At 43.0% G+C, this 275,028-nt stretch overlaps 3 protein-coding genes and 1 long non-coding RNA gene across 11 annotated transcripts in view; 2 read left to right on the top strand and 2 right to left on the bottom strand.

Annotated features, from left to right (window-relative positions):
- The first annotated feature begins 6,038 nt into the window (after positions 1 to 6,038).
- ZFAND4 (zinc finger AN1-type containing 4) lies at positions 6,039 to 27,911 on the top strand. 4 transcript variants are annotated; one of them, XM_069980497.1, is made up of 10 exons: positions 6,039 to 6,125; positions 11,590 to 11,872; positions 16,491 to 16,566; positions 16,665 to 16,732; positions 17,575 to 17,761; positions 20,519 to 20,666; positions 21,200 to 22,312; positions 23,264 to 23,312; positions 24,376 to 24,493; positions 27,082 to 27,911. In XM_069980497.1, the coding sequence occupies exons 2-10, from the start codon at positions 11,689 to 11,691 to the stop codon at positions 27,215 to 27,217; spliced, it is 2,079 nt and encodes a 692-aa protein (XP_069836598.1). In that variant the 5' UTR covers positions 6,039 to 6,125; positions 11,590 to 11,688; the 3' UTR covers positions 27,218 to 27,911. The 4 variants fall into 4 exon arrangements, with proteins under 4 accessions (XP_069836598.1, XP_069836597.1, XP_069836596.1 ...); XM_069980496.1 differs by lacking the exon at positions 6,039 to 6,125 and adding an exon at positions 6,217 to 6,388; XM_069980495.1 differs by lacking the exon at positions 6,039 to 6,125 and adding an exon at positions 6,401 to 6,626.
- A 46,955-nt stretch (positions 27,912 to 74,866) lies between these two features.
- MARCHF8 (membrane associated ring-CH-type finger 8) lies at positions 74,867 to 252,538 on the top strand. 4 transcript variants are annotated; one of them, XM_069980492.1, is made up of 8 exons: positions 74,867 to 75,036; positions 157,508 to 157,668; positions 230,233 to 230,283; positions 242,591 to 242,670; positions 242,875 to 243,702; positions 246,248 to 246,428; positions 247,253 to 247,400; positions 251,403 to 252,538. In XM_069980492.1, the coding sequence occupies exons 2-8, from the start codon at positions 157,582 to 157,584 to the stop codon at positions 251,708 to 251,710; spliced, it is 1,683 nt and encodes a 560-aa protein (XP_069836593.1). In that variant the 5' UTR covers positions 74,867 to 75,036; positions 157,508 to 157,581; the 3' UTR covers positions 251,711 to 252,538. The 4 variants fall into 4 exon arrangements, with proteins under 4 accessions (XP_069836593.1, XP_069836592.1, XP_069836595.1 ...); XM_069980491.1 differs by lacking the exon at positions 74,867 to 75,036 and adding an exon at positions 78,926 to 79,086; XM_069980494.1 differs by lacking the exons at positions 74,867 to 75,036; positions 242,875 to 243,702 and adding an exon at positions 78,927 to 79,086.
- LOC138798605 (uncharacterized) lies at positions 175,173 to 191,467 on the bottom strand. Its single transcript, XR_011364110.1, has 2 exons — positions 191,379 to 191,467; positions 175,173 to 175,406 (listed from the first exon to the last, which is right to left on the bottom strand). It is a non-coding gene; the product is annotated as an uncharacterized lncRNA (long non-coding RNA).
- Positions 252,539 to 272,494: 19,956 nt separating the features above from the next.
- LOC138799390 (serine/arginine-rich splicing factor 6-like) overlaps positions 272,495 to 275,028 on the bottom strand; it is a 13,134-nt gene continuing 10,600 nt past the window's right edge. For both annotated transcript variants that reach the window (XM_069980488.1, XM_069980489.1), the window contains 2 exons: positions 274,562 to 274,597; positions 272,495 to 274,434 (listed from right to left, as the gene is read on the bottom strand). In XM_069980488.1, coding sequence (XP_069836589.1) covers positions 273,093 to 274,434; positions 274,562 to 274,597 — 1,378 coding nt within the window. In that variant the 3' untranslated portion in view covers positions 272,495 to 273,092. The remainder of the gene's footprint in view (positions 274,435 to 274,561; positions 274,598 to 275,028) is intronic.

The following is a 275,028-nucleotide window of genomic DNA, read 5'->3' as shown; positions in this document are numbered from 1 at the left end:
AAAGCAAACAGAAAATGTCTTCTGTTCCCCTTTAACCCTTAGAGGACGGGGCCAATTTAAATTTTTGAGTTTTCATTTTTCCCTCCTTGTGCTTAAAAGGCCATAGCACTTGCATTTTTTCACCTAGAAACCCACATGAGCCCTTATTTTTTGCGCAACTAATTGTACTTTGCAATGACAGGCTGAATTTTTCATAAAGTACACTGCGAAACCAAAAGAAATTCAATGTGTGGTGAAATTGGAAAAAAAAACACATTTCTTTTATTTATTTTTTTTTCCGTTTTTACGCCATTCGCCCTGGGTTAAAACTGACTTGTTATATATGTTCCTCAAGTCGTTACGATTGCAAAGACATGTAATATGTATAACTTTTATTGTATCTGATGGCCTGTAAAAAATTCAAACCATTGTTAACAAATATACGTTCCTTAAAATCTCTCCATTCCCATACTTATAACGCTTTTATCCTTTGGTCTATGGGGCTGTATGAGGTGTCATTTTTTTGCGTCATTATGTGTTCTTTCTATCGGTACCTTGATTGCGCATATGCAACTTTTTAATCGCTTTTTATTACAATTTTTCTGGATTTGATGCAACCAAAAATGTGCAATTTTGCACTTTGGGATCTTTTTGCGCTGACGCCGTTTACCATGCGAGATCAGGAATGTGATTAATAGTTTGGGCCATTACGCACACGGCAATACAAAACATGTTTGTTTGTTTATTTATTTATTTTTATTTATAACATGGGAAAAGGGGGGTGACTCAGACTTTTAGTAGGGGAAGGGGGCTTTTTATTAATAACACTTTTTTTTCAAAAACTTTTACACTTATATTAGAAGCCCCCCTAGTAAAAGTACACTGATCTCTTATTGAGATCTATGCTGCATAGATATCTGAGTCGATACTTAAAGCCTAAAACCCCAAAATAATGTGAAAATTGAATTTTGAAATTTTTCTGCTTGCAAGGAAAATAGTTATGCCACATAAATTACATATTAAATAGCATTAGCAACATGTCTACTTTATGTTGGCAATTATTAAACTTGCGTTTAATTTTTTAGGACAATAGAAAGCTTAAAAGTTTAGCAGCTTTTTTCCAAATTTTCACAATTTCAAAATCAGATTTTTCAAAGGACCAGTTAACGTTTGAAGTTTATTTGAGGGGACTGTATGTTATGAAGCCCCACAAAGCACTCCATTTCAGAAATTGCACCCCCAAACTATTCAAAATAAATTCCAGAACGTTTTTTAAACCTTTAGGTGAGTCACAGAAATAAAAACTAATTGTGTGAGAAAATTGAAATTATATTGTGATCCAATATGTTTTATGATAGAAAACCTTCTATTTCCAGAGAAATGCACCACAATTTTATTGCCCCATTTCTGCAGTTTATAGAAATATATGATATGTGGCCCTATTGCGCTGTTTGACTCAACCACAAGCCTCAGATATAAAGGAGCACCTAGTGAATTTTGAAGCCGCCATTACAATTGGCCAATTTTCAAAGTACCACTTCTGGTTCGCTCTGGGGTGCCAAAACCTAACAAACACCCCTAAAGGGAAACCATTTAGGAAACTACACCCCTCGAGGAATGTAACAGGGGGTTTAGTGAGCATATGGACTGTACTGGTGACAGGCACAATGTGCTGTGAAAATGAAAAATTAATTTTTTTTTTACACTAAAACTTTGTCTAGGCTTAAAGGGGTAGTGCACCAAAAAATTTTTTCTTTCAAATCAACTGCTGCCATGAAGTGCCAGAGATTTGTAATTTACTTCTATTAAAAAATCTCAAGCCTTCCAGTACTTATCAGCTGCTGTGTGTCCAGCAGGAAGTGGTGTTTTCTTTCCTGTCTGACACAGTGCTCTCTGTTGCCTCCTCTGTCCATGTCAGGAACTGTCCAGAGAAGGAGCAAATCCCCATAGAAAACCTCTCCTGCACTCCAGACTGGAAATAATACCACTTCCTGCTGGGCATACAGCAGCTGATAAGTACTGGAAGGCTTGAGATTTTTTAATAGAAGTAAATTACAAATCTCTGGCACTTCATGGCAGCAGTTGATTTCAAAGAAAAAATTTTGGGGTGCACTACCCCTTTAAATTTTTGAGGTTCACAAGGGGCTAAAAGAAGTAAAAAAAAAAACATAATACTTTTAGAGCAATTTCCCCCGAGTACAAAAATACATAGTGCCCCATGCGGGCGCAGGACACACTTCCAAAAGAAAGGAGCACCATTTGGCTTTTGGAAGTTGGATTTGGCCGGAAAGGAGGACGGAGGCCATGTCGGGTTTACAAAGCCTCTGTGCTGCTGAAACATTGGAAACCCCCCACAAGAGACCCCATTATAGAAACTAGGCTAGTCTAGGTACAAAAATGGTGCGTGGCTAATCCATAAATGTTAGCGCTGCCCAAAAGACTCCAAAAAGAGGCTGAATAAAGTAAAAATATTTATTTAAAAGTGCACAATATTTACGCGTTTCGAGGAACAGAGGTCCTCTTCAGAATAGCGATGCACTGCTATTCTGATGAAGAGGACCTCTGTTCCTCGAAACGCGTAAATATTGTGCACTTTTAAATAAATATTTTTACTTTATTCAGCCTCTTTTTGGAGTCTTTTGGGCAGCGCTAACATTTATGGATTAGCCACGCACCATATTTGTACCTAGACTAGCCTTATTCCCACGGGCCCCCACTTGGGAGCATCCCGTTTGGGCTATCCTAGTTGGCCTGCAGCCCTGCACTCTCCACCGAAGCACCATATCCTGGCATCTTCTGGAGACCTGGTACCCATTTGGGTGATATGCATAAAGCCCAAGGGGCTTGAAGGTGAGCACCCCATCAGCACCTTGCATTTTTAACTGACTTGTTTGTACGGTATCACACGAGGCGCTGCCGCCTGGCTTTTTTCTCTCTCCCTTGTCTATTATAGAAACTACACCCCTCAATGAATGAATGTAACAAGGGGTATAGTGAGCATATAGACCCCACTGGTGACAGACACAAATGTGGAACAATGTGCCATGAAAATATATATATATATTATTTTTTTTACACTAAAACGTTGGTGTAACTTTGAATTTCTCATGTTCACAAGAGAAGAAAAGAAAAAATAAACCACTATTCACCAGGGATCAGTCCTGGGTCCCCTCCTCTTCTCCCTCTATACAGCCCCCATCGGACAGACCATCAGCAGGTTTGGCCTGCAAAACCATCTCTATGCTGATGACACCCAGTTATACACCTCCTCCCGCGACATCTCCCCTGCCTTCCTGCAAAATACAAGTGACTGTCTGTCTGCTCTCTCTAACACTATGACCTCTCTGTTCCTCAAACTTAATCTCTCTAAAACTGAACTTCTTGTATTTCCTCCCTCTAACAAACCTAAACCCGATATCTTACTCTGTCTGTGGTACTAGCATCACTCCTGTGCATCAGGCTCGATGTCTGGGGGTCATGCTAGACTCCGATCTATCCTTTACTCCCTATATACAAGCTCTTACACGCTCCTGTCATCTTCATCTCAAAAAAATCTCCAGAATCCGTCAATTTCTCACCACTGATACCGCTCAGACTCTGACTGTCACCCTGATCCATTACCGTCTTGACTACTGTAACTCCCTACTAATCGGTCTTCCTTTCTCTAAGCTCTCCCCTCTCCAGTCTATTATGAACGCAGCAGCCAGGATAATCTTCCTCTCCAGCCGCTATACCGACGTCTCCTTTCTGTGCCAGTCACTGCACTGGTTACCCATTAAATATAGAACTCCTCACCCTCACCCATAAAGCTCTCCACAACTCTGCCCCTCCATATATCTCCTCCCTCATCTCCACCTACCATCCTTCCCATGCTCTGCGTTCTGCTAATGACCTTACACTAACCTCTTCTTTAATCAGAACTTCTCATTCCCGCCTCCAAGACTTCTCTCGTGCTGCACCAGTTCTCTGGAACTCCCTACCCAAAGACCTCAGACTTATTTCCAACATCCCCAGTTTTAAGTGTGCCCTGAAGACCCATCTCTTTAGGCGCGCTTATAACATTTCGTAATCTTGTCTCCCTTTGCTATCCCCTCTCCATCCTCTCTATAACTTCTTCGGTGCTAGTTACACTGTGCTTGTTATCTGAGCTTAGAAAATGGCTTGTGACTGGCTTGCCCAGCCGCCTATAGGCACTTAGAGATTCCATGTATAATGACTGGAACATTGACAAATAAAGCACTTGTTGCCTCTCGTGTTACTCCCAGTCATCCTAGCCTGTAAGCTCTTGAGCGCAGGTCTCTAATTTGGAATTTTAATTTATTCATTGTATAATTTAATATATAACCTGTAATGTATTTATATATTTAAATAAGCGCTGCGGAATCTGTTGGCGCTATACAAATAAATATTATTATTATTATTGTTCATGTAGAGGAATTTCCCCGGATTACCCCACATGTGGACACAAAGTGCAAAGCTGGTGCACGGAAAGCCTCCAAAGGAAAGGAGCGCAATTTTGATTTTGGAAGCTGGATTTGGCCAGAATGGAGGAGGAAGAGGAAGGAAGAAGTAACGAGGGATTTTCCTCTTCTCCCTCACTGGTTGTCTCTGTATCAGAGGCAATCCAGGTAGAAAGGGGTAAGGGTGCACAACAGGTGTGGGTTGTTGGTGCTTTTCACGGACGGGTTTGTGACCCCAATATATAGTAATAGAAAACTCCATAGCACTCTTTTCATGCAGCAGTGATAAATAGTTTATTTACAGCGTGATGGGAACAAAGCCAGGTACATATGCAATAATGATGCAAGCAAAAAATTGTTTTGGTAGAGGCGACCGATGACGTTTCGACCCTACCAGGGTCTTTTTCAACGTCGCTGTGGGTAGTGTAGGCAGGAGTGCTCCTGGCGTTCTCCTGTGCGTGTCAAGCGCTGTGACACGCACAGGAGAACGCCAGAAGCACTCCTGCCTACACTACCCACAGCGACGTTGAAAAAGACCCTGGTAGGGTCGAAACGTCATCGGTCGCCTCTACCAAAACAATTTTTTGCTTGCATCATTATTGCATATGTACCTGGCTTTGTTCCCATCACGCTGTAAATAAACTATTTATCACTGCTGCATGAAAAGAGTGCTACGGAGTTTTCTATTACTATATCAGAGGCAATCCAGGCGTATGCCTCCTCAGCCAAGAACAACCTTTTTTGTTTTTTTCTTTAGAGGGGGTGTGTATGTTTTATGTACCGTTTTATTTGTGTGTGGTGTTTTTTACTTTGGGGGGCACACTGGGGGGAGCCACAGAAAAAAAATGTTTTTTACTTAAAAAAAAAAAAAAGCAGAGGCAGGAAACGCTATATTACCACCAATCCAGGGCAGGAGAGGGGAGAAGGTGGCAAAGAGAGGAGAGGGTGGCAGGGGAGGGGCAAGAGAGGAGAGGGTGAGAGGGGAGAAGGTGGCAAAGAGAGAGGGTGGCAGGGGAGAGAGTGGCCAGAGAGGGGAGAGGATTCCGTCGCTCACCACCGCTCACGGTCGCGCACATTTCCGCTCATGCCATTCTATTGTGGGGCGGATTCATCCGTCCATCCAGAGACTGAACAGGTTCAGCGGAATCCGCCCGACCATAAAATGGAGTCTATGGCACGGGCGGAGATGTCAGCGGTGACGAGCAACGTAACTTATCTGCGTGGAATCCTCAGTCTGAACATACCCTAACCATGAAAAAAAAATCCCTCCCTTTCCATAGTAGGTAACCAGGTTTTTTACCACAGTCCCAGTATGGATGTCACCATTGCATAGTCATGCCATTATAGGGTTTTGTCAGTAGGAATTGTCACCAATGGATAATATGGAGTACTCCAGCTTTTATAGAGGTTTTGTCTCTGAGCCCACAGCCTGATCGTTCATGTATTCATAGTGTCTCAATGTGACCGGTGCTGGGAGTTATCACCGTATACAGACTACACATCATACACACAGGTTACACACACACAACACTGCTATAGCTCCTCTATGACGTCATCGTAGTACAGACAGCTTGACTACTCCCAAACGTCAATGGTCACATGACAGTGACATCGTGAACCTTCGTACGTCCACTTTTTGTGCCCTCGATCACATGACCTTGCAGTAGCCTATGCCTTCCCTACTTGGTGAGTCACGTGACCCCCGTTGTTAAGGACAGGGGTTAACCTCCGGGTATCTCTGTAACAACAACAAGAGCAGAAGAGCCCTCCCCTTACTCTCCTCCCCGTGGCCGCCTCCCTCCTCTGTGTTTGTGGCCACGCCTACTCCTCCTATTGGCTGCCGCTACGCCGTAAGGTTGTCGTCGTTCGGCGGTGTTGCTTAATGGTCTAAGCGGCTGTCAGTCTTCCTGACGTCACAAAGGAGAGGCGTGGCTTGGAGGCGAATTCGGGTTAGTCGCTGTGAAGGTGGTGGAGGGGAGTACAGGGTTGGGGGGATCCGTCTCCCCCTGCGGTAGTAGGTGTGGGGCCGGGGTGTTTCCCACTGGATAGAAAGGCTATCAGACCAGTGCTGGTGGAGGAGGGGATGGCTATGTGACTCTCACCCAGGGTACCCCTACCATTTAGTGCCAACTGTTACCTCTCAGGGGTCTCCTCACCGATGAGTGATCTGCTGACTCACATGCTGAGGTAGGTCATGACCTCTGTAAGACACGAGGGATAGAGTGTAAGCTCTTGTGGTCATTGTCCTGGTATTGGCTTCCCCCAGAGTCGGTACACAGGTGTGGGGCAGGCATTGTGTGATGTCACGGGGGAGGGGGCACTCAGCACCTGGCATGCTGGGGGCTCTGAGGGTCCTGCCAGTCCCTGAGCCTCTCCCCATCCAGCACCTTCTCTGCCTCACTGGGCACATCCCCCCCCACCCAACACCCGCCCCCTGTATATATATATATTATATATATATATATAGAGAGAGAGAGAGGATTCCTATATACAGGTGTGGGGCAGGCATTGTGTGATGTCACGGTTCTCTTACCCCGGGGGAGGGGGCACTCAGCACCTGGCATGCTGGGGGCTGTAAGGGTTCCGCCAGTCCCTGAGCCTCTCCCCATCCAGCACATCCCCCCCCCCGGCTGCCCCCTGTATATAGAGAGAGGGGCTCAGGCAGGATTTCTATATACAGGTGATGGGCGAGATCACATACAGCTCTTTGTATTGCTCCAGTTGGGTTCTGTTCACACCTAGAAGCTATGTCTCTTGCTGATGAACCCCCTATGACTCCAGCACAGTGTTTCCTATGCTAATACCATAGTGCAGGTGTGAGCGGAGCCTGGCGTGTTTGGCTAGATGATAGGTTGGGGGACATTCACATATATAACAGGATATACAGAGCGCTCACTATCCTTATAACCAGTGGTGTTACAGTCCACAATAACACACAATGCATTACTGACCTGACCTATTCCCTGCTGCACTGGTGATGTGCTGGTAGACCTGTGTGACCACTGCAGCCAGTTACTGGGCTATGTCGGCTTCTTGCACATTATACTGATGAGGTCTTATAATTATGCTCTTAAAGGGGGATGCCAAGCTGTATTTGGTTTTAAATGGTGCCATTCTGGGTAAAAGACAATAAATAAATATATTATACTTGCCTTCTCCCAAAGCCAATCCCATTGCACATACGTCTTAGGTTTGGGGTCCACACTGTTCTTCTTCAGCCACTGATTGGCGGTGCACATGCCGCCCCCAACATAAGAAGCGTTGTAAAATACACTGACCCTATCCCAGGGTTGGATGTTATTAGCTGATCTTTGGAATGCCGACACCCAGCCCCCCCCAATGATCAGCACTGCCAAGGTACCTGGATAAAAACAATGTACATACCAGATGTCTCCTGCGAGCAGGGCCCTCACTCCTCCTGTTTGACTTGATGGTTATATCTGTGTCTCTGCAATGTCTGAGTCAATACCCCCAGAATTGTGAAGTGCTGCGGTATATGTTGGCGCTATATAAATAAAATTATCTGTATATTGTGAACATTGGCTGTGCTTGGTTACTAAAGCTCAGTTCCTATTGAAATAAATAGGAGCTGAGATGCAGTAACATAGCACAGTGAATAGAGCCGAGGCCTTCCGATTCCTACATTGCTTATATCCAGACTTCTTTTCTGTGCTGAACAGTTGATCTGTAATGGTACCAGTCATAAATTAACTTTTCCTGAAAAACCCTTTAAATAGTCACTAGCCTAATGTACACTGCATAAACCAATATTATAAGTAAATATAGGAACCTTTTGTTATGTTATGTCTTCTACACTCAAAAAAAAACTACTAAAATCCATTCCCTTACCGATGGCTCACTGTAGTGTCAGGTTTACTACCCATAGTTGTAGTATAAGGGGAGAAGGATTCAGCAGTACTATCTATAAGAGAGGCACAGAAGCTGCTGAAAGCTCTCGTAAGGCTGCGTTCACACTACTTGTGTATTTTAGTTATTTCTGTTCTAACGTAAATATGGAACCAACATAATCCATTCACATAATGGGGTCCATCAGGTGTACAGAATTTTTAATGGAACCTGAGACAGAGCCTCCGACAGTTGTGAGAACCCAGCTGAAGTGTTATCTTGCCTTAGTGCATGATTCACAACTTACACTGCACAGTACTGCTATATAATGCACTATATGCTGTTGCTGCTTTTCAGGATGTCCTATAGAGCTAAAGGGGAGCAGGATCCCTTGTGTGTGTACAGTGTATGGAAGCCATCGTAGAGGCTAGGCTTTGCCGACTAGGTCAGGAACAATGGAAAATGACAGCGGTTCTCTTTTTTATCACTTGTAGGGTCCACACATGCATGTGTATTTCAGTCACACTTATATTGTCCATATTACTGGCTCTGGGCTGTCTATGGGTCTAATGACGCATCCTGACTGCTGTCACTGAGTCAAGTCGTCACACCTGTGGTCTGGCTGGCATTTGCAGCCATAATATACCTGTGTGTGAAGACCCCTATAAACATAGCTGTCAGTCACTGTTTAGGACTGCCCACTTGACTACTTAGCCCAGAAAAAGCACAGGTTTCCAAGGATCGATGGGAAGTTATCACGGCCCTTTTCCTATAAAACTATAGACCAGTCCCCTCCACTCCTTCTGCTCAGTAACGTGATGCCTTCAGATTGGACTATAGGTTTCCTTTTTAGCTCCTTTAGGTTAGGTTCACATCTGCATTATTTTTTTCCTGGTATTCTGCTCCTTCATAAGGGCAAAAAACTTTGCTGGGTAAACCTCTCCTTCGATGACAATGGCACTCAACAGGCTATATTTAAAAGAGAAGTCTGGCGAAACCTTTTATTAAAGTATTGTATTGCCCCCCAAAAGTCATACAAATCACCAATATACACTTATTACAGGAAATGCTTATACAGTGCTTTTTTCCCTGCACTTACTACTGCATCAAGGTTTTACTTCCTGGGTAACATGGTGATGTCACGACCCGACTCCCAGAACTGTGTGGGCTGTGGCTTGCTGGAGAGGTTGATGGCATCCAGATTTAAGTTTGGGTCTAATGGGTTTTGGTTATAGTGCCAAGCATTTTATTGGTCAAAATAACACATCAAGCTGTTTGACATTTTTGCATAATTTCTGGCACCGATTTAAACTAGACTTTATTGCATTGCCTATGTGAAGTGTAAGGTTAATCGTTCCATAGGTATTTGCACAAGTCCCCCAGAAAGTCAATGAATACTGCTAGGACAGAACAATTCTGGTCTATAGAACAAGTGCTAAAACAATAAGATCATTCCAGAGAAGCACAAAGTATTACACTCTAACCCTACTCATCGATAAGACCCTGTGTGTATATAGCAGCAGCATATTCCATAGAACTTTACAAAAGAGGAAGTAACCAAAAGAAAGAATAGACATGAGGACAGTGCAGTACAGCATGCTACACCCAGGAACATGACAGACAAGAACAAACAGAGTTTTGTGCCAATCCCCGATCCTGTAAGCAAGGTGAACTGAGAGAAATGTTTTTAGGAGACCTTACCAGTGCAGCCAGCAGGTGGCAGCACCAAATTATTAGGGATATTAAAGGGGTTATCCAGCGGTACAAAAACATGGCCACTCTTGTCTTCAATTAGGGTGTAGGTTTTGCAGTTTGCGTCCATTAAAGTGAATGGCGCTTAATCACAAAATGCAACCACACCTGAACTGGAGAAAAGAGTGGTGCTGTCTCTGGAAGAAAGTTCATGTTTGTGTAGTTTAGGATAACCCTTTTAAAGGGGAACTCCAGGTAGAGGTTAAAAAAAAATGAAACTTCTGCAGAAGCATAATGCATTACTTACCTGTCTATCCCAGTTTTGAAACTACCAAAAATCCATTTATTTATTTATTTATTTTTTTTAGGGGTTGTTTCTGTCCTTCCTGGTTGAGCAGTTCCCAGAATCCAATGCTTTCTCTCAGCTGATCATCACAGTCCCCCACCCATCACAATCAGAAAAATTTGTGCTGCACCTGCTTCTGGCCATTCAGAGATGGTGTATCACTCTGGGGATTGGGGGATCCAGCCAAGCCTCCTGCGACATCCCACCCTGCCCCCTGTCTGCATCATCAGCCTGATCTCAGCAAACACACACAATGGGAGACAGAGGCATGTAATCTCTGTCTCCTAAGGGGGATAGCAGAAGGAGCAGGAGACAATGTGAATTGGCACAGGAGGCCTTTTTTCCACTTCCTGGATTTCTATCAGCTACCAGTGTGCCAGAACTCTGCAGATACGGTTATACATTGTATAGACAAATCTATATAACTTTTAATGTACTTTTAATAAAAAAACAAGGTTTTCTTATCCAGAGTTCACCTTTAAGTTCTGTTGACAGCTCTGGAACCTGGACCCCAACAACACGTGGGCAACAGCTGGAGTGGTGAGGAAGCTGAAAACAACTATGGTGTATAACCTGTTAAAGGTGTAATCCATGATTATTATTTTTTTTTTAAATGGTTTTTCTTAAAAAGCCAGCAACACACCTTCGTCAAAGTTGTTTGTGGTATTAGGGGAGAGAAACTGTAGTACCACTCACTGAGTGAGCGCAAGAGCGACGCCATTTCTGGACGAAAGCAGGAAGCTTTAATTCTGAATATCCCCTTTAACTGTAAGCTATGCTGTTTACAGTGGTCAGGACATGGGTATGCTGTTAAAAAAAAAAAAAATCAAAATTTGGTATAGTTGGAATTGTGCTGACCGTTTTACTGTACAGCAAGACATTTTTTTTTTTTAATGGCTTCTCAATACATTATATTGCAAACTGAAGTGCGCCAGTAACCAGGGTAATTTGTCTTGCAAAAAAAGTGAGGTGAGGACGGAAAACAAATTCAGGGGGTCAGGAAGTTTTATATAAGCCGCCTTCAGCTGTATTCATCTTCCTGACCACCTCCAGCAGCCACAGACAGGTCAGAAAGGGCCCTCAACCTCAGGATGGGGTCTGTCCACATCTATCAGACACTTATAGGATACCCTGTGGATATGCCATCATTGTCCCAGACAGGAGGACTTCTTTTCCAGTGTTGGTAAAGTCATAGCTTACAATATCATGGCCTTCTTCGTGGATCTACATTACCTCTAACCTTTGTTTCTTGCTATGTGTCCTCAGGTTGCCATATTTAAAAATGGAGCAAGCCCATATGCCATCTGTCTGCCGTCTGGAGGTTTCCTCCTTGTAGTTCTCATCACTAGTTTTATATTCTATGCAATGTCAAACAAAAAGTCACCTCCATTTTTTAACAAAGATAACATTGGATCCTTCCACTACAAACTACCTTTCTATGAGACCATGGAGCTCTTCATTGAAACTCTTACAGGGACTTGCTTTGAACTTCGAGTGTCGCCATTTGAAACCGTGGTCTGCGTAAAAGCCAAAATCCAGAGGCTTGAAGGTATTTATGTAACAGTATTGTGGATATTTGACTTTGTCATTTCTAAGGGTACTATTACACGGAACGATAATCGTCCGAATCAGCCCTATCCGGCAGATTATCGTTCCGTGTAATAAACACAACGATCAGCCGATGATCGTTGTCATCGGCTGATCGTTGATGTAGGTTCACACCTATAACTGTCGGCCACCGACCGCGCACCGCTACATGTAATAGCGGTGCGCGGCTGGCAGCTAACGATTTGCAAAAGAATACGTTACCTATCCATAGTCCAGGGCTCCTCCTGCTCCTCTTCTCCCTGGGCCCCACGCGCTGCAGCTTCACAGCGGCCTGTCTTAGCTGACTGCCGCTCAGCCAATCACAGGCCGAGACCACCGCGGCCAGTGATTGGCTGAGTGGCCTGTCAGCTAAGACAGACCGCTCTGAAGCTGCAGCGCGCAGGACTCGGGGAGACGAGGAGCAGGAGGATCCCTAAAGCCGGCATAGGTAATGTATACCAGTTTAGCAAGGGCTGCAAGGACATCGGTAACGATGTCCCTGCAGCCCTTTTTAAACGATTATCGGGCCCCTATCGGCCTGTCTAATAGTACCCTAAGACTCTGTTCACACTTGGGTCGTGGTTTTGGTGTCTAAGAGGCACCCCAGCACATCTCCTCATATGTCACACAATGGATACCACTGGTGTTAGACAGACCTATTAAAGGGGTTGTCCGGCGATAAAAAAATTTTCACAGAATAACACACATTACAAAGTTATACAACTTTGTAATGTATGTTATGTCTGTGAAAGGCCCCCTTCCCCGTGTCCCACCACCCCCACCCGTGTACCCGGAAGTGTGGTGCGCTATACATTACCTGTCACGTGCGGACCACGGTCTCCGATCCTCAGCAGTGACGTCTTCTTCGGGAGGCCGGCGGATCTTCCCGAGTGCCGGCCGCCCTCTGCAGCGTCATCCGAAGCTCAGCCGCGATTGGCTGAGCATAACTGTACTCAGCCAATCGCGGCTGAGCGGCTGATGACGCGGCCACGTCATCAGCTGCTTAGCCGCGATTGGCTGAGCACAGTTATGCTCAGCCAATCGCGGCTGAGCTTCGGATGACGCTGCAGAGGGCGGCCGGCACTCGGGAAGATCCGCCGGCCTCCCGAAGAAGACGTCACTGCTGAGGATCGGAGACCGTGGACGACACGAGATGCGGTGAGTATAATGCACCACACTTCCGGGTCTAGCGTGGGTGGGGGGAAACACGGGGAAGGGGGCCATTCACAGACATAACATACATTACAAAGTTGTATAACTTTGTAATGTGTGTTATTCTGTGAATAATTTTTTTATCGCCGGACAACCCCTTTAACTTATAACAACTATTGGGTTCTGATATGCCCTCTAACTGAAGAAAAAAATAGTGCTGCATCTGTGTGTGTACTGAGCTTAAAGGGGTTATCCAGCGCTACAAAAACATGGCCACTTTTCCCCCCTCTCTTGTCTCCAGATTGGGTGGGGTTTGGAACTCAGTTCCATTGAAGTAAATGGAGCTTAAAGGGGTTATCCAGTGCTACAAAAACATGGCAACTTTCTTTCAGAGACAACACGACTCTTGTCTCCAGTTCAGGTGCGATTTGCAATTAAAGAGTCACTGTCGTATTTTTTTTTTTTTTTGCAGAAATCAATAGTCCAGGCGATTTTAAGAAACTTTGTAATTGGGTTTATTAGCCAAATCTGCCATTATCTGCATGTAAAAAGCCTTTTCCCAGGTCCCCCCCTCCTTCCTCTTTTTCATCCACTCTGAAAAATCTGAAAATTGTGACTTGTTGCAGGAGACGTACCCTGTCTGCTCTAGGGAGAGGGGAGGGGGGAGGAGGAAGGAGGGAGTTAGCCGGCAGCAGAAAGCAGATAACAGAGGATTACAGGCACGGAGCTGGGTGACAGCTGTAATCCGAGCTCAGACAGGTCACTGGTGACTGTCACAGGAGATATCCCGTGAGGGATTTCTAGATTAACTCTTTGTTGTCCTGTTTTGGTCTTTTCTTTAGCTCTCTCCATAGGAGAACAATGAAGACAGGGGGGAGAGCTTCAAACTGCTTTTTCATGATAAAAATGCATTTTTCGGATAATAAACCCAATTACAAAGTTTCTTAAAATCGCCTGGACTATTGATTTCTGCAAAAAAAAAAATTCACGACAGTGACACTTTAAGCTCCATTCACTTCAATGGAACTGAGCAGCAAAACCTGCCCAAGCTGGAGACAAGAGTGGGGCTGTCTCTAGAAGAAAGTGGACATGTTTTTGTAGCGCTGGATAACCCCTTGAATTGCAAACCACACCTGACCTGGAGACAAGAAATGGTGAAAAGTATCCATGTTTTTGTAGCGTTGCATAACCCCTTTAAAGGGGTTATTCAGGAAAAAGCCGAGCTACTTTCAAAGACAGCACCGCCCATCCTTAGGCCCCGTTCCCACTGAGCAAAGCTAGCGGAATTCCGCGACGGAATTGTCCGCCGCGGAATGCCGTTAGCCTCCCGCTCATAATGGGACTCTATGGGAGGCGCGAGCTCCTGCCCTGTCCGCGCTGAAGAATGAACATGTTCATTCTTCAGCGCGGACAGAGCAGCAGCGCGCGCCTCCCATAGAGTCCCATTATGAGCGGGAGGCTAACGGCATTCCGCGGCGGACAATTCCGTCGCGGAATTCCGCTAGCTTTGCTCAGTGGGAACGGGGCCTTAGGTTGTGCTATTATAATTCAGCTCCATTTACTTCGGTGGGACTGAGCTGCAAAACCACACCCAACCTGAGGACAAGAGGGGTACTGTTTCTAGAAGAAAGCAGCCATGTTTTTCTAGGCCTGGATAACCCTTTTAAGAAAAAATAAGGGAAGGATCATCTGACAACACCTCAATCCTCACTGCTGAAGCTTTGTTGGCTATCCGGAATATAAACAGCTATTGCTGACTGTGTGTTCTTTGGTTTTTCACATATGCAAGTCATTGTATTGTCACTAGGGGACATGGCGTAAACAGTCATTCCAGTAAGTCCACTGTTCTCCTCCCCTGCTGAGCTCTAACAATGATAAAACCTCCACTCCAAATATGACATTTGCCAAAGGTCATTTTTGTTTTTTATTCTATTTCCCTTTATTTGTACGATAGAGATTTCTCCTTGTTAAGAATGACATTTATGTGTTATAAAGAATGTGAGGGGCTATGGAAACCACCTATAAAGTTGGTTGGGTAGACTGAAGACCAGTGCTGCAACCCTGAAGGTTAGAGGGTTGTTGTGTGTTGTGTATTTTTTTTATTTTATTTTATTTTTGTCTGGTCTGTCTTGTTCAAGTTACTGTTTGCAGAATTTAGAGATATGCCTTGTGGCAGCTACATGGATTGTAGGGACCTGTAGTTTGGAGATTCATTGACTACTAGGGGATGTGTGGATATGCTCCATAACCTATGCAGGTAAAGAGGGAGGTGAAAGTTTTGACCAGATTGGCGCTGGGTCTTCAGCCCCCCACCGATGGTTAGGTGGAGCCAGGACAAGCGGCGTGCTGAGCGCATTCTCTTCCCACTGTGTCCTCGCAGCAGGAGAGAGTCTTCCATAGTACGTCAATAGAACCATCTGCAGGCAGAGAAGCACTCAGCAGCGCACATCTCCCCGCTAGTTCTGGGGATCAGTGGTTTGGGTCTGGGCATTTATACTCTGAAAAACTTTTAACATGTCATACAGACATGTCAGTAGTTTTGATTAAAGTGCCAGGTATGCTTCACCAATGTTGGATCCTGTGTTATTATCATAGAGCTGTCTACTTTCACTTTAAGGGTGCCTTCACACGTACTGTATTGCAGTGGATATCGCGCTGTGAGTTCTACAGCGAAATCTGCTGCGTTACTCTTTACTGTTAGCTATGGCCTACTCATCTCAGCAGCTGCCGGGCTAACAAGCGAATACATTACCTGTCTGTGCTCCTACCTATTTCTCCATCTCCTAGGTCACTGATGTTCCGCTCAGATGTTCTGTTGCAGACATTGATTAACTGAGAGGGATGGCAGTGACTCGGGAGCCGCGGAAGCAGGTGGGAGCATAGACAGGTAAGCTCTGCAGCTGCTGAGGTAAGTAGGTCATGGCTTAATTCTCGCAGTGGAATAAAAATCCACCATGAGGGTATGTGCACACTGAGTAATTTTGACAGAAACTCAGTTGCAAAATTCTCAGCTCGCTCCCGCTCATGAACTGCGGCAAGCGTGTGCATCTCCGCCCGTGTCATAGACTCCATTCTATGCTTGGGCGAGCTGAGCATTCCGCAACAGAGTTTCTGTCAAAATTACTCAGTGTGCACATACCCTTAGACTATAGAGCCCATAGACATTATCGCTGCTGAACTTGCAGCATGAAAACTGCTGCAATACGGTATGTGTGAGGGCACTCTAAAGAGGTTTCCACGAAAAAATTTTGGGAATACTATCCACAATTCTATCCATTCATTTCTATGAATATAGTGCACAAAAATTGGGGGTAGGGACGTTAATTCAAACCCATTTCTGAGATGCATTTCCATAACATAGGAGTAAAAAACCTAATAATAATTTGTAATCTGCATTATGTCTGTTAATGCCATTAATCTCATTTTAGGCATTCCCATTGCGCAGCAGCATTTAATTTGGAACAACATGGAGCTGGAGGATGAGTTTTCGCTAAATGACTACAAGTAAGTATTTAACCCCAAAGGTGAAGTTTTGTGTGTTTTCTGCTTTTATTGTTGCTAAGACTATTTTACCAACCATAATACTTTGTATTTTCTAAAAGTATCTCTGAAGGCTGCACTCTGAAGTTGGTGCTGGCTATGAGAGGAGGCCCCATTAACACTCGGAGAGGTATGGTCTCATCATTGTTACACATTTTAGCTGGAACAGGGGGCCTGGGGCTATTTATTGGGGTCCTTTTTTTTTTTTTTTTTAAAGGAGTTATCCAGCGCTACAAAAACATGGCCACTTTTCTCCTTACTGTTGTCTCCAGTTCAGGTGCGGTTTGCAATTAAGCTCCATTTACTTCAATGGAACAGAGTTTCAAAACCCCACCCAAACTGGAGACAACAGTAGGGGGAAAGTGGCCATGTTTTTGTAGCGCTGGATAACCCCTTTAATATCGTAACGCACAAACATAAGACTTCTAGTCATTTTGTTTACATTATAGAATGATTGCTGTATTGGTTGTGCATATACCCATGTATAAATTCTCATATATTTGGAGAACACTTTTGCTGACTAGCAAACACATAAATATCCGAATACCCACGTGCAGTATGGATGATATGAAACCAAGTAATGGCATCCTATCAGGAAGAGGGTGTTCCTAGAAAGGAAGTTTCTATGAGTGGGACTATGGATATCCTGCACTCTCTTCCTATTAAATAAATCATTTGGATATCTGTTAGAGGGGACAACATGTGCCAGACTATTACAGGTGTTTCCCTGTAAATGCCCATAGTGTCTCCTTTAGATTCAGTGCATGACGCAGATTCTATACACAATGCATTTGTTGCCAGTCTTCTTTTGGTGTTGCAACTCATGTCACTTGCAGCAGCCAAGTTTATGTAGGACAAGGACAAAATGAACAATTCCAAGTACTGCACATAAGAGCCAGCAAGATTTTTTTTTTAATCTGTGGTTTAGTAGTTTGATTTCTTAAAGTTTTTCCGTTTGTTTGCTTTGTTCAGTTCCACTGGACGATCCAGTTAGAGAGATAGCAGAGTACATGGATCCTGTACGTGATGAGATGTGGGAAAAGTCCCCGTCAAATAAGCAGGTGACATTTTTGGTATACCGTGAAGGAGATCAACTGAATTTCTTCCGTGTGGTGGACAGAGGAGACGGTACCCTGACACCATTATCAGAATCTCTCAGGTAAACTCCACTTTTGTTCACTCTGTACACCATTTGGTTTTGACACCACCAGGGCCATCTCCCAGTAATCACCTAGTATTGATGCATTTACACGGAGAGATTTATCCGAGCTTTCGGAAGCCAAATCCCTCTTTATATTCTGTTCCTGGCTTTGGCTTCAAAAATCTGTCACACAAATCTCTGTGTAAATGCACCATAAGTGTCCAAGAAATCTTCTCCAGATCCCAATAGTTCAAAGCATCTGGTGTGTTGTTAGTGCCGCCAGAGCGGCCGTACATGCTTGATGTATAATGCAAAAAAAGATAGGACAACTGATGCATTTTGGCCATCAGTTATCAAAAAAGGATGCCGGATTTATTTAAACCTAGCCAAGTCCGGCTAGTGCAGAGAGTCACTGCTCAATGTATCGATCAATCAAATGACTGCCTTTTCTGTGAGTGCACAGATGACCTGGGAAACACTGGACTTCCTGTGTTTAGACTTTTTGGGCAAAAAAAAAAGTCTTAACACAGGAAGTGATGTGTCTTCCATGATTATAAAAAAAAACATGTCAAAAGTTTTGAGTGTTCAGATCCATATCGATTGTGGGAACTCCCTACTGCGTGTCAGAGTGTCAGGCCTCATAGACTCATCACATGACTCAGAGATGGGAGAGGACCGCATTTAGCCCTGCGCTGCACACTCGACCGATCAAAACTTTTGACATGTCTCTGAACCACAGCGACAGTGTGAACAGTGGGATTGGAGTGCTTGCCATTTTTTTTGCTTTTTGTGTTGCATGTTGAGGGATATGGCTACCTCATTTTGACTTGCACTCCACCCTGCTCCTGTGGGTGTTTTAAACATAGTTTAGTTGGATCCTGCATGCCCAGTTTTGTAGGCTTAGTAGTAGTCCAAGAGAGGCCAGTCTTAGGAACAATCTCTCTGAGGTCACCTTAATGTGGTGAGATGGTGCACTCTATTTGAGTAAATGGGTTGTATGACGGAGGGAGTATATATGGTAGGTCATAGCACTTGCAGGTTGCTGTAAAACGTTTCTGTTTTTGTACATCTGACATGTCAAAAGTTTTTTTTTTAAATGACAGTGACACTTTAAGTTCCCCTAGGGGACTACTGCATGCAATGGTTAGATTGCATATACTGGTCAATTGCATCTGTGATCTTCCTATAGAGTCTTCCTGAGGCAGACGCTATTTGAAGATCACCGATTGGACTGCTCAGAGGTTAGTATTTTACCTCTGGCAGACAGGGAAAATTATCCTTGCAGGGGTCCCGATTGTACAGCAACAGTAGCGCAGCTCCTTGTTACATTTTGACCATTGCAGGACACTACAGTTTCCAACTAGGGAGTGCTGTGTAATGCAGAATGAGTGCTGAAGAAACTGATGTCCAACCATCTATAAAGCCTACATGCCTTTTAAATTGTGTTGATGCCTTTACATCAGGGCCATAGCTCCGACTCCTGAATTTTATCAGGACCGACTCAGACTCCTGCTCCTTCATAAATGGCTGGTCATATACCAGGGGAGTTATTTATCATACTGGCTCAGCAGCTTCTTCCTAATGTTCTACATGATCCTGGGGCGACTTCTGAGGGAATGAGGAATGACATAAAGCAGATTCTGTTCTGAACTACTCACAACTAGACTAGATAAGCAGGTGGTCTTTTCCCGCTGACAATCTTCTATGTTTCTAACTAAATATTCACCATACACACAGAAACACTGCTATCAATGCCAGATACCTGTAATATAGAGGTCAGCCATAGTGACATAGAGGGGGTCACACATAGTAATATAGAGGGGTCAGCCATAGTGATATAGAGGGGTCACTGTGGGTGTGGGGGCACACCATAGCACACACACAGCCTGCTGTAGCCATAGCATACACACACATACAGCCTGCTGCAGCCATAGCATACACACACATACAGCCTGCTGCAGCCATAGCATACACGTGTACACACACACCCAGCTGCAGCCATAGCGCACACACTCACACAGCTGCAGCCATAGAACACTGAAGAAAAACACCACATTGAGGATAGAGGTTACTGCTACACTACTTATGGCTTCTCCTCCTGCTTCTTTATATTACACAGGATATCTTCAGATTACACTGCTGCTCATATACAGTCAACCAGCATCCAGGGAGAGAACAGCACAGATCTCCCCACACACACAATGGACTCTTCCAGCTCAGAAACAAACTGCCAAATATGCCAACAACTTTTCCCCGACCCCCCCCCCCCCCCCTTATCTAATAGGGCCCGTGTCCTATTAGAATATTGCTCATAATACGTTTAAACTGTAATGATACATGAGCTTCTGCAACATAAATGCCTGTACTGTACAGTGATGTGCTCTAGTGTTTGCTCAGTAAGGGTCTGTGGATATTAGACAGATTTTGGCAAATCCAGGTCTGTTAAGGTAGAATCCTGTCTGACATCTGTTACCCCTGAGGCAATGACCACCTCTGGCATGGATCTACACCAAATGAAATGGATCTACACAAAAATGTGCATTTTACCAGGGCAAAACAAGTTACTCTAGACCATTCGAGTCAACATCCACCTGCAAGATCTAGAGTCATGGTTGTCTATTCCCAAGGGTGGATTCCAACATGAACACTATAAAATTCCATTTGCTTTATCACCCAGAAAAGTACACTACATCAGGTTAAAGCTTATTCAGATCTTAGTTATTTCTGGTTAACCCTTGTTATCCTGTAAGTGATTTGTTTTTGTCTTCTCCGTAGTGGAGGTTCGGTCTATAACTTGTATGCTGAAGATGATGATGAAATTGAGGCCTCTCCATCTGGCCAACAGATTATAGAAAATTCAATCACTATGAACAAAATGAAGTTGTTGAAATCAAAGATGGAGAACATGAACCTCAATAAAAAGGTCTTTATAGCAATGCAGGAAATGCTTTCTGTTATTCAGTATGGCTGTTACCCAAACTACTTTCCCCCAAACTGTATGGAGTGTGTTGTTGTAGCTTAGTCATGACTGTATTAGTGTTCAATACTGGCTGGGTTATATAACTATTGGCGTCTCAACTACTGAATAGCAGAATATTTTATGTTTTTAACAATTTTACATGTGAAGTCAGCACAAATATTAAAGGAGTTTGCTTATGTCCCATGATATGGTTTAGGAAGCCCATAAACAACATTCACATGCTGGTGTATGGGGAGTGTATAACATGTAGGGAACCTGTCAGTTGTATCAAGCTGTCCAAACCATTGTCAACAAGAAAGGCGCATAGGCTCTGTCACTACCATTGCAGCATGAAACAGCTGACTGGTCCCCAGTAATAAGATGTGATATCAGTCTGGGGATGCGATGCCTGTCTTTTAGGAATATCTTGCTGTAAATTTGTGGTTGTCATTTGGCACTCTCATGACTCCCTTCAATTGTTTTTATATTTTCTGTAGCCGAAGAAATCTTCTAAATTGAAACCAAGGCCTCCTAATGCTCCACGTCCTTCAAATGGCTCAATGGCTTCTGCCCGTCACAGACTTCTAAGAGTTCTCCCCCACATTGGACAAACTATTCTACCTCCTGGGAACCCATATATCTCCGAGTCTTCCCACAATGCACTTTCTACCCTTACTGCTGCTACTAGAACAATACCTTCTATCACTAGTGACTTTCTCAAAGAAGAGGAGACCTGGGAAAGCTCAGCATTGATTCCATCACTTACTAGTATCCATTTACCTCCCAAGGTGTCACGTGTAGAACTTGAAAATGCAAGCCATTCAACAAATACAGTCCTCTCCCCTGTCGCACCGTTGCCCAAGAACGATGTACTGACAAAAGACAGTGACCCTATTGTACATCAGAACCTTAGTCTTTTCTCTCCTGAGGATGCATCTAGGTCAATTTCTGAATCCTTTGCACTGCTAACTGAGGCAGGGCCTTCTGAGCAATATGGAGAACTGTGCAGCTTGAGAAAAATGAAATCCGACTTTGAGTTGACAGAAGGAAACAAAGAGGCCTCCGCTATTGAGACGCATCCTGCCGCACTTTCCAAATCTTTGAATGCAGAATTAATGGAGACCTCTTTTATTAATACAGCGGAACTAAGTCCACCAAGAAGCAAGTTTCTGTCACCCATCCACTTCTCTCCACAGCTGAATGATGCCACCTTCTCCAAGACCCATCAGCCCAAATGTTTTGATTTGGGAAGCCTAAGGCCGCCAGCTTCACACAGTCATTTCCATTCTCTGCAGCTCCGAAACATGGCTGCTCCTACCGTTTCTAGAGCTACTCGGTTCAGAGGAGTGAAGGTGGAATCTCCAGGGAAGCGATCAGATGTGATTTCCAAAATGGAGGCTAGAGACATGACTGAGTTGGTCAATAAAGCATCTAAAGAACCCATCGGGTCACTTAATAACTTAGGATTTTTTGCTTCGCTGGCTCGAAGTGCAAGTAGGGACAACATGGGCGGCTCTAGCAATCCTGGAAGGCTACGGAATTTTGCTGCTCCACCAACCACTCTCCAGGAAGAGAAGATCTCTGTACATGACACTTTGAACATCTTTAGTGTAAGTATCCACAGATCCTTAACTTATAGGGAACCTGTCATCATTTTCATGCTGTGTGAACGAAGAGTCATCAAGGTGGTTCCCAGTGGCATCTTGTACCACCACATTGGTATAGTAAAAAGTCTTGGCACATTGATAATTCACTTCAGTATGTGACTGTGTTAGATCAGATGGCTAAGGAGATCATGTGTACATTATGTACAACAGAGATGTGGAGGTGCAGCCTGGAGTTGTGAGAGTGTTGATTGAGCCATGATTCATAGATCTCTTGCTGTTTAGTTATTGGGAGAAATCTATCAGTCAAGGCTGGTGAGGTGGGAAGAAGACATTGGACCCCTTCTGTACAGGCCCTATTAGCTATATAGCCCTGTGTGTAGTAGCACCAGCGATAAGATGACAGATAAACACTTCTTTTTTTTTTCTTTTTTTTTTTTTCTTTTTTTTCCCCCGGCTGATTGCTTTGTTTCTACTTGGTAAAAAAAAAAAAATCTTCTGTGGACCATACATCTCTCGCGTAATGGGGAAGCTGCAGCAGGCAACGGGGGCGGCACAAACTATCCAGCTCCACAATTTGTTTTCAGATTTAATCACTTTTTCACATTACTGCTTAGTTACCAAACAAGTCCTGCTACTCTGTGAAAGGATGGGTATACAGAGTGTTTATGCTGTATGCTTAACTTATAATAATTATTTTATTTATATATACATGATATGCAGGGCAGTAGAATAAGCCCCCCTTTATCATTCTATTGTAAAGAGAGCTATTTGGAATATATGGATTTACAATAGAATAGTTGTATTTGTAAAACACATTGGTCCAGATTTACTAACGGTGATGTCCCAAATTTCTGTTCCCTGATGCGTCAAACTGTTTTTTGCATCACAGCTGTTGTGTCTATTTGTATTGGATGTTAAAGTGTTTTTGTTTTTTATCTTCTTTTACATTGGCAGACTCCTCATGGGCAGAGTGTGATGAGTACAAGCTGTGGTAAAAGCACAGGTAAGAATGAATTGATGGCTGTTCTCTGTAAAGCCAACTATAAACAATGTGTCTAATGTGTACAGTGGCCTCATGACCTGGTTTTAACTGCGTAATCCTTTTGATTTTGAGGAGATAGGGTGCGAGATGTGTCTGGCAGCAGCGTTCTCCCTTTCCCCAGTGAGAAAATGGGAAAGAGAGCTACACTCAGGTTTGCTGCTGACCAAATGCTCCTTTCAACATACAGCTATTGTAAGCAGGTCATTCCCACTACAGGCCCACGAAGATTAGGCCACTTGGCATTGTAAACTATGGAGGGCATCCCAGTAGTAAGCAGTACAGAATGTGTGTGTATTACAGCGTTACTGTGACCTGACATGTCGTACAGTCTAGTTGTTCAAACCCTCACCAGTTGCTAAATAGAGTCGGGGAAGTCATTGCTTGCTGCTCTAGCAGACTTGGTGCAAGCAGCAGACTTACTATAGAATTCAAAGAGTCAATAGAATAGTGACACATGCAGAAGCCAAGGGCTTCTCCAGCTTCTCAAAACTTGTGATATTTTTTTAAGTGACAATAAAAGGGGTGCTTCAGCAAAAAAAAAAATCTTTTAAATCAACTGGTGACAGAGATTTGTAATTTACTTCTATTAAAAAATCTCAAGTCTTTTAGTACTTATCAGCTGCAGGAAGTGGTGGATCATTTCCAGTCAGGAGAGCAGGACAGGTTTTCTATGGGTATTTGCTATTGCTCTGGATAGTTCCTGATATGGACCGAGGTGGCAGCAGAGAGCATTGTGTCAGACTGTAAAGAATAAACCACTTACTGCAGGACATACAGCAGCTGATAAGTACTGGAAGAGTGGAGTTTTTTTTTTTTATTGTAAAGTAAATTGTAAATCACTGGCACTTTCTGACACCAGCTGGTTTTGAACGAGCGAGTTTTTCCGCTGGAGTACCCCTTTAAGGCTTTGTGTTCTAGAAAACTCTCAATTGCTGTGTGACATTGAAAACTTCTATCGTAAAACATGGCTGAAGCCCAACTGGCTAGCTGTATTCTGAACATATTCCTTGTCCCTTATGTGCAGTTGAAGCCACACATCTATTTCCTCCTGTTAAGTCTGCTGTTCGGAGTAAGAAGAAGGCAACAAAGCACTGCTTTCTCTGTGGGAAGAAAACTGGCTTGGCAACTAGCTATGAATGCAGGTAACTGTTTAGATTCTGGCTCTGTCTGTCTAAACTTTACACACAATAAATCTAGGTCAGGAAAGAGCTCTAAGGCTTTGTTCACACGGTGCAGTTTCCAAGAAGGTTTATTCTGTTTGTGGCTATGGTTTCTAAAATCCTCTTGTACAGTGCAGTTCTATGCAGATTCTGCAACCGCATTCCCTAATGTGCTACATGTGGACCTAGTCTTAAGTAGAGATGGTCATCTGTTGTATACACCTGTATACGATGTGTCATAGTACGGCAAAGTAGTAGCCAGCTCACTAGAGTTGATAACTGCTGCGCACAGTGCGTCACTCCAACCAGTGCTGCGAACGTATATATGAAACACCGGACCAGCGTACCTGGTAAATCTGGCTTACCACCACACAGGCCGGAACCGCAGCTCTTTATTTGGGCTGTCACACAGGTTCTCAGAAATAATCTGAAGTTCTTCTATTACACGAAGCGATAATCGGACGAATCAGGCTGTTTCAGAAGATTATTGCTCCATTGTAATAGAGACAACGATCAACCGATGAAGCGATCATTGGCTGATTGTTTCTTTAGGTCCAGGCTTAAAATCATCAACCGCCGACCGTGCATCACTACATGTAATAGCATTGCGTGGCGGATGCCTAACAATTAAATAAACTGCTAGATCGGCGCTAGTTTACTCAGCCTTTTACATAGCTTTATTATCGTCTAGCAAGGGCTGCACTGACATTAACGATGTCCATGCAGCCTTTGTCCAAAACTGTTCATACATTACTTATCCACGCTCCCGGTCTTCTGCTGCTTTTTTGAGCTGACGGGCCGCTCAGCCAAACACTGGCCAGGTGTCAGGATGCAAGCATAAGATAGGAGAAGACCGGGAGCATGGACAGGTAATGTATAAACAGTTTTGGACAAGGGATGCACAGACATCGCTAACAATGTCTGTGCAGCCCTTGCTAGACAATAATAAAGCCATGTAAAAGGCTCTGTAAAAGCTCAACGCTCGTTTACATTATTGATCGGGCCGCCATTAGGCAGTGTAATAGAACCCTTATTCTGGGATGTCTCCACCAGATCTCTGCATAAGTACTTGATAGCCCTTGCTGGAATTGTATCGCCATCTACTTTGTTTCCCTGAAATAGATGTAACAGAAATGTCTTACTGACGAAAGGGGGTAGATTAATGTTTCGGAGGTAGGGGGATGCCTTCAAACTTATAGAAACAGCTTTGACTGGTACAAAAGACATGAAAAATAGAGTTTTGCTAGCTTTCAGAAAGCAATCCTCAATGACTTACTAAATAGATTTAGCAAAATGGAAAATTAGAAAGAAAATCACAAAATTATAAAAATATGTCTTAATCATAAAAACTTCATTTAAAGGGAAAGTAACAGCAGGTTAGAAGAATTTATCCGGCTGTTATAGTCTTAAATCCCTTTTACACATGCTGATTAGAAACGCATATTCAGACGATAATCAGCCCATGTAAAGGGTCAGCACTCAGCCCAATATACACTGTGGATAGACTGTAGTTATAGTTTTCACCCACTGGATGGTGGCAGTATTTTTGGCAAGATTACTTTATTGGCTATAAATTACTGGCTATTTTTATAATCAGTACAGTAGGTTATTCATAGCCACTTCACACCTATAGCCGGTTGGTACTTTTCTAAGAAACATTCATGGATATACTGTTGAGCACAGCTGCCATTGCACAAGTGGATTCATTCTCTGTGGACATATTTGTAAGGTTGACATCTTAAGCGCATTTTTCTGTCACTGATCTGGTTAGATAGTAGCTTTTTTAAATAATAGGTTGCAATAAGAGATGAACGAATTTACAGTAATAACAAAGAATCACTTTGTTAGCTCGGCAGACGGCTGATCAGCCTGCTACTTTTTAACTCTCCCCCGAATGCCAAGCTAACAAAGCGATTCACTTTATTACTGTAAATTGCTCATCTCTAGTTACAATGTTTACCTCAGAATCGTCTCTATATTATATTACTTTAGATCTGTATTTTATTAATTTTCATTGGAGTTACAGATCTAAACTATAGAGAAAAAATAGATTTAGGATGCCTTCACACGTAACAGATCCGCAGCGGATTTCTTGCTGCGAATTCCGCAGCAGATCCCTGCCCTGTACACTCTATGGTCAATTTTGGCTGTATGGGTACACTCAGTGGGATATACTTCACCTGCTCCAGCTTGCTGAGGGGCAGCGCACTTATTGGCCGAGCGGGACGTGCCAGGAGCTCCGAAGCATGCCGGAGCGAGGAGCAGGTGAAGTATATGCTCCGGCGTTAGGGAGGTTAACGGGGCGGGCTGCTGACAAACTTGCAGTGGGATATCCATCCCACTGCGAGTTTGTCTACCCATATAGTGTACAGGGCAGGGATCTGCGAATTTACAACGAGAAATCGGCTGCGGATCCGTTAGGTGTGAAGGCACCCTTAAAAGCTTTTTCACCTTTTACTGGTCTAAAATCCTAAGCAGTATACTATGTGCGAATGTGCTTCTGTTCAGATATGTTTATCTCCATTCTTTACATGAATCATTTTAGACGTTTGTATATTCTTTTCTTTTAGGTGTGGGAACAACTTTTGTGCCACTCACCGTTATGCAGAAACTCACAGCTGTACCTATGACTACAAAACAGCGGGTAGGAGGTATCTGCAAGAAACCAACCCAGTGATAACTGCACCAAAACTCCCCAAGATCTAACTACACATGCTGTATATGCCACCACACCAAGAAAATCTTTGAGTTGTGTGTATTTTTGCCTTTTCTCCACGCTAAACGTTTGCCAAGTTACAAGCATTCATTCCAACGTATTAATAATGTGAAAAGTTGTTAAAAAGAAAAATCACGAGTTGACATCTCTCTTCTAAATTCACGTTTTATGTTAAGTTTTAGATTGGCAGAAAAAATGCTGTTTCACTAGACAAATCTTACAGAAGATGCACTTTATAAAAAAAAAATTACTGTATGATTGGGGGAATAAGATGATGGAAGGAGTCATGTATCTGTTTGTTTTGTCTTTTTATTATTGTCTGTTGTGTATGGTTAAATTATTTCCTTTAATATGCAAAGTGGGATGGGGATAGGATGCCATCAGGGAAACCAGGTGAAGGTTTCCTGCCGTGTCCTGACTGGATCTAATCCCGATCCTGTATGGAGCCATATTCCAGCGATCTGAATGCAACCTTATTGGCTTGTATCTGTTGGTTGGACTTGGCATTTAATATCTAATGTCAGCCACACGTGAGTTTGCAATGCAGTGTTTGCTGTTACAATGCCTCCAAATTGGGCACTTTTATTCTTTTTTTGTAATCATTCATTTTTAAACTTCAGGGTTTTTTCCTTCTAAAAAACAGATTTGCTGTCATAAAAAAATTAAATAAATATTGTCTTTTAATGGTTTTGTGTCACTTGTATTCTTTATCGAGGGTACGTCCACAACTACACAATATTTTGTCATGTAGACTAGAAAGTATTTGCATACGTACATGACTGGAGCCTGGGGATACAGTATGAAGGCATTCATTGTGGGGGTCTGTTCAGACAACTGGAACTTACCATAAAATGGACATGAGCTTTGCGTTGCACAGAGATGACAAATGTTGTTTTTTATTTTTTTATTTTTATTTTTTTATCAGTAAAATTCCAGAAGGAATATATCAGTTCAGCCACTATTACAAATATGCAACCTGTATATGACAAGAATTTTTCTAAGGGTGCATTCACATATACCTAATCTGGTGCATATCTGAAATTAAAGAGAGTATAGTGCCCGTTTACTTCAGTGGACTCTTCTACCTATCCATAGTTGCTATGGCTCTGTAAAATGGCTGCGATCCACCCATTTCAATCAATGGGTCAGTGCAAATGGCTATCCGATATCTGAAAAATTATCCCAAAGGCCCTATTACCAGAAACAGTTGTTACGGCCGTCTCATGTAATAGACAATGTCTGCTAATCGTTGTCTTTCAACATGTTGAAAACAGAATGATCCCTATAGCAGCGATATGCTGTTGTCGCTCCATGTAATAGGGACAGCAGCAGACCGCTGGTATCGTCTATGGGCTACCCGGATGATCTAGCGATCTAGGGTGTAAAAAGTTTTGGCAATTTGCTATCATCAGTGAGAAACTAATCGGGGAAGCTGAAATCCAGCATCTCTGATGTCCCATTGCTATTATGGGAGATTTAGAATCCCCCAATACACATTGGACGGTTGGGTGATTCGCTGATGTTTATCGTGTTTGTACGGGCAACTTTAGTAATGATATATACAGGATGCTTCATTCTATATCATTCCAATTGGAGTTTTATTTCAATAATTTTTTTATTACATTACGTTATCATTAGTGCTTTACACTTTGAAGCTTCTTTTATCTGTATAAAATATGAAAAAAATGTTAGAAATGATGTCCGTGACCTATCTACATTAGACACGTGTAACTCCACCTCTCTGCATTTCAGTTTTTATCTCATATGTGCCACTCACTATGTACCAGATCCTGCACATACCACTGACCTCCCGTATGGGCACTGCATCCAGACATGACACCAGTAGGTAATGGTCCATAGTGGGTAACGCGTTATTAACAATGGGGTAGGATGTGTAATGGTTCGTAGAAGTAAAGCCTTTCTGGTTGTGCGTCCTTAGCATACACACAATGGGGGGGAATTTATTAATAGTGCACCTGGCGTAGGTTAAGGAAAAAGCGCAGATTTTTGTGCAAAGCAGCTGTCATGTCCTGCTCTTCTAAACAGCAGGCAGGAGGTGCGGCAAGCTGGAAAGGGGGCATGTCCTCCTCCGACGCCTAATTTATCATGATTTACAGCCGCTGGTAGGCATAAATCTAGCGAAAATCTACAGCTGTTCCGGAGGGCAGTATATTTGTTATCAGGGCACCTATGCAGTTCATATATCAGGGACGGGGAACCTTCAGCCCTCCAGCTGTTGCAAAACTACAGTTCCCATCATGCCTGGACAGCCATAGTGTCGATTTTGGCTGTCCAGGCATGATGGGAATTGTAGTTTTGTAACAGCTGGAGGGCTGAAGGTTCCCCATCCCTGTCATATATGATAGATCCACCACTGAATAATGTTATGTTTTATACATATGTTTTATCTAGCTTAATCTCCCTTTATACATACAGCTTTATCACTAAGTTACCCTTCTTTACCCATAGACATAAAATAAAAACTGTATTATTCGGCCTTAACCCTATACTGTATGCTAGGACTAAAGCTGTTACTGCACTTGACAATCATGCAGCCCTTGGTTTAATCAGCTGTCAGCCATACATCTCCTATTGCACAATGAGACGTGTGGTCGGTGGCTGATGATTTTAAAACATGTTTAAAGAAAGTGATCAGCCAATGATGGGCTCCTTGGCTGATCGCTGTCTCTATTACATGGAACAATATCTGCCAGATAATCACTGTGTAATAGTGCTAAGGGCCTTGTTACACAAGATCGATGTAGACTGATACTACCCTGTGCCATGGCAATGGCAGTGTAGCACAGCCCTTACAGCTCGATGACCTAGTAGCCACCTGACCCTTTCTTTTAGCTATTAGGAGTACTTACCAGTATGACCCAATAGGAACATAGATTTGAAAAGGCTCCAAACTGGCCTTTCATAATACAAGTTTAGATAACCGCCAAAACATCAAGACCTTTTTTTTGATTGTCAGCAGAAGATCTGTTGAATGAGATGTTGTGTTTTGATGATAAATATTTATTGCCTGTGGTCAGCATTACCTTGTACTTCCTGGTGACTGCAGACAGATTTTTCAGCATATCAGATGGTCTCACAGATCAGATAGATTTCAATCAGATTAGTTGGCCATTAGGATATTGATGTGATTGGATAGAACCTGGACATATATTGTATCTGTATGTATAAAAGACCCTTATTCCTATTAGAGATGAGCAGCACTGGAGCATGATCAGATCCATCTGAACCTGAGCCTGCAGCATTTGAATACTGGTGGCTGAAGAAGTTGGGTGTAGCCCTAAGGCTGCCTGGAATCTAATTCCTATCCTTTCCCTGTCTTAGGGTGTGTTCAGACTGAGGAATTCTCGCGGAAAATGTCAGCGGAATTCCGTCAGCTGTCCGCCTGCACGGGCTTGCGCTTTTCTGCCAACTCCATAGGCTCCATTCTATGGGCCGGCGTATTCCGCCATCCGCTGAAAGAAGTGACATGACACTTCTTTCAGCGTATAGCGGAATACGCCGGCCCATAGAATTGTGTCTATGGGGCCGGCGGAAAGGCGCCCAGATGTGCGGGCGGACAGCTGTTGGAATTCCGCGGACATTTTCCGCGAGAATTTCTCAGTCTGAACCCACCCTTAGGGTGGGTTCACATTGAGGAATTCTCGCGGATAAACTCAGCGGAATTCCCCCGGCTGTACGCGCGCCTTTCCGCCGGCTCCATAGACACCATTCTATGGACCGGCTGATTCTGCATTCCGCTGAAAGAACTGACATGTCAATTCTTTTGGCCGAATTCGGAAATAGCCGGCGGAAAGGCGCGCGCACAGCCGGGGGAATTCCGCAGAGTTTATCCATGAGAATTCCTCAATGTGAACCCACCCTAAGGGTCCATTTACACAGAAAGATTATCTGGCAGATTATCTGCCAAAGATTTGAAGCCAAAGGCAGGAATGGATTTGAAAAGAGAAATCTCAGGCTTTCCTTTATGACCTGTTCTCTGTTTATAGTCCTTTTCTGACTTTGGCTTCAAATCTTTGGCAGATAATCTGTAAGATAATCTTTCTGTGTAAATGGACCCTAATGCTACGTTTACAGGAAGCGATAATTCGCCCAATTGATTGTTTAACAATTTGTAGCAACGATTTGGTTTTCATAACGATCAGCGTTTAGACGAATAAATCGTTATTGCGATCGTTTTTAAGATCTTTTAAGCCCATCTTTTATATAAGGTGAATCTTTGAAAGACTGTTTACACAAAGCGATCTGCGAATTTTTAGCGAACGACGAACAATGATTTAAGAACATGTTAAAAGATCGAAATGAACGATTTTTTACTCATCGCTTGATCGTTTGCTGTGTTTACATGGAACGATTATCGCTCAATGCCATTGTTTTTGCGAAAATTCCAACGATAATCGTTCCGTGTAAACGCAGCATTAGGGTCTATTCACACGTCAGTATATTTTTCCAATCCGCAAATTTCAGTCAGTATACAATCCGCAAATTCAGTCCGTATTGCATCCGTATTGCATCCGTATTGCTTCAGTAAAATACAGACCCCATAGAGTTGTATTGGATGTGTCAGTTACTGTCCGTACTAGGGTCTGTCCTTTTTTTTTTGCGGAACGGATTGCAGCCCAGTACACAACACGGATGTGTGTATAGGTCCATTGAAATACATTGGTCCTATATTATTGCGGATCCGCAATTGCGGACAGGAACAGGATGTGTGAATAGGGCCTTAGGCTATGTTTACACAACTGGTATAGAGAGAATTCAAAAGGATATAAGTAGCACCTGCTCTTTATATGATGTAATTCATTATGATCCACACCTAGTGCTGACTTCAGAGGTACAGTATGCCGGCTGCCTTTGATCTCCATGCCGCTCCACCCTGGGTGCCTGGAAAAGCTGGATCCAGTCCTGGGAGACTGGGAGTAGTTTCTCAAGACTGGATCTAGGTTTTCTGGGGTGGAGCGGCATGGAGATCAAAGACAGCTGGTGGATAAGCTGGCTGCTGAGCAAGCAAAGCACTTTGCTTAATTTGTAATATAAATTTGCTCATTTCTACTAACAATCTTCTGTCTTTTAATGTGTATATAGCTTACAGGGGAGTATGTTTTTTTGTGAAGAAAGAAGAGATGTTATGGCTGTGAACATGTGAATCCATATTGACATATACATGCTATGTAATTAAAAAGACATACATACTTACATACATACATACATATGTATACATATACACACAGATACATGCATTCTTACACATCTACAATGAATAAATACATATAAATAATATAACTTACACACACACTTTGTAACACATATACACTTAACTGCCACACACATACCCTTTATGACACACACACATACATTACATACAGACATATTGACATAGCCACAAAACATACATACGGACATACATTTAAATAGCCACAACAATAAATACAATACACAAATATTGCGACATGTACACTACCGTTCAAAAGTTTGGGGTCACATTGAAATGTCCTTATTTTTTGAAGGAAAAGCACTGTACTTTTCAATGAAGATAACTTTAAACTAGTCCGAACTTTAAACAAATACACTCTATACATTGCTAATGTGGTAAATGACTATTCTAGCTGCAAATGTCTGGTTTTTGGTGCAATATCTACATAGGTGTATAGAGGCCTATTTCCAGCAACTATCACTCCAGTGTTCTAATGGTACAATGTGTTTGCTCATTGGCTCAGAAGGCTAATTGATGATTAGAAAACCCTTTTGCAATCATGTTTACACATCTGGAAACAGTCTAGCTCGTTACAGAAGCTACAAAACTGACCTTCCTTTGAGCAGATTGTGTTTCTGGAGCATCACATTTGTGGGGTCAATTAAACGCTCAAAATGGCCAGAAAAAGAGAACTTTTATCTGAAACTCGACAGTCTATTCTTGTTCTTAGAAATTGCTAAGAAATTGAAGATTTCCTACAACGGTGTGTTCTACTCCCTTCAGAGGACAGCACAAACAGGCTCTAACCAGATTAGAAAAAGAAGTGGGAGGCCGCGTTGCACAACTAAGCAAGAAGATAAGCACATAAGAGTAGTTTGAGAAACAGACGCCTCACAGGTCCCCAACTGGCATCTTCATTAAATAGTACCCGCAAAACACCAGTGTCAATATCTACAGTGAAGAGGCGGCTGCAGGATTTTGGGCTTCAGGGCAGAGTGGCAAAGAAAAAGCCATATCTGAGACTGGCCAATAAAAGAAAAAGATTAAGATGGGCAAAAGAACACAGACATTGGAAGACTGGAAAAAGTGTTGTGGACGGATGAATCCAAGTTTGAGGTGTTTGGATCACAAAGAAGAACGTTTCTGAGAACAAATGAAAAGATGCTGGAAGAATGCCTGACGCCATATGTTAAGCATGGTGGAGGTAATGTGATGGTCTGGGGTTGCTTTGGTGCTGGTAAGGTGGGAGATTTGTACAGGGTAAAAGGGATTCTGAATAAGGAAGGCTATCACTCAATTTTGCAATGCCATGCCATACCCAGTGGACAGCGCTTGATTGGAGCCAATTTCATCCTACAACAGGACAATGACCCTAAACACACCTCCAAATTGTGCAAGAACTATTTACAGCAGAAGCAGGCAGCTGGTATTCTATCATAGGTAATGGAGTGGCCAGCGCAGTCACCAGATCTGAACCCCATTGAGCTGTTGTGGGAGCAGCTTGACCGTATGGTACGCCAGAAGTGCCCATCCAACCAATCCAACTTGTGGGAGCTGCTTCTAGAAGCGTGGGGTGCAATTTCTCCAGCTTACCTCAACACATTAATAGCTAGAATGCCAAAGGTGTGCAATGCTGTAATTGCTGCAAAAAGAGGATTCTATGACGAAAGCAAAGTTTGATGTAAAAACAATGTTATTTCAAATACAAATCATTATTTCTAACCTTGTCAATGTCTTGACTCTATTTTCTATTCATTTCACAACGTATGGTGGTAAATAAGTGTGACCTTTCATGGAAAACACAAATATGTTTGGGTGATCCCAAATTTTTTAGGTAGTGTATAAATGAATATATTGATTATATATGAGATACATATGCACATTGATTAACACAAATATATTCAAACACACGTACTTTCGTGGACACACACACTCTGCCACAATTTTTTTTTTTATGAACAGAGATGGCTAGGTACAGCAGTACTGGACTGCTCCTGCCAGCAGTGATATTTTCTACATACTATATTTTTGCATATATAATCTATGTCTGATAGTTACCAAGCCTGTCTTATATTTAACTTCTATCTATCTTATCAATATATAGCTCATTATTTTATAGTAAATTTCCAATCTATGGCTATGTTCCCGCTAAGTGGAAATATCAGCGGATAGTGGCTGTCTCGTTAAATAGATGGCCGTGTAAATGATCATGACTTTACAAGATGGCCGCCTTCCCCAATATTTAAAGCCTTTCATGTGAAAACTCTGTTGTTCTGTTGAAAGGCAGTACATGAGATATATAAAGATGGTAATACCATTTACCCATTTCATCCCCGACCTTCTGATAAATAGAACCCCTCCCCATACAATGGAAAGTTGCTTAATTTCTTTCTTATGCTTAAAGTGTACCCATCGTTATAACTTTTAAATGTAAATCAACAGTAGATGTGATATAAAACAAGTTTGCAATCTACATACTTTTTTTTATGGAAAACACGGCACTTCCTGTGTTCTGTTTTTTTTGTTTTTGTTTTTTTTTTTTTAAATAATAAAAGAGTCTGAACACAGGAAGTCCTGGTCATCTGTGCGCTCACAGAGTAAGCAGTCACGTGATTGATGGACGAATTGAGCAGTGACTCTGTACTGGCCGGGGCTTAGGCTCTTTTTTTCAACCAGCACAAGTCTAAAAATCTGCCTTCAGGAGACTGGACCTGGATTTCTGGTGTATATAGCTTTGTTTTACAGCATGACAATAAAAAAAAAAAATAATGAATGTATATTGCAAATTTGATATCACATCTATTGTTGATTCAGACTTTGAAAGTTATAACGACAGTGACACTTTAACTTCTGCTGATCCTATACCTATCAGCTCTGTATTACATATCATCTTTATATCCTATATATTACAGATCTGTATCTTACTTTTATCTTATTTTACTTTTTATTTTTTTTCTGTTTATTATTACTTTCACTAAACTATACTTATCTATAAGTTTTACTTTTATCTAATTTACTTAGTTTTTGTGTAAATTGTTTTGTTACTATTAATATCACTAAATCACTATTAAATCTATACTTACCTGAACAGAATGTTTATGAAGGATGCAATCCTGGCCCTTACTCTTCTCATAATCCTACTGGCTGGAATGCGGGGCCAGGTGCAGCATGTTGTTACTTCCTCCACCTCTGTATCTCCTTCAGAGACATCCTCCATCACTGTTTCTTCCTCTATTGTAGGTGTGATGTCCTCAGAAACCATCTCTGGTTCCTTTCAGCACAATGAAGTTAAATTAAGGACTGTGATCTGCAGCTACCCCCTCCCCTCCCCCAGTAATGTATGTGTGATGATCCTAGAGGTGGATAACTGCATCAGGTATTCATGTTGGCATATTACTAAAAAACCAAAATATAACCAAGTATAATAAAGCATTGAGTACCTGATACTACTGCATGTGTGGTATTATGTGCTGTCCAGTGCTGTAGGGGATTTGTGGAACACACATTGGGGGAGATTTATCAAACATGGTGTAAAGTGAAACTGTCTCAGTTGCCCCTAGCAACCAATCAGATTCCACCTTTCATTTTCCAAAGAGTCTGTGAAGAATGAAAAGTGGAATCTGATTGGTTGCTAGGGGCAACTGAGCCAGTTTCACTTTACACCATGTTTGATAAATCTCCCCCATTGTCTCAATATAAGTAGTGAGTCCACATAATATGGCATCTCAGATGTCATATAAATTCTGTAATTTCAGATCAAATTGAAGATATATGTCAGATCGAGGAGAAGTAACATATTCATCTGCTGATGACACTTACTTTATCCTCCGGGATCCTGATACCCTTATCCAGCTTCATGAAGATTGGCTACAACAGAACAGGTGAGAATTAGTTTTTCTGTGTTTATTTCATTTTTTTAATCAATAATCCTTTAAATTAAATGTAAAAGATTTCTGTCTGTCAGGTCTTCTCATTTGTCTGTTTTACTGTCTCCTATTCGTCATAAAATATTCATTCTCTAGCATCTTTCCATAGGATTACACAGCCCGATATTACATGGCTCGATTCATGCAGCAAGGGCTGTATATATATATATATATATATATATATATATATATATATATATATATATATATATTATTGTTAGCAATGTCCATGCAGCCCTTGCTCTGGTGTAAAATAATAAAGATATATACTTACCTGACTACTTTCCCCAGTATCCCCCAGCCTTGTCCGCGAGATTCCCCAGCTCCGCAACTACATCTCTTACTTCTGGTCCTGTCTCAGGACACTGGCCACAGTGCTGTCCCATCTCTGCCAGTGATAGCCTGTCACTTCAGAGACGGGAGCAGAAGTGAGAGCCAGGAAATCTTACAGACAAGGCTGGAGGACACCAGGGGAGCCTGGACAGGTAGGTAATAGCTTTATTATTTTATACACACAATCCTTGGCCATGCTACCTATTACATGTAGCGATGCGTGGTCGGCGGCTGGTGAATTTTAAACTTGACAAAAGACAATAATCAGCCGATGATTGACTCTTCAGCTTATCGCTGTCTTTATTACACAGTGATATCGACCTCATTCAGCCAATGATCGCTTTGTGTAATAGGGCCCTTAGAACTTTGCTCTGGGACAGTCCTTTGTTATTATTCCTATAAAGTTATAAATAAATTGACACCTGGGCAGCACCTGTTGGGGGTCTATCCCTACACACTGTAAGGCCAGGTTCTCATGCTGCAGATATCATGTGGACAAAACCATATAGTGGCCAATTACTAAGTAATATTTTATTGACAAAATTCTATGTATATTGGCCATCGCATGTAGTCATGATCGCATTCTCATGTGGCAGCTGCAGAGTCGAGCATCACACTGTCTGATCATTGTAGACTGTTTCAGAATGTGAAAGGACTAGAGATGAGCGCAATTTGAGCATGCTTGAGTACGATCGTTCAGCATTTGAGTACTGGGGGCTGAGGAAGTTGGATGCAGCCATATGGCTACATGGAAAACATGACTACAGCTATAGGCCATATCCATGTTTTCCTGGACACCCTAGGGCTGCATCCATCTTCTTCAGCCACTGGTATTCAACTCAAACTTGAGCATGCTCGAGTTGCGCTCATCTCTAGTAAGGACACATCCCTTTTACAAGGGTAATAGTTACTCCCAGTTGTCTATTAGACATTATAAGTGCAGCGCTCCAGCCTTGTTATTTCACAGCATTGTAATTTTGCTAAAACATAAATGTCAGAAAAACTGGCAGCTTCTCATTAATCCAGCAAAACGCCAAAAAATTCTGCCATAGGGATGGTTCTTGCAATTGGCCAAAATCATAGTGTTCTTTAAAGAAAAAAAAAATATTTTTAATATCCTAAAGGTGTTCTCTGGGATTCTGTAAACTTATGAAAGGACAGACTAATATAGTAAGCTGTAAGTAGTCCTATTTACTGACATTGTGTCAGCAGGATAAAAGTGTTCAGTCAACTTATAGTCATCATATCCTTTCCTATTCATTTACACCTCTACACCGAGTATGGAGCCAACTGCTTCTGGCTCCAATCTCAGCTGGTTGGTGGGGATGCAGGGTGTTGACACCCATCTAATCAACTTTTGGATAGGCTATTAATAGTTTTTTCCCGGGAAAACCTCTTCTGGAAAGTCCCTGTCCTTGATTATGGATTCATTAGAACAGATTTTTCCAACCCGTGGCTCCCTGAATATTGTAAAACTACAACTCACAGCAAGGGCAGGATTGGTGTTGTAGTATTACAATTAGAGATGAGCGAACCTGCCGAGGTTCGGGTTCGTATGAACCTGAACTCTCGGCTTCTGATTCCCGCTGTCTGCCCGCTCCGTGGAGAGGGTGGATACAACCTAAGGACCGCCTAGAAAACGGTCCTCTGGCTGTCCCCACCGTCTCTGGCTGTCCCCACCGTCTCCACGGAGCGGGCAGACAGCGGAAATCAGTAGCCAAGAGTTCAAGTTCATACGAACCCGAACCTCGGCAGGTTCACTCATTTCTAATTACAATAGCTGGAGAACCACAGGCTGAGGAATTGTAGTTTAAGAAAATAAGACTCTTACCCCGTCCTCATCTTCATCTTCCATCTGTTGATCCTTACAGAAGAAAGAGAAAAAGCATAAATGCAGGAGCATAGCTAGAATTCATGGGGACCCATAGCAAAAAAACTGCACTGGGCCCCATGAATCCTGAACACTCACATCTAGAATGTCGAGTATGCTCTGGTTCGTCCACACCCAAACACTCTGCATTTGACTACCGGTGGCTGAAGAAGTTGGATGCAGCCCTAGGGAGTCCACGAAAACATGGGCACAGCCATCGACCATAGGCTGTATCCATGTTTTCTAGGACTCCCTAGAGCTGTATCCAACTTCTTCAGCCACTAATAATCAAATGCAGAGCGTTTTGGTTTGGACGAACCCAAGCATGCTCAAGGTCCGCTCATCTCTTATAGTGATAGCAGTCATTTTTAGCTTTTCCATTGTCACATGGAAATTTCTACCTGATAAGCAGGAATGAATGACTAATGTCTTGTCTGTGTAAGGGCGCTGTGTCTGTAGTGTACTGTATATACAGCATATGAACTGAAAAAGGACATACAGCATACATATACCCATAGGGCTTCACTGCCTTGACAGATATTCATGTATTCCATTTTTTTTATTTTACTCTGTATCCTAGCACAGCCAACTATCCTATTCTATATAGAATTTTTCCTAATAAATGTATACAGGGCAGTAATCTTTTAGCTTTTATAATAGATGCCTATGGGTAACATATGTCACTATGATGTGCCTTTACCGCTGAAGTACAGTGTAAATGCAACGTAAAAATATGATCTACTCAGATAACTTACATAGTATTCAGTGATCCGGAGTCCATAACTTCTCACCTACGCCAACAAGAACAAAAGAAAAGCAAGTGATTTATATGTTATTTAGAAACATTTGACCTGAAGAGACCTGAATACATATAGAGCCCTGTTATATTCTTTATTATAATTCACATCCAAGCTGGGTCATTCCTTACATGTATCTGCCCTCCCACTCCACATTATCACTGACAATTCATATAACACTGTTCTGTATGTAAGATCCATACTGCTGTATGTTACATTACACACTATGGCTGCTATTCTGTGCTCTGATACAGACTGCTCTATTACACATGTAACCTGTAATATGAAGTACTGAGGCTTTTACCGTCTCCAGGGTAATCTCCTCCTGGTGCTGATTCCCGTAGAACTAGAAAGATAAGATATCAATGAGATTCCATGAACACTTTATGTGACAAGTAGGTGGTTTGATTATTTTAAGGAGGTGTTTTTGTGCCTTTTATATACATTATTGTCTCTGTATGGTTTGGTACCTGGCACTGTATAAGGTATACAGTGCTGTATAATGGATTGATAATGTGATTAATGTGTTGTATCCAGTAAATATGGCATTACAGATGTGCTGTGTCATGTGTCTGTGTGTCTGACTGTATCACTTACATAGTCCTCAGCGCTTTCACTCACCGGCCACTTTATTAGGTACACCATGCTAATAACGGGTTGGACCCCCTTTTGCCTTCAGAATTGCCTCAATTCTTCGTGGCATAGATACAACAAGGTGCTGGAAGCATTCCTCAGAGATCTTGGTCCATATTGACATGATGGCATCACACAGTTGCCGCAGATTTGTCGGCTGCACATCCATGATGCCAATCTCCCGTTCCACCACATGCCAAAGATGCTCTATTGGATTGAGATCTGGTGACTGTGGAGGCCATTTCAGTACAGTGAACTCATTGTCATGTTCAAGAAACCAGTCTGAGATGATTCTAGCTTTATGACATGGCGCATTATCCTGCTGAAAGTAGCCATCAGATGTTGGGTACATTGTGGTCATAAAGGGATGGACATGGTCAGCAACAATACTCAGGTAGGCTGTGGCGTTGCAACGATGCTCAATTGGTACCAAGGGGCCCAAAGAGTGCCAAGAAAATATTCCCCACACCATGACACCACCACCACCAGCCTGAACCGTTGATACAAGGCAGGATGGATCCATGCTTTCATGTTGTTGACGCCAAATTCTGACCCTACCATCCGAATGTCGCAGCAGAAATCGAGACTCATCAGACCAGGCAACGTTTTTCCAATCTTCTACTGTCCAATTTCAATGAGCTTGTGCAAATTGTAGCCTCAGTTTCCTGTTCTTAGCTGAAAGGAGTGCCACCTGGTTTGGTCTTCTGCTGCTGTAGCCCATCTGCCTCAAAGTTCGACATACTGTGCGTTCAGAGATGCTCTTCTGCCTACCTTGGTTGTAACGGTTGGCTATTTGAGTCACTGTTGCCTTTCTATCAGCTGGAACCAGTCTGCCCATTCTCCTCTGACCTCTGGCATCAACAAGGCATTTCCGCCCACAGAACTGCCGCTCACTGGATGTTTTTTCTTTTTCGGACCATTCTCTGTAAACCCTAGAGATGGTTGTGCGTGAAAATCCCAGTAGATCAGCAGTTTCTGAAATACTCAGACCAGCCCTTCTGGCACCAACAACCATGCCACGTTCAAAGGCCCTCAAATCACCTTTCTTCCCCATACTGATGCTCGGTTTGAACTGCAGGAGATTGTCTTGACCATGTCTACATGCGTAAATGCACTGAGTTGCCGCCATGTGATTGGCTGATTAGAAATTAAGTGGTAACGTGCAGTTGGACAGGTGTACCTAATAAAGTGGCCGGTGAGTGTATATATTTCATTATATTATACTACTTACAATACACTCACAAACACTTTCCTGATCCCAGCCTTTTTATCACTAGTTACGTAGAGTTGAAAGTGTTCACTGTATATTATAGTTATATTATAGTATATTATGTTACTGGTCAGATCCTAAAAGTCTTCCATCTACGTCTTATTTGTACAGTCCTGTGTTACTCCTTATATGTAGCAGAGAGGAATGTGCGCTATTCTTTTGGCATTAAGGGATACAATAGTCATGTCCTTTATATGTAGCCCTAAAAACCATCAGTTACATAGTGCCATCAGAATCAAAGGATTTGAACAGTTCCTTCCTATCCGTATAAACATGTCATGTAAATATATTTGCCCAGATTTGTCAAAGTAGGTAATCTACAAACCAGCATAAACCAATCGCAGCTCATAGTTCAGCTTTGGTAAAATGAAAGGCTAAGCTGTGATTGGTTGCTAAGGCTGTCTATTTTACAGTTTGATATATATGGGCTATTGTGCTTTGCATACAGTAAAGGGTGGGCACTTACCTTAAGATGGTCAGTAACTTATGATGTTATCCTGAAAATAACACACAGACTCAAAAAAAAAAAGAGGGGTAAGGATAATGAGGGTAAATAAGGTAAAAATGGGGAAAAATGTGCTCAAGTGCTCAGTGGCAAATACTGAGGAAAACATTCCGAGACCAGTAACTGTCAATCACAGACAAGTCATAGGACCTCATCCCTCCTCACAAGTAACTGTCAATCACAGGCATGTCACATGACGGCTTACTGTAGTGAAAAGAAATAACAGTTGCAGCAATGTGATGTCCATATATTATTGGATTATTGATTTATAGCCTTCATAGTAAATATCACCTCTCTTTCTGATCATGGTTTGATCCCTTTTGTCGCATGGATGAGTAAAAGCTTTGGCCGAACCCCCTGGTTTATACGGGTCCCTTAATATACAGCATAAATTAGTATAATCAGATTCTGTCACACTGTGTTGGATATGCATAATGTGAATATTTTAATGTGTTCACACTATGGCGGTGGGGTAACAGCCAAAGAGACAAACTTTAAAGGGAATCTGTCAGCTCTGTATCTTGCGCAGTCATTGCAGATTTGGCCATACAGCTGATTGAGAGATAAAACAAATGATACCTGCCTCTTTACGGTTGGCTGCTTGCAAAGTTCGAAATCATGGGTGAGATTTATCAAACATTGGGGGAGATTTATCAAACATGGTGTAAAGTGAAACTGGCTCAGTCGCCCCCGGCAACCAATCAGATTCCACCTTTCATTCCTCACAGACTCTTTGGAAAATGAAAGGTGGAATCTGATTGGTTGCTAGGGGCAACTGAGCCAGTTTCACTTTACACCATGTTTGATAAATCTCCCCCCACGTTTTCCTTCCAAGCATAAGTGCCATAGTGGTGGTGCTAAGCTGCTGCTGCATACATGCCTTCTCTCTCCCCCCTTCCTCCATGCCCTGTGCAGGTAATATACAGGATTTAGCCCTTACTACTGAGCCCTGTACCTGTATCAATCATGGAGGCATTATCGCTGCAGCAAGTATTTGTGCCTTTTGTAATGTTTTGATGTGCAAATATTGATGAAAACTACTGACTGGATGAACCTGGCCTTAGAGTACATTCATATGATGTGTCTGTAAGATGAATGTCAGTAGAACATGCTAGAATCAGTAAACTAGAGATACGCGAACCTGGAGCATGCTCGAGTCCATTAGAATCCGAACTTTCGGCATTTGATTAGCGGTGGCTGCTGAAGTTGGATAAAGCCCTAAGGCTATGTGGAAATCATGGATATAGTCATTGGCTGTATCCATATTTTCCAGACAACCTTAGAGCTTTATCCAACTTCAGCAGCCCCAGCTAATCAAATGCCAATCGTTCGGGTTTGAATTGACTCGAACCCAAACACGGTTCGCTCATCTCTACAGTAAACCATTTAATATCTATGCAGGGCCGGCGTCAGCACCCAGCTTACTTAGGCAAGTTCCGGGGCCCACAGCACCTCTACGCAGTGGTGCAGCTACCATAGAGGCAGGGAAGGCGGTTGCTATGGGGCCCGTGGAGGGAGGGGGCCCGGGGATGCACAGTTGACTTCTATATATAGTGCACCCCTGCTGAACACTCTAGTGAATCAATGGATGTGTATGTAAAAATGTTATGTACAGTACGTTTTGATTGAATACATTTATGATACTTATGATACTTTGCTCCCCAAAGTATCCCATTAATGTATTCAATGAATACATTTGGAGGGCACCGAGCAGGGAGGGAGAGAGGTGCCTGTGCATCTACCTCCCCCCTCCCTGCTCGGTGCTGGGCACATATACACAGTACTACTACTCCCATCCTCTGCTCATAGTATGAGTATAGTATAGTATACTATGAGCAGAGGATGGGAGGAGTAGTACTGCGTAAATGTGCCCAGCACCGAGCAGGAAGGGAGGGGGGAGGTAGATGCACAGGCACCTCTCTCCCTCCCTGCTCGGTGCCCTCCAAATGTATTCATTGAATACATTTATGGGATACTTTGGGGAACAAGGACACTTGCTCCCCAAAGTATTCCATAAATGTATTCAATCAAAACGTACTGTACAAAATATTTTTACATACAGATCCATTGATTCAATAGAGTGTCCAGCAGGGGTGCTCTATATATAAAGTCAATGGTACTCATTGACTTCTATATATAGTGCGCCCCCTGCTGGACACTCCATAGAAATTACACCCTTCGTCGTGATGTCACGGTTTCTGAGAGAATTCTAACACTCCATGATCTAATAAATTAAGGGAAATAGCAGTATATGTGCATTTCCCATAATTAATGTACATTAGAAATTTGTCTAACTTTCCATAAGTAATAACATATTAAAAAATACTTTTGGCCGGACTTCTCCTTTAACCCCTAGACGACCCAGGACGTAGAGTTACGTCATGGAAGTCTGTCACCAGACGACCCTGGACGTAACTGTACGTCCTGGGTGGTTCTCCCGCTATGAAGCGTGCTCCGGAGCGGAGCGCGCTTCATAGGAGGTGGGGTCGGCTGCAGTGAGCAGCCGGGACCTCACCGGTAATGACACGGCGCGGCCGCGGCGTTTAAGTGTAAGTGACAGGGGGAGTCCCCTGTCACTTACCGATCGGGACCCCCGCAGTGTGACTGCAGGGGTCCCGATCGTAGAAACGGACCGCCGGAGGTCTCTCACCTGCCTCCGTGCGGTCCGATCGGCGATCTGCTACACTGAGCCTGCACAGGCAGGCTCAATGAGCAGAGCGCCGATAACACTGATCAATGCTATGCCTATGGCATAGCATTGTACAGTGTGAGCAATCAAACCTAGTGTATGTAAAAGTCCCCCAAAGGGACTTCAAATGTGTAAAAAAAAAAAAAAAAAGTTCAAAACACTATTACACTACCCCAAAACCCCTCCCCCAATAAAAGTTGAAATCACCCCCCTATCCCATTATATAAATAAAACATATAAAAATAAATAAATAGATGAACATATAATATACCGTAGCGTGCGTAATTGTCCGATATATTAAAATATAACAAGTGTCATTGTGAACGGCGAACGGCGTACACGAAAAGAGGGAAAAAAGTGCACGGATTACCAATTTTATGTTACATTATATATAAAAAAAATCAATAAAAAGTGATCAAAACATCCAATCTTCACAAATATGGTATTAATAAAAACTAGAGATCATGGCGGAAAAAATTACACCCCATACAGCCCCGTAAGTTAAAAAATAAAACCGGTATAAGCGTAACAATAGGCCCATTTTATTAATAATTAATTGCCCAAAAAAAGGATTTCATAAAAAAATATATATATAACATTAGAGAATCTGTGTAAACCTGCATATGGTTGTGTTCGGGCTGACCTATAGAGTAATAGTATAATGTCGCTTTTACTGTATAGTGCATTACGTAGACACAGGAACCCCCCAAACGTTACCATATTGCATTCTTTTTTACAATTTCACCTATTTATATCTTCATAAATAATATATTTGGGATTCCATCATACATGTTATGGTAAAATGAAAGACGCCATTACACAGTACAACTATTCCTGTAACAAACAAGCCCTTACATGGCTTGTAGATAGAAAACTGAAAGTGCTAGAGCTCTTAGAAGGGAAGGAGGGAAAAACGAAACCACTAAGATCAAAATTTGCGCGGTCCACTGGGTCATTTTGGGCCTGGTCCTCAAAGGGTTAATTGACTGGCATCGGAGTCATCTCCAATGTTGGTTGTTCCCGAAAGGTATTGTCGGCCGATATCAGTCAGCACCCACTGGGTATGCCATGAGCCCGGCACCCAAGACTGCCTCATAATCCCTCACACCAAGTGTACTTTGTGGGTTAAGAAGGGGTTAATCATGTGGCCGGGCCACAAGAACACTTGCTAGATCATTTGGGCAGCTTTTTGAAGTCATGGTTGTTGGCTTCACATTCCTTGTTTACAGTGTTTCAGCAGTGGTAAGTCTATGTCTTACCTTCAATTAGTAGTGATTCGCTAGTGGTCATAGGTAATCATCTATCAAGGCCTGCTGCCACCTGCAATGCAAAGATACAAGTGACTACCATAGGTCAGTATTACTGCATGTATGAGTGCCCTTGCATGGGCCAAATATTGAGAATAAACGTTCCAGAAAATGTTTAAAAGTAAATTAGTTTTTTTCACATTTGTTTACAAAATGCGGCCAAAACCAGACCTGCATCTTTACCAATATCCACATGATATTGCTGATAATGTTGCCTCAGGCCCCTTTAAATAGGTAAATTATCATTTATAAGAATGCTCATTTCCAATAATTGGCCCATATAAGGGTGATCTTACATGTGGTGGTACCAACCTTTGGCTGCCATGTGCCTCCCTAGATTGCTGGGGGCAGCTGTCCTGCAATCCTATTGGTGAACAAATGGAGTTGTTGCTTTGTACATATTTGGTAGCACTGATATGTTCTGGTCGGGTAAAATACATGTTGAATCATCCCCTTCCTTTAGACTAACTATTCATTCCATACTTGTTATTGTCTTTTCAGTCTCCTTTCCCTAGTTCTGAGCCTGCTGCTTTGTTGTGAATAGACAGAACACTGTGTATGAGCTGTTCTTTTCACCCCTGCTCTGATCTCCTTCTACCCCCTCCCTTCCAAGATGGCTCATGTAAACAGTGTCCCTGGTCAGCTGTTTCTGCACCCTGTAATGCCGGGAGAATTATTCTGAGGTCAAGTTGCTGGTGGCCTCACTGTGATTTACTCTCCTGACATCACAGAGTGCAGAAACAGCCAAACAGTGAGCTGTTTACAGAAGCCCTCTTGGAAGGAAGGAGGATGGGGGGGGGGATCAGACTGACAGGGGGAAGGAGACTAAAAAGATTGTATGGAAGTATGGAATGAATTGTTAGTTTCCAGGAGGGGAGATGATTAAACACATATTTTACCTAACTCTGTCCCAGATAGTTCCTGTCTGGGGCAGAGATGTCAGCAGAGAGCACTGTGTCAGATTGAAATGAAAACACAACAGGACATACAGACTGGAGATTTTTTTTAATAGAAGCAAATTACAAATCTATATAACTTTCTGAAACCAGTTAAATAAAAAATGATTTTCAACAGAGTTCCCCTTTAAGTACATCTTTGATGGTTTAAAGCGGCACTATCAGCAGGTTCGGGCCAGTGAACCTGCTGATATGAGCCACCCGCTATTTACCTTAGGATTCCAGGGCTGTAATTCATATTTCTTTGCGGTCCAGTATAGTGGTGTTTTCCGCTAATTGCTAATATGCTAATAAGCATGCTCAGAGCATTTGGGGCATTCCCCATGCTCCCGGAGCACCAGCTCGGACAGCCTAGCCTGCCTCCTCCTAGCCTGCCCACTATGCATATTCATATATGCATAGCTAGGCCGCTTGTTACGGGCTGCTTCCTGCACATGCGCCGTAACATGCGGCCTAGCTATGCATATATGAATATGCATAGTGGGCAGGCTAGGAGGAGGCAGGCTAGGCGGCCAGAGCTGGTGCTCCAGGAGTATGGGGAACGCCACAAATGCTCTGAAACCGCTAATTAGCATATTAACATATTAGCAATTAGCGGAAAACTCCACTATACCGGACTGCAAAGAAATATGAATTACAGCCCTAGAATCCAGAGGTAAATAGCGGCTGGCTCATATCAGCAGATCCACTGGCCCGAACCTGCTGCTTTAAGTGAAGGGATGGCTATGCAAAAATACTAATAAAGTGCTGCTACTGAGTTACTTAACTTCATTAGCTACATGGTACTGGATTTCAGTTTTTCTACAAAAATTCTATTTAGTCCTGGAAAACCCCTTTAATTTTGTGACAATGTAATACACTGTGCAGCTATACCAGCAAAGTACTTAATCGCCTGGAAATACTATAATTTCCAGCTTGATGTTCCCAAGTATCTACTTCACAACACTGCTCTCACAGTAAATTGCCATGTTTTAAAAGCCTATTGCTTACATTGCCAAGTGAGATATAGATCATTGCTTTGTCAGGTAACAATTTCAAAGCAGCGGAAGCTCTTATGTATTGTGACTAAGCCTAAAATGTCAGATTTGGATCCGGAAATAATTGACCCAGTGATTGACGGATAGTAATTGGCTTTCTATATGAACCTGAAATATGGCCAGCTTTCCAGTCTGAAAAATATACACAAATTGGGTATCTAGTATATGTTATTTGCTTTACAGAGAACCAGGCACATGTCTAGGGGAGCATAGTTCATTGGATAGGTATTGCTTCATTCAACTGGCTTTAAGAAGTTCTCCAGTCTCTATATTTTGTACTAAAAGAAAATCTAAACTGTAAGTGGGGCTGTGGCAAAGCAACTTTGTCTTCTTTGTTACTATGTTGCCAACCCAGTTTAAGGCTATGTTCACACTACGTATCTTTCGGGCCGTAGTGCGAACCGCGAATATACGCACGTAGTTTTGAGGTTGATGCGTTCGCTTGAAAGTATACAATATACGGCCGCACAATGCACACTACGTATGAGCTTACGGCCGGATCGTATGCGGCGCCATGAAAAATGAACACGATTATTGTTTGAGGACGGAAATGTTCCAACTCACGGCCGTGGATTTCCATGCGGTCCCGTACGAAGTACTTATTTCAGCCAAATTGAACTTGATTTTTCGATCCAAAAGGTTCTGTGAGTTTTATTGGGCTGGGCGAAGATTTCCAAGTAAATAACCTGCCTCAGATCGCTTCGAAACAAGCTAGGGAAGCATAACTACTACGGGCGAATGTTCGCGGTTCATACGCATCCGACCACATGTCGATTTTTCCCACGCCTGTAGTTTCAGCCGCACATGTACGGCGGCGTACGAAATGCGGCCGGACTCATACGCAGTGTGAACATAGCCTTAAACTGCATTTCAGACAGATTGATTGCTATGGACATCCTGCATAGGCTGGTTATAATTGTATAATTTGGTAAACATTGGCTGGATTGATAGGGGGGAAAAAATAAATAAATAAAAAATATATATATATTTGCTATATTTATATTTTCTACTGCTTTTGACAGTTCCTCTCATGGATAGAGGTGGTGGCAGAGAGCATTGTGTCAGGGTGGGTTCAGACTACGGAATTCTCGCGGGTAAATTCCGCCGAATTCCGTCGCTAGAACGTGCTCTGAACCCGCCCTCAGACTAGAAAAAATACTGTAAAGACTGGAGTCATAGATCCACTGGACCGCCGCTAGCAATGACATAAGCTGCACCAGGGATCGGAGTCTAAGAATAGACGTGAGGAGGGATGGACTTGCTGCGGCAGGCGACCCCAAGGTCACTACCCCTGGTTTGGCTTGCTAGCAGAGGCAGGGGAGGTGTAGCCGGAGACATGCAGGACATGCTTCAGGGACACAGAAAGGTTACATGGCTGAAACACAGGCAGGGTATATGGCTGGGTATACAGCTGGAACACAGGCAGGGTATATGGCTGGGTATACAGCTGGAACACAGGCTGGGTATACAGCTGGAAGACAGGCTGGGTATACGGCTGGGTATACAGCTGGAACACAGGGTGGGTATATGGCTGGGTATACGGCTGAAACACAGGCAGGAACTGGCAGGATACAAAAGCAGGGTACACAAGCTGGATACAGGCCACAGCGCCACTGCTCATGGTCCTCCGCCGGTTTCCTGGATCCAGTGAGCGGTGTGCAGGGGCAGAGTCAGGGGCATGAGGACTGGTAAGTGTACCTTGATTGTTATATTCTCATCACCCCCTGCAATTTCACCCTCTTTCCATTCTTTAAAAGTGGAAAATACAGTATACATCACTGCTTCCTGGTTCCTTGCTAGAATGGGTATTTTAACTTCCACTACTTATTGAAAGACGTCTGTCCATGTCAGGAACTTTAGAGATCAGGAGAGGTTTGATCTAGGGGTTTGCTCCTACTTTGGACGGTAACAGTATTAAGTCATATGCTTTACAGTAAGGCCCCTTCCAGACATCTAATTCTGTTAGTAACTGCAGATCTGCAGCTATGGGCAGAATGCATAACATTAATTGCCATGGCCATATCTGTGGGTCTACGACTACCGGCAGGACAATGGATGTGTGAAGGAGGCCTAAGTCTCATGGACATAGACACAATGAACATCTCCAGATCCCAATCTTTGTAAAGGGCAGATTTGTAAACAGGCTGCTGTGTGACCTGTGCAGAGGTCATTTTGTAGGTAACGGGAGGCTGAGCTTTTATTGTCTTCTCTATCCACCATGCTTGTAGACTTTCATGAGCATTTAGGGTATATTCACACTTACAGCCCTTTTACACACAGATATCTGACAGATTTTTTTAAGCCAAAGCCAGAAACAGACTATAAACAGAACAAGTCATAAAAGAGAGACTGAGATTTCTCCTTTTTTTCAAATCCGTTCCTGGCTTTAGGTTCAAAAATCTGTCAGCTATCTGTATTTTTGAAAGGACCCTTAATTGTCTCCTAATTTTGCATGAAAAGTTTTCAAGATGTGGATTTGGATTTGCTGCGATTTGATGCCAGATTCCAGCTATTTTGTATATTGATGATATCCACAGCATCAGATCTGTAGGAGATTAAAGTGTACCTGTCATTTTAAAAAGCTTTTGACATGTCATAGAGACATACAAAAAAAGAAGGTGCAACAGCAACCTACAGGTGCAAGTGCTTACCGTACATACTCCCCCCGGATGAAAAACCTGCTTTATAGATATTATAAAAAATGAGGATCTTAGCAAACCATTTGATCAAATAGAGTGTACCAGGACACCATGTTAGGCTGTCTCTAGCATTCTCACACTAGCAATGGCCTCTCCTGGGCTGAATAAGCCTACAACTGGGCAGATAGGAGCCAAATCTCTATTTATAACACTGACAGGACATGGGTGGATTGCCAGCCAACAGGAGGCAGCCACACCCCCCACATACAACAGAAAAAAAGGAAAAATTGTGTGAACAGAGGCATAGAAGTGCGGCCAATTTTTCCTTTTTTTATGTCATAGAGACATGTCAAAAATTTTGATCAGCCTTGATCTGAGTGTTTAGACCCGTGTTGATCGGGAGAATGAGCTGGCATAAGACCACTGCAGTGCGATCCGCTCCTGCTCTGAGTTTGAAAAAAAAGAGTCAGGCTCATAATGAAAGTATATGGAGGCTGACTCTTCTTTTCCTTACACAGAGCGGGGAGAGGACACGCTGCAGCTCGTTCTCTTGATCAGTATGGGTCTGAACACTCCAACTTTCTCTTTTTTTTGACATGTCAAAAATGTTTTAAAACGACAACAGCAATGGTGAAATCTGCGACTGCATATGTTGCCATTACACATTATAATCACTAAAAGCTGTGCTTAGTTTTTCTCTAGTGTAAGAATACAGTTTTGAATACTCAATTTGCTTACACTGAACTGTAGTTTATTGTGAAGTCCATGAGATGAAATATAACTGCGCCTATATTGCAATATATCATGCTGTTAGTTTTGGTCGTCAGGTTGGAATTTGTACCCTAATGGACTAATACAAATAGACTTTTGGATTAAATTTTGTTGACCAGTTCTATGTTACTTATTGTCCTGTGTCTAGGTGTCACTTTTTAGTTGTATGTGATAATGTATTTCTATATAGAGAGGAAAATGTTTATAGGGCCTACAGGCAAAAATGATGTCACTCATCTGGTCTATCAGGTAGGGGATTTGGGGGTTTCCTCCAGAACAATTAACAATGGCCTGGTGCAGCAATAATACTGGCAGTATCTTCTGGGAATTTCAGAAGTAGATGCCTACTCACTGGTGACCTATAGGTGGCACTCTTGTGTAAGAAGTTGTCTTCCTAAAGTCACATCCTCATATTAGTTCTGTGGTAAATTGACTCCTGTGAACTTTCTTGAACACAAATCTGAGTTTGAACAAAACTCTAAAATAGAAGTCTGAAAGTTTATCTCCTAAATGTTTAATGTACATTTACTGCCTAAGCACTGAGCATCTCTGCCAGCAGAAGGGTAAATGCTTGGTTTGGCAGCATGATCTGAGGCATGACAAAGATTGCAGTTCTTCACAGTATCAGCTGCTGCCTTAGCTAGAGCTGTATGCAGTATTTGTATTCAGTAACATGGATATGGACAATAATATAGTTGCATACACACAGGCATGTGCCAGTCAGTGGCCTCAAGAAAAGAGTGTAAAATACACTACAATACATACAATTGTACTGTATAGCTGAATACTGTACATTTAATGGCACCATACTGTACATGTCTGCACTGTGGCGTACTATGAAAAATAATCCCTTCTTTTATACTGAATGTGATGGTACATACAAAGCTCCACAGGCCTACAAACATTTTTTGGTTAGGGTATGTGCACACTAAGGAATTCTCGCTGATAACTTGCTGTGTCGATTCTTTGGGCGGATGGCGGAATCTACCTGACCATAAAATGGAGTTTATAGGACGGGCGGAGAGTAAAGCAGTTAAGCACATGCCCTAATACTGCGTTTACACGGAACGATTATCGTTCGAACTTTCGCATAAACGATCGCATTTGAGCAATAATCGTACCGTGTAAACACAGCAAACAATCAAACGACGAGCGAGAAATCGTTCATTTTGATCTTTCAATATGTTCTTAAATCGTCGTTCGCTGAAAATTCGCAGATCGCTTCGTGTAAACAGTCTTTCACCGATTTACCCTATGTAAAAGATGGGCTTAAGCGATTTTAAAAACAATCGCAATAACGATTTTCCTAAGAATTTTTTAATGATTTTTCTAAGGATTTATTAGTCTAAACGCTGATCGTTATAAAAACCAAATTGTTGCTTCAAAATCGTTAAATGATCGATTGAGTGAATTATCGCTCCGTGTTAACCCAGCATTAGTCAGTAAAAGCATAGCTCCCAACTTTTGAGCAGAGGAAAGAGGGACAGTCACGGCAATGTGCCACGCCCCCCGTAGCCACGCCCCTCATAACCGCATCACCTGTTACCATTACATAAGAAACAAATATCACCAGATCTTCTCCACATAGTGACTTTTTCCCCCCTTATACCATTACTACATAACATCCACTATACACAGAGCAGTACTCTCCCTCAGCAGTGACCATATAGCGGTAGATGAGGCTGTACACCTGCAGACCTTATAGGTGATTGTATTGCCGGTATTCGGTGACTCACAGGGGACGTCTTCTCTGCTTCAATTTTGTGTTTCTTGCCATCTTTTCCCTCCCCCTGTGCAGCAGTCCCCATAGAGTATAGCCCTCCCCCGTAGCAGCCCCTATATAGTATAGGACCCATTCCTGTGCAGCCAGGAACTGCAACAGGAACTGCAACAGGAACTGCAACAGCAGAGCACCGAGTCCACTCTTCTGAAGGTGAAGAGGGACACACACACACGACCTCCTTGCTCGGGAGCAGGGGCCAGAACTGCGCAGCAAGGGGAAGTCACATGGTACCCCTGGCCAAAGCTAGACGGCCATTGGAGGAACCATGGTTACGGGGCACGGTCACGTGATCACCAGCCTTTGCATACCACTGCACATAGTTATGCACACAAGATACACATTAACCTGAGAGTAATAGGGACTACACAGTAAACAGTTGCAGTGCATATAGTTTCCAGGACAGGCATGGCTATAGTAATAAAAGTAAACTTAAAGTGAGAAACAGACAGCCTGTTCTGGGACACTGCACCCACATAATATAACCCCTCCTTTTTAGCCCCCACATGGTATATAGCATGCCCCTATGTTGTATGCCTGTTAGTATCCCTTTAGTATGCCCCTTAGTACGCCCTTAGTATGCCTCTTAGTATCCTCATAGTATCCCCTCAGTATGCCCTGTAGTACCCCCCTTTTTACCTTCTTAGTACCCCCTTAGTATGCCCTTTAGTACCCTTAGTATGCCCCTTAGTACCCCCTTAGTATGCCCCTTAGTACCTTCTTAGTACCCCCTTAGTATGCCCCTTAGTATCCCCTTAGTATGCCCCTTAGTACCTTCTTAGTACCCCCTTAGTATGCCCCTTAGTACCCCCTTAGTATGCCCCTTAGTACCCTCTTAGTATGCCCCTTAGTACCTTCTTAGTACCCCCTTAGTATGCCCCTTAGTACCCCCTTAATATGCCCCTTAGTATGCCCCTTAGTACCCCCTTAGTATGCCCCTTACTACCCCCTTAGTATGCCCTTTAGTACCCCCTTAGTATGCCCCTTACTACCCCCTTAGTATGCCCCTTAGTATGCCCCTTAGTGTGCCCTTTAGTACCCCCTTTAGTATGCCCCTTAGTACCCCCTTAGTATGCCTCTTAGTACCTTCTTAGTACCCCCTTAGTATGCCCCTTAGTACGCCCCTTAGTATGCCCCTTACTGACCCCTTAGTACCTCCTTAGTATGCCCTTTAGTACCCCCTTAGTATGCCCCTTACTACCCCCTTAGTACCCCCTTAGTATGCCCCTTAGTATGCCCTTTAGTACCCCCTTAGTATGCCCCTTAGTACCCCCTTAGTATGTTCCTTAGTACCCCCTTAGTATGCCTCTTAGTACATTCTTAGTATGCCCCTTAGTACCCCCTTAGTATGTTCCTTAGTACCCCCTTAGTATGCCTCTTAGTACATTCTTAGTATGTCCCTTAGTACCCCCTTAGTATGCCCCTTAGTACCTTCTTAGTATGTCCCTTAGTACCTTCTTAGTATGCCCCTTAGTACCCCCTTAGTGTGGCCCTTAGTACCATCTTAGTATGTCCTTTAGTACCGCCTTAGTATGCCCCTTAGTACCTTCTTACAACAAAGAATAGCCCCCAATCTTCATGCTAAGTGCAATAAGTAAATAACCAAAAATAAACTTAATCGCTATGAAGTTCAAACAATATATTAAAATTTAACCTTTATTTCTAATTATTAAAATATCAAATGTGATCAAACAGATTGTGATTAAAAAATCAGTCTGGGTGTAGGAAACAACTTTCTATTACAGCGTCTGTGCATAGCTCGGAATGCTACTATAAGTTAATAATTACATTGATGGTATTTACTGTAAATAAACACAGATGGCCTCTAGAGCGTTCAGTCTGATCCAGGTTTGGTCATGATTATAGACCCTACCCGATCCTAATAGCCTGACGCTGAATCCAGTTCTTTTGGGGGCCAACCTTGTTTGTTTAGGTATATCAAAGATTCCCGTTATCTAGGGATATCCATCAATATATATACCATGTGCTCAGTAAGTTGGCTTGCGAGAAATTATTTGGATAGACTCTTACCATACCCACATATGTAGGTTACGCTCTGTCTCTTATATAGCTATATATGAGCTATATGATTCTCTGCAGTCACTATACTTGCACTAGAGGTATTATGTATAATGAGCTACCGAGCCATATAAGTCAGTGGCTAGTCCGGCATTGCCGGCCTTGCCGGGCTGCCACTAACAAAATCACAGACTTTGTATGGTATTTGTATATTAACTCTTAAATATATTTGACTGCCTCCTAATAACACCCAGATATTAAAATAACACACAAACAACCCACCACCCACCCATTTTTAATCACAATCTGTTTGATCACATTTGATATTTTAATAATTAGAAATAAAGGTTAAATTTTAATATATTGTTTGATCTTCATAGCGATTAACCTTAGTACCTTCTTAGTATGTCCCTTAGTACCCCCTTACTACCTTCTTAGTATGTCCCTTAGTACCTTCTTAGTATGCCCCTTAGTACCTTCTTAGTATGCCCCTTAGTACCTTCTTAGTATGTCACTTAGTACCCCCTTAGTATGCCCCTTAGTACCTTCTTAGTATGTCACTTAGTACCCCCTTAGTATGCCCCTTAGTACCTTCTTAGTATGTCCCTTAGTACCCCCTTAGTATGCCCCTTAGTACCTTCTTAGTACACCCTTTAGTACCCCCTTAGTATGCCCCTTAGTACCTTCTTAGTACACCCTTTAGTACCCCCTTAGTATGTCCCTTAGTACCTTCTTAGTATGCCCCTTAGTACCTTCTTAGTACACCCTTTAGTACCCCCTTAGTATGCCCCTTAGTACCTTCTTAGTACACCCTTTAGTACCCCCTTAGTATGCCCCTTAGTACCTTCTTAGTATGCCCCTTAGTACCTTCTTAGTATGTCACTTAGTACCCCCTTAGTATGCCCCTTAGTACCTTCTTAGTACACCCTTTAGTACACCCTTAGTATGCCCCTTAGTACCTTCTTAGTATGTCCCTTAGTACCCCCTTAGTATGCCCCTTAGTACCCCTTTAGTATGTCCATTAGTACCCATTTAGTATGCCCCTTAGTACCTTCTTAGTATGCCCCTTAGTACCTTCTTAGTATGCCCCTTAGTACCCCCCTTAGTATGCCCCTTAGTACCTTCTTAGTATGCCCCTTAGTACCCCCTTTGTATGCCCCTTAGTACCTTTTTAGTATGCCCCTTAGTACCCCCCTTGGTATGCCCCTTAGTACCTTCTTAGTATGCCCCTTAGTACTCAATCTCATGGAGCTTCTGGTGCAGGCTTCCATAGTTGCAAACAGTATGACCCGGTAAGCCCCGCCCCCATCACGGTAAGCCCCGCCCCCGGCGCCCACCGCAACGCTAACTAACCAGCAGAGTACACAGGGCCAGAGGAGGAGAGACGCTATGGACAACTAGAAATATGGTAAGAGACTGACCCATTATACTTACCATATTTCCTGTTGTCCATGGCGTCTCTCCTCCTCTGGCCCTGTGTACTCTGCTGGTTAGTTAGCCCCGCGGTGGGCGCCGGGGGAGGGGCTTACCACGGTGGGGGCGGGGCTTAGCGGGTCATACCTGTTGGCAGCTATGGGCTTCCTCTTCCAGCTCCACGGTGCTTGCACTCTTCTCACATCATCTGTGCCAGGCAGGAAAGGAGTGCGGGCGCTGCGGGGCTGGAAGAGGAAGCCGGCACCAGAAGCCTGTGCACCACCTCCTTGGCCTCCTCAGCGTTGGGAGCGGCGTCAGGGGGGGCATAGGCCCGGCCAGTAGGTGTCGCTGTGAGCGCTCATTAGGAGCGCTCACAGTGTAAGGGCCGCTGTCTGCACCCGGCAGCTGCAGCTGCCGGTTCGAACGCCGGGGCCGGGGTAGGGGACAGCGGGACACATGGGGGCCGTTCCGGGACATCACCCCAAAACCGGGACTGTCCCGCTGGATCCGGGACGGTTGGGAGGTATGACAATACATAAAAGTTCTAATATAGCACTGTATATGAGGGTTGATAGGTGTTCCCCCCCTACACACACATACATTTGTAATACAGTGCCGCATATGAGCATAGATGGGCGATCTCCCTACCAGGGCCGTTTCTATAGGCGGGCGGACCGGGCGACTGCACAGGGGGCCGACAGCTAGGGGGCGCTGGTGTCACGCCCGTCCGCCCCATCATCTGCTCCTCTGGCTGCCCCTTCGCCTACCCCATCACCTGCTGTGGTGCCGCCCGCCTGTAGCTCTGCTCAGCTTGTGGCCGGAGGCTGCATTCTGCCTCCGGCCACAAGAGGCTGCTCTCTCCCCCCAGAGCTTCGGCACAGGAGTGACGTCACTCCTGTGCTTGAGCTCAGAGCCGGGAGAGAAGACGCGGGACGCAGGACCTGCTGTGCTGCATTAAGGTGAGTATAACTGTTTGTTGTTTTATACAGAAAGACTGGGGAAATGCCTACATAGGGAGGGAGGGAGGGGGGGATCTAACAGGGGATATGCCCACATGGGGGTGGAAGGGAGGGGGGCATACCTACATGGGGGATGCCTACATGGGGGGGATCTAACAGAGGGGATGCCTATATATATATATATATATATATATACATATAGGGGGGGATCTAACAGGGGGGATGCCTATATATATATAGGGGGGATCTAACAGGTCGGATGCCTATATATATATATATATATATATATATATATATATATATATATGTATATATATATAGGGGGATCTAACTGGGGGGATGCCTATATATATATATATAGGGGGGGAGGAATCTAACAGGGGGGATGCCTATATATATATATATAGGGGGGGATCTAACAGGGGAGATGCCTATATATATAAAGGGGGGATCTAACAGGGGGGATGCCTATATATATATAGGGGGGGATCTAACAGGGGGGATGCCTATGTATATATAGGGGGGATCTAACAGGGGGGATGCCTGTATATATATAGGGGGATCTAACAGGGGAAAGCCTATATATATATATAGGGGGGGATCTAACAGGGGGAAGCCTATATATATATATAGGGGGGGGGGGTGTCTAACAGGGGGGATGCCTATATATATAGGGGGGGGATCTAACAGGGGAGATGCCTATATATATATATATATATATATATATATATATATATATATATAGGGGGGGGATCTAACAGGGGAGATGCCTATATGGGGGGGGGGATTTAACAGGGGAGATGCCTATATATATAGGGGGGATCTAACAGGGGAGATGCCTACATGGGGGTGGGGGGATCTTACAGGGGAGATGCCTACATAGAGGGGATATGCCTACCATGGGGATGCTATCTGCTGGGGGGCTAACTAACTACCTAAACTGGGATGTCTCCTACATTGGGTGTTACTATATATAGGGGGGGATGTTTAACTATCAGGGAGATTACTTACAGGGTTATGGCTAAATGCCTAAGGGGGTGGGGTCTAACGGGGGATTATCTACAGAGGGAATACTACATACTGGTGGGCTTACTATTGGGGGATCCCTACCTGCTACGTGCTGTGGAGACTACCTACAGGGCATTAGCTACACTGCGGGCACTACCTATTGGGGGAGGGGGGGCATCCTGCACAGGGAGGCCTAACTTCTAAACAGATGCACACAGGGTGGCCTGTGGACATTATTACTATATGAGGGGACACAGCAGAGGATCCTAGATACAGGGGGCAAGTTGTTGAAAAAGTGCGGAGCCTAAGATGTTTGTCTGGTAGGTTCAGAAGAGATGAATTGTGGCTGCAAGAAATCGTCATGGGGGTATGGGCCAGAAGGAGAGGAAAAGGAAAGTGACGCCTCAGAACAAAGAAGACGTCACCTGTGAGTCACTGACTTTTTTTTGCCTCAAATTGAAAAGGGTTGAATAACTGTGCTCTATGCCATAATACACACACTGCTTCTCCCTAGTAACAAACGCCCTCTCCCCCCCCCCCCCCCCCCGACATCACCTGGGGGGGCGCTTTTAGCAAGATTCGCCCTGTAGTTAAAATTACCTAGAAACGGCCCTGCTCCCTACATTTATAATATGGCGCCACATATGCGCATTAAGCAGCGCCCCCACCCCACCCCCAATTTATAATACAGCGCCACATATGAGAGTTGAGTGGCCACTAATCAGGGGCGGCACCTGAACTTGTCACTTGCTGCCATCTGCAGCCACAGAACATATGAGGCAGCTGCAGGTCGGTGCCGCTATGTGTAAGATCTCCTTTATTTTGTGTTTTTAACCCATTTTTGTTGTGTTTTTGATCCATTTTTGCCACAATTTTCCATCAATTTGCAATAACATTGTGCTATTTTCTGCCAATTTCACCAAAATCAAGGCAAAAAATGCTGCTATTTTGAAGAAGTTGCGCAATTTGCAGCAAAATAGCCAGAAAACTGCAAAAATGCATTAAAAACAGCAAGTGTGAACACAACTTTTTACTAAGAATGGGGGTTATTTGTTAAAGGGGTATTCCCCCCCAAAATAATTTTTGCATTAATACGTTGCCCACCCATAGCTTTTCATCTTTCCAATATAAAGTTATTATGGATTCTGCACAGTTTTGCTGTTATCCAGCTGCATTCACCCCCACGGAATGCATAGAATCATCAGACCTCAGTCCAACCCGACACGCTCCCTGCTCCTGGCCCCCACCCTCGGAGTCGGCACCACGTGTCCTCAGTCCCAGCACAGTGAAGTGACTGAGAACACTGATGGGGTGGCTGCTGTTAGAGAGTGAGACAGTGATTAGCGCAGCTGTCACTGTCTCCCTCTCTAACAGCAGCCACCCGGTCACCCCCAGCCCAGAGCTCACCCCCTGTGTCCAGAGCCTCCCGGCGCACCGTCCAGTACTCACCCGCAGCACACAGCCCCGCGCCCCACAACCAACCGCCCCCCCATCACCCATGGCATCCCTCACTCACCCACGGCATAGCCTCCGCACTCACCCGTGGCACACCCCCCCTGCGCGGCAAGCTCCCCCCCGATCGCCCGCGGCAAGCTCCGCCCCCCCCCCTATCACCAGCGGCACCCGACCCCGCGATCACCGCCCAACCCCTCCACTGCACGATCACCAAGTGGCACCCCCTCTTTGTGATCAACCATGGGGCACCACCTTCACCCGTGGCACTCACCATCTCAGCTCTGCTACTCGGTCAGTGTCATCTCAGCTCTGCTACACCTTCCCCCCAACTCAGCTCTGCTACTCGGTCAGTGCCATCTCAGCTCTGCTACTCGGTCAGTGCCATCTCAGCTCTGCTACACCTTCCCCCCAACTCAGCTCTGCTACTCGGTCAGTGCCATCTCAGCTCTGCAACACCGTCACCGTCAACTCAGCTCTGCTACACTGTCACCGCCAACTCAGCTCTGCTACATCGTCACCGCCAACTGAGCTCTGCTACACCGTCATCCCCAACTCAGCTCTGCTACACCGTCACGGCCAACTCAGCTCTGCTACACCGTCACGGCCAACTCAGCTCTGCTACACAGTCACCGCCAACTCAGCTCTGCTACACCGTCACCGCCAACTCAGCTCTGCTACATTGTCATCCCCAACTCAGCTCTGCTACACCATCACCGCCAACTTAGCTTTGCTACACCAACACCGCCATCTCAGCTCTGCTACACTGTCATCACCTCCTTCATTGTCTCAGCTCTGCTACTTCACCATCATCAGGCATAAGCATTGCATGATGGGAAATGTAGTTTCCTATCTTGGATATAGATCGGCTTTTAGAAAAACTTGTAACTCAGGAACGGCAGCAGCTAGAAAGATGGGAGATGTCTCAAAATACTCAGAGGGACTTGGTGAGTAAGGCCAGCTAGGTTTGGGAGCATTACATTATTTTAGCTCTTGAGGGGGAATACCCTTTTAAGCTTTCTAATGGTAAGAGTCTCTTTGTTGCGCATAGCAACCAATCACAACTCGGCTTTCATGTTCCCAGAGCAATGTGAGAAATGAAAACTGAGCTGTGATTGGTTGCTATGGGTCTCTTACTACAGCAGCACAATACATTTCCCTTAGTAGCCCATAGCAACCAATCAGAGCTCCCCTTTCACTTTACCAAGGCAAATAATATGTGAAAGCTGAGCTGTGATTGGGGACTATCTGGAGACAAGGATAAATCTACTGAGACCCCACCGGGTGTTTTTGTTTGGGCAGCGTATACTCCTACAGCCAGTGGCAGAGGGAAGAGCTGGAGAAGGAGAGTGACCAGCAGGGGGCGCTCCTGTGTGCCGTCCACCATGGTTGTAGTTCCCCTTTCCTCCTCACCTCACACAATAACGGTGAGTACGGCAGAGCGGCCATCTTTGGGGGGGGGCAGAGCTGACAGGTACAGTGTAAGAGAGGTGGTGTATGGTGTTTTTAGTGTCCCACATTATCATTATTACACACTTACACCCTTGCACACCTTACTACAATGTATAGTGACATAAAAAAGTACACATTTTTGGCAACAAGAAAAACCTTTATTTAAGTTATTAAATTATTCGCTGTCGGCGGTCAGGATGTCCCTCGGAGCGTGCTGTGGTGGTGGCGGCGGGGAAGCCGCTGAGCAATTTCTTGGAGATGATGGCCAGGCATTTCCTCAGCTCCTCGGTACTGGTGAAGCATCGCAGGATCAGTCTGATGCTCTGTAGGAAGCCGATCAGCATCCTGCTGGTGGTTGTAGTCCAGGACAATGTCTCACTCACTGTGATTGCTTGCAGATCGCTGGTGCTGATGGTGGAAATCCACGTGATCCGCTCACCGGCAGTAGTAGTGGTGATCCAGGTGGCTGTGGTCATCCAGATCTCCAGGAAGCTGGTGAGGGTGGTGGTCCAGATGATCAGATCTCTTGTGCTGCAGATCCAGGTGATGAAATCACAGGCGGTGGTGATCACACTCACTGGCTCTACAGCAGCTGTGATCCAGGTCAGCAGGTCACTATTAGTGAAAGTTCAGCTCAGCAGGCGGCTTGTGGTGGATATCCAGCTAAGCAGGTCAGTGAAGGTGGTTGCTGCACTTTGGAGATGGCTGCTGATGGAAATGAGGTCACAGGTGGTCATATTCCAGTTGGGCAGGTCTCCAATGGTGTTGTTTGGCCTGTTTATTTTGATGGTGCTGGAGTTGCTACGATGCAGGTTGGTGGTGGTGGATTGGGCCTCTGCAGGTTGGTGATAATCTTCCAGCTGGGCTGCTCTCTGATGGAACTTCAGGCCCCTGGTGATGTTGTCCCATCATTTCAAATCATTCGCTGTCGGCGGTAGGGATGTCCCTCGGAGCGTGCTGTGGTGGTGGTGGCGGGGAAGCCGCTGAGCACTTCTTCTGATATGATGGCCAGGCATTTCCTCAGCTCCTCGGTACTGGAGAGACATCGTACGATAAGTCTGATGCCCTGTAGAGCGCCGATCAGCATCCTGCTGGTGGTGTTCATCCAGGACAACGCCTCACCCGCAGTTATGAGCCAAGCGCACCTGTTGCAGCGACTGGTCAGCCAAGTGAGAAGCTGGAGGGTTGTGGCAATCCACACCAGCTTCTCACTTATGCTGCTCAGTGCGGCCTGCATATCACTAGTGGTGACGGTGGAAATAAACGTTGTCAGCTCACCGGTGGTAGTGTTGGTGATCCAGGCGGCTGTGGTCATCCAGATCTCCAGGAAGCTGCTGCGGGTGAGGGTGGTGGTCCAGGCGATCAGGTCTCTGGTGCTGCAGATCCAGTTGATGTAATCACAGGTGGTGGTGATCACACTTACTCTCTCTACAGCAGCTGTGATCCAGGTCAGCAGGGAGCTATCACTGAAAGTCCAGCTCAGCAGGCAACTGGTAGTGGATGTCCAGCTGAGCACATCACTAACAGCAGTCAGCCAGCTAAGCAGGTCAGTGAAGGCGGTTGCTGCGCTCTGGACATGACTGGTGATGGACATCAGGTCACAGGCGGGCAGGTCTCCAATGGTGGTGTTTGGACGCTGCAGGTTTCTGGTGGTGTAATTGGGCCTCTGCAGGATGGGGGTAATCTTACAGCTGGTCTGGTCTGTGATGGTGCTGTTTGGCCACTGCAGGCCCGAGGTGATATTGTCCCAGCTGAGTGGGTCGCTGATGGAATTGCCCCAGCTCAGCGGGTTGATGAAGGGTTCAATCATGCTGAGTGGTTGTCTGGTGGAAAGACAGCCCACTAGGATTGGAACCAAATAGCAAAGGAGGTTGCCAAAAATGGCAAGCTCCCTGTCAATCCTCTCCTCTCTCTCCATGGAATGACGAAAATATAAAACCACTAGAAATAACTGTCAGTATACACAGGCAGAAAGCAAGGTAGTACCAACAGTGTGATCGCTAGTGAGTCCCTAAGAACAGAGATTCTGGGGCTCGGCACCTTCTTTTATAGGGCCCTTGCATGACATCACCAATTATGTCACTTACGTGATGTCACTGCTTGTCGTAGTGATGTCATGAGCATGCCCGGGCACGTTGTCAGGTTGTTGTTTCAAGTTGTTGTTGTTGTTGTTTACAAGTCAATGGAAAAACCGGATCCAACCGGTTCCAACTGAATCCAACCGGATGGCACACAATTGCATCGGTAGTTGCATCCGTTTTTTCCATAAAATGTATACGTTAAACGTATAGGATAAAACGCATTGTGAACCTAGCCTTAGCCATGTCACCCACTATACAATGTCAGATGTGAAATAGGCTTTTATGGCCTCTCAGAATGATGTAGGGTGAGTTCAGACATGGAGGATATGTTGCAGATTTTTACAGCCCAATACATGATGGCATAGAGCTCTCAAACAGTAACAGGACCCTCTTTGTGCCCCCCATCTGTAGGTGAGCTGCACCTTGTGCTTCAGTCTGTAGTTAGCCCTTCTCTTGGTGCAAAAAAACCTTTGCACTTATGAACTGTGACAATGCCCCCCGTCACTGCACCCCTAGATAAATTGGGCCACTGTCCTCCTAAATCATTGTTTCCCAACCACTGGCTCTTCAGCTGTTGCCAAAATACGACTCCCATCATGTCCTTCCAGTAGTGCGTGATGGAAGTTGTAGTTTTGCAGCAACTGGAGAGTGAGTCACTTGTTGGAGAACACTGGATTAAATAAACAGTTTTCCTAAATCTTTCTTTCCCAGTCAGTGACTTTTCAGCTGTTGCCAAACTATAACTGCCATTATACCTTGCCAGCAGTCCATATTGGGGGTTGTAGTTTTGCAGCAACTGGAAAGTCACATGTTAGAGAGCGCTGCACTAAAGAAACTGTCCCACAAGTGAGTTTCCTAACAAGCGACTGTTAAGCTGTTGCCAAAATACACCTGCCATCACGTTCTGCTAGCTACTAACAGGGCCCATCACTTGCCCAGGTAAGCTGGGTGCTGACGCCGGCTCTGTGACTAGCGGTTGTACAACCCGTCCACATGCTTGTGTATGCAGCTCTCTTCCTGCTACGTACCAGACAGATTTCCTTGATCTTGGCATCCTGTATATCCACCCTCGTTGAGTATACATTACAAGGCATATGCAGCCCTGAAAACCCTGAGGACCCCAGGACAATAGGAAAAATGGCATTTAGGTTACAAACCCACTTGCCGGGTCTGCAGCGAGTCTCCATGCTGCGTTTTTGCAGCGAGACTCGCTGCAGATCCCGGCCCTGTACTTTTAATGGCAGACAAACACGCAGCAGGGATGTACATCCCTGCTGCGAGTTTGTCTGCAGCCCGCCCCATTAACCCCCCGGCCGCCGGAGCTGATACTTCCCCTGATCCCGGCTCCGGCGGTTCCCGATGTCTTCAGCAAGCCGGAGTGGGGACCAGGTGAAGTATATGCTCCAGCCAGCCGCCCGCAGCCCCGGCCGCCCGATCGCACGCCCCCCCCAATCGACCCCCCCCCCCTGCAGCACCGTTCGCTCGCCCCCCCGCAGCACCGTTCGCTCGCACGCCCCCCTGCAGCCCCAGCCGCCCGATCGCCCCCCCCCCCCCCCCCCCCCCCCTGGGGGCTGCAGGGGGGCGATCGGTGCTGCCGGGGGGCGATCGGGCGGCCGGGGCTGCGGGGTGCAGGCGGCTGGCTGGAGCATATACTTCACCCGGTCCCCGCTCCGGCTTGCTGAAGACATCGGGAACCGCCGGAGCCGGGATCAGGGGAAGTATCAGCTCCGGCGGCCGGGGGGTTAATGGGGAGGGCTGCAGACAAACTCGCAGCAGGGATGTACATCCCTGCTGCGTGTTTGTCTGCCATTAAAAGTATAGGGCCGGGATCTGCAGCGAGTCTCGCTGCAAAAACGCAGCATGGAGACTCGCTGCAGACCCGGCAAGTGGGTTTGTAACCTTATAATATGTTTAGTGCTTGCTTCACATCTTTAAAAAAAATTGTTTTTAAATCACCTGGTGTCAATTAAGTTAAATCAGGCAATGACAGCACTCTCCTCTCTTGACATCCTCTGTGCTGCTGGGACCTCCCCTATAAGATCAGCACACTCCTCTCCTGACATCCTCTGTGCTGCTGTGACGCCTGTATAAGATCAGCACCCACCTCTCCTGACATCCTCTGTGCTGCTGTGATCTCCCCTATAAGATCAGCACCCTCCTCTCCTGACATCCTCTGTGCTGCTGTGACCTCTCCTATAAGATCAGCACCTTTCCTTTCCTGACATGCTCTGTGCTGCTGTGACCTCCCATATAACATTAGCACACTCCTCTCCTGACATCCTCTGTGCTGCTGTGCTGCAGGGCACGATCAATGATGTAAACGAGCACCGATCTGCTAGATCGCCGCTCGTTTACTGGGCCTATTCCACGGCCCGATGATCGTTGAGCGAGGGCTGCAGGGACATCGTTACCGATGTCCTTGCAGCATACATTACCTGTCCGCAGACAGGTCACTTGGCCAATCACAGGCCGCTGCGATTCCAGCCTGTGATTGGCTGAGCGCTCCGTCAGCTGACAGGCCATGCTGAAGCTAGAGCGTTTGGGACCCGGGGAGGAAGACAGAGCGGAGGAGAAGCCCTGCAGGTAATGTAATGTATGGCTGCCCCATCTCCCAGTCCGCATTCCACTCCTGTCACAGCCCAGAGCGGGGGAGCCCCGCGCACCACGACTCCTCGCGGCCCGGTTCACTGAGAGCTGCCCGGATCCCTCTCAGGTCTGCATAGGATTATTCTGCCCCATTAGATCCCCGATGCTAAATCCGGCCCTATCACCTCCTCCGTCACCCCCATCATCCCCTCACCTCCTCTGTCACCCCCATCATCCCCTCCTCTGTCACCCCCATCATCCCCTCACCTCCTCTGTCACCCCCATCATCCCCTCACCTCCTCCGTCACCCCCGTCATCCCCTCACCTCCTCTATCACCCCCATCATCCCCTAACCTCCTCCGTCACCCCCATGATCCCCTCACCTCCTCTATCACCCCCATCATCCCCTCCTCTGTCACCCCCATCATCCTCTCACCTCCTTTATCACCCCCATGATCCCCTCACCTCCTCTATCACCCCCATCATCCCCTCACCTCCTCTGTCACCCCCATCATCTCCTCCTCTGTCACCCCCATCATCCCCTCACCTCCTCCGTCACCCCCGTCATCCCCTTACCTCCTCTATCACCCCCATCATCCCCTCACCTCCTCCGTCACCCCCATGATCCCCTCACCTCCTCTATCACCCCCATCATCCCCTCCTCTGTCACCCCCATCATCCTCTCACCTCCTTTATCACCCCCATGATCCCCTCACCTTCTCTATCACCCCCATCATCCCCTCACCTCCTCTGTCACCCCCATCATCCCCTTACCTCCTCTATCACCCCCATCATCCCCTCCTCTGTCACCCCCATGATCCCCTCACCTCCTCTATCACCCCCATCATCCGCTCAACTCCTCTATCACCCCCATCATCCCCTCACCTCCTCCGTTACCCCCATCATCCTCTCACCTCCTCTATCACCCCCATGATCCCCTCACCTTCTCTATCACCCCCATCATCCCCTCACCTCCTCTGTCACCCCCATCATCCCCTTACCTCCTCCGTCACCCCCATCATCCCCTCACCTCCTCTATCACCCCCATCATCCCCTCCTCTGTCATCCCCATCATCCCCTCACCTCCTCCGTCACCCCCGTCATCCCCTCACCTCCTCTGTCACCCCCATGAATCCCTCACCTCCTCTATCATCCCCATCATCCCCTCCTCTGTCACCCCCATCATCCTCTCACCTCCTTTATCACCCCCATCATCCCCTCACCTCCTCTGTCACCCCCATCATCCCCTCACCTCCTCTATCACCCCCATCATCCCCTCCTCTGTCACCCCCATCATCCCCTCCTCTGTCACCCCCATCATCCCCTCACCTCCTCTGTCACCCCCATCATCCCCTCACCTCCTCCGTCACCCCCATGATGCCCTCACCTCCTCTATCACCCCCATCATCCCCTCCTCTGTCACCCCCATCATCCTCTCACCTCCTTTATCACCCCCATGATCCCCTCACCTTCTCTATCACCCCCATCATCCCCTCACCTCCTCTGTCACCCCCATCATCCACTCACCTCCTCTATCACCCCCATCATCCCCTCACCTCCTCAGTCACCCCCATCATCCCCTCACCTCCTCTATCACCCCCATCATCCCCTCCTCTGTCACCCCAATCATCCCCTCACCTCCTCCGTCACCCCCATCATCCACTCACTTCCTCTGTCACCCCCATCATCCCCTTACCTCCTCTGTCACCCCCATCATCCCCTTACCTCCTCCGTCACCCCCATCATCCCCTCACCTCCTCTATCACCCCCATCATCCCCTCCTCTGTCACCCCCATCATCCCCTCACCTCCTCCGTCACCCCCGTCATCCCCTCACCTCCTCTGTCACCCCCATGAATCCCTCACCTCCTCTATCACCCCCATCATCCCCTCCTCTGTCACCCCCATCATCCTCTCACCTCCTCTATCACCCCCATGATCCCCTCACCTCCTCTATCACCCCCATCACCCCCTCACCTTCTCTATCACCCCCATCATCCCCTCACCTCCTCTGTCACCCCCATCATCCCCTCACCTCCTCTGTCACCCCCATCATCCCCTCCTCTGTCACCCCCATCATCCCCTCACCTCCTCCGTCACCCCCATCATCCCCTCACTTCCTCTATCACCCCCATCATCCCCTCCTCTGTCACCCCCATCATCCCCTCCTCTGTCACCCCCATCATCCCCTCACCTCCTCTGTCACCCCCATCATCCCCTCACCTCCTTTATCACCCCTATCATCCCCTCACCTCCTCTATCACCCCCATCATCCCCTCACCTCCTCTGTCACCCCCATCATCCTCTCACCTCCTCTATCACCCCCATCATCCCCTCACCTCCTCTGTCACCCCCATCATCCCCTCACCTCCTCAGTCACCCCCATCATCCCCTCACCTCCTCTGTCACCCCCATCATCCTCTCACCTCCTCTATCACCCCCATCATCCCCTCACCTCCTCTGTCACCCCCATCATCCCCTCACCTCCTCAGTCACCCCCATCATCCCCTCACCTCCTCTATCACCCCCATCATCCCCTCCTCTGTCACCCCCATCATCCCCTCACCTCCTCTATCACCCCCATCATCCCCTCCTCTGTCACCCCCATCATCCCCTCACCTCCTCCGTCACCCCCATCATCCCCTCACCTCCTCTATCACCCCCATCATCCCCTCACCTCCTCTATCACCCCCATCATCCCCTCACCTCCTCTATAACCCCCATCATCCCCTCCTCTGTCACCCCATCATCCCCTCACCTCCTCTGTCACCCCCATCATCCCCTCACCTCCTCCGTCACCCCCATCATCCCCTTACCTCCTCTGTCACCCCCGTCATCCCCTCACCTCCTCTGTCACCCCCATCATCCCCTCACCTCCTCTATCACCCCCATTATCCCCTCCTCTATCACTCCCATCATCCCCCTCCTCTATCACCCCCATCATCCCCTCCTCTCTCACCCCCATTATCCCCTCCTCTATCACCCCCATCATCCCCTCACCTCCTCTATCACCCCATCATCCCCTCACCTCCTCTATCACCCCCATCATCCCCGCACCTCCTCTATCACCCCCATCATCCTCTCACTTCCTCTATCACACCCCACCATCCCCTCCTCTGTCACCCCCATCATCCCCTCACCTCCTCTATCACCCCCATCATCCCCTCACCTCCTCTATCGCACCCCATCATCGCCTCCTGTCACCCCCATCATCCCCTCACCTCCTTTACCACCCCCACCCACCATACCTCCCAACTTTTGCAAAGAGCAAAGAGGGACATGTGCGCTGCGGTCCCCATAGCCACGCCCCCCATAGCGACCCTCCATAGCCACGACCCCATAGCGGGCCTCCATAGCCACGCCCCCATAGCAACCCTCCATAGCCACTCCCCTACCGTCACCACACGCTGCTGACTGAATAGTGCCCGATATAGTATCCAATCCCCCAAAAAATGCCCTATATAGTATCCAATCCCCTATTATAGTGCCCCACATAGTATCCAATCCCCATATAGTGCCCCAAATAGTATTTAATCCCCCCAATAGTGCCACACATAGTATCCAATCCCCCACATAGTGCCTCACATAGTATCCAATCCCCCAATAGTGCCACACATAGTATCCAATCACCCTATATAGTGCCACACATAGTATCCAATCCCCCCAATAGTGCCCACATAGTATCCAGTCCCCCTATATAGTGCCCCACATAATAGCCAATCCCCCCAATAGTGCCCACATAGTATCCAATCCCCCTATATAGTGCCCCACATAATAGCCAATCCCCCCGTATAGTGCCCCACATAGTATCCAATGCCCCCATAAATGCCCCACATAGTATCCAATCCCCCATATAGTGCCCCACATAGTGTCCAATCCCCCATATATGCCCCACATAGTATCCAATGCCTCATATAGTGCCCCACATAATATCCAATCCCCCATATATGCCCCACATAGTATCCAATGCCCCCATATAGTGCCCCACATAGTAGCCAATGCCCCCATATAGTGCCCCACATAGTAGCCAATCCCCCATATAGCGCCCCACATAGTAGCCAATGCCCCCATATAGTGCCCCACATAGTAGCCAATGCCCCCATATAGTGCCCCACATAGTAGCCAATGCCCACCATATAGTGCCCCACATAGTAGCCAATGCCCCCATATAGTGCCCCACATAGTAGCCAATGCCCCCATATAGTGCCCTACATAGTAGCCAATCCCCCCATATAGTGCCCCACATAGTAGCCAATCCCAATATAGTGCCCCACATAGTAGCCAATGCCCCCATATAGTGCCCACATAGTAGCCAATACCCCCATATAGTGCCCCACATAGTAGCCAATCCCCCACATAGTGCCTCACATAGTATCCAATCCCCCAATAGTGCCACACATAGTATCCAATCCCCCCAATAGTGCCCACATAGTATCCCATCCCCCTCTATAGTGCCCCACATAATAGCCAATCCCCCAATAGTGCCCACATAGTATCCAATCCCCCTATATAGTGCCCCACATAATAGCCAATCCCCCCGTATAGTGCCCCACATAGTATCCAATGCCCCCATATATGCCCCACATAGTATCCAATCCCCCATATATGCCCCACATAGTATCCAATGCCTCATATAGTGCCCCACATAGTATCCAATCCCCCATATATGCCCCACATAGTATCCAATGCCCCCATATAGTGCCCCACATAGTAGCCAATGCCCCCATATAGTGCCCCACATAGTAGCCAATCCCCCATATAGCGCCCCACATAGTAGCCAATGCCCCCATATAGTGCCCCACATAGTAGCCAATGCCCCCATATAGTGCCCCACATAGTAGCCAATGCCCCCATATAGTGCCCCACATAGTAGCCAATGCCCCCATATAGTGCCCCACATAGTAGCCAATGCCCCCATATAGTGCCCCACATAGTAGCCAATGCCCCCATATAGTGCCCCACATAGTAGCCAATGCCCCCATATAGTGCCCCACATAGTAGCCAATGCCCCCATATAGTGCCCCACATAGTAGCCAATGCCCCCATATAGTGCCCCACATAGTAGCCAATGCCCCCATATAGTGCCCCACATAGTAGCCAATGCCCCCATATAGTGCCCCACATAGTAGCCAATCCCCATATAGTGCCCCACATAGTAGCCAATGCCCCCATATAGTGCCCACAAAGTAGCCAATCCCCATATAATGTCCCACATATTATCAAATCCCCCATATAGCGCCCCACATAGTATCCAATCCCCCATATTGCGCCCCACATAGTATCCAATCCCCCCAATAGTGCCACACATAGTATCCAATCCCCCACATAGTGCCCCACATAGTATCCAATCCCCCACATAGTGCCCCACATAGTATCCAATCCCCCACATAGTGCCCCACATAGTATCCAATGCCCCATATAGTGCCCCACATAGTATCCAATGCCCCATATAGTGCCCCACATAGTAGCCTATGCCCCCATATAGCACCCCACATAGTAGCCAATCCCCATACAGTGCCCACATAATAGCCAATACCCCCATATATGCCCTACATAGTAGCCAATCCCCATTATAGTGCCCCACATAGTAGCCAATCCCCCCAATAGTGCCCCACATAGTAGCCAGTCCCCCACATAGTGCCCCACATATTATCCAAACCACCCATATAATGCCCCACATAGTAGCCAAACCCTAATATAGTGCCCACATAGTAGCCAATCCCCCATATAGCGCCCACATAGTATCCAAACCCTAATATATTGCCCACATAGTAGCCAATCCCCCATATAGTACCCCACATAGTAGCAAATGCCCCCATATAGTGCCCACATAGTAGCCAATCCCCCATATAGCGCCCCACATAGTAGCCAATCCCCCATATAGCGCCCCACATAGTAGCCAATCCCCCCGTATAGTGCCCCACATAGTATCCAATGCCCCCATATAGTGCCCACATAGTAGCCAATACCCCCATATAGTGCCCCACATAGAAGCCAATCCCCCACATAGTGCCTCACATAGTATCCAATCCCCCAATAGTGCCACACATAGTATCCAATCATCCTATATAGTGCCACACATAGTATCCAATCCCCCCAATAGTGCCCACATAGTAGCCAATGCCCCCATATAGTGCCCCACATAGTAGCCAATGCCCCCATATAGTGCCCCACATAGTAGCCAATGCCCCCATATAGTGCCCACATAGTAGCCAATCCCCCCATATAGTGCCCCACATAGTAGCCAATCCCCCATATAGTGCCCCACATAGTAGCCAATGCCCCCATATAGTGCCCCACATAGTAGCCAATCCCCCATATAGTGCCCCCCATAGTAGCCAATCCCCCATATAGTGTCCCACATATTATCCAATCCCCCATATAGCGCCCCACATAGTATCCAATCCCCCATATAGTGCCCCACATAGTATCCAATCCCCCCAATAGTGCCACACATAGTATCCAATCCCCTACATAGTGCCCCACATAGTATCCAATGCCCCATATAGTGCCCCACATAGTAGCCAATCCCCCATATAGTGCCCCACATAGTAGCCAATGCCCCCATATAGTGCCCACATAGTAGCCAATCCCCCATATAGCGCCCCACATAGTAGCCAATGCCCCCATATTGCGCCCCACATAGTAGCCAATCCCCCATATATGCCCCACATAGTAGCCAATCCCCCCATTAGTGTGGCCCGACCAGAAAAACAATAAACCAGTTACTCACCTGTCCGCCGGTCCCAGCAGCTCTTCTCCCGGCAGAGCGCGCACTCCTGTCATCCTCCGGGGCGGGCAGCGGGGTATACAGACACTGACTGTGCCGGAAGTAATTCCTGATATAGGCTGCAGGTCACTTCCGGCACAGTCAGTGTCTGTATACCCCGCTGCCCGCCCCGGAGGATGACGGGAGTGCGCGCTCTGCCGGGAGAGGAGGTGCTGGGACCGGCGGACAGGTAAGTTACTGGTTTATTGTTTTTTTGGTGGGGCCCCATATAATGCAGGACACTGGGTGCCGTTCCGGGACCGCGGGACAGCACCCCAAAAACGGGACTGTCCCGCGGAATCCGGGACGGTTGGGAGCTATGAGTAAAAGTATTACTCCTAGAATAGTTTCAGTTTCTTTTTGTCTTGCTCTTTAGGGTGCGTTTAAACCTACAGGACCCACAGCAGATTTGATGCTGTGTTCAGTCATTTAGTTACATTGATATCTGCGCCATCAAATGTGCTGCCGATCTGCACCATCAAATCTGCTGCGGATTCTGTACATGTGAACGCACCCTTAAACATGGTACCAAGCTATTTTTTCTGTACATCCTTAATACGCTGCATATTTGCCATAGTAACCAAGTAGGACCCACAGCAGCAGACCACTGCTGACCTCAATAGGACATAGTGCCAGAACCAAGATTAATACCAGGGGTGTAACTGACGGCTCTTGGGACCCTGGTGCAAAAGTCAGTGTAGGCTATCTTCCTCAGGCAAATTCCCTTCATGGCTGCATGGCTGAATGAGTGGAGCCAGGGGCGTAGCTAGGAGTAATGGGGCCCCATAGCAAAAAACTGCATGGGGCCCCATGAAACCTTGAATGGGGTTGTGTGCAATTAGAACTGGGGCAGCTGGGGGTGACTGGGGCAGAGGGACAGTTGGGGGTTATTGGTGCAGGCTTGGGTTAGACTGGGGGGGGACTGGGGCAGGCTGGGGGGACTTGGACAGACTGGGGACAGCTGGGGGAGACTAGGACAGACTGGGGCAACTAGAGTGACTGGGGCAGGCTGGGGGTGACTGGGGCAGAGGGCAGTAGTGGATTACAATAGGGGCGGGGCAGCCTGAGGCCCTGAGCTCCTGGGGGGCCCATGACCACCCAAAAAGACTTATACTTTCAGTGGTGTACTGTCTCCTGGCTACACTTCCGCCATGATTTGCAAAAAATCACTGTTTTTTTATGGCAATTTTGCACAGATCAGGACATCATGACATTATCTGTCCTGTACTATGAACGCCAGGCTAGTGCTGCCATAGTTACAGTGGGGTGGGGGGCCCAGGCTTGGTGAACAGCCCAGGGCCTATGGTAAAGTTAATCCGCCCCTGGCAGAGGGACAGCTGGGGGCGACTGGCAGACTAGGGCAGCTGGGGGTGACGGGAAGAGGGACAGCTGGGGGGCAGGCTTGGGTTAGACTGAGGGGGAATGGGCCAGGCTGGGGGGGGAATCGGAAAGACTGGGGGGCAGTTGAGGCGGGGGGACTGGGGCAGAGGGAGAGCTGGGGGGGACTGGGGCAGAGGGAGAGCTGGGGGGACTGGGGCAGAGGGAGAGCTGGGGGGGACTGGGGCAGAGGGAGAGCTGGGGGGGGACTGGGGCAGAGGGAGAGCTGGGGGGGGGACTGGGGCAGAGGGAGAGCTGGGGGGGACTGGGGCAGAGCTGGGGGGGGACTGGGGCAGAGGGAGAGCTGGGGGGGACTGGGGCAGAGGGAGAGCTGGGGGGGACTGGGGCAGAGGGAGAGCTGGGGGGGGGGGACTGGGGCAGAGGGAGAGCTGGGGGGGGGGACTGGGGCAGAGGGAGAGCTGGGGGGGGGGACTGGGGCAAGCTGAGTGACCGGCCCGGGCACACACCTGCCATCCCCTCCTGGTCTCATGCACTTGCACCGGAGGTTCCTGGTGTCCGGAGGCAGCCGCCGTTAATGGAGATGTTCAGCGGGATAGAGGGGCGCAGTGCAGACCCCCGATCCCACTGAACATCTACAGCAACTGCAACTCCAAACGTAGCTGTCCCTGCGGCGGCGGCTGCCTCCTTTGGAGACCGGGGACCTCCGGTGCACGAGATCAGGAGGGGAGCCGTTGTACCGTCATCAAGGACGGGGGGGGAGGCTGCCGCGGGGGACGGGAGTACTGATGATGCCGCCCGGACCTGGGGGTGGGGTGATGGTGTCCCGAATCACGCTGTCACAGGGGGCCTGGCAGATCGCACTGTATTCCCGGCACCCACCATGGAAGTTTCACCGCGGGGGCCCGGGCCCCCAGCCCCCCTGGGCCCCATAGAGACAGCGTACCCTGCCCCCATGGTAGCTACGCCAGTGAGTGGAGCAGTTTTGGATGTGGACACAGTTTACATTAGGTAAGGTAATATAAAGCCCTAATAAATACCTATAAGATTGCCAGATGTTTAAACAGTTTTAGGGTATAAACCCACACACCGTATATGCAGCGTATTTACTGCTGCGATACGCAGCAAACTCGCAGCAAACTCGCAGCAAAATCGCAGCAGATTAGATCTAAATAACTGAACACAGCATCAAATCTGTACCAACAAATCTGCTGCGTATTTGTTGCATATCTGCTGCATATACGGTGTGTGGGTTTATACCCTTAGAGTGGGTTCACACATAACGGAATCGCATTGGATTTCAGGCTGCGAGTTTGCAGCAAAACCCACTGCGATTCCCGTACTGGCATCAGGTTTCTACCTCAGTCAGTAAGTAGCCGAGGCACCATAACTGCTGAGGGGACTTTGTCTCAGAAATAGGATAAGTTGGATGAGCAGGGGACCGGATGATTTCACATTAAGAGCTGCAGAAAACCCAGATAAGCAAGTCATTTTTTTTCATGCCATCCACAGCTAAATATACATGTTATGTTTGGTGCTGGAACAACCCTTTTAAGGGTGTGTTCACACGTACGGGATCTGCAGCAGATTTGATGGCGCAGATTTGATTTGCTTTGAATCTGCGCCATCAAATCTGCGCCATCAAATCTGCTGCAGATCCTTTACATGTGAACGCACCCTAAAGGAGTTATCCAGCGCCACAAAAACATGTCCACTTTCTTCCATAGACAGCACCACTCGTCTCCAGTTCAGGCTTGGTTTGCAGGCTCCATTTACTTTAATGGAACTGAGCTGCAAAACCCACACCCAAACTGGAGACAAGAGTGGGCTGTCTCTGAGAGAAAGTGGGCATGTTTTTGTAGCACTGGATAACCCCTTTAATGTCAGTATAAAGTCAGAAATCTAGAACAGTGAATCGGTTAAAGGGCTATTCCAGTATATATTACTGATGCTGGTGTAAAAAAAATAAAAATAAATGATGGCCGTTGAAACAAATCCATCTAAGATGTATTTCTTGTAACTGTCAGGTTGTGGCCACTTGCAGGTTGCAACACAACCCAATTTACCCGCCTTGGCTGCGATGCAGCGTGATCCACACAGTGCAACATGGCGATCTTTGGTAGCATGACCCTTGCTCCAGCCCAAATTGCTGCAAAGAAAAGAGGATCTGGTCTGGGCTCTGTGTTAGTCTATGGCAGTGATGGCTAACCTTGACACTCCAGCTGTTGCAAAACTACAACTCCCATCATGCCTGGGCAGCCAAAGCCATATCTTTGGTTGTTCAGGCAGGATGGGAATTGTAGTTTTGCAACAGCTGGAGTGTCAAGTTTAGCCATCACTGGGCTAGGGCTACACTGCAACTTTTTGTACCACTACTGATTGATCACTACTGAGTGACAGCTACAGCCCACATTGTATACAGCATGGAGCAAATGTACCATTAGCTTCAAATTTTGCACATAAATAGGAAGTGGGGACTTGGGTGGGGGCAGCGCACAGTCCTTTTTTTAACCACGGTACGGTTCCTGTGTACAGCGCTGGTCTATTACCAAGCACTGGCCCGGACTGAAGCACTGGAAGCGGGCTGGCCTGTCCTCAGTGGGAGGAAACCCCACGACCCTCTATGATGCGGCTCCATTGATTCTAATGGAGTCGTGTCATAGAGGGGCGGGGATCTCCTCCCACTGGGGACAGGCCAGCCCCCTTCCAGTGCTTCAGCGTGGGTCAGTGCCTGGTAATAGACCAGAGCTGTGTGTGGGAACCAGGCTATAGCTACAGCCTGCATTATTTTAGATTGTCTAATCTGAGTTATATATAGTGGGGTCTAATGTCTTTATTTTTGGGTCCTATCAGGATTCTATATTTATTCAGCTGCAATACTGCATCCAAACTGAGGACAAATGTGGCGATGTTTTGGGGAGAAAGCAGACATGTTTTCTCATTTTGGATACCATCTCCTCAAGGAGCGTCTATCAGAAGAGGGCTCATGACATATACCCTCCTCCTGATGATGCCCCTTACTGAGTGAAACTTATTGAGGGGCTATGCAGCTTTTAATATAGCATTTGCTCATCAGTATGGGGTCCCAAAATTCCTGACAGCGGTTGTGACTGGGTCAGACAGGTAAGCAATGCTACATGCATTTTTTAACATCATGTTGGAGTACCCCTTTAAGCAGTCCATTGGACAGTGTCACTCCATGAGCTGGTCTCCTTTGCATTAAAATATCAGAGATTTCAATCAATAAATTACAAATTGTACTAAATATTTTCCAATAAAGATATATATCAATGCGCTCAGCTCCTTCTGCTCCGTAACATGATGCAGACAGATTAACATTTTCATGGTGACGGGTTCCCTTTAAAGGAAAACTGTCAGCAGGTTTGTGCATACGAGCACTGTTCAGCCCGCCATCACCGATGCCCAGGCCTCCTTACGTTTATGCATAAGCCGGCAGGAATAAGCATGGGAGTCGGCGGTGGCGACCACACGGTGCTCTGGACGGCCGAGGAATAATCCCTGTGCTCCTAACCAGCAAATTTGCATATTTTTATAGCATTGAATATCACAAAAACAGCGGCGACTATGAGTGTGAGGAGATCGGTGCTGGTAAGAGAAGTTTAGCAGAGACTGGGAACTCTCATATGCACAGACCTGCTGACAGTTTTCCTTTAAAACTCCCGCTGATGCTGATGGAAACAGATTTCCATTTTTTTTCAACGTTTTACAGTTGAGTATGGTTTCTTATGCTGCCCTTACATGGAACGATTATTGTGCGAATTTGCACGATAACGATCAAATTCGAACGATAATCGTACGTGTAAACGCAACGAACGATCGAACGACGCGCGGGAAATCATTCATTTTGATGTTTGAACATGTTCTTAAATCGTCGTTCGCAAAAAATTCGCAGATCGTTCCGTGTAAACAGTCGTTCACCGATTTTACCTATGTGCGAGATAGGCTTAAGCGATCGCAAAACGAATTTTCTGTACGATATATCGTTTCATCTAAACGCTGATCGCTATAAAAAAAAATTGTTACTTCAAAATCGTTAATCGTACAATCGGGCGAATTATCGCTCTGTGTAAACGTAGCATTATACTGCGTTTACAAGGAACGATTATTGTTCGAACTGTCGCTATAATGATGGTATTTGAGAGATAATCGTTCAGTGTAAACACAGCAAACGATCAAACGACGATCGAAAAATCGTTCATTTTGATCTTTCAACATGTTCTCAAATCGTCGTTCGCTAAAAATTCACAGATCGCTTCGTGTAAACACTCTTTGAAAGATTCACCCTATGTAAAAGATGGGCTTAAGCGATCTTAAAAACGATCGTAATAATGAATTTTTTTACGATTTTTCTAACAATTTATTCGTCTAAACGCTGATCGTTATAAAAACCAAATTGTTGCTTCAAAATCGTTAAACGATCGATTGGCCGAATTATTGCTCCGTGTAGACACAGCATTACACATAACCATTCTAGTTTGGATGCCCTGATGGTAACGCATGTTAGGTGTGAACAAGCCCTTGCAGACTCTGATGTTCAGGCAGAAAAGTTCCCAAGTATCTGTCAGCTGTCAGTGACTGCACAGTGTGTGCTGCAGCTGTCTTACAAGGAGGGCAGGATCCAATACTATGAGGGGCCTGAAGATTTGCATACACTTTCACAGTGAGGCCAGTTCTTGGAAGTAGGCGTTTTTATTCCGCACTACACCCCGCCCGTGTGCACAGCGGGGACAAGAAGACGGACGCTCACTAGTGATCTGGCCGACCTGCGCAGCAGCGACACTCACTGGGCGAAAGTGACATTGCGTCTGTGTACTGCGCTCTGATTGGCCGCGGCGGTGACGTCACGCGGAACTGATTGGTCGCCGCCGCTTGTCAACAAGCGCACCTGGACTGTGCACTTCCCTGTGCGGGCAGCAGCTGATCGGGTGGGAGGTGGTGAGGATCGCTGTGTGTGGACGGGGACTATGCGCGCTATGGCGGGGTCTGTGTGACTCGGTGCTGATCTATCACTGCGGCGGGGGGGCTGACATCTCATAACAGGTCAGTGTGTACTGTGTGTCGTGCACTGCAGAGGGACTGCGACCTGTAACCTCGGCTGCAGCGGGACTACAAGTCGCAGCATGGACCAGTGCTTGTCTGTAGTTTGCATTTATGCAGTAACCTGCAGTAGTCCATGGCTATGGGTGTGCACTAGTTCTGCACGGCTCACAGGGTGCCAAGTGTTGCTGCTGTCAGTTGTTGCTATGGTATAGGCGGATGTCACAGCATGAAGTGCACCTTGTAAGGACAGGGTCACGTGACGGGCGCTGCACCTTGTTTATGTGACTGCGACATGCATCTATGTGTGCCCACCCTAATACATGTACCCCAGACCCGGGGTGCCCACCCTAATACATGTACCCCAGACCCGGGGTGCCCACCCTAATACATGTACCCCAGACCCGGGGTGCCCACCCTAATACATGTACCCCAGACCCGGGGTGCCCACCCTAATACATGTACCCCAGGGTGTGTATGGGCATGAAGAGACCCTGTGTGCCCACCCTAATACATGTACCCCAGGGTGTGTATGGGCATGAAGAGACCCTGTGTGCCCACCCTAATACATGTACCCCAGGGTGTGTATGGGCATGAAGAGACCCTGTGTGCCCACCCTAGTACATGTACCCCAGGGTGTGTATGGGCATGCAGAGACCCTGTGTGCCCACCCTAATACATGTACCCCAGGGTGTGTATGGGCATGAAGAGACCCTGTGTGCCCACCCTAGTACATGTACCCTAAGGTGTGTATGGGCATGCAGAGACCCTGTGTGCCCACCCTAATACATGTACCCTAAGGTGTGTATGGGTATGAAGAGACCCTGTGTGCCCACCCTAATACATGTACCCCAGAGTGTGTATGGGCATGCAGAGACCATGTGTGCCCACCCTAATACATGTACCCTAAGGTGTGTATGGGCATGAAGAGACCCTGTGTGCCCACCCTAATACATGTACCCCAGGGTGTGTATGGGCATGCAGAGACCCTGTGTGCCCACCCTAATACATGTACCCCAGGGTGTGTATGGGCATGCAGAGACCCTGTGTGCCCATCCTAATACATGTACCCCAGGGTGTGTATGGGCATGAAGAGACCCTGTGTGCCCACCCTAATACATGTACCCCAGGGTGTGTATGGGCATGAAGAGACCCTGTGTGCCCACCCTAATACATGTACCCTAAAGTGTGTATGGGCATGCAGAGACCCTGTGTGCCCACCCTAATACATGTACCCCAGAGTGTTTTTGTTTTGGGGGGTGGGGGCGGGGGCGTTTACCCTAATAGGATTTACGGATACGTGAGTTTTCTGTAGTCTCTCTTTTTGGCTTTGTAGGTGTCTATATAGGTATATAGAATGGCGTGTTCCTTATCACTGATCATTCTCCAGACACATACATACTGTAGGTCACAGCTCTGTGGGATCTGCCCATCTCTGGGGGTGCATAGGTTGTAGCTGCAGGAACAAGGATCCCTATGGCTTCCATATATGTTATTGTATTAGTGTGTCGCCTACATCTTTTCTCTCAGAAATGTCAAAGATTCCCCTGCAGTTACATTATAGATTTCAGGATCGTCTACCTACGTCTATAGTCTGGCTGCACAGACCAAGTGACGTGAGAGAGAATGTAAGATTTATCACAGCAGTAGTATATAGACATGAACTGCTAGTGATGTAGCAGAGCTGATGTGATATTTCATAAAACTCCTGATACTTTCACAATTCTTTCTGTATTTGGACAGAGGTACTATGTAGCTAAATAGACAAGACATATGCTGACAAACATCATTTAAAGGGGTTGTTCACCGGAGAAAACTAGTGCCAGGAAGTACCAGAGATTTGTAATTTACTTCTATGAAAAAATCTTGTGTCCCAGTACTTATCAGCTGCTGTATGTCCTTCATTAATGGTATATTCTTTCCAGTCTGGAGAGCAGGAGAGGTTTTCCATAGGGATTTGTTACTGCTCTGGACACTTCCTGACACCGACAGAGGTGGTAGCAGAGAGCATTGTGTCAGACTGGAAAGAATACACCACTTCCTGCAGGACAAACAGCAACTGATAAGTACTGAAAGATGTGAGATTTTTTTTTTTTATATAAGTAAATTACAAATCTCTGTCTTTTTCTGGCACCAGTTGATTTGAAAGAAAACTTTTGGTGTAGTACTCCTTGGTAGGTAGCGCTGCATAATAGCGCTGCAGAAATCTTATATATCTACCAGGGCACTGCTTATTAGCTGTGCCAGTTAGGCAGGCCTTAAGAAGTATTTCCAGGCCTTCTGGGCCAAATATGTTAAAAGCACAGCTGTCATAAACTGCTCAATAACAGCACAATCAACTCGATAAATGCTGCAAAAAAAATATATTTACTGTGTGCAAGAAACACATTTTTCACCAAAATAATGGTGCAAAAAGAAATGATACATATGCCCTTATGTCTGTAGTTTTTTTGGCAATGAAACATACTTGTTCCTGCCTGTTTTGACCTCCGTAGACTAATCTGACAATTCTTGGTAATCCTTCAGCTGCCGTAGACCTAATAAATGGCTGTGACAGTCTCTATGTCAGGTTCTTCACAGCAGTAGATGGTTCTCCTATTTTGTGTGTGTGTTCCCTAATAACAGGAACTATATTAGTACAAACTTTGTATTCAGGTTACATGACCATAGCAGAGAATCATTTCACTTCCTTTACACGATCCCCCCATGGGTTAACTACATAGCATAATCATTTTCCTTGGGAAAGAGCCAGAATCAATATGGTTATCACTTGGGAGAAATATTTCCTGTTAGAACTGGAATCAATTATCATTTGCGTTTTCTGGGTGGGGGGGGGGGGGGGGGGGGGGAATGTCCGTCATCCTGACTGCAGAATGTGCATGCTGCTGTGTTTTGTAGTAGGATGGAGCTGGGGATGAAGTGGTGATCAGGGCAGCAGTCAGTTTTCTGGATTTCTTAGTAATGTTAGGCAAGATTACTATGTTCCCTGACTTGCTTAGGCCTCCTGCACATGGCTGTAGTGGTTTTGTGGTCAGGGAAACTGTGCATCCTTAGGGCATGGACCACGCGCAGTCATGGACTGTGCATCGTGCAGAAAGCCATAGAAGTCAATGAACCTGCAAATCCAGACTGTATAATGTGAATGACTTAAAGATTAATGACAGTAAGGCACATTTGCATATGGTGGTGGTTATGTAAGCACAACCTATCTGACCCTTTCTGTTATCCCACTAGTGCCACTTGATTTATTAATAGCCTATTCTAATGCTGGGTTTACACAGAACGCTTATCGTGCGAATTTGCACGATAACCAACGACTTCGAACAATAATCGTACGTGTAAACGCAGCGAACGATCGCACGACGAGCGAGAAATTGTTCATTTTGATCTTTTAACTTGTTCTTAAATCGTCGTTCGCAAAAAATTCGCCCATCGTTCCGTGTAAACAGTCGTTCACTGATTTTACCTATGTGCGAGATAGGCTTAAGCGATCGCAAAACGATCGGAAAACGAATTTTCTGTACGATATATCGTTCCATCTAAACGCTGATCGTTATAAAAGAAAAATCGTTACTTCGAAATCGTTAATCGTACGATCGGGCGAATTATCGCTCCGTGTAAACTTAGCATTAGGGTGCGTTTACACAGAAAGATTTATCTGACAGATTTTGGAAGCCAAAGCTGGAATGGATTTGAAAAGAGGAGAATTCTCTGGTTTCCTTTATGACCTGATCCCTGTTTATAGTCTCTTCCTGGCTTTGACTTCAAAGATCTGTCAGATAAATCTGTCTGTGTAAACGCACCATTAGGACAGAGGAATAGGAGCTGCAGTAAGGCCCCGTTCCCACTGAGCAAAACTAGCGGAATTCTGTTAGCCTCCCGCTCATAATGGGAGTCTATGGGAGGTGCGCGCTCCTGCTCTGTCCGCGCTGAAGAATGAACATGTTCATTCTTCAGCGCGGACAGGGCAGGAGCGCACGCCTCCCATAGACTCCCATTATGAGCGGGAGGCTAACGGCCTTCCGATGCGGAATTCCGCTAGTTTTGCTCAGTGGGAATGGGGCCTAACCCAGTATGGCCACTAAACAATGTATGGAGCCATCTGCTTGCAGTTCTGTTCACTGTTTGTTACAGGTGCCATGGCCTGGCCAATAGTTAATCAGCGTAGGTGTCAGACTTTTACCAGCTATTGATGACAGCCTTATGATCAATCAAAGCCCTTAAAGTACACTGTAGTCATGAAATGGTTAAAAGGGAACAACAGCTAGCATAAGAAATAACGACGAGAGAGACTTTAGTTTAAAAACAAGTTATTTAATGCAGTTATATATGGCTATGTTCACACTACGTATATTTGAGGCTGTATGTTTGAGGCTGTATAGCAACCAAAACAAGCAGTGGATTGAAAACACAGAAAGGCTCTGTTCACATAATGTTGTAATTGAGTGGATGGCCGTCATTTAATGGCAAATATGTGCTGTTATTTTAAAACAACGGCTGTTATATTGAAATAATGGCAGTTATTTACCGTTATATGGCGGCCATCCACTCAATTTCACCATTGTGTGAACAGAGCCTTTCTGTGTTTTCAATCCACTCCTGGTTTTGGTTGCTATGAGGACCTGACATGAGGACCAAATACAGCCTCAAATATACATGGTGTGAACCCAGCCATAATGTGCAAGTATACTGGGCTGCAGTTGCGCACAGTAGATAAGTGCAGCATTCCTCTTTCTGGCGTATTTTTGGCTTCTACTTCCTGCTTGAATTTCCTTATGCACATTGCAGATAACGTGCAAGGCAGCAGAAAAATAACACGGGATGAGCTGCTGTCCCAGGCACAAGTTACTGTGCCCATGTGAAGGTGACTTGGCTTCCTCTTCATTGTGTTGATGGGTAGGGTCCACAAGGTTTGATTTATATGGCACAAATACCAGTATAAAATACTGGATGACTTAAAAAAAAAAAAAAAAGAACTGTGCAATGTTGCCTCATCCAGTCCACACAAACATACTGAAGAATGCTGCTGCCACCAAGTGTGATTTGAATAACTTTGCATTACCCTTACATCTATGTTGGAGTCAGTGCAGATGATGGTTAAGAATTTGCACATTGTGGAAATATAGATTGTATGTTAGCCCTGTGCAAACATGCTGGCCAGGATCCAATTAGGAGTGTCCCTATTGATATATACATACTACCCCTTTAGAGGATGACAACACAGAGCTTTATAGTTTATGGCAAATACACAGTTTTTTTTTAGCTGAAAATTTTAACTGAATGTTCTGACTTCATTAAAAGGCAATTATTTTTTAATGGCGTATGATCAAGTAGAGTAAAAAAAGGAGAAAATCACTTTGTGACCTCGGCATGTGCCTTACTACTTACTTGGGATTACTGTATTTTCCGGCGTATAAGAGAACTTTTTAACCCCGAAAAATTTTCTTAGAAGTTGGGGGTCGTCTTATACGCCAGGTATGGTCGCCCCATACGGTGGGGGGGGGCTCAATATAAAAAAAAAACAGTTAACTCACCTGGGGCCCGTTCCCGGCCTCCGCGGGTCTTCTGTCCTGTTCCCAGCGCAGGCAGTGTGATGGATCCCTGAAGCTCTCCCAAGCATCTTATCTGAGACGCTCGGCTGCCATGAGTGCTTCGGGAGAATGACATGTTCCGGAAGTACCCAAAGCCTCTGTCATTCTTCCGAAGCTCTCCCGGCAGCCGAGCTTCTCCGATGAGACTCTCTGCTGCTCGGGAGAGCTTCAGCGATCCCCGACGCAGTCAGTGTAAACTGTCTGCCCTGGAAACGGGCCGGGAGACACGTGGAGGTCGGGAATGGGCCCCAGGATACTTAACTTTTTTTTTTATTTCGCCGCAGTTAAACAGGTTAACATTTTACGGGGTATACGGTGACAATATTCTTAAAAGTCAGGGGTCGTCTTATACACCCAGTGACATTATACGCCGGAAAATACGGTACCTTCTTTCTTTATCTTCCTTTTCCACATTAAAAACTCAATTTGAAAGTCAATGTATGGGCTCCTGCCCTATCAGACTATCCCTTTTATTACTTATGTAATGCTGGGATCCCCTCCTGATCTGTATCCTCCACCTTTCCTAACTGATAGGCAACGTGATATCAATCTCTTGTTTTCAGATTGACAAAAACATCATTTCCAATGGGTGCATTTTTTACTCTTATAGTTCGTACCAAGAAGAAGGCTATAAATTGGGCACGTTTCTAGTGATTGTAGAATTATGCCGTGTGTATAGATGGTCCTCGCTGTTAGTCATGCTGACTATTTTCCATGTAAATAAAGGCTTATGGCTTGTACAAAGCTGATAGGTTGGAAGGGTTTTTCAGCTTGGGGCAGTCACCCATCTAGATGGCGGCGTGGCACTAAACTATCAGGATAGCCACAGGTAACGTACTGTCCTACCTGCTCATAATGCTTTTTGCCAGGTTGCATAACCAGTCTTTGTTTCTATGACAACACATTGTAATAGATTAAATAAAATGACCAATAAATGGCATATACCATAACAGCAGCACTTTAGTATATGTAGAACTTTTTTGGCTGAACATGTCAGATGGTCAAAGTTCAAAGGTAGCTTTTCTCTCCCACGCTGTAAGGAATTCAGAAAAAAAGCCGTGCCACAAGTACTTTCTCCCTCACATCTACCAAGATGCATCAGCTATAAACAGGAAATTCTTCTAGTTCCCTTATAATACAGCATAGAAGTTGTTAGTCTGCATTTTAATGTTAGGGCCCAGGGTGATGTATCACTTCTGCATTCTACAGAGTTTTTTTATATAGAAAACTGTCTAACAGGGAAATTACACTCCCTACCTGATCACCTTGAACTCTTCGTCATAGCTTTCTGGCCTCGGTCTGTCTGACTGTTGAACCCCTGAGGAGACTCTTAGCATTTATATCAGGAACTTTCCCAATGTACGCAATAGACATAGTAGAAAAACCTCATTGTGAACTGCTGATCGGCACTCATTTGCATTTATGCACAGCCCCATATCGGGCCTTTTGAAAAGGACTCTTGATAAATCTCCTCCATTGTATTAGTGTTTAAATAAATAATTTCTGAAGTGACCAGTCACCCTCTCACTCATTCAAGTCAGTAGTCAGAGCTGTGTTAAAGAGGTTGTCCGGCGTTCGTTATTTTCTTATATACTACTACTACTACTACTACTGCTGGTGCATATAAAACATCCTATGCTTACTTCTCCACGATCCCCCGGGGTCCTCTTCTGGTGTCGCCCCTGACCCCTACTGACTGCAGAGCCTTTACTGAGTCAAACTCGTCTTGGGAGTGACAGCCCATTCAGCCAATCACTGACTGAGACGGGACAGCTCTGCGGCCAGTGATTGGCTGTCACTGCTGTCAGCAGGGGACATAGGGGAAGCGTGGAGAGGTTTTTTTAAAAAATACCAAACGCTGGACAACCCCTTTTAAGGCTTGCAGCTGGTTCGGCCATTAGTATAATATGTATGAGGCTCTCCTGACCATCCGCTAACAGATGATGTCGGCAGAGTTGCGCGCTGGACGTGACACTTTTTTTTTTTTTTGCACCACATTTTAAATAGGTTCTCTGCTTTGAAAATCCTTTTTAGTTGGAAGCTTCCAGTGATAATTATGGGGTGTCCCACTGCCGAGACCCCAAAAAGCAGACCTAATCTGTGTGTGTGTGTGTGCGTGTGTGTGTGGGGGGGGGCGCAAGTGTTTATTTCCTCTGCAGTGCCATAATGGGAGAACATTACATAACATCTAAATACCTCTAAGTAAAATCACAGGGTTATTTGTGTAATAAAGGACAGGTCCTTATACCTTTATGTCATTACTGCTAAATGATGGGTCTGAACAGGGATAAAGAAAAAAAAAATCATATATTTGTCTGGTTAATGTAACTTGCTCACTCTGAAATAGTCAGCAGAATGTATAAAATGATAGGAGATGTTGTGCAAGCAAAGAAGGAAGGACTGCCTGGTCATATGGTCTCATGGGAATTTCTTTGCAAGTCTGCATTTTCCATAGACGGTAACTCGTACACGGCTGTGTGAGTAAAATATCAATGAGTAATAGTCCATTTACTTAGTGAAGCAAGAGTGAATTACCAGAAAACGCAGCTGATTTGAGCCGAGTCGTACGTGGCTGACTCCTGTTTATAGCTTAAAGAACGCTGCTGAATCCTGGACACGTATAATTGCTCCACAACATCTAGTTTGGAATAGATGTTGAATATTTGTGAGCATGTTCTGGGAGGTTTCCCGGCAGCCTGGCTCCGAGGGTAAAGTGTGCATAAGAACCTTGCACTATAATAGTAAAAATAATTATAAAATAAGTGTGTATGTGTGTGTGGTGGGGGGGGGATAGGGCTGTTGGGGTACGGTATATTTAAAGGCACAGTCATGCCAGTATACCTGTGTATGTCTGCTTCTATACACTAGTGTCTTATATTCTTGGCCTGTTATGTTGTATGGATTGGCTTGTAAGACTGGAGATTAATTCTGAAAGTATAATACATTGCATTATGGGAAGTGACCCAAACATGTTATCATTGCCTGGAATTCCCCCGCTGCTGTTTCCAGCATATGTCTTACCATATCTTATAGCCTTTACTGGCAACCTAGCGTGAGACATGACAATGGAGCATGCATGGAATTATAGTTTTGTTCTTCCAGAATGCACTGCTTTTCATTAGTTTCAATGTGAAGGCTGTGTTGTGATGGGTCCCTTCTGTGATAATGTATGGTATCTTCTATAGTCACTTCTTCATAATAGCAGTTGACTAAAATCATCCCGCTGCGCTAGTCGTCCGTGTTGAAAAGGGACATTTATTCACTTCAGGTAGTCTTTACTTTGCATAAACAGAGTTCTTAAAATGTACGTTCTCCTAATGTGAACCCGCTCTTCTGTTATTGTACCGTAAGTGCTGCTTCTATTGGATTCTTACACTGTCAGTGGGGATTATTCACTAATAGGCTGGGTTCACACTACGTATATTTCAGTCAGTATTGTGGTCCTCATATTGCAACCAAAACCAGGAGTGGATTGAAAACACAGAAAGGCTCTGTTCACACAATGTTGAAATTGAGTGGATGGCCGCCATTTAATGGCAAATATTTGCTGTTATTTTAAAACAACTGCTGTTGTATTGAAATAATGGCCGTTATTTACTGTTATATGGCGGCCATCCACTCAATTTCACCATTGTGTGAACAGATCCTTTGTGTTTTTAATCCACTCCTGGTTTTGGTTGCAATATGAGGACCACAATACTGACTGAAATATACGTAGTGTGAACCCAGCCATAAGGTAGAAATCACATTCTATAGACTTTTCTTCTGGTCAAAAGGCCCAGGCCACTATTCTGATGCATTTTTGCAAGTAAACAAGAAGGATCATTTCCTACTACTTTATTATGACACAGCATGAAAAAATACTATCCTATCCACGTACTTTCCATGGATCAGAAGCAGAAGTTAAATATAAGAAATGTATGACTTACTATTCCCCCCTTCCTCTGCCTCCAGCACTGATCATTCACTCTTGGTTGACTGATATAATACCCCACAAAAGATAATACAGATTATCAGTTCATTGAGGGATTGGTTATTTGCTGCTGTAGAAGTCTATTGAGCATTGAGCACTTTAACTAGCAGCTGGCAGTGTTATCGTTTGGCTGGTCTTCTGGAGATCAGCGATCTCTTTCTCTTATGGCTCTACTAGGCATTGCTCCCACCTAGCCAGAATCCTGCTCCACACTGATGAGGGGCAACACCCTGAAACAGCTGTATGTGTATGGATATCTGGCCTTGGTTTTTCCCTTGTCATTACTTATAGGGCCACTTAATATGGTGGTTTTGTCGGTTTCCTTACCGGAGCCACCCCTTGGTTGGGTCCTTCCCAGAGGGATATCTGACTAGTCCTGCGTTTTGAGACTCTTCGATGAGGCTCCAGGGACTCTTCTTTTGCATATGCTTCCCAGGGGGCAATGCACCTAAGACTTCACTGCATCGAGTGCTTTTACTATCAGCCGGCAGTGTTGTCGTTTGGCTGGTCTCCCTGAGATCAGCCATCTATTTCTCTTATGGCTCTACTAGGCATTGCTCCCACCTAGCCAGAATCCTGCTCCATACTGATGAGGGGCAACACCCCAAAACAGCTGTATGTGTATTGATACCTGGCCTTGGTTTTTCCCTTGTCATTACATTGACTTATAGGGCCATTTTATATGGTGGTTTGGTGACCCTTGGATGGGTCCTTCCTGGAGGGATATCTGGCTAGTCCTGTGTTTTGAGACTCTTTGATGAGGCTCCATGGGCTCTTCTTTTGCATATGTAGACGTCTATGGAGGGGAGGAGGGGCAGTAAGAGTGCCACTCCTCACACCTTGCTTCCAGTGTGTAAATTGAGGGGAGATTCCTTGACGTGAATGTCTGAGGGATATCTCTGCCGGTTAGCTATATGTGCCATTCATTATACATAAGCTGCTAAGTCCATTCTGAGAAACTAATGCTGAACTGATTGCTATTTGTCTGGGACAAAAATATATCCAAATTTTGTTTAAATTGATAAATGTAAACATTTGTTTGTTGCTCCCAGGTCTCGGGAGTGAGATGTTTCTTGTCCAAGGCATTACTTACACAACTGATGACTTTCTCACATAGTATGAGCTCTAAACTAAAGAGCAGCGTTAGGCCCTATGCAAATGTTCAGTATTTTTTTTCAAGTCCGTAAATTCCTTCTGCTATCCACTCGTACAATCTGCTAAAATTTACGGATTGGGCATATGTAGTGCATCCATATTTCTGTAAATATGTATTCTGTAAACAGGTTACAATCCGTAAAAAATAGCTGATAACATTGATTTGTAAGAGAGCATCTGTAAAATAAAATCTGGGTCCGCACTAGGACATGTTTTTTATTTTCCAGCAATGGTTTGCGTCCTTGTAATCTACTCATAGTGTGCAGAGCCCAATAGACAACTCGAATATGGAAATACGGATCCGTAGAATACGGGACGTGTGAATAAGGCCTTAATCTCTCCATTGGACTTCAGACTGATAGGTCTTGCCTACACTGCTACTTTGTGATGCATTCCCAGCAGAGTGAGCAGGATCAGGTCAGGACCTGTTTTCGTCTATGTAATTTTTTTTTCTCTGCAGTAGCTTAACCCCTTAACGACATCGGGCGTAAACTTACGCCCTCGCGCCCTGGTACTTGGCGCATCAGGGCGTAAATTTACGCCCGATGTTTCCCCGATCGCTGCGTGTTCACACACAGCGGTCGGGGAAGATGGCCTGCTATAAATCATAGCAGGCCATCTTAGCTTCACGGCACGGGGGGTGGTTAACACCCCCCGTGCTTACGATCGCCGCTATTGGCTGATCAATTCAGATCAGCCAATAGCGGCGATCGGAACCTTTCCGGGTCATCGGCGACCCGATGACCCGGAAAAAAATGGCGGTCGGTGCTGTCCGAGGACGGCACCGACCGAGTAAATACCTGCCCTGGACCCCTCAGCTAGGTAGCCGAGGGGTCCAGAGCAGGTATTTGTACATTACTCACCTGTCCCGGGCTCCTGATCGGCGTCTTCCGGGTTCGCGGCGTTCTCGTCTTCGTTCGGGTCTTCGGCTTCTTCCGTGACGTCACGTTCGGCTTCTCTCGGCTATTTTCGGCTCCAGCGTCGGCTCTTTCCGTATTTTGCGCTCTGCTGCCCCCTAGCGGCTGATATGTGTAATACACTTATCAGCAGCTACAGGGATATTCAGAATGTAGAATTTTTTTATTTTTTTTTTTTCAAATTTTTTTTTTTCTATTTTCCGCACCCTATCGCCGCTGAGTGTTGATCAGCATCGCACGAAAGTGCGCTGCTAATCAGCAACTCCTCCTTTTTGGCGTAGGGTGTTTTTTTTTCTATATCCTACTGCCACGGTCTGCTTATAAGTGCCGCACATAAGTGCGGCATTTAGCAGCAACTCCTTTGTTGGCGTAGGTTTTTTTTTTATACTTACTGTAAAAAAACACGTAAAAAACACTACATTACACCACACTACATTGAATAAAGTTTGACACTACACCACTACATACCCCATATACCAATCCCCGTATAAAGATGACCCCCAGGGTGTTTTCGGCGTCAGAGGGATACGCTATTATTGCCTCCGACACCGAAACAGCCAGTGAGGATGAATGGGGGGATCCTTCTTTCCTCCATTCATCCTCATCATCCTCATCATCCAGTGACATGTCTGGGGGGTAGCATAGCGTACGCTGCCCCCCAGACACGTCTTTTCCGCCAGAACCGTCCCAATAAGAGATGACGGCATGGTGTGAAATTCTACAAACTGTGTGAGCGTACCTCTGGGTACACTTACAGATTTAGGGTACGTGCACACTGCAGAATGGAGAAGGATAACCCTTTGTGCATTCCGCAGCTGGCACCCACCGGCGGACTGATGGAGGCGCATGTCTCTACCCGTGTCATAGACTCCATTCTATGCACGGGCGGAATCCGTCGTCCATCCAAAGAATGAACACATTGGACGGAGAGCGGAATCCGCCCGTGCATAGAATGGAGTCTATGACACGTGTGGAGACGTGCGCCTGCATCAGTCCGCCGGTGGGTGCCAGCTGCGGAATGCACGAAGGGTTATCTGTTGCGATTCCGCAGTGTGCACGTACCCTTAGAGTGTATGAAGGAAGGGACACTCGAATCCAGCCCCCAGATGCCCCCTCCCCCCCCATCCTCCGAGTTAGTGGGGAGATCGTCCGGGAACTGATCTTCCCACTGCTGGATAAAGGTCACCACCTGTACGGGGATAACTTTTATACCAGCACCCCCTCTTCCGGTCCCTCGCTGCCCGAGCTACTGTAGCTTGCGGCACGATCCGTAAATATCAGAAGCAGTAATAGAGCCCTAATATTTAGCAGCCATGGAGCGGACCCAGCGCTTCTGGATATGAAGGACCCCGTATCGCACCAGGACAACATTTTCCAGGTGACGTCCCCCACACTGGAGAAAGGGAGACCCCAGAAGAAGTGGAGAGTGTGGTGTAACAGGGGGATCAGGAAGGACACCATTTCCAGTGTGACGCCTGTCCTGATCCCCCCGGCCTCCGCATACAGGATCGCTTCAAGGCGTACCACACGTCACTGGGGTTCTACATTATCTAAATTCTGTCCCTTATTCCTATTTCAGGGGTCACGTTGGTCCAGGGATTATTCTGATCGCCATTATGGAGTCAGGAAGGAATTTTTCCCCTGTGATGAGGCTACTGTCGTCTGCATTACGAGGGTTTTTTGCCTTCCTCTGGATCAACACAGGTTGAGTTTGATGGACACCTGTCATTTCCAACCTTATAAACTAATAATTGCCCTAATACCCCCAAATAAATTAGAATTGTCCCTTTTCCCCAGCTAAATAGGTATGGCCGCCATTCCCATTAGAGGATGCCATGATGCAATTACAAAGCCTCTGTGCGGCCAGGACAGTAGAAACCCCCCACAAGTGACCCCATTCTGGAAACTACACCCCATAAGGAATCTAACAAGGGGGGCAGCGGGGATATGGCCCCCTGGTGACGGCCACATTTGGGACGTGAAAATGAAAAAAATTGTATTTTTTATTTTCTCGGCACATGTTCTACGTAAGTGCCCGTCACCAGTGGGGTCCATATGCTCACTGCACCCCTTGTTAGATTCCTTATGGGGTGTAGTTTCCAGAATGGGGTCACTTGTCGGGGGTTTCTACTGTCCTGGCAGCACAGGAGCTTTGTAATTGCGACATGGCCTCCATCCTCCATTCCAGCCTCTAAATGGCGCTCTGTCCCTTTGGTGACTTGCCCTGTGCCCATATGGCACATTATGCCCACATGTGGGGTATTTTCGTACTCAGGGGACACTACCCTACACGTTTTGTGTTCATTTTCTTTTTTAACCCCTTGTGGAAATGGAAAAAAATCAAGGCTAGACCAACATTTAGTGTAATTTTTGTAAAATTTTTACTCTAAATCATTAATCTTGTCATGTTTTTTCATTTTCACAAGGGGTTAAAAGATAAAAAAAAACATTTAATGTGTAGAGCAATTTCCCCTGAGTACGGAAATACCCCACATGTGGACATAAAGCGCCATGCGGGTGCAGGGTAAGCCTCCAAAGGGAAGAAGCGCCATTTGGTTTTTGAAGGCTGGATTTGGATGGAATGGATTTCGAGGGGCCATGTTGCATTCAAAAGGCCCCTGTGTTGCCAAGACAGTTGAAACCCCCCACAAGTGACCCCATTATGGAAACTACACCCCTCAAGGAATGTAACAAGGGGTGTAGTGAGCATATGGACCCCACTGGTGACGGGCACAAATGTGGAACAATGTGGCGTGAAAATGAAATATTACATTTTTTACACTATAATGTTGGTTTAGCCTTGAATTTATCATTTTCACAAGGGGTTAAAAGAGAAAAAAACACACAATATGTGTAGAGCAATTTCCCCCGAGTCCGTAAATACCCCACATGTGGACATAAAGCGCCATGTGGGCGCAGGGCAAGCCTCCGAAGGGAAGGAGCGCCATTTGGATTTTGGAGGTTGGATTTGGCTAGAATGGATGATGAACGCCATGTCTCATTTACAGAGCCCTTGTGCTGCCAAAACACTGGAAACCCCCCACAAGTGACCCCATTCTGGAAACTACACCCCTCAAGGAATCTAACAAGGGGTGCAGTGAGGATATGGACCCCTTGATGACGGGCACATTTGTGCCATGAAAGTGAAAAAATGAAATTTTTCCCTTTCACGTCACATTGTTCCACATTTGTGCCCGTCACCAGTGGGGTCCATATGCTCACTGCACCCCTTGTTAGATTCCTTGAGGGGTGTAGTTTCCAGAATGGAATCACTTGTGGGGGGTTTCCAGTGTCTTGGCAGCACGAGGGCTCTGTAAATGCGACATGGCCCTTGAAATCCTTTTCAGTGAAATTCAGCTTCCAAAAGCCAATTGGCGCTCCTTCCCTTTGGAGGCTCGTCCTGCGCCCCCCTGGCACTCTATCGCCACATGTGGGGTATTTCTGTACTCGGGAGAAACTGCGCTACACGTTTTGTGTCTTTTTTTGCCTCTTATCCCTTTAAGAAAATGAAAAATTGAAGGCTAGAACAACGTTTTAGTGTAAAAAATAAATTTTTCTTTTTTCACGCCATATTGTTCGGAAAATCTGTGAAGCACCTGTGGGGTCCAGATGCTCACCGCACCCCTTGTTACATTCCTTGAGGGGTGTAGTTTTCTAAATGGTGTCACTTTAGGGGTGTTTTTTAGGTTTTGGCACCCCAGAGCCTCTGCCAACCTGAAGTGGTACAGTCAAAAATGACCAAATATAACGGAGGCGTTGAAATTCACTAGGCGCTCCCTTATATCTGAGGCTTGTGGTTGCGTCAAATAGCGCAATAGGGCCACATATGGGGTATTTCTATAAACTGCAGAAACGGGGCAATAATTATTGGGGTGCATTTCTCTGGTAATAGGTTTATAATTATGAAAAATATTGGATTACAATAAAATCTCTGCACAGAAAATTAAAATTTTCAAATTCCTTACACACTTAGCTTTTATTTCTGTGACTCCCCTAAAGGGTTAAAACACTTTCTGGATATGCTTTTGCAGAGTTTGGGGGGTGCAGTTTCTGAAATGGGGTGCTTTGTGGGGCTTTCTAACATACAGGCCCCTCAAATACACTTTAAACCTGAACAGGTCCCTAAAAATATCTGATTTTGAAATTTTACTGAAAATTTGGAAATTTGCTGCTAATGTTTTAAGCTTCCTATCGTCTAAAAAAAATGAAAGATAGTTTAATAAATGCCGCCAACATAAAGTAGACATGTTGCTAATGCTATTTAATATATAATTTATGTGGTATAACCACTTTCTGTATACGCAAAAAAGTTTCAAAGTTGGAAAAATGCATTTTTTCACATTTTTTCACATTATTTGGGTTTTTTTCATAAAGATTTGTTATGAGTATCGACTCCAATTTACCAGAAATGTAAAGTACAATATGTCACGAGAAAACAATCTCAGAATCAGCCGGATAGGTAAAAGCATCCCGAAGTTATTAATGACTAAAGTGACACTGGTCATATTCATAAAATTTGTCTCTGTCATTAAGGCCATTTCAGGCTCTGTCCTTAAGGGGTTAAATATGCTGAGGAATCTAAACACAAAGGCCTAGATGTATCTATGTGTGTGATATAGAAACTGATGGGAATTGCTTAAAGCAACCAATCACAGCTTATGTTTCAGCTCTGATAAAATAAATCTGAGCTGTGATTGGCTGCTGTGGAAAGTTTACACCAGTTTCTATTTTACACAGTTTCAAAATTCTCTGGGGTCATCATGAAGACATCTTACAAGTGTACATACAATAGAAGGAGATACTCACCCTGTAAGGGCCTGTTCACACTATGGAATTTGCGACGAGATTCTGCACGGAACCCCCCCTCGCTTGCGCCTCAGCTCCTTTGCGCTCAAAGAATTGACAAGTCAATTCTTTGAGCTGAGAGGTACGGAGAGGGTAAGCGCGTGAGCCCTTCATTTAAACTGATAGAAGGCAGGATTCGGCGCAGAGTCCGCAAGGGGAGGGTGTTTCGGCACTGAATCTTGGTGCGTATTCCGTAGTGTTAACGGGGCCTTATCCAGGTGTCCTGAATTCTCTGGAGGGCCCCGCAGCAGAGCCACCCAGCTGTAGCTAAGGATCCTTCAGTCCTCTGGTGGGCCGTTCTGACACTGTGGCTGATATTTGTTTCAAAACTTCTTGTTTTCATTTACCCATGATTTAAAAATAGCTGTATTCATCTTGGGATCCATGGACATGTCAATCGGTCATCCATGCAATTACACAGAGCAGCACTGATGATCCGTAACCAAATTTAACATGGAAGGAATTTCGGGCAGCAAGAGCGCAAACATAGGTTAGAGAAATTGTCATTTTAGAGTAAAGAATAAGGTAGAAGTGGTGGTGGTGGTAGGGTGTTAGAGAGGCCGATGGATCCCCCTGTGCACCAAGCTGGTAAATGTATGACTCTGGCTATACAGGAGTAGACAGGTCATTACTTCCCTCTCCAAATAGGAGTGAGTTTTAATTTGCATTTGGATATCTCTGGGGAGGACGGAGATAAGACTTTCCCAAAGATTAAAGTAGTTTTCAGTTCGTTTTTCTTCAGGAACAGAAGTCTCCACCCAATCCATGTGTAACAGATATGTAAGTTTATTCCAAAATGAGTTTTCTTGGTGCTATTGGCGGGGATGTCCATACCTGCAGGATAGCTCTTAGCTTCCACTGCTATACAGTGTAGTTTTCTGCAACCATTTGGGCACTTGTATTTTGTAGCCAACCAAAGATTGCCCATATAGGGTCCCGCAGCACAAAACTAGTATAATGGGTTTCTGTCCGGGTACTCCAGTTTCCTCCCACACCCAAAAACATACAGATAGGTGGATTTAGATTGTGAGCCCTATTGAGGACAGGAAGCAATAATTGGCAAAAACTATGTAAAGTGCTGCGAAATCTGTGTGCGCTATACAAATAAAAGCATTATTATTGTTGTTATTATTGTTATTATTTGGTAAACCATCTGCCAGAACCTTTGTATCTGTAAGCAAGACCACAAATAACATTATTTAGATTTACCGTAATACAAATTTAATATAAATACGGTAATATCACTATACCTCCAACTTTTTATTTCCAAATCTTGCTAGCAAATAGTGATATTTGCTTCATGTGGATAAACCGGTTTTAAAGGCTTCCTTAATGGTTCTGTGTTAAAGGGGTTTTCTCAACACTCTAATAATGTGTTATCTTGTAGAAATCTGTGAACATATCATGTCTATTTGAACGTTTTACCAAATATGTAACACATACTTGTAAAAAGCCCCTGAAGTACCCCACCTAATCCTACCATTGTTTTCAGTCCACATTCAAGCAGGATGAGGGTGCGTTGGTTTCTGCTGGTTTCTTCTACAAGTCTGTACAGTAGAGTCCTGGACTCTAGATCCAAAATGCCCGCCCATGCCTAGGAGTCACTGCCAAATGATAAAATTCACCTGCACCCAACAGGGCAGTTGCTACCGTATCACAAGTGAGTTACAGTTTAACTATCATTTTAAAAATTTCTGAAATGTCATAGTGATATTTACAAAGTGTATCGGTGGGGGTCTGGGTGCTGAGACCCCCCTGCCAGTAACTAGAATGAAGGGGCAGAAGCGTTCTTCAGTGAGCATTCTACCCCTTCATCTCCACTATACAGAGATGAATTCTGATAACTGCCAATACCACCAGACTACGGAATTAAATTGGGAGCCTAGGGAAATTCTGGACGGAAGTTCCATAGGCTCCATTATAATTCAGTAAACCGCGTTTATAGCACAGATAAAGGGTCAGAGTGTGCGCTTCTACCCTTTCATTATAGCAATGGGTGGAGGTCTCTGCACCCGGACACCACCGATACACACTTCTGACTTATGACACGCTTCTGTCGCTATGACATTTCAGAAGTTTTTGCAAACGATAGTTACACTTGAAGGCTGGGTTCACACTACGTATATTTCAGTCAGTATTGTGGTCCTCATATTGCAACCAAAACCAGGAGTGGATTAAAAACACAGAAAGGCTCTGTTCACACAATGTTGAAACTGAGTGGATGGCCGCCATATAACGGTAAATAACTGCCATTATTTCAATTTAACAGCCGTTGCTTTAAAATAACAGCAAATATTTGCCATTAAATGGCGGCCATCCACTCAATTTCAACATTGTGTGAACAGATCCTTTCTGTGTTTTTAATCCACTCCTGGTTTTGGTTGCAATATGAGGACCACAATACTGACTGAAATATACGTAGTGTGAACCCAGCCTAAAGGATTGTGTGTACAGGAGTGCACAGTTCATCAGCGGGGTGAGATAAAGAGATCGAACAGCCACAGGATGTTTCTGAACACAGTAGAACATCATTTTCTGAAATTAATACGAATTAGGCTTAGGGCATTTCAAAAAGTGTTGCCTTAAAGGGCTATTCAGAAGAAATATTTCTTCTCTGCAATGAAGCTGTTAAATAGAAGAAAAAAATCTATACTTATCGCCCCTCGGTTTCCTGCCATACTGCATCCACTTTTTTGTGTTGACCAAGGACCTTGCTAGGCTAAGGGCCGTATTCTACGGACCGAGCAGGGCCTGATCAACGATGTAAACGAGCGGCGATCTGCTAGATCGCCGCTCGTTCACTGGGCCTATTCCACGGACCGATGATCGTTGAGCGAGGGCTGCAGGGACATAGTTACCGATGTCCTTGCAGACCTTGCAGCATACATTACCTGTCAGGTCTTCTCCTCCACTCTGTCTTCATCCCCGGGTCCCGAGTGCTCTAGCATGGCCTGTCAGCTGACAGGCCACTCAGCCAATCACAGGCCGCAGCGATCCCGGCCTGTGATTGGCTGAGTGATTCGTCAGCTGACAGGTCACTCTGAAGCTAGAGCGTGCGGGACTCGGGGAGGAAGACAGAGCGGAGGAGAAGCCCTGCAGGTAATGTATGCTGCTTCTCAAATCGTCGGTCGCTCGTCGCGCACCATTATTCCACTGTAGCAATGCGCGGTGGGGGAACGATGATTTTAGCTCTGGCCCTAAATGAACAATCAGCCGATGACACGATCATTGCTGATCGTTCTCTCTATTCAACCGACCGATAATCGGCCAAATGGGGCCGATTCGGCCAATTATCGTTTCTGTGGAATAGGGCCCTAAGCGGGAGGCGGAATACCTCGACAGCCACTGACTGGCGGAAACGTCCCTTTGCAATAAAAACAGGGTAGTGCAGTATGGCAGGGGATGGATACAAAGACAGCCCAAGGGGATCGAAGAGGGTAAGTAGTGTTTTTCTGTTTGTGTGTGTGTGTGTGTGTGTTTTTTTTTTTTTTTGTTGTTTTTTTTTTAACTGCAAAGTTAAATAGAAAACAAATTCTCTGGAGTAACCCTTTTTAATGGTAAATCTCTGTTTATTGAATTCTACAATTTTAAAAGGAAAAGAACACAGCATAAAAGTAGAAACACATAGGGGGAGATTTATCAAAGGGTGTAAAATTATACCATAAGGGAAATAAACAGTGCAAACAATATCGGTTGGCATATGAAGCATAATGAAAAGTTAGGTTAAAGGGGTTATCCAGCGCTACAAAAACATGGGCACTTTCTTCCAGAGACAGCCTCACTCTTGTCTCCAGCTTGGGCGGGGTTTTGCTGCTCTGTTCCATTGAAGTTAATGGAGCTTAATTGCAACTGAACTGGAGACAAGAGTCGTGTTGTCTCTGAAAGAAAGTGGCCATGTTTTTGTAGCACTGAATAACCCCTTTAAGTTGTATAGAAAGCATATAATAAAATACGAGTGTACACTATAAGAGAAACAAACTGCCTATCCAGCAGACCACTAGGCCTCTTTAACCTAACCAACTTCTAATGAAATCCTTAGAGCAATTGTTGGAAATGCTAGGGCGCAACCAGAGTGTCTCCAAGACACTTATCATCAGTGAACAACAGCTATCTCGGTCCAGACAGGTAAGAAAGAAGAACGAAAAGAAATCAAGAAAGAGTAGAAGCATTAGAAAAAAGGAGAAAGAAAAGGAGAAAGGCAAAGAAACAAGGGAGCAATCTAGAGAAGGCCACAATATCAGGGGTAGGGGAGGCTACCAGGGGGGCATATGCCCGCTCTAAAGGGCCAGTGCCTACACATTCAGCCACTGAGCAAAAAGTGGGCCCTCCTTGTAAGCAGTCCAGGTTAACCACAAGCGGGCATGTTCCTCTGCAGTTAGATCTCCTGCATCGTATGGAGTCCCTATCTCGGCAACCCATTCAGAGATGGAGGGGAGAGATGTTGATTTCCAGTGTCTGGGTATGACCGTGCGAGCGGCCGTAAGAAAATGACGGAGCAAACCCTTCCTGACAGCAGAGGAAGGGCCCGGAATCAGGGATAACAAAGCCAAGCTGGGTGTAGGTACAGCCGTTTTGTCAGTAACTTGGGTATAGATTTTAAAGATAGCATTCCAAAACGGCTTCAGAACTGGGCAACTCCACCAGATATGCACCATTGAACCCACCTCTCTCACACCTCCAGCAGGTGTCAGGGACTTCAGAGTAGCACTGATGCAATAACTGCGGATATCTGTACCACAGGGATAGAATCTTAAAGTTCTTTTCTTGTGCCAGGCATGCTACAGGCATCTTGTGTGTCAACAATATTTTTTGTTTATCTGAGTCTGACGTTTAGGTCCCTTTCCCAGGCAGCTATATATGAAGGCTCCGGATCAGCATTGGCAGTTAAGAGAATACGGTACAATTGGAAGAGCACTCATGCTGCAGGGGAAGACTCCAATAAGAGAGACTCCAGGTCTTTAGGTGTCGTATTGGTGATACCTTGTGGAAAGCTGTTAGCCAAAACGGCTTTAAGGCTGACTGTATTCCAACCACGATAAGGTCCTCTCTAGGCAGGCCTCCTGTAGCGTAGCTAGTGGTACCAAGGTTGTTCTCGCACCCAAGATCTGGCTCACCCTGGCACCCTTGGACACAGACCAACCCAGGAAGTGCTTCCTCCCACATGCCGGCTGGAACGCTGGGTCGTTAGAGGACTCATGACCCTAACCCGGTGGGAAACAGTGAGAGAAAGCAATAATCTGTCCCACAATTGCAAAAAGCCTCTAGTTAGGTAGACAAAGGTATCTAGACGAGGTCGGTGGATCAGAAAGATCCAAGGTAAAGATTTCAAGGCAATGGGGGACAATTCGCCCTCGATCTGAACCAACTGCTTATCAGTAGCATTGTGGAACCAATCCACCACTCATAGCAAAATTGAAGCTTTATGGTGGAGTAACCCTTTTAATGAGCCATAAACCACCTATAATGTCAACGCACAACACCGTATTCTCCCCTAGAAACAACAGCTTGTAAAGGAAACCAGTTCAATTTACTTTTTTAATTCTGCTGTTCGTTCCTTCTTCCCCATCAACAATCACACATGCTAGAGCAGTGCTTCCCAACCTTTTCCACCTCTGGGCACACCTTGGAAAAAAAAAATTTCCTTGGGGCACCCCTACTAAATAATGTTCTACAAAATAAGAAAACCGTCATACAGTGACTCACAGGTGACGTCTTCTTTGATCTGAGGAGTCACTTTCCCTTTTCCTCTCCATCCGCCATGATGATTTCTTCCAGCTACTTTTCATCTCTTCAGAACCTGCAAGACAAACAATTTAGGCTCCGCACATTTCTATGAACTAATAATTTAGGCTCCGCCCCATGAACTAATTATGCCCCCAGAGGTGCCCCCATGAACTAATAATGCCCCCAGAGGTGCCCCCATGAACTAATAATGCCCCCAGAGGTGCCCCCATGAACTAATAATGCCCCCAGAGGTGCCCCCATGAACTAATAATGCCCCCAGAGGTGCCCCCATGAACTAATAATGCCCCCAGAGGTGCCCCCATGAACTAATAATGCCCCCAGAGGTGCCCCCATGAACTAATAATGTCCCCAGAGGTGCCCCCATGAACTAATAATGCCCCCAGAGGTGCCCCCATGAGCTAACAATGCCCCCAGAGGTGCCCCCATGAGCTAACAATGCCCCCAGAGGTGCCCCCATGAGCTAACAATGCCCCCAGAGGTGCCCCCATGAGCTAATAATGCCCCCAGAGGTGCCCCCATGAGCTAATAATGCCCCCAGAGGTGCCCCCATGAGCTAATAGTGCCCCCAGAGGTCCCGCTATGAGCTAATAGTGCCCCCAGAGGTGCCCCCATATACTAATAATGCCCCCAGAGGTGCCCCATATACTAATAATGCCCCCAGAGGTGCCCCCCATGAACTAATAATGCCCCCTGCTCTGCCCCTAAAAAACAAACAAACATCCTACTCACCTAATCTGCCCTGTGGCTGCAGGAAGCAGCTCTCCTCCTCTTCGGGCTCCATCTTGCCGAGCCGCGGGGACGGACTTCCGGCAGGCGCGATGACGTCACATCATCACGCCTGCCGGAGAGGTCACGTCCCGGCCTCCCATAGGCTGCTGGCATGAAGTGTCGGCGGCCTCTGGGAGTGAATATAGGAGCAGGACGCTGACACTTCCTGCTCCTATATTCTGCTTACTTTAATGTTCCGCCCGCTCAGAGTGCGGGCAGAACATCAAAGTGATCTGTGCATCCCGAGAAGCTGCGCGGCCGCAGCTTCTCGGGATGCTTAAAGAGACAGCGCACATTTCCCACCGGGATCCCGCGGCACCCCTGGCGGGTTCTCCCGGCACGGCAGTGTGCCGTGGCACCCCGGTTGGGAAACGCTGTGCTAGAGAACACAAATAGGCTGACACCAGGCATATACAGTACATATTTTTATTCTTTGTTTCCATAGGATATATTTTTTGTATTCCAAATAAAGACCTAAGTAAAAATGCAGTATGTGAACCTGCAGGGGATGTTGTGTAGCACTGTAGTTATAAGACATTGAAAACCAAACTGAGCTTATGCTAGGTTCACACTGACGTTTTTCTCTCCGCCACAGTTCCATTTAGCTGTTCTGTTTTTAAACATCATAAACGGAATCTGACTTATCCGTCCAAAGCCCCATTCATTTCTATGTATTTCTATTGTGCTCCATTTGTCATATTTGTGCTCCGTTTGCATGTATTCCGTCAGGGTTCCATTTTTTGTAAACGGAGAAAAAAATCCTGCATGCAGCTTTTTTTCCTCTGTTTGAAAAAACGGAACACGACCAGAAAGTGCACGTCCGTTTTTTTTTTTTTTACATTATAGTCAATGAGGACGGATCTAAACTGAAGGTATTTCCGTTTACATCTGTTTGCAAGTAAACAGTTTTCATCAGTTATTTCACTGAGCATGCGCAGAAGATGTGAGAAACCAAAGGAAAAAAATAAACCGATATGAAAACGGATGCTGACTGATGCGAACTGATGCATACTGATGCTGACTGATGCTAACTGATGGACAAAAGTCAGTTTTTTAAAGCTAAAATGCAAACGGACAATAAAAAAAGTGAACATTTTGCAATCAATTTGCATCAGTCTGCTCATCAGTTTTTTTGCTTATCCATTCAATTAATATGGACGGATCCGTTAGCAAATAAGAAAACCAGCCTTAGTATATTCAGTTAATATTGAAGAAGTTCAAGTCAGTGCAGCACATAGTAACCCCCACGTCTAGTAATAACCTGGAATTCAAAAATAGGTTGTATTCCATTCCTCCTGTTCTATGATTTGTGTCTTTCCCATATTACGGTCATGTATGAGGCTGGGTTTCCTCTTTGCCATATTTAGGACTGTTTATCAGCGGTTCTCACGGAAATAAATTGCAGGGGCACAAAACATGATGCCACCGAGCAGCAGGATTTCTTGTTTTACATGGGCTTTATTTACATAAGTGCAGTACAGTGGTACCTTGGTTTAAGAGTAACTTGGTTTAAGAGCTCACAGTTTTTCAAAATTGTGACTTTGTTTAAGAGCATTGCTTTGGTTTAAGAGCTCCTTGTACTTAGTGGGAGGGGAGTGGGGGAGGGGCATGGTCTGCATAGCAGGGTCTTCAGCACTGTACTCTGACCCAGGAAGTCTCCCTCACCGTCCAAATCATGGCAGAACAACTTCAGGCTGGGGCTTGCATCAGGGGACAGGACTGTGGAGGTAATCTCTTCATAGCTGTAACCCCTCTCTCCCCCCAGACAGAGAGTGCTGCTATACTGTGCGCACATCTGCCCTGCTCATTCCTTCATGCTCCCTGCAGTCTTGGTCAGTCCTTGTGTTTCCCATCCTCTCCATTACTGTACAGTAACTTATAATATGACATTCTGCTATTTCTGAATGTTTGTTTCATCTTTTTTACATGTTATTCAGAATAATAAATTGATTATTTTGGGGTGGGTAACCAATTTTCTGCATATCAGTGATTTCTTATGGGAAAATTTGCCTTGGAGTGGATTTGGATTACAAGTCCCGGAACAAATTATGCTCGTAATCCAAGGCCCCACTGTATATGCCTGTGAACCATCCCAGCAGCGAAAAGACTGAAATCAGAAGTCATAAGAAATGGATAAGCATACTGTGCAATGGCTTATAGGGTTCACCAGTACTGTATTGTCTTTTATCTTTTCTGGAAAAAATAAATATATAAATATCATAATAAATATATTACACACAAACCATGTGTTACAGTTTTCGCACTATTTCACTTTAGTTAGAGGTGTTATAAAAGACTGATCGTGTGGGTCTCACCTTCAGCACCTTCACAGATGCCAAGAAGAAGCGGGTATAAGTGAAGACTTCAGTGACAGAAAAACCTTGTGCACCTATTCATCTTTTTGTAGTAAATAATATATATATAAGACCCCGCTATATAAAATGCTACTATACAAAAAAGCATCATTCCCTAAAACCATTTTATATTTAAACCCTTATTTGTGAATAGTTTTCTTTTCCATTCACATTATAAAAAAGAAACAAGGAAGGCAACAGTACCTGTGAATATACCCCAACAAGGACCGATTGTATCACTTGACCTTTCTGTCTTTGTAAATGCTTGTATTTCCCATTCAATAATAATTCTGGAAGGTCTCTTCTCATCTGTTATTCTTGCTAGCAATGTATGACTTGAGTGTATGTCTAAATAGCCAACTGGGTGTTACCAGCTGGGGATGTGTCCATAAACAGTCTACCACTAGCCAATTAAGTTTGTCAGTGAAAGGACACGCCCAATTGACTATTCAAACACCGGTCCTCTTTGAGGCCGATTTCAGAAGGCTCTGATATGGATGTTTTTTGGTATCTCTATTATACACGCAGTGTCCACATTTGCCATAGTTCTACTTAATCAGGCATACAGCATCATAGGGTTTTCTGTTGTTCAGCACTTAATTCACCAGACCCACGGTGGCTGCATTACGGCTGTCTGGAACCAGCTTAAATAGCTGTAATCTGTGTACTAGTCATAGCAACACCACAAATTTTTACTTACACCAGCTTGTTTCCTCCAATGTGATATGTGTTGCGGACTTTTGATAAAATGGCAAAATGCTATGCACAGCAAATGTATACATGTACAAGGGCTTTGGCATTAAAGAAGTTTTAGCGAAACCGCCTAAAGATCTATTTTCACTCAGTTGCAACTGCTGCAAAGACTCGGTATGACCATGATTCATTAATATAGCTTAAAAATAAAGATGCACATACAGCTAATACAAGCTAGCTTCCTTCTATATATCATTATTATACTTTGAGCATGTTATGTATTACTGCTTCCTGCAGTGGAGCTGGGTATAGGCTGATAGCTTAAGGGAAGTAGGAAAGTATAAGGGATGAGAAATCCAAAAGAAGTAAGTACTTTTTTACCCCCCATTTAGTATGACATCTACAGAGCCTGCCACATAGATATGGCTGTTATTGGAATCCCTGTTTGAGCAGCTTAGTAGCAGTGCATTCAGAATTTTAGTATTCTACCATTGCATTGTAACACGGTTAGCACACTTAATGATTTCTTAAAGGGAACAATGAGCATCCAGTCTGATCTGTGGGACGTAGGTTATTGAGGGGAGGCAGCTGATAAAACTGATATTTAACTTTGTGCAGAATGTTTCAGTATAATGTGTAATACATTCATTTCAATTCCTACTCATTTTGGACTTTGAGTCCAGTGGGCGGTCTTATCTGTGAGTGACAGTCTTTGTAAAGTCTGCATATAGCTTTAGCTTTTAATCTGGGTGTAGCACTATCCACTAAATTCCCAAAAATCGATTAATGTACTCAGCTCCTCGTATTTTTAACATGGTGGTACATTGTGACAGGTTTTTTTTAAAGACAATCTGTTAGCTCTATATTGTTCTTAGAGGTCAAGTGTCAAGGAGGCAGTGCTTTCTCCTTCCCAAAGCCCCCCATTGCCTGGGCTTTTTTCTCCTTTTACTTGAGCCTGTAAATAATATAGTGGTTGCTCAAAGCTGCATTTATGTCCTTGACCTTCCTCTTTATCAGCATTACTGCTGCCTGGGAGAAATGTTGATTATGATGTTATATTAGGGTAGTGTTCATTATGTGTACCCTAATGTAATAGGTCAGGTGGCTTTTATACCTCATGCCAATATAAAGTCCATGTTAAAGGGGTTATCCAGCGCTACAAAAACATGGCCACTTTCCCCCTACTGTTGTCTGCAGATTGGGTGGGGTTTTGAAACTCCGTTCCTTTGAAGTAAATGGACTTAATTGCAAACTGCCCTTGACCTGGAGACAACAGTAGGGGGAAAAGTGGCCATGTTTTTGTAGCGCTGGATAACCCCTTTTAAGTTGCCTCTAGTCTCCATTGTGGAAAACAATGTTTTTGAATAAGGTTTGCTCACAATACCCTGTTCAGTGGACATGAGACCAATGTCATTTTTATAACACATTGCCCACAACAACTGGGTCACATTGGCAGCAGGGTCTGGAAACCGAATTAATACATTCTCTGTTGATGTGTTTTATATCTTTTAGACAACCTCTTACAGCTCAGCTACACTGAGTACTTATTAAAGGGTTTATTCACACTTAGGCGGAATTCCAAGGCTGAGCCCCTGCTGTGGAATCCCGACTGCCTCTGTGTATCAATGGGATGCCGTGCAAGCCTCCGCTCTCCACCCAAAGAATTGACATGGAGGCACACAAGGCTTCCCATTGAAACACTGAGGAAATGGGGGCTCCGCCATGGAATTCCGCCTGATGTGCTCATAATAGTATGAAACTTACCACTTTTCTTTTCTTGGCCTCGTGGTACATAGTGAGTGCCTCCACAAAAACATGTAAATATATTGATGCCTTCCATTGGCTGTAAATAACCAGCCATTCATTAGACAGTCTAATGGTCTCTGCTGTTAAGTCCTCTCAATCCCTTATGCTGTGTGTGTGTGTGTATTATTATTTTTTTTTGTATTTTTAGTAAGGTGCATGATGAAAACTACTTTGCATGATGCCATCTAAGGTATCTCACTGTGGCGAGCCTATAGCTGATACCCAATTACAGTGTGGCTCACCGCCAATAACAACATAACCTACCTAAGTATGGTTTCCTCTCCTAAATTCAACACAAGCCACAGAAACCATAAGTGACTCTAATATATTATATCGTGAGATAGCCGAGTAAGAGGCATCATCCATCACCTCAGGCTCCTGTAATTGAATCGTCCTATATGTTCGGTACATTTTGTGACTGCTATCAATAATATCTGTGTTTTATAGGATTTCTATCAATTTACCACATAATAAATTAGACATTTATTTATCATCCCATTTCATTGTTTGCTTAAAGGGGCTGCTATGTGTCAAACATTTCATGAAAAGCAGGTCAGTTAAGGCCCAATTACTTTTAAAGGTGTACTTCTGCCAACACCCTTTTTTGCCCGGGGATGGGGTTAATAAATATAATAATATCCACTTACCTTCCCGGCTACTTCGCCGCTGCCCGCATACTGTAGCTTCGGTCCCCCACTGTTCGGCTGCTTCCTGGTCTTGAGACAGGACTTGAGATGTGATGTGGCAGGCCCGCTCAGAGGTGGGACACTGCTACAGCTGCTGAATGGCTGAGCAGGTCACATCTGAAGGCCAGGAAGCGGCCAGACACTTGTAGACTGGAGCGGCAGAATGTGGACAACATCCCTTTAGCCAGGGGGGTGATTGGATGTTATTTTCATCCACCCCCTCCCTGGGTATTGCCGAAAAAGGGGTTTCAGCCGGAGTACCAATTTAATAACACTAGTCTGATAGATTGGTGATTGTTTACAGAGCCTTTGCACATAGATTGGTTGTGGTTGTGCAGCCCTTTGCTGCTATCAGTCATACATCTCCCTGCAGTACCCGCGGCCCCCATGCTCTTACCAGCGTGTAATAGGGCCGGCAGCAAGCAGGGAGCGAGGAGCAAGCAAGCACTGATATGACAGGTCGGTAGATTGTCCGGGCAGCCCATAGAAGATAGCGGCGGTCTGCTGCCACCGCTCCTATTACACGGAGCGACAGCAGCAGATGGTTGCTCTCCACGCTGTTTGCCTTTTAATTTGCTGAAAGACTATGATCTGCAGACATTGTTCATGTTGGCTGATTGTTGGCTTTTATTACACAAATCGCTTAGTGGCCATAATGGCTGATAATTGGCGAAATACAGTCAATCATCGCTTCGTGTAATAGATCCTTTAGGGTCTGGCTGCCGGAACCCTACTGATCTATTACTACAAAGACTGGGACTTCCCTGGTCTCATGAACTCAAGGAAAGAGTTTGAAAGATATTCCTTTTAACTGCACTTTTATATCCCAGTTTTCGTGTGCATAATTTTGACATACCTACTTTTCAAACTGGTGTTTCTCTTCAAGCTGTTTTGCAACTTTCGGGTTTGATATGACTATATGTTTGTAGAATGCCTTCAAGTGGATTTTCATCTTTGAACACCTTGCTGTCTGTAGCTCCTCATTTCTAGGCTGGGTATTCTTTACTATATCTTGATAACAACCAGAACTATGTTTTTTTATTATACAGACCTCCAAATCCCCTGCATAGACATTAGATTAAAAACATGATGATCTGCCTGTCTGCAGACAACACTCGAGTTAGCCTATGGGGCTTACTGCGTACCTTTGCACAAAAAACTATTGGTTTTCTTTCTTTCTTTTGTTTTTTTTTTTGTTTAAATTTAGGAGCCATGAATACATTGGGGGCAATTATGTACTAAATATAAATGTTAAACTAGCCATAGACTTGAGATTAGCGGCAACCAAATGCATGTTCTTGTTTCAGAAATGAGGAAGATAATCTTGTGGGAAGAATTTTTAAAATATAGTTTTTGAAATAAAGTTCACACTAACCTGACAATATCAGGAGATGTCTTTTATTTTTTATTTTATTTTTTACATCTTCAAAATTTAACTTTTTGAAGTGGTCACAACATTTTGACTGCAGAGAGAAGGTTCAGGCATGTGGGTGGACTGATACACAGAGGGCCGTAGTCCCACTCACAGTGCAAAAAAAAATTCACCTAATTTACATATTGATTAAACTGAAAATTTAGAAGAAAAAAAAAAGGAGCTAAGGAGGAACGCAAGAAAATTACCTTGATCCTCTGCGTTCCATGCTCTGCGGAAAAATACCAAGTTTGAGTCTTCTAACCTGCTGATAATTTCCCTTTTAAAGTTTAGTCATTAGTTGAATGGACCTTATGTAATATAGAAATTAAACTTTTTCCTGCAGTGAGTACTTGGGAGTTTTCAGAAAGGGATTTCCTGCAGTCTGCTTGTACTTTCAGGTCTTAGGGCTACATTCCTACGTTCCGTGCACAATCCGTATATATAGACGATTTGCTACGGAACGGAGTTCTAGACTACATTTGGGTAGCTGTCTATCATTCCTGGGTTGTTTCTGGCTATAGTCAAGTAGGCCTTATGTATGGTATACAACTGGGTATCCCTCCTAAGCTGCCAAGACTTACACTATGTTTTTTTTTTTTTCATCCATTATTGCAAAAACATAGTGGGAACCCAGCCTTAAAGCGACTCCGTACCCACAATCTGACCCCCCCCAAACCACTTGTACCTTCAGATAGCTGCTTTTAATCCAAGATCTGTCCTGGGGTCCGTTCGGCATGGGATGCAGTTATTGTCATAAAAACAACTTTTAATCCGGCAGCGCTGTGTCTAACGGCCTGGGCTTACATTTGTATATGCATTAGGCTGGCACCACCTCTGTTCTTCCTCCCCACCCTCCTCATTATTAGGAATGATCCAGGAACATTTACTGCTGTTTGAGCTTTGCACAGGTGTATTAACGATCCAGCCCATGTGCCGGGCTGCCACAGGTGGAGAATAGTTAGCAATCTGCCTGGAGTATTCCTAATGATGAGGAGGGTGGGGAGAAAGGACAGAGAGGGTGTGCCAGCCTAATGCATACACAAATGTAAGCCCCGGCCGTTAGACACAGCGCTGCCGGATTAAAAGTTGTTTTTATGACAATAATTGCATCCCCTGCCGAACGGACCCCAGGACAGATCTTGGATTCAAAGCAGCTATCTGAAGGTACAAGTGGTTTGGGGGGTCAGATTGTGGGTACGGAGTCGCTTTAACTCTTATTCCAAGGGTCAACCAAGTTTTTTGCATAAACAAATGAAAAAACGGATTGCAAAACTGTAGTGGGAATCCAGCCTTAACTCTTATTCCAAGGGTCAACTTGATTAAAAAAAAAAAAATTGGAAAAAAGCTAAAGATGGTAGCAAGAGTGGGTTATAAATACGTGTACAGTATTTTAATTGAGTTAAATGTAATATTTTGTAACAAGTTGTATTCCAGAGGAGAAATTGATGTCCAAGTTTCAGAAAGTATTATCTAGTCTGCATGACATCATTAAATATGAATTAGACGGTATAAATAATAGAGAGGAGATAGAACATTATTATGTAGTGTAAAGTATAATGCTAGCTATTAAAGTAAAAATAACAATACAATCAACAAAGACATATGTTTTACCCTAAAAGCCTGAAGGTTTTATTGGCATTGCAGTGCAGTACAGCATTAGGGTTGTTTGGTGAAGCCGGGCATATACCATTTCATGAATAGATTTGTAGATTATTATTGTAAAACACACTCGATAATGGATAGAAAATCTAGAAGGTAGAGGTTCCTACTGGTGGCCCTACTCTTTAGGGACTTTCATATGTTATCCTAGGACATATTCTGTGTGTATTTTATATTACTGTAGAATTATATCGTGATGATTTTGTGCCAGCCAGTTTTTTGGATGAAACACAATTTTTTTTTTTTTATAGCTGTGTAAGAATGTTGGCTATAATATTCTATAAAAACAGATTTGTCATATAAATGGCAACAGGCTGCATTTGTCATCATTGCATCTTGACTGTGAGCCCGTAACATTGTATCTTTCTCTTTTAACACTGATACACCCATATATAAGCAGGTGCAGGATGTGACTGTGGCTCTGCAGCTGCAAAAGCCCAACAGGACCATCACAGCAAAAGGCAACGTTAAGTCATTTCTGTTGTGGATTTATATTTTCATTACTGGGTTTAACTTTTAAAGGTTTGGGTAACTGGAAGTAAGGTTGCAGAGAAAGCAGCAAGTCTGTGGTTAAGTGACTTAGGAATAATACATTTGGTACAGTTAGATACAAATTCTTATGTGTTTATTTTTGGAGACAGTAATAATTGTTAAAAGGTCACTGTTGTTTTAAGCGAGGGAGCCTGGGTGCTATACCTCCCCATTCTCCGGTGCCTCTGTGTCCCTAAAAGGGAAATCAAGGCTTTACTCTAATGACAAGAGCAGCAGTTTGGTGCTTATTGTACCCCCTTTCTTATTGTGCTACTGCTTTTTCTTTCATTTTAGCTCACAGTCAAATTTTAATTTCAGCTCACGTAATGCTCTGGAAACCCAGAGCATCACTAATACCTTCTCCCTCCTCATGCCATCTATATTAATGTACAGTAAATCTAAATCATCCCCCCAGCATAGTGCTATCCTGTTAGTCATTTTTCACTTTACAAGATGCACTTTTTTAGCAATAAAATATCTTCAACCAAGACAGGGGCCTGACAAACACATTTGTGCAAAACACAAATTCAGCACTGTGCCCGACTGCTGAGTTACCTGCACACTGATGTTTGGGATCAGTTTCATAGCAACACTGTATGGTGCATCACCATAGCAACTTGCCAAGGACGGGAGCTAAAGGACCTGCAGGACCTTCAGTGATGTCACAATCATGTGATTAGTCACAATGAGTAAGGGAAAGGGCTCCCTATAGATACTGTAAGTAGGGACAATATGTATTAAAGTGACGTTGCCGTTACTGTGCCTGCTCTTATGTCTGTCTTCAGCGATTTTATTGCCGGGCAGGCTGGCAAGATGATCCATGGTGCTTTGCTGCAGTGGAAGTGTTCCCTTCTAATAACATCACAGAGGGGGTAGAGCGTACGGAGCCAACATAGGCGGGAAGATGGGGGCACAATGGCTGTGAAGCCCCACACAGATTACCCTGTCCGCCAATGAGAAAAGCCTATTTTCGAGCAGAAAGAGGACAAAGACATGGTTTATACAGGTAGATATAAAGTGCAGCATGTAAGCTTCTGAATGGTGCTGCATATATGGAAAGGGGGTGACAGTATCACTTTATATTTGTGTGTGTCTGTAGGTAGCAGAGCTGTTTTGTTTATGTGATGTAGCAGGAGTATGTCTATATTGGAATAGCAGCACTGTCAGTGTCTGTGGATATGTATAAAGCACTTTACATGCCACAGGACAGCTCCAGGAGTGCTTCCACACACACTGCTATGGTGATGTTGGTAAATGCTCTGGATAGGGCTGAAACGTCCACTTTATGCTTACACCTATTGCACAAAAATTTCCAATGTGTTACACCAGCGAATGAATTGAAACCATTGAAAAATACCTGCCTTTGCCCTATTGCATGCTGTTAATAAATCTTTGAGCACTTTGCATACTACTAAGAGTGCTCCAGACTTTTTCCATTATACAAGTTCATTAAAAAACATTTTTTTTTTCTCTGGAGTCTTTTAGTGTGAGCACTAAAATCACCTTGTCATTTCTGTGAAGGGTTAATAAATAAAAAAAACTATGCAGGTTAAAAAAAAATCATTGAAACCACAAGTACACTTTATTAGTAGAACAAGAAGAATAATAACATAGTTGTACCCATTGTTTTCACTGTCCTTGGGTGCCAAAGTGGAAGCTGTGCTCCAGTATAGGAATGTTTACAGTGATTAGTGGTGAGCTGTCTCAGAGGTTCTCGATTCACGGTCAGTGACTCTGTGTTTATATGCTGTTGGCACGGTGTCAGTCAGGAAATCTGGAGTATGGAAACTCCAGAGCATTATTTAACTGCAGCCATAGGAAAATGAAAGTTTTTATAGTAAAAAAAATGACCCTCCACCACCTGGGAGCCTTCTTAGAATTTCCTAAAGTCTTCATTATTCTCGTATATCAGTCTTCAAAGAATTCAGCCCTCAAGCCACTGGCTTTCTGACATTTCCCAATTGGAATCAACATCATTTCATGTACAGTGGTGCCATGAAATATGAGAATAATTCGTTCCGGGACCGTGCTTGTAATCCAAATCACTTTTAAACCAAACCAAATTTTCCCATAAGAAATAATTGAAATGCAGACAAATGGTTCCACAGTTAAAAAAAAGATGTTTTTTTTTTTTATTTATTCTGAATAACAGGTAAAACAAATGAAACAAACATTTAGAAACCTGGAGATGTTATATTATAAGTTACTATAAGTATAACGTGAAGTAAGTGCATAAGAATAAAAAAACAGTAGCAGTTTGTAGATAGTTGGAACTGCAGATGTCCGTAATGCAGTAGTGTAGTACAACAGGCTAAAATAGAGAAGCAGGGCTGCTGTCAGAGGTCTGTGTGGTCACATGACAGCAATGGCTAAGGGGTGTGTTCAACATGGACCAATCAGGAAGTGAGAATCACAGAGCTGTGCAGGAGGAAACTTTTCTTTACAGTAGTATGTATAGCTGAGTGTAAGTGCAGGCACATTATAGCGGCAGTGTGTATAGCTGAGTATAAGTGCAGAAACATTCACTCATTTCCATGGAACGATAATCGTTACTTATGATCGTAATTGCAATAATTTTTTCTTCGCTGTTTATTCGCTATTGCGTTCGTATCTATTGCGAACGACCAAAGTCTTATTCAATGCCCAGAGCCAATTTGTACTTTCATATTATACATATACAGATGAGTCTGCCAGGTTAGGAATCTGATTCACAAACTCACCCTCCATGTGCCATCATCTCCATTCCCAACATGATTTCCATATGGCCTGGTGTTGACAGGCAAGGACTGTGTGAAAATCAAACGGAACAGTCATGACTGCCCAAGAGCACAATGGCCTCTTTGACAGTATAGGCATCCATGCCATTTTTTTTATTTATTTGTATTTTTTCTCAAAAAGTTAACTTTTAAGAGGAATAAACACACAAAAAGATATGTAAACAGAGTAGTCAAGATTGTCTGTAAGAGAAGAACTTAAGCCTGGTAATGTTTTTGAGGTATAAGTGACAAAGATGCAAAGATCTCAAAGATCTGCAAAGATCTCAGTAGTATGTAACCTTTAGACGCTGCTAACAGATGGCTCCAGTGGATTGCAGTAACTGGACCCTTGAGGATCAGATTGCCAGGCTGGAGGCATCTACATTTCCTTGTTTACATTTTCTGTAATGTTGTGGTTTTTTTTTTTTTTTTTTTTTTTTTTTTTTTAATGCTTTGCTATGTCCTGTCTACCCTATTTACTATGTATGTATTGAAGAACTTATGATAGCATTTACAGGAAGATAATGCTCTGTCTTTTCTGCAATTGTCTTTCATACCATCATCTAATTTCCTGACAAACAAAATATAATCCTATTAAACCAAGCTAGCAATATAAATATTTTGATAGCATAGTAAATCTTTAAAGAACACAGGACATAAAGGCATGTATTAATCACAATGTGCCGATTCTGAATTACAGCCTAGATTCTATGCCAGTGCCGTATTTACAGTTCTGATGACACCAAGGGCTCAAATTCCTTAGTATTCCTTGCTGCCTCAACCTCTGAATATATCTTGCCTTAGATATTTGCATTGTAGGGCATGTACTCTTTCACCACAACAGCACATGGATAGCTCACCAACTGTAGATCTAAGATATACCACAACCACCCGTGGCCCAAAAGCCGGTAGTCATCCCTTTTAGCAACTCTGATTACTCATCCATTTTACCCATGACAGCAACATGTATGTGTGAAGACACCTTATATACCCACCAAGCCTGCCAGTGACTTTCTTTATGAGCCATGCATTGCCAGTGTCGAAAGCAGAAAGTGGTCAGAGTAATGTGACTCAACTGTGTAAATGTGAGCCTATCTGTAAGGATATCTTTGACGAGTAGTTGTTGGCTACTTATGATGACTACCAGCAGAATTATGAATGCAACACCGGCCTATAATAAAGCCATAAGCCATTGCAAGTACAAAATCGTAAAGCACTGTATTTGCAAAGTTACTCAACTTCTTTATTTAGCTTATTAGTGTATAAAAATGGAGTTCATACCCTACATTTAGAATCTGGTTCTTCAGATGTTCTTTGCCACCGTGAAATAAGACTGTGTAGTAGGATATAAAGTTTAATCAAATTTCTCTGTAATCGACAGAAGTATTTTTAGTGCTGATACAATGAGCTGCAAACATTACAGAGTAATAGCTGGCATCTTCACAGCTGTACCAGAAGTTTCATGTGAGGTTGACTGTCTTTTCAGCTTACCTCCATTCTTTATGCTTGACCCAGTTCCAGAAATAAGAACAGGATTTATAACTCCTTCCATACCGCATGGGTTACTTTTAAGTGGCCCACTCTGAAAGTGAAACAGCAGAAGATTCGTATGAATAAAACATGGTTAATGGAACTGCACAAAATACTTTCCATATATATACCATGTATAATTTTCTTCCTGGGTGCCTGACGTACAGCCGGGGCCCTTTCATTAAGTGGGGGTGCTGGAAAAGTTAAATATGTTGGTTGTAACAAGTAGCCATATCCCTGAAGGCGTGTTGTCACCATGGATCATTTATTTCAAGTCTTTTTCAGGGCAGCTTCATAGGGAATATAGATCTGTTATATGTACATACTTGCTGGCCAGATGTAATTAAGACAGGCCATAAAACAGAGGCTGTAATGTTCCTAGAACACAGTCAGCAGTACAGCTACATGACCGGCAGCCAGCCAGCTCTTGCTTAGCTCCTTTCCTAAATTTCCATTTCCCTTTCCTATCAGTCCCAGTCTTCTGGCTGGTGTTGCAGCTGGTATCATAGGGAGTAAGGATTTAAATACCCTGCGTGAGCAAGTGTAAAATATATATTTACCGGGGCAGAATGAATGGTGCTTTGCTTGTTCCAACTTTTAAAGGAGATATGGAAGAAATCAGTGCATGAAAGCACTCGTCTAAAATTAGCAGCCACGTTTTTTAGCGGAACAGATGCAAAGCTGTAAAGATAATTGGTTTAAAAAATGTAAACAATGTATAATCTTAAAGGGGTTTTGCGTTAATAATTCTAAGCCTTTTTTCTTAGAACTCTAAACTGTGCCATATGGCCCTTTTTAGATGGGTGCAGAATACAAGCACCAACCTCTTCGATGGCTTCTTTATTGTACAGATGGCCTCACAGACGATAGTTTCATCACTAACTTAAATTTCAAACCTTCTTAAATGATGAGATAAGCTGACAAACTAGGCCTATTACAGAGGGCAGTATCTGACAAGTCCATCGATTTAATCAGCCTTACACACTGATTACAAAGTTCGGAGAGAAAAAAACACCCTATTGTCAAGGTATTCACAGATTACCAGGGGGAATAACAGAGGAATTATTAGTACACCGTGTGCTACGAAAAGAAACAGACATCTACCAAAAAAAAAAGCACTTTTGCACATTTTTTTTAATTTTTTTTTATTGCTCTATTTTGTGTAAAACATAAAATTATATTTCATCTGACCATTTGGTAGACAGCTTCTAGAACCATAACACATGGCTCTACCAAGGAGTTGTACACACACAACAGTAGGGGGCTTTCAATGTTGTTGCTTCATTTTATAGGTGCAGAACCAGAACATTAGGTTGAAAAAAGTACTTCAAAGATTAAAGTTTGGTATAGATGTCATGCTGAGCATGCAGCGAGCCCATATCAAAGTTTTAGGAGTCCCTAAGGATCAAGGTAAATAACTTACCTTTATTCTTAGTGCCCTGTGGGCTATAGGGACATATCAGCGGTTTAGATGCTTCTAATCAGCTGATTAGTTTCAATGATGCAAAGCCTTAAAGGGAAACTAAGGGGCCTTAGCCAACCCTTGGAAATGGCTCTATAGTATTCTCTCCTCCACCACATTTTACAACTGGCACAATGTAATCTGGCAGGTAACCCTTTCCTTGCATTTACCAAAACCAGACACGTCTATCAGTCTGCCAGATAGAGAAGTGTTATTCATCGTTCTACAGGACACATTTCCATTAGAGCCCTCTAATGTCCTCTAGAGTCCATTGGTGATATGCTTTACATCACTCTATCTGACTCTTGAAATTTTTGCTTACATGCTGCTGCTCGGCCATGTCATGCAGCTTCCAGCACATGCTTTGTTTGCTACTTTTAAGGCCTGGTAAGACTCGGAACCTTGGTCTGCTTTCCTATCTGAGGACAGTAAAAGGAAGTGATGTAGACCCAAATTCCAGTAATGTATTACTTACATCTTTTCATGCAGCAGGTCCCATATAATTTGCATTTATCTAGTGCAGCACAGTTTATCTGCCAATAATGTGCATGCATTTGGTAGTCTGGGATATTCTCGAGAAGCTGGTGGTGTGCTGGTCTCAAGTATAAATTCATGACATACATCACTGGAGTTGAGATGAGCGAACCTGGAGCATGCTCGAGTCGATCCAAACCCGAACTTTCGGCATTTGATTAGCGGTGGCTGCTGAAGTTGGATAAAGTGGAAAATCATAGATATAGTCATTGGCTGTATCCATGTTTTCCAGACAACCATAGAGCTTTATCCAAGTTCAGCAGCCCCAGCTAATCAAATACCGAATGTTCGGGTTTGGACCCGGTTCGCTCATCTCTACACTGGAATCCTAGTCTTTGTCACTAGTTCATGCCCGCTGACAGGTCAATGTTAACCAAGCGACAGACTGTTTTGAAAATTAATCTTTAAAGGCCATTGGTTCATACTGCTGCTATAAAAAAAAAAAAAAAAATATATATATATATATATATATATATATATATATATATATATATATATATATATAATTTTGTATTTCCATTTTATTATGGTTTTAGTAAAATATTGTATTCGATTGATGCACATTTTTTAATTACTTTCTTTCCAAGATCTGGCTGTATCACTTCAGGGCATGGTTTGTTTCCATGTGTCGTTGTTCATTATGTGCTTTAATAAAATTTTCCCTTTCATATCCATTTCATTAATATTTGTTCTGTTCATTAATCATTCTCCAGGTTAGCTGTACTGACAAATATCAGAATCAATCATAAAAAAAAAATCACTGTTATATTTATCCTTCTAGGGAATTTGGAGCCTGTAGGAGATCATCTAAGTGTACTCACCTTCTCTGATCCCCTACAACTGTCGCCACTTCTGATGTTTTGGTTGAGCAGGAGGTGGGTCACCTCTCAGCTGAGGCCGGTCACCACAGTGGCCAGTGATTGTCTGAGTGGGCATTTCCTGCACAAATGAAACCTCATCAGATGTGGTGACCAGCGGGGACCATGAGACTTTGTAACAGCAGCTGTGGGGGATTGGGGCAGGTGAATATTTCCTCATATGGAATACAAAACCTACCAGTTTGACCTTTTAAAATTTAAGGGCAGCTTTACACAGGACAGATTGCAGCGGAAATCTCGCAGTGAGTTCTGCAGCAAGATCCGATGTCAGTTTCTTGTAAATACATACTCGCAGCGGATCTTTTAGACCTCTGCAAGTATGTACAGTAAATCACCCACCTCCTTAACAGGCAGGCGCTGTATACATTACCTGTCTTCAATCCTACTTGCTGCATGGGGTCCCAGCTTCCTCTCTCTGTAGCTGCGGCTGGGCAACGCACTGATAGGCTGGGCAGGAGGGCAGGAAGCCAGGACCCCTTGCAGCAAGTCTGATTGAAGACACGCAATGTATGCAGCGGCAGCCTGTTAAGGGGGCGGGTGATTTACATACCCGCAGCGGTCTGAAAGATCCACTGCGAGTATGTATTCACAAGGAACTGCCAGGACCTTGGATCGTAGCGGATCTCACTGCAAAACTCACAGCGAGATTTCCACTGCAATCCGTTCTTTGTGAAGCTGCCCTAAACGATATTTTTAATGTGGAATCAGATTTTAAATGCAAAACTAAAATTGTGAGAGCACTATATGTGCTAAGCATCTGCACTGATGTGAACGCATCTTATGAGGGGGATAAAGATGATCTACAATGACCTCCAATCCAGCTTAATACTTTCACTGGACACTAATATCTGCTTTCTGGTTCCAGGTGTGGCTACTACTGAACATTAGCCTATTTACATTTTTTTTTTACTTGGGGGGAAAAAGGAAATGATTCTTTCAATAATAAAGGAAGGAATAGAAACTAAACAGTGATCTAAGGGTCATTTTGACTTTGTTTTCAGTGGGTGGTACTTGTACTGTTTCTTGCGCTGTCTGCTTTTTCTGCCAAATGTTTTTGCGCACAGATTAGTATGAAGAGAGAAAGTTATGGGCCCACATGTGCAATCTACAGGCGCTGCAGCTGAGTGAGAAGATTTTGCCACTGATCCTAGGTACACTGTGACCATCCATATTAGATGTTATGACTTTTTTTTTCCCCAAATATTTTTATTAGATTTTTTAAATTTTATCTATAACAATACAGTTACATATCAAAGGAAGACATAAAGAGGATACAATATAGTAGGTTTGAAAACAATTTTGCTATAAAGAACAATAGAATCTAAAAAACAAAAATGAATGCTCTACAGGATAGAAAGAAATGAAAATAAAGAATCTCTATCTTTAATATAATTAAGGAACTCTGAGTACTCCTAGGGTGCCCCTTGCCTCCGCCGTCTGATACCAAACAGTATTACAAAAGTGTTTCATAACAGCTTCCCTCTCCTCCTGCGACATAACCTTTATGAGAAAAAATTTCCATTTTTTTATGAAATTTTTTGTGGAAACATCTTTGTTGCGGATTGCATCCAGCATTTCCCATTGAAGAGTTTCTTTAAGCGAGGTTGTTAGCTCAGAAATAGTGGGAAGTGTGTCAGAGATCCAGTGGTTTAGTAAGCCTGATGTTATGACTTTTAAAGGGGAACTATCAGGTTAGATAAATCTAACCTGCAGATAGCTCTCTAGTGTACACAGATAAGCACAAAGGTATGTCTTTTACCTTCATCCTCAGCACCATTCCTGTGCTGTTAGTTGAGCCTGGTAAGCTGCTAGGAGCACTGGGGGTGTGGTTACCAGCACTCCCTGCACCAATCCGGCCAGCCGACCTGTGCGCACTACGTCTCGACCAGCTCACTCCCTCTAATGATTGTCAATGGAGGGGGCCGAATCAGTGCTCAAAGGGGCGGTAACCACGCCTCCACTGCTTCTTAACAGTTTATGGGGCACAACTAACAGCACTGAGAGGGTGTTGAGGATAAAGGTAAGAGACATACCTTCCTCCTCACTGCCCCCTGCCCACTAGGAAGCTGCTGATAGTTCCCCTTTAAGGCACACTGGAGTATTATAGTTCTTTGTGTGGATTTTTAGCTAGCAAAAAGAGCCTTTGTCTGTCAGTATGTAGATGCCAGATGAGAGAGGATCGTGGGGTGTACCACGTAGATGCTAACATAACATCTAGAGCATATTACTGTGACCTCTATGAGCATGACTCCTATGACTATTGAGCTGTCTGCAGGAAAAAGTGTCAATAGTGAACTTTTAAAGCGAATGTACCATCAGGTACATCGTTTAAATTTTTTTACATAAATAGACTGGCGCCGGACCAGGGATTTCGTTGCCTCGATCCTTTTATTGAACAGCTCCCCGGTTCCCTCACATGGCGGCAGTCTATTCCCAGGCACCAACCTGGCCTAAAGCACTGCAGGTGGGCCCGCCCGCCCCCAGTGTGACGAAACCCCTTCCCTCTGTGACACGGCTCTATTAGAATTAATAGAGCCGAGTCACAGAGGGGGAGGGGTTTCATCACACTGGTTTTTTTTTTGTTTTTTTTTTACATGTAAGTTTAGGTTTTCTTCACCCACATTTGTGCACCTGTGATTTAAGGTAGTATTCCATGGTAAGCTGCCATGTGTGTACTGTACATTAGAGCATAAGGATTAGCAATATTTTTGGCCATATTATAACTTTTAACTGCAATTTATTCCATCAGATTTCTGCTCCGACCCTTTACCTTCACTATCCTGTTTATAAACATGACGGGACCATTGTAACAATTATCGACTATTCCCCCTCCACTCCTTTGACGTTTTTCTCCAACCCTCTCCTCATTGTCTGAAAGCTCTTGCGAGTGAAATATAAGTGCTGCGGAATATATTGGTGCTATATAAATAACAATATTTAATTATTATGCGTCGTACAGTAAGCCACCTCCACAGTTTCCAGACATGGGGTTTACACCCCATAAATTATACGTAAGCAGTATATTGTCTGTATTTAGGCCGCGTTCACACAATCCATACATATGGTCCGTGCACTGACCATGGGCTACGGACCTCAGACATCCTGGCATCATCTTTTATTATGATGCTGGGAGCTCCGAAACAGCACACGGACCATATCTACGCAACATGTGACTGTGACCTTATTTAGCACTTTTCTTATCTTATTGGTCCTATTGGTGATGTCCTGATTTAGCAGTAAAGAACAGCCTTTTCAGAAAATTGTGGCACTATCCAGTCTGCCAAATGCAGTTTTGTTATTTTCTAGAACAAAAGCCTGGCTAATAATAATATTATACTCCTGCTATGTTTCAGAGGACAGGAACTGTGTTTAACCCCTTAAGGACAGAGCCTGAAATGGCCTTAAGGACAGAGACAAATTTTATGAATATGACCAGTGTCACTTTATTCATTAATAACTTTGGGATGCTTTTACCTATCTGGACGATTCTGAGATTGTTTTCTCGTGACATATTGTACTTTACATTTCTGGTAAAATGGAGTCGTTACTCATAACGAATCTTTACGAAAAACACCAAAATAACGTGAAAAATTGTGAAAAAATGCATTTTTCAAACTTTGAAACCTTTCTGCTTATACAGAAAATGGTTATGCCACATAAATTATATATTAAATAGCATTAGTGTATTTGAGGGGCCTGTATGTTAGCCCCACAAAGCACCCCATTTCAGAAACTGCACCCCCCAAACTCAGCAAAAGCACATCCAGAAAGTTTTTTAACCCTTTAGGGGAGTCACAGAAATAAAAGCGAAGTGTGTAAGAAATTTTAAAATTTTTATTTTCTGTGCAGAGATTTTATTGTAATCCAATATCTTTCATAATGATAAATCTATTAGCAGAGAAATGCACCCCATTATTGATTGCTCCGTTTCTGCAGTTTATAGAAATACCCCTTATGTGGCCCTATTGCGCTATTTGACGCAACCACAAGCCTCAGATATAAGGGAGCGCCTAGTGAATTTCAACGCCTACGTTATATTTGGTCATTTTTGACCGTACCACTTCAGGTTGGCAGAGGCTCTGGGGTGCCAAAACCTAAAAAACACCCCTAAAGGGACACCATTTAGAAAACTACACCCCTCAAGGAATGTAACAAGGGGTGCGGTGAGCATTTGGACCCCACAGGTGCTTCGCAGATTTTCAGAACAATGTGGTGTAAAAAAGGAAAAATTCTATTTTTTACACTAAAATGTTGTTCTAGCATTCATTTTTCATTTTTACAAGGGGATAAAAGAAAAAAAAAACACCAAACATGTAGCGCAGTTTCTCCCGAGTACAGAAATACCCTACATGTGGACATAAAGTGCCAAGCGGGCGCAGGACGAGCCTCCAAAGGGAAGGAGCGCCAATTGGCCTTTGCAAGCTGGATTTTACTGGAATGGATTTCAAGGGCCATCTCGCATTTACAGAGCCCTTGTGCTGCCAAAACACTGGAAACCCACAAGTGACCCCATTCTGGAAACTACACCCCTCAAGGAATCTAACAAGGGGTTCAGTAAGCATATGGACCCCACTGGTGACGGGCACAAATGTGGAACAATGTGACGTGAAAGGGAAAAATTAAATTTTTTCACTTTCATGGCACAAATGTGGCCGTCATCAAGGGGTCAATATCCTCACTGCACATCTTGTTAGATTCCTTGAGGGGTGTAGTTTCCAGAATGGGTTCACTTGTGGGGGGTTTCCAGTGTTTTGGCAGCACGAGGGCTCTGTAAATGCGACATGGCGTTCATCATGCATTCTGGCCACGTCCAGCCTGCAAAATCCAAATGGCGCTCTTTCCCTTCGGAGGCTTGCCCTGCGCCCACATGGTGCTTTATGTCCACATGTGGGGTATTTACGGACTCAGGGGGAATTGCTCTACACATTTTGTGTGTTTTTTTTTCTCTTTTAACCACTTGTGAAAATGAAAAATTTAAGGCTAAACCAACATTATAGTGTAAAAAATGTAATATTTCATTTTCACGCCATATTGTTCCACATTTGTGTCCGTCACCAGTGGGGTCCATATGCTCACTACACCACTTGCTACATTCCCTGAGGGGTGTAGTTTCCATAATGGGGTAACTTGTGGGGGGGTTCAACTGTCTTGGCAACACAGGGGCCTTTTAAATGCAACATAGCCCCTCAAAATCCATTCCAGCCAAATCCAGCCTGAAAAAGCCAAATGGCGCTCCTTCCCTTCGGAGGCTTACCCTGCACCCGCATGGCGCTTTATGTCCACATGTCGGGTATTTCCGTACTCAGGGGAAATTGCTCTACACATTTAGTGTTTTTTTAAATCTTTTAACCCCTTGTGAAAATGAAAAAATCAAGATAAGATCAATGATTTAGTGTAAAAATTAAACATTTTTTACACTAAATGTTGGTCTAGCCTTGATTTTTTTCCTTTTCCACAAGGGGTTAAAAAAAGAAAGTGAACACAAAACGTGTAGGGTAATTTCCCCTGAGTACCAAAATACCCCACATGTGGATATAATGTGCCATATGGGCACAGGGCAAGCCACCAAAGGGACAGAGCGCCATTTAGAGGCTGGAATGGAGGATGGAGGCCATGTTGCAATTAAAAAGCTCCTGTGCTGCCAGGACAGTAGAAACCCCCCACAAGTGACCCCATTCTGGAAATTACACCCCATAAGGAATCCAACAAGGGGTACAGTGAGCATATGGACCCCACTGGTGACGGGCACATAAGTGGAACATGTGCCATGAAAATAAAAAATACAATTTTTTCATTTTCACGGCCCAAATGTGGCCGTCACCAGGGGGCCATATCCCCACTGCCCCCCTCGTTAGATTCCTTATGGGGTGTAGTTTCCAGAATGGGGTCACTTGTGGGAGGTTTCTACTGTCCTGGCCGCACAGTGGCTTTGTAATGGCATCATGGCATCCTCTAATGGGAATGGCGGCCATACCTATTTAGCTGGGGAAAAGGGACCATTCTAATTTATTTGGGGGTATTAGGCCAATTATTAGTTTATGAGGTTGAAAATGACAGGTGTCCATCAAATTCAACCTGTGTTGATCCAGAGGAAGGCAAAAAACCCTCGTGAGGTAGACAACAAGTAGCCTCCTCACAGGGGAAAAATTCCTTCCCGACTCCATAATGGCGATCAGAATAATCCCGGGATCAATGTGACCCCTGAAATAGGAATAAGGGACAAAATTTAGATAATATAGAACAATGACGTGTGGTGCGCCTTGAAGCGATCCAGTATGCAGAGGCCGGGGGGATCAGGACAGGTGTCACACTGAAAAATGGTCTCCTTCCTGATCCCCCTGTTACGCCACAGTCTGCACTTCTTCTGGGGTCTCCCTTTCTCCAGTGTGGGGGACGTCACCTGGAAAATGTTGCCCTGGTGCGATACGGGGTCCTTCATATCCAGAAGCACTGGGTCCGCTCCATGGCTGCTAAATATTAGGGCTCTATTACTGCTTCTGATGTTCGGATCGTGCTGCAAGCTACAGTAGCTCAGGCAGCGAGGGACCAGAAGAGGGGGGTGCTGGTATAAAAGATATCCCCGTACAGGTGGTAACCTTTATCCAGCAGTGGGAAGATCAGTACCCGAACAATCTCTCCACTAACTCCGAGGATTGGGGCGGTGGGGGGGTATCTGGGGGCTGGATTCGAGTGTCCCTTCCTTCATACACTCTAAGGGTATGTGCACACTGCGGAATGGCGAAGGATAACCCTTTGTGCATTCCGTAGCTTGCACACGCCGGCGGACTGATGGAGGCGCGCGTCTCTGCTCGTGTCATAGACTCCATTCTATGCACGGGCGGATTCTGCCCTCTGTCCAAAGAATGAACGTGTTCATTCTTTGGACGGATGACGGAATCCGCCCGTGCATAGAATGGAGTCTATGACACGGATGGAGACGCGCGCCTCCATCAGTCCGCCGGCGGGTGCCAGCTGCGGAATGCACAAAGGGTTATCCTTCGCCATTCCGCAGTGTGCACGTACCCTGGATCTGTAAGTGTACCCTGAGGTACTCTTACAGAGTTTGTAGAATTTCACGCCATACCGTCATCTCTTATTGGGACGGTACTGGCGGGAAAGACGTGTCTGGGGGGCAGCGTACGCTACGCTACGCTACCCCCAGACACATCACTGGATGATGAGGATGAATGGAGGAAAGAAGGATGCATCCTCACTGGCTGTTTCAGTGTCGGAGGCAAAAATAACGTATGCGCCGAAACCACCCTTGGGGCCATCTTTATACAGGGATTAGTATATGGGGTATGTAAATGTGTAGTGGTGTAGTGTAAAACTTTATTCCATGTAGAGTGGTGTAGTGTAGTGTTTTTTACGTGTTTTTTTTTTACCGTAAGAAAAAATATGCCTTCGCCAAGAAAGAAGCTGCTGATAAATGCTGCACTTATGTGCGGCACTTATCAGCAGACAGTGGCGGTACGATATAGGGGGGGGGGGAAACGCTCCTACGCCAAAAAGGAGGAGTTGTGGATCAGCGGCGCACTTACGTGCGATGCTGATCAGCACTCAGTAGCGTTAGGGCGCAAAAAAAGAAAAAAAAAATTGGAAAAAATAAAAATAAAAATCTTTTTAACCCAAAGCAACTGATCAGTGAATGATATTCACTGATCAGCCGCTAGGGGGCAGTAGAGCGACGCTGCCGGAGATTGCCGAGTCCCGTCGAACCCGAGGACCCGAGCGTTTTCCGAAGATTTCCGACGCTGGACGACCGAACCCGGAAGTGAAGCGAAGAAGACGCGAGGGCGGCGGATCTTCGCTCCGGACGCCCAGATCAGGTGAGTATGGTACACCTGCACCACACACACTTGTTCTGCACCCCTCAGCTACCTAGCTGAGGGGTGCAGAATCCGACAAAACAGTTTTTTTACAGTTTGATCGCCATGATGGGCCGGCCGGTACTGGCCGGCCTATCACGGCGATCGTGGGGGTGGCATCGGCACCATCTTTCCCCAGTACACTAATGGCGATTGGTGCTATCTCGGACAGCACCAATCGCCATTTCTTTCCGGGTCACCGATGACCCGGAAAGCTGTTTTCAGCTGCTATATGCTGATTTGTATTGATCAGCATATAGCAGCGATCGTCGGCACGGGAGGGGGTTAATCACCCCCCGTGCCGACGAGCAGAGATGGCCTGCTATACATTATAGCAGGCCATCTTCCCCGACCGCTGTGTGTGAACACACAGCGATCGGGGAAACATTGGGCGTAAGTATACGCCCGTTTGCGTTAAAGCCCACCCTGCGGGGGCGTATACTTGCGCCCGATGTCGTTAAGGGGTTAAAGGAAATGTTTTTTTTTTTTTTTACTACATTTTATTGTTGTTATGCACATTTTGCTGTTTAATTGTAGTTGGCTTTTCAGTTTACATGTAGCCATTACCTAATAGTCAAGGTCCTCCTCAAGAATCTGGTAACTTCTTCTCTGCGACTTATAAGTAAATGCCTTTTATTATATATTGTAATTTTTGTTCTGTGTTTTTGATGTGTGTGGCTAGGTTCACCCCCCCCCCCCCCTTTTTTTTGGCTGTCCTTGCAATCATGGATGTCTTTGCAAAATAATGGACAATATTAGACCTCAAAATGAGGGATGTCCAAAAAGAAGGCCATCAAGCGTACAAAAAAAAAGACATGGGGGGAGATTTATCAAGCATGGTGTAAAGTGAAACTGGCTCAGTTGCCCCTAGCAACCAATCAGATTCCACCATTCATTCCTTACAGACTATTTGGAAAATGAAAGGTGGAATCTGATTGGTTGCTAGGGGCAACTGGGCCAATTCCACTTTACACCAGTTTGATAATTCTCCCCCAGTGTGTGTACCTAGCCAATGTTTGTGATCTAGCCTTCCTTTTTGTAAGACTCTCAGCAAGTGTCTCCCTATAATAATCAGTTAGCATCTGCCAAATAAACTGTATTTTTGAGCTTTTCATTCACAGTGTTAATTTCTGCCTATGCGGTAGTAAATAAAATTAATGAATTAGCAGTTGAATGCCTTTTTCAGTCTAACACCATCATTTAAAGGTCTCCAGAACATTTTGGTATAAGTGCACTCCTTGAAGAGTATTTTTATCAAACGCATCACTTACACCAGATGAATGGGATCAATGGATCACAAATTTCACAAGTTGCTATAGAAACACACTGTAGACAGTACTTGAACACATGTATAATGCAGAGTAAAGCAATCAAGAAAACAAATGTGTTCTGATCTACATTGTGCCTCCTCTTCTTGTTCGAGATGCCTCCTAATTGTTTGTGTATGATTTTTGTATGATTGCTCAGTTGTGCTAAAATTATGCCGTGAATGTCCTACAGTCTTCGGGTAAGAAGAGCCTTGTTTCAGCCTTTAGATAATTTTGGAAATGCAGCAGAAAGGAAATCGGCACTCATGCAGAATGGATTGCTTTTGAGTGCATATAATAAAGTCTGCATCTGGTGCACATTGACAAAAATTCACAAATTTATGTGCAACATGTCAGGTTTGCACAAAAAATTTAAACTTTTTTGCCAGTCTGCACCTTGCTCGCCAAGTGGGTAGGTTTAAAGCAGATGGAAATGGCTTTCCTCAATGGGGGCATGACTGTTCCGCACGCAGAATTTACTATGACTTCGGAATTCTGAGTCCGCTGCATGTGCACTGGTGGAATATAAATTAAAGTGCAATATATACATAGAATATGTCAGCTCAAATGGGCCATACATCGGCAAGTCCAATGAAAATTAGAAGAGGGAATTCACAGCTTTCATAAAACATATAAAAATAGTACAGAATAAAATCATAGGCCATTAAAGTGCACTTGTCGTAATATCTTCCAAAACCTAAATCAACAGTAAATAGAGCAAGTTTGTGATTTACACCCATTATTTTATATTAGTTATCATAGGAAACACAGCACTTCCTGTGTTCTGACACCCCCCCCCCCCCCCCCCAAAGAGACGAAACACAGGTAGTCCCATCATGTGATTGCTGGACACATTGAGCCGTGACACTCTGTACAGGTCAGGCTTCATGTGTTTAGTCTCCCGTCTAACGAAGTGAAGCGCTTTGTTATCTCTGCTATCCGCTCATCAGCCTTTTAACTGACTGTAACTCCGTGCTGCTCCCGAGGTGCTGGGAAAAGATGATTCTAGTCCTGGGAAACTGGAAGATGTTTCCTAGGAATGGATCCAGCCTTTCCCAGCACCCAAGGTTCTGGTTTTGTCTATATCCATGGGTCTTGTTGTAAAGCATATATAGGAACGCCTGGAAAACTGGGATACAGCCATTGGCATTGGCTGTATCCCAGTTTTCCAGGCGTTCCTTACGATGTACCCATCCGCTGCACGGAGGGAGCAGGCAGCGGGAGTCAGACGCCGAGATTTCTGATACATACGAACCAGAAATCCGGCTGGTTCGCTCATCTCTACTGAATACTGCTAAAAACAGCTCAGGCAATTTGGTTGCCACCAATGTCTACAAAAATAAATAAATCAGTGAAAAAAGAACAAATTTTATATCTAGCTTCAGTTAAAAAAAAAAAAATCTAGGAAATGCATGTCCTTTAAGCTGTCTTGTCAAGATGGACTTTTAACAGGTTTTTTTAAGTGAAGGATGAGTTGGGGGTTGGTGGAGGAAAGAAGTCTGATAAGATGATAAAGAAACGTTTTTTTGTGTTGATCTTTTACTAGAAGAGAAATAAAACAAGTGTAAACAGCGCATGAGAGCTAAAATAAGTGACAGATCCCTGCAAATCTATGAGTGTAGCAGATGGTCCTAGCATGTGATTGACAGTTGTCTTTTTCTACCTGTGTTACATGTTCAGGTTTTTAATTGCAATTCTTGAATACAGAACCAGGAACCGATCATAAATAGAGGACACTTATAATGGAAGACAGACTTCACTTTGTAACTCTATTCTTGGCTTGGCTTATTCAATAATTGCAATTAAAAACCTGAATGTGTGAACACACCATTATATAAGGAAGGCTGACGATAAGTGAGTCACTACACCCACTAATCTCACTAGTCCATAGTGATTTAAAACTATATATGAATTATAATGTGATGGACACAGATCAGGTTCCCTTTAAATGTTATATGACTATTTATTTTATGTTAAAAGAGAAGTCCGGCCAAAAGTATTTTTTAATATGTTAATTTTTATGGAAAGTTAGACAGATTTCTAGTGTACGTTAATTATGGGAAATGCACATATACTGCTATTTCCCTTAATTTATTAGATCATGGAGTGTTAGAATTCTCTCAGAAACCATGACGTCACGACGAAGGGTGTAATTCCTATGGAGTGTCCAGCAGTGGGCGCACTATATATAGAAGTCAATGAGTACTATTGAATCAATGGATGTGTATGTAAAAAAGTTATGTACAGTACGTTTTGATTGAATACATTTATGGAATACTTTCGGTAGCAAATGTCCTTGTGATGAGCAGCTGTGCGGCGGCGGCGTAATGGGGATAGCACAGGTACTACTCCCCCATCCTCTACTCATACTATGAGCAGAGGATGGGAGTAGTAGTACTGTGTATATGTGCCTAGCACCGAGCAGGAAGGGAAGGGGGAGGTAGATGCACAGGTACCTCTCTCCCTCCCTGCTCGGTGCCCTCCAAATGTATTCATTGAATACATGTATGGGATAATTTGGGGAGCAAGGACACTTGCTCCCCAAAGTATTCCATAAATGTATTCAATCAAAACGTACTGCACATAACATTTTTACATACACATCCATTGATTCAATAGAGTGTCCAGCAGGGGCGCACTATGTATAGAAGTCAATGGTACTCATTGACTTCTATATATAGTGCGCCCACTGCTGGACACTCCATAGGAATTACACCCTGGGTCGTGACATCACGGTTTCTGAGAGAATTCTAACACTCCATGATATAATAAATTAGGGAAATAGCAGTATATATTAATGTACATTAGAAATTTGTCTAACTTTCCATAAGTAATACCATATTAAAAAATACTTTTGGCCAAACTTTTCCTTTAAAATCTTGTTTGTTATATTGTTAAAAAACTAGTTTCAGGTAAGAGGAATGCTGATTTACCTCCAGTGCATTATCTGTAAATTATATATTCGGGCCCTTTTGTGTTGCATTTGCTTTCCCAGATTTGTAAAAGTACACAATATAAAGGTTTGTTCCAGTATTTCTGCCAAAAATGTGTTGAATACCTAAAAAATATGACTGGAGATAAGAGGCAGACAGTGCATTTCCTTGGCTTGCTTCCCTATCTACTTTGAACAGGCACATTTTTATTATAGCAGGAAGTAGGGATGGTCATTTACCAATCTCTCTTATTCACTATTATGTATTAACCACACATCCTACAGCAGAACACAGAGCAAGTGCTAGGGTGTATGTAATTGTTAGGTTAAAAGCTATATACGGATTCGCACCAAAGTCCTAACTCCACACTGGCTTGTTAGTTATAATGCATCAGTTACAGCTAAAGCCCGGTACATAAGCCATGCATGTATTTACGACTAAAAACATGAGTATATGTGACCTGCATGGATGGCTTGGAAAAAAGTAACAAATCCATAGAAAACCTCTGGACAGTTCTTGTCATTGACAGAGGTGGCAGCAGAGAGCGCTATACAAGACTGAAAAGAATACACCACTTCCTGCAGGAAATACATCAGCTGATAAGTATTGGGAAGCTGAAGGTTATTTACAAATCTGTATAACTTTCTCATACCAGGTGATTTAAAAAAAAAAAAAATTCTCAGGCGTAGCCCTTTAAAGACTAGCCTTTACTAGTCATCATATGTATAGAGGCGGCAAAGCAGTTGGGTTCTTTTGTTTGTTGAGATGCAGTCAATTGCAGGTATCTTTGGCACTCGCAGACATTTCATAAATTGGTTTATTATAGGTATTTATGAAAGTAACAGTCCAGGGTTTTTAATCCCACCTTCCCCGCTGCAGGTCGGCACATTATACTTACCAATGATGATCGATTTCTCACTGGGTGGCTTTGTTTCAGGTGTATGGTGCCACTCAGATCCTTGGTGATGATGTTACAGCTCTTCTGAATCCTCTTCTTTCTACAGGTCTATTGAAGGCCGGCAGTCAGGGTCTCCGATAGATCTCTACCAGATCGCTCTCATATAGATGCAGTGGAGACGCTGACTTCCGGCCTCCTGAGCTGCAGAGCTGAAGCTGAAGAGGTCACGTGGGAGCCAGCAGGATCCCATTGGTGCCATAGAACCGGAACTCATCATGGGTAAGTATATGTGCCAGCCTGCTGTGAACTGCCTCAACTGGACTGCTTCTTTATAGTATTTCCATTACCTGCACAGACTGAGGTACCCTAATAAAGGTGGTCACCATTCTCCGAAAGGCACTAATTGAGGAACCCATTGCTGTAAATATGCATGGGGGTCAGAAGGTTTTAGTAAGGTGCTTGTAGCTGCCTGGGCATAGTAATGTAGTAATAGCTGACAGTCGTGCTGTCTGCCAGTGCTGGTGATGTGGTTTTCAAAGCTGAATGCTAAGGAATTACCTAAACAATGGGTTTTTGCACGTCTGAAATCTATCTCAGGTCTACAAGAATAGGCTTGTCACAGTATGAGTGGTAAAAAGTCATATGTACTAATGTTTTGTTCTCATTCAGGTTTTATTGAACTTTTCTTTCTGTGTAAATTTCTAGCTACAAATTCAGTAACTTAAAAAAAATGCCCAAGGAGAAAGTTTGCCATAACTTGTATCCAGTATGCTATTCACAATGCTCAGAGTATCATTTTGCCTTATTATTTTGCATAGGTATGAGAGCAGGTCTGCTCTTAGGTGACAGGTACTGTACCTTTTTTATGTAATGTGTTGCAAGTACCAAATAACTGATCAGGGATGACTATCAGGCTATGTTCACACATCGTTTAACAGCGTCCGTTGCATAGCAATGGACGCTTCTAAACAGCCGACCGCCGGGCTCACTCGGATCGCTCCTGTAGCCGATACCTCTGTATCGGCTGCAGGAACGTTCTTTTTTCACAATTGATTTGCAATTGTGTGCCCGCAAATCAATTAGCCATTCACTTCAATGAAATGTACGGCTGCCGCTGCACATTACATTGTGTGAGCAGCTCATGTTTCTTGACGCTGTTCAGTGAACAGCGTCCGGAAATAATTGACAGGCACATTATTCTAATGCCCGTTCTAAAGGATGGGCGTTAGAATATGTAAACACAGCGGGCGGTATTGACTTCAATGCAATGCCACCCCTGCAGTAAAGAACGGACACTGAGACCATTGCAATCAGCGTCCGTTCTTTACTAATATAAAACGATGTGTGAACATAGCCATAAAGTGAATGAAGTAGACTGTATGTGCTGGCATATAATAGCGTCAGCATGTCAGTATCAAGCATGGCAATAGCCTCTAAAATCTGTTAACTTCATTAGTGTTCGAAAAGGGCTTACATGGAGTCACATGATCAAGATCGGGTCATGTCTGTTAAGAACAGTTATGCAGCCACTTGTAGACAAAAGCGTAATGATGCAAGAAAATAGACGTAGAAAAAAACGTTAGTTGCAGCATTATGACAAAAGTGTTTACACGTTAAAAACGTGATGCGTGTCTACATAAGAAATGTTCTGATTTAAATTGATGTGGCGTGTGCTGTATTTTTCATATTTGTGTGTGTGTGGAAAAATGGCATATATTTTAGTGCAAAAAAGATTATATAGTTAGTATTGGGACATACATTGTCTGGCTGTTCTGTTTTCTCCCTTACTACTGTTATATAGACGAAAGCAAAATTAAATAGGAAGGGGTGGGGCTTTACCATCAATTGACACTTAGTTTTTATCTTACTAGAAAGTGGAACTACTCTGCATTTAACTAGTTCTTCTTTTGTTTTCGGGAGAAACCTGAAATTTGCAAATATTTTGTAATCTTCACAGAATATACTTAGAAAAAATGTATGTTGTGTTTTACTGCAGCGTAGGATGTACTTGTGAATACAGTGGTGCTCTTCATCGCAAGCATAAATGAGCGGGACTGTTCTTTCTTTCTTCCTGCCACCTAACTGCTTTTAGGTTTATGACATAGGCTGGTGATAAGATGAGAGAGATGATGGAGGTTTAGGCTTGGTTGTGATCGTACAGCCATACCAACTCCCATATCTTTTTTACCTTACTTGTTGCTAAAGTACATTTACTAGGTTAGTAAAAAAGCAGCGATCTGACTACACACAGTTTATCATTTGTTATCACATAGACACACAGATTTGCATGGATCTTGTAGATTAAAACAAGACAAATGTTGAATCGTTTTGTAACTTATTTTAGATGTTTATCTGTTAAACACAGGAACTTGCTTCCTCCTTCCTTTTTGTAGGACTCCCATACTTGTAGTTTGTAATGACAGTCAAGCCATTGGAGTGTATCGGACTTTAATAGTTTACACACTTTAGTACTTGAAGTACGTGAAGAATGCCACCCTCCACTAAAGAAAAGAAGAAGTCTTGTAAATCTTTATAGCAGATCTGTTTCCATACTTAACTTTGCCATAGAAGTTTAGGAATGCCTGGAAGCTTATATTAGGGGTCACTTACAAGGTTAAAGTGACTCTGTACCCACAATCTGTCCTCCCCCAAACCACTTGTACCTTCTGATAGCTGCTTGTAATCCAAGATCTGTCCTGGGTCCGTTCGGCAGGTGATGCAGTTATTGTTTTAAAAACGACTTTTAATCCGGCAGCGCTGTGTCTAACGGCCGGGGCTTACATTTGTATATGCATTAGGCTGGCACCACCTCTCTGTCCTTCCTCCCCACCCTCCTCATCATTAGGAATGCTCCAGGCAGATTGCTTCCTATTCCCCTTCTGTGTGCATAATGAACATGGGCTGGATCGTTAAGACACCTGTGCAAAGCTCAAACAGCAGTTAATGTTCCTGGATCATTCCTAATGCTGAGGAGGGCGGGGAGGAGGGAAGGAGAGGTTGTGCCAGCCTAATGCATATACAAATGTAAGCCCCGGCCGTTAGACACAGCGCTGTAGGATTAAAAGTTGTTTTTAGGACAATAACTGCATCACCTGCTGAATGGACCCCAGGACAGATCTTTGGTCAGATTGTGGGTACGGAGTCGCTTTAATATGGATCCATCATTTTTTTTCCCATCTAGTGGGATATAGCTGTGTATGTCTGCAACTCAGCTGTTTCCTTGACTCCTAATTACTACAATGAAGAGAACCATGGGCATGTTTAGCCACTTTGTCTACTGGTCTCTGGAGTGCCATACAGGGGTGCAGTGAACTTCCATCCTTCAGATAGGTGGAAGTTCTATCATTTGGAATGCCCACAAATCAGCCTGCAAATTTAGTGCATATACCTTCACTATCCGATAAATATATCCGAATGGGAATACTGTTTTAAGTCTTATTGCAGCCCTAAGAAATGATAAGTTCTGACAATATGGCCCTTAGATCTGAAATCATTGTGGACCTCTAGTCTAAAAGGAACTGGTCGTGAAGGAGTTATCTGGTGAGCAAAGTATTTGTGCACAAAAGTTGGAAATGTTCAAAACACAAAGTCACATGCTGCATACTGGTGTGCCACATCTGTTTATTAAGGTCATTTTACACTATGCGATATGTCAGCCACAGGCGAGTGCCGATCAGCACTCATTCGCAGTGCCTTTACACTGCGCAACAAATCAGGGCAGGGCAAGACTGCATGAACGATCCTTGTTAGAGATGAGCGAAACCTCGAACATGCTCGAGTTCATCCGAACCCGATCGTTCAGCATTTGATTAGTGGTGACTGCTGAAGTTGGATAAAGCCCTATGGCTATGTGGAAAACATGAATACAGCCAATGACTATATCCATGTTTTCCAGACAACCTTAGAGCTTTATCCAACTTCAGCAGCCACCGCTAATCAAATGCCAAACGCTCGGGTTCAGATGAACTTGAGCATGCTCGAGGTTCGCACATCTCTAAACCTTGTATTGTTCATGCAGCCCTGGAAACTGACAATCATTCTGGAGAAGGGAGGCCTGAAGATACAGCAGTGTCTAGTAGTGATGCACGATGCACCGAAATATCGATACTAATATCGATATTCGGGGCAACAAAACGGTTCGGTACCAGGATTTCCTGGTATCGATACTTTATGTTAAGATGTGCAATAGCGCAGCTTAACATAGAGTATAGTGCAGAGAACACGGCGGGCAGCTAGCTTAGCTCCAGCCGTGCTCTCTGTGTGCTCCCCACCCCCCGCGCGGCTCACCAACTCCTTCTCCATGCTGCCTGGTCCAGGTGTCATCTCGGACATCTCTCTCCCCCTCCCCAGCAACCAGCGGGGGCCGCCCGGGTACGGCATGCCGCTGTCACTATGGAGCGGCATTCATACTGGACTGTACTGCGTTGTGACTCCCGGCCCCCGCACAAAGGCCGCAGCCTCCTCACTACGGGACAATCTCCAAAGCAATCGGCTGCTGCGCACGGAGCGGCTCGGATGCTGCTGACACAGCGGCATCTACACAGTTAAACCGGCTATTTAACTGTGTAGATGCCGCTGTGTCAGCAGCATCCGAGCCGCTCCGTGCGCAGCAGCCGATTGCTTTGGAGATTGTCCCGTAGTGAGGAGGCTGCGGCCTGTGTGCGGGGGCCGGGAGTCACAACGGAGCGAGGAGAGTGACGCCGGGACCGGGCAGCATGGAGCAGGAGGTGAGGAGGCTGCGGCCTGTGTGCGGGGGCCGGGAGTCACAACGGAGCGAGGAGAGTGACGCCGGGACCGGGCAGCATGGAGCAGGAGGTGAGGAGGCTGCGGCCTGTGTGCGGGGGCCGGGAGTCACAACGGAGCGAGGAGAGTGACGCCGGGACCGGGCAGCATGGAGCAGGAGGTGAGGAGGCTGCGGCCTGTGTGCGGGGGCCGGGAGTCACAACGGAGGGGGGAGAGTGACGCCGGGACCGGGCAGCATGGAGCAGGAGGTGAAGGTTCTGCTCCACTACAACTATTACTATCCCCAATGTACTATACTAGTGCTGGGTCAGCACCAGTATAGTATGTTGGGGATAGTAGTTGTATGGCTGACACATAACACTAGTATAGTATGTTGGGCGTAGTAGTTGTATAGCTATATGTCAGCCATACAACTACTATCCCCAATATACTATTCTTGTGTTATGTGTTATGTGTTATGTGTCAGCCATACTAGTACCCCCAACATACTGCACTGTACATCTGCCATACTACTACTACCCCCAACCTACTATACTGGCATCTGCCATACTACTACTACCCCCAACCTACTATACTGGCATCTGCCATACTACTAGTACCCCCAACATACTGTACTGTACATCTGCCATACTACTACTACTACCCCCAACCTACTATACTGGCATCTGCCATACTACTAGTACCCCCAACATACTGTACTGTACATCTGCCATACTACTACTACTACCCCCAACCTACTATACTGGCATCTGCCATACTACTAGTACCCCCAACATACTGCACTGTACATCTGCCATACTACTACTACTACTACTACCCCCAACCTACTATACTGGCATCTGCCATACTACTAGTACCCCCAACATACTGCACTGTACATCTGCCATACTACTACTACCCCCAACCTACTATACTTGCATCTGCCTCACTACTAGTACCCCCAACATACTGTACTGTACATCTGCTATACTACTACTACTACCCCCAACATACTGCACTCTACATCTGCCATACTACTAGTACCCCCAACATACTGCACTGTACATCTGCCATACTACTACTACTACCCCCAACCTACTATACTGGCATCTGCCATACTACTAGTACCCCCAACATACTGTACTGTACATCTGCCATACTACTACTACTACTACTACCTCCAACCTACTATACTGGCATCTGCCATACTACTAGTACCCCCAACATACTGCACTGTACATCTGCCATACTACTACTACTACTACCCCCAACCTACTATACTGGCATCTGCCATACTACTAGTACCCCCAACATACTGTACTGTACATCTGCCATACTACTACTACTACCACCCCCAACCTACTATACTGGCATCTGCCATACTACTAGTACCCCCAACATACTGCACTGTACATCTGCCATACTACTACTACCCCCAACCTACTATACTGTGCATCTGCCATACTACTACTACCCCCAACATACTATACTGGCATCTGCCATACTACTAGTACCCCCAACATACTGTACAGTACATCTGCCATACTACTACTACTATCCCCAACCTACTATACTGGCATCTGCCATACTACTAGTACCCCCAACATACTGTACAGTACATCTGCCATACTTCTACTACCCCCAACCTACTATACTGGCATCTGCCATACTACCCCCAACTTACTATGCATCTGCCATACTACTACTACTACCCCCAACCTACTATACTATGCATCTACCATACTACTACCCCCAACCTACTATACTGTGCATCTGCTGTACTACTACTACCCCCAACATACTATACTGTGCATCTACTGTACTACTACTACCCCCAACATACTATACTGTGCATGTGCCATACTACTACTACCCCCAACATAATATACTGTGAGTCAGCTTCACTACTATTACCCCCAAAATACTATACTGTGTGTTAGCCATACAACTACTACCCCCAACATGCTATACTGTGTGTGACCCATACAACTACTACCCCCAACATACTATGCTGTGAGTCAGCCATACTACTACTACCCCCAACTACTATAATAAAAACAAAAAAAGGGGGAAATATTGGCATCACCACATGCGTAATTGCACGTTTAAATGATCACCTTCCCAATCTCGCACAGTATACAGTGTTCCAAAAAAATATCATATATCATTGTGCGCAAAGACTCTCATACAGCCCTACAGGCTGAAAGATATGGGAATCAGAAAACAGCAATTTTTAACACATATATTTAAAAAACAAACAAAAAAAAACATAACTTTTGTAACATTTGTACAGTGTAAGTTGTAAATTAAAATGAAAATATATTGTACCATTGTAATAGTGCGGACCTGAAGAATATAGATGACATGTCAGGTATATTACATAGTGAACATTGGGGAGGGTTATATCTGCAGTTGGGGGGGGGGCATTATATTGAGTTATTATTGGGGGGGGGGGGTTATACGCTAAGTATCGAAATGGTATTGAGTATCCAAATAAAAAAGTTGGTATTGGTATCGAACTCAAAATTTTGGTATCGTGACATCCTTAGTGTCTAGTGGACTGGAGTTACAGATCACATGCAGTGCGGATGGTAAGTATGCACTGCTGCTTGTGATCTGAACATTGACAGCACGGATATATACATATCTGTGCTGTCAGTTTTGTTTTATCATTGTCGGCCACACGTAACCTTGTTTACACAGGAAAATGTGTGGCTGACAACAATACATTTAAAAGCTTACTCAGAAGACCCAATGAGCCGACGATTAGCCCGGTCTTCAGCTGATCGCTGTCACTTTTATACTTGCTTATTTCTAGCAACGCTCCTGGCTGATAATCGGCCTGTGTAAAAGGCTCTTATGGTCCTTACATGTACAGATAAGTCACTTAAGCATTTTGTTCTTACCATGTCCCATGTTGGTCTCTACATTCTGCTTCTTCTCAACACAGGCCATGTCACTGCCACAGTCAGTAACTGCTCACCTCTATGCCTGCTTGAAAACGCCCGCTCTGTGAGCATTACTGACATATGCAGCCATGGGAATCTCCTAGTTTACATAAAATTTCTAGGGTACGTTTACACTGAGCAAAAGTGACAGAATTCCGTGTGGAATCCCCGCCGCAGACTCCACTTAAAGTCCCGCCTTCCTCAGTGTGTCAATGCGATGCCTCGTGCACCAAGAGCGGAGGTGCGGGAGGCTTTGCATTGACACAGCATTTACTTTACAAAAAGCTGCTGACGGGTCTGCTTTATTTATTCCTATACCTCTAAAGTAAAAAATAAGGTAGGTGTTTTCCAATGTAACAAATTGCCATTTGTCTGGCCCAAATGTATGTTAGTAGAATGTAGTGGATAGATTGTGTTGTCGGACTGTGCAGAATCCGTAAAGGGCAAACAGTAAGGGGATTTTAAATAACAGTATTGTAATGTTTAAGTTTTCGTGGCAAAGGCTCAAATTTCCTCCAGATGTTTAATAAATCTAGATCACTTGCCAAGGAAAACCGGAAGGCAATGTGCATGTGCTTTCTGTTATTCAATCACTATTGATAACATGATGTTGAAAAACATAATGTCACTTCTTGCTTCACTAAGATGCGTAAGAACTGAAATTGCCCTTTTTGTCCCCTCCTGTCCACTTATTGCAAAGTCTCTTCCTGTAGCGGTGTACTTGGTACCCACACTGATCAGTCAAGACACTATGGGGGAGATTTATTAAACTGCTGTAAAGTAGAATTGTCTCAGTTGCCCCTAGCAACCAATCAGATTCCACCTTTCATTTTTCAAAAAAATCTGTGAGGAATGAAAAGTGGAATCTGATTGGTTGCTAGGGGAAACTGAGCCAGTTCTACTTTACACCAGTTGTATAAATCTCCCCCATAGTGTTCTTCAGTCACGACATCAGAACACCAGCATATTTCATGGTTTTAAACAGGCCTGCTGCTCAGAACACCGGTTTCTATGGCACTATATGAGGACATTGCCACACTCCTCCATTTTACATTCTATTGATCTCTCCCTAGTCAGGAACAGTAGTGCGGACTTTTCTGTCGTAACACTACCCCTGCATCATTGTCAATCCATGCATGGGTCCTCTCTGATGCTGGACAACTCCTGCAGAATGACAACCAGGATTACTAGCGGCATCAGTGATACTGGCAGGGTCCGACAGTGCTGCTGCACAGGGCAAGATACGCAGAACACATGGACATAACAACAAGGAAACAAACACAAGGAAGAGATCAGAAAATAATGTTACAGAATAACTAAGGGTTACCACCTTTATAGACATTCTGTATTTTCCTACACTCATAGGCATTCTGTGTTTTCCTACACGTGATTTCTGCAGAACTGTGCCGTGGAGGAGGAAGTGTTCTAGAGAGGTGGTGTAATCTCTGCCGTATACAGGCACCACTCAGCCTCCCTTTGGCAGAAGGCCTGGGTACACTCTAGCAGTCAAGCAGTCCTTCCAGTTATTCACCGGGTATGTGTGGGAAACTGTGCTGTCATTGCAGAAGGTTTCATGACAGAGAAGTATATATAGCCCCAACAGTTCCTTATAGCAGATAGTCTGTGGGTTACCAGACACAACAGCATTGAATGTAGGCTTTCCTGGAGCAAGTTGGTGGCCATCATCCAAGGAGGAGTGCAGTATGTTTACCGATGCATCACCAGTTGGTAACAACCCAATAAACAATCTGTAGAAAGTATTGATCAGTGTTTTAACTCTGAAAGCTCTAAATAATGCATATTCCATTCAACATAAATTCATAAAATTCAGCAACTTTAGAAGATGATACTTTTCTATAGCCTGTAAATGCATTACATGGTTACCCATTCATTTGAATTGCTAACCTAATGGTAAATACATGTACAGTACACTTTTGCAGGGCATGTCTAATTATGCACATGGCGCAGTCTTATTTTTTGCACAGTAATGTTTGCCAAGCTTTACCATTGCTCTCAGTAGCACTTTAATTGCAGAAATAAAAGCCTTTTTTTTAGTGATCAGAACTAAACAGGAATAATTGTTTGGTTCAGAAATGCCGGGTTAATATATATACACGCAGAAAAAAATAAATAAATAAATAAAATATATATATATATATATATATATAATATATATTTATGAGATGGGTTATCTATAAGGCCTTACAAAGACAAGACTTTGATTTGAGTGGGCACAGTGTAATACTTAGTTTAGCCTGTGGTAGTGCTGTAGGGAAATTAAACACTGCTAAGTTTCCCAATAGATTACATCTGATCACTGGTCGTCTCAGCAGGGGAACACTTTCTAATCAACTTATTGTCCAAGGAATCTTGTAACAAGTAGGGGTTGCCCAACCTGGAGAACCCCTTCAGGCAAATATTAGCCTTTTTATATTAAATAAAAATCACAATTATAGCATTATAACAGAAAGTTACCATTTCTCAGTTGCCTCGTACACGCTAAAGACACGTTGTGTTTTAGTGCCCTATTACTTTTGGGGATATTGTACTTCAGAGTAGACCATAGAAAGAAAACATGTTTATTACATTTCATCTTTTGGCAATATAGCCTTTTTGTAGTGGATTTTTCAAAAGCTTCTGATTTTCTCTTCTGTTGTGAAAAATAGATTAATAAACTGTTTATCCTGAAATCCAAGCTCTCATGTCGTGTGTGCCTTGTAAATCCTGCCTCTTTTCTATTACTTGAATATAAATGGGAAATGCTATCCAGGGTTATTGTTAGGCAATAATCGGGGCTTGTGGCCCTAAATCTTGTAATTGCAGAGCTTTCCGCCCCCGCTCTTTATGTAAAAGCTGGAAGTTCTGCTCGGTGTCTTCACCTTCCCCTAGTGTCCTAAGACATAGACAGCTTTATGCCTGCAGCCACATCACACGTCTGCATAGTGGAGGAGGAAATGCTGTGCTGGTGGACTGCTCAGCAGCTGAGAGCCAGGGGAAGGTAACATTTGCATTTTTAAAGCAACTCCGTACCCACAATCTGACCCCCCCCCCCCCAAACGACTTGTACCTTCAGATAGCTGCTTTTAATCCAAGATATGTCCTGGGGTCCGTTCGGCAGGGGATGCAGTTATTGTCATAAAAACAACTTTGAATCCGTCAGCGCTGTGTCTAACGGCCGGGGCTTATATTTGTATATGCATTAGGCTGGCACAACCTCTCTGTCCTTCCTCCCCACCCTCCTCATCATTAGGAATGCTCCAGGCAGATTGCTTCCTATTCCCCACCTGTGGCAGCCCGGCACATGGGCTGGATCGTTAAGACACCTGTGCAAAGCTCAAACAGCAGTAAATGTTCCTGGATCATTCCTAATGATGAGGAGGGTGGGGAGGAAGGACAGAGAGGTGGTGCCAGACTAATGCATATACAAACTTAAGCCCCGGCCGTTAGACACAGCGCTGCCGGATTAAAAGTTGTTTCTATGACAATAACTGCATCACCTGCCGAACGGACCCCAGGACAGATCTTGGATTAAAAGCAGCTATCTGAAGGTACAAGTGGTTTGGGGCGGACAGATTGTTGGTACGGAGTCGCTTTAAATCTTGGCCAGGGGGACCTGTCTTATTGGAAAACCCACCTATTGGGGAACCTGTCTCATGGAGGAAAAATACAGTATTCGGGAGGCTTGTCTAATAGTGGAAGTTACCTACTGGGGGACCTGAATATTAGGGGAATTTTTCTTGACAGACCTGGTTAATTGCCTACTTGGGAAGGGGGGGGGCTTAGCTAATGGGAATTGCCGACAGGGAGGAACTTGGATAGTTAGTAAAAATACCCACTGAAGGACCTGGTTAATGGGCTGACTCCCTAATGGGAGACCTGGCCAATGGCGGGGGGGGGGGGGGGGGGAATTACCTATGGAGGAGGGGACTTGGCTAATGGAGGAAACTACCTACTATCTGCCTACCTGCTTGGTGCACTATTGGTTGAGAAAAGAGGAGGAGGGTGGTGGAAAAGCCTAAAATGGTTGTCCGGCAGGTTATTTTCTGCTAAAATTAAATCTAAGCTTTATCTGGTTTCTCTGGGATAAACCACAGTGTGGATTTCAGGCAGCTTGGTAAATCTAAGAGTCCATTTACACAGAAAGATTATCTGACAGATTATCTGCCAAAGATTTGATGCCAAAGCCAGGAACAGACTATAAACCGAGATCAGGTCATAAAGGAAATCCTCTTTTCAAATCCATTTCTGGCTTTGGCTTCAAGTCTTTGCCAAATAATCTGCCACATAATCTTTCTGTGTAAATGGACCCTTAGCCTGTGTGTTTGTATCATCATTCATTATTCCAGGACTTCCTTGTAGGTGTGGTCTTTGTAATATGCTGTGCAATACTTGGTGTATTTGAGTTTTTCATGTCATCGTTGATGACTGGTTGATGTAATGGCTACCGTGTGGTTTGTCTGTTTAATGACTTTATTTTAGTGAATAAATTCTACTTTCCTGCATGATAACTCACAAATAACCATCTGATTGGTAGTACAGTCCCACTCTTATTCCCATATAATAATATTTTTGATACCACTGCTTTTAGCCTGCAGTGATTACATAGAATAAAAGTAAGGCCTTATTCACACGTCTCATAATCTACAGATCCGTGTTTCCGTATTCGAGTTAGTGCACATTGTTGTCTATTGGGCTATTCACATGATCAGTAGATTACAAGGACGCAAACCAATGGTGAAAAAAAAAAAAAACAGTGCGGGTCTAGATTTTTTAAATGGATCCTCTCATAGAAATCGATGGGATCCACTATTTTTTTATGGATTGTAACCTGTTTGACATCTGTAATTCCATAAAAAGTATGGATGAGTTATAATTGACATGTTGGAGGAAAAAAAAAAGATTTACAGAAATACGGATGCACTAGATATGTCCAATCTGTAATTTTTAGCGGATTGTACGGGTGGATAGCGGGAAGAATCTATAATATATCTATAATACTGGACGTGTGCATAAGGCCTTAGACTGTAGACTGACATATTTGTCTGGAACATTTGGAATCCCCCTATAATTTTACATTGTTTCTGGGGTTAATAAAGGCAATTTGATACTAATTTAGGAAAATGTAGGTCTCTTTAAGGTCTTTCCATAATGTATGACCATGTAGATGGCTGACCCCAGCATATTTGTATTATTTTCTAGTGCTATGAAGCAGATATTCTGGTTTGCTGGTAAAGTAGGACTGGAGTTGTGTTATTTTTATATCAGCGTTCTTTGAGTTGAAGTAGAACAGTTGATGAGATAACTATAGAAGCTCTCTCTCTGTACAAAGCACGCTTTAATTTCCCTTTCAGTGGCCTCTGACACTTGAAATGAGAAGCTATTTCATCTCTACAAATGATACTATTTAACATGGAAGCCTACAGCTTTACACAGTATTGGCCACGTAGTAAGCAAGGATTGGGATCGGAGCTTGAAAATAATGACAAAACAATTTCACAGAAGGATTTCTGGCGGAGAATGTTTTGTAGTAGGGGAAAATTCACGAGTTCACACACAGCACAGCATTCTATACTTAACGGCAATTCCTTTTTTGTTGTTTACGGGGGAAATTGAGTTAAAAAATGCATTTACGTAGATGGGACGTATTGATCGGACATGCTGCAGGGTTCCTGATCTGTAAGTGACAGGAACAATGTGTAAGGGGTTAATGTTCGGGGGCCGAATACGGCTGATAATCGTTCCGTGTAATAGGGCCTTAAGATTGCTCAAAAGTTACATTGTTGCTTGAAAGTTAAGATAATTTGCGGATACACAAGATTTTTCAGATTTCTTGAAAACTGAACAGATTTCCCACAAGTGTTATAAACCTTTGGTCTACAGTAGACTGCCATTGTGAAGAAAGAATTGAAAGTCAGGTCAATGCTCTGCCTGTCGAATTGACTTCTGCATGACACTATTCATAGTTACATTGGGGGAAACAGCAGCTTTCTTTCCGATGTCTTTCATCTAAGACTTGTGCACCATACAGTAATGTAATGTAACATAGCATAGAGAGGAGTCTTTTCTAGACAGTGAATGTACTGGTGAAACCCCTTATTAAGTTGCAATATCCTGACTATTACCCTTCCTTTCCACTGTAATTTACTGCTCATATTCTATCATGATTCATGAATAAGTGTGATGTACACCATCTCCAAACAGACCAGCGGGTCACTTGCCTACATGAACCTAATGTCCTATTCCACTTACCTTTTCCAGCTCTGCAGGCACGGACACAGGTAATGGTAGGAACATCAGAATATTGTATTCAGTGATTAGAAGCAATCAAAATATACTTTCACAGACAGATAAGTAACTTTTTTTTTTGTTTAGAAAATACATTTTTTTCCTATATCTTTTAGTAGAGGTGATCCTTTAGTTTTCAGTTCACCACATATTATACATAGTGGCCACTGTAAAAGGCCACTTTTTAATGCAGTTTTGCATGGGCAGAGATTGTGTGACTGTATTGGTTGCACCTTGGTTTCACATTTGCAGGCTTAATGACTGTCTTTGTGGCAACATACATTAAAAGATTACAGTGGTGCCTTGGATTACGAGCATAATTAGTTCAGGACCGTGCTTGTAATCCAAATCCACTCTTAAACCAAATCAAATTTTCCCATAAGAAATCATAGAAATGCAGACAATTGGTTCCACACTCCAAAAATAATGATTTATTATTCTGATCCACATGTAAAACAAATGAAACAAACATTCAGAAACAGCAGACTATGTGCTATTATAAGTTACTGTACAGTAATGGAGAAGATGGGAAACACAAGGGCGGACAGAGACTGCAGGGAGTATGAAGGAATGAGCAGAACATATGTGGGCACATACATGCAGCGCTCTGTGAGGGAATAAAGGGGTTACAGCTATGGAGAGATTACCTCGACAGTCCTGACCCCTGATGTAAGCCCCAGCCTGAAGTGGATCTGCCATGATTTGGAAGGTGAAGAAGACTTCCTGGGTCAGAGAACAGTGCTGTAGACCACGCTATGCAGACCATGCCCCTCGCCCACTCGCGCTCCACCCAGTACAGGGAGCTCTTAAACCAAAGCAATGATCTTAAACCAAGTCACAATTTTGAAAAACTGTGAGCTCTTAAACAAAACGCTCTTAAACCAAGTTACTCTTAAACCAAGGTACCACTGTATATGGAAAAGGGACAATTTTATTCTCCACCAGGTAGGTTGCAGAGAGGAGCGAATTTGCCGAATGTTTGGGTTTGCATGAACCCGGACAGTTGGCATTTGGATCCCGCTGCATGGAGAAGGTGGATGCAGCCCAAGGATTGCCAGGAACACGTGGATACAGCCACAGTCCTCAGGTTACATCCACCTTCTCCAGACAGCAGGATAAAAATTCTGATCATTCTGCCCAAATTTTCGGTAGTTTTGCTCATCTCTACCAGGGTGTTCAGGCACCACCAACTTCCAGTGTCTTAAGAGCCGTCTCCATCTATAACCATCCCACGTTTCACAGTAAATCTTTATTCTCCTTTTGAAATGACAAAAGCAATTGTTTGTACAATACAGCATGCTATTTCAATAATTGGTTCATTGTGTGGGAAATTTTTGCACAAAAATGTTACTTCCTATTTTCTTTATCTTTGCTTGATTGAAGGTCTTTCAAGGTTATCTTTTTTATTTATTTCAAAATGCTTTGTTCTTTGCACTTGAAGTATTTTAGTAATTATGTTTCGTGCATAAGATAGATCTTAAAAGCAAGTTAATTTGTCTTGTCCCTGCCATTATCATCATGGTCCTAGGGCTGATAGATAGAAATTAGCCAGGGTGTAACCTTGTTGGTAATATGACTACATGTCATGTCTAACAATAATGGAGACACTTCTCTTTGGCATTGCCTTTTTTAATGAGCTTTTGTTGGGTAAAAGTAATTGAACCTTTCCCTATCTCTAATGATAGTCATCAGTGTGGGCCTTTGTCTGTGTCACTTTGGGCTTTTTTTATGTGTTGCTTAATGTCTCATTTCCTGCCATTTGTCTGTATAAAAAACCTACATTAAGATTTTTCCTAAATTAATTCTAGAAGCATAGGTCCTAGAACTTACATATATTGTTAGCTGGTAAATGTCCAACGTAGGCCTTTATTCCTATCTCAGCTGGAGGTTCAGTCAAAATACAGTACAAAATAGTGGTTTAAAACGGAACCCGTCAAATGGATTTATGGTAATAAACTACACTGACCCATGTAATGTATTATCCAGAATTCCTACCGCGTTCTTTCTGATGAAAAAATAATAATTTTGCCATGCATCATATCCTGGTATGATTGTCAGGTCTTGAGGCTTCTATGTCACTTGCGTGCCAAAGTTTCATACATACCAATAAGCATTCTGGGGCCCGGACATGAATAGTGAATCCTCAGCTTGCAATGGCTTCAGATCAGCTTCACATGGTAGCTTCCCTTTAACATGTATTGTATTAAAGTATCAAACATTATTAACAGACCCCATAAAAGTGAGTGGTGTCCATAAGGGTTAAAGGGGTTATCCACCCAAAAGCAAAAAAATGAAATGTTATCTGGTCTTAAACAAGTCCCTCTGAGTATTTTGAGGCGTCTTCTGTCTTTCTAGCTGCTGTTATTCCTCAGTTACAAGTTTTTCTAAAAGCCGATGTATAACAAAGATAGGAAACTACATTTCCCGTCATGCATCTCCCTTATTGGTCCATTAGCGTAATCGCTTAACTTTCTTTCCTGCCCACTTTTGTCATTACTAATGCACAGTGAACACAAGACTCTGTTAGTTTTTTTTTCTCTAATTTTGCATCACATCACCCCGATATGTATTCCGTACTAGCGGATGATGTAGCAGAGCTAAGAACATCCATAACACTTACAATATACAAAGCTAGGTACATACATGACAGGTACATATGCCTACATTCACTGACTGCAAGCAAGCAGAGATAGCACTATAACTTTTCATATTACAGAAAGCTAGGCTCAGAGACACATCTAATGCTGGGTTTACACGGAACGTTTATCGTGCGAATTTGCACAATAACGATTGAATTCGAATGATAATCGTACGTGTAAACGCATCGAACAACGAGAGAGAAATCGTTCATTTTGATCTTTAAACAGGTTCTTAAATCGTCGTTCGCAAAAAATTCACCGATCGTTCCGTGTAAACAGTCGTCGCGCGATAGTCCAGCCGCCCGCAGCCCCGCCCGCCACCCCGCTCATCTGCAGCCCCCTGTGCCAGTTTGATCGCCACCCCCGCCGCCCCTGCTCCGATCGCCGCCGCCGCTCTGATCGCCACCCCTGCCGCCGCTCCGATCGCCACCCCTGCCGCCGCTCCGATAGCCCCCGCCGCGACCATACTTTACCTGCTCCGCGTAGCAGGTCTTCCACATCCCCGGCTCCCCTCTTCAGTGCACTGATTGGCTGAAGAGGGGAGCCGGGAATTTCAAAACGGCTCCTCTTCAGCCAATCAGTGCTCATCTTCAACACTGATTGGCTGAAGAGAAGCGTCTGTAATTCCCGACTCGGGGGGGGGGGGGGCGGTAATCGGAGCGGCGTTGGCGATCGGAGTGGGGGGGAGATCGGAGCAGCGACGGTGGGGACGGGTGGCGATCGGAGTGGCAGGGGGATGACGATCGGAGCTGCGCAGGGGGCTGCGGGGGAGGGCGCGCGATCGCAAAACGATCGCAAAAGATTTTTCCGTACGATATATCGTACCGTCTAAACGCTGATCGTTATTAAAAAAAAAATTGTTACTTTGAAATCGTTAATCGTACGATCGGCCCAATAATCGCCTCGTGTAAACTTAGCATAAGTCTATGGAAGCAGCACAGGTGCATGGAGATGATGCAGATAATGTCTCCTGGGGGTCGGGTTACCAAGTCAATAGACAGTCATCGTCAGAGTAGACCCATAATTTTTGTTCTTTCTTTGTACTTATTATATTACAAAATACTTTCACAATGGCTTACTAAACAATGTTTAGTTTCTGTTCCAGAGCCTCTGCAGTGTCTTGTTATCAGTAAAGTCCACCAGACAGGTTTCTTTTTGTCCTTTCTCTTTTGAGCCAATTTATATTTCAAAACATTTTTATTAATTTTGAGGTATTTCAAGTGTTCAACAGGAAACATCATTGCTACAATCCAGTAAATCACAATAGAAAGCATGTCTTATCGAGCAAGAAAACTTGTTTACACAATGTTTTCAGAGGTGAAAATTTGATCATTATTTACGGCCATAATTGTCAAAATATGGTTGTATTCTCGCCTCAAAAAATATTGTGTGCACATAGCCCCCAATCTGATTTATGACCAGGTTAAAGGTTACCGTTTGATGTAGTCCATAAATCAACTTAGAAATTCCTTCAGGAGAGGAAAGAAAGGTTGATAAGAAACCCGTAAGAGGATAGCTTCTCTGATGGACTTTACAACAACAAGACACTGCAGGAGGCTGAAGAACAGATACTAAACGTTTTTTTTTCTAATAGACCAATGGAGAAAGTGTTTTTGTACAATGATGGGCACCAAGAAAGAAATAAAAAAATAGCTTTCAAAGGTTTCATAGCCTTTTAAATCCTTTTACCACCTTCATCTGTCATGCTTATTCATCCACAATGAAGGACAAACCTAATGTTTAAGAATGTTTGCTGGCGGTTAAAATGGTCTCTTAGAAATACGAGTAAATGGATTAAACTGACTCATGCAGCTGTTCCCTCGAGTTGCAGGAATAAAGAAGTTGATGTACATTTGTGATAAGAAATGTTATTCAGAATGTATTACTTAGAAAATAATAATTTGCTGTTTGAGAATCCCACTGTTATTCATATCGCAACAAATAATAAGCAGCTATCCTTCTGTAAAGAGAACGCTCTGGAGCCCTGAATGATGTCAGCACCACATATTAATAGAAAGACAACTATTTTTAGCCATTCACGTTTCTGATGTTAAACCTCTGAAGTCATAGGGGTGACGCAGATTTTTTTAAATGCTTGGTTCCATTAATATTTTTGAACATAGACATAGGTCTGCAAAATGATCTTTTTTTTCTTTTCTTTTTTTTTTTATGTATTTGATGATGGTAGTTCCCTCCAAGCAAGGCTTCATATTGAATCATCCAAGTTACTCATAACTGTCCCGCTTTGTTGCTGCCAAAAAGTGAACAATTTTGGAGTGGGTTGTTGTGTGTGATTTACAGTCCTGCCCCAGTGACGTAATATTAGGCCATACTTTGCTGGCATTATAATGTATGCCAGAGCGTAAAATAGAAATAAAAAGTTTTGCTGTGAAATCCACTGTGTTACTGATTACTATTAAAGTCTATGGCACTTCATTCTTGCACTGGATTTTCATTCCGCTGTAAGAATGGAGTTCTTAGCCTTATCAAACCTAAGTAATTGTGCTGCTGGTATAGTAAAAAAACAATAAAGCAGTCATATTTACTTGTCCACACTCCCCTGAAGTCTTCTGGTGCCAGCTCTGGTCCCCAGCTCAGTGACTGCCCGCTCACCCAATCACTGGCTGCATTGGTACAGTGCAGTGATTGGCTAAGCAGGAGCCTGTGCCAGAGGGCATTCTTTGATACTTCCCTGTAACAATTAGATTTTTACAATTTCATAAAAAAAAAAAACTTATTTTGCAGGCTAAACTTCTGACATTTAACTATTTTTTAATAATTTAAGGCTATGTTCACACGCTGTGAACATCCGGCCGTTCCGTGACCCTGGCCGGGTCATGGAACGGCCGGTCTCAGCCCGGATCATCCCGGCCGGGTGATCTTTTCGGCCGCGGAGCTCTGATGCGGGCCGGAACCGCTTGCTTCACTGTGTGAACTTACAGGTCTTTCTGCGGACGGAATTCACTGAATTCCAGCTGCAGAAAACTTACATGTCAGTTTTTCCGGAGCCGCATGGGATCCCGGCCGGAGTGCATACAATGTGTGTACGCTCCGGCCGGGATCCCATTGAAAATAAGGCTATGTTCCACCCCTCAAAACTACGGACGTAGTTCTGCGGCGAGAACTACGGCCGTAGTTTTACGTAGTGTGAACATAGCCTAAATGTGTAGAGGCAAAGCTGCCGTTCCATGAGTGAGAGAGCAGCCACGCGAACATGTGATGAGATATAAGACAGATTTAATACTACTCCAGAATCCATGTAGGTTCTGTTTAGTAACTAAAGTTATGGTAGGTCAAAAGCAGTCAAGAAGGATTTGGTGGAAGTGTCCTCAAACTAAAGAGAATTGGGCACATTTATCATTATTGCTCCCCAGCGTATGCCAGGGAGAAGGCACAGAATTGCCATTTTTACCTGGCATACGTTTGCCATATGCCCTGCTCGCCTAATGAGTGGGCGGGGTAGCGGCAAGGTGGGGAGGAGGCGTGGCCTCCTCCGCGACTCATTTATTATTTAGGCCTGTTTGCAGGTGTAAATTATTATACTAATCTACACCTGCTAGAAGTAGGTGTGGATTTGTTGTGCAGGGCTGGCCGGGTTTACCTACGAGGCATGCACCTCTTAGTGAATCCAGACGGGGGAAAGGGGGCATGGCCTAATTTAAGACCGGCCTACTTGTATAGGGTCTTAATAAATGTCCCCCAATGTTTCAAGGGGGTTATCCAGGCATAGAAAATCATGTCTTCCATAGCTTTTTTTTTTTGTTTTTCAAGAAAAAGCTGTGTTTTTCTTATCCTGGTTAAGTTCCTGGTGCTTTACACACATGCCCCAGGCAGGATTTCTCCTATTCATCACTTGATAGTTAAAGCACATGTGCAGTGTACAGACAAGTGATGCATAGGAGAAATCCTGCCCAGGGGCATTCCTAATGGTGAAGGGGCAGGGAGGAAGGGCGAAGAGGTGGTGAAGGCCTAGGGCATGGGTACTCTAGGTACAGACAAGTGATGCATAGGAGAAATCCTGCCCAGGGGCATTCCTAATGGTGAAGGGGGCAGGGAGGAAGGGCGAAGAGGTGGTGAAGGCCTAGGGCATGGGTACTCTAGGTACAGACAAGTGATGCATAGGAGAAATCCTGCCCAGGGGCATTCCTAATGGTGAAGGGGGCAGGGAGGAAGGGCGAAAAGGTGGTGAAGGCCTAGGGCATGGGTACTCTAGGTACAGACAAGTGATGCATAGGAGAAATCCTGCCCAGGGGCATTCCTAATGGTGAAGAGGGCAGGAAGGAAGAGCGGAGAGGCGGTGAAGGCCTAGGGCATGGGTACTCTAGGCCACGCCAATTTTACCCAGGGCTGCAAGTGTTTGTTTTTTTTAGAACAATAACTGCATCATCTGTCAAACGGACTACATGACAGATCTTGAATTAAAAGCAGTTATCTGACGGTGCAAGCAGATTGGGGGAGGGGGCTTGCATATTGTGGGTACAGAGTCGCTATAAGCCCTGTTGGTCTTCGGTACCTCATCTGTACATTATGGTATGCTAAGATGTGTCTGCCTGATTCCTGTATTTTTCAATAAAGCCAAAAAGAGCTTATATGCCACTTTCTTGGAGCTGCTACTAGACATGTCATACCTTGGTTTTGGAAGTCCTCCCAAGTTTGCTATAGTGTAGAATTTCTTGTGACTTTGCACCATTGGCTTCTGGGTTCAAATTGCTAGGATGAGAAAATCATTATACAAATCCTATGCCAGTTTGAATTTTTTCTGAAATATCTGTTCTAGACGCATGGCCACCTGGCTTTACTAAAAAGAATACGCCTCTTAGTAAATCCAGCTGGTGAAAAGGGGACAGGGCTTTATTTAAAGAGGATGTACCATGAGGTACACTCTCTTTAAAATTACACATGAATCAAACGGCGCCAGCACGGGGAAGCCGGTGCCGCGGTCCTTTTTTTTGAACCGCAGCCCGGTTCCTGCGTACGGCGCCGCTCTATTCATGGTTACCGGGCTGGGGCTAAGCTCTGGAGGCGGGCCTGTCCGCCCCTAGTGGGAGGAAAACCCCGCCCCTCCATGACGCGGCTCCATTAGAATCCCTGTGCCGACGCCGTCTGATTCATGTGTAATGATGGTACATCCTCTTTTAAGACTGCCATACTCATACACCAGTCTTCATAAATGTCCCCCTTAGTGTGTATTGGTACTGTGTGAGTCTCCCTGAATGATCATGCTTGTATAGTCTATTTTTTACTTTGTAAAATCAATAAAACTTGATTTACAAAGCAGTCAAGTAGGAAGTGGTGAGGAAATATTAGCGGATAAGCATCACTTATAGCCACTGACTTCCATATTACTTTCTGTTCATGCCTGGATATCCACTGTAATAGGTACTTGTCTAGTTCTATTAGTCACATTACGAACCACTGGTGTAATAATAAAAAACAAAAACTGTCTACAATATTGTGGATTAGTAAATGGTATTGTTGTGTTTCTTATTGATATATGGAATATAGGGAAATTACAAACCATTTACAAAATTCAGAGTATAACATTGTGACCATAAGCTGCGGCACACAGTATTGCTGCTATTCCGATGTGTGCTTCATCTTCAGGCTTTACCTTCATGGCCTTCTTTAGCTTTTGGCCCATTTCAGATCTATCTATAAACCATACCTTGAAGAGAAAAGGTGACCACAAGTCATAGAGATTTTCTTTTTCCTGGGCTTTTACCTTGTAAAGTATACATTTTACATTCTTTTTTGTCTGCCCAGATTAGATTTAAAGAAGCAGGTACCTTTGTTAGGTTCCCATTGCTTAGACATTCTAGGTCAGATGACAGATAAAAGTTAGAGCAGATGTAAAAAAAAAAAAAAAAAGTGAATTTCATTTAAGCACTAAAATACTGCTATATCACATGCCATACGCTGTGCATGTGCACTGTGGTCTATGAGCTCCGGAGACTTGGCTGACCATAGCATTGTCAGAGCAAACTTTATAAAATGTTCCGTATCAGATCAGTGTTTTCTGAACTCTTTTAGACACAGACCTGGCAGCCTCTTGGTTTATGTTGGTATTGAGCTGCTCCACTGTAACGTGGCAGTCTGCCCTTACACACCTTGGTAGCCAACGTTCACCTTTCACATCAATGGCATGTAGTGCAACACAGTTTCCATGTCTCTTATTTGTAGTGGGGCCATTGCCTACTTTCTATAGGATGTCACCATAGCCGCACCTAAACAGTTCACATACTGCACAGTTAGAGAAATGCTATCATCCTTGGTCTGACAGCCACTAATCGTGCCTTTTTGCAACTTTGAATGCACTTTTTACCCATGACAACAACCATGGATATGTGTGCAGACAGCATATTGCACACCTTATGTACCCATGAAGCCAGCTCACATCTCGTGACCTTCATGAACCACATGCTGACATCACTGAAAGTAGGAAGTAGTCATAATAATGGGACTCGACTGTATACAAGTCAGTATGAAGAAAGCGAATTGCCAATTGTGTTCAGTACTAGTCTTAACTACATTGACCCTTCAGAGCTCTTTTAGAGGAAGTGTTGAGGGCCTGGGGTTTCACATGGCACAGTGAATATATTGGATTAATTTTACAGATGCTTTATAACAGCAGCCCAAGGCAAGATTATTCACCTTGACAGGAATGAGTTCAGAGTTGGCAAACTGGGATGTGTTTGTGGATTGCTCCTTACCTTTCGGCCCTTTTCACATGGCAGTATTTTGGTTAGAAATTCGTATCCGTAATTTTTAAGCAAAACTTGAAATGGATCCTACAGACAGAGTATAAGCTGTGCATCTCTTCAGTATTTCAAAGCCAAAACCCGGATTGGGCAGGGATGAGCGAATTTATAGTAGTAGCGAAGCGTTTCCTTAGGTTGGCAGTCTGCTTTTCAGCCTGCTGCATTTGAACTCCACACTACTCTGTGCTGCTCTGCATGCCTGAAAAAGCTGGATCCAGTCCTGGGAAAAGTTTCCCAGGACTGGATCCAACTTTTCCAGGCACCCAGAGCTCAAAGGCAGAAGGCTGACAACTACTACTGTAAATTGGCTTATCCCTAGTATTGGGTCTAAAGTTGGTCATACATACTGTACTTGTGAACACAGCCTAAAGGGGATGTCTCAAGAAGGCTTTTTATGAGAAAGTGTTATTTATTTATTTTTTTCCCCCTGGGCATTTGAATAATTTGCACATGCCATATCTAGATACATTTTATCCATTCATTTGCTGATAGTTTTCTCCTAATGTTCATGCTGTCCTATTGGATTGTTCATTACCTGGTTCAGGTTCCTCAGCTTCTAATCGCTTATATGAAGGCGAGAAAATGTTTTCTGAATAATGAATGTTAACGGCAGTGTTCACACACGTGGTGGTACTGACATGATGCCGCACTGCAAAGAATATGCAATGTGTAACTCTCCGCCACTTGCAGCGTGTGACCTGGAGAGTTAATCTGTTATTAGATGGATTAAGTAATGATTGATATTTGTTTTTTAGGGAAGTTATTTACTCTGTGATGCCTGAGTGACTTTCAGTGTGTCTCTGATGCTGACAGGCATGATAATAATCCCATCACATGAGATATAAATTAATTAAATTTACCCATCCATCAAGTGATCATTACCATCATTTATAATAAATGTTTTGCTTTGAAATGCATGTTCCTATTTAGCGTGGCACAATATACAGTAGATTGATCATATCCAAACACTTGTTTGTACAATAATCTGGAGGGATGGCATGATGCCAGTCAGCAATCCATCTCTGAAATATTCATAGTCAGATGTACAGCTTTGCTCTTTCATGTATATAAATATCATTTGACACATTCCTCGAATCCTTTTAAGGATTTTCTCAGCTTGGTGATAAAGGAACGTGTGTTATCTCGGAGGTGTTAAGGGGCTGTATTACATCACCTGCAAAGTGGCAGAAGGAATTCTTCATATCGACCCGTACCATGGGATCATTTCTGCTAAGATTGACATATAATCTTCCGATAAGTCTTTTCGAGTGATCAGTGAGACAACTGTATGGAATCCATCTGCCATATAGATTTATTTTTAATCTTTATGTTTTTCTGTCTGAAAAATACTTTAATCCACCAACAATGGGACCTGATAGGTGCCAGATTATGGTATTTTTTGTGTTTATCAGAGGGACAAAGAAAAGTGTATAAAAATCCCTTGTGAGAAAAATCTTCAGGAAAAGGCACTAATAAAATGTTAGCACATATTATATATCGCTACCATTTTTTTTTTAAATAAAAGAAATTTGAAATTGTTTTCACTGCTCCATCTTTTGTGTCTGAAATATAAAATCTTCCATTATGGGGTAGTTCTGTGCCGTGAAGAAATGCATTACAATAATTAAATTCAGAGCTATGCACATATATCATGTATATTGTAGAACATTTCTATAAAGCTTTGAAATCTGATATTTTAGTAGTAAAAAAAAACAACAACCCTGCTGAATCTTCTAGTTGAAGGAATGTATCCTCTCCAAAGGGGAACCAGTGAGTGTGTATGTATGTATATATATATATATATATATATATATATATGTTTAATCTGCAGTTAAATATAAAAAAAAATCCAGCTCACAGCTCTTTAGAAACAGTATCCTCTAGACCAGCGGTTCTTCAACATCCAAAGCTACCATCAAAGTAGTACACTAAAGACAGTGTGTACCCCTAGAGCAGGGATGGGGAACCTTTGGCTCTTTAGCTGTTGCAAAACTACAATTCCCATCATGCCTGGACAGCCAAAGATTCGCCTTGGCTGTCCAGGCATTATGGGAATTAAAGTTTTACAACAGCTGGCGGGCCAAAAGTTCCCCATCCCTGCCCTAGAGGGAAGGAGAGCACACCTAGTACACACACAAGGTTAGAGCCTTGGCTCTAATGGTGCGTTTACACCGAGCGATAATTAGCCCAATCGATTGGTTTTTATAATGATCAGCGTTTCGACGAATATAAAAGTTAGAAAAATCGTTTGAAAATTTGTAAGGAAAATAGTTATTGCGATTGTTTTTAAGATTGCTTAAGCCCATCTTTCACATAGGGTGAATCTTTGAAAGACTCTTTACACAAAGCGATCTGCGAATTTTTAGCGAACGAGGAACAACAATTTGAGAACATGGTGAAAGATCAAAATGAACGATTACTCGCTCGTCGCTTGATAGTTTTCTGTGTTTACGTGGAACGATTGTCGCTTAAATGCCATTGTTATTGCGAAAAGTTGAACAATAATCGAGTAAACGCAGCATAAGCCACTCGGCAAATACAATGGAGCAAAATATCCCTTGTGAGTTGCTGGAAAGGCTCTTGAGGGCAGAAGATTTGACTCTTCAAGTGTCTAGTTAGGTTTCCTAGTTCAGGTTTCAGAAGCAATCATATTCGATAATTTTTTTGTTGTTGTTTTTCTATAAGGGTCAAATACCTGTGTTCTATGATGATTTTCAGAAATTTTGTCTACAACGTATCTTATACTTTAATTCCATTCTTTTAATATAGAAGCCAATATTACAGAGGAAAATGAGGGGTAACGGAAAGATTTTATATGAAAAAGAGTGAAGAGAGACGCTGTGATGAAAATGCATCAGATGTCTGCGATACCATCTAGAGATGTTCACTCCACATGCTTCCAGAAAAAGGTCAAAGAGAGAGAGGAACCGGTAAGAGCCCGCTAAGCAACTTATTTTTTGTTGTAAACTTTATTCAGCTACAAAATACTATGTCCTGTTGATGTCAGTTTTAATAAAGTTATCTATTATATAATGGTTATTAAAACAAACAGCTAAATAAAAAGCTATTTTTTTTAAATCCTACAAAATGACCTAGTGAGAAATTATGATGATAACACTAATGAGCTGAGTGATGGTGGACACACATGATCACTTTCTCTATAGCCAGTTCTCCACATACTGATCCTTTAGGTCACAGTTGTTTTCCTTGGAATAAAAAACTCCTGATTTTAAGTTTCCTAGGCCGCATTCACACTCTCCGTAAATCACAGAAGCTCTGTTCCCTGAATTTGCAGACCAGAATCGGGAACTCTTGGCATCTTGTACCATTATGATGCCAGGAGCTCTAAACCAGTTTAAGGTTGGCTTTACACGTATCGGGAATCGCAGTGAATTTCACGCTGGGAGTTGCGCAGTGAGATCTGCGGTGATTCTCAGTACTGTCATTTTCTATGGGTTTACATACTCGCAGCGTATTTTTCATTCCACTGCCAGTATGTAAAGCCCTGTCCCCCTTAACCCACCACTGCCCAGTTAATACATTACCCATCCACCTGATGGGCTGAGCGGGTCACCCGTAGCCACAGAAGGCTAGATTAACCAGGCAGTGGTAGGTTAAGAAGGACAGGGCTTTACATACTCGCAGTGGAAAAATTACAGTACCGGGAATCGCAGTTGATTTAGCTGCGGAACTCTTAACATGAAATCCGCTCGCACCCTAAATCTTCCTACTACTGAATTGACACACTATTCTGTCTTCAGGTCCCAGATGCAGCAGGATCAATCCAGATTTCCAGTTATACCTTCTACATTGTTCCCAATTCCAGCATCTGGGAGAACATTCAGGATGCTTAAAGGAGTTATCCAGGCTTAAAAAAAAACAAAAAAACAAAAAAACAGGGCTGCTTTCTTCCAGAAACAGCACCACTCTTGTCGCCAGTTTAGGTGTAATGATGTATTTACACAAACAGGCAGATTATCTGACAGATTTTTGAAACCAAAACCTGGAATGGATTTGAAAAGAGAAATCTCAGTCTTTCCTTTATGAGCTGTTCTCTGTTTTATAGTCTGTTCCTGGCTTTGCCTTCAAATATCTGTTAGATAAATCTGTCTGTGTAAACACACCCTAAAGCCCCTATTCCACGGGTTGTTTAAAGGAGCAATATCGTTCGTATTCGGCCGATATCGGCCGCTACGAACGATATTCGTCCCGTGGAATAGAGTGCAACGATCAGCCGACATCGTTCATGTCGGCTGATCGTTGCAGTCACTTGTTTTTCAACATGTTGAAAAACAAGCGACTGATATAGCAGCGATCTGCTGCCGTCGCTCCGTTGAATAGGAGCATCGGCAGCAGACGCTGCTATATCCTATGGGCTGCCCGGACGATCAGCGATCCCCCGGGCAGCCCCCCCAGCAGCTCCCCGCCGCCCCTCCCGCATTCACCCGCTCGCTGACGCCGCGTTGAATAGCGGAGGCAGCGAGCGGGGAACGAGGAGCAAACGAGCGCTAATAGCGCTCGTTTGCTCCTCCAAACGACTCGTGGAATAGGGGCATAAGTTTTCACAGCTCATTTTCATTCTAGTGAATAAGCCTAATTGCAAAGCCACACCCAAACCAGAGACGTGCGGTTTCTAGAAAAAGGGGCCATATTTTTCTAATCCTCGATGACCCTTTTAAACGTTTTGCCTAGTAAAACACGTGTTGTAACTGACATTACTAGTCCTACTGGCTGCTGCCAACAGAGGGCAGCATAGCTCTCTTCCTATGCGTGGGGAGTTCATCCTTAGTTCAGGATTGAGCAGATGTGGCTAGTGGCTTCTTGATAGAGACTGTTGGCACTGTATGAACACTATCATTTTATTTTATTTTTTTGCACTGCTTAGAAGAATGTTGAACTGATATTTAAATGTCCACAGTAATTCTGCCATTAATGGCTGGGAAGGCAATAACAACCACAGCATCTAAGTGATAAGACATAGGAAAAAGCCTTCTTCCCCATCGTCTGCAAGGAATACATGGGTTTCTAGAGCAGCCAAGTTCCAAGATCTGCTGTCTGTGTATGTACTTCCATAGATTTTACTCTAGAGCCATAATACAGAAGTATTGCAGTGCAGTATTAGAGCATTTCTATGGTCAAGTTTACAAAACCTAAAACAAAGCAAAACATAATGTAAAAAAATATACATTCATTGTACCCACACAGGCACACGGAAGGTGTATGACCACCTATAGGTGTTGCCGAGTGACTGTAACCTGTCATAGTCAGAGACTACAGGCTAAATTAAGTAGGTTTGTATCCCATGGATTTTAGTGAAATAATGCTTTGAATCTTCAACATCTTTGATTCTATTACACATAGAGCGTAAACCTCAGGGGCAGGAATACAATAGAACTCATTTAACAAAACATATATCTTCAGAAAATAACCCAGCGTGAGCGCCAATATTCAAAGGAACAGTTGAACAAGAAAAACAATTAATATACATAACAGATTGCAAAGGTGACCACTGGTTATGGCAGCTACAAGCCTTTGTATTTCAAAAGAAGAATCGTCATGGTAACTGCTTTGTGTTGTGCCAGTATTTTCATGGGAGATTTTGCATCCCCTTGCAACATTCCAGCGACGGCGAGCACAAAACAGCTTTTATGGAGGGGATCGTGCTGGAACATGTTGCTCTTATGTCCAGGTAAATAAAGGCAAAACTATCTACGGTGTATTCCTGCTGAGTGGCGCACACGTGACGGCACAGTAACAAGAGGATCACAATAGAAAGTGTAGATTTAGGTTTCTATATATACAGTATTAGACATCTATTTCTGGGTGACATACTTGGCTGGTATTTGCAGAGAATCTGTCACTGTGCATCTTTATTACACCTCTAATTTAATGCTATTTTATGTAAATTATGCCCCCCCCCCCCAATTGTTGATTGAAATAGAATGTACACCTCTTCAAATTGTGTTGCCCTCCAGCTGACAGAGTTTGCTGGCGTTGTAGAGCACAGCAGCTGCACAGCAGCTGCACAGCCTCAAGTTGGTGATAACTGGACTACATCTAGAGGGGTGGGAATTATTATTCTGTGTGTAAGGTGCAGACTGCCAAAAGTCTCAGTCTGTGCCTCTTAGGGCCCTATTCCACCGGACAATTATTGTTCAGATTATCGTTAAATTGTTCGAATCTAAACGATAATCGTTCGTTTGAATAGCAGTTAACGACCAACGACCGAACGAGAAGTTGTTCGGTCGTTCGCAGTAGTGACGAACGCAATAGCGACAACAAGACGACCGCAAGAACGATCATAAGTAACGATTATCTTTCCATGTAAATAGGCAAACGATTTCAGGTCTTTCGTAATAGCGGTCGTTTGGATCGTTTATCGTTAACGATTATGCGAAGGATAATTGTCCGGTGGAATAGGGCCCTTACACCATTTATTACAATTTACAGCTTCACACAGGCATAAATTGTAGCTGAAATCCACGCCAGCTTCATAAGGCTGGGTTCACACTACGTATATTTCAGTCAGTATTGCGGTCCTCATATTGCAACCAAAACCAGGAGTGGATTAAAAACACAAAAAGGCTCTGTTCACACAATGGTGAAATTGAGTGGATGGCCGCCATATAACAGTAAAGAACTGCCATTATTTCAATATAACAGCCGTTGTTTTAAAATAACAGCAAATATTTGCTATTAAATGGCGGCCATCTACTCAATTTCAACATTGTGTGAACAGAGCCTTTCTGTGTTTTCAATCCACTCCTGGTTTTGGTTGCAATATGAGGACCACAATACTGACTGAAATATACGTAGTGTGAACCCAGCCTCAAGGCGCGAAGGCAGCTTCGGGTACACCTAGAATTAGGTAGCAGTGTGCACATCTACATAAATTCAGTATGTTCTTGCATCGGTGGGGGAATACTCATAACCAGCATCTGAGACACCGGTCTTAGAAACCACCCCTCCTTCTTGTAGGACCTCCCAGCACCCCTATTGCTTTCAGTTCTGCACTGACTTTACCCTCACAGCTGACATTTTTTTTAAAAGTGAACCTCGTGGACCTCTCGTTTGCCGTTTTGAAGCTACAGGGTGATAACAATTACACTTATAATCCCCTCTGGACAGACAACAATAATCTGCAATGTATCACATCCTTAAATCATGTCCACCTCTACATAAGTTTGTATACTAAAAAACAATGAGACTAGGTCTCGTATAAACCATATACTTTATTGTAAAACATACACAAACAACAAGATTGAAAACAAAAAGAACGGACTAGATCAAAGTGGCAGTGTGCAAGGTAACATAATGCTGTAATATACTATCCTAATTATCCATCATGGGGAGAGATGTTCAACATATCACAATGCTATGCATGGGTTGCTATCCCTTATCTCGCTGTCACCCCTAATGGGATTATTAGTATCAGCGCACCAACATACATGCTCAGCAAATAATACAATATCACAAACTCTCACCCATATAGACGCTGCCGCACAGCACTGCCGCCAGGTCCCCGTTAACGCACGTTTCACGTCTATCGCTTCCTCAGGAGTTCCTTTATGTGAACTAGCCTCATTGTTTTTTCAGTATACAAAAAAAAAAAAGGGGTGATAACAACAGTCTATTCATATCTATAGATGAGCACAAGTCGAGCATGGTCGAACCCGATCATTCAGAATTTGATTACCAGTGGCTGAAGAAGTTGGATGCAGCCCTAGGGAGTCTGAGAAAGCATGGATACAGCCTATGGTTATGTTTTTCAGGCGGCCTTACGGCTGTATCCGACTTTTTCAGCCGCCAGTAATCAAATGCCGACCTCTCTAACTCAAGCATTCTCAAATTGCACTCGTCTCTAATCATAACCCCATGAACTTTTCTCACATTTCTTTCTATGTTGCATTCACTTTTTAGGTGGTCGGACTAAGTATTGACTTATACCAACGCACCCTACACCTTCCAGGTTTTCATTTTTTTTTTTTAAACCATGTATCTTTTTCTTTACACTTCACAATTACTTGCTACTTTGTGTTGGTCTATGACATGAAATCCAAATAAAATACATTTAAATTTGAATGTAACGTTGAAAAGTCTAAGGGGTATACATTTTTTAAGGCACTGTACATGTTTGAACCTATAAGTAGTTGATCTGGTTTTACAGACCCTACACAAGGATACAATAAGATTCCTTCTATAGTAAAAAGTGCTAAGTTGCCTGGGACGTTTGGCTTTTTACATCAGGGCACTAATCTTACAGGACATGAACATGTCTTTCATTGCTGTATCACTGTAGTATGATTCCAGCTAGCATTGAACATGCTTAGACATGCCTGGTGTGACAGGAGCCAACAGAGACCATTTGGCTAGAGGATAACGTCTTTATAGCATGTTAATGTAAACCTGCATTGTATTGTGAAGCACATAAAGTAGAGTGGGGTTTAATGCCATTATGCAAACCGATGAATGCTTTCTGATAAAGTCATTTGATCATATGTGTTCATGGTCTCGTGGTTTTCACACCAAGTTTGCCTTCTGATTTCATCAGTGGAGTTAGCAACAAGGAAGTGACCTTTGCCGTTCCATCAGCTATAGGGCAAACATAGGTGACATAGGGTTTTCGGCCTTTTGAATAACTTTGTTGGCTACTCTTTGCTTGCCATTAAAAAAATATTGGACCTGACATAGGAAGGAAGCACCAAGATTGCACCAATGCTGTGTCCATTGAAGTAGTTTATCACTTGTAAGTAGTACCTATAAAATAGTTACTGTAACAGCTGTGCAGCAAGCTAGAGTAAAAGCATATAAAAACATAGTAAAATAAACATAAAAACAAATAATAAATTATTTCTGTTTTACTTATGAAGTAAACTCTGTTCTTTTTATTGAAGTCTTGATAATTCTCAGAAAAATAACTGTTCTGTGGATCGACTTTACACTGAATCATCATTAGCTGACGGCAAGAGATGTCTGTATAGGTTGTTGGGGAGCACAGAGGCCATGAAAATTTAATAGAGCTACGTGTGGCTTCTAGGCCGTAGATAATATATACACAGTGATTGTGTTCCATAGTGTGGACATGTGCAAAACAGGAAATACGCTTAAGCTGGGCACCTGGATTTTTGAGATATAATTTGGGTTAGAATGGTGGATGGTATTATGTACACTGGTCTGATTTCCATTGAAGCCAATGCTGCTCTAGTACTTCAAATCAAAGAAAGCTCAAGAGAGCTCATTGCCAGGAGTTTATATGAACCTTCTACAAATAGCTTCAGGTGTTATGATAAAAGACTGGATAAGGAATTATTCTAGAGATATTACACTTCTGTAGTGTGAAGAAACAGCAGTGTAACCTGAACACAGATGTAAGCGCCTGTCAATAGCCATAGATCCCCCTGGTGCATTTCCACATTGTATACAATATTTATATATAAGCTTTGTATATGCTTTCTTCTTTTATTTTCGTTTACACATTGTTTTAAAAACTTCTCATGGTGACTACCTTTATGTGACACAGTGGACTGCTAAAGCAGAATAGCCTCCACTCTGATGGCCTTGGCCTGTTCATGTGTTACATTATCGGCAACTGATTTATCATACATTGTAACTTTAGACAGGCCATATTGTTTATTTGTACATGACATCAGTGCAGACTACTGTAAGGAAAATGTACAGGCATGAATACACCATTTCCTTACTGTTCTTGCTGCTGATCTTAAAGTGTCATTATAGCTTTCCAAATCGAAATCAACAGTAGATGTGATATAAAGCAGGTTTGCAATATACATTTTTGTTGTTGTTGTTGTTATCATGCTGTAAAACAAAGCTGAACTTACCAGAAATCCAGGTCCAGTCTCCTGAAGGCAGATTTTCTGACTTGTGCTGGTTGAAAGAAACAGACTAAACACAGAAATTCCCACCAGTACAGAGAGTCACGTCTCAATGTGTCCATCAATCACATGACTGCCTTCTCTGTGAGTGCTTAGATGGCCTGGGATACACAGGACTTCCTGTTTCCTGACTCTTTGAGAAAAAAACTGTCAGAAAACAAGAAAGTGCCGTGTTTTCCATGATAACTGATAAAAAAAAAATAGAATGTATATTGCAAACTTGCTTTATATCACATCTTCTGCTAATTTAGATTTTGAAAGTTATACGACAGTGACACTTTAACCCTTGAAACACTTGTGTTTTTAATATTTATAATAATAAAGTGAAATGGCTGAAGATTCTCTACCTAATGGAGGGAGAGACTAGACTTTCCAGAAGTTAAAATATAAAAAAAATGGACAGTCACATTCTTTTAGATGCATAAATCCTTCTGCTGCTTTTATTTAGAAGCCTCTGTGAAAAATAGACTAAGGCTGCCTTTACAGGGACAGATTTATCTGACAGATTTTTGAAACCAAAGCCAGGAACAGACTATAAACAGAGAACAGGTGATAGGAAAGATTGAGATTTTGACCCTTTTCAAATCCTTTCCTGGCTTTGGCTTCAGTAATCTGCCAGATAAATCTCTCTTTGTAAAGGCACCCTCAAATGATATTTCATCCCAAATGAATTAAAGGAAATCTGTGAGCTCTATATTATTCTGACAACTCTACTGTCAAGGAGGCGGTGCTGAGCTACAGTATCCATGACTCCTCCGTTCCCTAACCCTTTCTGCTTTACAGGCTTTGGCTTCCAGCAGTGAGTTCTATGTCAATGAATAAAGGCAAGAAGGGGTGGAGGAGATTTGCATGTCTCGGCATAGTGCCGCCTCCTTGACACTTGAGCTGTGATCATGATATAAAGCTGTTAATCATATCTCAAATCCTGTATGATGGAGACAATGCAGAGACAAGGGTATCCTGCTCTATACCATTATGGTCCTACATAAAGCATCTACATGTAATTTAACCCAAGGTATAGCCAATCTATCGCATATTAAGATGGTATGACTCATACAGTATTACCATCTAATTTAGTTTGATATCCAAATTTATTTTATAGGAATCACACTGCATGTGGGTAGATGCTACATGTGGAATCGGCCAGATGCTTACTATAGTTTTGCATTAGTGGCCTTTGCGAGCATTTGGCAGTGCAGTATACTGTATCATGTAGTAAATCTGTATACATAGAGTAATCATTGTCTTTTAGGCAAATCTACAGATGACTGCTATGTTACCCAGTGTTCTCGTATAGATAGCTGTCATTGTTGTAGTTAATTGTGACTCGCTGTTACTTGGCTATTTGTCTCCATCTGCAAGGAACAAAGAGAAGCAGCTGAGGCTGGCACGGAGGTTTACCAATAATTCAGTTAAGGTTCTAGCAGAAAAATGTTGAATACTAAAAATGTCCTCCATTGTTTACTCCTCTTCTTCAGCAGAAACATGATGTTACTGCATCACTAATATCGTTGACGGCCTTTGTGCTTATCTCATCGGCTTTGTAAGCAGAGCAATGTATATAATAACATTACCATGAAACCAGATCAATAGGAATCTGGAAACGCAAAGACTTGTTATCAGTGACAACTCTGTCTGCTGTATATCTTCTTGCTAAATAATGCCGTTATGGAATAAACAAGCTCCTAACAGAATCAGCGGGATTGGTCTGTGCTCTTTCCAGCCTTAAATGGATGCAAGATTATTTTTACAGTTTCCAGTCTTGGAGCATAAAACAAGATGTAAGACATTGCACAAGTGCCAGATAATATAATTTATTATATAGACTGACATTTAAAAAGATGTAGAGCTCACTTTTTCTCAAGAGAACGCTTTTAAAGGAGTAGTCTCATCTCTCACAATCCCTTTAATATGAGAGCTGCTGTTGGGATCACTGGTTTACAAGACCCCTGGCAAACAGCTGATTTACCCAGTGTAAGTGCAGCCAGCTGCTCACTTTCTTTGTCAGCTGTTATTGGCAGGGAAGGTGCCGAGTGTGTGTGTATATCTATCTATCTATCTATCTATCTATCTATCTATCTATCTATCTTCTGCAGCTGGATATCCATGATAATGGCACTCTCTATAGATTGGCAGACCCCCTCTATGACATCTACATTGCCCCCTTCACAAATTTAGATTCTTTACAAAGGGTTAAAGTACTAGTGGTTTATGAAATTGCTAAATGTTTTTTTTTTCTTGGTATATGCATGCTTACAAGTATCACAGGCCTTTTGTTGTTGTTTTCCCTTTATTTTGTTTCATTGAATTGAAGAAAGCAGCAGTTTAGAGACTTTTTGTGCAATGCCATATAGGAAAAATTTATGCAAATTTGCTCTTCTCCAAAAGGTTGAAAATTGTCTCATACTAGCCAAACCAGTCTCCTCCAAAAAAAGGAAGACTTCTTTATCAGTAGACTGTTGTTGTTTTTTGCCCCTAGACGAAACCATACCTCTTCCTCTATATCATAATCTAATAATGATCCCTGCAAGCGCCCGAAAGATAAGTGTTTACACGGAAAGACTTGCGAACATTTAACAAATGTTTTAAGGTTAGCTGAGAAGATGCGATCAGCAACAAACGATTACTTGTTTGACGTTTGATTGTTGACGAGTTTACACCAGCAGATTATTGCTTAAATTCGAATATAACGATTTATCGCACATTAATGCATTTCTATAACCAGCCAGTACCCTGCTCTGTAGTGGCGAGTAGCATGAGATGGTTTTCTTCCTTGTGAAGGATAGTGAATTTGTACACCATAGGGATCCTAAGAGTATGTTCACATAAGACACAGTAATGTGTTCATGTACCCATAGATTTCTAATTTACATAGAGATTACAAAAATGTGTCGTTATGTCTTACAGTGGTTGTGAAAATTTAAATAAGTAGTTTTCTGTATACTGACAGTATTGACTATACCAGACAACATTTATGGCCAACAAAAATGGCTGAAACCCTGATCATTATTTTCAGCATCAGCTTAGGGCAGGCTTGTTGTCATCTTATCATTTAGGAGCGTTAAATGGCTATTAACATAATTAATGGGCCTCCAAAAATAGGTTGACGTCTACTCAGTGTGTATTATGCATTCAAATGAAGCTGGCTAACCACTGTTTTAGGACTTGTTGTGACATGTTTCTATTGGTATTTTTTAGCTTTTTGCTGCACATCGTAATGAAAGTTTTGTGGTATTTTTGTTAATACATGACCCGTTATGTATAGTAGGTATACTGCATGGACCACTGGTTGCCAAACAGGGGATACCTACTGTATTAATACAACACAGAATTATTGCATTTTCACCAATAAAAATTAATTCCATACATCTGAAAGGGATTGTTTCTGAGCATATACATACGTTTCTGCATGGTAATATGGTAAAAAAAAAAACATTGTGCGGACTGTACATGTAGTCTAGCTTGTAATACTAGACGTACATTGTTATTTTGTTGATCAGAATCAAATACATTTGATTTTATTGCCCGAGGAGAATGTGTATCCTGTAGCAGGGCGAGGTGTCCACATATTTCTTTGCTCTTCTACACACTTAGACTGACTTTCCTGGTTCTTGAACAATTCATTAATTTACATTCAGGCGTTATTTATCAAAGTCAGAGCAACAAAATGTAGGCCACATCTGTGCCAGGGCACCACACACATTTATCAAGGGCAAGGACTGCCTAAGAACGTAATGGCTTACCCTCATAAATCTCGTTATATCTGCTCACCGCTATCAAAGCTGCTCCATTATAGGACTGACAGCTTGTCTTTTTCATAATTGTATTAAGACACATATGTTTAGAAGGTAGCCCACCGCAGTTCTATACAAGAGGTGCTCAACAGCCAGATGAGGCCTACACATTCACTGACACATCATGTTATGTGCCTCATGTTTATTGGTAAGTAATCCAATTAGGGGGAGAAAGATTTGTGGATACAAAGCACACATGGATAGGACACTGTTTATCTTCCTATGGACTGCCAAGGTGGACACAGTCTTTATTACATTCTGTCTTATTTAGCACAGCAGTGTACATATTGATGGTGACCTTGCAACAGTATTAGTGAACAGGTAACAATGGGGAGTGCTGTATGCAGGAGGCTGCTTCCACAGTTCTCAGCAATATGTTACTACCATTGTGTCTATTAGTTTTTATAATTTTTTTTTTTATTATTATTAGTATTGAATACCTGTGCATTAGAGATTTATAACATCTAGCCTAGCATGGCACAATTTTTTTTTTTTTCCTTTTGATCGCTTCATACAGAATGCAAAAGAAAAAACTTTCGGATATCTCCTTATAAAATTGGAGGCATATAGGGATACAGCAGATGTTCGGTCACTAGATTTTGTATAGAGCCACAAAATAGCCTTGTTATTGAGGCCTTTTCTGTTAGCTGTGGTAAAGTATATATCATAGAGACATGTCAAAAGTTTTGTTTGGTACAGGCCTGTGTGTTAAGACCCATACCGATTGTGAGAACAAGTGGGGAGAAGACTGAGCTAAGCACGGTCCTCTCCTCTGCTCTGTGCTACAAGTAATCCAGGCTCCTAATGTAAGTCTATGGAACCCAACTCTTTCACTGACACAGAGTGGACCGCACTGCAGCACGGTCTTCTCCCCACTCATGATTGGTACGGGTCTGAGTGCTCAAATCTATGTTGTGACGTGTCAAAAGTTTTTCCAAACTGCAGTGACACTTAAATGTAGTATTAGTATCAGTATTTCACACACAGCAGTATTTGACCCTCTCCTGGTTTTGGCTTACAAATACTGATCCAACACACTGAGCCAAATACTGCTGTGCTAAACTTCCGTATTTTGAAGATAAAATACTACCTTGTGAATCTATTGCCACCATGCAACAGGAGCGGCAGCAGCAGGCCGGCACTATCTCCTATGGGCTCTTTGGACGATCTTAAGTTCATCTGGAGAGCCCCCCCCCCCCATCTTTTACCCACTTGCTGTCTCGGCACGTGTAATAGCATCGGCAGCAAGTGGGGAATGAGGAGCGAGCGGTAATCTCACAGGTTGGTGCTCGCTTGCTCCTCCTGATCGGCCTGTGTAAAAGGGCCTTAATCTGTGTTCCAGAGCTGTGGATACCAGGGGCATATATCAGGCCCAAAGGTTGTAATAAACAATAGTTTTCTTTGTAGTTCTCCATAATACATAATACATGATCAGCACTTATAAAGACTTTATGGCACCAAACAGATAAAAGATAGATTAAATAGATAAAAATAAAAATGTGACCATATACCTTCAATAAACCATTTCTTTTGGTTAACATTTATCACTCCCAATCTTTCCACACAGATGAATGGTCTGCTTGGCTAAATGTTCAGGTGTTTTGAATAGGGGAGGTAAGCAAAGCCAGACAGCTTCCTTAACCCTTTCCCGCACGAGGACGTAACTGTACGTCCTCGTGCGGGCGTTCAGAACGGGGCCGAGCGGCGACCCCGCTCTGAACCGCCGCAATCCCGGGTGCCTCATGTAGCCCGGGATCGCGGCTATTAGCGGGCACGGTCCGATCGCCGTGCCCGCTAATTAGATAATCGGAGGCAGCTGTCAAAGATGACAGCTGCCTCCGATTACGGGATTCAGTTGTTCCCTGGTGTCTAGTGGGGAAGATCGCTCCTCCGGGACAATGTCCCGTTACTGAAGCCGGCCGGGGACCTCTCCAAGATGGCGCCGTCCCCGTCTCGGCACTCGTTTGTTTTCAGCTGCAGCAGCCGAAAGCAAACGAGTGCCGATCTCATTGATTTTTGCTGTATAACTATACAGCAAAGATCTCAATGAGAGATCAAAGTGTATATATACTAGAAGTCCCCCAGGGGGGCTTCTAGTATATGTGTAAAAAAAATAAATAAAGTGTTGTTATCAATAAAAAGCCCCCTCCCCTAATAAAAGTCTGAATCACCCCCCTTTTCCCAGGTTATAAATTAAAGTAAATAAATAAATAAATAAACAAACATGTTTGGTATCGCCGCGTGCGTAATCGCCCGAACTATTAATTAATAACATTCATGATCTCGCACGGTAAACGGCATAAGTGCAAAATCGCATCAAATCCAGAAAAATAGTAATAAAAAGCGATCAAAAAGTCGCATATGCGCAATCAAGGTACCGATAGAGTACATGGCGCAAACATCATGGCGCAAAAAATGACACCTCACACAGCCCCATAGACCAAAGGATAAAAGTGCTATAAGCCTGGGAAGGGAGCGATTTTAAGGGACATAAATTTGTTAACAATGGTTTGAATTTTTTACAGGCCATCAGATAAAAGAAAAGTTATACATGTTACATATCGTTTTAATCGTAACGACTTGAGGAACATATATAACATATAAATATATAAAACAAGTTTTTCCATAGGACACACGGCGTAAAAACACAGTCCCCCCAAAGAAAAAGAATTGTGTTTTTTTTTTTTTCAATTTCACTGCGCATATAATTTTTTCTGGTTTTGCAGCATATTTTATGCAAAAATTCAGCCTGTCATTGCAAAGTACAATTAGTGACGCAAAAAATAAGGGCTCATGTGGGTCTGTAGGTGTAAAAATGCAATTGCTATGGCCTTTTAAGCACAAGGAGGTAAAAACAAAACCCCAAAAAAACGAAAATTAGCCTGGTCCCGAAGGGGTTAAAACAAATGGGTTAAGCAGTTAAAATCCATATCGTGGTAAATACTTGTGATCAAAGTATTTTAGGAGTGACACCTTTATTTGCCAACAAAACAATTTATAAAATTGTGAGCTTTCGGGATTTAAAAGTTCCCTTCGTCAGACATTAAAATCCAATATGCTCCCCTAATCCCATCCCCCTAGGCCAACATTTTTTTCAGGGGAGGGTCGGGAGGCTCCCATACACAACATTGACACTAAAATTAGGGTTGCTGACTTGTCGCTAAGGTCTATCCTACGAAGACCCCACCACAGAGGGCCGCGCTCACCGTAAATGGGCACTGTCTTCAGAATTTTTTTTTTTTTTAAAGTCTTTATTTGTAAAGAGAATGTGCAGTCTCTCTCAACTCTGTCATGTGACCTCCACAACAGATATGGAGCAAGGGGAGAGGAGCCCAGCATCTTGTGTCTCTCCCTGCCATGATCGGTAACAGTAGACTCTGAATGACAAAATCCTTTGACTGTCTGAGATAATAGCGGCCTTTTTTGTTCATAGCAACCAACACAACTGAGCTTTTATTTCTCAGATTAATAAATCTGGGGCAAAACATTCTGAAATACACCCAGTTGTATGTGCAGAATCCGTCTGCATCAAAGTGGCAGGGCCGGTGTTAAGGGGGGGGGGGGCAGACAGGGCAAATGCCCAGGGCCCCCATCCCCTGGGGGCCCCCTACGGCAGTTACAGTATGTGTCAGGGGCAGGAGTGCACAGACAGTGTCCTGCAGCCTCTGGCAGTGATCCCTGGCTACAGCTGATGGCTGATATCAGGGGTCACACAGAGGCTGCAGGACCCGCTCTGCTCCAGAGTGTGCTTCCTCCCCTCCCCCTCCCTCCAGCTTCACTGCACCTTGTGTCTTCCTCTGTGTCACATTGTGTAATATTACAGTAGTCGGGACATGGAGGAGAGGGCTGTAGGCTGCAGTGTGAGGATCCCAGTCTGCTGCTGCTGCATGGACATCAGAGGATGCACCATTACTCCCAGCATGCTGCTAGTGGTAGTAAGTATACTGTATATGTAGTGTGTATAAATGTAGGTGTATAATGGATGAATGTAGTGTGTGTTACATGTCTGTGTACTGTATGGACTGTATGGTTTGGATTTGTATGTGTTTTCATGGATGTGTTAGTGTATGTATATATATATATATATTGTATAGTGTGTGTGTATTAGCACTGCTGACTCCACTGTCCAGCAGAGGTGTAGAAGTGAATAGACTGTATATAGGAGCTGCAGCTATTCTCCGGCCTCATCAGTCCTATGTAATTGCTGCCGGTGACCACTGAGGCCGGTGATTGGCTGCAGCTCCTATGTATAGTGTATGATGATGTCACTAAGGCAACACGGTGTGTTTTATTGAGAAAAAAATAAGGTGGTATTTAGTCCTTAGGTGGTGGTCACTCTATGGAGGTAATATTAGTCTGTATATAGTGTATATAGAGTCATTACTGCCATAGAGTGACTGCCACATAATGACTCTATATACACAATATACAGACCAATATTACTGCCATAGACTGACCGCCACATAATGACTCTATATACAGACCAATATTAGCACCACATCATAACCGCCACATAATGACACTATACATTCTATATGCAGACCAATATTACTGCCATAGAGTGACCGCCACATAATGACTCTATGTATGCATTATATACAGAACTATATTATGTGGTGGTCAGTCTATGGCAGTAATATTGGTCTGTATATAGAATGTATAGTGTCATTATGTGGCGGTTATGATGTGGTGCTAATATTGGTCTGTATATAGAGTCATTATGTGGTGGTCAGTCTATGGTGGTAATATTGGTCTGTATATAGAGTCTTTATGTGGCGGTCATGGTATGGTTCTAATATTGGTCTGTATATAGAGTCATTATGCTGTGGTCACTCTATGGTAGTAATATTGACCTTTATATAGTGTGTTTTCATCAAAAACAGTATGGAGGTAATATTTGGTCCTGATATAGTGATTTTTTTTAAAAAAAAAATTTTTTAACAATGCATATATCTAGTTTTTGTGTTTAAAACACTAGCGGCAGTCCTGGCATGTACAGTAGCGGCAGTCCTGGCATGTACAGTAGCGGCAGTCCTGGCATGTAACCTTCTGAACTGACTCAATGTGAATAAGGGCCCTAATACACGGAGTGAAAGTTGTTCGAATCCAGATGATATCGCTCTGTGTAATAAAGACAACAATCATCAACTGATCGTTTTCTTTTGGCAAGTTTAAAAATCATTGGCTGATGTTCATATAAAATAATAAAGCTGTTACTTACCCCATCATGTTCCTGGTGTCTTCAGGCTTTGTCTGTTTGTTATGGCCAGTGACCTCAGAGAGGGGACTAGAAGTGAGAGCTGCAGCTGCGGTGACTGGGGGATCCCACAGACAAGGCCTGAGGACACCGGGGAACGCAATCAGGTAGTATATATATATATCTTTATTATTTATAATATACAGCAAGGGCTGCACAGACATCACTAATGATAGATTATATATACATACATACATATATATATATATATATATATATATATATATATATATATATATATATATATATATATATACACACAGCCTTTGCTGCACAATAATTGAGCCATGTGGTAGGCTCTGTAAGCGAGCTCCATTCTACTAGATTGGCGCTCACTTCTCCGGAATATCAGGCCGTGTAGTACGGCCCTTATACTGTCCGTACACTTTCAGTAGCTGCTGGCTGAACAATGCTTCAGCTGACAATTCTCTCTCCCATCCGGCCCCGTCCTCTCCATACACATGAATGTTCGGCACAGATGAGTGTTCCTGTGTCCTCTATAAGAGGGATAAGCTATAGCCAGACAGATCTGATGGCGGCTTATCTCTCTGACAACAAAGAGGTTGGGTGTTGATTTTCCATCAAGTCCGACCCCCTATGTCCACTGATGTCATCTGTCAGACTGTCCAGAGAGCCCCATACACCTTACACTGATGGCCGAACCCACGAGGAGCAGCAGGTGCCACCAACAAAAGTGTAACATGTATGGGGACCTTAAATTGTTGCTACAATATTTCAGCATATGGGGCCCCACCTTCAACTTTGCTCAGGGCCACATTTAGTCTAAAACCGGCCCTGCAAAGTGGTCAGGGTGTACCAATAAACAGTACTGTGTAATTGGGGTGAGGGACAAAGCTGAGACATCAGTGAGAGGTATGACATGGTTCTTTTTCTTTTTTTTCCCCATAAAGTCACAAACAATAACACTATTAGATAAATACCCCTACCCACGCTCAAAAAGAACCATTATTAAAGTAGGCCCATGAACCAATACAGAACCGGTTTCTACCGTGGAGTCACCCCGCAGGGCACTGAATAACATTTTTCAGTTGCATGAGGCAACACCTGTCTACCTCTCACTTCCACCTCCCACTATCTGTTCAGTCTGTTCAGAGGTATGACATGGTTAGCAATCTGTTTGAAAGGGGGGATGTCTGTAAATTATACTTTTTTAGCCTTTCTGCTAAATGCACAATTCTGGAGCCTGGACGGGCAAGTAACCCACTGCAAAGCAGACATGCAACTTTTTTTTTTTTTCTTCACTAATAGACAATAAACACTGACATTAACCCCTTTCCTGTTCTAGAGCACGAAATGGACATTTCTTTCTCTGCACTAGTCCCCATGGACGTTGCTGTAAACCTATTACATATCATAGCTACAGATGATATGTAATGATACAGAAAATGTATTTCCGAATGATTTGGATCACCCCGGTTTAGAAGGAACATTGGCTAAGTCTCTAACGTCCTCATTTACAAGTTAAAAAATCTTATAGGATAATTTATTTCCCTATATCCTTTTTACAATGCAGCGACTCAAAACTAGGTGCAGCATTTGACATCTGTTCTGTGCCAATCTGTTCAGTCGAGTTCTTGGAATTATGTGGTACGGAGGTGGATGTGTATTGTTTACCACAGAAACATCAATTCTGCAAGGCTGGGGATGTACTGCATACACAAACATCACGGTACACAGTCGAGAAGATGCACAGTAGCTCTGCCCTAGTAAACGAAAAAAGGGAGAAATAATTTAACAAATTGCAGAACAGTCTAAAATGAAAATATGTGCAATAATAAAGGGTTTATCATGTTGATCCTCTTAATACTGGTGGGAGTGATAACTTGCAAAAAAACTGTTCAAGATGTAATTAGGACCAAATCCGTAATTGGTCTGTCATCAGTGAGATGAGATGTCACAGTCCATTGTAAATTTCACCAAATTTGGAATGATTCAGCTCCCTCTAAGTAGCCAGGAACAAGCTCAATTTCATATGTGACAATCATCTCTGGAAAGCTCGATATGCATGTGTCTCTGGCACATCAGTACTGGGCCACTCAGACTGCTGGATTACATCCAGACCTGGAACATCTATCCCGGGCAATGAACTAGTTAGATTATTTCCAATTATGTTTTTGAGAGACATTTAGCAAATGATCTTTTTTGAGCATAAGTTTTAGGCTATTATTCTGTGTGTGAAATTGGATCTGTCAGTGAAAATACCCTATGCATATTAACCTTTTACTGCTTAGTCATTTTGCTTCACGTGAGAATATAATTACACTCATCGAGATTAAGGAGTCTTGGAAAATAATCTAGCGTTAGTAATTACGGTTGGTGGTAGTGATGACTTGTGTTTCCCCTTTCTGCTCCATTCTATTCAAATTTGTCTTGTCTGATCGGAGCGCTAAGGATAAATGTAGGTGCTGAAATCCTTCTGATGACCCAAATTATTTTTAAATGGATCCTCAGAGAAAAGTAAAAACTTAACAGTGCACTTAGATCCACTTTTTTTTTTTTTTTTAGAATCTGCTCCTTCAAAGTTTAGCAATTTGCAATTCACACCTCTCATTGCTCCTCATTTACTAGTTAGTGATATTATCTATCATGTTCCAAAAATATAGTAGAGCTCACATTACCTTAGCCATTTCTTCATTGCTCTCCTTTCTTGAACAATTGCTTCTGATACATCACATGACATGACTAAAGGCCCTATTCCACAGAACGCTTATCGGCCGTATTCGGCCGATAATCGTCCCGTGGAGTAGGAGGCAGCGATCAGCCGACATAGTTCATGTTGGCTGATCATTGAAGTCGTTTGTATTTCAACATGTTGAAAGACAAACGACTTTTATATAGCGATGATCTGCTGCTGTCGCTTTATGGAATAGAAGCAGCGGCGGCAGACCGCCGCTATATCCTATGACCGATTACCCAGGCAGCCCCCCACAGCTCCCCCCGGCCCTCCCCGGACTCACCTGCTTCCCCGCTCGCTGCTGACACTACTACACGCGGCAGCAGCGAGCGGGGAACGAGCGCACAGCGCTCGTGTGCCCCTCACTGTCTGCCCGTGGAATAGTGCCTTAAGGCTGGGTTCACACTAAGTTTTTGCAATCCATTTGTTTTTCATGCGTTTTTGAAAAAAAAAATTATCAGTTTTTCCATTGACTTCCATTATAAAAAAGGTTCAAAACGCATAAATTTTTTTTTTACATACTCAAAACCCTAGCTGACCCTTTTTTGTGTACGTTAAAAAAACGGATGCTTTTTGAACCCTTTTTTTTTTTTTTTTTTTTTACTAGGGTAGTAAATGGAAAAACGGATCAAAACGGATGCACACAAATGCATCTGTTTTTCCATCCTTTTTTTTCTTTTATTTTTGCAAAAACAAATAAAAAAAAACGTAGTGTGAACCCAGCCTTTCCTAACAAGCTCCATCTACAGGCAAACAAATCACCTGCTAGGTAGCATATTCACATTCACCTTGATACTGCATACTGGGGTGCATGTCTGACCTAGGACGTTTTTGACTGAATCATTGAGGGGTGTGATGGAAACCAGTGTTTCTAAAGCTGTGAGTTGGGCCTCAATGGTATAGTTCTACCAGGTTGTTGGTGAGGGTCAGCTGGGAAGGCCGTCTGTGAGGGGTTGGCCACTTTGTCGTAAAATTGCTCAGTGTACAGTATTAGTAAGTGTACTCACAGCACCTACTGACAGCAGCTCTCTGTGTACCTCATAGAGGTACACAGGGAGCTGTCCATAATCTGGCTGAGCCTGAGCCTGCATATGCCTATGGAAGATGGTCACATGCTCCTCCATGCTCAGCTATCTTATAGACAGAATCGCCACAGAGAGATTTTAGCTCTATGAGGTACACAGGGAACGTCTGTCAGTGTCAGTAAGTGAGTACACTTACTATTACTGTACAATACTGAGCAATTTTACTATAAAGTGCCTACCCCTTTAAGTATACGTTGCCCATATGTGGATGCTTTGGGTGTTCCTGTGTGTTTTGAAGAGGAACTCCAGCAATTTTTTTTCTTTTAAATCAACTAGTGTTTGAAAGTTACACAGATTTGTAATTTACTCCTATTTAAAAATCCTCAGTCTTCCAGTGCTTATCAGCTGCTGTATGTTTTCTTTCCAGTCTGACACAGTGCTCTCTGCTGCCACCTCTGTCTGTGACAGGAACTGTCCAGAAGAGGAGAGGTTTTCTATGAGGTTTTTCTCATGCTCTGGACAGCTCCTGTCATGGACAGAGGTGGCAGCAGAGAGCACTTTGTCAGACTGGTAAAAAATACACAACTTGCTGCAGGACATACTGAAAGGCTTGAGATTTTTAAATAGAAGTATATTACAAAATCTACTTAACTTTCTGACACCAGTTGATTTGAAAGAAAAGAAAAATCGCCAGAGTCTCCTTTTCATGGTCTTTTTGTGCTTTTTAATGGTATTTGGAGACAAATGTGAAATAAACGGAGCAGTATTTAAAAGATTTTACATGACTTTTGACTGTAGTGAAGCCTTAATGTGTTGGTAAACACCCGGTAGAAGGTCTTTAAGAGGCTCAGCTTAAAAGGAACAGTTGGGACAAATACAATCCTTTCTTGTACGGGGTCTGAGAGGACTATGTGTGAGTTAGAAATGTCTTAAAACTGTTGGTTGTTCATGTACAGAAAAAAAAATTGAACTGGCTCTGGATAACATAGTAGAAAAAAAAAAGGCATACTCACTTTCCCTGATTTCCTGCAGCTATCACTCGTTCCCGCAGCTTGGTTCCTATGACACATGGACACTGCAGGAACTGACCTCTCAGCCTTTCACCAGCTGCAGCAGTGTCCTGGCTCAGTGATTGAATGAGTGGACACTTCTTGCAGAGTTGACTAGTCCCGAGAGTCAACAAGCAGTGGTGAGTGTTTGGTGAGTGTAGTATACCTATACTTTGCTCCCATGTCACTCTGAGACAATTTTCCTTATTTTTTTCTGTAGCTGCACAACCCCTTTCATTCACCAGATATACTAGATTGATAGAATATGCAAAGTGCTGAATGTTCTATTGCATGTTTTTTTGAGTCTAACATACTTTTTTATGCCACTGTAATTATAACAATTAGTTGGATATGAATTATTAGCCTCAAGTGTTTCTGCTGGCCGTTAATTTCTCAGGAAAGTAGCACTTTATGTGCACTTTGTACAGAGCCAGTGGCTCTACCTCATTATCTGTAATAGGACGTTGCATTCTGTGAATTGTGCCTGAATAATATTCACATTGAATTGTAGCCAATTCCTAATGAGAGCTTGAGATATAATTTTAAAAGCATTGTGTTGAGTCCATCATGTCTTCAATAGTTAATCGTGTCTACAGTTACCTCCTGCTGACTGATACAACAAAAAGTTAAAGGGATTTTTCCTGGACTACAATATTGATGGACTATCCTTAGCATATTCCATCAATATAAGATTGGGCCTACTCTTGGCACCCCGATGATTACCTGACAGACAGGGCTGTGAAGTCGCAGCCAAGCATTGAACTGGTATTGCGGTTTACTGTAGATCTGTTTCAAGGCACAGCCACCACCAAAGGTACAGAGATGTGCTTGTAAAGCAAGTGAAATGGTGCTTGCTAATGCGACATAGTCCCTTCAGTCAGTTGATCAGCATTTTTAGTCAGCTATCCTAAGGATAGGCCTTCAGTATTAAAGTCCCAGCAAACCCGTTTAATTTTCAGTAATCAGTTTTTTTTTTTTTTTTTTTTTTTTTGCAGAAATCAATAGTCCAGGCGATTTTTAAGAAACTTTGTAATTGGGTTTATTAGGCAAATATGCCATCATCTGCATTCAAAAAGCCTTTCCCCAGTTCCCCCTCTCTCCCTCCTCTCTCTCATTCACTGCTCATTATCCGGAAATCTCGAGTCTTTTATATCAGTCAAGCCCTGTGTAACCTTTGGAGAGGGGAGGGGAGAGGAGGGAGATTAGTCAGCAGCAGAGAACAAAGGATTACACAGCGGGACCTGTGTGAATGTGGTATTCAGAGGTCAGAGAGGTATGTGCTGACTTCAGAAGAGAGAGCCCAGTGATGTAGCTGTAAATTAACTCTTTGTTGTCCTGTTTTGGTGCCTCATCTCTCTCAACCCCTCCCCTCTCCATAAGACAACCATGAAGACAGGGGGGAGAGCTTCAAACTGCTTTTTCATGATAAAAATGCATTTTTCAGGTAATAACCCCAATTACAAAGTTTCTTAAAGACGCCTGTACTATTGATTTCTGCAAAAAAATTTTTTTAAAAGACAGTGACACTTTAAATCTGATCATACATCATCCAGTCTTACAGCTGATGATGTAAATGGAATGATGGGAGGTAGGGACGTTATCCGCACCTCTGTGGATCACATTTGTTTTAAATAACACATGAATTTAAAATGTTGGAAAAATAGACCTCTGCTCTCCCCCCACCCCCCTCCCGCCCTAGGAAATACTGTTTATTCTGTCAACAGACGGTGGAATCCGCCCATGCATAGAGGCTGTGAGCGGTTGCGAGCTGCGGAGTCTGCAACGGGTTTTCTGTCGTGATTCCATAGTGTGCACGTACCTTAAGGCTAAAGTGGTTGCACAATAAACTTCCAACAATCATTGGGTTTTTTGGTCATCGAAAACCTACATAGGTGTCAGAGATACAGCTTGTAGTGTCTGCTGGTTGGAAAACTGTCAGGAACATATGGGATCAGATCTCTTCCAAATATGTTTTTTTTTTTCCTCCCATAAACTGAATATAATGAATCTAGTCTCCATTGTTATTTTTGGACCCTTTTTTTTTTTTTTAGTTCATGATTACAGGTAAAGATTTGAAATATTATCATCCGAACCTTCAGTTTTGAGATTGGAACATATTTAGGCAGCTACATTTTTTTTTCCCCCTTAACATCATTAAGATTAGTTTTCCTCCATGGGTAGCATGGTTAGGATGTTAAATATTAGCATCTTAAGTTTAGCAGATTATATATAAATAGGCTTAAAGACATGAACATTCCTTGCACCTCCTCCCATTGACATCTGTCACTTGGTGCTAAAAGATTAGTGACAGATTATTTTTCCTTTAAGTCATATAAATTCTTCTTTGAATCAAAATGAGATTGGTTATATTTTGCCTTGGAATTTATCAGCCATAAATAGGTTGAGGGCATTGTGTTTAGCCACATCGGTTATGATGGTAAGCGGTGGTAGAACAAAAATAACGTAATATAGAGAGCTCCGGCGTTTTTTATGATTCAGTGAGAGATTCCGTATGTTCTATTTAGGGAAAGGAACAGTCACAGAAATTTAAAAACCTAAACCTGCTGCTTGTGAATCCACCTTAAGGCTCTGTTTACACATTTACACGTTTCCATGGCAGAAATGTGAGACCGTGGGTGTGCTACAGGATAAGGTTAGGCTACTTATTTCTGTGGCATTTCTTTTCCCACAACAAAAATTGGCATGGTAATTTTCTATAGCACGAAAATTCAGTGATGGAAACCACAATCACATGCATGGGATACCAATGCAGGTACCGAACCATACATACCAGTGCAGAATCCGCACCAAACTCCAACCATGAGAATAGGGCCTGACAGTAAAAATAAAAATCATGGACTTGAAAGCTTAAAGGGTCCTTAAGGTCATGTCCCCACATTTGTGGGTTGAGAGTGGCTGAAACTGCACCCCAATTTCTTCACCAATAGTCATGCAATGTCGATGGCTGCTCATGGGATGGCAGTGTGGGGGCGTGGCTTAAGAGATCTGCTTAATAAATGCTTATACTCCTTGTGCATTTCAGGTATAGTTTTTCTTAAAGTTATGCATAGTGCCATTCCTTACAACTGGAAATGTATGAATAAATTGACATCTAGGCGTGACCAATGTAAAGGGGTCACACCCATTTGCCATTGTATTCAGACATTTCCAGAAGGAATAGCAGAGGAATGGTACAGTGCAGAGTTCTAACACTTGAAACAGTTCTTTTACCATCTGCCAATGACACATGTGCCAGATATTTAGCAAATGAATGGATCCAATAATATACATGATGCTCAACATATAAATGGTCTGCAAGACTAAAATGTATATTAAAACAAATGTGCATATCGGAACAGGCCTTATATTTATTAGCATAGTGGCTTATTTTTTCCACTAAGTACTGGCACCTCCTAGTGTTATTTTAGAACCTTGTTCGCACAGTACAGTTTTTGTGCAGTTCTTATGTGATCTTTTATAGTCAAAACTAGGCATGTAGCATGACTATAAATCTTTCCTTTGTATTTTACCTCTGTTTATGATCTGCTCCTAATATTGCAGCATATGTATCCATGTATTGTTTATGTCACGCACTTCCTTCCTCAATCTATGGTGCAACAAATGTGCAACAAATTTTAAGAATGTGTCACAGATTCCAGTGATGAGAATGGAAGCTGCAAGGTGTGAGGATAATTTTATAACATAGACACTAAAATGGAAAGTTAGAAGAAGAAAAAATTGCCAAAAATTATTAACATAAAAACTGGATTTTTGGAGGAAAACACTATGTAAAATACAACACCATTCTCTTTTACCAGCAAAACACAGCAAATTTATCACACAACATTTGCCACTGTGGTGGATCTTGAACAAAACTGAATTATAGGAAGGATGCTTAAATATCTTGAACCCCAAACCTGGCTTATTGGAAACTTCATTTATTTTTATATTATAGATGGATAGGTAGACTATTATGTGGGTTTGGCTGAGGATTTCTCCACTGCTGCTTTGAAACCAGTAAAAAAGTTCAATACAACAAGTGTGCAACAGAATTGACTGTAAAATATTTAGAAATCTGCAGCTTGCTTGGTTTTCATTGAAAAAAAAATAATACATTTGAGAAGAACATGTTAAATCTTTTTCATCTGGTACCAGACTCTGCTACAAAAATCCACAAGTAAAATCTGCAGCTATTCCATCTGTAGATTTATTCTATTAATCCGTGTTAAAAAAAAAAATTAAAAGTACTCCCCTCCCCTGATCCACTCTGATGCTTTGGGCCCCCGCTTGTCATTATTTCCTTGATTGCTCAACCAGTTATTGAACACAGCAGCATCCTGCCCCTTACGGCCCCTTTTACACATCCATTTATTCTGTCCGCATTTGCCGTCTGGCAACTGCGAACAGAATGTGGACGCATTTGTTTCTATGGCCCCAGCTCCATGGCACAGATGACCCGTTTGTTAATGAATGGACATGGAGATGGAGATGCACATCTGTAGTCCTTTTCAAGTTGTGGGTCAACAGCTAGGGACAGCAATATGGAAGTGTGAATCAAGTATGACTTATTGATTTATAAAAAATAAAAAAAAACCTAGCCATATACACATCTCTCTCTTTTTTTTTTTTTGGACAACACCCCATCCACAGTTGGATTCTTCTATAATCAGGCATGGCTGTCATATTTGTGATTGTGAGGCTTTGAATCTGCACATTCGTGTCTCTATAGTTCTGACTGAGGCTAATCCCCTCACTTGTGCATTGCTAAGGGAGCCCCGCAGCTCTAATTATGTCACCTGTGTGTGTGCAATGTGGAGATTCTCCCATTCATTTCTATGGGCGGTCTTCCCCCTCCCCTCCTGTACATCTGGAGGGGACAGGACCTTCGCTCTAACCTTCCCAGGCACCCAATGTATCTGCCTGCCAAATTTGAGATCAAGTGGTTCAGGCGTTCGGAAGTCTGTAGAAGACAGGTGGACGGACAGATATAAATTATTTTTTTATATATATTATTTATTTTGTAGTGAGCATACACCACATGGTGCCTGTGTGTGTAATTTGATACTCTCTGTTACTCCACAGTTACCTCCGATTTCATCAGCAGTCACCGTACAGTTAACAAGAGGTCCATAGGGACCGGAATCATTTGCCTCACGGTATTATTTCCATCAAGCCGTATCTGGTCACCAGATACATTGGCCGTGCTTGGTTTCAGCAGCAACAGCTGCATCTCAGTCATGTGGGGGAATTCCACAGCAATTACTTGGAATTCCTTTATACAGCCAAGCCCAGGGATTTGCTATGCTATCAAAATGTTGGCTGTCTGAGTGTTTATACTGTATTGTGAGCAGCCTGATTCATATGTTGAGAGACTGTTGTGAAAAGATCAGTACAGCAAAGGTCACAAACGGATTCACACAGAGAATATAGGATCCATTATAGACTATACACACACCATACCCCACTGCCACATCACTTAAGCTAAAGCTATGTACATATCACATTTTCGCCATATGGTTGCACAAAATATATAATTTATTTAATTTTTTGCCTGAAACATTTGGCTCAAAAATGTACGGAAACTTAGATGTTTAGGTGCATACGTTTCCATATGTCAGCCATAGGCCGTATCTATATTTTCCCAGAGTCTCTAGGCCTGCATCCAACTTTCTTAGGCTATGTTCACATCAGCGTCCGGCACCATTCCATCTACCTTTTACATTTTGGAGTAAGCAAAACGGAAACTGTCGGATCTGTTAAAATCCCCATAGATTCCCATGATATATTAGTGTGCTCCATTTGCCCTAATTGTGCTCCGTTTGCATGCAATTCGTTCAAGATCCGTTTTTTTGAACGGAGAAAAAAATTGTGTTTGCAGTATTTTTCTTTCCGGATCGTGAACAGAAAGTGCACTTCCATTTTTTTTTTTTTTTTACATTGTAGTCAATGAGGACTGATCTAAACGGAAGGTATTTCTGTTCACATCCGTTTTTTTTTCATCCGTTTTTGCACTGAGCATGCGCAGAAGCAGCAAGGAACCAAAGAAGAAAAATAAACTGATAGAAAAACGGATGCTGACTGATGCAAACGGATGCAAACTGATGTACAAAAGTCAGTTTTTTTAAGCCAAAATACAAACGGACCATTAAAAAAAGATGACAATTTTGCAATCAGTTTGCATTAGTCTGTTCATCAGTTTATGCTCATCCGTTAAATTAATATGGACGGATCCATATTAAAAAAGAAAAACGCTAGTGTGGCCGAGCCCTTAGCCACCAGTAATCATATGCTGAGCTATCCGACTCAAGTTGAATTGAGTCACAGTCATCTCTACTGACTATTGAGATTTAGATCCTTAAAGGGAACCTGTCATCAAGTTTATAGAGCAGGAAGAACTGATCAGACTGATATATATCTTTGTGAGAAAAGATTCAGTATAATTTGTAACATGTTGATTGAAATCCCTGCTCATATTCTGAGTAAGGAGTCCAGTGGGTGGTGTCACTCAATGGACTGGACTCTATAGCCTGATAACATCAGAGATTTAAATCAATAAATTACAAGTTATACTAAGTCTTATCTCTTAAAGGAGAAATCCGGCGAAAATTTTTATTTAAGTATTGTATTTCCCCCAAAAAGTTATACAAATCACCAATATACATTTATTTCAGGAAATGCTTATAAAGTGCTTTTTTCCCTGCACTTACTACTGCATCAAGGCTTCACTTCCTGGATAACATGGTGATGTCACTTCCTGGATAAAATGGTGGTGTCACAACCCGACTCCCAGAGCTGAGCGGGCTGTGGCTGCTGAGAGGATGATGGCAAGGGGATGCTCAGTGTCCTTCCAGTGCCCTGTGTTCCTTAGTGTCCACCTGCCATCATCCTCTCCAGCAGCCACAGCCCGCACAGCTCTGGGAGTCGGGTTGTGACATCACCATTTTATCCAGGAAGTGACATCACCATGTTCTCCAGGCAGTGAAGCCTTGATGCAGTAGTAAGTGCAGGGAAAAAACACTTTATGTGCATCTCCCGTGATAAGTGTATATTGGGGATTTGTATAACTTTTTGGGAGCAATAAAATACTTTAATGAAAATTTTCGCGGGCTTCTCCTTTTAAGTGGGCGGTCCTATTCAGTGATTGACAGTACCGTCTGTATGTCCACTTATACACCGCTAACTGCCAGTCTCTGACTAGGTTGTCTACTTGACTATGTAGTCCAGAAGAAACGGAGAGTTAACTGAATAAATGACAAGGTATCCTGGAACACTTCCTACCAACCTATATTTTTTACTTCTCCTCAGCTAATCCTATATAACCATGTGACTGTAGATTGTACCCCATTTCCAATATAAGTAAAGAGATGCTCTATAAGACTTTTTTGTTAGGGCTTGCTTTTGTGTCCCTGCCGGGGTTGTTCCCCATTGTCTAGTTCTAGCATTTGGTCACCTGTAAGTCGCAGTAGAATCATGTGGGGAATTTAGTGCACGCAGCTTTTTTTGTTTCCTTTAGGAGAAAATGGGAAGCAAGTAACATGGATTTTTTTTTACAACTGTTTTAAAGCAGATTGCATCTTCCCATAGCAAAAAGAAATTAGGTTTGGCCAAAAAAGTTTAATCCCACATTTTGTAAAGAATCCTGAGTAACTCCGTCCTTCAGTTTTCTGCCTTCCAGTTTTAATTGTGCAAAAATATGGTATGTGTTTGTGTGTGTGTGTGTGTGTGTGTGTGTGTGTGTGTGTAGTCTGTGTGAACCTTCCCTTGTGTAGTACATGCATTAGATTTCAGGAGTGATGGTAATGAGCTGCATTAATGCATTTACAGCATGCTTTGTGTATGCCACTCAGGAGCCAGATGTGGACTGCACTGCCTTTCCCCCCTTAGCATAATGGTTACCCTTTATAATTGAATTCTTTTGACTCTAATAAGATCATCATGTGATTATGCGTGCGGATTATCATATGGGAGTGTGTTACTCACAAAGAACTTGGTCAGGCAGCACAAATGAATATAAATGTTTTACAGATAGTTTTTTGGGATGATTATATCATGTAAAGTAGCAGCTGGGTATCTTGTGGGTCATGTTCCCTATAGCACGGGCACCTAAAATGTATAATGTGTTTCTGAGGCTCAAGTCAGAGGAGTAGGTGATTATATACTGTTGAATATTACTCTGGGATCCCTTTGTTAAAGTTCCTGTGCTCCAATTACTTGCACAGCTACCAAGAGGAAACCCAATATATAAGGTTTTAAAGGGAGCTTGCCACATTGAAAATGCAATCCAATCTTCAGGCATCATGTTATAGAGGGGGTGGAGCTGAGCAGAATGATGTATAGTTTTGTGTAAAAAGTTCCAGAATAACTTTCCATTTATTCATGTTAATCTCTGCTCATTCTAGTTGACAAGTAGGTGCTCCTACCATAGTGATTTAATAGCTTTCTGTATATGCATAGATTTATCACTAAGAAGGGCTACCCACTGGACAAATACTTAGCTCAGAATGAGCAAAGTTCTACATGAATAGTAACAAGTTATCCTGGAAAACCAAATTTTACAGGGTGATAATGATAGCCTCCATATTAATAATCGGGAAAACAGAACACAAACTTGTTAACATGAAAAAAGCACACTATCCATTTCCCCCCCATACACTACAAATATTCCAAGTGATTAACATTAGTGACATGGCAGACTAGACTAGATATCCAGTTCTGTCCAGATGATGTGCCATCATATCCTCAGATATAGAATGCACTTTTTCAGTGATGTGTTGTCTTGGGTCATTAGTCATTCAGATCCTGGGGGGCTTTGTTACAGTGAAGATCCTATTACACCTATTGCTCCCTGGGAGCAAGCGAGCGCCGTCAGGTCAGCGCTCGCTTGTTCCTAGTTCCCTGCTCGCTGCTGGGGCTATTACAGTTGCTGACAGCGAGCAAGTTAGTGCCGGGGAGGGGGGGCATGGGGATCTGCGCAGGGGCTGGGGGGGGGGCGGTTTGTGGTTAGAAATCGATACAAATCGATAATAGATTTGTGTAATAGGGCCTTAAGTTCTTGATGTAGCTTCAGAAAAAGGAGTCACATTCCATGTCCAGGTAGGAGAGGCTAGTGACAATGGCATTATAGACATTGCACCTGCTTAGTGCTAAGAGCAAGTTTCTTTTGATCATTTACCACAGATGGTTCTTTAAGTAGTGGCCTTTACTTTTGCACCATCCTTTCTGAGTCAACCTGTATGTCAATATGCATATCAATCAGGGAAAACTAAAGGTGCCCATACACGTTATTTTAACCCCCGCTCCCCCTCGGAAGTGAAAGATAGCATACATACCTAATAACTGTCAACCACGTCCTTTTTTCCCGGGCGACATCTTGTTTCAATGTTGTCAGAGCGGGGGCGTCGGGCCTGTTCGTCTTTCTCCTCTGTGTCTTAAAGTAAAGTAAATAGGAGATGAAAAGGCTACTGGTGCACTTGCTCACCAGCAGCCTTTTCTCTCCCATTCACTTCAGTGGAAACCGGAAGTGAGGAAGATCTGTAGATGCTGGCCAGAGCTGACGAGGACGCAGCTGGCGCGGAGTCAAGTGGCGATCGTCACTGGGTGGACGGTGAGTATAAAGTGTGTGTGTGTCTTTTTTTTTCTTTTTTTTTTCTTTGTACCAGTCATCCTTTAAATATTTATGGCTGTGTCTGTTGTACCGGCCTACCTGTCTGGAAAGGGTTTAAGGGAAAAATAGCCCCAGTTGTTGGTCTCTTAAGAACATCTTCCTGGATATTGCAGCCAAGTGTGACTTTCAATTACTTTCTGTGATAAATATTAATTGTCCCGTCAAGTAAATTTTCAGCAGTGCGATTTTCTGTTTTTGCGCTGAGGCTGCATTTTACCAGAAAGAAACAACATGACAAAGACTTGTTTCCTGGTCATTTGGGACTGGATTGTTTGTTTAGTGCTTCTTTTGCTTAATCTGTTAGCTTCCAGTAAAAATTATATTATGGAATTATATAATTGAAGTCGTCGTAGTATTGGTTTCTAGTTGACGTGATTTTTACGCCTGCATAGAATCCCATCTTTGTGATCTCTTGATGTATCTTTATAGCATTCTGCTCTCCTTCTTCTGATACAAAGTTGTTTACAGTTAAAACAACGGCCATTCTTTTTGTAATCCAATGATGTGCTTTGAAGTCGATGCAAACAACGGCTGTTTCACACACTGTATTGGATAGTGTTTGGCTACGGTCGTCAAAATATAGTTCGTCATTTATTTCCAGCCGTTATTCATAGACTTCAATGCAATTTTTAATTTAAAACAACGACCATTGTTTTAAGTGCCAAATAATGGCTGTTGTTTATACATAGTGGGAGCTTTACCTTAATATGCTTCTAGACAGCCTAAAATCAATATACAAATTCTTTGTATATACCTTCTGCTTGTCATAGGCCGCATGTTACCATATACATTTGTGTAAAGTAGGTGAATCTGCTATTTTTGAAAGGGCCGGCTTTTATTTTCAGGAAGACAGAGATGTCTGGCGGTGGTTTACCTTTCCCCTCCCTCCTCAGAACACACAAATGCTCAGGAGGATGCTAAATTCTCAAGTTATGGAATAACACTCAATGGTAATGCCTTTTTATTTATAGTTGGCAACATATAAGTAGGTCCCAAAGCATCCATCTCAGACATGCCACATTCACTATATCAAACTCAGTGTGGAGCACTGACTGGTGGCTACATATTAGGGCCAGTTCACATGGAGTAAAAAAGGCGGATGTCATACAGGCTGTCTGTGGAAGGGTTCACGCTCCTCCGCTCTCCGCGCCTTTCCGTTCAAATAATTGACATGTCAATTCTTTGAGAGTAGAGGCACGCAAGCCCTCCAATAGACAGCCTGTATGACACGGAGGCTGGTTGGAATTCCGCCTATTTTACTGGCCCTTAGAGAATTCTAGTCTTTCTTTTTCTGCTGTAAGTTACACTGGGCATTCTACGTAAAAACTGTCGGAAGGTTAAACACAAAATTCAGGGACTCAAGCAAAACTCAACTTTGTGTTTTCCCCATTATTATTTTATGGAGCGTTAAAGGGGTCGTTTAATGAGGTAGATATTTGAATTTTTTAAAAGGGGAACACTGTCTGAAAAATAGCATTACTCACCATACAAGTGAGCATATCTAACCTAATCAATTTCCCACTGTTACTGCATGGCTCTACTCAACTCGGTCTCAGCATGCTGCCTACTCAGCTGAACACTGGTTGAGGTGGTCACAGCTACAGCCAGTGATTGACAGAGCAGGCATTTCCTGTTTCTCACAATGAGACCTGATCAGTAGGGCCCTGGGCAGCGACTGGGGATCGGTGATGTAATACATTTTTTTTATCCAGCCTGCTCATTTTTAAAAATACCTATTCCGCTTGACAACCCCTTTAACAATTTAAGTAAATTAAAAGGCATATATCATGTCCTTCAGTGGGAGAACCTTTTTTTTGCCCTCCACGAATATTCCTAAAACCACAGTCTATCAATCATTTAACAGGGAACTTCTGCCTCATGAATACTGGGTCATAAAGTGTCCTATTCATCTTGCTGCTTTCCGATGAATGTAATTAATAAATATTAGATTCAGCCGAGCAGATGCCTCTCTTACGTAGACGACACATGGATATAGTTTGAATTCCTGTTGCCTATAGTTTAAGAAAGCTGATGATTTTTCTTCCATGCCCTATGCATTAGTGCAAGTGGTGCCCATGTAGAGAGTAACATGGTTCAGCAGCACCATTCCCCATTCCAAGCACCAACACAGGAGATACATTCCTATTATTGGGATGGTCTCGGAAAGACAAACCATTTTTAAAACAAAGTTGGCTGATCCCATTTGGAATATGCCAGCATCTTACTTCTGTTACATGTAACATGTGACAGCCTCTAATTATTGTTAACCATTTTACATTAACATTTTTACAGCCAGAAATACAATGTGGATAGATAGAAATACCACAAACATAGCAACTCCGGTACAAGAGCTACCATCTGAAACTCATATGAAGATCTCCGAGTACTCAAGAGAGATGACATTCATGGATACAGGCCATCCATTGATGCCCAAATCAGGTAAGTGTAGAACAAAGAAAGCGACGGAACTGAAGATTTTGGCTCCACTGATGGTAGCGAATAATCTAGTAATCCTTTATGAGATTATATATTATATAACTCCAACCAATCCTAAATAAGCACGAAAGACTAAACTTCATTTGGCATAGCCATACTTACTGGTCCGTAATCTGCCTGATGCCCTCTGGCGCTGTCCCGCTGTAGCCAATGATTAGCTGGGCAGGCTGTCATAAAGTGGGTGAGAGGACCAGAGGACATCGGGGGAGCGCAAACAGGCTGCTTTATTGATTTTTTTTTTTTTTTTTTTTATACTACAGAAGCAGCACAGCATCTTGGATTTTACAAGGCTATGTCACTACAGTCTTGCAGTGAATTGAAAATCTGCAACGAAATCGGCGTACCATAGACTGTAAGGGGTTGTCCAGGATAATTTAATAATTGGGCACCCTGCTGGGGGACATGTGAGTAATGTATACTTACAGGTTCCGCTCCCTGCAGCTGCTGGGTCTCTTACACTGGATATCTTATACTGTCTATGCTGATCGGCCATTTTTGGAGGGAGCAGCATGTCACAGGATTTTGCCAAAACATTGACAGCGAAAGAGAGCGGGCATTCCTAGATCCGGCAGCTGTGGGGGAGCTGGACAGGTAAGTATACATTACTGACATGTCCCCTACACCCCCGGTAGGATCCACAATTATAAATTTCCCATGGACAATCTTTTTAAAGGGAATCTGTCATTGGGTTTATGGTTTATGCTGCCTTAAATGAGGGCAGCCTAAACTAGTGACAGAAATGCTGAACAGATCAATGTATTACTTACATCATTTTGTTCATCTGTTCTCCTAATATGCAGGAGAATAGGATTGTTGCCACACCCCTCTCCTGCCTTCCAGCTGCTGATTGACAGTTGACTGCCTATACACAGCATGGATAAATAACTGCCAATCAGCAGCTGGTGGGTGGAGTTTTCTGCTTCTCATGAATAATGAGGACTACTGGCCTCATGCACATAATGGGGAGGACTACTTATTGTCCATGTTATTCAGCAGGATATCTCTGAATTAGCTGCACAGAACAATGTAAATGATACATCTTTCTGGTCAGCTTCTCTGTCACTAGTTTATGCTACTCTTAGATAGGTCAGCATACACCTGCTAAAAGGACGCTGGTTGACCTCAGGGAGATCAACCAAAACACTGCAGAGAGAGACACCATCACATGTCTCGACGTCAGTGTGTTCTAGAATTCTTGGTTGTTCCTTCCCGGAGGAAGTCTGGCTAGTTCACTGACGTCGAGACGTGATGGTGTCTCTGCAGTGTTCTTTAGCATACACCTGCTGACAGTCTCTTAAATGGTACTTATTGGATTTAATGGATTTCACGGTGAAATTCGCTGGGATGCACTATATGTGTGATGGCACCCTAAATATGTGTATAGACACATTAAGAAAACTCCATAACCCAGATTTTTGGTCTACATCTCCATCAGTCTCATTTTTAATGCAGACATTAAATATGCTAGATTTATCAGAGCATAATGCTGTTTCTAAATCTCACATATCCGAGAACTGTCTAGTCCAGGTGTAGGCCAGCTGCCAGCTATTAGTTGTCTAACCAGAATTGGGTGCATTTAGGCCATGGCCCTTTTGTACTGAAGCTATAACCCCTTTACTGGGGCCATGCGCAATGGACAAGTGCAGTATCCAAACTTGTAGTAAATATTGTGCAAGTTATGTAAGACTTCTGCTGCATTTAAAATAATAGATTTTTTACCATCATCATCTCATCTTTGTGAAAAATATCAGAACTTCCACACCATGTGCTGATTTCCCTACACCCAGTTTTACCTGATCTCCTGTTATATCCTCCTCTTTTTCTTTACCCTTAGTAGTGTACGTCCCTATGTTTTATCTGTATGTCAAAAATATTTTTATTTTGTAATGTGCCTAATATGTTCTGAAAGCTTCCACCCTCATCCTATTCATTATATTGACTTGTATCAATGACCAGAAAAAGATTCTCACTGTTTGGTATCGGGGAAGCAGGGAGTAACATTACTTGCATGAAGCTCACAGACATTGTCATTCATTGGGAATTATATTAATAAACAAAGGCCAGAGATGTAGAAGATGTTTCTTCCTTTTCCAATCATTTTCCATGGTGACTACAATAGTGTTTACACGCTGTCTAGTTTCCATGGCAGCCAGGAAGAGTGGAAGGAGGCAGATGATGTGATTGGTGCGCTCTACACTTACTGTTCATAAGGGTTTATTCCATAGAGCTGAATGTAACGAAAGAACTTAATTTAGTTAAATACAGAAGGGCATAATCCTCCTGTCAACTGCCTGTAACTATTACAGTGGTATGGTCCATGCCGCTAAATATTTGAACAATTCCAAATGGTTTGGAGGATAGTAAACAAAGCAGATGAGATGCGTGGAGTTCAGTGCCGAGTCCTAACAGTAGAGCTCTCTTTGTCCATTTCCTACATGGAGAGAAGATAGTCGTCACATGTATTTGGCCTGACATTGTAACCTGTTTCTGTCGGAAAGTAAATAACGCAAAACAGAAAATTTGATAATTCATTGCAAAAAACTTTTTTTTGTATTGTTCTTTATATCTCAGTATGAATGAACCACCTTCATACAATGTCATCTTGACCTATGAAGAAGTTAATAATATTTGGCAGCATTCAAACCAGGTTTAAATGCGGATTTACCTGCAATATAAGACTTGTTGCAAAGTGTTTGAACATCCATACTATATCCTAATATCTGCACCTTTTTTTTTCCCCCACCATGTTGGTAAAAACCCATTTATCAATGTGAACTAGGATTTTGCTATATCGGTGTCATGGATGGGGGAAAAAGCTAATTTTACTCAACAAAAATGACATTGTCAGCTCTACTGAGGAATATATGGATCAATACACTCTTTTGTGTAAAACACAGCATAATATATTGCTGATACATCCTTTAAAGGTGAAGGTCTACCACTTCTTAGAAGAAGAAAATTCCCGGCACTCACTCAGCATAACTTTGCAATTAAATTCTTTATTCCATATGGAGGTGCACGTAGTAGATAAACAGGACGCGTTTCGGCGTGGTCCGCCTTTCTCAACTGTCACCACTTCTTAAGCTCAGCTCTAAGGGTCATATTACACGGCCCAATCACTATAGTAAACGAGCGCTGGCACTTGTATACTGAGCCTATTACACAGCTCGATGATCGTGCAGCAAGGGCTGCATGGAGATAGTTAGCGATGACCATGTAGCCCTTGCTGTAGTGAAGTACATACATTACCTCTCCACGCTCCCCGGTGTTCTCTTCACTCCTGCCTGCTGTCCGCAGCCTCTGGTGCAACTTCAGAGCCAACTTCTAAAGTGGCAGGCTGCTCAGCCAATCACTGGCCTTCGTTTGCACGGAGGCTGCGGACAGTGGGTAGGAACAAAGGGAGCGTGGAGGGGTAATGTATGAACGTAATAATTTTCTTTACACAGTCATCAGCCGTCGGCTGCGTATCACTGTTACACGTAGTGATGCACGGTCAGGGGCCATTGATTTTAGATCTGGATCTAAAGACACGATCAGCTGATGATTGTTGTCATCGGCTGATCGTTGTCTTTATTACACGCAGAAATGATCTGCTGAAACGGCCTGATACTGCAATACTGTAATAGGGCCCTAAGGTAGGTTAAAATTAATGGCAACATTTTTTCAATTTGTCTTCTCCATTCCCTGAAATTGGCCTCGGTGTAGACCCATTATCCAACTTTTTATTGTCTAGTTGAGGACAGGCTGGTCATTTTGCCTTTTTTTGTCCTGTAATGTAGATCTGTAAGTGAACCATCAACCCATGTACATGTGCCCACACCATCTGAAATCTGACAAAGCAGCCCTGGACCCTCACACTGTGCCTTTGCCGATATTAATATAATGTACAGTAGACACACAATATATCATATATTACATTTCCAAAGCAGTCCATCTGATATACAATGGAAATGCCTCTTTAAGAAAATAGTCAAATAATCTACTGTCCCAAACTATAAGGCCTCAGTCACATGTCCATATTTTTACAGTCCCATTTTTTTTTCTATTGGGCATGTTCATACATCAGTAAGTTTACAGATCCGTGATTTGGTCATAATCCTTGCCCCAAAAAATACTGACAAGCACTAGTACGGGGAGTAATTGCAGCACAGATTCTTTTATAAAAGTCTATGGGAGCGGACATTCTGGAGGCAATGTCTGCAGATTAAGGATTGGTTCCCTCCTTTATTTTACAATCAACCTTTTTGCGGATCTGCGGAATTACGGATGAACCTTGACTGATTATACAGTCTACAAAAAAATGTGGACTTGTGAATGTAGCGTTATGGTCTATTCACATGCACAGGATCTGTCGCAGATTATGTGCTGCAGATATCAGTGTAAATGATTAAACTCAGCCTTAGATGAATTGGGCCCTTGAAATGTATGGGTCCTTAGTACGGATAAAACTAGACATGTGAAGAAGGCCTTTGGCTATAGTTACACAATTTTATCAGACAATTCCTATGTAGGAGTATAGCCAAGGGAGAATTTCTGTGGAATAAAATCCTAAATATGCTCTTGTGCATGAATTTTTATGCATATGTATACAGCACTGTACACTGAATAGCTACTTTGATATCTATGTACACTGAAACCCCTCTGAGCGGACCACAGAATTGCATTGAAAAGTAGACTTCTGTGGAGGTGGTCTTCTCATAGTAGACAGATACTATGCATAATGAATGGAGCACTAAAAATCTGAATCCTGAAATCTGCTTGGGATAAGAGGGTCTCAGAGAGAGAGAGAGGATTGGCTGTATTTTTTTATATTTGTATATATTTTATATACATGAATAAATATGTTCTTATAATGTAAATTATGTATGGTGATAAATGCATTTTTTTAATTGAATTTACTATATAAGTATTACTGAGGTTACGATGTGTCATTTATTGCAAAATAAATGTACTTTGGTAAACCTGAAATAAAATCCACCATAAAATCGCATTCTCTTGAATTGTCAGCGCTCCAGCATAGGTGGCCATCCTCTGTGAGCCTTATGATGCTGCATTTTTAATGCGGTTGCCAACCCAGGACTGGCTGCAACCTCACAGCTCACGAAAGCACTAGTTGGAGGCGGGGGCAGTGGGCTTTGAAGGAGGATAAAGAAGAGCACATACATTATTCATCCATTGCCTCGTCTCGCAAGAATCAGCTGGAGGAAGTGCTCTGGCCACACTGCTCATACTTGCTAGCCCTAGCCGGCTTTTAACAAGCCCAGGCAAGTCAACTTTTCCTCTCCCTCTCCAGATAAATGTAGGGCAGACAGCAGATGTGCTCAGACCTCATCCTTTTAGTCTGGATTACTGGAGTCATGCGAAAGGAAGAAGCTTTAATAAGGATACTCTGATGCATTCATGTTGGAAAATGAAGCTTCAGGTAGGGGAAAGCTTTGTCAGCAGACATCTCTGATTTATTATTCTAACTCCGGGCAGATTGTAATGGAGTCCAATAGCTTTTTGACTCCTGTTACTTGCAAAAGTAAATAGCCTTTCATTACTATCACGTGTATTTTTATTGTAATATTGCATTTCAGCCATTGCTTTTTGTTTTTATAATATTATGTGAACTCCAGTACAACCAGTGACATCTGTATGGTGGACACATAGATTATTAGAGGTTCATTAAAGTTTTTGACATCTGCAGGTAGTACTAGTACCTGACCCCTTTAATACCATGGTATAGTAGGGATGTCTGTAGTGTCTGCTACGCTGTGACCTCTACACATTATATGGACTGTATTGGACAGTAATTGAAAGCGGTTGTATTCGGTGTTGGCATCGTGTATCCCGGGGGATCCCTTGAGCATCCTCTAACATAAACAAAGGCCCTTTGTTTGGCGTGTTATTTGCTGCCTGCTTTTACCCAGGTCATATCTTTGTTGTCAGAAATATCCCTGCTTCCTTTGTCTGTATCCTAACAAGACCATGGGTGCTGGTGGTTGGTGCCAGGTGGTGCAATATGAAAGGATACAGAATAGGTGTACAGGAGCATAATGATGCTAAGGTACAGCGTGTATACCCAGCGGGCCATGGGCTTGTTATTTGTGCTTCAGATGCCAGTTACCTAGAGGAAAATAATGACATCACTGCAGCATGGAGAAACAGTTAGCTTTGTGTGAAATCTCCAGAGAGAAGGTTGATGATCACATGGTCTGCTGGGGATTATACTGTATGCCAATGCAATGCCCTGCAGAACTGGCACAGCACTCTGCCCCCACTAATACCTCCTTCATTGCAGGATCTGAGGCCATTTGCAAAATGTTACTTATCTCTGCTGGATTGCTGGGCAAATACTCTACTCCAATTGAAGTGTTACTACTACTGACAGCCGCGTGTATATAGGGATTTCATCACATCACCTGTTCTGTGGAAAAGGTTTCGTCATAGCATAGTAGTATCTGGAAATCCGGAAACTTAGTGTCAGACGCGCACCCAGAGATGTAGCAAAGCCGAGTTTGCCATTTAACTATTTGTTAATACACTAAGATTTTGCATGCAGACTTATGTAAAAGCTTCTTTACAAATACCCAACTGTGTCAGAGGACAAACGTCATGCATATTCCACTCTGCTACATGTAAATGTTGTACAACAATATTGCATTGTATTCCTTATTCTAGTATTTGTATACAATACTGTTTGTAAAATATACCAGTAGATAGTGACAGTGTTTCCTTTACTTAGGTCCTCTGGGGGTTTGTCTTTGCAGGGGGCAGCCATGTTCGATCACGTGGGGATTACATTGCTGACGACCATTCATTGTGTGCATTTGTACACTTAACCCTGTTTTGTTAATAGCAGACCTCCCCGGGGGAGTCTCAGTGGGCTTAAACATAAAATAGACACCTTCTCGTTGATAGCAACTGACCATTGTATGTACAGACAATAGACAAAGGAACAATAGCCCATGTACGAGAGTCTGGTACGGTGAAGGTGTCAGTATCCACTCATGCTGTTATACAGTACTTACCACTATTGTTTGTTGGATTCCAGGACAGGGAGAAGTTTGTGGTTTACACTAACAGTTTAATCCGATTTAGAAGATGTCTTCTGTGAGGCGTCCAGAGCTACAGTACAGCAGTGATGAGAATGTGGCATTCTCTGTGTATACAGCGGCCATTGTAATGAGCTTATAATTAGGACAGCTGTTTTGTGACACTTGGCTGAGCATTAAAGTTCTCTATAGTCTGTAGGAATCAATGTGATATTAATCTTCTGGGGCTTTGAAAACCGGCAGCAAGTATTGAATGTACTTTCTCTACTGTGTATATATAATGAATGTCCCCTCCCCAGGCACCTACTCATGCATTGCAGAATTGTGATAAATTAATGCACTAGCACATTCAACATCCTTATATGATGATGAAAAGATGCCTACTGACTTTAAACGGGTTGTCCAGAAGTGGAATTAAAGTCTGCTTTTGCAGCTCAGCCTCATGAATTTAAAGGGGTTATCCAGTGCTACAAAAACATGGCGACTTTCTTCCAGAGACAGCACCACTCTTGTCTCCAGCTTGGGTGGGATTTTGTAACTCAGTTCCAGTAAAGTGAATGGAGCTTAAAGGTGTTATCCAGCGCTACAAAAACATGGTCACTTTCCCCCCTCTCTTGTCTCCAGTTCAGGTTTGGTTTGCAATTAAGCTCCATTTACTTCAATGGAACTGAGTTTCAAACCTCACCAAATCTGGAGACAAGAGAGGGGAAAAAGTGGACATGTTTTTGTAGCACTGGATAACCCCTTTAATTGCAAACCGCACCTAAGGAATGAGTGGTGCTGTCTCTGGAAGAAAGGAACCATGTTTTTGTAGCGCTGGCTAACCCCTTTAAGCCCTATTGTAAATAAATTTTTACAGAATCTTTAAGTGCGTTGCTTGAAGAAATATTGATAATCTAGCAATGAAATCTGTTGTTGCAGTATTGGTACAGTAACATATAGATCTCCACTGTTGTACCTGTTTTAGAAAAGCAGTTTGTATATTTGGGTTAAAATTCCAAATTACTAGAGCTTTCCAACTCTGCAATGCCTTGACAATATAATATCATAGTGAAGTGAACATAACCAGATTGCCACACTTTCAGACCCCTATAATATTACTATACTACTGCTAGTACTACTGTAATATCATAGTGAAGTGAACATAACCAGATTGTCACACTTTCAGACCCCTATAATATTACTATACTACTGCTAGTACTACTGTAATATCATAGTGAAGTGAACATAACCAGATTGCCACACTTTCAGACCCCTATAATATTACTATACTACTGCTAGTACTACTGTAATATCATAGTGAAGTGAACATAACCAGATTGTCACACGTTCAGACCCCTATAATATTACTATACTACTACTATACTACTGCTAGTACTACTGTAATATCATAGTGAAGTGAACATAACCAGATTGTCACACTTTCAGACCCCTATAATATTACTATACTACTGCTAGTACTACTGTAATATCATAGTGAAGTGAACATAACCAGATTGCCACACTTTCAGACCCCTATAATATTACTATACTACTACTATACTACTGCTAGTGCTACTGTAATATCATGGTAAAGTGAACATACCCAGATTGCCACACTTTCAGACCCCTATAATATTACTATACTACTATACTAATACTATACTACTTCTACTACTACTACTGTAATATCATGGTGAAGTGAACATAACCAGATTGCCACACTTCCAGGCCCTTATAGTATTTCCTGTTTGGAAAGCTGGCAGCAGGGAAGCTTGGGTAGTACGCTTATAACATGCTGTAACGCCTTCTGACAGTAGGGTAATTTGATGTGTCAGGTGATGTAATTACTGAAGAAGTATGCAGACATCTCAGTGACTGCTATTCTTCTTCAGGGTCTGCACCTTAGCACGTCATTGAGAAAGTCAGCTAGGGAAGCAATTGTTTGCTCAGCCATTCACGCTGTAAGAAAACAAACCAGACAAGACAATGGTTGCTATAAGCCAACACAGAGGTGATGGGTACAATGCAACACTGAATCACAATGCAGCAAAGTGAAAAGGAGCTAAGTATGCAAATCATATTCCTAAGGAACCTCAAGGCTTCTATAATCTGCACCAATGAGCTGATAGTCTCTTTGTATAATAGCAGTCTTTACATGTTAAATACTTGGTGCCTGCCATTATGTATACAGTAAATTCTGTTATATAGAAATGTATGAACATGGCTGAGCTTCATGTGAGCATGTTGTGCAGATGGCAGCATGAGCGTGGTCTCTTACGTAAACAGTGCCATAGTGCCAACCCTCACTTCTGTTCTAGAATTTCCTGAAGTCTTGGCCAGAGGAACTGGAATCAAGAGGAGCATTTTGCCTGTCAGTCCTTCTATTTTCAGTCCTATTGGCAAAGCTTAGATGGTGTTGAATCATTGTGGTACACTCATAATAGGCGTATGCTAATAAAATGGCAGCAATTCTTCCAGATCAGGGGTGTCAATCTCAGGCCCTCCAGCTGTTGCAAAACTACATTTTTCATCCTGCCTGAACAGCCAAAGCATGATGGAAATTGTAGTTTTGTAACAGCTGGAGGGCCTGAGTTTGACACCTCTGTTCTAGATGATACTTTTTTTTCTATGTTTGCCACTTGTATAAATTATCCATTCAAATGAGTATTCCAATCATTTATAATGTTAAGGCATATTAATGGATTCGATGTAACATTGTGATCAGTGAGGATATGACTACTGGGACCTCTGCCCATTTAGTAACATGCTTTATTGCAAGCCTTATGAATATAAAGATGGTGAACATTTCCAGACCCTATTCTTTGTATGGGACACATTTGTGAGCATGCTCTGTGGGCTCTTTCTACAGGATAGGGGGGCTGAGTTGTGAGGAACAGCTATTGTCTGTACCTGTTATCTCTATACTGGTGTCCCCTATTATTACTGTTCTCCTGGCTGTTTTTGACAGCACAGTTAGACTAGAGATGAGCGAACCTCAAGCATGCTCGAGTCCATCCGAATCCGATCGTTCGGCATTAGATTAGCGGTGGCTGCTGAATTTGGATAAAGCCCTAAGGCTATGTGAAAAAGATGGATATAGTCATTGGCTGTATCTATGTTTTCCAGACAACCTTAGAGCTTTATCCAAGTTCTGCAGCCCCTGCTAATCAAATGCAGAACGGTCGGGTTCGAATAGACTCGAGCATGCTCTAGGTTCGTTCATCTCTACTGTAGACCCATTGTCAATGATCTCTTCTGAATTGTGCCTGTGATGTGTCAGAAAATTGATACTGGTAACTGTATACAAAGGTGCGCATGCCCTTGAATCACAACCTGTGTTTGCTATGTTCCAATTATAGGTTAACGCGATCAATTTGCTTAATAGCACTTTACAGTAGAGTATAAGGGGCTAGCTGTTTGCGTACAGAGGTAATATATTGTGGAAATGACCTATGAAGGTTGAGGTACAGAATACTGTAATTATTAAAGAGCTGCAGGTTGAGCACCAGGGTTCTAGATGAACTCTTAAAAGCTGTAATTCTATTGCGTCCTGTCATACAAAATGAAATTTAAGAGCCACTAACTCATGTAACCTCAAATAAGGGCATTGGTCAGTGCTGTGCTGTTATGGCAGTAATGAATGGAAGCTGAGATAATACTCCCCGATGTGCCACCCATACATGCTTTTAGTAGGTCTGTAGATGTGGTGCTTCACACCCAAAATTCTAGTCTTAGTGGTTTGTATTGTATATTCTTTAAGACCACTGTTTTACTTAGTATTTGCATCATACAGATACCACTCTTTTATGACCGTGCCACTTTAATTCCCAAATAGTAGTTATGTTACATTTGTTCATGTAAACTTCCCCTCATTCTGGGCTAATTAGTCAAGTGGGCAATTCTACTCAGTTATTGACATGTGTGTATATACAGAGCTGTTAGTCACTTAGTAAGACCACCCACTTGACCGCTTAGCTCAGAATGAGCAGGTCAGTCCAGTTGCACTCTTCTCTTTTGCTCTAATAGTTGGCATAATGATGTCGCCACGTGAAGCCTCTTCCTTGAGCTGGTATCAGCCAGTAGAACAGCTTTAATTTTAAAAATAATAATAAAAAAATAACTTCTGCCTACTTAGGTTATAACATAATAAACTACACTGTATGCACCTTGCCCGTTTCAGCATCGGTGCTCCAGTCTAGTCCCTGTTTTTTTACCTACCCTGATGCTGTGCTGTGCTGTCCTGCCTATCCTAATGGCTTTCTCAACCCACCACTGCCTAAGTGATTGACAGGACAGCACATCATTAGAGTCACCAAACAGGAGCTGGAGGAGGCCAGGTGAGTACACTCTAGTTTATTATTTTATAAACTCAGCAGACATTGGAGACTCCGCTTCAGCTTAAAATATAATAATATATTTTTGGCCAACAAGGACAGGAGTGTGACTATTAGGAAATCATGCTTTTTGTCTCCCTATATATCATGGACTCAGTCCTAGAGTTCAGTGTATGTTTAGTACTTCTAGGATGCTATAGAGATGTTCATACAAAGACAAATAGTGCCCCCTTGCACCTGTGCAGTTTCAGTATACAGCATAATCTATTAGCTTCAGTGTATATTTGTTTTATACACAGATGAAGAGTAATCTATAAATATGTCATGTTAGCAGCAGCATGTATACAAGGTCTTCCTATCCTCCTTTTGAATCCATCTTGAGGCGTCCTTTCATTGACCTTAAGCTAACCTCACGCATTCAGTCTCTTGTGGCTTTACAGTTCATAACATTTCTATGTGCGGTTCCTGTGCAGCTCTCCAGGCCATCTGTGCCCATCAGTGTAATTGCAGGGATTCCAGTAACCCAGCGCTTCCTCCCCACAGTGGCCACCTCGCTGCAATGTCTGCTGCAGGCTGACGGCCCCCTGCTAGAGAAGTGTCCTAATGCCATTGACTTAACCCTCTCCTAGCTGGATCCAAATGATCATGCTCCTTACACTTCTACATAACTGAGTGCCGTCTTCACAGAAATCCTTACAATTCCTAGACATGAATGAAAGAAGTCTGATAACATAAGAATTTATAATCATTAAAGGTGGATATCAGTGTCTATCTATCTATCTATCTATCTATCTATCTATCTATCTATCTATCTATCTACCCCACATTTTTGTGCAGTTTACCATTCTCTTCACTTCAGGAGGAAGGGACCAAAGCTAGGCTGTTTACCGGCACTATTCACACCTAGGGGGAGATTTATCAAACATGGTGAAATAGGCTTAGTTGCCCCTAGCAACCAATCAGATTCCACCTTTCATATTCAAATGATAATAGATTGTAAGCCCTGTGTAACTTTTCTTTCCTTCTCTAGCCAATCACAGAGCTCACTTTACAGTCACTTTAAGCTATGCCTCTTCTTGCCATACCTCCATCTTGTAGCATAAGTGTATTGTGTATTGTGCATTGTAAAAAGTGATACAAAGTGATGAAAGTTGTTTTGTTTTTTTACTCTTTCCCATTGTTTTTACAAATCCTATGTTTTTCTAGACTGTTGTGTTTTATATCAGTGACTGCATCTAGTTCATTATTAATATACCTATTTCTGCAAACCATGAAATATCCCATAAATTGTGTGCGCTCCCCATTGTCTTATATGTATGTTAAAGCTTCTCTACAAGCTGGCAATGTTTGCACAGTCAAGTAACCTCTAAGCAGCTGCCATAGGATGTGGTCAACATTTTAATCTATTTCCATGGCGTACTGCTTAAAGTAACAGGTCATATGCAACAGAACTGGTACTTCCACTCTATCTTCCAGGAAACCAAATGCCAAAGTTGATTTCCTTAGGTGTGTATAGCGCCAGTATATTTATATTTATAACTACTTCCATCAGTCCCTATGGAGGCTCATAATAATTTCCATAATAATTTCCAATAATGTCACAGTCCATGCACATGTCTCCCTGGTTGGATTAAAAGTAGTGAACCACTGGTCTACCTAAAATCAATAAAAAATATATATTTTTGTTATAACCTTTTAAAACTGGAGAAAGCGATCAGTGTTCCGCCAAGAAATGTCAAGCCAATGTGATTCTTCCTGGTTTATTGATCTGTGATCCGTGTGTGTTCTTGACAACTGTATTTCTATTTGAGTCGTTCACAGCAGTCCTCTCCACATGGAAGTCTCTTACGTAGTTCCGTCCTGGGGTGTCGGCCCTCTAAGCCTAGGATAGAAGCATTAGCTGCTTACAGCTGATGTCTACCTATTATACTGTAGTGCCATACAAGTGGTAATGCCTTGTGTGTGAGGAAAGAAAGTGACGGAGATAATAGGTGCAATTACTCCATCCAAGGCCTGTGATTTCAACAATAGAAACCTGCACTTTCCTTCCAGCTGGCATTGGTTGAATGTGATGATTTCCCTTTAAAATGTGCTTTTAGCTACATGGGTGTATTAGACCAGCTGTGCCCGGCTGAAGGATCTGGTCACTTGCTGCGGCTCTGCTGTGGATTTTCTGCAACTGATTATAAAATATTGATTTGTTTTGGTGCAGATCCACAGCAAATGTGCAGCATATGAATGTACCCCAGGGGGTCTTCTGTCTTTAGGAATAAAATATTTTTTATTGAATAGTAAGTAAAAGTTATAATATACTTTCTGTATCAGTTCCTTGTAGTTTACAAGGCCAATGCTTGCTGATGTTGCTGACGAACCTTTATTCCAGGACATGGAAATTTTGTCCTGGTCATGTGATGGATACACAGGTCAGGCTCAGTACAGGTATCAGTGCTATCTCTTGTCATGATCCAAGTACTTACAGGACAGATTCATATCCTCTGCAAGTAACTTTTGAAGATTGCTACTGCATGCATAATAGCGATCTTAGCTGAAACCGAAATGCCCCTTTAAATTGTAACACTTATTTTGATGTATAAGAACACACTACACAAGTGGAGAAAAGTAAAGCCCCTATTACACACGGCGATCTCTGTCAGGTCAGCGCTCACTTGCTCCTCTTTGTCTAGGAAGCCCATAGGAGATAGAGGCGGTCTGTTACATGGAGCAACGGCAGCAGATCGTTGCGATCCTCCTCATTTGTCTTTCAACATGTTGAAAGACATGAAAAGACAATGAGCACTTGACATATGGCATGTCGGCTGATCGTTGCCTTCTATTACACAAAGTGATTATCTTCCATAATGGCCGATAATCGTCCCGACTTCCCCCTAGCTTCTCTTGATCCAATCAACCTTCTACAAACTATTATAGAACAGCTGCTGTACGTCCTACAGGAAGTGGTGTATTATTTCCAGTGTGACACAGTGCTCTCTGCTGCCACCTCTGTCCATGACAGGAACTGTGTAGAGCCGTAACAAATTGCCATAGAAAACCTCTCCTGCTCTTGACAGTTCCCGACATGGACAGAGGTGGCAGCAGAGAGCACTGTGTCAGGCTGGAAAGAATACACCATTCCCTGAAGGACATACAGTAGCTGATAAATACTGAAAGACTTAAAGAGAACCAATCATGGGCGAAAATTATTATTTTTTTTGATAATTAGATTAAAATTGTTATTTTATTAATATTTGTAATTTGAATTAATAACTTTTACGGCCACGTTTTCGCAACATACTTATTTTCTTTTCCTGTCTCGCGCCGGCTCTTTTGAAAAGAGACGGCACGCAACAGGAAGCTCCCGGCATGCCGAGCGGCGGGAAGGGCTCCCATGAGCCTTTGCCACCGCTCTGTAAATACACAGTGATCCCGCACTATACAGCGCCAGATCGCTGTGTATGAATGCCCTAACTGAGCCTCTTAGCTTATCTCTGAAGATACAGACTGCCTGTGCAGTCTGTATCTTATGCTTTTACCTAATCCTGTATAGCGGAGCAGTAAGGCCGGGGGCGGCCATCTTGATGACGTCAGTGGTGCGTTCCAGCGCTTGAACGCAAGGGACGTAATCAAGATGGCGCCCGGCTTTACTGCACCGCTACAGAGGAGTGGGTAAAGTATAAGATACAGACTGCACAGGCAGTCTGTATCTTCAGAAATAAACTTCATGAAGATACAGACTGCCTTTGCAGTCTGTATGTTATACTTTACCTACTCCTCTGTAGCGGTTCAGTAAAGCCGGGCGCCATCTTGATTACATCCCTTGCGTTCCAGCGCTGGAACGCACCACTGTGACGTCATCAAGATGGCCGCCCCCGGCCTTACTTCTCTGCTATACTGGATTAGGTAAAAGCATAAGATACAGACTGCACAGGCAGTCTGTATCTTCAGGAATAGACTTGGGGACAGAGAATCTTTTATTATAGGGACAGTTAATTTCAGGTGATTGGTTCTCTTTAAGTTTTGTTTTTTTGTTTTTTATAAATCTATAACTCTCTGACACCAGTTGATTAAAAAAAAAACACTTTTAAGTCATCCAATGGGTGGCCTGCCTCTTTTCTATCTTGACATGTTTGTGATCTGTTCTATTGTATACATAAATGGTTCTGCTGCTCAATACTACAGGGATCAGTAAAGAAAATGCTCATGTATGCAAAGACTGAAACAATGCGGTAATAGAGCTCAGAATACAGAGCCCATATGCATCTCACAGTCTGCATGGTCCTTTATAGTGGTCCTACATGAAAAGCCAACTCTGGGGTGACAGCTACCTCTCTAAAGTGTATACCATCTACAGCTCCCTGTAATCCTTCCTACTTTTCTCCTCCTATGTATATATCATATTTTTAGTATTTAAAAACATTGTTTTCCTAATCTCTAGTGTCTGTTGTTTCCATGGTTACTGTGCAGTCAATGCTGTGCTCTGGGGAGACATCCATTTTAACCTCGGCACTGGGGATTCCAGCTGAAACCATCAGTCTTCAGCTTTGCGGTGTGAAAAGGGCCGGCAAATGTCATCTCTTACCCTATTTACAGAAGGCAGTAGACAGCATATAGAGAAGCAATGTCTGCCGCTGGATTATATATTTAGCACTGCTAAATACATGCATGGAAGAAGCATCCGAAAGCCTAGATAATATTTCTGGTATATGCCACATGCACCAATTTAGAGTCATTTTATAGCGTACCAATCACTAGAGCTCTTTGCATAAATGAGTAGTACATGTGATTATAGCAGTCTGTGTTGTATCATAGGGGAAAGAGGTATCGTCCTCAATTTCCAGCAGGTTCTCTGTAAATCTGCAGACGCTACGTTTGGACTCTCCATGGTAAGAGAGTAAGGTGTAGACAAAGAACTGGTTGTATCTGCGGACACTCTCGGTGTGTTTCTGTATGAATGTTTTTTTTTTTTTTTGGGGGGGTGGGGGATGGGGAGTTTGGGTTATAGGCATAACACTATAGAATGTGTGGGAAGCAGGAAAAATCAAGGACAAAGGAGCCTTCCCATCCAAGGGAAAGTGAGTGGTTTACACCGAAAAAAAACAATCTTAAAGTGACCTGTCATGACAAAAGCAAATATACAGTTAATGCCTGTATGTAAGTATTCTGCCGACTTTTATTTTAATTTCACGGTTCCAGCAGCTTGTTTAATGCCCCATTGTGCTTCTCATGCTTCTGCATTGCTCTCTGAGCTGGTGGGCGGGCCTTTCTTTATCAGTTAGATGTGTCATCTGCAGCAGTGCACGGCTGCTGGCCAATTGGCATTCAGCTTTCCTTGGTCAACTGACATCATTTCCTGCATTTGGTCTTTCTTTTGCTGTTACTAAAGACCCAATGACCTTAGTGCCAGAGCCTTGACTGCAGTTTTCCAGTAAGGGAGAAAGCTAGTGGTCAAATTTATAGCATTGTATTTTATATAGTAAATGTACAAAGAAATAAATGAAGTGAATTGCAAACAAACTAAAGGAGTACTTTCAGCAGGTTAGACGAATCTAACCTGCTAAAAGCTCCCTATAGCGCACGGGGTGCTAAGGAGGAAGTTATGTGTGTTACCTTCCTCCTCGGCGCCGGACCTGCGCTGTTAGTCGGTGTAATCTTGGGCTGTGAGCACTGTTAGAGCCACTGACCCACCCCCACGGCATCATCTGGCCCACCTGCTTCATCCAAATAAACACAAAACATTGTGGGGAATTTTATAGCAATTGTCTGATGTAAACAATTCCCCACAATATTTTGTGTATGTTTTAGTGAACAATTTAGCAATTTTTTTTAGCAATTGCTTAAGTGCAAAAATTTGGGACTTTTCCTATATTTTTAGATCAGTTTTTTGATGACAGTATTGATAAATTTCTAACATTGTCTTTAAAAATGCGATAGGAAAATGTATGTTAGTGCTTGTTTGTGTGTGTGTGTGTGTATATATATATATGCAAAAAAGGGGTCCGTGGAGCCTCAGTTACGAGTCTCAAAACACGGGAATAGCCAGATATCCCTCTCTCCAGAGAAGGAAGCCCATTGCCAAGGGGTGCCTCCTAGTGGGGAGAGCACCAAACCACTCTGATATGTAGTCCCTCAGGTCCTCACTCTGTTGCGAGCTTTAGGACCTAAATAGGGAAATACCAGGGTGGCCCCTGTAAGTCAAAGTCTAACTCTGTGGCGAGTATAACGACATAAGACAAGGGTTACCAAGGCTAGGCATCCATCCACAGACTGCAGTTTCGGGGTATTTGCCCCTCGTCAGTGTGGAGCAGGATTCTGGCTACTGGGGCAATGATAAATAGACCAACAAAACACAACAATCACTGAACTCAGGGAGAACAGTGAAAATTTCCAATGGAGTACTCATTTACGAGTCTCCATTGATTGTCCCATACAAAATTTAAATATGCAAAAAAGGGGTCCGTGGAGCCTCAGTTACGAGTCTCAAAACACGGGAATAGCCAGATATCCCTCTCTCCAGAGAAGGAAGCCCATTGCCAAGGGGTGCCTCCTAGTGGGGAGAGCACCAAACCACCCTGATATGTAGTCCCTCAGGTCCTCACTCTGTTGCGAGCTTTAGGACCTAAATAGGGAAATACCAGGGTGGCCCCTGTTTTGTGTATATATATATATATATATATATATATATATATATATATATATTTTTTTTTTTTTAATAAAGCGTAATAAAGCAAGTGGCCATCAGTGTGTCCTTGTACCCTTACGATTGTTTGCTGACACAAGTGATGTATTTTTAGAATAATGACACGCTACATGTAGGCTTTTCTTATAATACTATTTAGCATTTACGTTTCCCACTTACGGTAATATATCAGTCTTTTCTGGAGTCGGGGGATGGGTGCTGTTAGAAGGATAAAACATGCTTGGCTTGTAACACACAATGCATGAACCTCTATGCCCGGAATAATAAAATATTGCAGTTAGCAATTGGACATGAAAGGCCTGGGTCTTAAGGCCATAACATTTAAGTACATTAGAGCCTAAAATGATTTGTATTTCAGGTCATGCCTGCTGATGTAAGCAGATGGGTAATTCAGCTGAGTGCAGGTGAAGACATTTCATTTAGTAGAATGTGGTAATCTCTTCTAGTGTTCAGCATTAATGATGATTCCCACTTAGATGTGTGCTGTAATTTATCCATTGATGCTACCAGCTTGTCTGGTAAAGGGGTTATCCATCTTCATGTAAGTTTAATGCCTTGTCTTGCACATGATTATAATACATCAGCTTGCACATCCTGACTGATATTAAAGTGTACTCAGTGTGTAGTATATGAAAACTTTGCTAAGGATTTTGTTAAGGGTTTGGTTCTCAACAAAAGTTTTGACTTTACCGCTGTTCCTTTGAGTCCAGGCTGCTCCATAGACCTATTATGGAGCCTCCTGGATATAGACCACTGCGAGTGCGGAAATGGAAAGGGCTACCACGTGCTTCACCATGCTCTTTTCTGATACATGGGGGTATCATCACTGTTCAAAACCTTTGACATGTCAAAAGTTAGTTTTTTTTTTCAGATCCCAGTTGTCCATGTGGGTTTACAGAACAAAGAACAGGGTTGGAGTTTTGCCATCCTACTTTGGCACCATTAAAAGGCCGTGAAACAGGAAATGTGATAAAGATTTTGTATAACATTTGAAAGGTGTTGCAAAAACTGCTCTATGGATGTAGTCCCCACACGGATACCCCAGTGCATGTTGTGTTTTTTTTTGTAGAGGTACATTAATATGGAAACAAAGAGCATTTATACACCGGCCTAGGATGTGTCAAGTCCATGAGCCTTTTAATACCAACTCCTGGTGTAAATTATAGTACATCTGGTAAGCCATGGAGGCCTGGTTCTCTGTGTGGAGTCCATCACACTTTCTAGTAGCTACTAAACCTCAGTGCCCTTCAAGTTCAGAGTTAATACCCAGTTGTGTGTTCCATTCTAGTGCAACAAACATACGACCTCTACATCAGTTGAGCTGTGTATAACATATATTGCCAACACTTAGGTTCTTCCTATAGTGTAGAGTGGAGAACTGCTGTAAAAAGCATCTCCAACTTCAGCAGACTTTTCTGGAAAGAGGGGCAGGCAGACCACCAGATCAGCCGATTGCTACACTCTTTCGAATGGGAGAACCTCTTTCATGAATAGTTGAGGCAATGCTCGGAGCTTCTGGTCCCAGATGAAACAAGGTCTCCTCACAGAAAAATAGAAATCTCCCTCCTGACCTCAGATCACTGTTATAATGTCAGAATTGGCATAGTGGACCTGTAATAATGTTTGTCCCAAAATGGACAGAGAAGCTTTAGTTTCTGCCTCCAAACAGATGAGAGAAGGTATTATTTAGTGTGTGTGAACTCTGGCCTAAACAATACCATTATTATGCAGTACGTTTGAACCTTGGCATAAGGTATTTTCTGAGTACAGTGGAGTGACGCATTAACCAGATAGCATCTCACATTAACAGCCAGGATAATAATCAATGTCTCACCTGTTCTCATAGTTAGATATACAAAGCCTCATAACCCCTTGTATCTTGTATGGAAATCTGTTAATTGATGAGTTCTGGTAGAAAGTCACTTGTCACATAATGACTACAATGAGGATTATTGAAGAAATCGCAAGAGATTATGATGTTTATTTCCAGAAACAGCGCCCCTCTTGTCCATAGCCTGTGCCAGGAATTGCAGCTCATCCCCCCCCCCTTATGTAATACAATTATTTTAGAATAGCTAACTTTTCTTTTCTCGTCTTGTTTTTATTTCCCTTTCTGCATGCTTCTTTATAAAAATGTATTTAAAATAGATTCCATTATATTCCTAGGTAATATGCCAGAAGGTCTAGATAGTCATCATGTTTCTATGGCACTGTTAGAATCTATTTGCCTGTGAACAATCACAAACTTTTCACTGGCCTATTGAGTTATATGGGCACCTCCATGCCACAAATACAGACCATATAAGTGCAGGTCCTATTTTTGTCTTTGTAGATTTAGATCTAGAACCTAAAAAAAAAAAACCTGCTTTGTGCACAAGCATATCAGTGGGTCCCCATTTTATCTGCAGTTGTGGATCCGCTACTTATGGGAGTAGGTTTAAAGGGGTTTTTCAGGTTTAGTACAACATGGCAGCTTTATTCCAGAAACAGCATCCCTCAAGTCCTCATTTCCATTGAAGTGAATGGATCTGAATTGTAATATCACACGCGACCTAGGGACAGGGATGGTGTTGTTTTTACAAGAAAGTAGCCATGCCTTTTTTAATACTGGATAACCCCTTTAAAGATTGGAGGGAGACTTAAGATATCAAATAGTTAACTAATTAATATAGTTTGTTATGTAGTTAAATAGCTTGACTTAACGCGATACAATTGTGCCATGCTGGGACACGTGTTGGCTAAGTGTTCTTCACTGTAATACTGTATCTACAAAGCATACTAATTTAGAGCCACTTAGATTTGTCAGAAAAGTGCACTTACTGCAGCTCTGTTGTTACCAGTTCACTGCAGAAATACCAAATCAATTTCCTGTGGAAAATAGAATATTGGGTACGTAGTTCCAATCACATTTTGGGGTCAGCATTTGGTAGATGTGGTAATCCTCGTATTAAATTAACACAAGCCTCTCCATTATACCTCCATGAAAATGCTGTTCTTCAACTTCTTGCAGACATCTAAAGGGAAATTTTGCTTTTCGAAACAGCGCCACATTTATCTGTGGATTCTGTATGGTGTTGCAGCTCAGTCCCATTCATTTGAATTGCAGTGGACAGAGCCTTTCATCTAATCTCATACATCCTCTTTAACTGTTTAAAATGAAAACATCAGAGAGAACTGTAACCTGAGATGGAATAATGTCCTCATCTTTGGACTGGCCTCTTGGGACGGGTCTTATTTCCTCTTCTGCGTGTCAATAAATGATAGAGAACCAGCAGTAAATAAGATCCCTAGTACAAGCTGCTCTGAAAACTATATTCAGACTAAACCATAAGAGGGTGCTTAGATGTTTCCAAGGGACTCTCTAAATGGGATGATCAATAATGGGTTATCATCTTTACTGGGCTTAAGTGCGGCGTAATGGACTTTGGTTACTAAAATGGCGCATAGCAATATATTCACCACAGCCCACTCTTTGTGAAAAGGCGTCTTGGCACAAAAGATTAAGTTTTGACTGATTGATACTTTGTTTATGCCGCATTAAAACAGTGCAAGAAGAATTTCTACTGGTAGAGGAATACAGATTAAATCAGCCAGGTTATGTAACTTTTATGACATAGGATATATCCTGATGAACTTCTGTGACTGCATTGTATCTGATGAAACTTATATTCATATTTAGTGTTTTTTTTCCCGCAAATTTGACTGGATTTAAGCTTTTGCATTACAGTTCTTAATGAGTGGGAAGAGAATTAGAAAACCATTGTTATGTCACATGTTATGGTCCATGAGAGTTTCTGCTTGACATGGACGAAATTTACAGGATTTACTTGTACTTCTACTTTTGCTGTTATAGCGTAACAATCACTGGTCGTTAACAGTTTTGCTTCTTGTAGTAGGTACACATTGAAATTCGCACATCGTAGTGTCTTGTCTTGTCAGTGCTGGCCAGCAGACAGAAGAGGTGAATTTTTGAAACAAAAAAAGGAACAGAAAGATTAACTTAAATTAATACTGTGACTGTAAAAAAATATGACGTGAAAAGTTTTGATCGGTCAAAGTATTTAACCAATCGTTAGATAAAGCCGGGAGTAGCACTCAGCGAAGTGCTTCACTCCCCAGTTCATGCCTTTTCTGACTTAGGGCCCTATTACACGGGACGATTATCGTGCGAAAAATCGTTAAATCGTTCGAATTTAAATGATCGTTCTGTATATTTGCAGACAACGATTGAAAAATCGTTCGTGTGTCGTTGATCGTTGATTTAGATTTGAACCTAAAATTATCGTTAATCGTTCGCTGTATTTCCACGTTCGTTCGCTCAAGTTCCGCCTTTTTTCACTAATCGTTCAGTGTAATTGCACATTGTTCATTGTTTTTCTGGGATCTGAAGGAATAAACGGTCATAGTAACGATCGCAACTAATGATTATCGCTCTGTGTAATATGGTGAACGATTTTAGGTTAATGATAAACAAGCCCAAAACCAGGAACCAGGATAAATCTCTCTGTGTAAATGCACCCTTAGTCGTTAATTGTTAAAAACCGCTCAGTGTAATAGGACCCTAAGGGTTACTAAGCTATTACACTGGGCCATTTTTAACGACTAACGAAAAACTAGCGAACGATTAATGATAATTTTAGGTTCAAATCTAAATCAACGACATATGAACGATTTTCCAATCGTTGCCTGCAATTACACAGAACGATTATCGTTTAAATTCGAAAGATTTAACGTTTTTTCGCACTATAATCGTCCCGTGTAATAGGGCCCTTACTGCGGCAGTCTCCCTTGTAAGTGTCTGAAGACAATCTCCTGCGGGGAGACTAAGAGCGCAGGTCTGAGTTGTGGAGTGGAAGGCTTAGCATTACACTTCTGCCTGTATCTAATGATTGCTAGGGCTCTAAAAACCCAGGTATTGACTTTTGTCTCTAGGACTAATCAAAAGTTGTTGTTTTTTTTTTAATGTGACAGGGACACTTTAAATGTTCCCCGTGGTGTCAACTAACTTTTGTCTAGAAAGAAATTTACTGGAGTAAGATGGATTGTGGCTGGATTACTTTGGTATTTTGATGAGTATATTTAGCCGAATCCAGGGGTGTGGGACAGACACAGAGAAAAATTATAATTGAAACATTTCTAGTCCTTTGGATTCACTCTTGGTTTTGGCAAAAAAAAAAATAATCAAAATGAGGACCAGATACTGACCAAAATATATATGTGAACTCCTTAAAGGGGTATTCCCCCCCCAATTTTTTTTTGCATTAATACATTGCCCACCCATAGCTTTCCATCTTTCCAATATAGAGTTATTATGGATTCTGCACAGTTTTGCTGTTATCTAGATGCATCCACCCCCAGTGATTGCATAGAATCATCACATCTCAGTCCAACCCGACACGCTCCCCGCTCCTGGCCCCGACCCTCCGAGACGGCATCACGTGTCCTCAGTCTCTTCAATGGGCTGGGTTCTAACCCAGCACACTGAAGTGAGTGAGGACATTGACTGCTGCTGATCAGTGTCTCCCGACTCCCTCCCCCCAGGTCACCTTTGTACCCCCCACCACTGAGCTCACCTGTGGCCCCCGCAAGCAGTCCCGGTGATCCGTGCAGATCGCCCCCCCCCCCCCCCCCAGGACTCACCAGCAACGGCGGCGGCACCCGCTCACACAACCGACCCCCGCCTCTGCTATATCAATCATTTGGCTCGGCTATATCGCTCACTCTCAGCTCAGCTATATCGCTCACTCTCGGCTATATCGCTCACTCTCGGCTCGGCTATATCGCTCACTCTCGGCTCGGCTATATCGCTCACTCTCGGCTCGGCTATATCGCTCACTCTCGGCTCGGCTATATCGCTCACTCCGCTCGGCTCGGCTATATCGCTCACTCCGCTCGGCTCGGCTATATCGCTCACTCCGCTCGGCTATATCGCTCACTCCGCTCGGCTCGGCTATATCGCTCACTCCGCTCGGCTCGGCTATATCGCTCACTCCGCTCGGCTCGGCTATATCGCTCACTCCGCTCGGCTCGGCTATATCGCTCACTCCGCTCGGCTCGGCTATATCGCTCACTCCGCTCGGCTCGGCTATATCGCTCACTCCGCTCGGCTCGGCTATATCGCTCACTCCGCTCGGCTCGGCTATATCGCTCACTCCGCTCGGCTCGGCTATATCGCTCACTCCGCTCGGCTCGGCTATATCGCTCACTCCGCTCGGCTCTGCTATATCGCTCACTCCGCTCGGCTCTGCTATATCGCTCACTCCGCTCGGCTCTGCTATATCGCTCACTCCGCTCGGCTCTGCTATATCGCTCACTCCGCTCGGCTCTGCTATATCGCTCACTCCGCTCGGCTCCGCTCGGCTCTGCTATATCGCTCACTCCGCTCGGCTCTGCTATATCGCTCACTCCGCTCGGCTCTGCTATGCCGCTCACTCCGCTCAACTCTGCTATGCCGTTTACTCAACTCTGCTATACCTTGTGGATATCAGCTCTGCTACATCATGTACCAATCAAACGTAAGCATTGCATGATGGGAGATGTAATTTTCTGTCCGGCTGGATATAGTTGGATGTTGGATATAGTTCAGCTTTTTAAAAAACTTGTAACTATGGAACGGAAGCAGCTAAAAAGACAGGAGACGGCTCAAAATTCTCAGGGGGACTTGGTGAGTAAGACTAGCTAGGTTTGGGAGCATTTTTTTTTTTTTAGCTCTTGGGAGGAATACCCCTTTAACCCCTTTTTAACCAAGCTGTCACATGGAGGGAGATAGATTGCTTTCAAGGTAAATACTAGACTAGTAATAATTAATTTTTTTTATAACCTTACTGTCCCTTAAAATATTCTAATATTACTTCAATATTTAGCAACCATATTCCAGGTGCACAAATACTGTAAGTTCCCGGGACAGGGTTTTTTCTCCGCGTGGAATGAATTGCTGTAAAGTTTCACATTTTTAACTGGAAATCATCTTGGCAAAATTCCAGGGTCAAAACATTTCTATTGTTCAACTTGTTTAACAAAGTTATCAGTTTCCGAGTTTGGAAGCTTCACATTCAATTCCTGATCCCGCTTTATTAAATGCCAATGGCGTCATAAGAGGATGTATCTATGAAAACAGTACAAGACAGTATAAATACTTAGATCCTCTGACCCTGTTGGAAATTAATGTAAGCTATGGTGTTTTCTTGCTACTGAGGAATCTATTTTGAAGTAAAACCTTTTTAGGCCGTTCACAGGGTGTCTCTTTGTCTGGAACTTAAAGGGGTATTCTCATCACAACTAACATAGTTATACTTGTAGGACTTTTCATATTTGCCAATTTATTTAGCAATTGTGCCTTCTTCTCCTGATATGGCGCTATGTTATCTCTGCCTGCTCAGCGCATTGAAAGTGCCATTGTTACCAGATAATACATGGTGCCTAGTTAACCTGCCAGTAGTTGTAATGTTATGGCTGATGACTGAATACATTTACCGATAGTCTGTGTCTGTCCTTGTACAAGGAGAAGATCCTTAAAGAATTATTCAGTATAATAGGGGGAAAAAAAACTTTATATAAATGAAATAAAATGAATGCTTATTTCCAGACAATTGAACCAAATCTTTTCAGGGTATATGTCATCTTACGTGTACAATAAAGCTGTTACATTTGTTAAGGCTTCCTCCCACACTGATTGTCACTGATAAATTCATAATTTTCTTCCCAGCATGCCTTGTTTTTCAGCTTGTTAAAAATAAAACCTAGGAATTTAATTCTAAACTTAGCCTGCCAGATACATCCCTGATGGCCAAACATTTGGTTAGGGCATATTCACACATGGCAGGAAGAGATGCAGTGAGCGGCACTCCAATGTAGTGGTGAAGAGAAAGGCTTGTTTCTTTCCCAAACCTGAGGAAGGCTCTATAGTAGAGTCGAAACGTTGCACGATTAATGGGTGCATAAATGAGCCTTTCTTTTTACCACTACATCGGAGTGCTGCCTATTGCATTTCTTATTCTATATGAAGATGTGAGATACTGACTGCGAGTGGCTACCAGAAACAGACCGTTTGGTGATTATATTGTTCACTGCCGTAGCTGTTAGACAGATGCCTCATGACCTAGAAACTGCAGTCTATATAGATACCGTGTTTCCCTAAAAATAAGACTGTGCCTTATATCCCCCCCCCCCCCCCCCCCCCCGAAAAAAAGGCACTACGTCTTATTTTCAGGGGATGTCTTATTTCTCACCGGCGGGTGAACTGCGTGAGGTGGGTCAGTGGCGTGATGACATATGGCGGCATGCGTTGGGAGGTGCAGAGGACGTGGGGGTCATGGGATTAGGAGAGGGGCCATGGGATTAGGTGAGGTAGGAGTGGCCTTACTTTCAGGGGGTGCCTTTTTTCGGGGAGGTGCCTTAGTTTAGACGAGAGGTAGAGTAGCTTAGGTGTCTTATTTTAGGAGGGCGTCTTATTTTCGGGGAAACACAGTATATATTATTATTATCTTGGCATGAAGTTATTATGCTTTCTATCTAAATATTGAGGTCACCTTGTTGTGTCCTGTACATATAGGTTAGTTTTTTAGTTTTTTTTGGCAGGTTGTGCGATTTGTTTGTTGATAGCAATAAAGTTCTGACCTCCAGTAAACCTACATTAGTATATGAAGTGCTCATAGAGCAATGAAAGTAAACATGAAATTGCCTTATTCCCATGCTCCAAGTAACCACTAGATAGCAGGCTGGTCCTAATAGATATGTATTAGGCCATCCTAGGAAACTTTGAACCTATGGTTCGAGCTAGTGTTCCCATTTAGTAGTTGAATTGCTTGGTTTGGGGTTTTTTCAGTGTACCTTTTACATTAAAAAATAAACAACTTTTGATATATTCTAGAGACATGTCAGAAGATTTGATTGGTTAAGCTGTTGGTGTTCAGACCCCCACTGATTGTTAAAGCAGGTAAAGCTAAGTGCTTCACTCCCCAACCTAGTGCGACCTCCACCTCGCTTCAGAAAAATGTCTCTGTAGACTTATAATGGATCCTGTCAACTGAAGCTAGACAGAAAATATATTGAGCCAGGGGGTGGAAGTGCTTGGCTGAGCGCTTCTCCTGACCCTCAAAGTATTAGTGGGGTTCGGATCGTTCAGCAAAATGACGAACACCTGCAACAGCGGTAGCAGAGTGGAGTGAGTTATATTTTGTTATTTTAGCACCCTAGCAGACTGTCATCTCTTTAACGAAAGTGCCTGACGTCCACTGACAGAATAGACTCACAAAGTAGAATGTCACATTAGTTCTTGTTGACAAGAAACAAATATTGGTGAGCAGAATTGCTGAACTGATAGTAATAATACATTCGTAAATAGTAATTTATGGTAAGTCCATAGGTCTCGGCATAATTATGTTTATTACCTTCACATTTACATTTTACCGGCAGCTCCGAGAACCAGTTAAAAATTGATGCCTTTTTAGTGAATGACATGCTACAGGAAAACAATATTATACAATGCCCTTTCATAAGGTGATTTTAGGCCACCTACGCAAAGAAAATAAATCCAGAGTATGTACATATTATAAATCTCATTAAGCTGCATTCATAGATATGTTTACAATGCTGAACATAAAGATGAAAGAGAGGTCTTTACACAAGTAGCTGCACACGGGTATGGGTTGGATGAAAGTTTTTAAGGGTATGTTCACACTGAGCAAATGTGGCAGTATTTTGCGGCAGAACTCTCTGCCGTGGAATCCCGCCTGCCTCAATGTCAAACAGTGTCTCTATGGGAGGGCTCACGCACCTCCGCTCAAAGAATTGACATGTTAGTTCGTTGAGCAGAGAGCTGAGGGGCGCAAGCCCTCCTATAAACACGCGAATTTACACTGTGGCAGGCGGGATTCCACAGTTAAGGTTTCTGCCGCGGAATTCAGCCACATTTGCTCAGTGTGAATGTACCCTAAGGATCAGTTGCACAAGGCGGTTATGAGTCAAAAGGTTGTTCTCCAGCCGATTGCTTCTTTTTGACAGGATACATAATGCTCGTACGCCAGCCACACATTGCCTTGTGTAATAGGCCAATTAATAATAAAAGTAAAGGGCCGCACAAATGATCCAGCTATTGTTCATGCAGCCCTGTGTGCATGATAGCAGAGCTATCTCATATGCTTGTTAAATGAGCACCAGTTTACTTGGCCCTTTGGCACATCTTATACCACTCAAACAGTACTGAATTTATTACAATAACCAGACAGTGAGAATTAATTGAGTGTGCCCATCTGAGGGATATGCCATGTCATGCCATAATTAGAACCTCTTACTCCCTTCTCCAAGACTTCCCTCATGCTGCACCAGTCCTCTGGAATACCCTACCCAAAGACATAACTCATTCCCAACACTCAGTTTCATGTGTGCCCTGAAGACTCAACTCTAGACATACTTATAATAATCCCTGAATAATGTTTCCCCGTCTGCTCTCCCCTCACCTTCCACTGTATATCAGGCGGGTGATGGCTCTCCCCACACACACTCTGCGAGAATTCAGGGCAATAGACTGTAATTGTACTCAGTATACCAACGGATTTTGCTGCAAAGTCGCAGCGTGAAATCCACTGTGAATGCGGTACGTGAGCCAGGTAGAGGTTAAAAAGAATGAAACTTCTGCAGAAGCATAACGCACTACTTACCTATCTATTCCAGTTAGGGGGTTAGGGTCACTCAGGGCATTGGGGGATCCAGACAAGCCTCCTGTGACATCACGCCCTGCCCCCTCTCTGCATCATCAGCCTGTCCTCAGCAAACACACACAATGTGAGACCGAGACATTGAAGATTAGTCTCCTAAGGGGGGATAGCAGAAGGAGCAGGAGACAATGTGAATTGGCACAGGGGCCGTTTTTTTTTCACTTCCTGGCTTTCTATCAGCTACCAGTGTGGCAGAACTGTACAGATATGGTAATACATTGTATAGACACATCTATATAACTTTTAATGTACTTTTAATAGAAAACAAGTTTTTCTTATCCGGAGTTCCCCTTTAAAATGTATTTAAAGCCGGACTGTCACACACCTGTAAGGAGCTCAGTTGAGCTGTATAGTAATGTGATGCATCTTACATTTGATGACTAGGCTCAATGTATATCTGTAGCTCTGGGCATTGGCTAAGCAGTAGTGGAAGATTGCCAGATTCGCCTTATTGGTCTGCTGTAGCTGTAAAACCAGCTTAACAGGCTTCTGAAATGGATGCAGTTGACTGGTTTCATGTAAAGCTGTCAGATTTAATATTTTCCTTTAAAGCCCTGTTAACATCACATGTTGAGTCTACGTGGATCATGTATGTTGGGGGGATTTCTTGCGAGACCTCTAACAGAAGACTACATTGTATGCTACCATTGTAAAAATAAATTTCTACTGGACTCCCTTTTGTATAAAATAGTTTACTATGGTATTCAGTACTGCAATTACAAAAAAAAAGTATACCAATGCATACTAGCCCATTGAGTAAAAAAAGCCTAAGGCTATGTTCCCACACAGTATTTTTGCTCAGCAGTTTGCAACCAAAACCAGGAAATGACTGAAGCCACAGAAAGGCTATGCTCACACACTGTTGAAATTGGGTGGATGGCCGTCATTAAATGGCAAATAATTGCAGTTGTTTTAAAACAGCGGCTGTTATTTGCCACTAAATGACGGTCATCCGCCCAATTTCAATAGTGTGGGAACATAGCCATTCTGTGTTTTCAGTCCACTCCTGGTTTTGGTTGCAAAATACTGCCCAAAATATTGTGTGGGAATATAGCCTACAGGTGTATTTGAAAATGGTGACCACAGACTTATTAGAACACTGAGAAATATGGGCTGTGATCTGATCAAAGTTTCCCTTCCACTAATGTTTAATAAATTTCACCTTTTCCCAGGTCACACAGTGTAATTAATATCGAGTAGTAATTGGGTAGTTTAATGCTGCGTTTACACGGAACGATTATCGCGCAAATTTGCACGATAACGATCGAATTCGAGCGATAATCGTACGTATAAACGCTGCGAACGATCAAACGACGAACGAGAAATCGTTCATTTTGATCTTACAACATGTTCTAAAATCGTCGTTCGCAAAAAATACGCATATCGTTCCGTGTAAACAGTCGTTCACCAATTTTTCCTATGTGCGAGATAGGCTTAAATGATCGCAAAACGAATTTTCCGTACGATATATCGTACCGTCTAAACGCTGACCGTTATGAAAAAAAAAATTGTTACTCCGACATCGTTAATCGTACGATCGGGCCAATTATCGTTTCGTCTAAATGCAGCATAATGCATTACTGTTTTAGTTAAAGTAACTGAACATGTAATGTTTTACTTGACTACTTAACTAGTGGGAGTTGTTGGCTAGGAAAGTGGCCTCATTAGCTGTACACAGTCACTATTGCTACTCTTCTTACTTGCTCACACCTGATTAGCAAGGAGAACAGCGCCCCCTAGTATTGCTGTGAGCAGTGTTCGAGTCATCTATAGAGCAGCTTTATAATGCGGGAGGGTCAGTAAATGCATAGATTATTTGTGCATTGTTATATATTATCTCGTCTTATTACAATGCAGCTGAGTAATAAAATCCAATAGTTGCTTGGTTATTGTTTAATGTCAGCCAAGGAGAGTTCTGAGGTCATTATATATTTTTCTTTTTTTTTTTTTTTTTTTACTTACGCAGGCAAAAGTAGTTTGTATAAAGCCATTCATCAGCACATTTAAGGGTCTGGCTGACATGATAAAAGATAAAAATAAACAACTGATTCAGTATCCATTAACCTTTACGTTTCAGGATCCACATTATCGGAATTGTACAGGATTGCCGGTTTTCTCGATAGAAGTAAATATTTACATACAGAAAAACAAACATTGGGTCTCATTTGATCAAATTGCCTGACAGAAGAAGGGACTAGCATCTTCAAAGTGTCACTGTTGTTATAACTTCAAAATCTAAATCAACAGTAGATGTGATTATAAAGCAAGTTTGCAATTTACATTCATTATTTATTTATTTTTAGTTATCATAGAAAACACGGCACTTCCTGTTTTCTGTTTCAAAAAACAGGATACAGTCAGAAAACAGGAAGTCCTGTGTATCTCAGGCCATCTGAGCGCTCACAGAGAGAAGGCAGTCATGTGATTGATGGACATATTGAGCCGTGACTCTGTACTGGCCAGAATTCCTGGGTTTAGTCAGAAAATTTTCAGTTCAGCTTTGTTTTACAGCTTGATAACAACAAAAAATAATGAATGTAAATTGCAAGCTTGCTTTATATCACATGTACTGTTGATTTAGATTTTAAAAGTTATAATGACAGTGGCACTTTAATTTCTCCAGCAATTTTCTGCAAATACATTCATTTGGCATATTTGACTCCATCTTCTAGTATGCCATCCTGCTGTAAAAGCAGTGGTCTGGCTGGTGTGTGATATATATATATATATATATATATATATATATATATATATATATATATCTATCTATCCGGTACACATATTTCTATATTATAAAGCCAGACCACTGCTTTTGTACATGTGCTATCAGTTTCCAGGACTGCATGAACAATACATTGATCGTTCATGCAGCCCAGGCACTCCATTTCTCATGCTGTGTAAAGTCACTGCAAGCCGCTTGTTTGTGGTCTCCGCAGACAAAAAAAAGTTTTGGTCTAAAAGGACCCTTATGGTGTGTTTACACCGAGAGATTTATCAAACAGATTGTAGAAGCCAAAGCCAGGAACATACTATAAACAGTTAACAGGTTATAAAGGAAAGGCTAAGATTTCTCCTCTTTTAAGATTCATTCCTGGCTTTGACTTCAAAAATCTTTCAGATAAATCTCTTTGTGTAAACACACCATTGGTTTCTGCATCTCTCTCTTTCTGTCTCTGAACTCTCTTCCCCTCCCCCCTCAATAGATTGTATGGGCAGCATGCAGTGTGCTTAGTGAGCTGCTAGCCAGCCCTTTAAACACAGGATAGAACTGTGGGGCTTGATAAAAGGAGAAAGAAGCATTTTTCTTTAACAGGAATGTTTCTTATATTCACTTGTACTATAGATTTATGCAAAGTTTGTTGAAATGACATTGTCTGCATAAGTACAGTGGTACCTTGGTTTAAGAGTAACTTGGATTAAGAGCGTTTTGCAAGAAGAGCTCACAGTTTTTCAAGATTGTAACTTGGTTTAAGAGCTCCCTGTACTGAGGGGGAGGTGGCAGGTATGGTCTACACTGCAGTACTGTAGTGTGACCCAGGAAGTCTCCCTCACTTTCCAAATCATAAAAGATCCACTTCAGGCTGGGGCTTGCATCAGGGGACAGGACTGTGGAGGTAATCTCTTCATAGCTGTAACCCCTTTTTCCCTGGCTAGAGAGTGCTGCATTTTGTGCCCACATCTGCCCTGCTCATTCCTTCATGCTCTCTGCAGTCTCTTTCAGTCCTTGTGTTTCCAATCCTCTCCATTCTTGCTATAATGTGCCTTCACTTACACTTAGCTATACACACTGCTGCTATAATGTGCCTGCACTTAGTCAGCTATACAGACTGCTGCTATACACTGCCATTCACACTGCTGTATAGAAAAGTTACTGTCACTGTCCTCCTGTACAGCTCTGTGATTCCCACTTCCTGATTGGTCCATGCTGAACACACACCCCATTCCCCATTGCTGTCATGTGACCACACAGACCTCTGACAGCAGCCCTGCTTCTCTATTTTATCCTCTTGTACTACGCTACTGCATTATGGGGATCTGAAACCTGTACCTACAAACCGCTGTTTTTTTTTCCCCATTTTTATGCGCTTACTATACATTGTACTATACATTGTACTCCACATGCTGATTACTATACTGTATAGTAAGGTATAATATCATATGTTCATCTGTTTCTAAATGTTTGTTTCATCTGTTCTACATGTTATTCAGAATAAAAAAAATCATTATTTTTGAGCTTTGGAACCAATTGTCTGCATTTCTATGACTTCTTATGGGAAAGTGTGCTTTGGTTTAAGAGTGGATTTGGATTACAACCACGGTCCCAGAATGAATTATGCTCGTAATCCAAGGCACTACGGTATTTAGTTTTTTTTGTTATGCCATGTTTGGCTGGCATGAAAGAGACAGTTCTGTTCTAATCTACTTCTGCTATTTCCCTACCAATTGGTTGTTACACCTCGTTGCTTTTCTTTGTTATGGCACTGTATATACATGCTACATAGACAGAGGTTAAGCAGTTTATCTAATTCTGGATGGTTACATGCCAGCTTTGTTGGATCTATGCCCTTAAAAAAATAAATACAAAAAAACATTTTGGGAATGAAGTGTTTTTTATTCCCTTTGTGTTGCTCTACATGCCCCAGTACGCATATTTTTCCCAGTCTCTTTGCCAACAGACTTAATTAGTTGGCATAGGAAATAATATTTCTCACTGTAATGATTCAATACAACTACCTGTTGTTCTTAGATTGTTACTTTATCTGCAGTGTGTACAATTAATGAGAGGGTTTGCATATGGAAATGAAGGGGACACGTGATGCGCTTTTGAACCTGCAGATTCCCAAGAGCACTTTTAAAATGTAAACCTTTTGGCAATTAAAATTATGTTCTTAATGGAGGTTAATTGCATGCACCGCCGAAACAAAGCGTTGCTTCTAACTCTACATCTGTATTTGATCTCACTTGAACGTTTAAAGTTCCATTCTTGCTTTGTTTTAGAAGAACAAATGGGTAAGGGATATGTGTGAGTGACAAAGACTGAAGTTCTGATTCTCTCAGCATGTGCTATTAGGTATTGGAAAAACAAATTGCTTGGTGATATATGCCACCACATTGCTCCAAGAATGAATCAAACTGCTTTACAAAAAAGTTTTTTTTTCTACTACCATTTTGGATTATACAGCTTTTGTGTAGACCTATGTGTCTTCATGGTAAGAAACTACCTAAACCCTGTGTGTAGTTTGATCCTGCAGTCATGTAGTGCACGGTCTAAAAAGAATCGGCTGAGAGATGCCCCTTGGGCCAGACTACAATCACAGGATTTGTTTGTAGTCTGTAGTCACGGAGACACTTGCATTAGTAATATTTTGCATAGTTAGAAGTAATATCCTTCTTGCCAATGGTATCACATTAAAGGGGTTATCCAGTGCTAAAAAAACATGGCCACTTTCTTTCAGAGACTACACGACTCTTGTCTCCAGTTCAGGTGTGGTTTGCAATTAGGCTCCATTCACTTCAATGAAACTGAGCAGCAAAACCCTGTCCAAGCTGGAGACAAGAGTGAGGCTGTCTCTGGAAGAAAGTGGCCATGTTTTTCTAGCGCTGGATAACCCCTTTAAGGCCATGTTCACACTTGGTTTAACAGTGTCTGGTACTATGCATTGCAATCAGAATCTGTTCTGTACTAAAAAAGGAGGGCGTGTAAACATAGCTTAAAGGAAACCTGTTAAACTTCAGGCAGCATGAAACAGGAACAGGCTACCTTAGTACAGTGGTTTTCGACTCTCTCTGAAATGAGTGACCAGAGACATCCCAGTCCTGCCAAGCTTGATTGTTAAATATATCCCTGTAAGTCAAGTCTTGTGGGGCAAGGAAAAGCCAGAGGGGGCTGATGTTTAAACTGTGAGTGAGTCCTAGTTTGATGGTGTCTGTGTTTTGGGCCGCATGAAACTGATGACAGATTTATTATAGGTGCTTTGTATTACCAGAATACTAAGGTAACTTTTTGCATAGGCAGTTTAATTTTTTTTTTATTCAACTCAGTTTATTTATTTATTTCTTTTGTATTATATTCCCAAGGACGTCCGTAAAGGGGTATTCCCATAATTTAATGTCATGAACTATCTCTAGGTTATGCCACAACTTTTTATTGTCTCTGGGACCTCTTGCAAAAACAAAAGGATATTTCTGGAAAAAAAAAAAAAGCTCCAAGCTCCATTTAAGTGAGGCAGTGTCGCAGTTCCTTCCAAAGCAGGTGGCTGAGAATGTCCATTTAAAGAGTTAACACCTTTATTCTACATGGAGGTTTAGACAGTAAGACCCGCATCGGTTATTTAAGAAAGGGATATTCTAATGAAATGGCATCACTTAGGAATAGTTTACAAAGAAATAAAATCTCCAGTACTTATCAACTGCTATATGTCCTTAACATGAACTGTAGAGAGCAGTAGCAAATTTCCATAGAAAACCTCTCCTGCTATCCAGACTGGAAAGAATAAGTCACTTTCTGCAGGACATACAGTAGATGATGAGTACTGGAAGACTTGAGATTTGTTAATAGAAGTAAATTACAAATCTCTAGCACTTTCTGGCACCAGTTGAAAATATTTTTTGCTGAACTATCCTTTAATAGCACGGCTCCCCACAAAACCTGAGAGGCTATGCTTTATTTATCAGCCCTTTACGCTGACATCTAGTGGCCAGTTTGAAAACTACAATATTCCATTATTTTTGCATGGATGAAAGAAAACAAAAATGTCGGAAAAGGGATTTTAGAAGATTTCCGATCTGTAGTGCTTTGTCATTTGTATATTTAAATTCTATAGCTCTGATAAATGACACAAGTAAAAATAAGCAACCTTTACTTTCAGAAAACAAACTATAAAAGAATGCAAACCAAAAAAAGAAAAAAGGGCTGGACACATCATATAAGTGCACACCACAATTGTAAAGTATCAAAAAATATGAATTTTATTAAACAATTAATCAAACACCAGACACATAGTTAAAAACATCTAAAAAGTTCCATTAAGGAACACAATAATGATCAAGGTAGACCCACATACACAAATAAAGAGTGGGTCTATACCCTACAGGGGGCTAAATGCACATAATAGTGCAACCATGACCGTAGCTGCCGCAAATCACAACGAATAACAGAAAACAAAACACATCCATGCATGAATAATGAAATCGAGAAAAATCAATATAAGAGGATATTACAATGAATAATTACAGATGATCTCCCAAAATAACAAATACAGATTAAACAGAAAACAACAATTACCCTGTTGCCCGCGAACAGGCTAGGGCCACACTAGCAACTCAGAAAATTCAAACGGTCATGGAGTAATCACCCCTGGAAAGTCTCCACGCGTATCGTCACTCTCCGGTGACTTCGTCAGGAGTGAAGATCCAAGTCCGGTGTATTCATATATACTATCACAAATCAATATATTTAAATAAATAATTACTAATAGCTGTAATCTAACAGCCCCATAGTTTACCTGACGGTGTGAGTATGGTGCAGCCCGTTGTCAACATGGCCGCTGGTGGCGTGTGTATGTCTCCTCTGCGCATGATCAGTCAAAATCAGTGTCGTCACGCGAACATCTTGGTCACGTGTCCGATACGTCATCATGCTGGCGCATGCGCGAGGACTTAGGATAATAGAGCCGACTTAAAGAAGTGGTTAATTCAGAAATAGAGTGTATATTTTTTTATTTTTATGTGATATTGACATTCACCCTTCTTTATCACGGATTGATTTGAGTGGGGTATTCATATTTTTCAATTTTTTAATTTTTAATTTTTTGTATTGTGTTTTATATTAATTTCATGTATTGCAGTATGGTATTGTCATTTCCCATATCTATTGGAATATCTCTGTATATCATCAGGGTATACCCCCCCTTTTTTAACAATACAATATATAGTTGGTATATAGATTGATACATCCTCTTGGTCTGGAGCGCATATGTTCTTGTCTTATGGTCCGGATTTTCTTCTAACCATCATTATTTAAATCTGTGTGGGTTTATTCTTAGTCATTCTTATTTCGCGTATATACCAACATCATGACGTATCGGACACGTGACCTGATGGATCACGTGACGACACTGAAATTCTTGGGCTGTGCGCGGGTAAGTTTCATTTCATTTAGGCTTGTCTTCCATACATCATGGGGTCCGGAATATACATATATATTCACTCATTAATTTCATTTTGCTTGTGTCATGATCCCAATTTCCACTGTACACTCTATTTCTGAATTAACCACTTCTTTAAGTCGGCTCTATTATCCTAAGTCCTCGCGCATGCGCCAGCATGATGACGTATCGGACACGTGACCAAGATGTTCGCGTGACGACACTGATTTTGACTGATCATGCGCAGAGGAGACATACACACGCCACCAGCGGCCATGTTGACAACGGGCTGCACCATACTCACACCGTCAGGTAAACTATGGGGCTGGTAGATTACAGCTATTAGTAATTATTTATTTAAATATATTGATTTGTGATAGTATATATGAATACACCAGACTTGGATCTTCACTCCTGACGAAGTCATCGGAGAGTGACGATACACGTGGAGACTTTCCAGGGGTGATTACTCCATGACCGTTGGAATTTTCTGAGTTGCTAGTGTGGCCCTAGCCTGTTCGCGGGCAACAGGGTATTTGTTATTTTCTGTTTAATCTGTATTTGTTATTTTGGGAGATCATCTGTAATTATTCATTGTAATATCCTCTTATATTGATTTTTCTCGATTTCATTATTCATGCATGGATGTGTTTTGTTTTCTGTTATTCGTTGTGATTTGCGGCAGCTACGGTCATGGTTGCACTATTATGTGCATTTAGCCCCCTGTAGGGTATAGACCCACTCTTTATTTGTGTATGTGGGTCTACCTTGATCATTATTGTGTTCCTTAATGGAACTTTTTAGATGTTTTTAACTATGTGTCTGGTGTTTGATTAATTGTTTAATAAAATTCATATTTTTTGATACTTTACAATTGTGGTGTGCACTTATATGATGTGTCCAGCCCTTTTTTCTTTTTTTGGTTTGCATTTTATCTACTCTGGACATATAGTAGCACCCCTTTGCTGACATTTTGGGTAGAGCCTCCAAATTTGTTTGTTCAGAAACTATAAAAGAATGAAGCCGACAAATGCATTGTCTTTGACGAGTTAGTCCCCTTGTACAATAGAAGTCATGAAGTGTCATAAGCAATGAAAGACTGGGAAATTGAGTTGCCAAATGATGACCTGAGATTTTGTTAAAAAAAAATCAAAGGTTGCAGAGTTGAGATTTTAGCAGTTCCACAGCTTTGACAGTGAAATCTTCAATTATAACAAGGACGAAACATTCCCAGTTACAGGTCATGTACTCTGCTGCGTTAAAACCACAAGTGTTTAAATGATCGAAGAAGCTAAATCCAGCGACATTCCTGGCTGACATTTCTATTAAAAGAATAGGGAAAAGGGAAAAGTTGTAAGCTCAAAAAAGTTTCTGTGTGCTATGTCACCCTACAGAACCCAGATTGCTAAGATCTGTGCACTGGGATAGCAGAGAGGTTTCTTGACACTAAAGGACGCTTGCTGAAAAGGTCATTTCTAGCTGTATAGCACTGAATTTGATAGCGTTCTGCTAGCGACTGGCATCATTATAAGAGTACGGTGTAATGCTGATCGCTGGTGTCACATCCTTCTCAAGGATTGTCCCATTGAAGTAAGAATGGAAATGTTACTATACAACTTATAAACTAAAAGTAACTGTATACAGATATATATTTAGAATGGAGACATCCTATTCTAGATCACTGGGTTCTAATAATATGATAGGATTTCATAAAAAGCAAGTGACCTATAACAGCCAATCATAATGCTGCTTTATAAAGGTACAGTCTTCACAAAACTTGTGACTTAAAAAGTTTTCATTGGTGCTAGTCCATGTGCCATATTGATCTTTGGAAAAAGTTACAGAATCACTTGAAGTATTACAATCCTTATGAGCTTTTCTCCCAGGAGAGGCAGCTCTTAGGCTACATTCACACACCCATAGTGCAGCTCGCGACTGTGGACCCGCGACCTGCACTACGAATGTGTATCTGTAGTGCTCTGTGCTTCATTAGCATAGCGATCCGTGCCACAAAATGCGGTCCGCATTACAACATGTGCTTTTTTTTTTTTTTTTTTGCGGCGGCCATTGAATACCATTGGTCCTATGTTCTGTCTGCAATTGTGGACAGAACAACAGATGTGTAAATGTAGCCTTAGACTTTCTATGAGCCTGTGCACTGCTCTGATTGGCTAAAAAAATAGATCAGGATCAAGCACTTCTTCACCTTCATTCCAGTAATTTGGGGGTTGGGGTATCTTTATCTGCATGATCTAATTTCCGCACATGTTCTATGTTTTACAATATAACAGTGGCCCTTTGAAATGACAGCAGGATTCTGATTGGTTGCTCTAAGCTCACATTTTTATATATGATGCTTACTATATATGAACAGTCCCTGGGAAAATCAATTGTCATATGAAAAACAAACTGTGGATTATTGAGTATTTCCACTTTTTAAACTATTTTGTGTATACGGCGCCTATGTTACTCTATGAGTCTGCATGGTCTTTCAGTATCATGGGCACCACATGTAATATTTCCTTTGACATCCTAACAAAAAACCTACGTAATAACATGTGAAGGTTGATAAAACTGTCCCCTTAAACACAATACACAGAGTAATGAGTATTTAGCTATAGCAAATGACGGCCATTGTTGTCTGCTCTCCTGTCTTTCATGTGAATAAGCTTTTAACGCATCTCATGTATTCCCATTTCCATTATTTTTCAGAATGAAAAGACTTTGGGGCGTTCAGTCAGCCGTTCCAGTAACATTTCCAAGGTAATGTAGAATAATACTATTTTCTCCATTACTGTGTCTGTGGTGTTGTCTCATTATGTATATCTATACACCAGAAGCACTGAGAAGTCTAAAGCAGTTCTCAGCGGTGTAAAGAAATGAAAGATATACAGTGGTACCTCGGTTCTCAAACTGTATTTTCAAGGAAAGTTTACTTTGGTTCTCAAACACTTTTCGGCACCCAGTCTTGAAGTACAGTAATAGCGTGGTATTCGAAGAAAATTTACCTAGAAATAACGTTCAGAATAGCGTGGATGGTTGGTTGTACCTGGTGAGCTTAGCACTGGTGAGGCTTCACATACAGTACAGTACTGTATAAGACTGCAGGAGTACATATACAGTACAGTAGTAGTACAGTCAGTGCACCGCCATCTCCCATACTTTACAGTGCTGGGATGGGGGGACTCTATACAGTAAAGGATGAGTGAAGAGCCGGTGCTACTGTACTATAATTGCTGATTTTGTTGAATGTTTCTTGTATAGTGTCCTGTACAGTATAGTGCTGCTCTGTAATGTCCTGTACAGTATAGTGCTGTTCTGTAATGTCCTGTACAGTATAGTGCTGTCCTGTAATGTCCTGTACAGTATAGTGCTGCTCTGTAATGTCCTGTACAGTATATAGTGCTGCTCTGTAATGTCATGTACAGTACATAGTGCTGTTCTGTAATGTCCTGTACAGTATATAGTGCTGTTCTGTAATGTCCTGTACAGTATATAGTGCTGTTCTGTAATGTCCTGTACAGTATAGTGCTGCTCTGTAATGTCCTGTACAGTATAGTGCTGCTCTGTAATGTCCTGTACAGTATAGTGCTGCTCTGTAATGTCCTGTACAGTATAGTGCTGCTCTGTAATGTCCTGTACAGTATAGTGCTGTCCTGTAATGTCATGTATAGTATAGTGCTGTCCTGTAATGTCCTGTACAGTATATAGTGCTGCTCTTTAATGTCCTGTATAGTATAGTGCTGTCCTGTAATGTCCTGTATAGTATAGTGCTGTCCTGTAATGTCCTGTACAGTATAGTGCTGCTCTGTAATGTCCTGTACAGTATATATTGCTGCTCTGTAATGTCCTGTACAGTATATATTGCTGCTCTGTAATGTCCTGTACAGTATAGTGATGTCCTGTACAGTATAGTGCTGTTCTGTAATGTCCTGTACAGTATAGTGCTGCTCTGTAATGTCCTGTACAGTATATAGTGCTGCTCTGTAATGTCCTGTACAGTATAGTGCTGCTCTGTAATGTCCTGTACAGTATATAGTGCTGTTCTGTAATGTCCTGTACAGTATAGTGCTGTCCTGTAATGTCCTGTACAGTATATAGTGCTGCTCTTTAATGTCCTGTATAGTATAGTGCTGTCCTGTAATGTCCTGTACAGTATATAGTGCTGTTCTGTAATGTCCTGTACAGTATAGAGTGCTGCTCTGTAATGTCCTGTACAGTATATAGTGCTGTTCTGTAATGTCCTGTACAGTATAGTGCTGTCCTGTAATGTCCTGTACAGTATATAGTGCTGCTCTTTAATGTCCTGTATAGTATAGTGCGGTTCTGTAATGTCCTGTACAGTATATAGTGCTGCTCTTTAATGTCCTGTATAGTAAAGTGCGGTTCTGTAATGTCCTGTACAGTATAGTGCTGCTCTGTAATGTCCTGTACAGTATATAGTGCTGCTCTGTAATGTCCTGTACAGTATAGTGCTGTTCTGTAATGTCCTGTACAGTATAGTGCTGCTCTGTAATGTCCTGTACAGTATAGTGCTGTTCTGTAATGTCCTGTACAGTATATAGTGCTGCTCTGTAAAGTCCTGTACAGTATATAGTGCTGCTCTGTAAAGTCCTGTACAGTATATACTGCTGCTCTGTAATGTCCTGTACAGTATATAGTGCTGCTCTGTAAAGTCCTGTACAGTATATACTGCTGCTCTGTAATGTCCTGTACAGTATATAGTGCTGTGCTGTTCTGTAATGTCCTGTACAGTATAGTGCTGTTCTGTAATGTCCTGTACAGTATATAGTGCTGCTCTGTAAAGTCCTGTACAGTATATAGTGCTGCTCTGTAATGTCCTGTACAGTATATAGTGCTGTGCTGTTCTGTAATGTCCTGTACAGTATAGTGCTGTTCTGTAATGTCCTGTACAGTATATAGTGCTGCTCTGTAAAGTCCTGTACAGTATATAGTGCTGCTCTGTAATGTACTGTAGGGATTATACTGGGCACTTATTAATATAATAATATGAGTATTGTAGGTAATTATTGGTGGGTGCTGGAACCAATTAAACACATTTATATTATTTCCTATGGGAAAACACTGCTCGGTTCTCAAACTGCTTTGTTCTCAGACTGCCCTTCGGAACCAAGGTACCAATGTAGTAATAAATCAACTTGTATAAATACATACCTTAGAATCTTCCTAGTGCATAGAATCTTCTTAGTGCTTTCCTTCCTCCACTTGGAACGGTGGGCAGACACGTGTGCCTTGCATTGGACTAGTGGTCTCCAATTGTTCTGAAACTATAATTCTGCATGCCCTGCTAGCTGCAGGTTAGTTACCTGACTGGGTAGTCCATTAGAGGGAGGGGGATTACGATACTTGGTCCTCTATGGCTCTTCCAGGTAAGCTGCATTCAGGTGACTCTGGGCTGAATGGCCACTTTAAGCATAGTACTGATCAGTCAGCTAAATACACAGAGGAGTAAGTTAATACCCTTTAACCACTAATTTTCCACATAGTTCTGAGAACAAAGGGAACTACCATTTATGCCTTGCAGTCACAGATTGGTCCTACTCTGTTCTATTATAGCTACGCTTTACAGAACCAAACCTGCCTTTGGCTAGATTGCACAAGTATGGGAATCATTTGACTGGGAATGATGCTAAAAGCTCTTAAATGGAAGCTGACGTAAGGCTTCCTTTGAATCTGCAGCACTTCCACATTTGTTCCCCTGGAGTGGCGAGTGGTCATTTTTTACAATAAGATAAATGATTCCATTAGATTAAGCTAGAGACCCTTGCAGAAAGACTGAGAGACTGAGTCTCTGAGTCTGGAGAGTTGCCTTATTTCAGAATCATTGTTCTAATGCAGGAACATAACCTATAGGAAATTATTACTTCCCTTTTGTAGAACTAAATTGTGTAGAAATTGGAAACTAAAGCTTTTCTGCAAATAAAATAAAAAATAAGCAATGAAAGCATCCGACAAGGCAGGCAAGCAATAGTAGAATACATCACGATGTACAAATTAGCAGTCACATGAAAACTGAAAGATTATTCACCAAGGTCACATGAATAGATGATACATCACATAAGTAAGGGTATGTTCACACTGAGTAAGACAGGTGAATCCCGTCTCACTGTCTCATAGCCCGTCTATGGGAGAGCGCGAGCAGCAAAGAGCAGCAGCGGTGGAGCGCACGCCCTCTCATTCACTTAAAGCGGGACACTGAGCACGGCAGGATTCCGCATTGGAGAGCTCCGCCACAGAATTTTGCCGTATTTGCTCAGTGTGAACATACCCTAACAAGTCTACTTGACTATACAGCTGCAGGGCTCCTTACCTCCTCACCAGGGGTCCATCACAAAGTAGATACTGATGCCACCCTAAGTGATTACACAGTACAACTGTATATACTAGTATTCTGTGCCCTAAGAGATGAGACAGTATGTGCCTTGTATAGTATTGTGCACACACAGGGTTAGTTATTTTTCCTTAGGTAATCTTGTTCTCCATATAGTTGGGTGGTGGTTGGTCACACCGTTAGTTCTGTAAGTATCCACTGTATTATGTCCTAATGGTTTAATTGCAGAGTAAAGTGGAGAATGCTAATATATGCAGATTATATATGTAAATTACACTCCGGTTATGACAGGACAATAGATCGTTTTCACTGCGGAAAATGTAAATTGGAGCCATTGGATTGATTCATTGTCTCGTCTTCTATTTAGAAAGCAAAGGTGAATCAGGATATAGGATGCCCTAAAATTAGATAATGTGGATGTTGTTGCAAAATTTTGCTGCAGTGATGGCAGACAACATTGAGGTCCTGCACACACCAGCATTATTCAAATTGATCTCTCCTCAGTTTCACTTTGACAGGAGAAGCGACTCAGGTGCACAACTTTGCTTTCTAGTAAGAGATAGTGGTGCAGTGCTCGAGGATGATGGGAATAGAGGTGTAAACCTTACAAAGAACATCTCACAAAGTCCTTCTTATCCTGAATCTCATGACTTCAAACTCTTGTACTTTAACCCTTAAGGACACAGATAATTGGGGACTTTTTTCTTTTTTTTTTTGCATTTCTATGTTTTATTATTTAAATGGAATCTGTCACATGACATAGCAATTTTAGAACAGAGAGTAATTGTGTTTTTCTATGGCTTCTAACCTTTCACCATCTGAAGAGTCAAAGAGGCATGGTGCAATGATGGCTGCATCACCTCTCTCCACTCCCTCGCACAGCCCTCCCTGCCCCTCCATGTATGATGGACAGGCAGAACTCTCCAAGCTGGGAATTGTGGTCCATTGCGGTGCAGCTCCATGTCTATTTCACTTTTCAGATGGATTTTTGATACTATGGAAGCCATGGACAAACAATAAAGGTACCCTCCCTCTCGTAATATCGCTATAAAACGTATATGTATCAGCTGACCCATTACAAGCTCAAGGGGGGGCTTGTATGCTTTCCTTGAAAAATATGTAATATAATAATGGGTACTCGGCCGCTGACCGGGACTGACACGTCACGACTCAGGTCCCCGCTAAGACCAGGAAGCAGCCGGGGGACCAGGAACCGGAGCGGGGGACAGCGGACCCCTGTGCTGGAGCATGTTGTTGTGCAGTCACCTCCTCCCCAACACTTTTGGGGAAAAAAATGGCCGACACCGGACTTCCCCTTAAAAGGTCAAAAGTTGTCCTCTGCCTTCCCAAAATCCTGCATATTATCATAAGGATTACACGTACTCCCAAAACCACTGTACTTGTCCAGAAATGAGGAGCCTGTGTGATATTTTGGGAAGGCTGATGTCAGACCCTCTCGTACTAATTTAGTTAACGCTGTCCACTAAACAACACCAAAGGAATAAAATATGGATATGTACCTTGTATGTTGATCTGGCTCATCACCCTAGACTTGCCCTGTCATTGATTCTGCAGTCAGTGTTAGTCAAGAGCACTGTGGTCTTCCCCTGGTGACTGCAGCCTAGAAAAGCTATGCAGAACGTTTATAGGGGCATTATATTTGTAGTGTTCTATGTATTCTTCCATGTAGCCATGTCATAATATTTCATATGCATGCAGTAACTAATAATATTCATAGAATAGCAGAAACATTGATAGGTGTGGAATTTCCCGAGTGTGTGTTTGGGAGAAAAAAAATGCTCATCATTGGATTTGTTTCCAAAACCTTGTGTCACTTTTAATGCGGACCTGTTTTGTGTGTTCTTCTTTATTTCAAATGAATTATGCTGATGAAAGTTTTATGTAGCCAGCTGCCATTATAGACTTGCCAAGACTTTGAAAACTGAACAGATATACCTCAGAGAGCGAGAAGTTTAACCTGCACAGCATTGTTCGAGTCACCAACAGCACCAGGGGGTTATATTCTGCTGTGGAAAACAATACAGAACATTTTTGCATTTTGTATAGAATTCTGTGTCCCAGAATAACCTGTTTTTCCCTGAGCTATCAAAGTTTATACCAAGTTGCAACCATTTTAGTTAATGGATCCAAATGCTTTTGTACTAGTTTATGCCACAAGTACTGGTTTTGGAAACCCTTAATGGGTAGTCAACAACCACTTTTCAAGATGAGGCTGGGGAACTGGCTTTGGACTTCGTCATGCCATAAGTGTCTACTGCCACAATAATAGATAGTCAGCCAAATCCGCTGATACTTAGCTGTCCACTCAGGCTATAGAGTGTCATCCGCAGCAGGGGTCTCCGCTCTGTCCAAATGGGGCACAAGGAAGAGGTTGTCTTAGCGGCTCAATATTATATTAGCAATGTGTTATCAATAACCACTAATAATTCACCTGAGAAAGCTGGATAATACCCCATTTAGCAGCTGAAATGGTAGTTTGTTTATAAGCAGTTATAACATAGAACAGAATTGTACTGTAAGTTTATAACTGGTGATTTCTTGAAGTTGCCGGTGCTTTTCTGGAGAAGTACCTAATCATTCTTCCTGATATGTGATGTTCAGTATCTGTTTTATGGCTCTTATTATTGTTATGAACTGTGATGTTTGTGTTTTTAAAGCAACTCTGTACCCACAATCTGACCCCCCCAAACCACTTGTAACTTCGGATAGCTGCTTTTATACCAAGATCTGTACTGGGGTCCGTTCGGCAGTTATTGTCCTAAAAAACAACTTTTAAACTTGCAGCCCGTGCCAAACGGGAGTATCTCTGCCCTAACTTTGCACCACCCCTCCGTCCCTCCTCTCCACCCTCCTCATCTTTAGGAATGCTCCAGGCAGATTGTCTCCTATTTGTCAGCTCTGTGAATACTTAACATGGGCTGGATCGTTAAGGCACCTGTACAATGTTCAGCATCGAAAAAAATGTTCCAATGGCATTCCTAATGATGAAGAGGGTGGGAGAAGGAACGGGAGGGGTGGTGCAAAGTTAGGGCACAGATACTCCCATTTAGCACAGGCTGCAAGTTTAAAAGTTTTTTAGGACAATAACTGCATCACCTGCTGAACGGACCCCAGGACAGATCTTGGATTAAGAGCAGCTATCGAAGGTACAAGTGGTTTTGGGGGGGGAGGGGGTCAAATTCTGGGTACAGAGTCGCTTCAAAGGGAACCTGTCACCATGAAAATGCTACCTAAGCTAACTGCATCAGATTACAGATGAACTGAGCGGATTGATATATATATCTTTATGGAAAAAGATTAAGTATAAGGCCCCCTTCACACGTCCGGAAAAACCACCGGACGGATTTCCAACGCATAGACTTTCATTGGACACGGACACCGATTTTTTAGAACCGGTCCTATTTTCGTCGGAAATCCGGCCCGGACGCCCCCATAGGAGTCTATGGGAGCGCCCGGGCCCCGGACGCTTTCCTGATGCACATCAGGAAAGCGTCCGGAGTTCCACTCACCCGGACCACCTTCCGCCTCTGCCCCAGCCGCCTCTTCGTCCGCCGCCTTGTCTGCAGGTACCGCACCTGCTGACAGGCCATGATGGGAGTTGTACTTCTGTAGCCTGTGGCCATCCAGGTTGCAGAAGTACAACTCCCACCATGTCTTGCTGACAAGTCATGATGGGAGTTGTAGTTCTGCAGCCTGTGGCCATCCAGGTTGCAGAAGTACAACTCCCATCATGTCCTGCAACCTGGGTGACCACAAACTGCAGAAGTACAACTTCCATCATGACCTGTCAGCTGGGCATGATGGGAGTTGTAATTCTGCAAGCTGTGACCATCTAGTTTGCAGAAATACATGTCCTATTTTTCTTCTCATCAGGAAATCCTGAAGGTTTTTCCTGATGGTTTCCTGAAGGTAAAAACGGATTACTGTCAGGAAATCCTGATACTTTCCTGATGACATTTGAGGTCTCCTGATCAGGATTTCCTGACAGTAAAAACTGACACGGACGTGTGAATGGGGCCTAACTTGTAATTTATTGACCGAAATTTCCAATGTTTTCATGCTAAAGAGTCCAATCCATTGAGTGACACCGCCCACTGGACTCATTATCACAGAGTGATCGGGGATTTCATTCAACTCGTTGCAAGTTATACTGGCTCTTTTCCCACAAAGTTATATATCAGTCTGCTCAGCCCTTCCTGCTCTATAACATGAAGGCGATAGATTAGATAGCATTGTCTTGATGACAGGTTCCCTTTAACTCCCAACATTTAAAAAAAATAAAAAGTAAAAATGTAACAATGTAACATTGTACAGCAATGAATTTGTTGTATACCTGCCTAGATTCATTATCAGCTGTATGTACAGTATTTGAAAGCCTCATTCTCTTGCCCCATACATGACTAAGCAGACGCAGCATGGCAGGGCCCTGGTACAGTACCGCATTGTCTTTGAGCAATTACGAGAGGTCTTTATACCAGTAGAGTAATTAAACCTCCGCATCTCATTAGAGGAGCCACAATGCAACCCCATGGGAATGGCACAAGCGCAGGACAGATCGTCTCTATATTACAACACAGGTCATTGCAGTCACTACTGGGGGAATGGGCACTGTGATCGTTGAATGGTCTTGTATACTGGACATCTGAGGTCTAATTCTTTATGGGGTCAGATCATTCATATAATCTTTATATAGAAATGCTTATTTACCTTGACACTGATAAACTTTATCCAACCAGGCTTGATCAATGTAGTGGTAAACTACATTTTAAGACTCAGACACAGAACCAAGCAAATGGCTATCTTTTAAGAATGAGCATTTATTTCAATATAGAGGTGCTGGGCTAGAGATTCATTTATTCATGACCCCTTTAAATTTGGTTAATATGCGCACTGGCTTGTAATAACATACCAGATTAAATGCAGTACGGGTTCATGCTCTATGCAAAATGTAATATACAATTCAATTCGCTGAATGCAAATGTAAAAAATGATATTTTCGAGTAGTGAACATTCAGCCGTGAATGTGTAAGTCACTGTAAGAATTGGTTGTCATGCTGAACAAATGTATTATAGAACAAGGCTTGCCTTAATGCCAGCAGAAGCTTTCAGCATTTTCCTGCCGTGTTTACAGCCAGAATCTCTATAATAAAAAAAACCACCAGCTCCACAGCTCTTATTCTTTAACGCGAGAAAAACATTTTGTTAGAGCAGCTCCTGAGATAATAATATGGTAGCAACAGACAATAAACCCCTCCAAACAGACAAATATGAAATGTTTGGGATTTTCAATAAAACTCCATCACTTTGGAAGTGACAAGACTAGACTGTAAGTAAATAGTACATCATTCTCCAAATATAATACTGTGAGATTGGAGAAAAATACAAATAAATTCTAAACCTGTTATAAAAAAAACACCTAACACTAAAAAGGTTATCTAGCCATTAAAAATTGATGCCTAGCCTGAGAGTAGGTAATCAATATTAGATGGGGGGAGGGGACCTGACTACTGGTATCCTCATAGATCAGAAGCATTTTGTGGATTTGTAGATGTTTGATTTATGGATTGGACCTTATGGGTATTTGAACATGTGAGATGTGGCTATGGGTTTGTAGGTGTTTACAGCAATTTCAAAGACTTTAAAGTATAACTAAAAAAAGGAATGTGTTTTTAGTCAGGAAGTAGATTCATCCCTATATAATAGTAACAAAAATGTCCTCAAATGTCAAATAAGTGTTGACTGTAACTATGTTGTAATACTGATAAATTTTCTTAAAAGCAAACCAAACACTTTGAGGCTATGTTCCCACTTTGGGAACCTATTAGGTAAAGGCGGCCATCTCGTTATATAGATGGCTGGTAATAATGATAATGATCTTTATTAGCGGCCATCTACAAGATGCCTTTCTCTATGTTCCTGAAGTGGGAACATAGCCTGAAGGTGTTTTTCCCAGGAAGTACCATGGATTTGTATCTGGTTTTGTTTTGTATGGGCTGTATTAAGCAATGAACAGTCAGTTGATGTGTTTGGAATAGAAAAATTGACACGCTTAAGGATCTGAGACACTCTGACAAGGGCAAATCGTAATGGCAATAGGACTGGGTCAGTTACATTCAAAGATTAATGTCTCATGCTTTAACAAATGGTGTGTTGACCTCCAAATTCCTACCACCCTTACTGCCCACCCCCAGCAAGTTTACCCTCTGTAGCAACTTCCTCAGAGGTCTGGAACATAATGTGAATGTCTGTATTTAATATTCAGTGGTAAATACCTCCCATAAAGTGGTCAGCAATAACAATCCAGCAAAGGCTCTATACCAAGACATCTCAAACTTTTTTTTTTTTTTACTGGAGCCTTACCCAACACACCAAAGTAATGTCTGGGCCTCCCCATCTGTGGTGGAAATACATTAAAACTATTGCTCAGTCTACTTTTCATTCGCATTCTAAAATCTGTATAAGGCCCCGTTCCCACTGAGCAAAACTAGCGGAATTGTCCGCCACGGAATGCCGTTAGCCTCCCGCTCATAATGGGAGTCTATGGGAGGTGCGCGCTCCTGCCCTGTCCGCGCTGAAGAATGAACATGCTCAGTGGGAACGGGGCCTTAGAAAATCTATATTGTTGTCAAACCAGAGATTGCTGCAGTCAGGCAGCTTGCAGTCACTTAGTGGACACTGCCTCCCCAAACAACTAGGGGGCGCCTCTATTTAAAAAGAGGTGCTCTAAACCATATTCTGCTGGAAAATGGGGGGTTCTGGTATCCATGTGGATCTCATTTTAAAAAGATCACCTTCCTAACCCTTGTTGCATACCAGGTACACCCTATATAAATTTACAGCCATGCATGTTGAGTGAACATTCACATGTCACTGTCAGAATAAAGATTTGTACTTTTAAGTCCATCACCCTCAATAACCTCCCAGCCATTTGATCACTGTCAGCTTCAGTTATCCTGTCAAAGCATTTTGGGAAGTGTATATTGAGAAGAATTAGGCTAGTCTGCAGCAGGAACCATAGCAGCTTTACCACTGGGCCATCATGCACAGTGACAGCAGTTTTGTTGCTTTCAATTTGATGAATATAATCCTATAATATAAAAAAGCAAGTTCTGTGGAGATTTCTGTTAAGCTCTGTATAGTAGACATAGGTATTTTTGGTTGTGTTTCTAAAGAAACGTCTATATAAAAGCAAAGTAATCTGCAGAGAATAATCCGGAACGTGACATTTAGGAGAACTAGTACAATCAGTATAATTCAGCATTTGCAAACCCTGCAGAAAATCTTCAGTCCAGTCATGAATAAAAGGAAAAAAAATGTTGCGGCCTCCCACCCTCACTAAATTCATGTAACCATGACAACCCATTAATATACACTCGTGACTCACTCCTTGTGCCTAATCTGCTTGTCTTTGAATGTTTAAAGAAACCATAAATTTTAGAGGTGGATACCAAAAACCATTCGAAGGGGTGGTCTGGTTTGGGTAAAAAACAAATGTGACAGTATTTTAGGGCAGTAAAATAATAAAGCATACCCATCTAGACTAGACCAGTGCTGATGCTCTCTGATCCTTGTGTGTATTTACTCCAATGATGCGATGTACCCACTCAGTTTCATGATCCGCACACACTGCAACAGAACATCAGCAGCAGAGCCACGGCAGCGCATCACTGGGGTTACAAAACAGACTGGAGTCTCAGCACTCGCCTAGGCTAGGTGGGCATGCTTTATTTTGTTATTTGACAGCCCTAGCGGGCTGGCCTTTTTTGTTTTTGACTTTTTCTTAACTTAGAGAAACCTTTTAATATTATTTTTTACTGCATACACAGAGATGAGTAATGATATAAGCGGAACTTGGTTTACACCACATCTTACCTCTTCATTTAACGTGGACTTCAGTAAAGCTCCCAATGTATATGCCAAACATTTCTGTAGTGTAGATTATCATGCGATAAGAAACTAGAAACAGATACCATCTTAGCTTATAGGTGACAGATGTCATTATATGCCATCCTCTTTATGGATTTGTGGTGAGGTTTTTAATAGCGTTACCCTATGTATTATTATTACAGTAGATTGCAGCCACCACACACCGACAATGTGCTCTCCTGAATTATAATGTGTGAATGCTTGAGGGATCTATCAAAATACAACATTGGTATGTCCGTAGGACTATGATGTCATTCGTTTTTGTTTACATCCACAGATTTCTTTAGTCTGACGATGTACGACATCTGTTAGAACTATGGTGGCCTATAGAGCTGACCATCTAGTCATCTGTGTTAAAGCATTAATGGGGTTATCTGTTTGGGGAAAACTTTTTATATATTGTTATCGCAAGTATATAGAAAGTGATAAAGAGCCTATTGCTTACCTCTTTGCGCTCCTCCAGGTGCCCCGTGAATGCTCCCAATGCCAATCACTGGGATGGGCCAGCGCTGTGGGCAGTAACTGGCTGAGTAGGCTGCCTCCACCGAAACTAGTCTGTCCCAGGGAAGCCACTCTTAATGTACGCATAGGCTCGTTATTATTTCCAATTTACAGTACTTGCAATGATATATAAAAAGTTTTCCCTAACCGCATAACCACTTTAAATTTACTAGCTGATCCCTAACTTTCTTTTTTTTCTGATATGAATACAAATGTGTTTTTTTTCCATTTGTGATGCTGAAACTAAGGCGAGTGTCTTCTATTTTACAGGCAGGAAGCCCGACTTCAGTTACCGCACCAAATAGCTTTCCACGGACATCAGTGACACCTTCCAGCCAAGATATTTGCAGGTATAAACAGTTTCTATATTCAGTATCTGTATACACATCTATGTAAAGGTTAGATGTACTCAGTCCATAGACTGTCTGTATATGTTCTCTATGTTCCACCCCATGTTGTCTCTGTATTGTGTACTCTCATGTGTATCACAATGAATGTCTTCTCTTGTCATTCTTTTTTTACTTTCTATGCTTTTTTCACTGTTCTGCATGCAGTTCCAGTGCTGTATTTTCTGAATGTTGTCATCAAAGTCCATTGCAGTCTGCTGTTGTGTTGAAAAATCCAAAATGCCAGAGTTCTAGGACACCAGGGGCCACCGTAACCATTATTTGTCAAGATGGCTTCTCAGTGGAAAATGCAGATACAAAATCCTTTAGCAGCATCGTGAAGCCCCCTAAAGCTAAGTCCACCCTCCCCTTCTCTAAGTCACTAAATGATGTGGACCAAAAAACAGTGGAGTTATCTGGGAACAGCGATTTTGTGGAGAGAACTAGCTCAGAAGGAAAACTGCTTTCAGCCGAAGAACATTCTTTTGCAAAGAACAAATTTCAATTCCTAGAAAATGGAGCTAAATTTACTAACACCGTTTCTACGAATAACTGTAATGTTATACACGGTCAGTCTGTCTCGGCCAAGCAACTCCAACTTCCATATCTGGACACTAGTCTTGGATCCGTATGTATACCTATTATCGATGATAAGGCAGATAGTGATTCTTCAAAAAGCAAAACCTTGCTCCACTATATATTTTCTTTTTCACCAAGCTCAAGTGTCCATAGTCTGAACAGGTTCCAAGAACTTGATGGCTACTCTAGAAGTCTTCACGCAGGCACATCTTCCAGTATGCTTTTGGGAAGTACCGATTTTTGCTCGGATGACATGGGTGACGATGATGTCTTTGAGGACACTGCCACTGGCAAAGAAGATCCAAAGGAACTAAGAGCTCCTCTATGTTCAGTGGAGGATAGTGACCTTGAATGTCCGTCCCCTTCCAAAAAAAATCCCCCTGCGTCCCCTGTGTCCACATCTGGGGATGTTTGCAGGTTGGTTTAAGAAAGAACCACCTTCCACCTCCTTCTCCGAGATGCAATCCCACAATTTTACATTGAATCATTGACAGCTATAGCAAGTAAATCACAGATTTTTACCTGGTGGCTTTTTAAGATGTCAAAATTAGCAGTCGGGCTTGGACAAGTTGAAAGGTTTACCAAGCAGGAACGTGATTGTAAGGGGTTAGATATTTCAATTGTATTGCCATACCTATTTAATGAAGCAAAGCAAAATCTTGTATGACAATTTTAGTTAGATATCCTCAAGGGGAACTAATATGACAAGTGACATAACTATAACGGAAGTGGACCTCCAGTTATATAGACTGTAGTGCAGTAGTGTGCACTGTAGCCGTTTCTCTAAATAACTTGTTTAGCAGATTCTGCTTCCATATAGCAGCACAACCGGTCGTGATGCATGCTGCGGGCTGCTTATATCTATGTTACCTGCTGTGTTTCCTAGGCTCCCATATTCAGCAGGGGAGCCTGTGCTTTAGGAAGCGATGTTATTTTACAGCACTGGCTCGCCTACTGGATACAGAAGTCTAGGAGACAGAACATATGTAAGAGCAGCCTACAGCATGGACAGGGGCCCATCTGTACTGCTATTTTCTGTGACATACAACTTATTTAGAAAGATTTTTTATACATCATCATTTTCTCCATAATCGGAGGTATACTTTGCTGAAGACGTTCCCATTTCAATTACATAGCTCATAGATTCAGAGATTTCATAGCTGTCAATAATCCACTTTAATTTTTGGTGGGATTACATCTGTTTAGTTATAGAAAGGCTTGTAGTTGTGGATGCAAAATCTTAGTTTCTCTAGAGAAATAATATTGGCATTAATGATCTGAATATCACTCAGTATTGTTGGCTTATTTGATATTGTCAAACACATTTTCTTTGTGGTCTTAGGACAATAAGCTATAAATTCTGCTCTATAGCTAGATCAACTGGGTATCTGATAAAATCACGTATTTGTTGTTCAATGCCAACATTACCAATATGATAAACTGGAGCAGATATTCGGATTATGTCTTAATCTTAGCTTGTGCTGTGAAAATTATGTAGTTTTTTAATATAAGGAAGTAGTATAATCTTTGTCCTCTTGTATTAGTATCTATAAATCAGGACTGGAGAATTTTCACTATTTGGGCCTGGAAAATTATGACCAGGCAGTATGTGACTATTTACTGGGGTTGGTCACTAATGTATTACTAGCATTTTATAGTATATACTTCTCTTATTGGTTCTGATGTACTGTATGCAGGTTACTTGGACCCCTAAAGGGAATATTTCAGCTCTATATGAAGCTGAGAGCTTTTAGCTCCTTTTAGCTAATGGAAGTTTGCAAAGTTATAAAATCACATTTTCCTTCCAAGCCTAAATATAATAGATGCCATGATGACTGGCAGCATGTGTGCCCCCACCCCTTCTTACTCTGTATGATTACTGTACAAGGCTGAGCGCTTTAGGCTAAACCCTGTACATCAGTCATACATGGCATGGAATTTACCCTGGCCTCAATGGCTTCGGAGCTTAGAAGTAAAACATGATTTTATAACTTTGCAAACAATCATCAGGTAAGAGACAGGTATCATTTATTGTATCTCCCTGTCAGCTATTTACCCATTTCTGCTGCTCTAATCGGGATATAAAGCAGATTCCCTTTCAGGATCTTTCTAGATCCAACATGTTATTGTCTTACTCATTTTCTCCAATCCTGATCTAAGTGTATTTGTTGCCTACAAAGTGATTTGCGTCATTCTTAAGAACCTATCCTTGTGCCTAAGAATGTCCACTTCTGTTAGTGTAGGTGACAAGTTCACATATGAATAAACAACTGACATCTTGGCCATTGCAGTTCATTTAATCTGGCATCCAGTGTACTAACATTATATGACAGAGTGCGCTGAGGATTTATATCAGAAGTTTTATCCCATTTTGTGGCCAATTGATAATGAAGAATATTTAAACCAAGTATGTCTGTTGTCTGGGTGATGCCAGATTATATAAATGTTATATTAAGGGTCAAAATCAAACATATAAACTACACCATCTTTATTATACACAAACATCTAAACTGTATATATTTATATTAAAGGGGTTCTGAGGGACAACAATATTGAAGGTCCATCCTTAACACAGGTCATTAGATTGGTGGGGTCTGACTGGGAGCAGCTGACTGTACATGATTCTTCCTTGTGCACCCCGTCACTAGGCCCAACTACCACCTAAAGGGACAGTAAAGAGACTCCAGCAACCCCCCAGTCACCTGATGGCTGTGTATAATATTTAGTACTTTTATAATGACATTTTATTTTTTAACGTCACGAGTTGTGATATATCTAATTGTGGTGTTCACTCTCTACATTCTAATAAGAAATCCAGATGTTATTGCATAAAATACAACATTTACACATAACTCCAGTATTAGCAATTTTGGGTTTTCATATGAATGTGATACAGAAGATGTAAATGGTAAAATGCTCACTTATTAAAAGTACCCCTATGGATGTCTTGTCTTTAATCCAGGATATGTCACTGTGAAGGTGATGATGAAAGTCCTCTGATAACACCCTGTCACTGTACAGGAAGCCTTCATTTTGTGCACCAGGCTTGCCTCCAGCAATGGATCAAGAGCTCCGATACTCGGTGCTGTGAACTTTGCAAGTTTGAGTTCATTATGGAAACCAAATTAAAGCCTTTAAGAAAAGTAAGTGAGATTTCTGCTGGGTGATTGATCTACAGCTTGCAGATGACCTACGGGAGGATTTTCCTTTAGACACTGGAGGAGATGAATAAAACCAACAAAAATCTTGTGCAATTTGTAAGATTGTCTAGTCTTAAGTTCACACTAGGTGACACCTATACAGTTTTTATTTATCTGCCCCAATGTATGTATATATGCGTGAGCAACTGTATATACTGAATTCTACTGTCAGGCAGCCAAAAGAATTGTGTGACCTAGTTTTCTTTTTTTTTTATTAGAGCCAGATGCCTAATCTGTTTCTATTTTTCTATTTTCTGCTTTATGTATTTTTTTTTTTACTTTTATTTTTTGTACATTATTAAGGGGGAGGCCATTTTTCCTGTTTTTTTTTTTTTTTAAACATTTAGTGATATGCTTTAGAGCAAGCCCTATGGACATTGAAAACAATGGATATGACCTGTTCCATTAACATGAATGGGAAACATTACCAAGCATATTCTGTGACCTTTGAAAATGTCATTCCACAGGGAAAGGAGGCCGAGATTTGTGCTTTATATCATTTACTCATTTTAGTTTTTTTCCCCCATTCACAAAAAATGAAGTTAAAAATAATAATTACAAAAATTAAAGCCTGAAAAAAACTGCAAAAATTATTTCAGTACCACAACAAGGAAAAAAGCATTATAGCATTTAAATCTGCATGTAGTGAAAAAAAGACGAAAATGCCTGTGGTCTGCGGCCATTAGAGAACATCAGACATTTGCTTACACAGATGTGATATCAAAATGATGTGATATCAAAATGAACTTTAAATCTTTATGTTCTAGTGGGAAAAGTTGCAGATGACGTCCAGCGAACGGAGGAAGATCATGTGCTCAGTTACATTCCACATCATTGCAATCACATGCGTTGTTTGGTCTTTATATGTTCTCATTGACAGGACTGCAGAGGAAATCAAATTGGGCCAAACCACTGGTAAGTAAACATATCATTAATGCCCAGATCGCAGGGTACAGTGACTTCAAAGCAGAAGTCGTCATACATGGGCCTCTCAATGAAGCAAAATCACTGAGTGAACTTTCCTTTAATTCATCATATCCAAACTAGATCATTGTATGTCCCGCACCTCGTAACTGGGCATAAAACAGGCTGATGCACCCCGATCCATGTTCAATAGTTTATAAACCCCTAAAATGGATGTTGTCATAGCCATACCTAACCCTGCTCATGAACTTGACAATGTGGATGTTACTGCAGTTAACCCCTAAATCACACCCCCGTATACCATACTCTCTTGCCCAATTTGGGACGTTGTCTGGTGCAGTCCTCTGTGAAGGGGGCATATTTATCTGAACTAGGGTGCGTTCACACCTACAGGATCCACAGCAGATCTGCAGCAGATTTGATGGTGCAGATTTGATGCTGTGTTCAGTTATTTAAATGAAATCTGAAAATATGCTGCGGATCCGGTAAGTGTGAACGTACACTTAGAGTGTCATTTATTATTAGGGGGACTAGGGATTACGGGTGTGACATTATTACACTCAGGATTTTATAAGCATTTTAGCTTTTTTTATGTTATTCTGTAAATACACATATAAAAGATCCTGAAGTATTCCAGTTTTTCCACCGGCCAATGGCGCACAACAAAAGTCAGACCCTTGTTTCCTGCAGCTTTGTGGTACATCCTCTGTGTCACTGGGGAAAGAAGCTATGCGCCATCCTTTAATGGACACTGTATTAGTCTATTGACATTACTGTCATAAAGCACACGCACTGTACTGACCATGCTGGTAGGAAGCCTATATCCTATATAGCTGTTTTGCAGATGGTATAAGTAAATACAGTGACTATAGTCGGTCTTTTCTGATAGGACTCGTTTTCTACTCCCTCTGGCCAAGACTTCCATGGAGATGTCTTTCAGCCATTTAGCCATAACTTTTTTTTTAATTCTCAATTTTATTCTTTTTTCAATTTATATAACAAAACATACAGCAACTTGCCGCACTCACAAGGTGCACTGACATATAATCATATTAACAGAACATAGTCATGTGTACAACAGAAGTCAGAAATAAAACTATAACAAATACCAAGGCAATCCGCAGCTCCCGATGGGTGGGTAGGCATAACGCAAACCAACTAGGGAGTGAGCTAACGCTCAAACAACAACCAGAGAGGGAAAAGGGGGGAGGAAAGAACAAAGAAAAGGAAACAGAGAAGCTACAAGAGGGAAGTAAGGGGAAGATGAGGAGGAGGGGGGAGTGGAGGGGACCATTCCTCACTTAGTCAGGAGGGACCGGAATTCGGTCGATTCGGTAAATTGCTCCCAGTGAAACCACGTTCGGAAAAAGCGAGAGTTGCAGCCATGCAATTGCGCAGTGAGGTCCTCCATGCGCTTAATATCTTCCACTTTGCGGAGCCACATGGAGATACTCGGGGGATCGGTTTGACGCCACAGCACAGGGATACAGGCACGGGCGGCGTTGACCAGGTGACGGAGTACAGAGCGGCGGTAGGACTTCAGAGGGATCTCCGACAGCTGTAGGAGGAAGAGTGATGGGGAGAAAGGAAGCTGATAGTCAGTGAAAGTAGAGGAAATGCACCATACTTCCCTCCAAAAAGGTACCAGCTTAGGACAACTCCAAAAGGTGTGGAGAAGGGACCCTTCCCCACCGCAGTTCCTCCAGCATAGTGGGGAGACCTCCGGAAAAATCCGATGGAGTCGGGTAGGCACTCGATACCAACGAGAGAGTAGTTTGTACCGGCCTCTTGGAGACGAGAGGCAATGGAAGTAGAGTGTGTACACGTGAAGACACGTTCCAGCTGCGCTGCAGAGAACGTAATGTTGAGATCCTGTTCCCAAGCTTTGAGAAATGGTGGCGGGGGCTGTTCCGGAGGCGAGCCCAACATTACATATAGAAGGGAGAGAGTGTGGCGAAGAAGGCCGGAGCCCAGACAGAGGGATTCAAACTGAGTAGGTGACCGTGCGAAGCAGGAGGGGTTGGGAAGGGAATGAAGGAAGTGGTGTAGCTGTAACACCCGCCAAAACCCCAGAGGCGAAGGGTCCGCAAGATCATTAAGCAAAGACAAAGACAGCCAATTCGAGCCTGAGAGGAAGAAGGATGCACGGAAATTACCTGCACGGGACCATGTACGAAACACTGGATCTACCATGCCGGGCGAAAAGGAGGGATTGCCCAAGACTGGAAATAAAGGAGAGGGATGTGGAGCTAGGAAGCCAGAAGAGAGATTTTTTTTGGCATATCTTCAGGGTCGGGGCAATAGTAGGGTGTTGAGCAAGTCGGCGGCAGGCTAGCCATAACTCTTTGCTGAGTTTGCTGCTCAGACATATTTGGCTTCATGCTTCTTTAGCACCCTCCCTAGCTAATCTCCACACTTTTACCAGAACCATTCTACGACTTCTTTTAGGGCTCTATTACACAGAGCAATAATTTACAGAATCAGGCCAATTCAGCAGATCATCGTCCTGTGTAATAAAGACAATGATCAACTTATGGCTATGATCATCAGCTCCTAACCTAAAATCATCAGCCACTACTGTTACAGGTAACAATGTGCAGCCAGCGGTTGATGGATCTCTAAAGAAAATAATAAACTATACATTACCTTCCAAGCACTTAGTGTTCTCCCTGCTCCCTACAGCCGCCAATACAGTTTCAGAGCCAGTCTCTGAAGTGACAGGCTGCTCAGCCAATCACTGGCCAGGACAGGACCGGCTGAGCAGCCTGACACTTCAAACACTGGCTCTGAGGCTGTACCAGCAGCTGCGGGGAGCATGGAGAAGGGAGAATCGACAGGTAACGTATACAGTTTATTATTTACTATATACAGCAAGGGCTGCATTAACATTGCTAACAATGTCCGATAACAGAGTTGTGTCATAGTCTCAGTGATCGGGCCATGTAATACGGCCCTTACGTTTTCTGCTAACGCCCCTGAAGCCCTCCTAACTACTGTTATCACCAGTTGCTACGCAGAGAAAGTGGTCCCACACAATTGAAGTGTCTCTATACAGTAAAATAGCTTGTGTAACTCTTAGATGAGCGGACAAGACTATGTGACAGGCCTCTTTTGGCCTATGGTCTGCACTGTAAGCAGCATGGTGTAGGCCGGATGAGATGATGAGATCACTGCACCCTAAGTCTTGAAGGCAGCCTGGCTCTATAAGAGGAGCATATGGCAAGTATTCAAGAATGTATGGCATGTATTTAACTACATCCTCATTCTCGGGAGTCGCAAATAGTTGAAAAGATAAAAAGGAGCCGTTTTCATCATTTATTGCTACTCCTTGCGCAAAGTTAATGGGTCCCATAATGTTAGTAGGTCCAGGGCGATCGCTGCCTTTGCCTTACTGCTAGTTATACCTTTGGCCAAACCAGAGCCATCTGTAGGCTTTGGGCAAAATCTCAGAGACTGTACTGAGTTCACAGAAATTGCACTCTTCCTATATTGGTCCTGGGATACCTTTACATTCATACAATGTTGTTGTTTTTTTTCTTTCTTGGTCACATTTACAATGCTTTGAAGAATATTCAAGGCAATGGTTAAGGGGAGGAAAAGCAAGTCATATTTTTCATTAACTCCGTAATATTTTTGTCTGTTTTTGATTATATTAACCTTTACTATAAATTGTTCTGATCAATTTCTCATAATACTCTGTCCCTTTGTGCATTAACTGACTTAGTTTTTTGAGGTTTAAAATCGTCAGGTAAGTGGATTAGTCACCTTCATTAAACATTAAGTGGTAATAGTTATACATATAACTGATAGTACTTGGAGGGTTGATGATAAATATCTAGATCCACCATAAAACCTTAGGTGCATGCTGTACAAATTATCATCTCTGTATAGCCCAGGCCTGTACCAAGGCCTTCAGCTCATGTTGTACTGTTTATGAATAGATATATTCTTATCAAGTATATGAATACTTACCATCTCTTTACCCTTTGGCAGGTAACCTTGAATGGCCATTTTGGACTAAATTAGTCGTGGTAGCAATTGGCTTCACTGGTGGACTTTTGTTCATGTATGTGCAATGTAAAGTCTATGTGCAGTTATGGAAGAGGCTAAAGGCTTATAACAGAGTCATCTATGTGCAGAACTGTCCTGAGACCAGTAAAAAAAAACCATTTGAGAAAACAACTGTAATAATTGAGCCAAATCTGGAGAGCAAAGAAGCTCTTGGCATTCATCACTCAGACACAAACTCTTCTTACTACACGGAACCAGAAGACTGCGGAGCAGCGATCCTCCAAGTGTAAAGACTGGATTCCTACCAGACTCTTTCAGGAGATGACTATTTACCGACTGCGGGCAGCAGTAGATTTAATGTCCTGAAATATTCCCCTTTTTCGGTTTTGTCCGTTCCTACTATAAGCGTCTTTATGAGCAAAAAGGTAGTACCTCAGTTGTTTCGGGTTTCTTACCTCTCATAGAAGAACAAAAGGAATAACCTACATATTCAGGAGCACGAGCAACTAAAGAAATATTCTAGACCTCATAGAAGATAATGATTTTTTTTTCTCCAATTAAGTACAGACTACTTATGGCTTCTTCACTCTAACTCTTGGGGTGAGTGAGTGAATGAGGTTCACAGTCCAGAGGTTAATTCTCTATGCGAAGAACGCAGACGGATAGATGGGACATTCTTAGCACTTCCACTGCTCTTACTGCCAATGACATCTTGTTTTGGCTCTCGCTTTTTAGAATCCTGCTTTACTGAAGAGTCACAAGAGCATCTAGCACTTTTTTGTGTAAAAATGGTTTTGTAATATCTTTATTGACTTCAAAAACAATTTCATTACAAAACAGAGAATGTGCTCTGTCATTTCTAGTATAATTAATGTGCAACCTCTTGCCTTACATACTGTATATACAAAAAAAAAAGTTTTCTTTCACAACTTTATCATTTTACACATGATAATAACAAATTTTGCCTTGTTATATCAGGAAATGCATCTGTAAGTAGTTGGGAATTAACGTTTTTTTCTACCACATGTATTCAAGACCTTTTTTACCAATGAAAATGCACAAAATTGGTAGATCTTTGAATTTCTCGTGTACTATTGAATAAAAATGTAGAACTTTTATTACGTTAAGTTATTTTTGTTATATCTGTTTTTTTTTCTGTCAAGCACTAACATCTCTTATAGGACACAGCCTTTTTGGAATGAGAATATTGCTGTAATTTACTAGATTTTGTAGACAATAAAATAATACCATATTGAGAGCTTGAAGTGGACCTGTCAGCAGCTTGTTTGTTAATATTTGAGGACCTTCCCCTTGGTAAGAACCCAGGGTTATGCCTGCTCTTTCTAGCTAGTGAATACGAGGAGGTGGACTGGCTAACCCTGGGTGCTTGCAGTAGGAAACGCCCCCTTGGCACTTAAACCTCATTTACATATTACAGGCAGACTGCTGACAGGTCCACTTTAAAAGGAATCTGTCTGCAGTTTGGAACATGAATTACAGCTGACACTGTTAAACAGATGTTAGGGCAAGGAGACACATGGTATCTTTCATAGGTCCAGCTGTGCTTCCAAGACGTACAGAAATGTGTTAATTCTCTGTTACTTGCTGTACTGCATGAGCTCAGGACAGTCTCGCAGTAATGAGCAGTATGTTTTTATTTTAAAGTGTCACTGTTGTTAATTTATTTTTATTTTTTTGCAGAAATCAATAGGCAATTTTAATAAACATAATTGGGTTTATTAGGCAATTATGCCGCTACCTGCATTCAAAAAGCCTTTTCCCAGGTCCCCCCCCCTCCTTTCTGTCATCCACTGCTCATTATCAGGAAATCTCGACTAGTTTACATCAGTCTGACCCTGTCTGTTCTATGAAGAGGGGAGGAGGGAGATTAGTTGGCAGCAGAGAGCAGAGAACAAAGGATTAAACAGCAGGGAGCTTATGAAGCTGGTATTTAGAGGTCAGAGAGGTCAGTGCTGACTCTTTGTTGTCCTGTTTTGGCACCTAATCTCCCTCAACCCCTTCCCTCTCCATAGACAATCATGAAGACGGGGGAGAGCTTCAAACTGCTTTTTCATAATAGAAATACATTTTTCGGCTAATAAACCAAATTACAACGTTTCTTGAAATTGCCTGTACTATTGATTTCTGCAAAAAAAAAAAATTTAACAACAGTGACACTTCTAAGTCTTACTATGATTCGGAAAAAAAAAACTATAGTAGTGTAGTGTTGAGCGAGCATGCCATCAGTAGAGATGAGCGAACCTGCCGGATTTCTGGTTCGTACGCATCTGACTCCCACAGGTTCGCTCATCTCTAGCCATCAGTTATGATACAAACAAAAAAGATGTGCCAGGAGAAGCAGAACCAGGTGGATACAAACACTAGACCAAAAGACTAAGGGCCAAAAGCCCAAAACACACACTGATCTGCTCTCTAAAACGTAACTTTTACTGGCTTATAAATAAAAGGTAAATAAGTGCTCATAAAATCACTCAGTCACCATAGTCTGTTCAGATACACATATGGCCCATGTAGGTCAAAGAAGTCACATGTAGCTGCAGACTACTGACTATACGTCTATTATCTAATAAAGAGACTACTGGTGATCTGATATATTTAAAAAAAAACAACACACAGCCCCTCAACTAGTTTTGTCCAAACATGGACGTCATCAGGAGGTGGGCAATGGGCATTGTCCACCTCCTGATGACATCCATGTTTGTGATTTTAATATATCAGATCACCAGTAGTCTCTATATTAGTCAGTAGTCTGCAGACTTCTTTAACCACATGGGCCATATGTGTATCTGAACAGACTATGTTGACTGAGTGATTTTATGAACACTTATTTACCTTTTATTTATAAGCCAGTAAAAGTTACATTTTAGATAGAGAGCAGATCAGTGTGTGTTTTGTGTTTTTGGCCCTTAGTCTTTTGGTCTAGTGCCATCAGTTATAGCTCCTGACAAAACTATTTTTGTTCTCATTTTTGTATGTTTAGTTCTTGTTAACCTCTTTCACGACCGTTTAATTAACTGTATGTCATGGCACTGCTAGGGGGTTCATAGAGTGCTCATGCTGTGACTGCTTTGTATCGCCCAGTATCGCTTCCAGTTGCTATCAGCAGCCAGCAACTGAGGCTATTAGGGCCGATCGCCGCACCCGCTAATTAACCATTTAAATGCATCCCTGGTGGTCTAGTGGCAGGTTCACGGGGGGAGGCGATCCTCCTTACTTGCCAGGCCAGGCCTCAGCAACGTAATGACTCTGATCGCGGCTCGGCAATCCTTTACCATGGGCTTCAGCAGCCCATAGTAGCCCGTAGCATTGATTGCAGAGGTCAATGCAGTACATATGTACTGCATTGATCTCTATGAGCAATCAGTGTTTTGTTTATAGAAGTTCCCTATGGGTACTAAAAATTACTGTTTGAAAAAAGGTTTTTCCTTAATATAAAAAAAATACCATAGTAAAATTTTACTATTGTATAAATAAAAATAAATGAAGAAAAAAAAAACATTTGCTATCGCTGCATGCAGAATCACCTATTAGATTTTCACATTCCTAATCTCGCTCTTTAAGTGCAAAAAAAATCACACTGCAAATTTGCTAATTTCTGGTCACATCAGATACTAAAAAAATGTGAATACTAGTGCAGAAAATTACCCCATAGACCAAAAATTTCAAACACATTTATTTAAAAAAAAAAAAGTTTAAGTTTTTTAAAAGCAATAAAATATAAATTGAGAAACATTGTTTTGTTTTTTTTCTTGTTTTTTTTTTTAATTTTACACCACAAATAATTTTTTGCAGTATATTTTATGGAAAAATTAGGTTTGTCAATGTAAAGTACAATTGGTGTTGCAAAAAAAAAAAAAAGGGCTCATATGGGTCTGTTGGTGAAAAAATGCAAGCACTTTGGCTTTTTAAAACCTTAAGGACCGCGCCAATTTTCATCTTTGCCTTTCCCTACTTGCCTTCTAAGTGCTATAACTCTAACTCTATAGCTATAACTTTACTTTTCTGCCTACAGCGCCATGAAAGGGCTTTTTTTTTTTTTGTCAGGAACAGGTGTCTTTCAATCTACCATAAAATGAATGAGAAACCCCCAAAATTGGGATAAAAAATGCAATTCCACATATTTTGGGCGAGGTTTGCGTAATGCACTTTACAGTAAAACTGACATGATAATCTTTATTCTATAGGTCAGTCTAAATACAGCTATATGCAGTTTATACAGTTTTTATAATTTTTTATTAACCGTAAGGCCATGTTCACAATACGTAAGTTAAGTATTAATCTAGCTGCAGCATTAATCACGGCCGTGATTAATACCGCAGCTAGAGGAAATCCTGGCCGGCCTGTATACACATAGTATACACTCCGTCCGGAATCGCTAGCGGCCCCACAAATAACTGACATGTCAGTTTTCTGCTGCCACAGAGAACCTGTCAGTTCACACAATAGAGCATGCGGCGGCGAATTGGGATGTGGGCTACACTGATGCGCCCGCATCCCAATTCATCAGAAGTGAAGATAATCCGGCCGGTACTGCAGTGCCGGCCAGGATGATCGTCTCTGACACTGGCTGTTCTGTGACCCAGCTGGGTCACAGAACGGCCGGTGTCTTACGCCATGTGAACATTTCCCAAAACCATTTTGCAAATAGGTATATAAAATGACCCTAATGTGACTTTTATTTTTTTACCTACGGGGCTGTATGGAGCATCATTTTTTGTGCCATGATCTCTTTTTATTATTAGTATTATATTTGTGTAGATGAACGTATTGATCACTTTTTATAAAAAAAATTTTTATATATAAAATGTAATTAAAAAAACTCCAAGATTGCAAACTTTTTAACGCTTTTTGTTCACGCCCTTCACAGTGCAGGAATGATGTTTTATTCTAATAGATTGGACAATTTACGCACGCTACGACATATATTAATTTTATTATTTTTATGTGTTTCATTTATAAAAGATGGGAAGGGGAGGGATTTAGACTTCTATCGGGGGAGAGGCTTTGCCATATTTTTAAAAACACTTATTTATTTTTCTACACTTTTTTAAGTCCCCCTAGGGGACTTTTATATGCATGCATTAGATTGCAATCACTGATCACTGCTATGCCATAGCATAGCATGGATCAGTGTTATCTGTGATCTTCTGATAGAGCCTTCCTGTGGCAAACTCTATTAGAAGAGTGAAGACCTAATTGCACGGAGGAAGGTAAGAAACTTCTGGCAGTTAGGCAATGCTATCTGGACCCCAGCACATACGCTGCAAGGGTCCCGATCGGTAAGTGACAGTCACTTAAACGAGTGCAGCGTTTAAGGGGTCATTGATTGGGAGGATGGTGACGATCACAGTATCCAGTCCTTACCTGCTATGAAGCGAGCTCAGCTCCTGAGCTTGTGTCATAGCATGGTACCCTGGCAGGGCGTACATGTACTCCTATTTGCATTAAGGTCCAGCCTGCGGGGAGATAAACACAAAGTGGAAAAAGCAATAGTACAAAAATGAAAATTGGCCTGGTCATCGAGGGGTTAAACAAAATATACAAAAATTAGAACAAGAATATGTAATAGCTCTAATTACTAGTGAAGCAGGGAATGTCTGCAATTGCCGGAATTCCTCACCGCATTTGTAATGTGTTTTGCATTAAGCTATTGCATTATTTGGTTCAAATTTTTCTATATTTGGTTGAAACATCCCCTAAGGGAATGAAATATACAAAAATGAGAACCAAAAAAGGGACATTTAACTTTGAACAGTGATGGTTTCTGAGTTAAAATTCCTTATGTTAACCTCCACTCTCAAGTAGGGGGCACCTGGTAAAATGAGTCTCCCATTGATTTCATTGGGGCTTGTTACTCGAGGTACCCCTTTAATTAACATATTCCTGAAATCAGGTATATGGATATACCCTAGGAAGAACTGCAATCAAACATAAAACCTTGCAATAAGAACGTTAATATGAAGAAACACAATGTTTACCCCCAGACAATAGCTTGCCTATATTTCAAGGTCAATGTGACACAGGATTTCAAAAACATTGGCATTAGATTTCAATTGCTTATGAGAATACTTCTCTTGGGTCCAGTTCACAAATTCACTTCTTTAATCCAAAGTCAAAAGTGGATCCAACATGAAGGAAAAGAATAAGCTCCTTCTTATTAACCCACAGACCAATAAAAGAAAAATGCAGCCATATAGAAATATTGGATTGCTGCAAAACTCAACATGCGGTTTTGTCTCAGGCAGACATGTAAAGATCAAGTTCATTCTTTGGACGGAGGAAGGAATCTGCCCGCGCATAGAATGGAGTCTATGACATGGGTTAGAGACTGATTGCGCAACAGAATTTCCGTCTAAATTACTCAGTGTGCACATACCCTAATAGTGCTCCCCTCTCTACCCTAGCCAGAAAAAGTCCCCCAAAAGCTACTTTTGGATAGTATGTGTATTGGTGGGAGAATGCTAAACATGCCCCAGTACTCAGAGTAGTCGGCAGACTCTGACGGCGTGCCTCGATGGACTGCCAGAAGCAGGTTGGTCGTTTGAATAAACTGCACGCCAGGTTGTTCTGATCAAGTAACTGGAGGAGTGGTAACATGCAGATAGATTATAAGCTTTTGCAAGCAGGGAATCATTCCTTGTTTAATCAGACTATGAACAGAGAACAGGTCGTAAAGGAAAGACTGAGATTTCTCCTCTCTTCAGATCCATTTTTGGCTTCAAAGATCTGTCTGCAGAATTAGGGTGCCTTTACACAATGTCTGTTTATGCACCCTCAGAATTTTAAAGTGCTGTATAATTTCTTGGTTATATATATATATTTGTTATTATATGAAGGCGCACACAGCGAAAAGACTTCAGACAGATCATCTGCCAAGAAGATGCAACTCCCAGTATCGTTGTCCATCATCCAGACACAGGCAACACCTTCACTGCACACTTATCTCTACGTGGACCATTTCCACACATGAAGCAGAAGTAAATTTGGTGTCACTGCATCCATTCAATATCCAATGAGGTAGGGAACAAGAGAACTGCAAAAGTATTGCCTTCAGGTTGGGTCAAAGGATAGAGGCTTCATGATCTTGAATCCTGCCTTTGCTGTGGAGCAATATACTGCCCCAACCTGTTTATGTGACGATTTGGAGGGCCATTCTATACCACAATAGGTCACCTCTAGTACTGACAGAAGGGACACTCCGTGATATGTACAGAACATCTTGCAGCCACTTATTATGTTGCCCTTCATTGCCGGGCTAACTGGCATTTTTCAGCAGGAGAATCACCCCCATACACAGCAAGCGTTTCCAAGGAATGTCTCTGCCAGATCACAATACGTCTTTGGCCTGCCCAGTCACTAGTATTAAAAACCAAGCATTTATGGTCAGTCAGCTCTAGAAACCTACAAGTGTGCAGGATTTATAGGCCCAGCTTCACCATCTGTTGGCAAATGTCTAAAGGTGTCCCAACAGGGTACTAGGGCCTCTTTAAAACTGTACAGTTTCCCCCCCCCCCAATAAACATATCCTTTTGCTGTTATATTGAGTGTCTCGACTGCCGGAAGAGCTTTGGGAGAATGACGGAGTGTCTCGGCTGCCGGGAGAGCTTTGGGAGAATGTTCCACCGCCTCTGTCATTTGCCGGAAAATAAGGTAGACGTGCCAACACTGTCCATCAGTAGGGAAAACCTTATCCCAACAAGGGCAACATCTGCAAAGAGTTTGTATGTTCTCTCAGTGTTTGTGTGGGTTTCCTCCCACACCCAAAACAAATGGATAGGTGGATTTAGATTCTGAGCCCTATTGGGGACAGGGAGCAATAATTGGTGAAACTATGTAAAGTGCTAAGTAAATCTGTGTGCGCTATACAAATAAAAACATTATTATTATCATCTAAATTTGAAAAAAATCAGTCCAAAAAATAAATATATTTATTTTACACATATTAGGTGCTTGCCTCTGATCAAACCTCAGTCCCATGCTGGATAATCAATCATTTATTCATCCTTGCAACATCTAAGGGTTCATTTACACAAAGATTATCTGACAGATTTTTTTTTTTCATTATTAAGTTTTTATTGAAAGAAGAGGTGAACAATACAGAGTAGACCAGCGTTACCAACACAATCATACAAAGTATGAAGCTCGATTACAGTATCTTGAACATTATAAACCGCTGAAATCACAATACATAGTATAGTAAGGATGTCCAAAAAGAAAATGAAAGGAACATCGGTAGTAATATACAAAACCTGAAGTAGAGTGTTGTCTGCATAAAATATTCTGCTACCTTATTAAACTATAATCAGGTGGCAGAAGAGTAAGTGAATATCATAATAAGTCCATGAGTGGACTGCTAGTGGTAGTGCTAGAGAACCAAGGGAGCAGGGGATGGGGGGAGAGGGAGAGAACAGGTGGGGGGTGTCCAGGAAGGAGGCATCTAGAATCGTTCCAACCATGAGCCAGAGGCTAAAGGTGAGGTCCAAATCTAGGGGGAGGCCAGCCAGGAGCCCAGATCAGGACCATCGCGGAACGTCAGCCAGATCATCCAGGTGTGAGTGAACTGAGCGTTACGATTGGCATCCTCAGCCACCATCTCCTCCATACGCATAAGATAATTGACCTCGGTTACCCATTCTGCAAGAGAAGGAGCTGCGGAGGACTTCCAATGATGGGGAAGCACCACTCTAGTGGCAGTCAGAGATGGGGATCATGGAGAGGAGGCCAATCTGGGGAGTAGTCTGTATCGAGTTAACTGTCAGTGTTGTACAGATTGAAGATTTTGGACCAGTATCGTCTAATGATAAGAAGCTCCACCAAATGTGTAGCATAGTCCCGGGTGCAGAGTAGCATCGCCAGCACAGGTCTGACACAGAAGGGGAAAATAGAGTGCAGGAAGGTTGGATAACGGTACCACCGTGTCAAGATTTTATATTTTTTTTTCCTGAGCATGACATGTCATTGGGAGTTTATGCGTAAATAGAAAACATCTGTCCGAGTCAGCGGCACTGAGTTGTACATCAAGGTCCCTTTCCCATGCCTGCATGAAGCATAGCGAATTGGACCGCGTGAGGGAGCTGAGGATAGTGTATATGTCTGAGAGAAGTCTCTGCGGAGGGCCCACCTGCGTTATCAACGTTTCAAGATCAGTGAGTTCCTGGTGGAGAGCCTGTGGTTGTGGAAAAGAGTTCAGGAAAGATCGTAGCTAGAGATACCCCATCCAGTAAATGTGACTGGCCTGGTGAAGATTTCTGAGTTGTGTAAATGTAGGTATGGTACACTGGCCCGCAGTGGTGTGCGTCAGTCTCAGGAAGGAGTCTCTGTCCCATGCAAGGAACCTACCCTGTCGGAATGCTGGGGGGGAAGTCAGGATTACCAAACAGAGGCGTCAGCGGTCCCGGGTTGTGGGAGATGTCACATGAGGAGATCAGCCTATTCCATAAAGTGAGAAATTGCCGGGTCAAAAATAGGAAGAGCCTGGTAGCTCATGTAATGTTGTTTATCAATCCATGGGAGGGAGCGTAGGGCCCAAGGAGAAGGGCCCAAGTGTTCCTCTATCATGACTTATTGCTTAAGTTCACGAGACCTATGCCAATCTACCACTCGCATAAGGATAGATGCTTTATGGTAGGCTTTAAAGTCTGGGAGACCCGCTCCCCCAGTCTGTTTAGATTGCCAAAGAGTTTTAAACCTCACACGGGGTCGCATAGAACCCCAAATGAATTTGCTGAGTGCTCTGTTCAGTTGTGTGAAGAATACCTTAGGGACGTGAATAGGTAGCGCCTGAAATATGTACAGGAAACGTGGTAGTATATACATTTTGACCACGTTTATACGGCCAAACCATGAGAGTAGTTTGAGATTATATTCTTGGAGAGATGCTTTTGTTTTGTGGAGGAGAGGCTCGCAGGTTAGTTTAAATAAAGAGGATAGGTCGGTGGGGATGTGGATACCTAGGTATTTAACCCCTTCAAGACTAAGGGTGGTATTACACGAAGCGATTATCGTTCGAATAATCGTTCAATCGGTCGTATTTGAACGATTATCTTTAAGTGTAATAGTAGACAACGATTAAACGACGAACGATTGGTCGTTGGTCGTTTAATAGGTTTTGAATCTATTTTTATCGTTTGTCTTTTACACATCGTTCGCACATCGTTCGTTTGAATAAGATGTCGTTAGCCGTTCCCTGTTCATTCGCAAATTGAAAGGGGAGTGTTCTTGAATTTTGTTGCTCCAACATAACCGATAATCTTTCCGTGTAGTAAAACGAACGATTATTAGGCAACCGCTATTGCGATCGTTGGAGATCGTTTATCGTTAATCGTTAATTGAAAAAAATCGCTTCGTGTAATACCACCCTAAGCCTATTTGGGCCTTAATGACCAGGCTCATTTTTCAAAATCTGACCTGTCTCACTTTATGCCCTCATAGCTCAGTGATGCTTTAACATATGCTAGCGATTCTGAGATTATTTTTTTGTCACATATGGCACTTTATATTAGTGGCAAAATTTGGTCACTACTTTGTGTGTTTTTTGTGAAAAACATCAAAATATCATGAAAAATTTAAAAAATTTGCAATTCTCTGCTTCTAAAAAAAGAAAGTCGTAGCACATAAATTAGTTACTAACTCACATTACCGATATGTCCTCTTTATTCTGGCTTCATTTCATAAACATATTTAAATTTTTTAGGGTGTTACGGGGCTTAGAAATTTATCAGCAAATTACCACATTATCGTGAAAGTTTCCAAAACTGATTTTTTTAGGGACCAGTTCTTTTCTTAAGTTGATTTAGGAGGCTTGTATACTGGAAACCCCAATAAGTGACCCCATTTTGGAAACTTCACACCTTAAAGAATTAATCTAGGGGTATAATGAGCATTTTAACCCTACAGGGGCTGGAGCAAAGTATTCACTATTAGGCCGTAAAAAAATGGAAAATTAAAATTTTCCAATAATATATACGTTTAGAGTAAAGTTTCTAATTTTCAAAAGGAACATGAGAGAAAAAGCACCCCAAAATTTGTAACTCAGGTTCTCATGAGTACAACGGTACCCCATATGTGGGCGTAAACCACTGTATGGGCACACAGCGGGGCTCAGAAGGAAGGGAGCGCCAATTAGCTTTTCCAATGAAGATTTTGCTGAAGAAGTTTCTGAGCACCAGGTGCGTTTGCAGCGCCCCTGTAGTGTCAGCAGAATAGACCCCCCCCAAAAGTCACCCCATTTTGGAAAGTACACCCCTCAAAGAATTCATCTTGGGGTAGGATGAGCATTTTGACCCCACAGGTGTTAGAGGAAAGTATTCAAAATTAGACCGTAAAAGTGAAAAACTCGAATTTTTCCAATAATATGTTCGTTTAGTTTGAAATTTCTCAATTTCACGAGGAACAAGAGAAAAAAATTACCCCAAAATTTATAAGGCAGATTCTCTTGAGTACAACGGTACCCCATATGTGGGCGTAAACCACTGTATGGGCACACAGCGGGGCTCAGAAGAAAGGGAGCGCCAATTAGCATTTTCAATGCAGATTTTGCTGAAGAAGTTTCTGAGCGCCAGGTGCATTTGCAGTTCCCCTGTAGTGCCAGCGAAGTAAAATCTCCCCATAAGTCACCCCATTTTAGAAAGTGCACCCCTTAGAGAATTCATCTTGGGGTGTGGTGACCATTTTGACCCCACAGGTATTAGAGGAAAGTATTCAAAAGTAGACAGTAAAAATGAAAAACGCGAATTTTTCCAATAATGTGTTCCTTTAGTTTGAAATTTCTAAATTTCTTGAGGAACAGGAGAGAAAGTTCACTGCAAAATCTGTAACGCAGGTTCTCCTGAGTAGAACGGTACCCCATATGTGGGTATAAACCACTGTATGGGCACACAGCCGGGCTCAGAAGGGAAGGAGCGCCAATTAGCATTTTCAGTGCAGATTTTTCTGAAGACGTTTCTGAGCACCAGGTGCGTTTGCAGAGCCCCTGTAGTGCCAGTGGAGTGAACCCACCCCATAAGTCACCCCATTTTGGAAAGTGCACCCCTTAAAGAATTCATCTTGGTGTGTGGTGAGCATTTTGACCCCACAGGTATTGGAGGAAAGTATTCAAAATTGGCTAGTAAAAATGAAAATTTTTCCAATAATATGTTCATTTAGTTTAAAATTTCTAAATTTCACAAGAAACAGGAGAAAAAACGTACCACAAAATCTGTAACGCAGGTTCTCCTGAGTACAACGATACCCCATATGTGGGCGTAATCTGGGGTGGACACGGTCAACATGGGGTGGTCACGGGCAACCTGGGGTGGTTACAGGCAATGTGGGGTGGATACGGACAACCTGCTGTGGTTACACACAACCTGGGGTGGTAACGGGTAATCTGGGGTGGATACGGTCAACATGAGGTGGATACGGTCAACATGGGGTGGTTGCGGCAACCTGGGGTGGTTACGGGCAACCTGGGGTGGTTACGGGCAACCTGGGGTGGTTACGGGCAACGTGACATGGATACGGACAACCTGCTGTGGTTACAGGCAACCTGGGGTGGTTACAGGCAACCTGGGGTGGTTACGGCAACCTGGGGTGGTTACGGGCAACGTGACATGGATACGGACAACCTGCTGTGGTTACAGGCAACCTGGGGTGGTTACGGGCAACCTGGGGTGGTTACGGCAACCTGGGGTGGTTACGGGCAACGTAACATGGATACGGACAACCTGCTGTGGTTACAGACAACCTGGGGTGGTTACGGGTAATCTAGGGTGGTTACAGGCAACCTGCTGTGGTTACGGGCAACGTGGGGTGGTTACGGGCAACGTGGGGTGGTTACGGACAATCTGGGGTGGTTACGGGCAATCTGGGGTGGTTACGGATAAACTGAAGTGCTCATAGGTAATCTGAGGTGGGTACCTGTAATCTGGCGTGGTTACGGGCAATCTGGAGGCGGTCATTGGCAATTTGGGGTGGTTAGAGGCAAGGTGAAGTGGTCAGTGGCAACGTGCGGTGGTCAGACGCAACGTGTGGTGGTCAGAGGCAATGTACGGTGGTCAGAGGCAACGTGCGGTGGTCAGAGGCATCCTGCGGTGTTCAGAGGCAACCTGCTGTGGTTGCATGCAATCTGGGGGGGTTACATGTAATCTGGCATGATTACGGCAACCTGGGGTGGTCACGGGAAACCTGGGGGGGGAATTACAGACAATCTGGCATTGTTATGGATAAACTGAAGTGTTTATAGGTAATCTGGGGTGGGTACATGTAATTTGGGGTGATTATGGACAATCTGGAGGGGTCACTGGCAACGTGCGGTAGTTATGGGCAACGTGCGGTGGTTACGGGCAACATGCGGTGGTTACGTGTAATCTGGGGGGTTACGAGCAATCTGGCGTGATTACGGACAACCTGGGGCGGTTACGGGTAATCTGGGGGGGTTAAGGGTAATTTGGGAGTAAACTGCAATTATTACTATAATAAAAAGTGTGTGTTTTATTTTTTTGTATGTTTGTCACTTTTTGTATTTTATACATTCATTTTCACTGTATTACTATGATTACTGTGATATTTTCTATCACAGTAATCATAGTTCAGTGACAGAGACCAAATTTTCAGAGTTGGCTGGTTATGGAGCGCATGCGCACTTCATAACCAGCCTGGACGTCGAGGAGGAAGGAGCTCCAAGAGCAGGTGAGTATATGGGGAAGGGGGGGGGGTGACTGGGGGACGAGGGTGACAGGGGGGGTGGGGGGGCGACTTGGGGGGGGGGCACGGTGACACTTTTTATCCCCTGTCACCAATTATTGATGGTGACAGGGGATAAAAAGTGCCGGGTTCCACATGGCACAAGCGATCAGCGGTATATAGTATATACCGCTGATCGCTTGTACCGGGACCCCACAGGGGGGGTCCCGATGACTGCCCCATGCTCTCCGCTACCTCCGGTGGCGGAGAGCATGGGGCTTTCATTCATTTTTATTTTCTGATCACTGTGAACAGACATTAGTCTGTTCACAGTGATTGCGGCGGCCATCTTGGATCTGATGGCCACCGCGGGGAGGGAGAGGGTTAGTGACCAGCCCACTAGGGGGGCTGATCTGGGGTCTGATTGACTTATTTCATCTCCCCCCGCCGTGGATTCACGGTGGGGGGAGATGAAATGCAGTACAGCGCCGGCCCGTTAGTGACCGCCGTATCAGCGGCCACTAAGGGGTTAACTGCCGGGACCCGGGCACGGCACGGATCTCGGCAGTTGCGGCGGGTGCCCGGCTATCACTGACAGCTGGCCCCGCCGGGGATGACAGGAGTGCAGCTCCTGCGCCCCTGTCATCCCGTGGACGTACCGGCACCTCCATCTGCAGGAACTGTATGCAGATTTGGACGTGCCGGTACGTCCATATGCGGGAAAGGGTTAATAGCAGTAGTTTCCCATTTAAAGGAAAAATTGGACTTCAGAGTCTGTATTATGGCAGGAGGAAGTGATATATTGAGCGTCTGTGTTTTAGTGTAATTTACTTTGAAGTTGCTTACTTTACCAAATTTATCAATATCAATATTTATCAATAGAGCGGTCAAACCTAAGGTGGGGGAGTTGCCTAGTTAGGGCTAACATACCCTCTCACCCGGCACCAGGTAGAATTATACAATTATACAATAAACGGTTGAACCAAAAACCACAATAGGAATATAAGATTGTCACTTATCATGACCCATCTGCGTCTAAGGGTGAGTTTACACAGAAAGATTATCTGACAGATTATCTGCCAAAGATTTGAAGCCAAAGCCAGGAATGGATTTGAAAAGAAGATAAATCTCAGGCTTTCCTTTATGACCTGATCTGTTTATAGTCTGTTTTTGGCTTTGGCTTCAAATCTTTGGCAGATAATCTGTCAGATAATCTTTCTGTGTAAATGGACCCTAATGGTGCGTTTACACAGGCAGATTTATCTGACAGATTTTTGAAGCCAAAGCCAGACCATAAACAGGGAACGGGTCATAAAGTAAAGACTGAGATTTCCCCTTTTTTCAAATCCATTCCTGGTTTTGGCTTCCAAAATCTTTCAGATAAATCTGCCTGTGTAAACGCACCATTAGGCTAAGGGCCATCTCTAACTGACCCTGAACATAATTGTAGGATATTAGTGGCAGTAACCCAGGTAAGCCTAGGGGCAATGGCCAACAACTGCGTCTTATTGCTTATGGCTAAGGAGCATCAAACCTTCATAACCTGCCCATACGAGCCCGTAGGATGAGGCACTTAAAGGACAAGTGCCATGAAAAACTTTTTCCCAGTAATTGAAGCACATTACAAAGTTATATAACTGTGTAATATGCTTCAATCATTTATCTGCCGCCCTTCCCTGTCTTTTCCCCCCTCCACCCCCCACCAGGAAGTGTCCTGGGGGGGGGGGGGGTGGAGGGGGGAAAAGACAGGGAAGGGCGGCAGATAAATGATTGAAGCATATTACACAGTTATATAACTTTGTAATCATTTATCTGCCGCCCTTCCCTGTCTTTTCCCCCCTCCACCCCCCCCCCCCCCAGGACACTTCCTGGTGGGGGGTGGAGGGGGGAAAAGACAGGGAAGGGAGGCAGATAGGTGATTGAAGCATATTACAGAGTTATATAACTTTGTAATGTGCTTCAATTACTGGGAAAAAGTTTTTCATGGCACTTGTCCTTTAAAGAGGTAGTGCGGCGGTAAAGAATTATTGACAGAATAACACACATTACAAAGTTATACAACTTTGTAATGTATGTTATGTCTGTGAATGGCCCCCTTCCCCGTATCCCACCACCCCCACCCGTGTACCCGGAAGTGCGGTGCGCTATACATACCTGTCACGTGCCGACTTGTCTCCGATCTTCAGTCTGCGATGTCGTCTTCGGACGGCCGGGCCGAATCCCTCCGAGCGTCCTGAGGGACTTTGTAATGTGTGTTATTCTGTCAATAATTCTTTACCGCCACACTACCCCTTTAATACTGGGCATTGTAACATATAGAACCTATAAACATTATGATCCTTGTTAATCCAGCAACTTTCCTACTGCAAAGACAGTTCACTAGTGATGCAAGGACAGATGTCTCAGAAGGCCAAACTTAAGCCGCTATTCAACGTGGCTGCAGCGAGCGGGTGAGTGCGGGAGGGGCGGCGGGGAGCTGCGGGGGGGGCTGCCCGGGTGATGCTCCTATTCAACGGAGCGACGGCAGCAGATCGCTGCTATATCAGTCGCTTGTTTCTCAACATGTTGAAAAACAAGCGACTGCAACGATCAGCCGACATGAACGATGTCGGCTGATAGTTGCACTCTATTCCACGGAGCGATTATCGTTCGTAGCGGCCGATATCGGCCGAATACGGAAGATATTCGTTCCGTGGAATAGCGCCATTAGGCAAAACAGGAAATAAGAGACATTGCTGTCGTGAAAAAGTACTTATCGCTTCAGATCTGTTGAGCTATTCAGTCAACAGCTGCCTCCTGCGGGTGTTCCCTTCGTCCTGGTGGAACGTGATTCCTCATATCTCTGCGACGGGGTTGGCGCTGTGGGAGAGGAGGGGCGGTGTATGGCCAATCATTGACCTGAATGGCTGGAAGATCCAGGGATTCGCAAAATGAGTCGACATCAGCCAGTGTCTGTAGCGTGTGAAGACAGCCATGTTTGCACACTTGAAGTTGAAACGGATGTCCCCACAAATATATTATGTTGTTGGCACGTGGTGAATCCAGGAGTGGTTTAAGGGCACGTCTCTTTGATAGAGTGAAGCGGGAGAGATCTGCCAGTAGTTGTACACTCACCGGCCACTTTATTAGGTACACCTGTCCAACTGCACGTTACCACTTAATTTCTAATCAGCCAATTACATGGCGGCAACTCAGTGCATTTAGGCATGTAGACATGGTCAAGACAATCTCCTGCAGTTCAAACCAAGCATCAGTATGGGGAAGAAAGGTGATTTAAGGGCCTTTGAATGTGGCATGGTTGTTGGTGCCAGAAGGGCTGGTCTGAGTATTTCAGAAACTGCTGATCTACTGGGATTTTCACGCACAACCATCTCTAGGGTTACAGAGAATGGTCCGAAAAAGAAAAAACATCCAGTGAGCGGCAGTTCTGTGGGCAGAAATGCCTTGTTGATGCCAGAGGTCAGAGGAGAATGGGCAGACTGGTTCGAGCTGATAGAAAGGCAACAGTGACTCAAATAGCCAACCGTTACAACCAAGGTAGGCAGAAGAGCATCTCTGAACGCACAGTACGTCCAACTTTGAGGCAGATGGGCTACAGCAGCAGAAGACCACACCGGGTGCCACTCCTTTCAGCTAAGAACAGGAAACTGAGGCTACAATTTGCACAAGCTCATCGAAATTGGACAGTAGAAGATTGGAAAAACGTTGCCTGGTCTGATGAGTCTCGATTTCTGCTGCGACATTCGGATGGTAGGGTCAGAATTTGGCGTCAACAACATGAAAGCTTGGATCCATCCTGCCTTGTATCAACGGTTCAGGCTGGTGGTGGTGGTGTCATGGTGTGGGGAATATTTTTTTGGCACTCTTTGGGCCCCTTGGTACCAATTGAGCATCGTTGCAACGCCACAGCCTACCTGAGTATTGTTGCTGACCATGTCCATCCCTTTATGACCACAATGTACCCAACATCTGATGGCTACTTTCAGCAGGATAATGCGCCATGTCATAAAGCTAGAATCATCTCAGACTGGTTTCTTGAACATGACAATGAGTTCACTGTACTCAAATTGCCTCCACGGTCACCAGATCTCAATCCAATAGAGCATCTTTGGGATGTGGTGGAACAGGAGATTCGCATCATGGATGTCCAGCCGACAAATCTGCGGCAACTGTGTGATGCCATCAAATCTCTGAGGAATGCTTCCAGCACCTTCTTGTATCTATGCCACGAAGAATTGAGGCAGTTCTGAAGGCAAAAGGGGTCCAACCCGTTACTAGCATGGTGTACCTAATAAAGTGGCCGGTGAGTGTATGTGATGACCATCTATGACCAGAGTCTCTTTATCCCAGGCTCTGCGCATTATCTCTTCCTTTATTTGATAGAAGTGAATGCGACAGATCACGCCGCGTGGTTTATCAGCATCAGGATTGCGAGGCCCAAGAGCACGGTGTGCTCGGTCTATTTGTATCACAATATCATCCGAATGCTACAGTATAGCATTAAAGAACAGCTTCAATTTAGGGAGCAGTGCTGGGGTGTCAACAGTTTCAGGAATGCCTCTAAGCCGTATATTGTTGCGGCAATTCCGATTTTCCTGATCATCCACCAAATTAAAAAAGGGAGTGAATTTGCTGAGTATGTCAGGCCAATGTATCCTGTTGATCTGATTGCACAGCCTGTTGGGTAGATTGGGTGGCTGATATAGTGACAACAGCTTCCTCTATCCTATGCACCCGGTCAGTTAGTTGAGAAAGATTAGCTGAAAGTGCCTTTATTTCTGATTTGTAAGTGGATTCCAGGCGCTGTATATACCGTATTTTTCGCTTTATAAGACGCACTTTTTTTCCTCCCAAAGTGGGAGGAAAAACCAAGTGCGTCCTATAAAGCGAAGACGGCTCCCAAGCAGTGCTGAGCACCGCAAGGAAGCCGTCCCGCCCGCCCCCTGTATTGCCGCTCACTATGCATATGCATAGTGAGCGGCCCTGAGTGATCCTCTCCGCCCGCCCCTTCTATCGCCGCTCAGAAGCCCGGGAAAGTGCAATGAGCAGCACTTTCCTGGGCTCCTGATCGGCTAAGCGGCGATGGAGGGGGCGGGCTGGGCGGGCGGAGGGGATCGCTGTCCTACTCACCTGTCCGCCAGCACCAGCAGCTCCTCTCCCGACACTCGGGTCTCCCGTCATCCTCCGGCACAGGCAGCGGGGTACAGAGACGCTGCCTGTGTCCCGGAAGTGTTCTGCAGCGGCTGCAGGACACTTCTGGCACAGGCAGTCTCTCTGTACCCCACTGCCTGTGCCGGAGGATGACGGGAGACCCGAGTGTCGGGAGAGGAGCTGCTGGTGTCGGCGGACAGGTGAGTAACCTGTTTGTTGTTTTTCTGGTCGCAGGGGGCATTGGCTACTGTATGGCGGCATTGGCTACTATGGGGGCACTGTATGGGGGCATTTGCTACAATGGGGGGCACTGGCTACAATGGGGGCATTGGCTACTATGGGGGCACTGTATGGGGGCATTGGCTATTATGGGGGCACTGTATGGGGGCATTGGCTACTATGGGGGCACTGGCTACTATGTGGGGCATTGGCTACTATATAGGGGCATTGGCTACTATATGAGGGCATTGGCTACTATGGGGGGCACTATATGGGGGCATTGGCTACTATGTGGGGCACTATATGGGGGCATTGGCTACTATGTGAGGCACTATATGGGGGGATTGGCACCAATCACACTGCTGCTATCTCCAAACTGACAATGAGCAAAATATTTTTTTTTCTTTTTTTCCCCCCTAAAATCAGGGGTGCGTCTTATCAAAAGGCGCGTCCTATAAAGCGAAAAATACGGTACCTTTCCATGTCCTCTTTTGTAGGCATGGCAGCCATTTGCTGTTTGGCCACCCTGTCCCTCTCCACAGCTGACCCCATCACACCTGTAATAATGGGGGATGATATAAAAGAGCTCAGAGGGTTGCACTGCACTAGTGGGGAAGGGGAGAGAGACCCTGAAGCAGGAGTCTGTGTCCCAAGGTAGAGACAGGCATGCCAGCGGCTGCGTGTGCAGGAGGTGAGGTGCACAGTAATGGCGGCTGCAGAGCTGCGGGAGGACACGTGGGTGCCCGGCTCAATGGTGAGTCACCTGCTTGGCGGGCACGGGAGGCAGTGGGGAGCTGGTGATGTGGGCATATGGCAGCTTGTGGAGACCACCGGAGCACTTGCGGATACCGCGACTGTGACAGGTGAGAAGCAGCTGCTGCATAATGGCGGAGGAGACACCGCGGGACTCACACCTGTGCTTCTCAAATAGCGCTGCATGGCCACTGTAGCCGGGATTGCAGCCGTCTGCTTTGTGCGGCGTGGCTTGCCGGTGCCGGAGGTAGGCTGGGACATGTGGTGCGATTTCGATAGCGCTGATGAGCCTGGTACCGGGCAGAGGGAGCAGAGCACTTACACGATGCGACCGCTCGGCGCCATTTCGAGACCACGCTCCATCTGCCAAACATTTAAAGCCAAAACCAGGACAGGATTTGAAAAGGAGAAATCTCATGATTTCCTTTATGACCTGATCTCTGTTTATAGTCTGTTTCTGGCTTTGGCTTCAAACCTTTGGCAGATAATCTATGTAAATAGACTCTAAGTAACCTAACTATAGAATACATTTTGGAAGGACCACCCAATTTTACATCCATTGCTTTTTAAAGCGACTCTGTACCCACAATCTGACCCCCCCCCCCCCCCCCAAACCACTTGTACCTTCGCATAGCTGCTTTTAATCCAAGATCTGTCCTGCGGACTGTTCTGCAGGAGATTCAGTTATTGTCCTAAAAAACAACTTTCAAACTTGCAGCCCTGTGCCAAACTGGCGTGGCCTAGAATGACTATGCATTAGGCTGGCACAACCTCTCTGACCCTCCTCATCATCATTAGGAATGCTCCAGGCAGATTGTCTCCTATTCCTCACCTGTGTCAGCACAGCACATGGGCTGGATCTTTAAGCAGCTGTGTAATTTTCACTACAGAGGAATAGGAAAAATGGTGAAGAGAGTGGGGAGGAGGGACGGAGGGGTGGTGCAAGGTTAGGGCACAGAAACTTCAAGCCACGGCCGTTGGGCACAGGGCTGCAAGTTTAAAAGTTGTTGGGGGGGGGGGGGGGGGGGGTCAGATTGTGGGTACAGAATCGCTTTAAGTCACTCCCAACACAGCAGATCTGGCTTATGTACTATATCACAATTCATTCATTTCAACATCCAGCATGCAATACTCCAAGGCATCCAGGAAAATAGTGGATCCTTCCTATAAAAATAACAGCAGAGTCATTGTGCGGTTAGAAGCAGATTTCTGGCATTTCTTTCTCCATGTAGGTATGGGTTGTCACTACTAAATGATGGGACTGGTGCTTTTTGAAGCAAAAATATTCTTTATTCAATCTAACAAAACCAGGTGGAATTTCACCATTATGAAAAAAACACAAGGAATTAACACAAGCATTAACTAGCACAAAAAAAATATATACATTATTTGAAGGCTATCGACACCCTTGAAAAGCTATTTTTATTTTTGCTTTGTACTTAAAGTGTCTTTATACCATTATCTCTATAGGTCTTTAAACAGAAAAATGTTTACTTTATGTAAACAGTGTTTTTTGGCTGACAAGTACAGAGCAAGAATTAAAAAAAAAAAAAAGAACTGAATCGAGACAAAAAAAACAAACAAAACTTTTTTCGAAAATGTCTGCCCTAGTTTCTTGACATTTTACCACTTAACAAGTATCTACCTTATTAAGCATATAAAATATTTCAACAAAGATGATCATGCATCAAATATTCATTTGCTGCAAAGTCTTAAGCAACAATTTTCTTCTGAAAAAGAAATATTGGGGAGATTCTTACAGACCAGGAGATATATTAAAAATGTTTTAATTTCCAAAATAAATATAAAACATCAACATAAGGACCAGAGTGCAACTCTGTAATAAAGAAATCAGTGAAAGAAATTTCAAGGCTCTGCAGGGGAGGGGGGTCTAGACTGTTGTCTGGGAGGAGAGGTAACTGATGGAGCTTCTTCCTCCGTCTTCTCTGCCTCCTCTGTCTTCTCTTTGCCCTCTGCCTCCTCTGTCTTCTCTATGCCCTCTGCCTCCTCTGTCTTCTCTATGCCCTCTGCCTCCTCTGTCTTCTCTATGCCCTCTGCCTCCTCTGTCTTCTCTATGCCCTCTGCCTCCTCTGTCTTCTCTATGCCCTCTGCCTCCTCTGTCTTCTCTATGCCCTCTGCCTCCTCTGTCTTCTCTATGCCCTCTGCCTCCTTTGTCTTCTCTATGCCCTCTGCCTCCTCTGTCTTCTCTATCCCCTCTGCCTCCTCTGTCTTCTCTATCCCCTCTGCCTCCTCTGTCTTCTCTATCCCCTCTGCCTCCTCTACCCCTTCTGTCTTTTCTACCCCCTCTAACTCCTCTGTCTTCTCTACCCCCTCTATCTCCTCTGTCTTCTCAGCTTCAGCAGGAGGTGGTGAAGGTGGAGGTGGGGAAGGTGGAGTTGGGTTACCAAGATTACCATCTCTAGTTCCCTTCTCATTGGAAACAATCTCACCTTCCTCAATTTCCTGATCAGACTCTGTAGTGAAGGCTACAGTATCCTCTTTTTTGGCAGAGGGCTCTGCACTGCTGCTCCGTTCTTCCCGGCTACGTTTTGGGTTTCTCTCCCGGCTGTGACTGCGACTCCTCCTACCATTTCTTCTACTTCTCTCTTTGCTGCGACGCCTGTCTCTACTACTTTCCCGCTTTCTTTTTCTTTCCTCTCTGCTGCGACTTCTGCTTCTCTCTTTGCTGCGACTGTATCTATCACTGCGGCTCCTGCTTCTTTCCCTTTCATTACTGCGACTCCTGCCTCTGCTGTCTTTGCTCCGGCTTCTGTCCCTATTCTTTCTATCCCTACTTCTCTCTCTCCTGTCCTTGCTTCGGCTTCTGTTTCTATCATTTCGCTTACTGTCCCTCTTTTCTTTGCTATGGCTTCTATCTCGATCATTACTCAGACTTCTTTCACCTCCTTTGTTTACAGGACTTTTTTCTTCGCTCCCATTCCTTTCTCTCTCCTTGCTAGGACTTCTTTCTTTACTTCGGCTGTCCCTCCCCTTGCTACGACTCCTACTTCTGCTCCTCTTTTTTTCTGTACTGGGACTTCTGCTATCTCTATTCTTTCGTGGTTTGCTAAGACTTCTGCTCCTGTCTCTACTGTAGCTACGGCTTCTTCCTCTTCTAGTCTTGCTTACACTTCTGCTGCGGCTTCTGCTTCTGTCTCTGCTGTGGCTCCTGCTTCTTCGGTCCCGTCGCCTGCTTCTGCTTCGAGATCTGTGAATATTTTGGAGTGGGAAAAAAATATGCATTATAAGACTTAGGAAAAATAAACTTTTATTTCTTTAAAAAAAAAAAAGAAAAATTAACTTAAATTAAATTAACTATCAAATTTGTCAATTACCTTGATCTTGAGCGACTGCTCCTCAATGATCGAGACCTGAAATATGACAGAAATACAATTTAAATTTCAATTAAATATAAAAGTACAAACTGATCTAAGTACAGAGTGCAAGATCTCATTCAGTGCATATAAATGTAAACTGGCAAGTACATCTTTGTTTTGTGTTCAGCCTACGGGGACCAAGTAAGGCAATATGCATACGTTCAGTATTTTTTTCATGTCCATATACACCTCCCACTAACCACCCGAACAATCCATTAAAAATTACCGATTTGGGCATCTGTAGTGCATCCTTATTTCCGTAAATCCGTTTTTGGAAACACAACCTTACGACACGTGACTAATGACTCATCCATATTTTTTTAAGGAAATACGGATGACAAAAGGCTACACTCCGTAGAAAATAGCAGATCTCATTGATTTCTATGAGAGAATCAGCAAAAAAAACTGGGTCTGCTCTATGACCC

This window comes from Dendropsophus ebraccatus, chromosome 8, assembly GCF_027789765.1.
Source record: "Dendropsophus ebraccatus isolate aDenEbr1 chromosome 8, aDenEbr1.pat, whole genome shotgun sequence".
NCBI classification, from domain to species: Eukaryota; Metazoa; Chordata; class Amphibia; order Anura; family Hylidae; genus Dendropsophus; species Dendropsophus ebraccatus.
This window is presented reverse-complemented; position numbering and strand designations above follow the sequence as displayed.

What these genes read in the sequence shown, in the direction of transcription:
- MARCHF8 (XM_069980492.1), top strand. Translation starts at nt 157,582, where the DNA reads ATGAAAATGCATCAGATGTCTGCGATACCATCTAGAGATGTTCACTCC. An exon ending in GTTCCAGTAACATTTCCAAG is followed by an intron (nt 230,284 to 242,590) that starts GTAATGTAGAAT and finishes TCTATTTTACAG; the next exon opens with GCAGGAAGCCCGACTTCAGT. An exon ending in TCCAGCCAAGATATTTGCAG is followed by an intron (nt 242,671 to 242,874) that starts GTATAAACAGTT and finishes TTCTGCATGCAG; the next exon opens with TTCCAGTGCTGTATTTTCTG.
- ZFAND4 (XM_069980497.1), top strand. Translation starts at nt 11,689, where the DNA reads ATGTCAAACAAAAAGTCACCTCCATTTTTTAACAAAGATAACATTGGA. An exon ending in CCATTATCAGAATCTCTCAG is followed by an intron (nt 17,762 to 20,518) that starts GTAAACTCCACT and finishes TCTTCTCCGTAG; the next exon opens with TGGAGGTTCGGTCTATAACT. An exon ending in GCAACTAGCTATGAATGCAG is followed by an intron (nt 24,494 to 27,081) that starts GTAACTGTTTAG and finishes CTTTTCTTTTAG; the next exon opens with GTGTGGGAACAACTTTTGTG.